The sequence below is a fragment of the Chlamydotis macqueenii genome, chromosome 2, assembly GCF_036417535.1.
Source record: "Chlamydotis macqueenii isolate bChlMac1 chromosome 2, bChlMac1.mat, whole genome shotgun sequence".
Taxonomy (NCBI): domain Eukaryota; kingdom Metazoa; phylum Chordata; class Aves; order Otidiformes; family Otididae; genus Chlamydotis; species Chlamydotis macqueenii.
The window spans coordinates 108,617,876-108,861,668 of NC_141557.1; the positions used below are offsets into that span (position 1 = coordinate 108,617,876).

Genomic DNA, 243,793 nt, shown 5'->3' on the forward strand with positions numbered 1-243,793 from the left:
CAAAACGGTCTGGAAACGGTCTGTCCACCTTGGCACACACAGGACCTCAAGTGCAGTGGCGTCCATCATCCACTGGTTTTAACAAGAAGCTGGCAGCTACCGTGAGCTTTAAACTAAGCAGAGACTCCTGATGCAAAGCAAAGTCACAGCCAAACTGTGGAGCGAAGCCCAAGTATACCTATAATTACAGAATTCATGCCAGAAAACTCACTTAGCAAAAGACTGCGGGGAGGACAAAAAAAAACAACTGAGCAGGGAGAGAGGTATTGTACTTGTTGAATGCCACAAGGTACCAAGACAATTTTGGCAGTGGCTATTCTGTCTGTAAAGTTGTTGGGTTTTTTTTCCCTTTTTGAAGAAGTTCTTCACAAAAGAAACGGCTCCATAGAGCATGGCCTCTCATTTTGTCATGCAGTCTTCCAGAACGCTGAGGTCCCATGAGCTACAACACTGAAAATAATAAATAGTTTTAATTAGAAAAAGATTGTGTTGTTATTTATTTATTTATATATCTTTTTTAAAAAACAAATTGCCACTCTCAGGATGTTTCAGTCAGCTCTGCATAAATGTAGACATATTAGAAGCCGTGAGAAACCAAAGAAAATATTAAGTAGCTGAAGAGGGGGTTCAGCTGGGGAAAAAAATTGAATGGAGTAACTGCTGTGTGTACGGCTTAGCTGAGCAATGGCTGAGGGGACATATGTTAACTGGCTACAAGCATCTGTTAGAAATAAACAGCTAGCAGAAGAATAACAAGTTAGGATAGTAGAAGAGCAACAGCTAGAAATAATGACAGCACTAAGAGAGGCAAATTTAGACCAAACATCAAATTTTTTTTTTTACCATAGCAAGTCCTAGGAAGTGGAATATTCCTAGGGACCTGAGTAGAAATACTTTTGCTTAGAACATGCAGTTTTAGCCCCCCACTTTAAAGTCAGTCATTATGGAGGACAGTCTTGCACTACTAATCTCAGAAACCAGAGAGGGTTTGTCTCTATAAGAATCATCTTCTAGATAAAGGGCCTGCTGGTTGTAGGGAATATAATTCATTGCAGAAATCACTTCTAAAAATTATCTGTTGCTTATGTAAAATAAAAATAAAAACAAGCAAGTGGAAAAAAAAAACAAGGAAGTGGCCTGTTCATCAAAATGCTAAAACTGAAGTAATTTTGTACAATTCTGCCCTCTTTCTTTTTTTTTTTTTAACAAAATTCAAAATAAAACCCATTGTACCCCAAATCCCAGGATATTTTTGCAACAGCATCAAACAGAAAATTTTCCAGTGTCTCAGGACACTGGTATCTCTTCTGCAACTGGTTAAGTAAAATCCAGGTGTATATTCTCTAGGGTCACCTCAATGGATGTATCTTCAGGAATGACAATCTCTGGATGATATTCAAACATTCCTCTGGATCTGTGTCATCTTGGCAAACAGCTATAGATGTACATACTGACCTGTATCTCTTCATCTGCTCTGTGTTTTGCTCGGCTCTGTAACCACAGCCAGTATTTGGACTTCATCACACAGTGGTGCCAAGTCTCTGCAGAATTAGAAAAGAGGAAAACTGTGTGACTCATCCTGAAGAAGACCAGATGTAATGTTTCCATTACCTGTTACCGTGAACACATTACCATTTCAAAACTGCCTTGATTTTCAGAGTTTGCACTGACAGCTTCATAGCTTTTCGTTATCATTTGGAAGCATTGCTCCCAAAAAGGTATTTTCTGCTATGGTGGATGCACAGGGAAGCAGCTTCAGCAGCTTTCAGCTCGAGCCCAACTTTTAAGCTTACTCTTCAACAACTGCAGTGCCAAAGGGAACCTTCATGACTTTGTGAAGCTTAATCAAAATACTAAAAAATAAACCAAATTTCTAAACATCAAAGCAGGGCTAGAATGTGCTGCTTAGGTCCCCACAGCACACAGAGAAGAAATAAAGCAAGCCTCTCTCCAAAGGTTACAGCTTTATGTTCAGCCTAGACTTAGGACAAGGAAGAGGGTTAACTGTTCAAGTTGACTACTAAGGCAGTTTATATGTCTCTCTGTCTTTACAAAAATCCTTCCTCCTTCCTCCCCACCACCAAAAACTCCCATAATTCCTCTGGATGTGCCCAATTTGGTATAATTTACTGATTACATACTTAGGAACATTTAAGCAATCCCTTCCATGCCACCATCTTTTATGTAAGCTTACATTTTCCCTTTCCCTTGGCTTGAAAATATAAAACACAGGATACCATCCTTCAGTAGTCGCAGACAAACCATCTGCTCCCCAAAAAGCAGCAGCTGAATGCTTCAGTCATTTAAGAACTGCTGATAGTTTATACATAACTTCCTTCAAAATAAATACGCACAAGGACAAAAAAAGAGAAATGTGTCTATCCAGTTATATACACACATATGATATATGATCTATTGCCCCATAAAGTTGACTTCAGTGACTTACTCAAGGAAAAAAATGAAAATGAAGGGCTGAAATAGGTAGTGCAGAAACCCTTTAATCTGTGAGAAATGAAGCTGAGAATACATTCAAAGTCTTCCACCAGTATTGACAGAGTTACTGTCTGATCTTTTCCGCAGACTGAAATCACAGGGTCAAGGTATGTAAGTTGGTAAGCATTAAATATTATTTTGCCTGGAATAGTGTTTCTTTTGGTACTGTTACATATTTGCAATAAACCAAAGATATCAATTTTCTATGAGTCTGTGGGTACACTTGAAAGTGACCTCGTCTGGCACAAAGCAAATCTCCACTTTACTTATATCCATGTTTAACCACTGCTGAGTCCAGGGCCACCAGCTTATCCCTAGGCTGAGATCATAGAAATATTGCAGCTCACATCAAAGCTGACCAGAGGCCTGAGACAATCAACACAATGACCTCATGTAAGAGAGGGTCTGAGTTCAACAAACTCCATCTGACGCCTTTACATAGACAGCCAGCCCATCTGAGCTGGGATTTCAGCATCCCACCTCGCTGCTCCTCACCACAGCAGAACAAAAAAAAAAAAAAAAAGAAAAACATAATTTTCCTATATTATGTCTACTATCAAAAACAGGAAGGAGAAATGAAGTCATATAGTCTATGCCCTACAGTTTCCCAAGCTGACATAAAAACGTTTCTAAGCTTAAGCCACATGGATCACCTGGAGAAAAAGCGTGTTTAGAGAATGAACAAACCAGAGATAAGAAAAAACATATGCATTTTCCTTAGCCGTCTTATTTTGTGATTATAATACATTATTAGTCTGTTGCTTGCCTTGCCAATTTCTTTTTTGGGGCTGAAAGGAAGAAATTGGAAAGTGTCTTACAGGGGTGTGGGTTCATTCGAGCTTACGTTAGCAGCAGCAGCTGGGTCAGGGGAGCTGGTAGGAGGATGCAGAGAGCAGGAATTGCCAGGTAAACCCCTGTTGCTTGTGAGCAAAAATTGTCTATGTGTGAAGGCTGTCCCCAGGGAGATATTTGAACAACAGAAAAGTATTCTTTCATGGCTCAGGACAAAAGGGGTTTGTGTTCTCCTGAAACCTCTGGTATGTTCTGGTTGAGGAATTTCAAGTTGGCCACAACAATATTTCAGCATTTCTTCCACGCTAATTGAAAGGGAGACAAAAATGAGAGAAGATAGCAGTGTAGAAGCACACTCAAATGAAGTGTAATTTATAAAGGAAATAATGATGGAGACTTTTCAAAGTTTGGAATAAATTATCATAAACATGCATGTATGTAAAAACTAGTGTTCCAGGATATTCTGAAAGAAGAGTTAAAGCAATCATCTATGTACTACCTATAGGCGGTAGAGTAACACTAATACGATGCCCCAAACTTCCCATTATTAATATCCTCATTTTTGTTTTTTTTTAAAACACATTTTCCAAATGTTACTCATCCAAGAAATCATTCCTCATGACATATAATTGATTTCACATTCAAAACCAAACAGAAACCCCAATGGCAACCAACGCATCTACTGAAAAATTCTCGATCGTGAAGTTCCAGCGATCTCTATTAGACAGGCAGATACCTGCAGTACTGTTCTCCTGCTCTGAGAGAAGGATGTGAAACTCTGAAAGAGAAAGATTTGAGATAACCTGTGCTAGAATTTCAGGGCATTTACTAAGCACATGAAAACCTGCTTAAACTTAGCCAAGTTTTCCACTCTGGGAAAGGAAGGGCTGGAAACAAAAAGGAGTCCACAAGTGTCTCCGGGGTGCCCTGCAACAGAATTTAGTAGGAATACATTGTGACTTTTAAAAAAGAGAGGGGGGAAAAAAAATGAACCAAACCAGCCTCCTCCTGAAGTTCACATGAACAGAGCCTGCTGTTACAGGACATTTGTTCAGGCTGTAAATTCAAGCCCTCAAAGAGGGGGACATGGACATGGCACGATCAAGGCTGCAGAGCCTGGAGGCCAGGGAGGACTTACGCTGCAGGGTGGTCCGAAGAGTGGTACTTCTGCCCCTCGGACTTGACTGCGTTTGCTTGGAAGTGGGAAGACGCAGTCAAGGAGTCTGGGGCAAGTTATTTAAAATAAACTTTGAAAACCCCAATTTCAATGGCACCTAAGCACTTACAGATGCTGACTTATGCTCCCTGACATCATGAGTTATTAGAAACTTCATCCGGCTAGGTGTTTTGGAAAATCCAAGCAGACATCTAAGTGCCTTTGAAAATCATGTCTGCATGGGGACCATATTACTTTTGTATTAATAATATGGTGACCAGCTTATTAAGAAAAACAAGTTTTAACTGCTTTCATTCAAGTGGACAAAAATAATAAAATAAACGAAAGAAGTAATTTAGATTAAAAAAAAAATTATTAAGATTTTCTTATGTAGTCATTATATCGAAGGTCATTTTACTGAACAAATGAAATGCCTCTTAGGCGCTCTGTAAATTTTCAGTCAAGCTTCTGTTTCCATCCAAGGCCAACCAACTGGAATGCACATCTCTTTACAGAGAGCAGTATAAAAGACACAAAGCAATCAAAAATAAAATTTAAATCTGTTATTTATATCTAGATTTCTTATTCAGGTCAGAGTTCAGTGAAAAAAAATACTCCGGGCCATCCTAGGGAGCAAACCACAAAGTATGATATTAAAAGTTCCCAGGAAACTTTTTTTTTTGTTAATTCTGTTAGCTTTTGCTAACCCTGTTAGCATTCCTGTATGATAACAGAACAAGTGAAAAGAAAATATTATCTCAAGAAGCATTTCTATGTTAATGTCTTTCCAGAAACCCTATCAGAAGAAATCTGGATTATTTTAATTTGAACATCCTCCAAGCATTATAAACTTCCCTAGTCCTCTCATAACTATCTATGGTCAAAAAAAAAATCTTCGTATTTGTAAAATGAGGCCACAAAATATATTTTCTTTTGCACCTAGAAAAGAAGAGAACCCAATCTCACTTTGAAGACTTGAAGGTGGGATGTTTGTCTGATATAGCACACTAGAGAGTTCCATAACTATCCTGGAGGTCTGGAGTAACAGCATCTTTGGAACAGAGGAGGTGGTGTTTTCTCCACATAGCACTTGCCAGAAGCCAAGAGCATCCACAATTACAAGACTACATTGTCTTAAGGTGTGAGCCAAACCCTCTGATAGCCAGTCTACTCTCTTCAGTGGACTTTGGAGGAGTCGCTAAGTGAACAACTGATCTATTCAAATCAAATTCTTTACTGTATCCTTTTTTTTATACCCATGTAATAGTATAAATGGCCATCTATAGATGACTCAGTGAGAAGTTGAGAAGTTGCATTCTGTAAACCTATCAGCCCTGTTTTTTCAGCTACAAGATGAAGTACTCCTGCACCAGATGCTGCCTGGAGGAGTTCTATGCTCGTGGTTCCACCAACACATGCATACCCATAATTTCTATGACTATTCTATTCTATTTCATCTCCACTAAAGACCTCCAAATGGAGACCTCTTAAACAAGAATGGTCCTTCAGCAGCCCCTACTTGAAAGCACAATGAATTATGAATCTGATAGAGTGATAGTTTTACATTAATCTGATTTTACTTCATCAGACATCTAATCTATAAATCAAAGTAGGCTGACAACGTAGGCTCTTCTCTTCTCTGGCATGGATTTGAGCTGACAGCCCCATCAGAGAAGATTTCTTGTCATTCTAACACTCTTTGTTACTATGTAAAGAAGCCAGGACTGCTAATGAAAACTAGTCTCTTTTTTTTTGTGCCATTTTCAATTATAAGAAGATTTGTGAGGGGGTTTTGGAGATGTTGTGCTGATTCCTCGCCTTCCTACTACCTCCCGCATTCGCCTTTTTATTTTGTCTTTCATCTCCTTTCTGATGCTCCACATCCCATCATGCCACACTGCACTGGTTAAATAAACCCCTAAATCTAGCTTTTGTCTGGCACTAATCCTTTTATTTCCTAAATCTTATTTAATCCGAAGGGCTTCCTTTCATCTCTTTAACTGTCAGTTGGGTCACTACTGTTTCCTATCAACAGCTCCTGCAAATCCTGTACGGAGTTAAAAAGCTTTCAAGTGTTTCTATGATTCTTATTAGATTCTGCTCTCCCCGACACCTGCTAAAGACCATATTGCTGCTCCTCACGCCCTCCTGCCTCCCCCCTCCCCAAGACGGCTTGCACTTCACATGAGCAATAATTGTGTTAGAAAGGGTTTCCCTTTTTTTTTTTTTTCTGGAAAACTCCCTGCCGTGGCTCCCGCTCAGACATTAGCAAGGCTTGGTTAAATATCCATTGTTTAATATAGCATAGAAAAAAAACCACAAGTGTTTTAAGTAGAGGGGGTCAGTGAGAGGGTTACAAGAGAAGCTTTCCCTGGTTCCACAGGAAAGGGGCTGTCAGCTGGTTCTTCACACATTAAATAGCTGCTCATAGGAAAAGGGGTCTGCATTTCCCCCTTGTGCTTCTGCTTCTCCTCTTGATCCCCCTCAGGGGCCAGTGGAGCGAATCTGGATCCACGGGGTGGGGGGAAAAGCCGCTTTCAAAAGTTGCTCCCTGTAGGAAGCAGCCATTTGCCAACACCCAGCCAGCAACTGCAGGCAGGTCCTGCCTTCCCACAGCCAGGTATTTCACCACAAGTCCTTCCTCCCAGTGAGGCACTGAGCAGGAGTTGCAGTGAGAGGACACCTCAGCTCTCATTCTGCCGACTTGCAGACCACACGTGCCAGCTCTCCGCTCCCTGCCGTTGGTGGCCTGGAGCATCTCCTCACACTCTGCCCAGTTCTGCAGCCCTCAGAGAGATGGTACAGACTCCTTACATGTCTCCTGCGCCTTGCACCCTCCTATGGCATGGGTGGCAGCAGTAGAAGCCAAAGCCCAGAGCTGGCAAGTGTAGAAATACCATCTCCAAAGCTGCTGCTGCCACTCCATGATGGAAGAGGAGTGCTTATCAAGCCCCCTAGCCTTCCTCCAGGCACCCACTCGCCCTGTCCTGCCCCCTCGCCTCCCTCCAAAAGCTCTTGGTGCTTTTAAAGAGGCCAGAGATGATGGGTCTCTTTTGCATCCTACTGGACAAATAGCCCAGAACATCAGATGTCATTTAGTGGTTCACAGATTTAAAATAACATAAGTGGGATTTATTTCCATTTTTACCCCATCAGGCAGCGGTACATGCGAATATGAACACCCGAATGACCACAGGATCAGTATACTTACCAAGCAATGAGCACCCTGGTTTCTTACCGATGCGCGCCATGTACCAAGGAAAGGACCACTCAGAGCCCCTATTCAGCAGCATCCTGGGATGTAGCTGTCAGGCAGAGAAGAGCAAGTGTCTGTAGCCCTCCATTCACAACCCCCTATGACCGTGTTGGGGGACAGGGAAAGGCCCATGCCATTGCCCATCTCCCCACTCTCCACAGCCACTGCCAAACCCTGCATTTTGCCGGCTTGTAAACTGTCTTTTCCACAGTTATTCATGCACTGAAAGCTAACCATTTATACCACTTGGACAACATCCATATCTTCAGATAAATGAGATTTTTTTGGATGAAGCACAGACAGAAATGGATACTGGCAGCGACACCACAGCCGAGCCCCTCTCTCTCCCTCCCCAAGCAGGGCTGACCCTGCTCAACTCCACAGCCCTGACAGCTGAAGCTCGCTGCTGCCAGAAGCCTTGCTCCTGCAAAGCCCCGATTTGCAGGATAGCACCCTCACCCTCAGCTGAGGTGAAGCAGCCAGGTCAGTCACTCAGAACATGGAACGAACAGTTTTCATAGAATCACAGAATGGTTTGGGTTGGAAGGGACGTTTAAAGGCCATCTAGTCCAATCCCCCTGCAAGAAGCAGGGACATCTCCAACCAGATCAGGTTGCTCAGAGCCCCCTCCAACCTGGCCTTGAATGTTCCCAGGGATGGGGCATTGAATGCACTTTTCTTGAACTCTAATATTAAATTGTGCTCAAAAGGTGAAAGCTAATCTCCATCTAACTTCTGTTTTGCCTGCTGTACTTCCAGCTTTGCCTCTGGATCCTGCTTTGTCTTCCTCCCAGCTCCCAAACACGACCTCCTAAAGTCTAGGATGAAAGTCAGACATGGGATTTCATGCTGAATCCTGCTGCGTGGACCTACTGCCTGTAACCAGTTAAACTGGCTAGATGGCTGGTGCAGTCCACAGCTGCTCCACGTTACACTCAGAAGCAAGTTGTTATTTGCTTCCTTTTGCACAACACAGGCCTTATCTCCCTACAAACATGCAGCAGCACGTCTGCATCCTTTGCGCTACCACACTCATGCCTTAGTCAGGGTGGGCCAAGCAAGTTCAGTCAAACTGCAGAGGCTTTTATTTACACTGAAATATTGTCTAAGAAGGCAATAGCAGGATGAATGGGACTGTGAAACTAGTATGGGAACACAGTAATTGTAAATTTATCCTCACTGACCTCTTTCTTATAATGATTATACAAAATCTTCTAATGCTTTAAATTAGATTTTGCTCAGTGTGAGTTCAGTATTTTACTTGTGCAATAATACTCTAACAAAATTAACTGAGAGCTACAAAATTCAGAGCTAGATTTTCAAAAAATAATTTAAAACCACAAATGTCTTGTACTGGAGGTTGAACAACCTGCCTCGGGATCCAAGATGCAACATTTCCTCCAAGTTGGGTACAAAATGCTGCTCTCTGGAGGGCCATCCACCACACTTGCAATCCCTTGCTCCAGTGTGGATGTAATAACAGGACTCAACGCAGTCAACTCTCCCAGAGGCGATTTTCCAGCATCATTCTGGAAATTGCAGTGACCCAGTGACCACAATAAGCAGTAGGGACAGGACCATCCTGTTTTGGTGGGAGATAAGCTACAAAGATGTGAACCATGCTATGCCTGTTCCTTTCCATGCCAGGCACCTGGCTGGGTGACTAAGCCTGGCTATTGCATTTACTGATGAAAGCAGTAAATCAGAGCAAGAAGTTTCAGATCTCACCAGTCATTTATAATGCCACGTCATCACCCACCGAAGGGTATGTGGTTTCATCAACCAAATAAAAGAATTTATTAATGAAAGGGGAGCTCTCTCAGGAAAAATAAATAGAAGTTGCTGTTTAAGAACACACACAAACAAAAGCTTAAGCATGTCAGTAGCCAACTGAGAAGCCAGTGGGAACAAGGCACCTGCCTGCTGTATTTAAGAACATTCCTGAGCAGAAAGTTGCATGCACATGGACTTTGATGCTTTCCCAGATGACGATGTAAATACCTGAAAGGAAAAAGATCACAAAAAAAAAGGTGAGGGGAAAAAAGGTAAGAAATATAAAATGTCCGACAACCATCAAACTGAACAAGTCTGGAATATTACCAACCTCCCCACTCACACAACCTGAAACATTAATACAGATAAAGCAGAACCACACAAGTTTCAAGACAGAGCATGTTTCATCTATCAGCAAAGGTCCCGTCACCCCTTGAGTCAATACATGGTAATGAAAACTCTTGTTTTCCTCTGATATCTGTGAAGGCAACAGCCAAAGGAGGAAGCATGCAATGCAGCCAAAATCTCAAATTAACACTACTAGTTTAAATTCAAACTGCCATTTTATAGGTATGCAACATAAAGAACATAGGGTGAGTGCAATTTGAGTGTGGCAGCTTAAAGCTGGAGAGCAAACACTCCTGCTGCCCTCTGAGCCTGACAGAGGAGATCTGCTGAAATACCCCTACAACACAAACACCATAACTGATCTGTGGGGTTACGGAGTCATGTGTTGCTACGAGATGGTCTTGGGCTAAAAAGCAGTAGCACCTGCACAAACTTTGCAGCTGACAGAACGTTAGAGAACCATAGATAATGTAAAGGAAATTATATCAAAATTCATAACTGCTTTGTCATCTCCAAAACTTTGACATGAAGTTACATGAAAGAACAGAACTGTGTTAATATTGGGAAAGTAGGAATGTTCCAACTTTCTAAAGACCCAGCACTTCCAGCAACAAGAGGGACAGCAGTGTAGTCCAACAGTTCTTCAAAGTTACCTAGAGACCAGTTTTAAGTCAAGAGATCTGCTATGGTATACATATTTCAGCATTCAGCAATATCCATCTCACATGCACACAAAACTTTCCAGTATATCACACAGAGGAAGAAAACATTGGACATAAGGCTCAAAATCTGTCTAAAAATTTCTAACATGTCATGTAATTGCTTATACACTTAGGCAAGGGTTTTGTTGCAGGTTTGCTACTTCTGCCATGGCCCCGGTTCAGCAAACACATAGGCACAAGTGGCATCTAGGCATATTCCAAAAACACTAGCAAGTTGGAGAGAAATATAAAAGCAAATCCCCCAAATCCTCAGTTTTCATCTGGCTTCACTTTGGAGTCTTTCATATCCTGAGATCATCCTTCTCCGGGAATTACATGACTTGCCCTTTACCAGAGCAGTTCACAAATAGTAAATGTGTTTCATAACGGAAAGCTGGAAGTGAAGGAAAATAATCGCAGTCAGGTCTTGAATGTCTTTTTCATTTTTGATGAAAAATTCAAAATTATTTTCCATCTCTTCTTTTTCTAAATAATAATGAAAACCACTTCATGTTTTACAATAACTTCACCTTTGGGTCATCAATGTGACATGAGGATAAATCACAATCAGGTAAGTAGGACACACAAACACTTTATCTGGCACTTCTCCAGCCCAAATTAGGGGGAATGAGTAAGTTTGTTGAGACAAAAGAGGAACTAATGTAAATTTACATTAAGTCACTCAGAAAAATGGGAATTTACACATTTGTAATGATTTTGCTGCTTTTTTTTTGTCTATGTTGAGCTGTCCTGACAGAGCATATTCACCCAAATTTCCATCACACTTGGCAGGCACATGACAGTCACATAGCCCACATGGGGTTGTGGTAAGAAACTGGGATTTTAGCTGCTTGCCTGACACACCATCACACATCAGAAATGCTGAAATGGGACCATCAGTACTTGTTCATTAGGTGGTGCAACAATTTAGCATCTGAGAAAGCATCTGTAATTTTGGATTCTCATCCAAAAAAAAAAAAACCAGTCACTATCAATGACTGGGGAGTGTGTGTGTTAATCCAGTATTTACGCAGGTAGCCAGGTTTGCAATCCCCAAGCATGAAGCCTTCTCTCTATCTAAAATATCAGTCGGGCAACAGAGACGCCAAACCGTAGCCTGCTAGTGATGCAGGAAGCATCCAAACAGCAAAATCCCTGTGTCCATCCTAACCAGCACCAGCACCAGCTCTGTCTCCAGCAGCCTAAACAGTCCTGCAGTTGGGCTTCAAGCTGTCTGGGGTGTCTCTGCTCACCCTGCTGAGAAGGTGAGCATTTCAAGCTACTTGTGCTAATGCAGTTTTGGGGATGGGGAGCTTCTTGTAAGCCTCCTGTCAGACTCACTTTGCATGCACTGTTAAAGCTGTCTGAAATAAAATGGAGTGTAGCAGCGATTGTAGATGATAAGATACATAGTAGAAAGAAAAGTATGACTCTAAACGCCATATGTATAGGTTACAGTGTGGACAAGTGCATCTTACTTCAGCTGGCTGAACAGTTTTATGTTAAGCTTTTCAGAAAACTGTCAGCACTGTATGTGGGTAACAGTTCAATGCTCAAGAATTTATAGGCTGAGATATACGCTGTGGCGTTTTGTGGTAAATATAGCCTTTACTAAACACGAGCTGGAAAAACTTTCCATTGTAAACGCAACTTCTCTTGTAGAGTTCATAATTACTATTGCTGCCATATTCATCATAAAATTATATGTATCGTTCAGCCAAGGAAATGCTGAGCAATGTCATCAACTTGCTGAAGTTAAAAAAGAAGAAAAGAGGGAAGGGTAAATGATATCACAGAAAGGACTCTGAAATCAGCGTTGCCACAGAGAAATAAAGTCCTTTCCACTACTCACATTGCCAACCAAATGTTTGTGTTTATCTCTTCTCGTCCTTTGTGCCATCCTGGATGTGGGGGACGACCACATCATTGCTGAGGTTGTCCGGGCAGTTCAGCTTGACCTCATCGAAGCAGTCTGACGGAAAGCTGCAGCATTTTCTTGGGAGTACAGGACCATTTCACAGCTCCCTGCAAAGGGGCTCAATCGCAGCACTGTCTGCTTTGATCAGGCCTCTCTCCCGAAGCATCTGGATGGAGTCTCAGACAAGAGATGCTCAGAAAAGGAGTTGGTTGCTTGCCCTGCTGCAGCTAAAGAATTTGAGCGGGGTGGAGGGGATGCGGGCGGTGGGTGGATGGGGGATGCATTATTTCCAGTGAAGAGAGAGATGCAGCCAAAAGATATCCCAGATTTGAAGAAGCTTTATCGGCATACAGAATCAACACGTTTACTTGCACCAGGAGGTAGGAGGGGCTGGGGTAGATTGGCTGGGTTTTGAAAGGTCTTACTCCAGCTCCAAATGTAGTGGCTAAATCTAGCCAAATCTAGGTGTAATTTCTTCTCTTGTGCTGTGATAAGTCACGGAATTTATGGGAACAGAATCAAACCCAAATCAGGCTCAGTTCTCTGCCAGGGTTATTCACAGGGGCAGAGGGTGCACAGATGCCATGCACAGATGCCTGCCAGCCTTTTAAATCCAGTCTGTGCAGCTGCAAGCAGCACAAGGTAAAAAGCAGTTAGGAACTGTTTCTAGTATCACAGGCTGTTGGGTTATGATGTTATAATAAAACCTGGGGACATAGCAAGCAAGACATCAGACTGACCACGCTGTTCCTAGATGAGACATCAAGCACCAATTTACCTGGGAGACAGAGGCAGGGATCAATGTTGTAGGGAGGCTATAACGTGCATATTAGCACTCCCTGGAGCAGCCCGTTCACTCCCACATCATATAGCCGAGGTGCAGCCACATGCAATTGCATTTAGGGTGTGCTGAGGGTGGACACTGCCCTGACTGGGGTAGACAGGGGACCCTGGCACTGCCCTTGGTCAGACCCCACAGCCATGAAGGGCATCTGTGCTGGGCCACACGTACAGGAACAGAAATCTCTTCAGTCAGATGTTTTCCTCTCTCATGGAAGCAGTGGGTTGCAGCAACATGTCTCAGCTCTGAGCTGGATCACCTGGAGAAGCAGGATAATGTATTCAGCTGCTCTCCCACCTCCTCTGCACAAAAGACAGCAAATTGTCTATTGTTCTTTATTTTCTGGCATATTGTTTTGAATGAGCCTTACAATCAGTAAGTCGTACGTTTGCCAGAATTTAAGCACCCCTAACAATTGGAAAAGGTACTGCAATAATTAGGCACTGCCACATGTTTTTGCACAGAAGGTGCAACAAGCTGCAATACTTGCATAAACATGGCCATTACACATACCAAAGGTTCTTCTGAGCTACAAGAAACCCTGAAACTTGCTGCTTCAGTGCTAGTTCACTGTTCAGTAATCACCCAGACTTCTGGTAGCCAAAAGAGCCAGCCCAAGACAACTCATCCCCTTGCTCTTTCACTCGTAGCTTTTATGTTTGCTGCCGAACACTGACAGCCACCCTGCTGCAGACTGCTAAGCCTTTGGGACCACAGGATAGAGCAGTCAAGGCACCGGCTCTCAGTAACTGCTCCAGTGCTGTGGGAGAGAAGCAGAAACTGCTTCTGGAAAACAAACTACATGTAAGTAGAAAGAGGAAAAAAAAAATGACCCTTTGAGCTTCACAGAGAGCGGGATGCTACAGCCATCCTCATCAAAAAGCAAGAGTGAAAACATGGAGTCCCCCTGTGTCCCAGCCATAGCCTTAACCAGAGCTTCAGCCATTTTCAGTAACACGAACTGCCGAGCCCTATCTGACCCGCCGCAAGGAGCCAGCCTCTGCAGCAACACTGGCTCTGAGCACCTGCGCGCAATTGCGCATCTGCTCCTTTTTCCTGCTGAGCAAAGCCTGGAATGATAAGCCCCAACACCAGACATGTAGGAAGCGGGTTATGCGGGAAATGGGGTACTGCCTATAAGGAAAAAGGAGGGTTCACCCCGCCTTGAACCTGGTACTTGTCAAGAAAGCAAACAGAGGCCAGATACAAGAGCCTCCGGTTTTCCCCTTCGTTACTCTCATACACAGTAAGGCAGAGATGAACGAGCACAACCCTGCCGGTACCTCAGCTGGAGGCAGGAGCACCGGTGCTCCAGGTGCCCTCTCCTCCCTGCTGCGCACGTCCTGGAGGTAGGAAAGTTGTTCTTGGCAGAAAGACAGTGGGTATCTCTGCCTGCCAAGGTCTTCATTGCAGAAGAGGCGAGAGAGCTCCTGGGAGCCTTAAAGTCACGCAGGATTCTGGTAAACAGCAAACATTTGCAACACGAGACTTAGCAGCACCTCAGAGAGCTTAAAGCAACTCTATTTCTAAATATTTGCTCCACCAGCAGTGAAGCTGCTACAGTATTTGCATCCGCTGAGAATGGGGCCGAGGTGCATCCAGCAATCCTGCACATATATCCCGATCTGACTGTGCTTTTTGCCAGTGCCACTTCAGTCGCAGGCAGCAATGGAAGAATTCCTGTCAGTGCACTTTATTGACACAGGTGATTTACATAGTTTTATCTCCACTGCAGGGGACATCACAGAGTTAGACTCTGCAACTGCACGCCAACTACAGCAGGTCAGCAGAGCAGAGCAAACCCTACCTGTTAGAAAAAAAGCCAGTCTTGCAAGTCCTGCAGTCAGCACATGGTGCTCAGCGGGGTCTGTGTAAATCTCCGAAACCCAGTCCTTTTTCGTTAAGCTTTTGTCTGAGGACATTGGAAATACAGCACAAAAGGGAGAGATAGTCCAGTACTGTTACAGAAAAGAAACCATGAGGCCAAATGGTTTCCAAGAGGTCAAAATCTAGAAGACAACCTTGGGTAGATAAATAAATAATGTAAAATATTGCCCCAGTAGCTGAGCTTAAGACTCTCAGAAAACCACCGTTTTCTCAGTGTCCTTGTGCTCTCCCTTCCCCTTGCACCCCAGCACTCGGCCCCTCCGGCCACAGGCTGCCCTGGCTCAGTTAGGGGAGCCCGCAGAGCAGTACTGGCACTTCTGGTGGGCGACAGTGGGAGGGAGAGTTGGGTTTGCACTGGTTTCACTCCCTGATGTAGCTCAGGAGGAGGGAAGCAGTGCAAAAATGCTGTTGGGGGAAGAGATGCAGTTAATTGTGAGGGGCACAGTCACAGCAGCAAGCCTCATCTTTAGAAACCAGAGAGAAAATGTTTCTCTCTTCCACATCGCTTGCACTTTAACATCACCAGTTCTTGGGATTTACCCCTCAGGATTGCTTCTTATTCTTCTTAGAAGCCGTGTCACAAACTCTGACAGGCTTTTAACAGGGCTTGGCTGCACAGGACACTCTTCAGACTTGCAGCCGACGCTGTCGCTCGGCGTCCTGTCGCGCAAGCTGAGCAGCTTTGGCAGGATGCTGTCCCACCCCATCGCCCTTTCCTCTGCCATCAGTCTTCTTCTTAGGAGAAGACTACATTATAATTCAAGGAGCAGAAGCAGAGAAGGTTTTAGCTATACAAAGCACGGTACATTGCATGAGGATCTTGGTGTTTTCCAACTTACACAGCAGATAGTAAGGGGCTGTTCATGTGTTCAGTAGTTGAACAGTGGATGGACACAACTCTCCATCCCTTCTCAGGGCTCTTAAGCTGTGGGGATGAAACACACAAGTACAGGATTCATGTCAATGCCATAAAAAATCAAAAGCTGAGCCAGGGAAACCAAGTCTGTGTGGCTTTGTTCTAGGGAGGGCATGGAAAAGAAAATATAGATGGGAGGGTTTTCAGAAAAGATTCTTGCAGAAAGTTTATCACAATTTCAGTTTTTGGTGGGGAAGTCACAACTACAAAAAGGAGCTCTATCACACAATCTCAGCATTTGTTTTCAAAGCAAAACAGACAAATATTTCCCTCCATGAGCAAAAATTAATAGCTTATATGTCCTGTAAGAAGAGAGTGTGTTTGAGCAGAACAGCATTTTTTTTCATTCATAATAAAGCGGTGGAACACTTTCAAACCTCATGAAAGAGTCTGTTCTGGGTGGGCTCAAGTATTGGACAAAGATTAAGACACATCTTTGCTACAGCCAAGCCTGCACTTGACGATTTGTGTTCTGTGCGGTTTAGAGCCGTAATCCACCTCCATCCTTTCCCTCTGCATTACGGTTTCCTCCCTTCCAGCTGCACAGTGTCCCATCCCCTGCACGGCAGCCAGCAGTCCCTTAGAGCCCTCCCGCTCACCAGGCTCTTACTTGCCTGCCTGTACCCAACAAGGAACAGATGCTGGCAGTGCTGCAAAGTGAGGGTTCGTCGGCACTTTTTCTGCCCCAAGCCACTTGCTGAAGAACTCACTGATGCCAGCACGTTCACGGAGCGCTCCAAGTTTGGCAACCCTGACGAGGCAACTTGCACACCCCACGTGAGAGCCCTGGCACTGCTGGCAATGGAGGTGGATCAGAGCTTGATTTATTACCATGCACAAGCTCCTGGCTGCAGCTCTTCTGCTGATGAAAGAGCATTCACCCTGTACCCACAGGTGTGCCAGGATTTACCTTTCAGCAAGCAGGTCAGTCCCCACAGCTCAGCAAAGCTCGGCCACTGGAAGAGCTAGCAGAGCTGGGGTGGGCATGGACTATTTTTCACTCATCTTTTCTCTATCCCCTTTGTAGAGAAAGTTTCTTGACCAAGGATCTTCCCAAAGCTGTATATTTGTATAACTCTGATGCATCCCTCAGTTTGCAGGGTGTTAAGAGAAAGGCACCAGACAGGTATGTGTGTGCACCTCCCACGTTCAGGTACACAGTTAACCACCTCTCCCTCTTTACTACTTTAAACACTGTATATGAGGCTCTCAGGCTTTAGATACTGTACCTGGGACATTTGATGCAGACTCCATCAATACATCAGTTGCATCATAACAAAACTTGGCTTTCACCACCACAGAAGACTAGGATGCTCAAGAAGATGACTCTGGGTACGGTTCCTGATCTGCAGCCCACTGAAGCCAACAGCCAGCCATCCCCCTCTGCAAGGCCCTAAGAAAGCATAAGGCTTCAAAGCTCACTGGGAAGGTTACAAAACACAGTGGGGAAGATGACAAACAGCCAGAAGACTTCCTGTGTCTATGGAAAGGGCACTTGTTTGGTCATCTCTGCCAGTTCCCACAGCAGCAGCAGCATGGAGGGGAAAAGAGAAGTCCCTCTGGTAATTAGAGATCAGGCCATTCCCATGTCCAAGCTAAAACCTTGAATTTCATTTCATACATTGATAGGGCACACCAAAACCTCAGCAACTGATGTCATGCAAAAATCCAAACACAGAGACTGAAGTCACAGGTGCTGCTGAAGTAAAACAGCCCTCATCTTTAAGACGATATTCACTTTTTGGACCTAGAGCAGGGGGGAAATGAAACAACTAAGCAGCAATGAAGGTGGACAATGCCTTAAAATAATATTATTTCTAACAATATTTCAGGTTTTTCAGAGAAACAATACTTCCCTTAGCAAACTGCTTCTTGAGTTTTACAACAGGAGCGGAAGGAGAGCCCCTGGACCACATCCCACCACCCTCTGGGATGGTGCAGAATGAGCAGCATTGTTGCTCAAGGCCTGGGGTAAGGGAAGCCTTCATAATCTTTTCCTTCCATCTTAACTCACAGCATCAGAGAGCTCCTCACCCACTGCTGCCCGTCCTGCACACTGCAAGAGCTCCGAGTCCAGCTGAGCACCGGTAACTCCTGGATCTGTCCTCACAAATCTCTTCCTCTAGAAAAGCAAGTTCTTCAGATTAAAGAGAAGTATTTAGAGAAGCAGCAGGACCCAAGAGATAAAAAGTTGGTCTGGCTAGCAGGAGAGTAGGGGTCCTATTCACAGATGCATTTCAGGTACCAGTGCAAAATAATTCGTTTTTCTGAGCAGTCAGTCACATTGGCAAGAACAAAAGTCAGCACAGAAAGCCAAAACTTCCTTGCTGAACTTGGATAACTTCAGTTTACATTAATTTATTATTTTTATTTAATTTCTCATAGAATCATACAACCATTAAGGTTGGAAAAGACCTCTACAATCATCAAGTTCAACTGTTATGTATGAGTACATAAGTTTTAAAAGCAGATAGAGAGTATTTAAAGGGGCTAAACTACTCTGTTTAAAATATTCTTGCTTTCTTTTTGCATATCACAGCCAATTATTTAATTGTCAGGAAACTGTAAGGAAAAAGAAACAAAAAAGAGTCAGTATATGAAGTTTTTTAAGATTACATAAAAATATCAAAGCAGCAGTGCAAAAGCATTTCTAAGGTGCTGTTGAATTCAAATCAAATCAACTTCAGCTGCTGACAGAGGGATGACATCCCCCTGCCATGTTAGGATGCAAAGTGAATGTTATTCTCTGTACACATTTCCCTTAGGGGGTTGGACTCCAATGGCAACATTTTCATACACATAAATGCAGCCTCCATGAGCCCTTCCACCTAGCCCTTAACTTCAGGACTAGTTCCTGCTGGTTTTCAAGCAAACCAATGGCAATTACTGAACAGACATGCCCATTCAGGCTGTACTCAGTGCAGAATAGCTCACACCTAAAAGAGAACTAGTGCCAAAGGAAGTAAGTTGGAAGATCAACATTGTGGCCCCAAAAAGACCCACCAGAGCTGTCAGCAGGTGAGGGATCCGCTAAAGAGCTGAGGAGTAATATTGATACTAACAATGAAATTAATTTTTGCAAGATTTTCAAAGTATAGAAAAGATGTCTGGAGCAATCACCTGTGGTAGAATGTAAGAGAAATAATTATAGGACAAGGTCAATGCAAGGAAAAATGAGCTTCACTGTGCAATGGCGCCTTAGCCCAGATAAATTTATTCTCTTGTATACATATAAGACATATTAAATAGCCATGCCAAGACCTTAATGGAAAAAGTGGTGACCTTGTTTACTGAATCACTGAAGAAAGCATCTTGACATTTTGTAATTAAAAAAATAATAATAATTCCAGGGGGAAAATTAAGCTAGTTGAAGGCATGATTCAATTTGTCAGCAACTTTAGCCCAGCAGAAAAAACAAAATACATTCTGGCAAGGGGAACAAACAAACAAACTTCTTAAAGGAAGATGTTTCTCAAGTTGTGTATTCATGCATTAAGAATACAGTATCATTACAGCAGGGAGCTGAAAGCAGCATTTCATTAATTTCATGAGTTTACGAAGCAGTTGGTGGCTCCAGAACCGCTCATTTCTCTTTGTGCCGTTATCCTTTGTTGCTCAATTACTACTCTTTTTAATTACCTCCTAATAGAGTACTTAAAAAAACCAAAACCAAACAAACCTCCTAGTATATGAATACAGGGAAGAAGATTCAGAAGATGTTATCTCCCCCTCTACCTCCTCCTGCAGAAATATTATGTTAAAGAAACCCAGAGCTGGGACCAGTGGGAAGCCTGCAGTCCCAACCAGCTTTGTGATGGGCCCCCACTGGAGACATCGGTCTTACATCTCAGGTCAGAAGAGGGTGGTATCCCCCCATCCCCATCCCAGCATTACCCTCTCCATGGCCAAGCTGGGCAGGTTCACCAGTCCACATGGCAGACTGGCTGCTCAAAACACCCAACAGCCTCAAAAATCCCCTCTGGTGGAGGTCTTCCACCGGGCTAAAGAGTTTTACCACTCCATGGGGGCCCAGCAGCCACCTCTGCCCTGCCCCACTTCTGTCCCAAGGCAGGTCCCATTGCAGACCCCTCCACCAGCAACTCCTCTCCCACTCTTCTCATGCAGGGAGGCAGTGAAATGTGGGGAGGCTTAAGCGTGGAACAATTGTTCGTATCTTTGTGCAGGGGGAATCTGGGATTATTTATGGAAGTTCAGATGTTGCTAAAAAACAGATGCTCTTCTGAGAAGGAAAACTTCTTTTGTTTTAAGAGGGGGTTGAGGGGATATATTTTTTTTTAATGTGGCTTAGAAAAGACAGCTGAATGTTTGCTCCAGAATACCAATGAACTATATTGAAATAAAACAAATGTTTCTGGGTGCATGCATTTCACGTGGTACCTACCATCACTGGACTTTGTGGGCACCACGGCAAAACATGCGAAAAGCAAGATGTCCCTCGCAATTGCAAAAAAAATAAACAAAAATTAACTCGTACTTTATTACCAGTTTGGTCTGTGCTCTGTAGAGAAAACTTGCTCCCTTTCATGCTATTGCTCTGCTGAGCATGGCAGAAGAAAGGGACATACATAAAATAAGCAAAGAATTGCGACTACACTGAAATAAAAAACTTCACATTTAAAACTTAAACAATAAAAATACACAGTTCAGCAGAAGATGGAAACTCCATCTAATTCCTCCAGCTCAGCCATTCCCCTTGTCCTCTGCAGGATCAGCACAGCGCTTCTCCAAGTTTGCTGTATAAACACGAATAGCACAGCTCTTTGTGTTCTTGTTCACGGCGGTGGTTTCAGACAAATGCCTTCCTGTTGGATACCATATTCCACTCAGGTAGAGTTTAAAAGAGTTCATATTTTACTGATTTTACTGTAAAGGTCCTGGGTTTGTAATGATATTTCTAAAATCTGTCCCCCACAAAAAAAAATTTCCATGAAGCATTTGCAATTTTCTCATTTTTAACTCCAACTTTTAATTTAAAATGTTGCTTTTTCTTACAAATACAATATATTTGACCAAGTCATCTCCTGCTGGAAAGAGTTCACACAGTCTTTTCCAGGATTTAACAGTTCGCACTGCAACAAACAACGTGCCCAGAGTAAGCATTGTAATGCAATGAAGCTGACGTGTGACAAGTTTTAAAGAACACTTTAGATGCTCAAGTCACAAGACTAACTTTTATCAAAAGAGTTTATTTTCTGCATTATTTCAAAAATAAATTTCACAACATGGCCACAAAAATATATCTATATAACAGTAAGAACACACTGAAAATAAATAATGAATATTATGATGAATAAAGAAGTGCCTTCGTTGCTCTAGAAAGCATCTGTCTGCTAACAGTAAAGTGAAAAGATGTGCCCCTTATTTTGGATGTAACATGTTTACCAGAGATGATGCTGTATCATGGAAGGGTGATGGAGAGAGGGCCAGAGCACACGTAGCTATGGCTTATGCACTGAGCACTGCATTAAATATTTAATTATGTATATTTAGAAAATTATGAGAGCACAGACACTGTGGTGCACAGACCACTGCGAGCACTCTCGGCTCAGCAGCCCAGCACCAGCAGTCTGGACAGAGAGGCTGAGGTGGAGACCCTCTCCCCATCCCCTTCCTAACATCTCCTCACAGCAGCTCTGGAAAAACCTCGTAGCCACACCGCACCATTCTCTGCTAGAGGATGCAGACAGCAGTGCTGGTTTAAGGAACCGGGGTAAATCCAGAGAGCCAGTGTTAAGTGCCCCATAGTCCATGGAAAATTTGGTGGCCACACACATCTTTATCATGGAGGCTGAAGTTTCAGTCTGGAAAAACTAGATCATCAGGTAACTCTTGAAACAACCCAAAGAATCTCCCTCCACAGTGCAAATGTTTGAGCAAAGCAAGGATGTTTAAAAGGATGGTGTGGTGTGGATCAACACATGGGTCTGCTTTGAAGAAACTGTAGCTAATCCCCTCCAGTACTTCCAAGTCATTGTCGAGGAGACATGCCATGGCATCTTTTCTTAACATATTTTTGTTTTTAAAATATCTCTGTTGACAAAATCAGCACTTTTCAGTGGAGCATGGATTGATTTAGTGAGTGTCAGTGATTTAGAAGTAGTCAACTAATGAAACCATCAGCCTAGAATGTGGGACACTCCAGTCTAAAAATTCAAGTCTGCTCTGTCACGGATTTCTAGAGTGACAAAATCGCATTTAGGACATGTCTACACTGTGAAATATGTCCCCAAGACAGCACAAGCCCGAACCAGCTCATCTGCATGTCAGGACATACTCAAGGCTACCCTATAGTGCCTGCAGACTAAGCCTATTCACCTGCAGCCCCCCCTGCCCGCACCCTGAGGTGCTCGCACACACAGTCCTTGCCCAGCAATGGATGGAAAGCACAGACGGAGCCATACTGGGATGATTTGGTACCTCTCACCCTGCACCAGCATCTCTACTGGTTGTCGCCTTATTTTCACACCACTCCTCCTGCATGGCTGCAGCAGCCACCTCCAGAAGACTGAGTCGTATGACCCTCCTTCGTTATACTCTTCCCCTTGCCACAGGTCAGGTTGGGTTTAACAGCATCTGTAGGCGTGCCACGAGGTTTGCTTACAGTCTGTGAATTCCCAGTAAAGCTTTCCTCTCTTCACAGCCACTGTGAGAGCAGATATACTAATGGATGCAAAGGACCAGACTGTATGGCCTGCCTGAGAGGCTGTGTAAGGAACCAAGGAGATTTGGGACCTCGTGTGCAGTATCACACTATATTACATGGAGAATACATCTTTTTGCCTGTGAACTTTATTCTCCAGTGTTGTCAATCCGGCAGTTTTCACTAGGTAAAATTTTGGGGGGGGGGGGGAGGGCAGAGAAACAAAAAGAAGTTCTCACTGGAATGGTTGAATGTACAAAAAAAAAAGTTTGTAAGAGATGTTTTCATAGAGAAAAAAAAAAATAATTATTTTATTGAAAGCCAGGGAAGATGAAGTGTGGGGTAGCCTTTCACTAAGACATCCAGACCCTCTGTAGCTCCAGTTTGTAAAAATACCTTGGTCTCTACTGGCTCAGCACAACCATCCCCAGGCAGGTGGAAAGTACGCCTCGCAGCAGAGCAGCACTGAGCTGGCATGGCAGGACAGGGCTGCAGAAGAGCGGCAGACGGCACAGGCACCACAGTCTTCCCATCCCTGCCATCGCACCAAGGGTAAAAATCAAATGACAGGAGGAACCAAACTGTCTCAGATGCCAACTTTCCTATAAAGCTGCTCCGCCAGGGAAGGAGCTTCAGGACTTGACAGTGGGATCTGCACCGGAACACAGAGCTAAAGTAAAAATGAAAAGGAATTAAAAAAAAAAAGAAGAAAATCCCACACAATCAATGCCTTTTTCAGACCCCAAACCCTCCAACCAATAGGACTACTATACAGATCTCCCAACACAACACATTAGCATCCTCCATCTAAGTCAGTCATGCTTTCTCTCTCTCTTTTTTTTTATAAATCACAAAGATCATCACACACCCCATTTAATCATGTACCACAATCATCATGTCATCACCACTCCTTCTGGAAGTGTGGGATATAACCCATGACAAGAGGTTGAATTACTCAGACTTCGTTGCAGTGACTACAGAAGAAACACAATAGGCAAGAATTCTGCCCAACATCACCATCTGTAAAAGTTACAGGGCTGCTTTTAAAACAAAATATGAATTCAAGAGACTTCTCAGTTATCTGTTTGTCAATGTTTCTGCAGAGTGGGTTGCCGTGTAAAGATATAGGCCTTCAACTGGTAAAGGTGATGGCTTTACAAGGTAGGGAACTGGGGAAATAGCATGTGGCCACATCCATCAACATAAAAAGCAACACACAAAAACAGTAGCACAGACCTCCCCATTTATCCTAAAAAGACTGACGCATTAATGTCTCTAAACTTAAACTTTGTCAGAATCCAAAATATACCACGTTGTTTCTCTATTTAAGTCAGCAGTTAGCAAGTATTAGGTAAATAAGGACACACATCAAGCTTATCAAACTGCATCAAGATGGTCAATGAGCTGTTTTCAGGAATGGTTCACATTAAAAAGGGATGATAAAATACAGTTCATGGGATATACACTTGCTCTGCCTCTTAAATTATGCATTTGAGGTTCATCCTGGTGCACCAGCTTGAGTTGAAACCTTCAGGATGGTGGGAGTTCTTGAAATAATTCTTGGTTGTAGGAAAATAAATAGTACCAGCTCTTGCAGGCATATTGGTTTCTGCTAATATGGAGTATCCTGGCTCCAGTAAATATTTGCTGATTGTAGCACACGCCTTGATTAGTGAAAAAAAAAAAATCTTTAATTAAAATACAACAGGTATATTAAGAAATCTCTCTTAGTAGTAAGAAATCAGGAATATCAAAGCCTGCCAGCTCTTACATATGCGCTTCATTGTAAACTCATCAGTGATCCCAAATTAAGCACATCCAGAAGTGTTGAAAGGGTTGGGGCCATCAGAGAGTCATCCTCCAAGTACTGACAACCTAAGTAATGTGTTAGCTTCAGCTAGACTACTCAGAGTTGTAAGATGGACCTCAGGCACGAGACAAATGCAGCATCAGATCCCAGTTTAGAACTGGATGCTGATACCGGTATAGGTAAGGTGTAAGGTTACTGAGTAGTATCGTTGGCACTTACTCAGCAAGCATGTAACTGCATGCATAACTTCAAGACTTTGAATAGTCTTGATTCCATTAAAGCAAACCACAGACTTAATTTTTACACCACACAAAGCTTTTAGCGAGTGAATACTGCGTATAGACTACATACAGAGTAAAGTACTTCTCAACTTGTGAGCGGTAGGACTTAACTTCAAAGCAACTGTTTTCCATGTAAATACAAAGCATTATTACAAATCACCATTTTTAATACAGATCATTTTAATAAGCAACAAGTAAAAGATTTTGGGGTTTTGGGCATGGTAGTACCTTAAATACAGAACAATGAATGGTTCCCACCTCTGCAAGCTTATGGTCTAGACAAGAGCAGAGGCAAGTAAAGATCAATAATATCTTACAGAGGGAGGAGGAAACAGTTAAAGTAATTTAACTCAAAATTAGGTATTATATTTAGATTAAGACATCTAATTAAAAGCTAATTGGATTAGTGGGAAGAATACTTGTATTTAAGATGACATATAACTGGCCTTTTGCTATAAAACTGTCATAAATACAGGCCCGAAAATGGGAATCTCTGAGCTCAAAAATAAGCACTAAAAAATTAAAAGGAGACATCTAAAGAGATTTTTACTTTTAAACTGAGCATGAGGCAATAGCAGGCTACTTTCGTATTCTAGAAGGATTTTGTTTATTGGTTCCCTTCCCTTAAGTCCACTTAAATATTCAAGTATTTGTATGAAGGGTCATGTTTTTATTTAGTACACTGCCATGGGGCTGGTGACATGTGTGTCTATTTAGGCCAAGATGACATTTTGTATTGTTACACGATGAGAAAAACTAAACAGGCACCCCTTAGATCTTTGTCCCTTACTGTGAGAGGAAAATCCCATAAGAGTCATCAAAGCACAATGTGGACTTAAATAGCAAATTAGTAATCAAAACTGTCCAACACATTCATCTTCAAAATGATCGCTGAACGCACGCCCTGCCTTTCCCCCCAGAGGCAGAGGATCAGGGGGCTGATGACGACGGAGGGCTAAAGAACTTGAATCGGGTGCAAATTTGTCAAGGAAACAAGCAAGGGCAGACTGCTCAGTCCTAAAGGCGAGCTCTTCTTTCTCTGCGTAAATGCTTCTATGAGACCATTTACGATGAAACCCAACTTATAGAATAGGACTGCCAAAAGAACCTTTGTGACATTGCATAACAAAAGGCAGATTTGCTAGGAATTCCTATTTGATAGGAATATAGTGTTGCTTAAATGAGTCTTCGTCCACAAATGTTGATTGCATGGAAAACACCATTTCACTTGTCAGCCACGTTTCCTGATGCGTTCTCCAAACACGATGTGATTTTCAAGAACATTTCTGACTCAGCTGGGACACTGGAAAATATATAAAAGTCTTGATTCCTTACATATGAGCAGTTTAGTTCCTATCAGGGAGAGGGGACTTGAAACATCTTCACAATTGTTTCAGGAAACACAAACAGGCAGATATGTAAGGATCACAACAGCAGACTGTGAATAAACAATCCTGGTCCACCTTCTACTTGACTGACAGCAAATTTTCCTTTCTTTTTAAGCAATGTTGCTGCCATATCATCTTTGTACAAAAATGACAACCACGCACCCCACTGAAGAATAAAATGAGCCGGAAAATGCATCTCCAACCAGAGGATAAGATTGTATTTCCTAGACTAAAGAGCTCATGATCCAGGTTTATAACAAGACAATTAAAACATGGAATAAACAGAGCACAGAGGGAGGGCAGAAGCATTTTTAAAGTGCAGTGAGATTTTCACTTTACCTGGACCCTTCTAGATTACGCCACTTAGGATGTAACAGCTGAGCTTAACCTGCAGAGCAGCTGTGCTCCATAAGCCCCACTGCCTGACATGTTAGACCAATGTGTTAGACTGCAAGGAAAGGACATCGCAGGTCCCACAGTGACCTCCTGAGATCTGCGGTGGAGGAGAGCTGCAGCGTATAAGTCAACAACGCAACACGGTCCAAGCCAAGGAGCCCATGATAGATATCCACTTCAAGCACCGTTCAGCCTCTCACTGAGGAGCCTTCCTCCTGATTGTATGTTCAAGATAATGGAAGAGCTGCAGACTGACAGGGTTGCTCCTCTTGCAAGGCAGGGTGGGTAAAGTACGCTTGAAGTGTAAGGAAATGCAGAAAATAGAGGCTGACCCTTTGGCAGAGCTAAGATGAGATTTTAGTTCTTTTTTTTGGACTGTAGGAGAGCTAAACACATGGCAGTGACAGGCAAAGCACTGCTAAGTCACAAGGAGCCTTGAGCTAATGGCCAGGAGCACGTGCTCACTGTGTGGAAAAGGTCATTCAGCGATTCTCACGGGCAAAAAGGTCAGCATGAGAGGCAGGGGCACGGTAGCAGATTTCAAAAGAGTGAGGTGAAAGCAACTTTTTTTTTTTCCCCTAAAAAAGATGCTGCAGTAAAAAGCAACCCACCCATTTTATAGATAAATAAGCACCCTTCACACAGATCCATCAGACTTTGCCTTCTCTATGTCTCCCAGCCCATCATACGTCTAAAGCCTAAGCCATCTTCAGACTTCTGTTCACACCACAACTCAAAACCAAGACGTGTCTTCTCTGAAAAAATAATAATTCCCACAGCAGGGAGCCACCCACCCCATGACCCATCATGGTTTCCCCAAGGCTCCAAAGCTATTTTCCATCTTACTAAAACCTAATGGTGTGCACAAGCTCACCCCACCCATCAGCCCAAGGACTCCCTCTATAATTGCAAACATCTGGTTAAAAAGCATTTCAGCTGCTACTTTGTACTCAAGTTATCAGGTTTGGTAAAGTACTACTAAAAACAGCCGCACCAGTTTGTATGCGTTTCTCTCTAAAGCCTCTCTAAAATTATGGCTCATAATTTTGCTGTTTGTTTTATAAGCTTTCGTCTAGAAACCACTCTTCCCGCTCTTTCCCAACCCTAAGTCTCCACTCTGCTCCTACCTGCTTCCCTAAACCCCATCTCAGAACGTCGCTAATCCTTTCCTACGTCCTAATCCTTCCTAAAAAAAGGACCTTGCAAGAAACCTAGCCCACCCCACAGCCACTTCCAGCCTGTATGTAACTCAGCTAATCAACAGTGAGTTCAAGACCTCTCCAGCCCACGGAGACAGAGAATAGAGAGCATCCCCACCCAAGCCCAGGCAAGTCCTCGCCAATTGTGCCATAAGGTCATGTGTTACACTAAATGCATGCTGGACTTTTCTCCCACTGTGGAGCCCTCCAGTCCAAGTCACCAGCGCTTCTCTGGAGTCCCACCTGATGGCTTTACGCAGTTCAGGGTATGTCTCTCCAGATGCTCCTGCACCATATGTGGACTGTTTCAGCCCAATGGAAATAAAACTGCTGACTCCATTAGAAAAGGGGTTATGGGCTTTTTTACTAGGGAAAAAAAGAGCCTTAAGAAGTCTTAATAGATATATCACTATAAAGGAAGGGTGAAAGGGGATCAAAGGATTTACTGAATGAATGTGTCGTGAGATGTTAAAAAGAGAGCACAACAGGAAGCAAATAACTCACTGAAGTGCTGGCAGTGCCTGCAATGCCCCTCAGCACAGAAATAACACAGAACGTGTGGAACAAATCTGTAAGGGGCTAGAAGAGAAATACCGTATATCAGCGCACGGGTGGGGAACAGTAAGATGGAAAGGATCATTCTCCTATTAGCCAGCTTCATGAAATTGTTCTGCCACAACCTGGCAACCTGCTGTTGGGTCTGGCCGATCGCTACAGCCAAAGTTCCTCCAGAGTTTATAGTGAGGCTGCTGTAAACAAATGTTTTTCCACTAAAACCCATATAAACAAGCCGTCCACTAAGACACTCTCCCTTCCAACAACTGTGCACTGTCAAATGGCATGTGAGCTCCGAAAAGTTACTCAGACTCAGAAGTGAGCAGCGCTGCTTGGCCCATCCCCTTTCAACTTCATTTTGTGAACTGAAATCAGTTTCCCCTGCCCTAGGGCATGTCATAGCCGACTCAAGCCTAAAGACTTTTGTTCACACACAGGACAATGGCAGTTCTTGCAATGGAGAAAATATCTACAGACACTGGAAATCTAACACAGCAAGAGCAGCGCTCTTTAAGCCACTCAAAGCTGATCTTTCTGCCATGTAGGAATAGTACTACATCCGTGTAGCTGTTCTACGTTATTTATTGGTTCTGTTCGTAAAGGTAGATTTTGAGCCACATTTGCATTAGACAGAAGCAATATAAGCAATTATGCCTGATGACACTTATAATAAAGACAAATATAACAGTGTTTCTCTAAACACAAATGTTATTACGACAGGAAAAAAATGTATCAGAGAGAGAAATTTCACTTGGATCTCAAGGTCAAAGACAGAGTCTACTGGTTTTTCCTTCTGCAGTATCCCCATATCTGGAGAAGGAACAAAATATTTTCCTGAGTGTCAATATTAAATCTTAAGCTAGTCAGAAGTCCCCAAACAAAAGGCAAATATCAGAGGATTGTTTAACACATCAATCAGCAATCAAAGTACTGCTAGCCCCCAAATCCTGCTTGTGGTCTGGGGAAACCAGGAGTGGTATTCACGGAGGCTTTCTTCAGCTGCCCAAAAAGCCGAAAGCAATGCCTTCATCTGTAACCAAAGCAGAAATCCTGTATGTCATGTGCAGATCAGTCAGAAGACGCCACACAATTCTTATGTATGTGTACTTCAACATCGAAATGCAATTTGTACTCTGCTCATATCACGCTTTTCAAGATCATACTCTTTCTCTGAACTCCAACAACTTTTAAGCTAGAATTGATGCTGTGTTCTTAAAATACCATTTAACTCCAGGAATAGATGTTTCAGTGCAGTAATAGAGGGCTGTGTTGAAAGCTAGCAATGATTTATAAGACAGCAGAGCCACAATGACTGAGAAAACAGTCCCAAAAGGAGATAATTGTGTTCACCTTTTGTCCCTGAGACCCTCTCAGTGTCATTCCTGACTGATGTTTGTCTGAGTAGTCTTCTCCAGACTTCATTCTAGGGCTCCTTGGGCAATCAATTCTAGTACTTCACTGTCCTTTCCATTAGAGTTTTTCTAGTATCTAGCCTGCATCTTTGTTGCTGCAGTTTTAAACCCTTTGTAGCTTGCCCTTATTCACCAGAGACCTGAAGAAAAAGTTGTTCCTTTCTCCTTTGCACCAGTCACTTAAACACTTTAAAACCGTAATCCTATCTCCTCATAGTCTCCATTTCTTCAAGCAAAGTAACCCCAGTATCTGAAAGTTTTTTTGTAGTTGCTATATTATAGTAATTTTTAAAATTCAGACTTTTTTTTTTCTTTTTTTTCTGAATCCCTATCATTTTTGCTTAGGTGAAATGCCCTAAACCAGACACAGTACTCCAGCTGAATCCTAGTCATTTTGGAACAGAGCAGGAATTTTCTTCACACATCTTGCATGTCAAAAGTAGTTTACAAATCAAAGTCTGAAGTCCATCTTTTTTGAAAAAACATGGCAATCATGACTTCTATTCAAGTTGTGACACAAAACAACCCTTAGATACTTTCCTGCAAAAACTGCTATCTAACCAGTTCTTCTTATCTTGTTTGTATAGCCCTTGCTTAACTATACTACCCTGGATTTAGGATTATTAATAGCAACTACTGCTATACTACTGAATTCGAAGCTAATGAATTCAACCCCATTCCCTCAGGCCATTTCTCTAAGCCCATTCTCCAAGCATTCCCTTGGCTAACCCAATCACTCCTTTACATTCCTACCACAAATCAGAAAAACAGTTCTACAGGCTTATTCATTCCAAAGTAATGGCAGAGATCTCCTAGCCAGGAATCACACTTATTATGGAGGTTTTGACTACAATAAGGAAAAATTTAAGCCAAATACAAATGAGGAAAAATGAATGAGAAGGAAGATAAGAAACTTATGGGTAGCTGGCCTTTTTCAAAGACCAGCACTCCTGCCAAATGTCTGATAAGATCAAACAGAGCATGCTAGGTAAGGAAATAAGGTATTAATGCTCAAGAATAAGTGCCATAGGCACAGACAATAGGGTAGAAAATCCGTCCCTCTACAGGAAGAATAAGAAGAGAAAAATCTCATCTCCAGATTACAACGAAGAAAAAGGGTTTTTTCTAAATGCCTTGCATATTCTAACCATGAAGCAATAAAAATCAGACAATTTAACCCCATAACCCATTGTCAATATGACCAGTCAAGCATGGAGGAATAACCTGGCAGCTGATAAAGACAAAGACATGCATGATTTTGTTTACTCCTGAGACAACTGTTCTACTGCATAGCTGCGCATGGAGGAACAGCAGAATCAAATTATCCAGATTAATGTTTCGGACAATGTCAAACAAAGACAGAGGAACCTAAGATCTGAAAGCCATAAGAGGATCTTTTTTTCATCACAGCTCAGCTACCATCTGGAAAACCTTATTGTATTATCAAACATTTCAGAAAACCTTGAAATGCTTATTGGGCAAAAGCCTGCAATCCCATGACTCTGAATAGGGCCTTTCTCAAACACGGTCACTTGACAGGAGGTATCTGTGCAGTATAAGGAACGCCCGAAGCTAAAAGCAGAAGTCAGGTCTCATCAGCAGTTTTAAACTATTTGTATCATGGGCAGAAAGACTAGCTATACGTGATCTCATCTTTTGAGTCCTCATTGTCCAGTACAGATGCACGGTTCACTTGAAACTCTTCTCATCACCGGGGATTTCAAGGCATCTTTACCTATGGTACCAGTGCTTATACTCTGTCCTCTCCCTAAATGTCAATGCTAGCATTCCTCTCTTCTCCATCTGTTCAAACTTCCAGAGATGTAAAAGCTTTCTGATTATTACTGACTTTTCAAGTTCGGTTGAAACTGGCCAGTGGGTTCAAAAGATTTAAAGGAACACACAAGAGGACATACAGATCTCCAGACCATGCAGATAACAATTATTTCAGTTTGATGAGTGCTTTCTGAGCTGCAGCAACCTCAACTGCATTGATATCAACAGGAAGTTTGCTGAAGGATGTAATCTTCCAGGGTCCACAATCAATGTCTTCCTACTCAGTCTATGTTTTCTTTATCATATGAGGTTGTACAAATTTAGATAGTTGTTACATCTCAATTTAATAAATATATGTCTGCATACTGATTTTTATAGGGATATTTCATGGTGTGAGCCTCTCTAAGTCTCCTCCTAAGACCAGAATGAGCTTGTCTATTCCTGGTTCCTGGCCTGGGGCATTATTCTGCTTTGAGATTCTGTCATTATTTTGGTTTTTTTATCCTATTTGTAATTTAATTCAAAATAAGACACACTAAGTCTACTTTTTTGGCAAATACCAGACAGAAAAACTTGTCTATAAGAACAGAGGGAAAATTATTTGGACGATTAAAGTCCTTGAACTGCAAAACCTCATCCATGGTTTTCGCACACACTTTGAAGGACAGAAAGAAATTAAAGACATGGAAGAAAGTGGAAAATTTGGGGTAAAAAGTAAGGTGGGCTTACCGAAGGTTGAACTTTTCAGAATATATTTTCAAATGAGAGAAATAAATCAGTTTTTGTATATCTGGACCTCATTAAAGTTCTTTGTACAGTGTCATATGGGAAAAGACTATGCTGTAGAAAATGGGAATTGAATGCAACTATTGTAAGATGGTAAGAAACTAACTATAGGGAAGGATGTGCTGACAGAAAAACAATTGGTATGGGGGGGAGGTTGTCCTGGAGTTCTTCAAGAAACTATATATTTTCGTTCATGCCTCCGTCTTAAAAAGCAATGTGAGAAGGATGGACCTATTAATCAAGGGGACAGCTAGAGTGTTAAAGAGCAGGGTACCTAAAAAGTGTGTGTTCTGCACCACCTGCGATATACATATTTTTAGTAGATCATGTGTGGCTTGGCATGCTGCTAGAAGCTGCCAGTGATTGTGATGGTAGGTCCACTGGATACCCACCACTACTACTGAAGCTACTGGCACTTTTTAGTAGCAGGGGCAGGGGGAAGGCAATTCCTAGTTTCTCTGTCTGGACATGGAGAAGAACCAGATGACCTTGAGGCGTGGAGCTCTGAAAATCAGTTAGCATTCAGCAGTGCCAAGCATAAGGCCAGGCAATCGGAAATCCCTAAGATTTTTTTTGTCACAGCCTGAGATTTCATTAGTTTGATGAGGAGCAGAAAAAAGAATGAGTCAATCAGTAACAGGAGGAGCAAGAACCACACCTATGATGTCACTGTGAAAGAAAAATGTGGTCCTGATATATATGGAGGCAAAATTTTTCCCCTATCCAGCAGGAAAACAGATTTCATTATACAACACTTTTATGAAACCACCTCTGTAATATCATACAGTCCTAGTCATGCATGAAAACACATACTGGAACAGATGTGGATTGCTAGGCTGGATGAGGCTAATGCTATTTGACTTAGACACCCTACAATAAGGTTGAAAACAGATGTAAATTCTATCTGTAAAAAACAGCAAGGAACATCAAATGCAGATACTGATACAAGTTACTTAAGCTGCAAGACAAGATCGGCATAAGAGCAAAAGGTACAAAATAAATATGAATGCGCCTAAGATACAGATTAAAAGGATTCTTCTAAAAAACAGGGAAACAATATTTTGACCCTAACCTCAAAACTACAATAATTCATTGCAAGATGCACTCAGAGACTCAGAAGGCCCATTCTAGTCCAGTACTTTTGTATTCTTCCTAATAAATAGGCATCCTTGCCTCCCATGCTCTGAGAAAAAGATAAGCAAACCGAGTATGCTACAAAGTTGGCAAATTAGATTGGATAAGCTGGCAAATTGAGGCCTACATCAGGCCAAATGAATATGAACAGAATTGATTTTTTCTTATGTGGTACAGTATGTGTAAGGGACACATGTAATCTATAAAGCTGTTTTTTTTGCATTTCTTGCCAAGAATTTTTCTTGACTTAAGACTTTCAGGCTCAAATATATAATCACTAATCTTTCGAAGGGACAAACTTCAGTCAGAATTAGATGCATACTAGGTCAACCACTTGAATTCATTTTAAGAAAATCCACAAGGCATTGATTCAACGTGATCAACACTCTCTCTGTGAAGCTTCAGTGCTAGGCTGTGCTAGGAGGAATTTTCCACTTTTTAATTTAAATTTGAATAAATAAATTTAAAATGCATTTCTATAGTGTCCACATGGTAGTAAATAACAACTTGCAAAAAAGAAAAATCATGAAGCAATCAAATTCCACAGCACTTTAGATGAAGCCACATGAGTTCATGCTGTATTCTGCACTAAAATTTGTGTTAAAGGACAATTGTATCCAGAAGTTAAAATGTGGAAAAAGTTAAGTGTTTTGTAATAGGGGATTATTCCCGGAAACAATTATCCTACTTTGGTGTTCTATTCATTTAAACAACTTCACTTCTCTTTCAGCGGTCTCTATTTGTTTATTTATAGATCATGCATTTATTAATATTCTTTTCCACCAATCCAAAAGACATCTTCCCTATAGAGTCAGAGGGGTGCACAATGCAAGAATAGGACAGACTGAAGATGGAAAAGTATGTTTTCCAAGAATAAAAGTTCATTTGTCGCAAATGTTTTTCTATCCAACAAAGGCTAAAAGGAATTACCAGCAAGCTCCTTAGGAGGCCCCACTCCTACAAATGAACACATGGGCTGAAAATGAACCCATACACAAGGGTTCATTTGAGAACTTGGAAAATGCTCTCATGTCACGTGCACGCACTTGGCATCCAACAAGAGACGACAACTAGTGGAGGGCAACGTACCTTATTGATTTTGTAGTGTTTATGGAGCACATGGCACCATATCTCATTGCTTTTATAGTATCCGTGACAGCAAAGTCAGCAGCAGGCAAAAGAGCTACTACCACAGAGGCAAAGATTGTAAACACCTGTGGGAAATTCAGGTATGACTAGAGAGGAACAGACTATTACAGACTTTCAATACTCAAAGGGGTTTATAAGAAAGATGGAGAAGGACTTTTTACCAGGGCTTATAATGACAGGACAAGGGATAATGGTTTTAAACTAAAAGAGGGTAGATTTAGATTAGATATTAGGAAGAAATTCTTTACTATGAGGGTGGTGAGACCCTGGAACAGGTTGCCCAGAGAAGCAGCAAATGCCCTATCCCTGGAAGTGTTCAAGGCCAGGTTGGACGGGGCTTTGAGCAACCTGGTCTAGTGAAGTATATTTCTGCCTACAGCAAGGAGCTTGGACTAGGTGGCCTTTAAAGATCCCTTCCTACGCAAATCTGATCTGATGATTCTATAAGTGTTTAACTGAAACATTCATGTTTCAAAACTAAGAAGTTGCATAAACCTCCACAGATCATATCAGAAAATTGAATTTTTGCTACTAAAAACTAAAGGATGCGGAATGACTCTAAAAGCCTATGAAGATGAATCCAGAAAGTGAATCTTACTATAAGTTGTTTTCATGTCTTTCTTTGGTTTTTTACAGTTAGTGGTTTTTTTCACTTTTTTCTAAATTTAAATGAAAAAATATTTCAGCAGAATTCTACTAGTTTAACTGCTATTTCATTCTCTAGATCTTTCCTACTGAATAAAGAATTTTAATTTTGCCATGTAAAAGGATATCAACATTATCCTAGTGAAACACCCCATCAGCAAATACAAGGATCTTGTACTCTCCACAAAGAGTTAATACAATATATTAACGCTATAAATTAGGGGGGCAGATGAGAACAGTTCTCTAGAAAGAATTGATTTCTGAGGTCTCTGCCAAGATGCCCTGAGAAAAGGCGAGCTAAATTTTAGCTTTACTTTTTCCTGTGGGTTTTTTGGTTGTAAAGTAAAATCCAGTACTTGCAGAAATGGCACGTTTGGACTAGATACAGATAAGTCATCCTCATTCACAGCAGGGAGCAAAATCTACTGGTTTAGAGACTGTTGCAGGTAGCTAATCAAAGTCACCCAGACCTGTGCTCAATTCTACACTTCAGATGTCCCTTGGTTTGAAGAGTTTCAGGTACATTTTGCCAACTAAGGCTTAAACAAAGGATTCCAGGGTCAAAAGGCCCACAGCTTTAATTCTCTTTGAGCCTCTGACCCATTGCATGATTTTGGGCACAACTTTTAATTTTCATACACTTCGATCAACTCAGCTGGAAAACCAGGTAGGAAAAAAGCTTCACTGAAAACCAGATGCTCTCTCTAAGCCAAATTCCCCTGAAAAATAAGGGAACGTACACTTTCCTTAAAGCAATCACTGCAGTCAATAGAATGTGCTGTGGGGGAATGCAAATATAGTCTCTCACAGAATATAAATCACAGATTATGATTTGTTAAAAAAAAAGAAACAACACAAACAGGACACACACAAAAACATTGGGTTCCATAGAACAAAGTCAGCACTTAAGTCTGGATTCTGCAGATGTGCTTAGGTATATAGGGCTTTACTCACATGAGGCATTTTGAATTCAGTGGGGTTAGTTGTATGCATAAATAAAATAAAGGCTTGATACATATATTTTCATAAATTGTGAAAGCAGGGTGTTTTCCGTGCATTGTAAATTTAGTATCAGATTATTCTGTCTTTCCTAGTGGACAGATTCCGCAAGCAATGAAGGACCAATAGCAAGAAAATAAATTGCATTGCACCTACCTATAAAGCTGAGAGCACAAGTTGATGTATCGAATACAGAGCTAGTGGTCCTATGCACAACATTCTTTCTCACTAGTTTAAATCACTCAGCTTACTTTTTTTTTTGCTTATTTCATCTCTACATAGGCTTGTGCATCCTTGGCACAGAGACCATTTTCACACATGTCAAGGAAGTCTCTAAGGTATCAAATGAACAGACTCTTCTTAGTGTAGTCTATATTTTAGCCAGGTCCACAGAAAAAGCAAAGCCAAACAAAGATTATGTTTTAAGGGAGTCCACACGTCTGGGGAAATTCTATTTACTTTGGTTAAACTTTTCTTTTTTTTTACAAAAAGATGGCAAATCAAGGCAAGATTCTACTTTTTAATCATCACAGGGTATGGAAACAGTGAAACATGAAGCAGTAACCATTTTTAATTTTGTAGAGTTTTTTCTGTTTCTTTAGGAAGTCTCTGCAGGAAACAACCCAGTTAACATTAGAAATTGCAAGTTTGTTCTGCAAGACTTAAATCTCTCCTCAAGTCTTGCATTTCTCAGCTAATATTTCAGCGCTAGCCTCATTACCAGTCTTTACTTCCGTTAAAGCCTAAAAACTGTTTACATGTTTCACTAAAAAAAAAAAAAAAAGAAAGAAAAGAAAAAGAAAGACTCGAGGGGATGTATTCACAAGACAGGACTCCAGTCCTCAGCACTTTAGTTCTTAACTCCAGCAAGGCTGCTGAAGAACCAATACAACAAAAACAGGAATATCACAGTATTGTCCACCCATACCCTATCTAGTATCTATGGCGAATGAGGAGTAAAAAGTGGAAAAATGTTCTTTGCTTTACACACACAGAAATACACTGGCTTCCTTTGCATAATAATATGATTGTCTCTGTGTCATCCATAGAGCTTCCTGTTACCAGTGCTCAAAAGGAAAGTCACTACATTTTAGTGCTGTGGGATTCCTTTGCACAGTTGCACATGAAAATTGGTAAAATTTATTCTAAATAATAGAATTAGAGGGGCATAGAAATAAACACAATATGCTGGGAAGAGTCCACACAGCTTTTGTAGAAGGAAGTCACATCACTATGCTGATGTAGCTCTTGGAAGGACTAGAAAAGTGTGGACCAGGGAACGTCAAATGGATCTGGTCATTTTGGATTTCCAAAAAGTCTCTCATCAAAGGCTCTTTAAAAACTGAGTATCTGGACTGGATAAGTGAGGTAAGAAAATATGTACTCCCAAGGTGAAATAACTGATTCAAAGGCAGGAAGCACAAGTTAGGAATAGACACCCAGTTTCTCTGTCATTCCAGAGGCTCTGTCTATGCTGTTCAGTATATCCACCAGCATATTCATGCCCCTGTAAAAGGGGATGAGACTACTGCAGTTTCAAAGATATTCAGAGTGAAGATGAGGCTGGCACTGAGCACCTGCACAAGGGTTTCATAGAACCGACTGAGTGACAGAACAGCACATGAAATTCAGAGTAAACAAATAGAATCATAGAATCATAGAATGGTTAGGGTTGGAAGAGACCTTTAAAGGTCATCTAGTCCAACCCCCCTGCAAGGAGCAGGGACATCTCCAACCAGATCAGGTTGCTCAGAGCCCAGTCCAATTTGGCCTTGAATGTTTCCAGGGATACGGCATCAACCACCTCTCTGGACAATCTGTTCCAGTGCTCTACTACCCTTATTGTAAAAATGCTTTTCCTAATATCTAATCTAAATCTATCTCCCTCTATTTTGAAATCATTACCCCTTGTCCTGTCACAACAGGCCCTACTGAAGAGTTTCTCCCTGTCTTTCCTGTAGGCCCCCTTTAGGTATTGGAAGGCCACTATAAGGTCTCCCCAGAGCCTTCTCTTCTCCAGGCTGAACAGCCCCAACTCTCTCAGCCTGTGCTGAGATTCGTTTTGCACATGAGCAAAACAAATCCTAACTTAACCTTTACTATTGCCATTTAGGGACAAGATTTTGGGATCGTACTAGATAATTCCATTCACCAGACTGCCCCATAGCCATCAAAAGAGCAACTGAAATGCCAGGATTTGTAGGTAAGGAGTAGACATCAAAGTAAAACATATTGTTATACAATTGCATGAGTCTATGTGCGCCTACATGTTGAATATAGCTTTCATTCCAGCATCCCAAAGTGGACATAACAAAGCTAGAAAAGGCCCACAGAAAGCCAATAAGGACGACAAAAAGCATGAAGTGACATCTGCACAAAAAGTGATTTAAAAGACTAGGACTGTTCATCTTGGAAAACAGACAAATTATGAGATTACAAGTGGAAATGAGGATATGAGCAAAGACTTAATTATATCCAATAACATAGGAAATAAAGGCACAAAAACAAGTTATCAGGTGGTGGTTTCAAAGTGGAGAAAGGGAGGTTGTCTTTTAAAGCATCACATGCTTAAACTGAGGAATCATTGTCAAATAGTATTGTGGATGACAGATTTTACATTGTTAAAAGATGTAATTAGACCAATTTATGGAAGAAAAATCTTTCATGAGCTGTCAGATGTTGAGACACTCATTGTTGGCTCAGGAAACCCCTGAACTACATCTCACTGAAGCCTGAACAGTGCACCAGGGAAGCATCATTACAAGCTGTCCAGTGGGTAGCAGCTAGCACTGAAGTCAGGTCATTGAGCTATATGTACTTGGGGAACAGCTCAGACTTATGGTCTCCCATGGGTCTGTTTCAACAGTCAATCCATAAACACTAGATTGCAACATTCCCCAATAAAGGTAAATATGACGTCAGGACAGAGGGATGTTTGAGATCCTGTTCTGTCACCAGCCAGGCTGGAATTTGCAATGCCAACATCTTATTCAGTGGGAACGGCAAGGTTTTTTTGCCACTTTTGGTAGGGCACTGCTCTTCCACCTTTGACTATTTGTTTTATTGTTCTGTGCATCTCTCCACAGATTTTTTTTTCATGGGACCGTGCCAACAGGAAAAAAAAAAGCCTTCGTTTTGCTGACACTTCCCAAGGGAAAGCATATCCTAAATAAAATAATCTTCAGGAGCTTTCTGTGTGAAGAGGCGATAAAACAGCTCTGCAGAGAACACGTGCGTGTGTCTCCTCAGTAGCTGTCTTTCCTGCCGAGCACAACTTGTTGGAATTGCACACACAACCCCAAGGACTGTTTTTACTCCACCCACAAGCTGCCAGGAGGTTTTTCAGACTTTCAACATGCTGTTTCCAGGGCAACCATTGATCTCAGATTCCAAACATTGCAAGAGCTGTGTATCCCCTTGCTATTCTCTCCTCCTTTTCAAAAAAAAAAAGACATCTGCGAGCTTAATTTTGCTGTAAGGAGACTCCATACGACGCACACCAGTGGGGCTCTAACAAGCCGATTACCTAATGCCTGGGGGTTCCTCTTGGTCTTGTATCTTATACAACATGTAGGCACCAGGGAGCTATAAACACTACCAGTTCAGTGTGCCTTGGGGTAATTGAGTCCTCTATGTTTAATTTCTTCTTGTCCTCAAAAAACCTTACAAATAAGGAGTTAGGTCTCATTCAGGGTATCTAGGTTTCATGGGGAGGGTCATTCCAGTATAAGGAGATGTATACTGTTATTAAACTTCTTTCTGCTGCATCCCACACCATTACTGTTCAGGAAAGACAAAGAGACTGCAAAGAACAGACTGGAAGGGGTAAATTCGTTGCATGTGCACTTGAAGGACAAGAGATAGGGACTCAGCAAAGTTTCCAGGAGCTCCCGAGGAGAAAAAGGAAGCAAGCAGGGCAAACAGATGCAATCATACCACGTGCAGAGATGTCCACACGTGCTCCACCGCCGCTCTGGTTGGTGAGCCTACAGCCCAGGCACAACAGTGTTTCCAGGAAGAGCAAGCCTGCGGTGAACCAGTGCATTGACCTCATGCCGCGTGTCCCAGCAACTGCACAGCCTCCAGCTCCTGCTCCCCGCTGAGAACAGGGCAGGATCAGCTGTTCAAGTAATCTCTGCCTGGAAAACAGGGGCAAAATCCAGCCCCAAATGGGCTTCTTTTATGAGGTCAGTAAACACGAATCCCCATAGCTCATCGAGCCCTAGAAGTCAGCGTCCTCAAAAGATACACCCCAACCATATAGTTAAGGACACAAACTCAAGAAGTCCTGCTCATGCAAAATACCTTGCTGAATCCCACCCTGAGCACTCTGGAGAGAAGAGACAAAAAGCAGCCTTCTTTATGATTCCCTTTTGAACTAGCTGCATTATTTCTGGGCTGTACATTAAAACAGATGTCTCATTGATTTCCCAGTCACAAAGGAATCATTCTTTTCACATCTTGTGACGGATGTTTCTTCAGATGAACAGCTTCGACTTCAAACAGGATCTTTACCTCATGGAATAACTTTTCCCAAACTGATTTAAAAATATCTATTAGCAAACCAAAGCCAGCATCATTGTGTTTCTTAGGCAAAGGGTGAGGAGAAATGGTCTCTTTTCAAAATTGTGCAAAACGTCACTGTCATTTGGCATTTTTGTCCCATACAGCCCTGATCATGATGGAACATAACAGGTGCCTAATTAAGGAGCATTTACTTATCTGTGTTTTTTTTAAATCTCATTATCAGCCCTGAAAGAGTAAGCCCCAGACACGTCTATGTTTCATTCCAATCACCTCTCCTTCATTAACAAGGAGAAGTTTAGTGCACTTTCTCAAGCTACTTTTGTAGGGTTTGTTTATTTCGTAATCCCCGGGAAAAAAGCTTTAAAGGAAAGCAGGGAGAATACAGAAGTATATAAATAATATTTTCTACTTTGAAAGTAAAATGCCTTATGCTGAGTTAAAGGAAAACTGAGGAAATAACTTTGTGATTTACTGAAGTGCAGGAAGGGAAGTATTTTATACACCATTTTGGTTTTCAATTTAGAGAGGAATACAGTGCTAGAAAGACTACCTTGGTCTTTTCCTCTTAATCCTTTGACACAAAAATTCTTTGTTCCACTTGAACTCACTGTAAAAGGGGAATAAACCTCTCCCATGAGCTACTTGGTTAAACAGAGTCTGGGGCAGGGGAAAAAGCTTGATTACAACGTTAACATGGCTCTTGATTTAGCTAGGAGCATTTGTAGTGCCATTCCCTCCAGCAAATCTTTTTTCTCAAGAGATTACATCAAAGGTAAAGAAAAGAGCAGCTAATGCATCTTACAATGAATACGTCATGAGTAGCTACACACACCAATTAACTTCACAGGCTGCCTCTATTTGACCAGAGCATCTGCTTCTTCAGAAGATGGTTGCAGTAGCTGCTCTTTGCCTGTCAAACAGTACTTCTAAAGGTCTATATAGGGGACCAAAAATACACTCACAAAGTCACTTTGTTAAATCAGCATCAAGCTGGTAAACACCTTTCTCACTGGAAATTTAAATTAGGAGAAGATCTAGGTTTATGATGCAAGGGTAAGGGCAAATAGGAGAATTTGAAATGCCAAAGCTTAGTCTCTACGAGGCTCTCTTGCATGGATTGTTCATCTTCTATACCTACAGACATGCCTGTTTCCGTTTCTCAGGTAATACAGTACAATATGAAATGAAGAGCGATCTTGGGGACTGGAATTCACATTGTGAACTGTGGAGTTTCTGCTCACCTGTGCCATTCTGCGTGTGTACTGATGACCACTCTGTTTACATACCTGTGTATACAGAGCTGCAAAATAAGGGTGTTATCAAAAGAACAAAAGTGTAATTTCAAAGGTCAGAACTGCAAGTTTCTCCACCCCAGATACCTGAAACACCACAAACATCCAAGAATTTCTCTGAAAAAGATAAGTAATCTAAAAAAAAAAAGAGAGGGAAAAAAAAGTAACTGTCTCAAGTATTTTCAAAAACGTATTCTCAGTTGCAAAAATTCTGTTCAAGAATAAATAGTTTTTAAAAGCAAATGTCAGTCACATAGAAGAAGAGATATTTTATTCTGTGACTGGTCCTTTAGCAGCAAGGGTGGCACATACTCTCTTCTGTTCTGCTCTGACTTATCAAAAGGCCTCGTGGCTTCTAGCATAGCCCTGCGCTTGCTTTTTAATGGACAAATATGGTGTTCTGGTTCACATGTGGATGTAGCTATGGGATACCGCAGCCATGCATCACCACAACAGAGCCACGTATACGTATGGCGTGTAAACTGCATATGTCCATGAACTGCTTACATGCAAAAGCATGCATGCAAATACCAGCAGACTTGGGCTGCGTTATCCCTCCATCCACTCCAGCAAACTAGCTATTTTAGGTACTGCAGGAGCACGGCTTACACACTCATACAAAAACAAACATGTGAGGTGACATCCTCTCCACATGAAAAGATGAGTCTGTAATCTCTGTGGGTGTCAACTTAGCATAATCCCCACAGAAAGGTTTAGCTTTCTTTAAAATACTCAGATGTCGTATTTAAGAAAGGCCTATTTATTTCAGGCCCAAAATACATAAACATGCCTTGAGTAATAAAGCAAAAAAAGGTACTTTTTGCTGATGTGTTGTGGTTTAGGATTTCTGAGGAGGTGAAGTATGGAACTCAGTTGTTGTTTTCATTTTCTTAGGGGTTTTTATTATTATTAAGTTTTAATTTAGTTTGGCTCAATCTTTATTTTGTAGGTATGTAAATACAGGCAATCCAGTGCCAATGGCTAGAACAGTAATTCTGGTCAAAATGAAACACAGAGCTTTAGGCTATAAACCTAAGACAAAAATCAAAGGATTTAAATGAAATCTGACATAGCAACTCATTAAACTCAAGACTATCCATGATATTTTATTAAACATCAGTTAAGTGCATCTTTAAACAAGATGAATGCAAGTTCAGGAAATGAAACAGTCATTGCCTAAATATTTAACATGCTAGAGACAAAGGAAACACACCAGTGTTGAACCAAATCAGAGCAATTGCCCCAGCTAGTCCACAACCTTATCTTCAAGACCTGTCCATATCAGCATCTCCTTTCTAGAATAAACTCTAGAACTGGTTTTAAGATTAGGTGACTGAACTGAACACAGTATTCCTGATATGGCCACATCACTGTGAAGATATCAGAGCATTTAGTTGCTTGACATCCTGTCTCTCAGGCATCTGACCAATAAGTTTGATTTCAAGTTCTTTTTTTTTATATGCTGAATGTAAAGCTTTCACAATGACACTCAAATGCTGATTTTCAGGATATAAAAAGAAACATAGTCAAAGTCTCAGTCCACAGTCCTGTTTCCAACAATGTTTAGATGACTCCGTGGAAGACACACAAGACCTGCAGCAAGTAATTGAGATGATCTTCCCTCCTCCCGTGCTGGAGATCCTCATGCTTTTTGGCTTCAGTTTAAGATCTTTTCCTGTGGTGATGGGGTTAATTCGGAGTTCCAAATGTTTCTTCCAAAAGTACACTACTTTATAGCTTTCCTTGAATTTTATCTTTCATTCACTCAAGTTATTTGAGTCCATCTGATGTTCTCCCCAGTCACATTCATTGAAATAATTACATGGCTTTTTTTCATCTCTTTTTGTATATTGTTAGCAAATAAGGTAACTTCTATGTCAGGATATGAATTCAGTAGGTGTGTTGACATTCCTGTTTTCTCAAAACACTTTGTTTCTCACAATACAACAGTCTAAACCTTTCATGAAGGCCTTTTACTAAGATGAACAACTAAATTAAAAGTATCAATTGACTTTTATCTGTTATTTTTATTATGACACAATTTATTAATAGACTGCAAAAGATGTGCCAGTTACATTCAAGGGTATTATAACAGCCTTTAATCTTTTATTTCACTTTCAATGTTCTTTTTAAGCAAGAAGAATCACTTGATGCAGATATTGCTGCTCTATAATCATTCATATTGCTTTTGGCCCTTTTAAAATATACAGATTCACCACAGTTAATAAATTGAAGCAGGTAAATTAAAGCAATAAGAATTTTAAAGTAATGAGATCTTTAGATACTTAGCTACTGCCTTAAGCATGCAATGTTAAGAAACTGCTCTGTTCCTGTACACATGTCAACAATTAGGATGTAGATGAGAGTGTAGCAGAGATTTTTCACAAATTATTTGTCCCATTCCTGGCATTTTGGGAGCTAACGTAATGTATGCTGATCTGTTCTACAAACAGCCCTACTGTTCATCGCACTGCTGAGACATACAGACATTGTATGGCAATTCAAAACAGATTTTCCCACTCCACCAAATCAAGTCTTCAATCCCCAGAGGATTAAAAGTGGATGAGAACAGGGAAACTCAAGTAGCTGCCAAAATCTATCTGAGTGTGGCCGTTCTTCTCAACCTCTCCTGCTTTCACAGGCTACACGAAACACGGCTTGTTTTACCATACATCTCCGGCCATGGCCACACTTTCCCATTGTCAAGCTCTGCAAGCTCTCTGCGATGGGGGCGCAGTCTGCTTCTCAGAGGACTCAAGACTGCTACAGAGATTATTTTCTCAAAGTTATCACAAGTAGTGTATTAAAATCATAAATTTTTCTCAGCAATGCTTTAAAGAAAAAGAAAGGGGAAACAAAAGGACTTAAGAAAGCTTACCAGCTGAGAGGCAGATCAAGTCACAAAATGCCTGTGTTAGAACCACAGATGTTTTGCTCTGCCAAATTTAAAGGAACAGTTTCCAAAAAGCCTGGGAGCAGCATGACAGCCGTTATACATGCTTGCCATATAGATGAAGCAATAGTCTTCATTTCATGAGGAAAATCAGTAGTGACCATTTAACCAGAAAGCTCCTCTGCATTAATCCACATCTGGTTGTGAACCCTAAGTTGTCCATCTATACAGAGCAGCCCACAGAGCTCCCAGTTGCCACTTGGAAAGCCCATTTCTTGGTTGCTCGTACTGCACTGGCCTTGGACCATCATGAATATGTCTGAGCTGATAACTGTCTGCCCCTACATGAAGCCTGTTTCCCACATTTTTGTGGTATACCTGACATATAACCCAACACATCACATAACCTTGTATGCTCTGTCCAGCTTTAAAAACATTGCAACAGATGCAAGTCTCCCATGTGTGATAACATCATGCCATCACACCCAGTCCACTACACAAGAGCTGATCGTCTGGGCCACGGCATGGTCCAAAGACAAAGCCTAGGCCCTCCTCGCTTTATCCAGAAGTATGAATGGTACCAGCATTTTCACAGTCTCCCAAAGCTGGCAAACATAAGACAAGGTTACTGGTGAGTCGTCCCAGCAGTATTATGTGTGGATCAACAGCCAGTTCTGTAAGACAAGCAAGAACACTGGTGGAACACTGGAACAGGTTGACCAGAGAGGCAGTGGATGTCCCATTCAAGGCCAGGTTGGACGGGGCTCTGAGCAACCTGATCTAGTTGGAGGTCCGTGCTCCTTGCAGGACAGTTGGACTAGATGACCTTTAAAGGTCCTTTCCAAACCAAACTATTCTATGATTCCAAGAAACACAGCCCCACGTCAGGGTGAAAAATTCCTTCTTCAAGTTCAAGGTGTTTCTGACAGTCCACCACTCACACAGTGACCCAACACTCTCCTCAAGGCAACAGGGGATCTCAGCACCATCCAGGAAAAGTAAAACCCCTGTTCGAGGATGGTGTGAAAGGCCACAGCATGAGTGATGTGTAACATAATGCAGGGCTCAGGAGAGGGAAATGGAGCAAAGGGAACTTCTAAGCCTGAGGACTCTTTCAGAGGACAGTGGCAAAACAATTACATGACTATGGGAGTTTCTTCCAGAGGACATGCCACCAACAGACTGAGTTCAATATCTGTGAGCTCTTTGATCTGAGCTGTGAAAATAAATTATTTACCGTGTTAGATGGTATCTTTGGAAGTTCTAGTAGTATTGTCTTTAAATTTCCTTTAGCTGTGCACAACAGATGGGAAACATGTTAGTTTTATTTACAGACAGTCCTTATTCGCAGAACAACAGAAATGGAAGGGGAACAGCCTGTTTAGTTTTGACATGAAGGACTTCTCTTGGAAAAAGTTCTGCTGAGAGGTTTAGGGGGACTTATTTTTTTAATTGTTTTGCATTATCAGTTTGGACTTAAACATCTATCCCACAGCTCTATTGTTCTCCCCTGGAAACTCTTAATCAAAGTTTAAACATTAATCAAAAAGGAAATAAAACTAAAATTACCTCTAAACTACAGTGAGTTATGTCTCAGCAACTCTACCCTTTTGACCCTGCTATCACTTTGATGAATCCAGCCTATTGTGTTGTGTAGCAAAGTGCTGGCTTGCACAAGCTATAGAACAGGCTGCCAAGTGGTGTACTGACTGGTTTGTAGATGCCTCTATTACCAAAGACTCTGCATGTAATATAGACAATGTCACAGATCGGTTTAAATCAAACTACTGAATAAAACCAACATCCAGGCAACCACTCCCATTCATCTGACAGAAGTCTGTGACTGACTTGAGCTTTGTACCATCTCATGAAGATCAGCCTCAAATTCTCCTAGATCAGCGGGGCAAAAAGTTGCAGAGATAGTAGTTTTCCTTAAGAATAATTGGTTGGGATCTACAATTAGTCCGTTCATCTCAATTGTCTTGGCAAGACAAGAAGCAGTTCAAAAGATCTTCCTGCAACCTGTGTAAGGAAGCAAAAATCCTTGAGTCTAATAGCCTTTATGTCAGGTTGCCGCACAGAAATCTGTATTAACATCTTCAGCTGCACCCACAAGCAGAGAGTTCACACTGGAGAAGAACTGATATGTTCTGTCTTCCTCTGGCGAACCACCGGACCTGTACGCTGTAATCACGGTTTCATGTACAAAGGACATCTCAGGTGCTGTGACCTAGAAAACCCAGGACAAATTCCCAGCTCTGCCATTGCTCTGCAGTGGGACCTTACCCATGCCATGTCAATACTCTGTCATTCTCATTGTCTCTGCTTTAGCTTCATGTTTTGCACTACACCCACACTGGGTCCTGTAGGCAGTAAGACTAATAAAATTCTGCCAAGATCTAGATCTAGCAGTAGGCTGCAATTACCATCGGAAAAGATGCTTTTCTAGTGATATCATTTCAGTGTCATTAGAGCTGCCTGAAACAAATACTTCATTGTTTTATTGCATAAACATCCTTCTAGGTCATGTCTGTCTTGATGAACTGTGTCTATGTCATCAGAGGATGGAAGATGGCAGAGGTAGCCAAAGTGCGTCAGCTCTGCAAACCCACTCTTCCCTGGTCCAACAGCTAACCGAACTGCGTCCACACATCATTGCTGGGGAGACGGCTCTTTCCCAGAAGGAAAATAGAAAATGTACTGTATCATTGTGGGGCAGCTCCAGCACACTAAATGGAATCATATACTATCACTTCATAAGCAAAACCTGCTGCTAAGGGGAAAGAAAGGTTATGTTTGGTTTTGAGGTTTTAAAAGTTTTTTTTTCTTTTTTTTTTTTTCCTCTTAACTCAAAGGGATCCAAACCAGAAGTTCCTTCCTGTCTGAAAGAGTTAGGCCTAGGACATTTGTGGCCTGATTCTCCTCTCAGCTATATTGAGTTAAGTCAGACATACCTCCAGTGAGCTGGCAGAGCTACTTCGGTGTAAAACCAGGGCAAGGGAGACAAGAATCTGCACCACGCTAATGAAGTCATAACAGCAGCAGCCCTCCAGAGCAGCGTCAGCATTTTCAAACCAAAAGGATGTTGATCTTTCAGCTGGAACACACAAGATTTTGAAACTCATTCAAGTACTCTGCACCAAAATATTCAATTCCTTTCCAGCATCGTCTTATTGCAGTCGATAATATGGGTCTGTAGCCTGTTGAGGCCAAGAAAAATGGCAGTGACTTTACCCTCATTTCTCTCCTTGCCAGTTTTTGACTCAGATGAAAGAGAATACTAACTAGAATAAGCAACAGCAATAGGTAAGGAGCCTTTGCGGGTGCCATAACATGTGACATTCTCCAAAGCATCCTGACACTTGGTGACAAGGGGGACTGTGGTGGTCACAGCCTACAGCATGCAGACCACAGATGTCATTCAGCAATTCCTGCAGTCAGACAAGCCTTGGGTGATTTGGAAGGTCTAGATTAGAAGGGTTTGAACACTGGAAATTCTTTTGAATATTTGCCTCAAGAAAGGAGAAAGAATTACCATCGTGTGCCTCAGATCTTACTCTTTTTAAAGCTAATTATATTCATAGACTCTACAAAAAGAAGAACTCAGAGGATTCTGTCTGTGATAAATAAATCTTTCTTTGGAAAGTGAAGAAAGACAAGTGCAGCCTCCTAGTTTGGTTCCTGTAAGAATTTGAGACCCGGCACAAAACCAGAGTTTCTGGTCCTAGTTAATCCAGTATAGGTAGACTCTGCCATGGGGATATGTATGTTTTCAGCATATAGTGCTCCTTGTCTGATCAGTCTTTGCTTTGGCCTTTGAACCTCACTTGTAATTCCCGACTTAGCTCTTGACCCTTCTTCACAGACTTCTGATTTGACCTTTGCTAATTTTTGTCCTCGTAATCCTGACCTGCTTGTCTTACATGGCTTAAACCTTATCTCATCTGCTATCCTAGAATCTGCTCTGCAGTTTATAGTCCCTAATCTTGTGGTTAAGCCTCTGAGGACCTTCTTGACCAGACCTTCTGACTAAGCGCAGCCTATTTCCCAGATTCTAACTAACTGCTGTACCTTCATCCCATCTTCAAACCTGATTCCAGTTTGACTCTTATCAGGGAGCCTGATTACCCATATCCTACTGTGTGCATTTTACCTCCCAGGGCAGAGGAACCTGGCAAAGTAGCTCCTGAGTCATCTGTGATGACCACTTATATCCAGTCTACATTAATCACTAAGCCACTCCATCTCTTCCATATCAAAAATTCTCCACCTTTTAGGGAGATTTTTTGGGCTGAAATTGCTTAAATTTCTTTTTACATTCCTGTATTAAGCATCTTAATCCAGCAGAGGCCCTGAACTATCAGTAGATATGCCGGACCCACCTTGCATGCTCCAAGTAAAAGATGTCTTTTTCTATGTTTTGTTATGAAAAGCATTTCCCACTCTGCCAGTGGACAGCATCAGCCCAAGGCAGTGCTAACCATTCAAATATCTAAGTCTCATGTTATCCTCCCAGTCTAACCATATATTTTGTGATACTCTCCTGTGTTACCTTACCTCTCCTTCCCACTTCCATCCTGATCTTCATCGTCCAACAAGTGTGTTGACCAAGGGAGGATTCCTATAGAGTTACTGGTCTCATCTTGAACAGCATATGGTCCCTGTCACACAGCTGAGTATTTAGCAATATCACAGAGTGGCTGGACACCAAACAGCCACAGAGGCATTGCCCTTCCTTTCCTCTGCCTCTCCTGAACTGAAGGTGCCTGTTCTCCACCTGAACTTCTCCTTCTTGAGCAAGAGAAGCCCAATTCCACTGATGAATGCAGCTCCCCTGTCCACATCCTGGCTGAATCTGCTGGCTCTTTCCAGTGGCAACGGGTGGAGAAGGTGGGATGCTTCCTGTCGGCATGCCCAAGCCCTTTGGAAGTCTCGGTGCTAAAACACACCCAAGCATCTTAAATTAGACAACACCGTAAACTGGGGATAGGACTGGTGGAAAACCATTGTCCTGTTCCATACCACCAAACTCAGAATCAGTTCAAAGCTACTCAAGCAAAATTAGCTTTAGCTGCTGTTGGCAAAGTCCTGACTATTCAGAATAAGTTTCCCATGCACATGGTACTCAAAAATAGATGTAAAATGATTCTGACTAATATTAGGAAATCAAATAAGAACAAGGCAGATAATATGCACAGATTCTTCACGAGGCTGCACAAAGATATACCTTCTCAAAGTCACAGGCAACTTTTAATAAGTTCTAGAGGCTGTACTAGATCCTTCCTTTAATCATACCATAGTATCTGTGAAGCAGCGTGATCCAGAAAGTTTTTGGCCTCACCAGTAAAGGAAGTAGGGCTGGGTGGACATTCATGAATCTAACAGCAAAAAGTTGTATGGTTTTCCTTCTTACCCGTAAAAGATATTCACAGACTGACTTTTTTCTTTCCTATCTGGGGAAATAATCCAATCTGTATGCACTGGCACACTGATGATTCTTTGATTCTTTGACTTTCTCCCTCACTTTTCTCCTGACACACGGCACAAGAAACTAAATAGGTGGAGGTTTAATCTGTTATTGCTTCTATAGCCTTATTCTGAGATGTTTATAAAGAAGGAAATCGACCTCTTCCTGGATACCAATGAACTGTCAACTTCCTCCAGCCAGCTTCTTTGTAACACATGAAAAGCCTTTCTCATAGGCAGGCTTATTAGCTTTGCTCCAGCTATGAAAGGGGATTGAAAAGAAAGCAAAGCGGTTGGACGAGGAGCGTGCCTCATATCCTTCCCTTGAACTCCTCCTCATATTCACCAGGTAGGAGCATGGTATGTGGCACATATCTCAGGCTGTGTTCATGCTTCTCGGATTTGGGAAGGATTTGAGCAAGGGGAAGGCAGGCAGTGTGTCAGAGCTTCCACCGAAGCAAGGGAGTTTAGACAGGACCCTTCCTCCACATCAAAGTACCCAGAATAAACTGTGCATTGTTCCCAAATATATAAACAAAAAATTCTTTAACTTTCACGCAAGCGCTTGCATTTTCAATTCTTTCCTTCACGCATATATCTGGAAATGCTCTTTGCTAAAGTATAAATGCCGTGATTCTCTGTGTCCCAGCAGGAAACCTGGGACGTTCATTAACAACACCAGAGCTTGCCAATACCCTGAAACCCATAACACTGGGTAAAGCACCTGGCCTGACAGTTCCTAGGTTAATTTTTATGGGTTTTTTCCCTCCAATAAACCTGCAGGCAACTACATACTTTTTTCAACAAGTCTCTGGAGGGGAGTTCTGTCCTCTCTACCTTAAGGGAAGGTTTTATTTCAATGGTTTTCCAAGCTGGGCTGGGATCAGGCTTGAACTATTGACCCACCTCTCTCAAATTCTGGGAGGTAAGTTGGAGAAATTCATGCCCAATATCAGACGTCTGAGCCAGATGGGGATTCATAATGGCTGGGCCAGCTCAGATGGTACCTTTAGCAGGATTAGGACACCGAGCCACTCACACCTTAGACAAAGGAATAGCTATTGACCAAGAACAGTAAATACACAGGTCCCGTGATGTGATTTTGAGTCCTCATATATGAGAAAAGGACTGGGGAAAGCATCTCCTGTACAGTCAATTGCCTCAGCAGCCAAAATAGTGTGTAACAGCAGGGCAGAGGGTTAAATAATAAATAAATAGAGATAAATTTGACAGCAGGACCCCATGTTAAGAAGCAGGAGAATTTCAGAGCTATGTAACTCTCTCACAGGTACAAGAATATTTCCTCCTATTCTCATCCGGTCCTCTGGTTTACAACATGGTTTCCCCTCACAGGAACAGCCCAATAGCTCATCAATTCTATCAGCCAAGATAACAATTCGTCTGTAGTGCACCCTAGCCCTCCTGGCATCAATCCACGATTTTGGTTCATTTTCAGCTTATGGAATTTACTGATGAAAAGTCAGAGCTGCTGCAGTTCCCCTTGCTTCCTGGCAAGTGGAAGAAAGAAAGAAGGATGAAAATACCAGGGAACTGTACAACTGTCAGAAACAGCCTTTCTGCAGCCAGCAGGAGACAATGATCAGCAAGAGGCATTTTGCCTCCCTCTCCGGGGAAATACAGCACATTAAAAATGGACGTTTTTCCCTGGCTTTTTCATCTATTTTGAGTGGTCCTTCTCTCATCATCTCATTGTCCTCTTCCAAAGATTTAAGGAGATTAGTGAGCACTTTATGCCAGGTTTGGAATAACGCCAGGAAGGCTGAAGGAAGCTGAGAACAGCCAGGTCAGATATCCCAATTTCAGGGCAGTGCTGTTGCCCCTGTGTGTCCCCAGAACTGGTTTCCAGTCCTAAAAGAGCAGGGACAGAAAAAGGTGGACAGGTCTGGACACATCAGCATAACCTCTCTGGCACCTGGTTGCTATTTATAGCAACTGGTTGCTATTTATATTCTTTTAGTGGAAGGCTTTTTATACAGGAAAAAATAAAATCAATACTAAAGGTACAATAAATCACCTCGGGGTTTGTTTCCCAGCCATGACACTTTGATGCAGTGCTGCAGCCTGCGGTTTTCCTTCAAACCACCCCATTCAGAAAGATTCCTGTGCACTCCCTTTCCAAGCATCTCATCACAGGCATGTTCTAAATATAGTATCACAGAAGCAGAGAAGGATAGAATGGTTTGGGTTGGAAGGGACCTTTAAAGGTCATCTAGTCCAACCCCCCTGCAAGGAGCAGGGACATCTCCAACCAGATCAGGTTGCTCAGAGCCCCATCAAACCTGGCCTTGTGCAATCAAACATACTAGTCTCAACACTGCTCAGGAAACTAGAGTTAAGAACTGTTCTGCCAATCCACTGGCAAACAATCCTACTTAAAAAAAAAAAAAAAAGAAAACCAGAGTACCAGTGCAAATGTATTTCCATTCAAAAAAGCTACTCCTCCAAGAGCATCGAGTATGGGTAGCTAAGAAAGCAAGAATCAGGCTCAAAACAACTTCAGTGCCTGCCCAGTTTGCACCGCCTTCAGGGTGTAGCTTGTTCCACCACTTGCTCTGAATTTAGAGTCTGGTTCAGCAGCGCACTGAGCAGATGCTTAACGTGAAGCGTGGTTACTGCCCATTGCCATCAATACACATCGAGCTGCTTGTCACTGGCAGTAACTAAGGGGACAGGAACTCTTCCCTCGCGGAGCACAGTAACCCCACCAGTGGGCTGGCATGGCTCTCCAACACGAAGCCATGCCTGTCTGAAAGGCTCGTTTCTGTCTTCCCCCTTTCTCTCCCACTGCTGATGTTGTCTCAGTCCTGCACTTGCATTTCCTGCGGTGATCTCACTCTGACCCTTGGCAGGCTCCGCACAGTCAATTAAGTTTGGCTGTAAGTTGCTTCATTTCTAGTGGGGTTTTCATTTTGCCTATTCCCTTTCCCCCTCCACTGCAGGGTACAGCTCTTCAAGGGAGATGAATTCCATCTTCAGCTGAAAGTCTAGAGGTGTTTTTTTCATTTATTTAAATTAAACTCCAGATTTGCACCGACATCAGAATTTACTCCTAGGACTTTCAAGTTCTGCCAAATTCATAGAAATGGAGAGCAGCATACTTAAAATCTGCCTCCACTTATTAAAGTATTTTAATTAAATAATATTTATAGTACAATTGGGCATACATATGTGTATTTTGAGTGAATATTAATATTTTAAATAATGCAATTAAATGAATCATGAAAATAAATTAGATGCCTGTACTCAGGAAGCCAGCAAAAGCAGGGACAGAAAGGATTTATCCTCTTTTACCTGCTTAAGAAGAGTTGAAATTATATATGTTAATGCTAGAAGGTGGTTCTTGAATTAAAATATCACAGGGCCCTCAAAAGAGAATAAAGGGCTAGGTAAGAATGATTAATGTGCTTTTACATAAAGAATGATACTTTTTATATATCTCTGACCTTCTAAGGTCAAAGGGATTATAGGACTGTTTGAAGTTCAGGAGGAGCTGAGCAAGGAAACAAGAGGGCTTTTCATGGGGTGATGAGAAGCTGTGGCTGACATTTCAAGAGCAGAAAGCCTATTTTTATTAACTCCTTCTTTCTAAGGTAAAAAATGTCTTTGACAGAGGAAAACAAAACAAGCATACAAATGTGCAAAAACTAATCCAATTTCCTCTGCGAGCAGGCAGACCTTAACTTGAAGTTCAGCAGAACCAGCATGGTCATCCATGAGAAGGCAGAAAAGAAAGACCCATGTGGGGCAGGTCACTGAAAGCTGTATAGCCTGACATTATCGGTGGTTAAATTAATTAAATTATCAGTGCACTTTTGGAAATCTATTCAGACAGCTGTTCAGATTCTGCAGCAGTCATTGTATCTTAGATTTTTTTTTTTGTTTAAACATTTGAAGAGTACGTCTTGCACATTTCTGTGCACGATTCAGGAGGTAAGCGAATATGAGGGCAGTTATTTTAGCATTCAAAGAACAGCAAAGACAATATGTGTGAACTAGATAAAGGAGTACAGTATAAGGACTCTAGAGTAGATTGGGTTATTTATTCCCAGTATTTTACTTGCTGAAAAATACTTTTTGCAAGGGGCTAGGGGAAGGAGAGGTTAAATTTAATTAATAGTTTTGACCATGAGATCTTAGAAAGATGAAGGATGGGGTAAAGTGTTTCATTTGATATTTTCAGTATTCTTTCCCTTTCTTGTTTCAAAAAGATTTTTTTTTTCTTTAAAATTGTCCAATTACTTTAAAGAGTTTTTTGAAAGAGTTTAAAATCCCACAAAAGAAACTGAATATTTGACTTTGAGCCAAACAAAAGGTTTTGATCAACCTTAAATTATTTCTCATTTTATAGTATAATGACATACAGGTATGTGGGTTTTAGCATCAATATTAATATTTTGTGTTCATATGCAGTTATTTCAAACATAAAGTAAATTATACATATCTACTTACTCAGCTACAGTGATAAAGTGTGGAGAAAAGCATTTTCTTCTCTACCTGCTCTGAAATATACTGAAATTTTCTATTTTAATTTCACAAAATTCCTGACATTGAGTCCTTGCGAAACAGGAAAAAAAAATCACCACTATAGCAAGAGTCTATTCCAGTGTCCTCAATTCAGCTACACATAAAAGGGGATACACAAAAACCCAGGTACAAGCATTATTTTCTAAAAAAAATGCAGTATGAGTTCTTGTCAAGGATGAACTCTTAAAAGTGAATTGGAAATAGCCTGCAAGCCTCTACAGTTTAAAGGATGAGTAACTTACTTCCATGTAGAGGAACTGGCTTGGTCTCAGCCTTTTCCCTTGTCTGTATCAGGAAAAAACGGGAAGTTTCCATCTTCATGAAGATTCCGCCACAGAGAGGTACAATCCTGGAAAAGCCATTGAATCCTAAACCAGGCCTCTCTCAGCTCATCCTCATTGGTAAAGTAGTTTGAAGTGGCTTTTTCCTCTTATTCTTCTTTAATACTTTCTCCATAGACACCCAAACTCCAAAAGCAACTTCAACATAGCTTCTTCAGTTGAGGGCTTAGAGCAAGTACAAAACCACATCTAGAGGATATGGTATCTACCCTATAAAATCCACAATTAAAAGTCCTTTGCTGCCTATAGACCACTCTGCTATAGCTCTATTTGTGTAGAGAGAAATGCCATGTATAGTCTTGATTTCTACATCTTTCTGAAAGAAAAGGTGAGTTTCACCTTAAAGGCTTCATTCAATTCACTGTTTACTCTGGACTCATACTGTAAATTCACACATGTTCAAGAACATTTTTTATTTGGTGAAATATCTGCCATGTAATACATGCAGCAAAGGGCAGACTGGTCAAATTCACTGAATCATTTTGGCTTGAAGAAAAGTTGAAAAAGCCAGGCTCAGGAAAGCATTAATTGTGGTATTCTTTTAGCTAATACTATAGCAGCCTGAGAACTCAGGTGGATGTGAGAAAGCATCAGTTTCCTTCCTCTGCCAGAGGAGATGCAGCCAATAGCCCTCACCTCCCAGAAGTTCACCTCTAATATCAAATCGTTTCATATTCAGGGCATGGTATCTGTCTCAATCTTCCCTGTTAACTAGTTTCATTAGTAAGTAAAGAACTTCAGAAACTACTAAACTGCAGGTTTCCCACCTTTCAGCTGAGCACCCTATCCATCAGAGTAGGGAGTTCTACTCATTTGCTCTAGTTGTCTCAGTTTCTAAAAATCCCATACAGGGTAGAAGAACTTCAACAGAAGTCACTGAGGGAGCCCCACTAAAGTATGATGGTTTGAATGTTTACTACAGAGATGTGACTTAAAATTCACTGCTTTCTGATTCAGGGGCTTGGTAGCACCAGAAAATTGAGACGTAGGTGTCAGAACTGCTTAAAGGCTACCCCATGCAAAGAAGGTGTGCATAAACCCACCTTTCGTCTTTAGCAGAACAGGAATTAGAGTGAAGGTGCTGCCTTCTGGTCTACTTTTTGTTAAATATTTTTTTAAATCTTCAAGGGAAATAAATACAGGAGAAGGTGTAGGTAGCCTGCAAGTTGGAACACTCCTCTGGGTTTGTTTCTGTATTCCAGTAAATATTTATACAAAGTTGAAAAGTGACAAAACAGAAGAGTTCTCTGGCAATAGGTTGAATGTGTCTGACTCCTCCTTTTCATTTTCCAGTTTTGTGAATCTATCCCTTCATTTCCTTTGCTTTTCTTGCAAATGCTTGGAAAACAAAATGTTTAATTTTGGGTTGAATAGAATGTTTCATTCAACATAAAATGTAATTTTGGGAGTTTTCATTCTTCCTTGGGGAGAAAAAAAAATTGAAAGAAAAGTCTAGATTCATTTTAATCCAAACAGAAATCCAGATTTTTTTTTTAACCCAGTTACCAGAAGAAAAAAATCAATTCTTCACGTAGCCTTAATGACATATTCAATCAACTGCAATTGCTAGATCTCACTTGCTCAGCTGCTTTAAGAACTCCACGGTAGAAAAACAAATAGGTATGACAGAACAAGTTGTGCCAAGCATGCCTAAGTAGAAGACAAGAGGAGAGGTTCAGAGAGGAGAGGAGAGGTTCAGAGAGGCAAGGTTTGGAGAGGTTCGGAGAGGTTCGGAGAGGAGAGGTTTGGAGAGGAGAGGTTCAGAGAGGTTCGGAGAGGAGAGGAGAGGAGAGGTTCGGAGAGGAGAGGTTCGGAGAGGAGAGGTTCGGTTCGGTTCGGTTCGGAGAGGAGAGGTTTGGAGAGGTTCAGAGAGGAGAGGTTCGGAGAGGTTCGGAGAGGTTCGGAGAGGAGAGGTTCAGAGAGGTTCGGAGAGGAGAGGAGAGGTTTGGAGAGGTTCGGAGAGGAGAGGAGAGGAGAGGTTCGGAGAGGAGAGGAGAGGAGAGGAGAGGAGAGGAGAGGAGAGGAGAGGAGAGGAGAGGAGAGGAGAGGAGAGGAGAGGAGAGGAGAGGAGAGGAGAGGAGAGGAGAGGAGAGGAGAGGAGAGGAGAGGTGGAAATTGTCCAATGATATCTGCAAAAAGGTAAGTTTCATTGACAGCCACAGTTATTCTGACTTAGAGAAATGTGAAAAACAAGCAAGTTATGAACAATTTGGATCTGCTGTTCTTTAACATTAATGAAAAGAATTAAAAAGAAAAACCAGTCCAAACTCCTACACATCAACACTCCCCTGCGCACAAAACCAGGTGAGCCTATGCCAATTCCTCCCAGCGTGTGTGTTGAGACTTGGCTGATGCTGCATTCCACAAATAATTCCTCTTCTCTCTGCCTGCAAGACATTTCAGTGTAGGAATGGGAACACAACCCAACACTTTCAATTAAAATAATTATTCAAAACTGGCAAACTCTGAGATACTCCTATTGTTTCTTGCTTAAGAGTTGGCATTTAAACTTTCAGAGATATGGAGAGGAACTTTGTTTATAGATCAAATGCAGTTCTAAGGAAATCCTGCATCTCACTTGCCTCTCCCGAAAATCACAAAAATCTCTCTAAGGCCTCCTTATAAGGGGACATTGTTAATATGTACAGATAAGGATCTTATTGTACATTCAGGAAAATGTTCCTAATTAAACATAAACAATATGACCATAAATATTGTGCAGTAAAAGGACTATCATATAAAATTATTATATTGCTTGCATAGAACAATGCACTATCTCCCTTTCTAATGCTTTAATATTAATTAAACATCTTGCCACCTTTTTTACATAACTTACACTAACTTCTCTATTAACATCGTTCCAAAGGAAAATATGAGAAATTATTTTACTTTCTCTTATCTAGACTGAAAAAAAACTAGACTTCTTCTGGATTCATGAGAACGGCACATATAAACAAATAGTCTTTTTTACTTACAAATAGCTATTAAGTCTCATTTCTTATGCATGATCATCCTCACAGAGAAGCTGGTCTGGTGCTACAAGACTTCATGATTTCTAAGCTCAACTGGCTGGCGTGTATATATGCATTATATCTTTGCTGAGGCAAGTTCTATTCTTTGACTCTAAATGTCTCCCCTGTGGCTCAACCTTTTCCTGTTGCTTTCATGAAAATGAGAAATAGTCCTTGATCACAAAGTTCCCAGGTTTTTCCTCACATTGACAAAGGAGATTGTTGTAAGCCCGCTGGCAAGAGTTTAAGAGTTTTGAACTGTATCAAAGAAACAGGATTCAAGTGAATATTCTCATGGATCAGGAAAGGGTTTATTAATCCTCTCTAGAAGTGTTAAGGACACAGTGATGGGAGCATGTAAGAGAGGCCAAGGGCAACTGTGCACTAAAACACAGCTCTTTGGGCAGTTTCTCAAATTTTTCCGCTCATGACCTCACTTCCCATTGCACTTCCAGGCTCATGACCCTACTTCTGATTGCAAGCCCTGCTTCTGCAATCAAGTTCCTATCAAACCACCTCTTAAGTACCATGACCTCTTGTTTGTAAACCAATGTCCTAATGGTCTGGTAAGGATGTAACTCCTTTGTGATTCCCCCAGAACAGCTGCTGCCAGGAAACCACGGAGATCTCAGGCTGCCTGCCCATATACTGTATTTCGTCACACCAGAGACAAAAATATTTCCACACAAGATTTTATCTCAGAGAATAATGGTCCTGACACTGTGCACTCCTGTCCTAAAACAAGAGAAATAAGATGTTTAAACCCTTGAAAGACATGTAGGCCAAGATGCCCACACAGTCTACCCCTGGCGAGCCTGCACCCCTGGCCTGAGATTCCTCAGTATCAAAGTGACATTTCCACTGACCACCCAGACCTCCATGTAGGATGTTGCAGGGCTGCGTGTGGCCACAAAGGAGATGTGAAACCACACCTTGCCATGACTCTTTCACAATCACTTCACCCACAATTCGCAATGTTCCTTGCGTCACTAATAGCAAGTATGGAAACCAAGCCACCCTGGTAAAATTCCCTTCATTTTTAATCCTTCCTCCTAAGTCAGCTCCTCTGCTCCTAACTCTGTGGTCGTTCATCTCTGGCTTCCCTCCATTTTACCACTGCAGTTGGAGATTTTTCAATCATATGATCTTTTTCAGAGGCAGTCTTTAAAGGAGAAGACACAGCTAATCGCAGAAGAACAACTTAGGACTGAAACTGATGCCTAACCAGCCTCACACATATGAGCTCCTTCTTGGTACCTCCTCTTCTGAATTGCCTGAAATCCCACTAAGTTTCATTTGTCAAACTGCAGACGCCACTGCAGATTGGTAGAACCCCACCAGGATTCACATTCAGTTCTGCATGGACTATCTATACAGGTCAGCTTCAGGTACATGTGTGCAGGTCCACTAAAGCAACAGAGGTGAAAATGCATCCTACAAAATGATTTTTGTTTTAATAACAAATAATTCCTTACAAGGTGTTGGAACATCAGCCACACATGAAAAATGCCATCTCCAAATGTGATAACCATATAGGGAACCTTGGATTGAACTAGAACTTTCAGATGCGTGTTAGCAGTAAAGCTGCATGACTCCCTCTCTCTGAGGCTGTCTTTCTGAATACTGATCTTCACACCTATGCACAAAAAGCACAGACGCGTGGATTGATTTTTTCCCCCCCTCTCCCTTAATGAACACGCTTGCAAGAACGCAAGCCAGGAAATACCAACTTCCATAGGCATCGCCGCTGTGGGTGGTTTGAGGCTGGTGCACCCATCCCTCTGGGGGAACAGATGTTGCCACTGATTCACTTTGCAAGCATGTGAGTCAAAATCTACATCTGTGACAACTTACAGTAAAGAACTGTGAGCAGCTGCAGAGCAAAAAGCACAGAGTGAAAAGTCAATCAAGATGTAAGGCAAGATACTGCATCAGCCCTGAACACTGACAAATGGAATCCATTTGATTCAAGCTGCGGCAAATCTACCTGAGCAGAAGAAAGAAAAAGAAAGAAAGAAAAGAGACAGGCAGCAGTTCACAGAGTGCCCCGTGCACGATCCACGGTGACTGCTCTCTGATGCCGTACGCACCTCTTTTCACATTAAAAAAAAAAAAGCTGGAAGGGGTCTGCACAATACTGGGGGATTTCTGACCATCTCCTGATTCAAGTGCTGCAGCCCTTTCCACCTTCTCCCCATCCCCTCCCCAGTGAGTCACTCACTCGGAGGGTCTGGCTGAAATGCTGCCCCTTGACAATTGCAGTCACAAAAAGACCCAGGATGTTCTGAAAGTGTTGATTTAAGTCTGCTGGTCAAGTTCTATTTCTACAATTTATTTCACCCCTTTGATACAATATTGGCACCCTATCAAAACTAAGGAAGGTTGCTTCAAATTGGCATGCCCTGCCTGCTTCACAACACCTGCAAGCGCAGTTCAGACGACAGCGATATAACCCTGACGGTTTATGTATCAGCTCGTTGTTTGCAAAAGGGGTTGGAATGGTCTAGGTGAAAAGTATTGCCTACATAAAGAAGTAAAGCTACCTCAGTGCCTACAGAGGAGAGTGAATACGGGGGGGGGGGGGGGGGGAGGGAAAAAAAAATTAGTCTGCAAATATTTGATCAACTTTCTAAACAAATGTTTCCCATCTGGTTTTTGCTCTCTTATGTTTGCTTTTTCTGGATATTTATGATAGTGGGTTTTACTAGCTCAAATGTTTGCACAAGGCAGAAATACACAAGGTTGCATATTAAGGAAAAACAAATTTTAAATGTGCTTTGTCCCCTAACTCTGCAAGAAGCAGGATTCTGTTACTACACTGGTCAGTCACAAAACAGAATCAATTCCACGAGTCTTAAATAAACTAAGCCTGTGATGTGAGAACTTTCTCAAACTTACTGGTTGCATCTGTACACCGAAAGATACTTATCTTTATAATTTTCAAACAACTTATAATGATAATTAACCTAATTCAGTCAAAGTGGGGGTTTTGGCCAGTCAGAACACTTTTCTAGCAGTTACCAAGGCTATAATTTTGCAAAGGGATGCGGCATCTTCAAAATTATGTGCTTTATGAATGTTTTGTCTTTCAAACCTGTGTGGTTCAGGGAGTTCTTAAATTAAAAAGGAGTAATTTGACTACCCAAATAGTTTCCATTTCTTGTGTGGGTAGGACTTTCCCTACTGCCTATGCAACTTGTAGCAGCTTAGTAATTGCATGTTAAGCAGAAATTTTTCACTTTTTTTCTTTAATTCCTGTAACATAGAACTGTCTACAGTGTGCAAAGCACTTATCCATTGTTTTTGTAACTACTATTGCATTTATAAATTGCATTTAGCAATACTGAACTTCATTTGCTACAAATAGTTTATTTATCATCTAGATTGCTTGAGCTTCACCATTTTCTCCCAGTCTTTGGCTTCATACATACCTCTTTCACCTTCACTAACCTAAATTATTTGGGGGCCATCTGCTGACTTGCTGCCTCTGGGCTCACCATCATTTCCAAATTATTACTGTGTACACTAAACATTGGCCTTAATATGGAAACTTGTCAGACCCTGCTCTTAGGATTTTGTGATAATGAAAACTGATCACTCATGGAAATTGATTCCTTCCTGCATTTTCAGTAATAACAACTCTGACATTTAGTCACTGACTGCCTGATTTTTTAATAGCTGCTCTCAAAGGTCTTTCAAAGTCTACATAAATTTTACCAGCTCATTTTTCTTTATCCACTGACCATTTAATTGACGTACTCAAAGTCCAGGGAATCACCCAGCACAATCTCCCACTGCAAACATGCATTATGATCTTCCAGATTCATTTTATTTCATTAGTTCAAAGGTTTTTGCAAGGTCCGAATGTAAGATTTATGGCCTGAAACCTCCTGAATGATCTCAAAACCAATATAAGATCTCTTTTTAAAAACAGAGAAAGAAAAATAAAGAAAACTTTCACACAAAACTTTTTCAAACAAAACTGTGAAAAGAAAATTTGGGTGAATTGTCCTAAAAAAATGTTTATTATCATTCTGATTTTTAAAAAATCATCCTATTCTGTTTTTTTAAAAACAAATTCTTTTTTTTTTTTTAATTACTGCTGTTCAGCTAGGCTGGTCTAGTCTAGCTCTCCAGACACATATAAATGATGGCCTCTAAGCCAATTACCCCTCTAGAGTACGATCCTTCATGTGGATATTTTCACATAAATACAGCTTTTGTATCAAGAAGCCATCAGTAAGGAAAATCAGTGGGGCTTTCAAAGAAAAGACCAAAATGAGTTGTTATTATTACACCACTGCATATACTTCTCATGTGCCTGCACCTTGAATACCCTATGTAGTTGCATTCCTCTGAGCTCCAAAAAGATGTATGTGAACTGGGGAAGGTTCAGGGAAAGGTCATTAGGATGATCAAAGGTGTGGAACGGCTTCCCAACCAGGAATCACCAAACAAAATGGGCTAGAAACAAAATGACGAGTGGGGATATGACAGAGGTCCATAAATCACACACGTGTGCCACGGGGAAAGCAAGCTGGGCACAATGGGAGCACTGTCCCCTCCAGGGCAGGAACCAGGGGCACAGCATGCAGTGAGAAGGTGGCAGGGTGAACACAAGGGAAAGGCAGCAGTTCTTCACACAACGTGTTATTAAGCTCTGGAGCGCTTTGCCTCAGGATGTTGTGCATACCAGAGGTTTCAAAAAGCTACCAGACAAATTTCTGAAACAAAGGTTCACAGGGAACTGCTGCATTTTACAGATGCAACCTGCAGCTCAGAAGGGGTTTGAGCCCCGAGTCGCTGGCTGGCAGGAGACCATACCAGGAAAGTCCCACTCACTAAGCACTAAGTCCTGTTCTTCTTTTCCTAGACATCCCTGGCTTATCAACATTAGAGAGAGGACCTTAGGTTAGATGAGTGCCTGGTGTGACCAGCATTGCCATTCCTACATTCCTATTTTCTATCGCTGATGCTGAAAACTACTTTTAGTGACATATTTTTGCTAGCATCTCAACCACTTCATATTCAAGTAACCCGGCAACCCTCTTGTGAGAATAGCTTGTTCTTGACATCCTTCTTCCAACATTTCTGCCCTTCATCTTCACCACAGAAGAGGACCTTTCTGGAGATAAGTCTTCTGTGGAGTCATCTGAGGAACGTCTCAGCCATTGATAGAGAACCGCACTCGTACTGATGTCAAGGGGAACTACACATACTTGATGACAAATAGGCTTTGGTATTTACACTGCAATGTACAGAGGGTGTGTAAAAAATTGATAAATTAATCCACAAAATACCTGATTCTTCATGCTTTGGGCACTTAATAGGCAGGACATGTCATAACAGAATGACCAAAGGACAGGTAGGTTGGGCTGAACTCAACCTGCAAGTGTAAAGCTAAAGAGAAATGTCTCAGAAAAAAAAAAAAAAAAAAAAAACCACAGAATAATTCTGCCTTACTCATGCCCTGTATAAATATCCATATGATAGTTCAATAGCTATATTGGATTATCTTGTCCACTACATTAAAGAAAAGCAATTTAAAAAATTATCTTCTTGCAGAGAAAACTTCAGATGTTATGGAGGCAATGGGTAAATATAATGGATTGTCAAGATGAACTATGGTATTTTCAAGCTCATCTGACAGTAATTGAAAATTCTGGGCCTGTGAACTTTTCATCTTGTTTACTTACATGCAAACATTGCCCCATTTGTTCAAAATAGATACTTTTTAATTTATTTATACACACTGAAAACATAAACACTAAGGCAGCAACAACAGAATGTCCAACAACAATCCTGGTTGCTAAATTTGATACGGTCAAGCTAAAAATCCTCTGGGCTTGCTTAATAAATATCCAGTCTAAAAAGGGTCAGTAACACTTAGCCTGTACTCATCCCAAACTTCAGATTTTCACAAGACTCTCAAAATAGGCCTTCCACGCTAGTGAGGCATCCTGCACTAAGAATTGTCTCTGCTTGGAAAAAGAATGGGGCAATATGGCCTGCTTGACACGAGGAACTACATTTTCTGCGTTTCATTTCTGGAACTGTCACCAAACCATTGTATAATTCAGTCCGTGGGATGGCAGGCATTTTTTCAACTAAAGAAGGTTTTCTTCTATCAAAAAAAGGTGGGTTTTGTGAACATAGAGTTTTGATGTTTGTGTTTTTTAAATAATCCCAACTGATTTTTTTTTTTTTATTATTTTTTAAAAGCTTTGACATTTGCTACTTTAAAAGCACAAGAAAATGCCCAGTCGTCTCTGCTACATTGTAAATTTTTATCTTTCTATACTCAACTCCAGAAAAATTGATGAGAGAACAAAGATGTCAACCAGAAATTGTTTAAAATGCAACTTAAATGAGGCACATTTTTTTTCCATTTAAACAGGCAAAGTGCTGAACGTAAACCTGTCTTACTTCACCTATCGTACATACAATGCCCTACAGCAGAAACGGTCAAATGACAATGCTGGCCTCTACTGCACATCCATTTCCCCTGGACCTCCCCACAGCCTTGGACACATGGTGCTCTACATCCCTCATACTTTTTTCCAAGGAGTGTGTCCCTTGGGATACCACCTAACCCTTGGCTAGTCCTTCCTAACGGTGCTGGTGTAGACACAACCTCCTCATGCTAAATAGACACTGGGTTGAGCAGTGGTCACTTTGGGGGCAGATCAGTTCCCTGCTCAGGGTCACCGGGTGGCCAGAGAGAAGCTCGTGGTGGCCAGAAGCAGCTGCTCTCCCAGATGGGAACAAGCATCCAAAAGCAGAAAATCCAGCTCGGTTAAATTACAGACCTTGTCTCCAGAAAGGCTGAGCTGAACTTCTTGGCTCCTATCACAAGGGCAGGTTGGTCCTGGCCCCAGGGATGCCAGCAGCTGAGCACAGAGGACAGGCAGCCCCTGGAAGGGCTCCCTGGGAGGGTGCCCTGGGAAAACTGCCTCTCCCCCACTGACAGGCACAGCTCTGCTCCTTCCACTGTCTCATAGCGTGCTGGCCTCCCCACAGCTCAAGAGTCATGTACATAAAGACAAATCCATCCTTCCATGAGAGCGCAGCTGATGCTGGCCTCTGTAAATGCTCCATGTGCATGTGCTGCATGCCCGAGTACGCGTTATGTCAGAAATGGTTATGCTGGAAATTGATGAAATTATGCACAATGTTAGGAGCTTCCAAAAAGGAAATATACGTTTACAAAGATGTAAGAGATTTCATCAGAAATAAACTATGTGGATATGGGATTTTGCTTCATTCTACATAAAAATCACATACATTACACTGTTGGATCCAATACACTTAACAAAGACAGGAAATAGAGATCAGTCAAAATTAATTTAGCTGCCTGACCTACAGAGTACACACACAAAAATATACGGTGTGCCTTATCCTCTCCTGGATGTATATGATAATGCCTACCTGCTCCTTAAGGTTACTACGAGAACATTTTAGAATCATAGAATCATAGAATGGTTAGGGTTGGAAGGGACCTTCAAAGGTCATCTAGCCCAACCCCTCTGCAAGGAGCAGGAACATCCCTGACTAGATCAGGTTGCTCAGAGCCTCATCCAACCTGGCCTTGAATGTTTCCAGGGATGAGGCATCCACCATCTCTGGGCAACTTGTTCCAGTGTTCTACAACCCTCAGTGTAAAAAATTTTTTCCTAATATCTAATCTAAATCTACCTCCCTCTATTTTAAAACCATTACCCCTCGTCCTGTCACAACAGGCCCTACTGAACAGTCTCTCCCCATCTTTCTTGTAGACCCCCTTGGGGTACTGGAAGACCACTATCAGGTCTCCCTGGAGCCTCCTCTTCTCCAGGCTGAATAGCCCCAACTCTCTCAACCTGTTCTCATAGGAGAGGTGCTCCTGCCCTCTTATCATCTTCATTAATTTAATTCAGTGATTTAGTGCCACTTACCTACAGCTCTAACAGTGAAATGGATGCATCAGTCCCTTCCACACAGCACAGTTGTTCACAGAGATCCATGTCCTTCAGACACAGGTATAGATGCTCCCTATATACATAAGATTACTCAAGAACATAAGCACAAGCAAGAATGGAGCCTAAACTTTGTCTGTGGTATCTAGCCAGTGCATTAGTATTTGCTGGGCACTGACACTTCTTATTATTTATTAGTTCTCCTTTTTAATTCTTATTCTTTACTAGCCTGATTTATTTTGCACAGTGGTCCATTTCACAGAATAATGTGTCTTTTCTGAAAGGAATCACGCATTAGATTTTTTTTTTGCTTTGTTTCTTTTTAGTATTGTACCACTATCTTTTAAAATTTCAAATAAAAGCATGACTGGAATAAAAGACGGTTAAATCACATCCACATGGATACTAATAAGCAGTCTCTAAAGTCTTAGCCAGTTGCCTAACCAAAACACAAAGCATATGGGAAAGGAGGGGGCCCAAAATTAAAAACCAGCAATTCTGTACTTCCATTGTTTAGTCTGCGCAGTTGAGGGGACATGAACATAGCGACAGGAGGGTAAGAATTGGAAGCCTAGGGCAATTATTTGGATGCATAAGGTTGTTAAAGAACCCCCACCTGCACATGTAGACCAGTATGGCGTACATTTAGGTCTCTACTCTTTTAAAAGCTTCTATACATCTTTGCTTCCTCTGTATCTGCACATCTAGAAGGTCCAGGACATGGTCCAATGTCATTGCCCCCAGAGCCTTGTGTGGAATACTGAACAGCCTTACTCTTAAAAGCTTCACTTAACAGCTCAGAGCTGCTCAGAAATTATCTTCTTTCCAAGGCCCAAAGGCAGGGAGCAAAAAACAGTGTGTAAAGTGATTCGCACGGAGTGGAAATGGCTGCAAGAGTCCCCCAGCCTGACTGAGCCTATTTGTCAAAGGCAAAAGGCACACTGCATCGCCGCCCAGCCTGCTCCCTGCCAAGCTCCAGTATGAAAAACCCACAGAACTGGATCCATCACGTTTCCCAGTCTGTCTGTTTTACTAAAGGACAATTACAGCTGTGAAAATGTGAAAATTTTCACAACGGCAATTCGTTATTTTCCTGCTTTCATTTCTACCCAGGCAGGTAGAGTGGAAAAAATTTATTTTTCGGAGCTCACGTTTCTTTGCTCTAACGCAGATTTTGGTATGTTGATTAAATGACAAGTTTTCTCTGCCCTCACCTTGCTCTCAGAACAAGTGTTCAAATCTGAGCTATCTTATCTAAGGGAACTCCAGAAAGGACTGAGCAATTATGGTGTAACATGAAGTGATCTGATTTCCAGAGAAGCAGGCCTCTACCCGCTGCACTATTCAAATCCTGATGATCAGTAGTACATCAGGAAGCCAATCTGTATCATCAGCACTAAGAAAGTATGGCAATTACAAAGTGTTTTTCCCTGCTAGATCATAAAGTGATTGTCCCAGGTGGGTAAACAGATCTTCTGCTCACCAGGAAAGAGAACTGAACAGAATCTGGAATCGTTTCAGTCTGAGAAGCAACAATGTCTTGGAGATGCAACGGTGTCATGCATCTCAGAAAGCTGGGTACCAAGACCAGGCTGTAAGACCTGGCATAAATAATGTAGGCTATTTTTTAAGTGCTCACTAATTTTGGATGCCTCAGATGGAGTCACCTTCTTCCACATGTTTCATAAATATTTTTTAAAAATGCATGGTTCCCTTGTACAAGAAGGAGTCTGATCCCCAGGTCCCCTGTTTTAGCCCCAGGCCTCATCAATAGGTTCACAGAAGGCATTTTCTGACAGGTAAGGTGAACTTTTTCTCATGCCTTTCACAGAAGTGGTGACAAATTAATCATTTCTTGCTGAAGTCTTTGAAAAATATATTTCATCTTAATGTAGGGACCTGGCTAAGGCAGCTGAGAAAACTACCAGGCAGTGAAAACAACAGATTATCATAGAGAACATTATGCAAACTTAACAACTGCAATCCAGGAGAAGCATTTTCTTAAGTGAGATCCCTCCGCTTCAGTTTCTGAATGTATGTGATGAGATTATTTGAGTTGAAATAATTACACAACCTTATGTGGGCTGATGTTCATTGAATGCAGATACAGCCTGCAAAAATTTCTTATGATGCCAGGGTCTTTCCAAACAGATGTTTTATTTCAGTTTTACAAAACCATGCTGTTTAATCTTGTGACACAACCTACACTTTAGACATAAAAGGATTTGGCATAGATATATATGTGTGTGTGCGCGTATGTATATATACATATATACAAACACATATATGAACAGACACAAACTTAAGATACAGCTTAAGTATTCTGACACTAATATCCATATGCAGAAGAGAAATAGTAACAGGAGAACATAATGTACTGGATATGATAAACTGTATCTATTTCTCCATAGCGTTTCTTCAGCTGCAACTATTTACCAAGTGTCCTTCACAGCAGATAAATATTCCTTTAGAAAAAAAGCTTATAAAACTTTACTTGTTAGCACATCTCTCTCAAGTGTTAACTGTCACCATATCTCTGAGGGTGTTACTTCCCTATATCATTACAATAAAATATTTTTTGCCTATGAGTGTTTTGAATTGTCTCTGCTCTGACCAAGTGTCTGAGACTGTTTAGCTAAATCATGGTTTCTTCTACTTCAGTAACAAGTGACTGCGCTATTAACTAAAAGCCTTCTGCTATACAAGGGATCAGGACAGATTAGGAGTCCCTTGGTGTTATCATCACAACCCCTCTCTTCAGGAGAGCAAAAGGACCCTGAGCTCTTATAACTTGAAGTCAAGGTATGAAAAAAGGAGTGGAGGTACGAAAGCAGAGGACCAATAAGTGCTCCATCCACTCTTCAATTCTGTGTTGGTTGTATCAATACAGGCAAATTTCCTTGAAACTTAGACTTTGGAAATGTGTCTCATTCTCACCCTTATTATTCATACCTGCTTGGAGGCAAGATGCAAAGCATACATTAAAATGTACGACTTTGAAAATGAACACTTACAGCCATTTTAGACCCAAACCAGCTCCTAGCCAAGACCAAGGAGGCATAAAAGTGGTTTAAAGAAACCAACTGTTCACTTAACATAAAGGATTCAAATGTTGGCATTTGTTTCTTAAACTAATGTTTGTACAGACATTTTTTTTTGTTCCATGTCAAATGTGACAAATTTTAAATGCAGACCACCACAACTCATGCTCAAGCCTGTACCATTGCCACTTCTTCTACAACAGAAGTGAACACTTTTCACTTTTGGATACTCAATCAAACACCAATAGAAAAACTATTGGTGGGGTCAGGTGCCTCTTTCTGTTGCAAACGAACACCCCAAGAATATTTCTTTGCTATTCCACCATAATAGGCACGATCAAAAATTTCTACAACAGCCTCAGGGAACATCTCCTCCTTTCTTTTTAGTGGGAACAGATCTCCTTCTGTATTTGCAAATTATTTTAGAAGCATTTAATTTGTGGTATAATTTCAATTTTTCATGAGTACACCTTTCAAAGTCAGATTCTGTAAAGTTTTGCAAGAAATAACTATGCCTCTGAGATTTATGATTAAGCCAAGGCCCACAGAAATTAAATGAGATAACCAACATAATGCTAGTTCATGGCTGAGCTAGTACTGGAACTTGAGAGTCCTGCTTCTGAGTTCTCTGATGTTAGATTGTATGGATTTGAAAAGATAGACATCTTGGACTCCCAGAGGAAAGTGCTCCAGACAAAATAAATCACTGTCAGAAGTAGGTGAGATTCTACTGAAGTCATGCCAGAGGTGAGTTGAGCAATTCATCTTCAAAGAAGTTCATTGCATCTTATCTCCAGGAAGATATTAATGATATTAATGGCACATTTACGCAATGTAAGTTTCAACATGCAAATTACCTTTATTAAGACATTTCTTTTCGTTGTTTGCACTTGCTTTCAGACTGAACTATAAAGGATTTGTCACTAGCCCTACAACCTATCCCACTTCTGTTGAAACCAAAGATGAAACTCCCACTGGCTGCATTAGGACACTACTGAACTGTATAAACCTGGACAAAACCTGGAACAATATACCTGGTGGTAGAAGTGTGCTTACAAATTGAAAAAGCAAGTAAACAGATAAATATTTGCATTATTGTCATCAGGGTTGGTAAAAAGCAGGCTAATTGTCATTCTTCATTTAAGGACTGTTGTGCACCTCTTTATTGCTGGGATACAAGTTATCCTGCCTATCATGCCATAAGGCATTCCCAGTGTTTACATCCACGACGTTTCACCAGTGAATAAGGAATACGCATCTCTTCAGAGCAAACTTCAGTACTGTCAAGGTGCTTACAACCAAGTATAAGCAAGTAAAAGTAAGTTTGAAGAGCTCATAAATAGCTACAGACTCATGTCAGACAGGAACGAGATGAGTAATAACAGTTTGGTAATGGCCAACCATGAAAGCATGTGAGCAATTAAATTGCACTTCTATTGAGTTCTTGATTTCCCAATCCTGATGTTCAAGGGAGGAGAGAGTCTGTGAGCGGTGGAGCATGTTGCAGAGGGCCCTTTACACCCAGTTGTCCCTGCTCCTCTTCCCCGTATTCCTCGGAGGTGGTAGCCCATAGGCTACTCTGGCCTGTGGACCCTGTTGTGGTGGCACCATCAGAAGATTCGGTAACTGTGCTACTGTCTATATTCATAACATATAGCAATAAAAATAGAAAATAGCTACAGAAAGGCATTCTGTTTTACACTCTGTGAGTGAAATGTTAGCTCCTATCCACTGCTTGGGTTTCTCTGTGCCCCTCATGGAAAAAGGAAAATCCATGGGGCATATCCAGTATGACCTGAGGAATTTGTATGAACTTCACCCCTTCCTTTTCCTTCCAAACAGCTCCACTCATCACAGGCAGCTTGCTCCCATTTCACACACAAGGATGTTCAGAGGAAAATTCTGCTTCCCACGCACCCGTCAGTGCAGTCACCGACCAGCCGCTCACTCTGACCACATCAGCTCCCTCCACATCGGAAAGAGTAGAGACCAAAGGGAAAGCAACCGCAGCTGTCTGCCCCCCCACTACCTCTGCAAAATGCTCCTTTAAAAACATCTCAGGGAGTTTACCACACTTCCATGATGAGCAGAGAGCTCTGTGTGTAGACTCCTTCACGTCAGACAATTACTACCAAATGTACTTTTTCTGCCTGTAATGTGATGGGGAACAGTTCAGTAATTAAAGAGCGGGCTGAAGGGGATATTTTTAGTAACTTGACAGCTTTGAGATCACTGAATGATCTGCCAGGAGCAAGCCGCACACACGTGTTGTTATAACTGGAGTAGCTGCAATTATTCCAACGGGAAAAACAGTGCTGCGGCTCGTCCGTACGTGGGGTGTTTATCTGTGTGTGCCTGTGTCCAAGAGAGGAAGAATAGTGCAAGGGTCAGCACACCTTGGCTGCCTCCTTCATGTTCCGCACCCCTGCTCTCCCTTTTCCTCTTCGAGCATCCCACACGCGCAGCCCCTTACCGTGGCAAGGCAACAGAGGTGCGAGTACGTCCCTTTGGCCAGGTGTTTGTTGTAACCCTCCACAGGTACATATGTGCTCCTTGTTGCTGCGAGGCCAGGCAGCGGTGCAAAGGGAAGAGGCTGGAGAAAGGGAGGTCAGAGCTCCCAGGGTGGCAGCCAGTGGATGGGATAGGGATAAAGGGCTTCTGCACTGCTGTTAATTCCTCCCACGGCAGGAAGAAAAGGGTGCTGTTTGACACAAGTTAATTGCAACTTTGTCCAGACCAAAAAATAAAAAGGCAGGAGAGGAGGTGTGAGGTAATCTCTGGACACAGAGACCATGCGACTGCTTGGCGCAGTTGTCTATACTAGACAAAGACGCAAAAAGGGACAGAGCAGCTCTCTCCTACTCTGGAAGGTTATTCACTAGCTATTCTCTGGAGCCTAAATAGTACTGCCCCCAGAAAATCATAGAATCATAGAATAGCTTGGGTTGGAAGGGACCTTTAAAGGTCATCTAGTCCAAACCCTCTGCAAGGAGCAGGGACACCTCCAACCAGATCAGGTTGCTCAGAGCCCCATCCAACCTGGCCTTGAATGTTTCCAGGGATGGGGCATCAACCACCTCTCTGGGCAACCTGTGTCAGTTTCACCACTCTTATTGTAAAAAAAAAAAATTCTTCCTGATGTCTAATCTGAATCTACCTCCCTCTATTTTAAAACCATAACCCCTGTCCTATTGCTACAGGCCCTGCTAAAGAGTTTCTTCCCATTTTTCCTATAAACCCCCTGGAAGGTTGCTAGAAGGTCTCCCCAGAGCCTTCTCTTCTCCAGGCTGAACAGCCCCAACTCTCTCAGCCTGTCCTCATAGGAGAGGTGCTCCAGCCCTCTGGTCAGCTTCACGGTCCTCCTCTGGACTCATTCCAACAGGTCCACGTCCTGGACACAGAGATGTTTTACACTACCCCAACTGTAACACTCCTACTTCTTATACCAAGCACAGAAATGGGAGAGGAAAGAAATGAGCCAAATTCAGCTGGTTAGTCTTTTTTCTTCTCTTCTCTTCTCTTCTCTTCTCTTCTCTTCTCTTCTCTTCTCTTCTCTTCTCTTCTCTTCTCTTCTCTTCTCTTCTCTTCTCTTCTCTTCTCTTCTCTCTTCTCTTCTTCTCTTTCGCTTTCTCTTTCTCTTTCTCTCTCTTTCTCTCTTTCTCTTTCTCTTTCTCTTTTTAATACGTAAAACTGTAAGTTAGTCACTGCTCTGAGACGCTCGGAGCTTCTCTCCAAGAAGCCGCAGGTAGAGTTTTCTCAGCAAATAAGCAGTTTTCCTACAGAACCTGGCAGCTTTTAAGTAGCCCAGAGAACACCTTACAGCTGCAGACAGAATTGTCTGGGAAGATTGCAGTTTAAATCAGGCAGTCAGCAAGCTGGCTGGCTGCGTACGGACTTGAAAAGCCTGTGCTTAGATAATGCACTATCCAGATGTTTCAAAGACTTTTGCACATAGAAAATAGACATATTTTATACATACATGAATACTGCATATGTACATACACCACTTATACAAATACATGTATATAACATACATTTTAAATTGCTAAATAGATGCAAACAACAGAAAGAATTCAAAACTTTCCGCAGTTGATTGAGAAAACCTGAAGATGATGTCTATACAGGTTGCCTGGTACAGGCTGTGAAATCTCCCACCCTGGAGATATTCAAAAGCCATCTGGACATGGTCTTGGGCAACTGGCTCTGGGTGGCCCTGCCTGAGTAGGGGGATTGGACCAGGTGACCTCCTGAGGTCCCTTCCATATCTTATTTAAAGCCATATTAGTGCTGTTCTATCAGGTGGTGAACTCCCTACCCTAAGTTACCATTGATAGTGTGCATGCATTGCTTTAGTCCATGAAGTTATCCACAGATGTGTACTTTTTTCCCACTGCTGAGGAAACTGAGGCCCTGAGAAACCAAGTGATGTGCACAAGCTTTGCACTACAAGCCAGAGCAGCGGCTTGCCCCTGGCCTCTGTTACACACTGTCTGCCAAGACTAGAAATGGTAACTCTCCGAGACTTCTTGTTGCTTAATTTTTTTCCTCCTCCTTATTTGCAGACTACTTGGGAAAACATATGCTTCTGTGGTTTTTGGAGCCAACTGCATCCTCAGTGGCCATGATGACACCATGATTATGCCGTTGCTTGAAAGTGCATCGAAGTGGTATCCTTTTGCTAAAAGATGTTGGTTAGCCCCCTTTGGAAAGGAGCTTTGATAAAATGCACTTCTGCTTGAACATACAAGTGGTTTTGAGAGCCAGAACCCTGAGTCTAAAATTCAGTGAATGCTTCGAACAAGAGTTAACTTCATAACAAAGAAAAAAATGCCTGCACATGAGTACGTCTGACATATCTGCAGACCTCCAAGACTGTGATGCCTGCGATTTGAGATCAAGATTGAAAGTGATTACTCTAATATCACACTGAGAAATAAACAATCTTAGCACAAGATGGAGACTGGATACAAGCTGGCCAAAGGACGACTACAAAAGCCCAGGGGCACTGTGAGACAGGGTCATACTTTCAGCTTGTGTTTGGCCATTTGTGTATTTAAGGCACATTACAAGAGACTCATTACCATATACAAACACAAAACAAAATCATGAAAGAAAATTTCCAATCTGCTCCCTCAAGGCAACACTCAGGGTCCACCCAGTCCAGTTGACCACTCAGGACAGCTGTGGGCAGAAGAGCAGGAGGGCTTCCTCCTCTCCTCTCCTCACTGAGGAACGGCTCCCTCTTTAACAGAGCTGCCTGGAATAGGTTCAGTTTCCCACTCTTTGTCTCTCCCCTGTGTGTTTCCCCTGCTGCAGAAGTTTGCCAAGTGAAAGTAAAACTACGGGCAGTGCTCTGCAAGGGATGAAAATCTCATTTCCCCAAGGATTTTATTAACCTATAGAAGCACTGGCCCCAAGGGGACTGCAAGAAGAATATAAGCACAGAAAGTAGCTCCAAGGTGCATTAGCTGCTACTTCAGACTCTCACACAAGCTTGGCAGGTCACATTAATCCATTTTTCAGTTTGGAAATGAAATCTGATTTTTTGGTTATTTTATAAAAATTTGCCAGAACTTCAATTTTCTCTGAGAAATTAATCAAAACCAAAGTTTAATTTCACTCTGAGAAGGTATAAGCAGCCATGAACAACATTATACGTGTTCAAATTTTTCCAGAAGTTTTCTTTTGTCTACAGCAATGGAAACCGCCATTACTGCGACCAGTTGCACAATGCTGCAGAGCAAGAAGATATATGGAGGGCATTTCTGCCCAGACTGCAACAGATTTTCAATCCGCTGGTTTGGCTGTGTGGGGCTGTGGGTTTTTTTAAGTCACAACATCAGAAAGCCACTGTGCAAACAATAGAAGGCATAAACAACACTTAGGAAGGCATTTTTACCACACTCATTTTCACGGTATTTGAGTTCCATGAATGAATAAAATCAGCAGCGCTGGAGAGAGTTAGGATGGCTGCTTGTACGTACGCCAGATGAAGAAATACCTTTGGCCCCCGTTTGCCGTGCTTCCAGACAAATGCCGTCAGCATGCAAGAAGCACTGGTGGTTCCAGTTGGCCTTCCCAACAGCCTCATCCCAGGCCTGATCCAACCCTCACTACAGTCAACGGCAAGGCCCCCGCCAAGCTCATTGAGAGCCGGACCCGGCCCAACAGCTCTGGTTGCAGCAACAGCACCGTGAAATTGTCCATGCTCGTAGTAAAGCAATTCTACACAGAAAAGTCTCTCTTTGGCTCTGAGCAATCACATCACAAGCACATTTGAAACGTCAGAAACAAGTGGAGAAACAAGGAGAGAACTTATTTTATGGAAAGCCATTTGCTTTCCTGGAGTTCTTTATGTCTTTCTTTGATTTCTCTGTCTGGGATGGCCCGAGCTCTGCAGGGTCTACTCTTCATGTCATTTTATACCTTTATTCCCACCTACTTTTCAAACTGTTCCAGGAAAACTAAAAAACATGCTTCAGATAGATAACTACATTTTTGTGAAACCAGCAAGTCTATTCTAGCAGATGGGCTCTGTGTGTGTGTGTGAATGCAGGTCTCTGCATGTATCTGAAAAAAAAATAGAGGGAAAAGAGCCTATCTTGACAATGGCCACACGACTTTCACTTATACTGTGTTTGGTCTGTATTTTCTATACTTGTTACCAGGTAGCAGAGCTTCAACACATGTATTGTGTCTCAGAAGACTAAAATAAATTCATTTCCAAAATATATTTCTCAGACTAGTTATCTACCTACACAAGGAAGAAAAACAAAGGACAGACCTCTATGGTAACCTGTACCATCTCAGAGCCACAGTTTGCAGGTCAGCATTACCACAGGTACACGCTTAAGAAAACTAAAGTCAGATTCAGCATCCCTTAAAATAATAATAAAATCCCACTGGCTTCAGTGGCTGCATTGAAGATCAAGCCTCTAGTAGGGGAAGGTGAAATATTCTGCACAATTTGGGAGCCAAACATCTAGAAAATATCAACAAAGGCTCTTTCAGTTACCTTTTTTAACAAAGAATAAGGAAAAAATCAGCATCTTAAACACCTTATCCTAAAATCTAAAAACGATAGATGCAGTCACTGATAAACCCTGCTCTACCCCATGCACTATAGCATTCTCAGCCCAAACTGAAAGGAGAAACAAAATGATTGCCATTTGCTTTACATCATAAAACAGTTTAACTTCTCTCTCAAAGAGCTGAAGCCAAAATAAGAAATCACAGAGTGCATATTTCCATGTATCAGACAGGCTCCAGGCTGGTCTTGTGGATTCTACCTCAAGCTGGACACATAGAAAAACTCTTCTTCAAATCTTCACTTAACTTTTGATGAATTTGTCACAGACAATTCTCAAAAGGAAATCTGACAGACGTTTGATTCTTTGCGAATTAGTCACTCCACTCCTTTCCAATAGATCTCTACATCCCGCTCCTTTGACTTATTCAAGAGAACATATCGGCTTTTTTGAAAACTTAATACAGCCATTAGCAAATCACAGTTGTGGCACTGCCAAAGCATTACCAGCTCAAAGAGTGCTGCCCCATCCCATTCTTCTCCATAGCATAAAGTGTCCCACATGCTTGCTGCCTCCATTCTTTCCCATCCTCTCTCTCTTTTAAACATCTTTCACCACCAGATTGGCATTGGCCGCCAGCCAACCAGCCGGCACTTTAGCTAGACAAGTGCTATGCTGATATGCCTAGACCTTTGAAGTGTCACACAACAAGTCCAACAAGTTAGTTTTCTTCCTATTTTAATACTTTTTGCAAAGGGCCCCAGCCACAAAGTACATTTCCCATCAGTTTTTAGTTTTTTTTTTCAAAACAGCCCCTTTCTGTGCAAACTTTTGCTGACGACTTCCTTTTTGAAACGCTTTGACCCCTACCAGATTTTTGAGAATATGGCCAAGAGATGCCTTTGTAAATGATTTCACATTATACCTACATTAGCTATATACCCTGCCCCAGGAGCCCAAGTTCAGAAAGTCATGGTTGGACAGGTTAATAAAATTTTTAATGAGCACTGATGTGACGTGCTGCTTAGATCAAAGTGCAAAAAGCTGTTATTTGTCACTGCTTCCCATTACAGCACATTTTGAACAGGGGCATAGTAATGAAACAAGTAGGCCTGGGCATATTTAAAAAAAAAATACGGTGCATCAGGCTGAAAAACCCCATATCCTTAAAATAACACAAAATAATATAAAAAAGACAAAGTATAGTCTATGTTGTTTTTGGAAAGTTCTCCTGTGTCTGAGCCTATTGCGTATTGATTTCATTTTACTTCATTACCACATCTGAAGCTGCACTGATAGTAAATCACAAGCGGAGTCTAATTTACCAAGTTGGCCAACGGAGCAGTAAAGTCATTGCCCTTTCCTCTTATGAAAAGCTGTTAGTGATGCTGCTGTGGGGGGCTGTCAATTCCCAGGGAGAAACCATGAGCTCCCGGGATAATTGACTTTTGGGATAAATGACTGTTTGCAGGCAATTCTCAGTCTCATCTTTTTGCAGATAATTACATTGCATGATCTGGGGATGGTAAAGCAGGTTGTGTCTGTAGAAAACGCCTCTCCTTTCGTATGTTGCTAGTTTTATACAACTATACTTCAAAACATCCATTTCTTCATTACTGCTCACGGTGATGCTGGCCTACCTTTTACATTCAGGTAAATAGTAGGTGACTTACATTATGAGCTGTCCTACACACCGTATTATCCGTACGCCTGGCAAACAGGCGTGAGACTCTTCAAGCTGGCTTCTCCCAACGGGCAGGACCCCTTCGTAATAATCTGGTGCTCAGAGCCAACAACAGGGCAAGCCCACATGTGCTGCCTTTGACTTCTCCTTATATCACTTGTTGCACGCCCAGTGTTATCTCGCTGATCGCCCCGGCAGGAACTTCTCTGAAGAGCAACAACCGTCACACACGGAGCTCAAGTACATCGGGGGTCCCCAGGACTCAGAAACACAGATGCTTGCACTGTATTTAAGTGAGCACGGTTGTATTCCTTGCTCATTGGATGTGTTTAGCTTACAGAACCTGCAGGTAAAGAAAAACTCCTTGGGTGTCTCTGCCACTGTAGGATTGTTACAAGTGGCGAAAGCAGAATTTTGCCCTGGCTTAGTGCTGAAAATAGCCAAGTGGATAAACAAGGCTTCCCAAACTTCCCAAGGCTTTTCCAAAGGCACTGCATCTACGGCAAGAACCACCCTCTCCTCCCTCCGCGCACACCTCCGTGGCAACTACAGGAACGGGCTGAAGATGAGCAAGCAGCACTGGGAAAGGGCATTTTTACAGCCTTACCCAGCGTTACTTGCTCATGTTCGTGGGCAGCGTTTTTTGAAGGATGTTGCTTTGCTCTGAGCATCTCTCTCTAGGGTCACTGAGAAGATGTTTGACCACTACAGGCTTGTACAGACCGCCACCAAGTGCTCTGGAAACCATCCTTTCTGGCTTCAAAAACATCTGTGTGAAGGCACAAGCATAACCCTGAGAATCCAAGGCACGGGAGCGCTAATTCTGACTCACCGCTTACTTGTTTCTGTTTCCTCCCCTATGTAAGTGAGGAAGATTAAATTTATTCTTCCTTCTCAAGGGAGCTGGAAGGGAATCATCATTGTTTGTCTTTCTTTTTAAGCATGCAGCGTGTAAACACTTTAGCTCGGTTAAGCCATTCAAAACTCAGTTATGTCGATTTTCTCAAAATTTCCTCCAATTTGTTACACATTCTTTGCCATGAGGCCCTTACAGCTGAGCCCATGAGCCCAAACACAGACTAGAAAACATGATGTCCCTGTCCAGAGGACACTATTAAAAAAAAAAAAAGAGCCTCAGTTAAAATTCAGGCATGTGAGTCACTCACTTGTACAACACAAAGGGCCCGTGTGAAGTGTTTGCATGGCCAGGGCCTAAGACCGGACTAAAAAGCAAAACTGACGAACGGGGGCACGGGAGGAAAACCTGCAAGAGAGCGCAGCACCAAAAGGGCAACCTTGACCTCTATGTTCAGCTTTTTAAATGCCCAGTTTTAGGTGGAAAGCCGCAACCACGCGAAGGTTTATTTTCGGGCCAAAGGGTGCCACGGCCACTTTTCCTCCCCTCCAGCCCCCCGGGCCCGCAGCCCCACCCGCCTGCCCCGCAGCCGAGGAAGGGCCGGCCACCTCCACGCCACCTCCACGCCCCCTCCCACGCGTTCTCCAGGCCCCCGTGAGCACATCCTCCCCGCTCCCAGGCGCTCGCTCTCTCCCGCCCCGCGGCGGCTCCAGGCGGGTCCCGGGCCCCTTCCCCGCCCCCCGCCATTCCCCGCCCTGGGAGCGCTGCCCGCCCTCCCCGCCCACGGGAGGAGTCCCTGCCTCCCGACCCCTCCTCCTCCTGCTCTTGGAAGGGGAAATATGAAGCGGAGCTGCCGCTACGTTTCGTGGAGACGGTGCGGGAGTCGGCGGTGGAGCAGCAGGGAGCGCGCATCCTCGGGCGCTGAGCGGCGGAGCCCCAGCCCTGCCGAGGCGGCGGCGGCGGTAGCAGCGTACGGGGCGGGAGCCCTGAGGAGCGGGAGCGGCGGCGGCGGCGGCGGCCCCCGACCCCAGAGGGTGCCCGGCGGCCCCCGGCCCCGCCAGCCGCCTGCCCCCCAGCGCCGGGCCGTGGACTGCCCGCGGCGGCGCTGAGGCGCGGGCGGCGCGGCGGGAGGCAGCGGTGCCCGGAGCGAAGGCGCGGGGAAGGGGGCGCTGCGAGGCGGGGAGATGCCCGCCCGGTACGGCGGCCTGATGCGATACCTGTTCCCAGCCCTGCTGCTGCACGGTGAGTGCGGGGGCCAGGGTGGGAGACAGTCCCATAACCTGGCGGGTGGGGGGAGAGGGTCGCGGGTGGGTGCGCTCGCCCGTCCTGGGTGCGGGCGTTGGGTCCCGGCTGCTCGGGCCGGGAGGGAGGGTGGGACTGGCGGAGGAGGGGTCCCTTATGGATGGCGAAGCGGGCAGAGACCCTGAACCCTCGTCTTAGCGGCGGGCAGCCGGTGCGGGTAAAATCACGCAGAAAAACGTCCCGCTCGGAAGTTCGCGTCGGCGGTGTTGTCCTTCCGCGCCGGTACCTGCGTGGACGGAGCAGCTGGTGCGGGCACCTCACGGAAAGATGCTTTACGCGCCTCTGGGCAAAGGGCTGGCTCTACCAAACCCCGGGGAGCTTGGGCGAGACGTCCCACGGGCCCCACGTTCCACCTGCAGGCAAAGAAGAGGGGTTTGGTGTGGAGGTGTTCCCTGGGAAGCCTTAGGCAGCGAAGTTTACCAGCACCGGGTCGTGTACCGAACGAAAAAATGTTTTGCCGTGGAGCACGGAGACTCGGGTGTCATTATGCACAGTCCTGCCTCAGTGCTCTCAGCTTAGCCCTGCACTGACATTTCTCTGAAACTGCACAGTAGGCAAGATTTTAGTGAGAAAAGCCAGCATATTTAAACTTAAACTTACAAGCTCAGCTTGTAAATCCATATTGAGGCACTTAAACGGATAACCCATCTTTCCGGAAAGCCAGCGTTCTTCAAGAGCAACTTCTGAAAAGGAGGCTGTTGAATGAGCTGTTTGGGTACATCTAGCATTTGGCAGCCAGATTTGAAAAATCCGGGTGCAGTATTGCTCTGAAAGAGTGACTCAACCTACTCGGTTACAGCATCATTTTGAACAGCATTCCTAATTCTGAAGTACTCTGTAGCATCCAGCCTTCTGCAGCTAAATTTCTTAGGACCTCAAGCTTACTTGTAAAAAGAGGGATTTTCTTTTCTTTTCTTTTCTTTTTTTTTTTTTTTTTTTTTTTTTTTTTTTCGATGCAAGTGACCTACATGGATTCAGTGTGAGATCTGTGATATTTCAAAGCTGTTCCTGGGGTTGATTTTGTGGAGCAGGGATTGTCCCTTGCTGTGTTTGTACAAGTGCTGAGCACACAGATGGTATTCAATAAATAATAAAGACCATGGGCTTCTGATTGTGTATTTTGTTTTGAGAAAGAAAGAGCAGGAGACCCTGTTCCCCAGGAGGGGGTTTTAGACCCTTCTTGCAGCTCAGCTGTGAAATCCAGAGAGTGTAGAAAGGAGTTTAGCTGAGCCAGACCTGCCGGGATGCCAGAGGTGTTCTTTAAAACTCTGTGATCTGAGACGTAAAAGTCAAAATGGGAGGTTTGAAGTTAGAGGGTAAAGAGAGGAGGTGTAATTACAGGGTTGGACTCCCTGGCTCATCTGCTTGGAATTACAGAGCAGAGCTGAACCCTGGCTGGAGCAGGAAACAAATTGGGGCCAGTGATCAGATCAAAACAGCAGCTGCCAAAAGAGGATGAAGGAGGAAAATAATTTTTTTTTTCCATATGCAGTTATAGTTTACCAAATAACATAGACGTAAGTTTCTGTAGAAAGATACAACTCAGCAACTTGTATATAAAGATACACCCCTCGGTTACGTAGCAGTGCACATTTTGGATCTGAGCTGCAAGTGCTGGGAAACTACTGCCCTCTTACAAACTTGAAAATGACATCGGTGGCACATAATGCACTGAAGTGTAGCCCGTCTATATGTATTTACCCTGTGAGCTTTAACTTGGCCCAGAGCTTTTCCCTCTGTGCCACAGAGTCAATAGGAACATCCGTCGGTCAGCAGCTACCCGAAATTGGTAATATATAAGAATAACCAGCAATCCCAGGGGATCACAGAGTTAAGCCTCTTACAGCACGGGATGTTTTCTTTTGCATTTCTATTGCACATGGCAATTTAAGGGTTAAAGGCGAGTGAGTGAGTGTGTGTGGGTGGGTGGTTGAGGATTTTTAGGGCTTAAAGCTTTAGAACAGAAGTTAAATGTCCTGTAAGGCTAAAGCTTCTGCTTTCATTGCATTAAGAAATGTCTACTTTAACATCACCGAATTAAAATTTGGAAAAAAGTTGTCTTCATTAATCAAAATAAAACCTGTACAATGTCAAAAAAAAAAAAAAAGGTTTGCAGCTGGAAGTTGTCCATTATCACTCTTTTCTTTGCTTAGACAAAAAGCCACAGAAGTTTCAGATGTCAAATACTAAGTTCATTCAGCTCCAAGAAAACCTGATTAATAAGAGCTACGTTCAAGTGGATTCAAAACAAATTTGGCTAATTTATTTTGTGAATGTAAACCTTTTTTTACAAATACAGATGCTAAGAAGAAATGTTAGCATATTCCTGATTACGTTACTGCTAACGAATTAGAAACTTCAGGTAACTAAACAATTTGTTGATAATATCATGGAAATTGCACTAATCAAGATGATGAAGACAGGACTGCTAGGCTTTTCAGAGCAAAACTGTTTATGCTTTTAAAAGTTCTCTGGCAATATTGCTTAAATAAAACACATAGAAGTATTTTATTTTAAACCTATTCATGAAAATAATAAGTAAATGTATCAGAAGGTATAAATACGCTTATCCATCAAATGGGCTAATATTGCCGTCCATGCTATAGGCATGTGTGATCTGTTCCCTCAGTAAAATACTGTATTTGGAAGTCTGGAAGACAATAAAGAGAGAAAAAGGGGAAGACACTGCTTAGTGTAAGACTTATAGAGTTTGCAGAAAGAGTTAGAAGAAGGATTCAATTTTATTCACTCTTTTGTCAGCATAAATTTGATTTCACTCATCTCTGTACCTTGGTTGTGGGCTAGCAGTGGTATGATGTAGGTGTTATGAACAGTAAGGGCAATTTTTGTTCTCTGTGGGGTGTCCATAGGAGGTGGGCTGCCAGGCAAGGATGCCCAAAACTAGCCTCAATGATGCTGAAGGAAAACACCTTCAGCTGCTGAGGGCAAGGCTAGGATTTTATTGCTGGTGCGACGCTTTAAGCAGGGTGGATAGAGGGTAGGATTATATGTAGCAAGCTTGTTTAGCATTGCCTTTACTCAGACACAAGTCCCCCTGGCACTGGGGGCATTCCCATCTGGATGAATCCTAGTGTGGAGGGCAGGGCAGATGTCTGCAGGCAGATGTTTCCTTCAAAGAGGGTGAGACCAAACTGCCGTTGATAGGATATTGAATTGCGCTTACAGCCTAGTGCTGCACCCACTCATGCCAGTGGCAGAGTTCCTGGTGCCCTGAGGGGTGGTGGGCTTTAACCCTTCGAGGTTTCATAAAGCAGCCCACGCTCTGGGCAGTAGCGTTTCACCTTGCAGCAGTCATCCCAATTAAGAGCCAAACTTGAGCTTAACAGAGGTTATTGGCTGCATAACCGGTTGGGTCTCAGACCTCTTCCAAGATGGGGCATTGAGTAAGGACCGAGCTGGGGGATGACAGAGGATCTCAATGCTGGGCCAGTCAGCCTTGGAGGAGTTTCCTTTTAGCTGTCCCACCTAAACACACTTTAGATCTCTCTTCAGGATCTTCCACGCTCCCAAATGTTCATTTTGCATCTCTTTGAAAGCTGTACCTGGAAACTCTGTATGCACAAGGAAAGCCACAGATACATGTGAAAGGAAGTCATTGTCCTGTCTGCTTCCATGGCCATAAAACCCAGCTTTCCTCTCCCAACCCTTTTGTTTGTAGTAGCTAATTTAGGTACCAATCCTGCAAGGCCTCTTTGAAGTTTCAAGTGCAGGGAAAACACTGGTAAACACAGACTTGGTAACAGGACATTATATTCTCCATGGCAATTACGTAAGTTTGCACCGGAGCTAAAAGCCTGTCATGGGCGTTATCTGACACTATCCCACCCCAAGAAAGAGTGTAATCCAAATGTCTCTTTATTTAATTGTGCAGGGCAACTGCCCAGATAAGGAGAGCTATAAACTTAATCCAACCAATTATTCTTTATCTGTTGTAAGGTTTTTCGAGTTTTCAAACAAGTTCTGACTTGAAAAGAGCTTGCTGCAGAAATAAAGCACGAATGTTAAAATGTTTCTGTCGGCCATCACATGCTTTGAACTTGTACTATCACTGGAGGTTGTTTTAATTTGTAATAAAATGGTGCTCTTCTGGATTTACATTGCTGTAAATGAAAGAAAAAGTGAAGTGGTTCCTGCTGAGCAATCCCACTCTAAGTCTGGTTTTGAATCCTATTTTCAGGTAACATTTATTCTCCCATTTAGGAAAGGGTGAACCTGCTAAACACCCGGTAGCTTTGAGTCTGGTTTGAAGTGCTGCACTTGGACATGTTTGAAGCTACGGTTTAGATTCTGGTAGAGGTGTTCATTAAACTGATTAAATCTAAACAGTTTAAGATTTAAGATTATTTGAGTTTTACTTTTGCAATCTGGCATAGCTGAGACCAGAATTTGGCCCAGGTGTTTGGGCAGAAATTGAATTACAAGAATTTGTGTTCAAGCACAACTCTACTTATCTGTTTTACAATTGTATGTTATTTGCATACTATTTTTCAGAAAACCGCAATGTTTATTCTAGCAGCTCACCGTTTTTTTTCAGAAATGTTGGTGGAGAGCTGTATCGTAGCCATTTTTGAAACACATTTGGGTAACGGGCTGCCAACAGGTTGCCCTTTTAAGGTTTCTGTTTTACTCACAGCTATGCGCAGAAATCTTTGAAGAACTTGAAAGTAACCTATCTTCCCTTAACAATTACTTTTATCTTGAATGGTTGTTCCCACATCAGATACAGGTTTATAGGTTGAACCCGAGCGCCTGAGGTCCCCTGCCTGGTGCGGGGCGTGCTCCTATTCATGTCTTACTGGAGTGGCGGCTGTGTGGACCCGACTTTCCCACCCAGATGGATGTTGCATCTGCTCCTGTCAAGTGTGGTCTGTGAGGGCCTGGGCAGGCATCCCCAGCTAGCTGTAGCAACTCGTACACTGTTTTCCATTAGTTTGGTGCAAAAGTTGTGATCTACGCTGCTAGGGCTTGAGTATGAGAGAGAAGTTGCCTATCAGCTCATCAGAAAATGTATTTGTTTTGTGGTTTTTTCTAGCTGGCGTTTCTGATGGATTCTGGAATTTTCCTTTTCCTTTTGGACTTGCTCCTTTGCATAAACCACCACCGTGGGGTGGGTGATACGATCTTATGACCTCTGGTTGTGGTGTAGCTAAAGTGAAAGGCAGCCAGAGGCTTCACAGAATAATTGCTATTAGTCTCATGCAAAGATTCTTTTTCTTTTAAGTCTGTCAGACTTCTGGGTGATAACATGGTGGGTTTTTTTTCTTATTTATTTATTTATTTTTAACAAGTGGGTAAGGTTCCTTCGTAACACATAAAAATTTAGAAGTCAGTCAGTGAGAGTCTGAGATACTCTCAGTTGAATCTGAGGTACTTGTACGGCTTGTCGTGGAGGTACGGAGACCTTCCATCTGTGCCGTAGAGAACAGCAGACTTGGATCTCTTTGAATGAAAGTAGTGGCTCTAACTATGTTGCAACTGCATCTAGGCTCCAAGGTGGGCTTTTAAAGAGCCATGAAATTCTGTTCTCAGTTTCATGCAAGTACATTTTAACTTTGAGCCTTCCGGTGATGTCCCATCTACCATGGCCAAATGGATCTTTTAAAATTAGCAAAGTCTGCAGGACCTCAGTTTTTCCGAACACCTCGCTGTGCACTGCCAAGGGTGGAGCAGGGGGACACTGCACTGCCTCTCAGCATCTGCTGCATGGAAAAGCACAGGAAGATGGTGTCCAGTTTACTGCCCTATGTGGGAAGCGTATCACCAGTCTTGGTGTTTGATCTTCAGATGGTGCAAGGGGAAGCTATGGCTCCTTTGTACAGTAGCCGTATGTACAGGCATATGTCAGTGAGTATGAAAGCACTGAAATGATTACTCGGTGAGGAAGGAGCCTGTGCTAAATTGTTTCCTTGCCCCAGCAACACAAACGAAGGTGGAGGTCCCATCAATACCTTTTAATTTTATACCATAATTAATATTCTGATATTTACATCCTATTTATGCGATGTTGCCTAGCATGTGTGTGTTCTCTACATCCCTTCCTCTGTCTCTGCAGCCTTCCTTACATTCTTGTGCCTGTCCCGATTACCTAAACTTATTCCTGCACTCATTTGTCACAGTTGGACGGATAACAGTCTCAAACAAATACCCTCTCCGCAGGTACAGATCTCTAGAGCTATCGGTGCAGATCTCCCTTCTGTACACTGCTTTCAGTTTATCGTTTGCAAGTTGCAGACAGAACTACATACATGTGACAGGGAGAGCTGGGACCCCATTGCTTGTGAGCTATATCAAAGAAAAGACACAGTGTAATACCACATAAAGTCTGAATCCTTTTCAAAAACCCCTTCTTTTCATTATTTCCTCCAGGCAATAATTTGGGCATGTATAATGTGGTTACTGCGTTTTCTCCTTTGATATGTGCACACGCAAGACGATATACTCCCACAGAAGGATTTTTGCTTGGAGAAATTCAGTGCCCAAGTATGTTTAAATTAATAAATCATTCATTTTTAATGTCTTTACTCCTCAATCATATGACATGAGCTAGGCAAAATACAACTTCTGAAAAGCAAATAGTATAATAAATATGCCTTGGAAATAGTCACTTGAACCATTTCAAAACCTCCTTTTGATGGTAGATTTCAAATGCTTAACAACTTCAAGTGGAAGTGTAAAGATTTTTCAGTGTGAGATAATTTGCCTGCAGGAGACATCCTCACAGCTATGTTTCTATTGGAAGTTAGTACTGATGGCTGCAGCCTCTGCTAGGTACCTTGCAGGAAGTGTCGCTTCTGACCCAAAAGATGCTCTGAGCCCACGGACAGGAGCGCTCGCTCCGTTTCAGAATGAGGTGCTGAAGTAACGTGGGCTTTTTGAGGATATGGAGACTTAGAGACAGAGACAGGTGTTAGAAGGCAAGCTCACACTCACTAGCTGTGATTCATAATGACAAACGTAAATATACTGGTAAGCTTACCCTGTACCTGGCTGAACTTGTTCTCCTGGCAGCATGAAGGCCTGTGAAATCTGCCACATACCCACAAGGTTCCAGATAATCCAAATGAGCCCAAGTTTTTGAGAGTGTCGAGGGCTGCTCCGGGTGAGGTGAGCTGGAGACACGGCCCAGCTGTGCAGAGATGCTGGCTTCAGCCCATGAGGCTGTACTCCCGCGTACGTGAAGCACTGAGCCCCATCTAATAAATCCTCCCTCTCCAAAGATGTAGTCAGCTCAAGCAGAGAGTCACCCTGCCGTAGCCATACCATTTATGAAGCAGCCATATAATTTCTGGCTGTGGAACGGAAGTTTGGCACTAACGTGAGTGACTCTGCTCACCCATGTAGAAGAACCTGAGAAGCCTTGACTTCCAGAAAGGGAGAAGTCTTGACCCTCTGAAATTCAAGGACATCTCAGAAGGCGTGCTCAAATATCAAAGCATCCCTAGCATTTATTACCCTTTAGAAAGTAAGGCCGTAAATTCTCATTCAGATGGAAGAATTATTTGTAACCTGCAACAAAGCTACCAGATTTTCCAATAAAGACTTTGTGAGGTTGTATTCACTGATCTCATTAAATCTTGAGATCATTCATTGGTAAGCACTGTTTACATTCAGGTATTTATTGGATCTTTTTTTTATCATTCTTTACTCTGCCTACCGGATAAGTCCTTGCCTTTGTTTGGCTTAGCAAGTGTTTTTTTTTTGAACATAGGAACCATTTATGGTGTCACTGATTCATTATCTTGGCTAGGTCTTAGATCTTCCGGAAGAAACTTGAGTAACACCTGGGAAAATGGCATTGCTGAAAATATACGTACATGTATGTATATTATTGTATGAATCACTAGCACCATTTTCTTTTTTGCAGTAGGAAATGGCAAAGGTTTGAAACAATGTCTACCTAAAAATGAACAATGCCAATTTTCTTGGAATTTCTCTGGTAATGTAGCACACGGCCCAAGCGTATGCCTAAGCGTTAGATGGGGCCTGGGGAATAAAGCGTAGGATCTTGTACAAGGCGGCTCAGCACAGTGTAGGGTTGCACCACGCGCTAGTGAATCCCGAACAGCCCAGTTCCTGAGTCAGTTCTTGGGTCAGCCAAGAGGGCACCAGAAAAGAATCTAGGATTCGCCTAGACCCCGGCCCTGGGAGCACGTGTTGGCGAGACATCCCTCTCCCCAGACAGCCACCTCGGCTTCCTGGGCACGCAACCAGCCCCTCCACCTCACCCCGTATTCGTTTTCTAGCCTGCTGGTTCTTAAATTCCTTCTGGCAAAGTAATACAGTTTCCAACCCATTATGTAAGGTTCATGTTTTTCACCTCTTAACCTCTAGATGTGTGTTTTTCTTTTGATCCATGTTTTCCAACGTATCTGAGAGCAGGCTGCGCCTAAAAGAGTAAAGACGCATTCCTTCTGAAGCTATGTATTCATTTTGTTCAATTAATATTGCGTAGAGAGAGCGCTGGTGGGTTTTGTATGTATACATTACTAGAAACCAAAATTACTGTGTGCTGGAGATAAAATTAGCTTTTGAAATTCCTTTTCCCCTTTAAAATAAAAATAGCAGAATCTGCCTTTAATTGAGCACCTCAGTCATCACAGAGGCTTCCTGTGTGCAGAGGCTTTGCTTTTAATATCTGTTTTCTCTTGGCTTTAAAGAATAGTCTTTATTTGCAAGTGTATTATAGAAGCGTTCAAATTAGAGGTGGGCTGAAACCGCAAAGTTTATATCCGGATCTGGATGCGACTTTCTAAAAGTTCCAAGGTCCAAGTTTTTCATTGTCCTGACCAGAGATTAAAGAGGTGTCTATAAAATTCAGGTTCAGAGCCACGCCTCCTGGGTGTGGAAATGCAACACTTTGGTTCATGCCCTTTTCCCCATTATATTTCATGAAGCAAACCTATTTAGCGGATTATTAGTGGGCTGACAGAGAGGAAGAGTGTGCCATAATTTTTTTTTTTCCCCCAGATGAATCAAGAAATGCAAGCAGTACTTTCCTAGACACATAACGTTGCGAACAAGTGTCATTCAACACAAGATGTTCACAACCTCCTTTATTGTGTGGAAGCCTTTCTCATCAGGGTCTCATGATAGTTTACACTTTTCTATCACAGGGCTGGGAGAAGGTTCTGCTCTGCTTCACACGGACAGCAGGTCCCACCCTCGATCCTTGGAGAAGAGTGCGTGGAGGGCTTTCAAGGAGTCACAGTGTCACCATATGCTGAAACACCTTCACAATGGAGCCCGGATCACTGTGCAGATGCCTCCCAATATTGAGGGACACTGGGTCTCTACTGGGTAAGGAAAGATAAAACAAGATGCTTGAGTGATGTATATGGAAGAGAAGAGGAAAAGGAAGGATGAATATTCCCACTTTAAGCTGCAGGGGTAATATTTTCTTTAATATGGTGATGCTCTAAATTCCAGATGCTTTCTATATGTTTATGCATAAAAGGAGAAGGAGCAGCATTATGTAGATTAGAATAGCATGCTGTAAAGCTGTCTTGATGAATCAATTTATAGTCTGGATTTTAAACAGCATGCTGTGAAATATTTTTAAATCTCTCTTTGAATAGGAAGGAGCCCAACAAGTTGCCAAAATGAATGCTTATTCAAACATAACATTGTACTATCTTTGACTACATGCATTAGATGCATTGAATGGGTCGTTGTTTTCAGAGCATGTGTCTAGCACAGGTTTTATTTGCAAAAGAAATTAAGAAGCTGTATTTCACCAGTTCTGTTACTCTCTATACATGATGACTTGTAATTCAGAGAGGTATTTTGCTTTCTGTGTCTCAGCAGGCAACATTCACATGCTTATTTGAAGTGACTTGTAGTAGGAAATACTGGGTTTTTTAACAGAAAGGAGTGTATTTTTGTTAAGCAGTGTGGATGTGGCAAGGGGGACAAGTTTGAAGGCACAAAAGGACTTTCTACAGGAAGTGGAATTTAACTGCCATTTACACCTTCAGGAAAAAAAAAAAAAAGCAAAGAAAAACCACAAACCCTGAATATTGCATGGTCCAAATTCAAGCCAAATAAAAGTTTTGCATTAACAGTCAGAAGTTTGCATTAACTGCCACCCCTGTTGAAAGTTTGAGTGGAAAAGCTGAAGACGCAATCCTGCACGTCCTCTGCAGACCAGACCTGGTGGAGCTCTGCTGAGAAGCTTCTACAGCAGCACAGAAGCCCGTTCTTTCTACTGTGCTGTGAACATTTGGCATCTCACTTTCTGGTGTTATCTGTCCTTTTGCTAAATCTACCATGCAAAATAGAAGAATAGATGTTTAATAAGCTGCTACTTTTTTTTCAGAGAATAATTGAGTCACATGGTGGTCCCTAGAAAAAAAAAAAAAAGAAAAAGAGAAACATGACTCAAAGTATTTAAACCTACAAAGATAAAGCCCTTAGTTAGATATGATCACTATGAAGCAATATACTAATAACAGCGTAACAGCAGAGGAAATTGTTGGTTAATTGGCAGGCCACAGATGCCTAGTTCCTATTTACTGCCATTCATGTTACAGTAATGTTAGCACCCAAGTGTCTCTGTGGACCCATGCAGGTTTGCTCAGTCTTGTTACCTGTGATGTATACAATGTGCCACTTTGCTAAAATTTTGTTTCTATCACTTTCTGTCTTCCCACAGCTGCGAAGTTAGAGCAGGCCCAGAGTTCATCACAAGATCTTACAGGTTCTACCACAATAATACATTTAAGGCCTATCAGTTTTATTACGGTGGCAATCGCTGCACAAACCCTATCTACACATTAGTTATACGTGGCAAAATACGTCTCCGCCAAGCATCCTGGATCATCCGAGGGGGTACTGAAGCTGATTATCAGCTACGCAACATACAGATCATAAGCCACAACGAAGCAGTAGCCAAAAAATTAAGCGAGTTGGTGAACAATACGTGTCCTGGATTTATACCAGAAGATAGTCCCTGGGAGCAAGATGTGAGCTACAATTTGCTGAGAGAAGAGAATGGCTGTGAATGCACAAAAGCTCTGAATTTTGCCATGCACGAACTCCAGCTGATCCGTGTAGAAAAGCAGTACCTGCACCACAATTTGGACCACCTTGTGGAGGAGCTCTTTCTCGGAGATATTCATACTGATGCTACTCAGAGGAGGTACTATCGGCCCTCTAGTTACCAACCTCCTCTTCAAAATGCCAAGGTACGTGTGCATATATATACTTTGATAGAAGTGACAAAACCCATGTTATTCAGCTCCTCTGAGTCAGTGCACTAGTGTAACCTAAAATGTAGATGTGCTTGTAAAATAAGAGGTGGATTGCAGCCTTACAGGTGACGCAGCCAATTAAAAAAAAAGATCACAGAACGTATTTCGAGAGAATAGTGACTCTTCTGTGGTTTATGAAACTTCATTAAATGTGCAAAAAGTAGTCTGATGAACTGAGGTTAATAAAGGCCATTCTGAAGACAGGATGCATACACTTGTATGCACAGGTGGAAGTTGTTGGCTGAGACCTTGGCTGTAGGCTAGCAGCTGAGAAGAATCATAAAATAGTTTGGGTTGGAAGGAACCTTTAAAGGTGATCTAGTCCAACCCCCCTGCAAGGAGCAGGGAGATCTCCAACCAGATCAGGTTGCTCAGAGCCCTGTCCAGCTTGGCCTTGAATGTCTCCAGGGATGGGGCATCAACCATCTGGCAACCTGGTCCAGTGTTCCACCACCCTCATTGTAAAAAAATTTTTCCTTATATCATGTCTGAATCTGCCTCCTTCTATTTTAAAACCATTACTCCTAGTCCTATCACAACAGGCCCTGCTAAAGTGTTTCTCCCCGTCATCCTATAAGCCCCCTTGAGGTACTGGAAGACCGCTATCAGGTCTCCCCGGAGCCTCCTCTTCTACAGGCTGAACAGCCCCAACTCTCTCAGCCTGTCCTCACAGGAGAGGTGCTCCAGCCCTCTGATCATCTTTGTGGCCCTCCTCTGGACTCGCTACAACTGGTCCATGTCCTTCTTATGTTGGAGGCTCCAGAGCTGGATGCAGTACTCCAGGTTGAATCTCTCAGAGATTCAGAGAGCAGAATAGAGGGGGAGAATCACCTCCCTTGACCTGCTGGCCACGCTTCTTTTGATGCAGCCCAGGATGTGGTTGGCTTTCCGGGCTGCAAGGGCACATTGCCGGCTCATGTTGACCTTCTCCCAAGTCCTTCTCCTCAGGGCTGCTCTTGATCCATTCTCCACCCAGCCTGTATTTGTGCTTGGAACTGCCCCAGCCCAAAGTTTGATACAGGACTGAGAAAGGACAAGAGAAACAGACATCAGTGGATTCTTGTGAAGCTGCAGGAGTTCCAGAGAGAGAGGAAATAGAATTGTATCAGCATATGGAAGTTGGGTGATCCATAACCTGAAGAGAAAAAGAGGAAATTGGAAGGTAGACACATGAAAGGGGCAGCATGAAGGGAAAAAAACTGATGGGCTGTGCAGGTCATGGATCCAGACATAGACTCACGTATAAATGAAATGAAAAACAGGTGAATTCTGAATGGGGCTCTAATTCCATTTGATAATTCAGTTTTCAAAGGGGCCTCAGAGTGCCCTCAGCTTCATTGGGAACTGATCAAGCCGTAGTAAGTTAAATAAAAATCAAACAGAAGAGTAGGTATTGATGGCCTGTAGCAGGAGGGCTGTCTGTAGATCTTTCCTGGTGACATTTCAAAGGCAGGCGGCGATTGGAACCACATTGCCGGCTGCCGCTGCTGCTGATGCACTCCACCTGAGCGCTGCCACAGCATCACTTCCAGCTAATGGACTATCATCATTTTTAATCATCTCATCACAACCGATTCAAAAATCAGCTATGGCTTATCAGCAGTAGCAGGAAACACAACAGGGGAAGGGAGAGTTTTGATGAGAAAGACTTGGCTTTCCCTTCCATTCAAAACCGTCTGCCCTGGGTTGCTTCTGCCTCCTGCGAACATCAAATTTCAATAGTTCAGGACCTTACGTGATCTGTCTTTAATTGTTTTAACAGCCTGGCCTAGGAATAATTTTAATCCATAGTCAGCTGTGTCTCTGTATGAAAGCTGCTGTCATTTCTGTCATTCTTATGCTCTCTTCAAGTGACCAGGGACAAATTTGCATCTTCTTTTTAAACACATCTTCCCAAAACGTGGAGTTCCAGCAGCAGCAGATTAACCACAGCACATTCCTCATCAAAATTTTACTTTAATTAATTCAAACAAGCACATCAGCTTTCTCTTTGCTTATTTGGGAGTGAGGGTTCTTTCCTAAATCTCTTCCTTGCAGGTATCCTTAGGTACAAATTGTCTGACGCCAGCTACCTGCTGTATCTGTTCTAGAAAATACGGTAGATCTTTTTCTGACCACATGATACATAGACAAAATCTTGATTTAATTCACCCTAGATGATTATTTTTTTCTGGTCAAATTTAGTTGTTTTATTATGGGCTTATAGATAACATAGTAAATGCTTACACTTCCACCTTATAGTAATTTCGTTACAGACAGAACGATCAGGTGTACTGTCAACCAGCTTTATAAAAATAAGATCTTTTTTCCAGGTCTGCTGTAATTTTAGGACATGCTGGTAATGATTTTACTGCCTGTCTCTCCTGCTATTGTAGCATCACTTTTTCTCTGTAAAGTATAATGCCTCTAAAATATAATGCTCAAATTTAACGGATCAAATCTTGCATCAGAGTTCTCTTTCTTGAGCCGAGTTAGCTAAATAAACTGTGAGAGCCCTGAAAACTCTCATTTACATTGACAAAGTCCATTATTTCAGGCATGATCTGATGCATTCTGAGTGGGTGATATCTCTATGCAGAAGGTAAGAGCAGCCTCAGCCTGCCTGCCTGGGTCACCATGCACGCCATTATCCCTCAGTCCCACATGTCCGGATTGGGGGGTACCCGTGCATCCCGATCAGGGAGAGCCTGCGGCATGACTCCCAGGGGAGGCTTCCATGTCATATATTTACAAGAAATGGGGGTGAGGAAAAGCAAACAGGCCAACTAGTTATCCGTTGCTGTTAATGAAGTACAGTGCTTCCAAATAAGATTTTTGGTAGCCAGGTCTTGGCAGAGGCCGAGTCTCGAGGCTGGATTTATGACACTGGAAGCCCATTCATAAGAGTAGTGTTGGCTACAGAAAGTGCTGTTACTACAGAAAGCACAAGTTAACTCTGAGCACACCAAAATGTGTACAGATTCCAGCTGTCTGTGATGAAACTGCTGTAGTTTAATAAATGGGAGCCCCAGGTCCTGACTTGCAGGCCACTACTTGACTCCCTGTTTGGCCAGTTATGACTTCTGGAGAGTTATGATGCCTATTTCTCCTCCAGCCATTGCCTTCAAGGCCTGCTTGGCTCCCACAATGTATATATATACAGCATGTGGATTGCTGGGACGCCCGTCTCAACTGGAGCCTTCAATGGCAAAAGAGGCATAGGTTTAACCCAAGTTTAAAGTGTGCAACAGCACAGCTTCTCTTTGTGTTTCTTGGTAGGTTTCTTGCTCAGATTTGGTGTGAGATTTCTTTTTTTCTCAAGAGAAGCTGGGCCTGCTAATGCTAGGGCTTTCACCCCTAAAAAGTGAACCTTTGCCTCAGCTGCCATTGAAGACTTCTGGGTGCTGGTTTGTACCTAACCGTGAAGTTCTCTGTACCAACAGGCTCGCAACCCAGTCGTCTGGCCTAGTGTTTGCCAAATGTAGGAAGAATACCAAGACTATTTTTTTTTTTTTTTAAAGTCCAGGCAAACATACCGTTGAAAGGTTATAACCCTTCTTCTTTGAACTCTTTTCCTTTTCTAATTGTTGCTCCGCTGGGACCCAGCTGAAAATGAGTTTAAATGCTAAATTGAGTTTAAAACTACAAGTCACAGACTCCTCTGGAAACTGGACACCATGAATAAATAGAAACGTTAAATCAAGTTGTTTTTTTAAGGTTTCTACAGTCATACCAAGAGGTTGAGGAGGCCAGGAAATTGCTTCTGAAGTGAATCAGGTGTATTGTGTGGAATCTTTCATTTACGGCTTTTTTCATTTCCTTTTTATTTATTTTTATTTTAAACTTATAAAGGGCTGCCTAAAATAAGTTAAGAGGATTCACATTTTGAGTTAAATTTATAGTTAAGCCTCTATATAGAAGAAAGTTCCACCCAGCTCAAGAGTTTACACAGCCTGTAAGTTGGATGTGGTAGCCACATTCGTTACTTATGCGGTTGAGATGAATGGTAATTAAAAGCAAATGATTGCTGGATATGTTAGGAATGCCAAAGCCACATGATCGGGACTTTAAACAAATAGAATTGGACCTTCTCCAGATTCCTGCAGCGACTTCACCGCAGGATGGTAAATCAAAAGGGCTGTCCAAAAACCAGACAGCTTTATGCTGAGCTACAAATCTGAATAAATTCACAGATTACCATATCTCAAGTGTTCATATAAAATCAGGGAGCTTTTAAAAATATATATGTCATCTCTTAAGGCTTTACGAATTCTTTTAGATAAGGGCTTACCTTAAACAAATTCCTCCTGTAAAATATGTGGAAGTTCTTGAGTGCAGCTGATTAATAGGTCACTGTATAGATTTATCTTAGCAGTCCTCTAGTCTTGCTCAAGATACCAATTAAGACTTGCTGATGAACGGGGCTGAACTTCTTTGATGTCTGTTGATGTTCCAAGTTTATCAAGGGATTCCAGCTATTGCACATGCAGCTTCTTTAGCCAGCACGAGAGAGCACACAGGTGGAAAGGGCAGAATGGGGAAACTGCTTGTCCATCATCGCGCCTATTATACAAAATATTCCTGATTAGGATAATGCCAGAGAGCCTGGCTGATTGGTCATAAAATCATACTTTATTTACGAATGCATACAGGGACTTGTAGTGTGAAGGAATGCTTGAATGCAGTATTCGTTCGCTATGTGGAAGGACAGAAGATGTTTTCAGAGATATCTGCTCTAAAACTGCAGGAAATGTGTACAACAGCAATACTGGGACACATTTCAGATGTAATTGCCTCAGCAATAGTGCTTTGTAAACAAATAACTCCTTGTGCTATTTTATCATCTGACAGAGTAATGGGAAAGATCAGAGCAGGGCTGTGATGACTGCTTGTTGTAGTTAGATCATTATTCAGGAATAAGGCTGGAGTGGTCTGGAACATCACAACAAGCCTAAAACATGCTAAGATAACCTTTATTCTGCCTTTGCTGTGCTCAGGCACTGGCTGGCCACACACTTTCCGTACGACATTTTCCCTTGAAAACGCAATTCCAATCAATCAATTCTCTATTCGAAGTTTATTTGCTGCTAGGAGCTGACTTCCAGCAGCACCTGGCATTTGCAGCTAATATAGATTCAACTTAGGGAGGCTGGTGCTTGGGCTTTGCTTTAGCCATGCAGTGAAGGAACAAAGCACATAAATTTTTTTTGTGCTTTTGAAAATTTGGATCTTCATCTCTTTGAAACTCAGTGACTTAATCTGTAGGGGAATGTTGTGTACTTGAGAAGCTCCCAGGGAAATGCAAGCGTAAGTTAATAAATAGACATTAAACACGTGAAATGCCTCAGAGAAATATGCAAAACATTATCTCAATCAAAAAGCATAATTTTGGAGGACAGAACTCCTTTGTTTGACAGAGTAGTGCCACTAGACTTCCAGATTAAGCCAACACTTGAAGGATTTCTTTTGTTCTTCATTACTGGCAAAAGACTCTTGGTTAGGGAAATTAAGAGAGGAGTGAAGAGAGAACATCCAGAAGAATGTTCAGATAAGTTAATTCTAGTTTTATGAACAACAGCAGAGTGTGTGTTGCCCTGCAGAGATAAGAGAAGCAAACAGCTTCTCTCTGAGCCTCGTCCTTGCCGTGCTCAGCAGCGCTATTGGCAGTGGCCTTGTAGAAGGTACCTTTGAAGGTACCGCTCTTCACTTGCTGGCTGCACCAGCATTAGTGTTAGGCAAGGGCTGAGGCAAAACATTGCTTCTCACGCTCTGTGTGCACCTTCAAAAGCTAAGCATCGCTTTTAAAACTCTGTTCATTCTTGTTGACGTAACTATTTCTATCTGATCTGCAACTGCAGTAAGAGCTTGCCCCAACACAAATAGAGTACCAGGGATCAAAATTAACTGTTTAGCCTAGCAAAATAAAACATGGGCCTTCAGATCAACTCAACATATATATAAAAAACTACTGACACCTTCCTTGTTGTTGGCACCTAACCACAATTGCTTCATCTTTTGCAAAAGGGGAGGGAGGACTCGCTGGTAATATTGCTGCAGGGTTCAGAGGGCTATATGGGTTGCTTTTTAAAGATGTGATAAATACACAAGGCAGCTTTATTTTGGAATACTCTGTTCCTGAAGATGGGCATTCAAGCTGTCCCTTCAGGTTTTCCAGGAACTTTTTTGGTTTATATTTCCCAAAATATTAATTTCACCATAAATTAGTATCATTTTAATGGGACAGATGACATGCAAACACATTCATCTGAGAAAAAGGCTGATTTTCTCTTTGTTCTTGTCTTCTGTCCAGTCTTAAGTAGTTTGTTTCAGGAAAGAACAACCAGAAGACTTCTGTGTTTCAAGTCAATTGTGTTTATTTCAGTTTTAAGCAGGGTTGTGCAACAGAATCAACATCATAGATCAGACAGTTGTGTAATGGTAGTGCCTTTGGATTCCTTCACTATCTTTCCCTTCATGGGAGCAGTTAATAAAAACCATTCTTCAATTTCTTAAAATACATGGTACGCATTTGGAGATAAATCTGAACGTATCTCCACCCTCCTTCCTGCTTGCAGCTCCCACCAAAAGAAATCCCAGACTGACAACCCTGGAAAGGAGTTACCACTCTTTCCAGCATTTCACTGGCTTCAAGATTTTTAATTAAAGTTTTAAATCTTTGTTATTCTTCATTCCGTTTGGCAGGCTGAATTATAACTGTGTCAACCATGCTTTTCAACTCCCCAGAGCCAGCCTAATGCACATTAGCCAACTCAGCTTCATATGAGGTCATGGAAAGCCTGCAAATTATCACTTTTGTGGTGGAGAGAGATTGTAGCCGTTTGTTAAAGCGTTGTCCTGGTCTGCAGTTATCTAGAGTAGTAGAGGAGCGGAGCTTGATACTGTACTCAGCAATTCATAAAAGTGTCCTTTCTGTGGACTTGGCTCCTTGGCAGTGTGAGGCAAAGCCATCCAACTTTCTTTGTTGAGTTGGAAGCATTGCCTTGAACTGACGTTCTCCCGGGGGTTTCCATTTGCACTCATCCTGGGAGCACTCAGTTACTGACACTAAAACCTGGCACTTGATTTTCTCAGGTGGTGAGATTTAAAGCATCCTGACCAGGCATGTCTTGTTCCAGTCCCATCTAGCCCTGCCCGTGACACATGGTATTTGGGTGGGTGTGAGAGATAATTGCCAAGCATGGCTTTTCTTCCCCCTCTTCTTCAGTTCTTTCCCTCATGGTAATACATGCATTCGCGTGGCAGGGGTTTCCTGCCACAGCTTTTGTGACTATTGGACCCTACAAGATCCTGAGCCACCAAGTCTGTACTGCACATGCAGTTCAGGCCTGAGCCCGCACTTGAGGAAACCCAATGCCTGGTCCCTCACCACACATCTCCCTGCAGTGGGGATATGCTGGCTGCAACACGCTGGACCCAACCACTGCTGCATGGCCCAGCTGGTGACATTGCATAGCCAATGTCAGATGACCTGGCCACAGGATCTGCACTATAAAAGGGAAGCCCCCGATGCAAAAGCAGCACGACCGTGTGAACAACCAGAGCCTGGGCTGCCTCATGTGGGTTCCACAGCTCGGTCAGGAGCGTCTTCCCTACTGATGGGAGGGTGCAGAAGGGAGCTGGGGTAGGCACTGGGGCTTTTGCTAGCCCTACCTTCTCGCAACCTGTCCTCCTTTTTCAACCATGAGCAAGACCTTCTTCTTGCCACGCACCGGTAACCAGTGCAAATGAGGGCTGGCCAAAGGTGGTTTTGCGTCAGCTGAGAACCTGGCTCTTCCAAACAAGCCTTGCACACTACAGCCACATGAGGGCTCAGACAGCAGAAGTAGAGTGTTGTAGAAATGTTATTAATGTCAGTACATGACTTGAAAAGGCAGAATATTGCTACAGAAATTTGAAATAAGTGACTTAAGCATGGTATTATTGTAACTGAGCAGGAAGGGTGGTGGCAGCGGCCCTCAAGGAGAGCCCAGGCCCAACTGGCAATGGTGAGGGGGACAGGGAGGGAAGGGTGTGCTTAGAGTAGCCACATTGACCATCGGAGTTTGAAAAAGTGAAAGTTGAAAGGCCTGAGCCACAAGGGAAACATAACAGAAGGAAGCCACCGCTCTGCCAAGGGTTTTGGGTTGTGTTTTGGTTTGATACTGGCATTGCTAGGAATGGAAAGGAGAAGTCCAAAGGTGGCTCAGCTGATTGCAAAGAGCATGTGCTTCTCTATCTTGCTGAGGTAGAGCTGATACTTGAATCTTCTCACCAGGTTATGTTATGGGAAGGATGTGTCCACTGTGCAGCAGCTCCAGATAAAAAGAGGAAGAGAGATGATTTCCCAAATTACTTTGGGAAACTGCTGTGCAAGTTCATGCAAGTTTAAAGATTTTTGCAGGTGTAAAACAAACTATTACTGAGAAAACTAATTGAGTTCACCAGTTCTCCAAACTGTCTGCTACTTTTCCTTAGCCCAGGTCAGCTCTGAACAGCGGCAGTCCCACATATGCCCCAACATCCAGCCTCCTATAACAGGAGTTGCCATATTTTTTGGATGGTTTAGGAGCCTTCTACACATCGCTACCTTTTGTGGTTTTGTTTTCTTAATGTATCTGGTCTGGTAAAATACCAGCTATTTGCAACTGTAAAAGATGTCAGAGACAGCCTGTCAGAAAATGGTCAAAATTCTCCACTAGAAATACCAAAAAATTCCCTGAAAATGCTTTTCTCATTTTTTGAAGAGAAACATTTGCTTTTCATAGAAAAAATTGAATACCAGAAAATAAAATTTTGCTTTGTATCTCTCTTCCTTCAGACTGTCTATACTCAATGAGATATTTTCCAATGACCTTTTTTAAATAAGAATCTAATGAAAAAGATCACAGTAATTTTTCAGTCTGCTCTGCAAAGAATGTACTGCACCTCTCAGACTTTAAGCAGTCTGAGCAATGAATCTTCCCTTAAAAACCTGTAAGTTATAGTTGAGATAATGTTAATTTTCCATCATGTAAATAGCCAAATATCAGAATAGTCAATTATTCTGATTCTACAAGAGAAGGGCTGAGTTACAATTGGAGCTGTTTCACACAAATAGTGGTTTGCATTTTTTTGTATTGAGATACAGACACATTTTGAAGATAAAAAGAATAAGTAGATATGGGAGAGAGCAAATACATTTGAACAAGGTGTTTAGCTGAAAATAACTGCATTCTCAGCCTTCTCTTTACTATTAGTGCTTGTTTGTTTTGGCCCTAAGTACGACTTGCAGTATATCCTGCAGGTCCTCTCCGTGATATTAAAGGTTGATTTCGGCTTCTGCTTGAACCATAAGGAAAGTGTCAATTTTCTGTAGGTTTTGAAAAGTGTTTGGCCCTTAGATGCCTTATTCTGTAACAACAACATCGAAATACAAAGGCATTCAAAGAAAACTAGAACAGCTTCCAAAAAAAGATTTTTCTAGGCGTTATTCAAAGCTCATTTCACCATTGCTCAGAGAGCATCCCAGTTGCATGATGATTTTTTGTCCTGGGCCATGAAAAACACTATGAACTGATTAGAGGCAAATTAGTCCTAGGCAGCCATAGAATCCCATAGAACTTAAGAGAAAATTAAACTATGCTGAGGGGGTTTAGGTTTCTGACTATCCACAGCAATTGGGAAAAAGATCAAGGAACCTCAGCCTTTTTTGCTTTTTTATTAAAAACCTCCCTGCTTGGCTTCCAGAGCTCTCTGGCCCTGTTACCACTTCAGCTGAGGCAGCAAGAGGGAGGGATAAGGAAAAATGTTGGTGGAAATTTTCAGATCACAGACTTATTTTCTCCCCAAGTAGAAGATCTGAGTTTCCAGCCAGAGGTTCAGGCTTATTTCAACCCACATGGCCTCATGGATTAATTCAGAAACTGGCTTTAAAGAGTGAGGAGTTGGGGCACCATGGATTCAGCATTGCAGAGCTGCAAGGAGGCGCCCTTCACGGGAAGGGATCTTCCAGTCATGGGGCAGCAGCTGGCCCTTTTAGCAAAACCTCACTATTAAAAGTCTTGCATTGTACACCTAAGATAATCAAAACATAGAACAGATGTTCATCCTGTCCACTGCTCATTTTATTGCTTTTTTGTTTATGTCATGCCCAAATAAACTTTTTATTAGAGAGTACTTAATTGTGTTTTTGGACTCGAATGTCCTCTGCCTCTGTTCCCTGTTCTCTTTGAACATCTGTTTTTAGAAAATAATCTTTCCTGAGACACATGGAAAGGGAATGATTTGCAAGGCCTTAGCTAGTGTAATTAAGAGCCAAGAGCAGCTGACCTGAAAAAGCGGCAGTGAAAAATACAGTCAATTGTTAAACATAAATTACTCCATAATTAAGTCCAGTTGCCTCATAACAAAACTAGATCTTTCTCTCATTCATTACCTGGACAAAAATCATGTTGAGGGAGTTTATATGTGGCATATTCTTCCACTAAGAAGTTCATAACTCTATGAATGATAGTATCACAGGAAAAAAAAAAAAAAAAAAAAACAAGTTTCAGTAGGCTTAGATTAAAGCACTGATCTCAGGGAAGTGATGGGTACATCTGTATGAGGTCCCTGAGCCAGACTGTGAAAGGGATACTTCTGCTTCCCTCCTCACCACCCCAGCCTCTCCATGTCCCACTCCCTGTTTGTTGCAAAAAGTGCCTGTTCACCTCAAACCCTTCATCTGGGCACACCATCAGGAATTAGAAGGCAGGCAGGCTGGACATTTCTTAGCAGTGCAACTGGCCAGACCTTCAGGGCTGGTCCAAAGCCTTTAGAATTAGAAGGGCTGCACAGGGTTACAGCAGTTAAGATAGGGACTACAGAGGTCAAAGAGCCAGGTGAGCTACAGACAAGTGTTGACACTGCTAAACTTCACTTTGATTTCTGTGAGTTAACTTGGACCTTTCTTGAGTTTGCCCGAGGATTCACCTCATGTAGTCACACTGCATGAGTTTTATAAATTTGGGGAAATAACTTCTCCTTGTGGCTCAAGACACGAACCCACCCCTGATAAGGAGAAAGGGGCTGCTTGTAGTTATGAATTTTTTTCCACCATGGAGCTCCATGGACCTTCTGCCCACTCTGCTGCTGGACACAGCCAAGAGACTAAGCAGCTACCAAGAAGACAATAGGCTGGGTTTCTGTTTGGTTTTCTTCAGATTTTGAACAAGGGCAACAGAAACCACTGGTTCCCAGGTTAAATTGCTTCGGCTTACTAACTGATCGTGGAGGACAGGCTCCTGAGAGGGAAATGTGAATATAAACCAAACCACCCTGGCTGGCCCATGCTGCTCCTCCAGTGTCTCCTCAGGGAGATCAGAAGAACTTTCAACTTCACGTCAGCAGAAAAGGGACTGTAGCAGAAACGGTCTCCTCCTATGGACCAGTTCAGCTTATATAAGCTATATTTAGTTATCTAGCACTGTCTTTTCCACGCTTTCTTGCTTCAATTTACGTGAGTGGGGCAATCACAGCAATAAAGTTACTGTCATCAGTGCAGTTTATTACCTCTTAAAGTGTTAGTGACACCAGTCTGCCCCATGGCAGGACGGCCATGCTGGAGAAATGAGCGTGTGATAGACACCAGCATCTTCCATGGAGCAACAGATGTCAGATTGTATGTTTCAGGAATAGAGCTACACACATTTTTAAATAATTATTATTTTATCTTTAATCATGTCCAAGTCCTTGAAATTTCTATCTGCTTTCTGACAGCTCAGTGTCTTTATTTAGCCTCCCACCAGTCCTATCCCAAACAGAAGAGGTGTAATTGTCTGTGTTTCTATGAAATGAGGTTAAGTCACACAGGAAGGTCACACAAGAAATCTAGTAGGAAACATAACTAGATCTTGGTTCCTCTCTTGACCATCAGAAAATCCAAACTGAAACCTGCCATTTCAGAAAACAGCTCAGTTTTACAGTCCTTATGCATTATCTGTGCTTTCAGTGTTCAGGAGAACCAGATGTTTTGCACCCTCAGAAAAGAGGGCTGGAAAGGGGCACAAAGAAAAAGCATTTGTGTAAATGTCTCTCCCTGATGGCTGCATGGGGAGGTTCAGCTCTTAATTCTGAATTGCACATCGGGGAAAACATGTCACAGCTTGAATAAGGTGGATGTAAGTAACCCACCCAGTGCATCCCTCTCTCGCCAGGAAGGATGGAGTGTCTTTGAAGGATAAAGGGACAAGCTGTCTGTGTGGTCCTTGCCTTTCGCTCTGAGTGAGCCTGCTTACAGCTCAGAGCGCAGCCCCTCCACACGTCACCAGCCAGCTTGGGATTCCGAGATATAAACAAACAGCACATCACCAGCCCAAAACAGGCACCAGGAAAAGAGAAAACATTGCTTTTATCTTGCAGGGTGGCATTTATTCTTCTTGATCTCATTACTTGTCAACACTTAAGAAGTGAGCTAAAAAATTAATTTCATAATCCTTTATCGATCCATAAAATTTACTTCAAGGTTTAGCAGAGCAGAGACAAATGCTAATGCTGCTGTCTCTCTTGCCATTGGAAAAAAGTGCAAAATACAGTTTGAAAAGAGAATAGCAAGACCAAACTCATTTGCCAACAAGAGAAAACCTTGCAGAGGCAGAAACAGCCTCAGGAACAACGTACAGGTCTCTGTAGTTTCAGCTTCTGATGTCAGGAGGTGGAAGCCTCAGTGTGAAATTCCCTCCCCTCCTGCCACAGGCTCGGAGCCTGCACACCCGTCGTAAGACACCCTCAGTGCTCAGGGGTGGGACTGGGGGTACGCAGCAGCTTGAGGCTGGTGCTTGGCCGATAACAGTGAGCTGCCCTGGAGCCCAGCAGGCACCACGGACCCCATTCCCGCTGGAGAGGGCCATCAAGCTTTCACCATGTCCGACAGCGGCCAGCCATGTCGTGTGCTTCACAAGCCTGTGTTAGGGCTCAGAAAAGCTGAAAAAGTGTAAAATAGCTGGTTGCTGTTCCCCCAGGCTGCTGCTCAACTGAAAAATGTACTTGGAACACCACTGTCCATGTACGGTACCCAAAGTTAACAAGTAAAAGGAAGACAGATGCAAAATAAGAGCTGAGCAAATGTATTCATTTCTAACAAGAGTTGCCAAGCCCCTACCATAGTAAATTATCATCTGCCAGCTTCTCATATAATGTGAAGGATAAAGTCAGCCTTTTCTAGATCCAACAGAAAGCTGAACTAAAATGTTCATTTTGGAGAAATGCAGATGAGGGAATTAGTCTCCTAACTCTGCTCCTGCTGTGCAGTCTTACACATACAAAACCAAATGGTGCCATGTTTCAGGTGCTTTGAAGGGTGAGATAAGAAACAACAATATATTCCTTAACATTTTGAGCTAGCGTCACTTCAACATGAAACGGATGGCCTGATTCATTGCCCTTTATTACAGATAATGGCTGACAAAGGTTTCTCTCTGCTTTGTTTCAGAACCATGACCGCACATGCATTGCGTGCAGAATCATCTACCGGTCGGATGAGCATCATCCTCCCATCTTACCCCCAAAGGCAGATCTGACTATCGGGCTACACGGAGAGTGGGTGAGCCAGCGCTGTGAGGTGCGACCGGAGGTCCTCTTCCTCACTCGGCACTTCATCTTCCACGACAACAACAACACCTGGGAAGGTCACTACTACCACTACTCTGACCCCATCTGCAAGCACCCCACCTTCACCATCTACGCCAAGGGACGCTACAGCCGGGGAGTGCACTCGTCCAAAGTGATGGGCGGCACGGAGTTTGTATTCAAAGGTAAAGTGGCTTGCTACACTGGGGGCGGAGGTGGTCACATAGTTATGGACCAGAGCAGAGTTCACTCGTAAGGATTTGGTTGCTGATGATTTCTTTCTGTTGTTTTCAAAAGTTAGTCATTTATTGGGAAGTTCACAGGGTTCCCAAGCCTGTGAATGCCCAGCCAAACTATACAGCTGCATGCTATTTCACACCACTAAAGCGATACTCCTTTGAGGCAGAGATCTTTAAGTACAGCACAAGAAAATAAAATTTCACATCGCTAAGTCTTGGGAGTCCAGTGGCCAGAACTCAAGCGTCTAAGCAAAGTGTCTAAGATTAGATCTGTGCCCTAGGGCTCCTTCAGTAGAGAGAAAAAAGCACCTTCAGAAGGCATCTCAGGTCAGAAGTGGGATAAATAATTTTCTGTCAAAGACAGATGTAGCAGCATGTGTCTTTTCATCAGCTTCCAAGGGGCCCTAGAGCAAGTAAGGGTGTCTCTAAAGACAGCTCTGATTAACCCCACCACAGTGAAGACTAGATGTAGCTAACCAGAACCCCTTGAGTACTTTGGGAAAGCAGTGCTCAGTGGTGACGCCAGCCGGGTCCCTGCGGCTGAGAAGCCTTCCTGTGCAAACAGCCCCATAGTACCCTGCTTAGAAAGATCTCAGTGGTTTTAACCACTCACACAAATAAACATCTCCGAAACATGACGTCCTGCCATGATACCAGCCCCAGCAGAGCCTCTGGAAGCCCCAGGCGCTCTGTGGGCTCTTCTCCTTATTTCAATTACCATGTGAGAAGCATAAAGCTGCTTGCATGGCTCAAATTTAGGAAAGCATCTAACGCTAAGAAATAATTTATTGATCTGGGATTTTCATAGGAGGCAAGAGATACCTTTGCCTGTCAGAGCTTTTGCTCTTTAGAGCTGCCTGCAGCATGTCCTAGCTCATCTGTGGTGAAATGCAGTTTTTGCTTGAATTTCTGGTTTATGGTATGCCAACTTACCTTACAAATCAAGGTCACTAATTTCATTTTGCTAAAATTTTTTGTTTCAATTTCTATAAATTACCTTTTACACCAGCTAGGGCAGTGTCATGGTTTAACTCCAGTCCAGTCGAGTACACACCCTCCCCCTCCCCAGTGGGATGGGGGGAAAGAATCGGAAAGAAAGGAAAACTCATGGCTTGAGATGAAGACAGTTTATTAGGACAGCAAAGGAAGATTATAATAATAACAAATATAGGAATATAAGATATACAAAACGACCAATGCACGATTTCTCACCACCCAATGACGAGTACAGCCTGCCCTGAGCAGCAATTGTGAAAATGAAAACCAAAAGCAATCCCAGAACAATCCGAAGCAGTAAGCAAAAGAGCGAGAGAGCTGTGCCCTGGCCAACCCCCTCTTAGATACTGAGCATGACATCTATGGTATGGAATACTCTCTTTGGCCAGTTTGGGTCAACTGTACTGGCTGTACCCCTCCCCAGCTTCCTGCACCTGCACACTAGTGAAACCTGGGAAGCTGGAAAAAGTCCTTGGTCTCTTTAGCAGCAACTCATGACATCAGTGTACTATCTACATTCTTCACATACCAAGTCCCATACTAAATCCAAAATACAGCAGCTGCTGAGAAGAAAATTAGCTCCATCCCAGCCGAAACTGGGACAGGCAAGTAATGTTAAATGTAGAGCCAGTGAGTCGAATGTCTGTTTCTAAAACTTCAGAATAGAACTCACAACAAATCTTACTGTAAAATGACCTGCAAGAGAATTTGGGATTTTGGTGTATTGGGAGGCATGAGAGCTGCTTATTTACTTTGTTTTGGTCAGCACCGATCCATTCAGATCCCCTTTTCTTGATATCCAGTGTCAAATGCACACCAGGAGAAATATCTCTTCAGCTTCCGTAGCCTCATTCAGTTTGGCTTTTCCCAACTTTTTAAACTTGTCTGAAAAATAAAACTTTGTGTGCCTTAAGCTCCTTTGAAATGCAGGTAACTTAGAACTGAAGAAGCTGCAGCACTTCTACGCTGCAGCCACTGGTTAGATATGAGAAAAAGCATCTCTCTGTAGTTCAGCAATACTTTGCAATTCAGGCAAAACAGGGCAGGTAATATAGGAAGATAGTCCAGTTGTGGCACTTTCCAGATTTTCCAATTGGAACTAATTATTTAATTAGCTTTACGGGGTAACAGATGTTAAAAAATGATGAAAAATACATGATAAACAGCCCTACTTATGGATTCATACAGATGGTAATAAAGCACGAGTAAAGTGTTATTGTTTCCTCTTTTACCTGTCTCCTAATATAGCCAGACAGGCTTTATCTGTAGAAGATTGTCTGGAATTTATGAAAAGCCCTGCTTAATCTCTGGCTGAGATATGTGGCTATCAAGTTTTCTTCAGCTGAGTTTGCGTGGGTATATGTGTGTTCTGCGCAAGGAGCAAAGATGTAAAATGATGCAAATAGATTCGCTGGCCGCACCTGCAATCTAAAAAACTGATTTAAGAATGAACAAGGAGAGACAATTCTGATTTCACAGGTACATTCCAGTCCGCAGATTGTCTTTGCTTTTTTTTTGTCCCTCTGCTGATAGCTACTCTCCTCCTCTCTGACAGTGAATCACATGAAGGTCACTCCCATGGACATATCCACAGCTTCTCTGCTCAACGTCTTCAACGGGAACGAGTGCGGAGCGCAGGGGTCCTGGCAAGTTGGGGTTCAGCAAGACGTCACCCACACAAATGGCTGCATCGCGCTTGGCATCCGCCTACCTCACACCGAGTATGAAATCTTCAAAATGGAGCAGGATGCCCGGGGCAGGTACTTGCTGTACAACGGCCAGAGACCAAGCGACGGCTCCAGCCCTGACCGACCAGAGAAGAGAGCCACTTCTTACCAGATGCCTTTAATTCAGTGTGCTTCATCAGTACCCAGACCCGAAGAGTCACCAGAGGAGAATAAAATAAGGCTGTATAGCAGCAGGGCACCGGAAAAACATCCCAGCGCCCCAGCTCTTGGTTTGGTGTTGTTTATTTGTACTGTGTCATATTGGGACATTCTCAGCTAGAAGTGAAAAAAACTTATTTTTCATGACTACAAAGCCAGGATTCCACCAGACTGGGGGTTGTTTTTCTTCCTAAAGAAAGGGACATTTATTTTCTTGATGCACTTGAATGCCTGAGAACTGTTGTTCTTTTCCTTACTTCCCTCCCTCTGCCTCCAATCCCGAACGGCACTCGTTTGATGTTTGTGCTTTGAACTTCATCCAGTCTGATCCCTGGCCTGACATGACTGCACAAAAGTAATTGCACTTTAGGACCGCAGACTTTTGGGGGGAGGGAGGGGGGTCTCCTTTTATTATTTGTTGCGGTTTTTTTAACTGTTGGGATGAACATTATGATCCTGCTTCTGTCGTCTCTGCCATCTTTACCGTTGTGGTACTCTTCTCCCCCATGCTCGGTTTCTCATCAGAATTTAGCTCTGGGGAAGGGCTCGGTTTCGTGCCAGTACTGGGATAGCGGCTTCCCCCTCTGACTTCACAGCTCTGATGTAGATATGTATATAAGGAGGAAAGCCACAAAGATTTATCTTGTCATTATCTCACAGCTCCTAACACAAAAAGAAACAGCAAATCAACAGCTTTTCGTTCAGATAGTGCTAAAAGGTTGATATCTCTAATTAAAAGAATATTCCAACTAATTTAAGCTATTTTTACAATCATTAAGTGGTAAAAATAACCAGTGGTTTAATATTTTCTTGTTCAGTTTCCTTAGCTGTGTAATTGCTTCGAGTCCTCCCTTTGTATCTAACGAGTAGTTACAACCAAGCCCCCTTAAAGCCAGACAGAAGCAGCGTTCTTCTGTCGGATGCACCCAGTACAGGTAAGTTACAAGGCTGCAGGGACTTCTTCTGTTTTCATATTCCTGAGGCCTTACGTACTCCACGTGCAGTATTTGTGCCTTGGATTTTGTCTCAGCCAGGTGGACCAAGTAAAGAAGCAAGTGGGGTGTACCATGTTCTGCAACCCTATTTAGCACTGTATTTTAAGCGATGTGACCTCATGTAGGAACAAGGAAAGGGTTTCAGCAGCAAGCACACTGTGGCCCCTAGTAGAGCAAGAAAGCAGCTGGAAAGAGACCCACATCCATCTGATGGAGGGAGACTGGCCCAGTCTTACCAGAGGGAGGAGCAAGAGTTGCAGAAGTGCAGCCACCTCCTCCCTTTTCTGCTTGCTGGACTATCCCAACACATCCCATGGTTTCACCAAACTTAAATCGGCATCACTTTGGGGAGATGCTGCTGGGAAGGTGGATGGGCACAGCCCTCAGAGAGCGTTCTTCAACAAGGGTGTCCCCCCGGTGGCAAATACATCCTTGTGTGCACCCTGATGTCAACCAGAGCAGACCACGGAGAGATGGTACAGGAGATATTTAAGGCCAGCAAGGAAGTACAAGTTCATGGATGAACCGTGCTCCCTTGCTTTAACGGAGAGTGAGCTGAGGGCAGTGCTTAACCTTGAGGCATTTGTGCTGTGGCTGATACACACACGTTTTAGCTCACAGAGGGAGCAGGAACCTGTGTAAGAAACATAAGCAGTGAGGTCTGCTTTTTTTCATCAGTATTAGCAGCTTCGAGCTGCCCAGTCCAGTACTATGGGAGAAAGAAGCCTTTGATGTGTTACTTTTAGCAACATAAGAAAAGTATGTCTTGAATAAAAGTCTGTCAGCTTTACATAGGTGAGTCTCCATACTGTCTGCCATAGCAAAAGCATTCTTTGAAAACATAGTGACAGCACGCATCTTGCTAGCAAAATCAGCAGGGAAAAGCCATATGAGTAGCAAATGGCTATGCACAGGCTCCCTGCCTCCTCAAAGTCCATGCCTTCTTGACAGTTTTTCCAAGCTGGTATCAGCCTTGGATACAAATTCCTTGGTGTGGGAACAAAAATGGTTCACCTGGAGAGCAGGAGGAAGCAGGGAAGGAACAATCATAGACTCTCACTGCCAGGTCAGATCGCATCTTTCACTTTTTTCCTCAGACAGATGAAAAGTCACAGAAAACTCGCTAAGAGTCAGGAATGGAGCTCAGGATGGCTCAGTAGTCACCAGAGAAAGTGTTCATCCATCCACCTGACACGAGCTTCTCCTTCAGCCTGCTGGAAGGAGCTGAAAGCCAGCTCACCATGCTGAACCCAGTCCTATGAACAGCAGCTGCTCTGTGCAGCATTTCTTGATGGTTTCCTGCTCCACACATCCTAACTTACTTGAAGAGTCAGTTCTGGTTCGGTTGCGGGTAGGGCTGCATCAGGACCACAATTTTAACTAGAGGGTCAAGAACAAGACACAAAGCCTCTGAAAGACAAGGTAGGAACCAGGACAGAGTTTGGTTTTCTCTAGCTAGATTTGAGTTTTGTATTCAGCAGATTGACACCAGCGTGTTTCCAACTGAGTTACTGAGCTGTTAAAATATAGTTAAACAAGGCCTTTCAAATACTATCTTTGTTTCTGACACCTGTTTGAGACACAGTGGCAAGCGTGAATTCATGTTAGTCTTTATGAAGATGGGTATGGAGTGATGTTCCTCAGATCACATAAGACGGGCTTCTTCCACCACCATCGACCATTTCCACAATAGATGGTCGCATCTCTGGAAAAAATGTCAATGGCTAGGAGTTGTCAGACCCTGTTCCTTCCCTGTGCAGGTGCCACAGACAACTCAGTCCCAGCTGAAACATGCACATGTTTGTGATGCAGGACTGAAGCTGAGAGCAAAGGAACTGCTCCGCAGCACCATGTTCTATACTCAACAGGGCAATGATCTGCAATGTATTAGTGCTTTGTGGCTCCTCTGTAAATCGCTTCATGTCAGAAGTATTACCACAGTTTCAAGAGAAAGATCTGTCTAGTTCTTACCTCTAAAAAGCACATTCATGTCTCAGCTGTGTTTTGAATCACAGACTTGCAAAGATCTAGGTTTTCCAAGGCTTACTGTTACACTAAATGCGAACATGACAAAATGCACAAATTGTACAAGAACTGCATTTTTTTTCCTGTCACCTAGAGATAGTGACACTATCTCTAGGTGAGATAGTGTTAAATTAACTGCTGCACAGCACCATATATGTTTCTGACCCAAAATATTCCATTCATTTTATTTCTCCAACCTGACCTTACGTGCCGGCAGCCCTGGCTGCTAAAAAAGTTAAACCACAAGTAGTTTAGCAGTGGAAGACCTACAAATTGAGTGATTTGTCCCATACAGAAATGCAGTAGTTTTTACAAAGTGAAACAATTAACATCAGTATCTTCAATAGCTGCCAATGCTGAAAGGTGAAAGTTTTTCCCTCAGTACCACTGTGACATCCTCTTCAAGGAGCCACCTGTCAGAAGAAATGGAAACCTGAAGTTGTTCTTGGGCAATTGTTTTAACAGGTTCTATGTAAGAAAAAGGACAAAAGGGATCAGAAAAATCAAAACAAGTGTTCTTGCTCTGTTTCTACACCGTTTACATATCGTGCCTGCTGCCCTGGGGTAGAATGTCATTTTTATGAACAGAAGTCCATATTTTAAGATATAATGTCTGTCTTGCTTGAGTTGGAGTGTGCTTGCTTAAAGTGCAGGATTTGAAAAAAAAAAAAAATGTTTATTTTTGTAAAGTTATAGAAGATATTTTTCTTCTCAACTATGTTCCAGATTAAAGTGCCAGGGAAGTTTAAGCACTTGTTAAACTATTGATTGAAATAAAAAAGCCTAACTGAAAAATTAAGGATTTCTTTGCCTTCTGTTAGTTTTCTGTAAAAAATTACAGCTATCTCAGAATGCCATAACCGAAAATCTCTCTGATGAGTAACTTGCACACAGAAAAGCTCATTTCTTACTGTTTACACAAGAAAACTTTTTTTTTTTTTTTTTTTCTTGAGAACACATCACTAGAAACATCTCTGAGGGATACAGCTGAGATGATTTGGGTTTCACAGCACACCCTCGGGTTCTCTGAATAAAATGGGGCTGGAAGTGCCCAGTGAGTAATGACGGCCTTGGCTTGCAAGGAGAGTATAGAGCAGCTGTGTCAGGAGAAAGACTGTGGTTCAAAAGAAACAAAATATTTTTCTTAAATGAGATGTAAGCAAACAAACCAGCGTTACTGCTCTGCTATTCTGTCTCACTTGCTTTAAGGGCTACAACCTGGGGGAGGGATTAGAAAGGACACTTTTCTTAAAAAGGAAGAAAAACCTGACATGAACTGAGAAGGGAAAGCAAGCCACAGGATGACAAAATCATCTTTCCTCAGCGCTGCGCAGTTTCACTCCTGCTTCACTTGCGCACAGAAAGAAGAGGTGAAACGCAGTCAGTGAGCCTTCCACCACCACGAGCTTTGGAGCTGACCAGTTTCTGAGTTTTCAGAAGTGACTCAGGAGATCGCTGAAAGATGAGCTCCATTTTCAGGAAGTGTGTCCTAAATTACAAGGCACTCCAAATGCAGTAGCCACAGTCTGTGAAAAAGTGGCCTCCCTTCCACACAAAGCAGTGGAAGTTGATTAATTCAGGCATAAATTGATTCTGCGGGGCATGATTTACTTACTCCTGACACAAGAGGGAAGGCTAGGTAATAAAAACCAGTGCCACTCATTCTGAAATTTTTTTTGTTTCATTGATTTTCCATAACTTCTCCTCTTACTACGAGTATTTGCCAATATTTTTTTTCCTTCTAGTCTTCTCCTCTAGTGCAATCACTGTTGATTTTTTAAAATTGTTGGCTATTTGCAGCCAGCAATAAATGATAATACGGAAGTAAAGAAACAAAATTTCCACTCCACCGCTGAATCAAGAAGAAATAAATATGGCTGTGAGCAATCAAACCACAAGCACCTTCAATAGCTAAGGAAACAGCACTGTTGGCCTGAGCAAATTTTTGTCAAGCACCTTCTCCCCACCTCTCCTTCCTTGCAAGTCTGCTCTAGGGTATAGGGCCAGTCCATGGGCACTAGCAAGGTCTGAGGACAGTAGTTAATTCCAACGTGTCTTCCAGTAATGGGAACTGCCCACGATCGCTGCCTCAAAGGAGGCAGACACGACTCCCACGGGAACCCCATCAGTCTTTGCCCACTGCCATTCCCAAGACAGTCTATTGGAAAATGAGAAAGCAAGCTGTGCAGGATAGTACTGTCTTCAAATAAAGAAATGAAAAAGGTTTGAGAGAAAAATTGACACTTAAAGTTGTCAGGCATTAGAATCATAGAATTGTTTGTGTTGGAAGGGACCTTTAAAAGTCATCTAGTCCAACCCCCCTGCAAGGAGCAGGGACATCCCCAACCAAATCAGGTTGCTCAGAGCCCCGTCCAACCTGACTTTGAATGTTTCCAGGGATGGGGCATCCACCACCTCTCTGGGCAACCTGTGCCAGAGTTCCACCACTGTCATTGTAATAATTTTTTTCTTAATATCTAATCTAAATCATTAGATCTCCTAGATTAACTCTGCTGAATTCTGCAATTGCACGCACAGAGAAAAGCCGGGGATCAGACCTGCGTGCTCTCATCCGGAGGAAGGACACTTGCTAGACAGACACAAGCATTATGGATTTCTTTAAATAAATGCCCAACTGAGGGGTCGTTTTTCTCTTGGCACCAAGCAGTAGCCTGAAGAACCCTCGAAAAGAATCAAAATAGCATATAGACATCACCTTTAGTAGGTGCCCTATGAGGTATTGCTGGAAACAACCACACCTTCCAGCGAACACAATCACGGCTCTAAACAGGAGGCAGACGAACCCCCAAATATTGCGCCACAGGGACGAGCTGCGGCTCGGAGCCCCACGAACGCGCGTGCGGGGGGAGCGGGGCGGGCAGACATCGCCACCTGGTGGGTACAGCCTGCCGAGCCCGCCGGCTCCCCCTCAAAAAAAAAAAAAAAAAAAAAAAAAAGCAACGGGAAGATGGGCAGGGGAGCAGGGAGACCAAAACCGGGAGAACTTTAAGGCTGGTAGTGCCCTCCATTGAGAATAATAAGCAGCAGCTCCCAAGTTACGGAGAGGCGAGGCGTGCTTTCCCTCGGTGTGATTACAGCAATTAATTTAGACCACTTGAGAGGGTGGGGCAGCAACTACGGAGCAGAGGAGCGTCAGCGAGGTAAGAGGGTGACACCATCATCTCTCATGAGAAAAAGAAAGGATGAGGGCCTGGGTAACCGGGCAAATTAACGGGAAACACGTATTGGCTTTTAAACCAGTTTATCGACCGAGCCCATAGTTTTAGCATACAGAAAATAAAAACATACACACACCTTTTAAAGGCATTTTACCAGTTTTCCCTGCAGATCAAACAGCACAATTTCATTCCACCTGACACTCTCTCCTTACCAGAGGGGCACACCATCCATGGGAGCGGTAGCGATAAAAGAAATCACAGGAACGACACTCAGAAGAAATACGACATTACACTTTCAAGAGTTAAACGCCAAAATGAAGCTTTGCCCCTGCAGCCCCTCCTGCATGCCCAGTGCCATATGATCAGGGCTAAACTTTTTGAACTGGTACAGTATGCACTAAAGGAATCCCTTCTCTGCACTCCGTAAGGGGTACTGGGGAAAGGACTGCACGGTCTAAGCTGTGCCAACCATTTCTGCAGGTTTTGTTTTAAATTAACACTAGAAGGAAAATACTGTCACTGAACTCTAACATTTGCATTGCTTCAACATATTCCCATCTGTCCAAAATGTATATATAAATGGCAACTGAAAAACATGAGATATATACTCAGCTCATATGTAAGTACTTTTATTCACGAAATTACCAAAAAATTTAATGAGTAGTATCACACTAAACTGTTCTAAGAGCTACATAAACTCCCAAATACACTATACATGCTAAAAAATACTACTACATTTTGACAAACAGTCTAATTTTAAATCTTAGACTATTATTAGCTCACCCTGTTATCAGAGCAAGTGCTTTAGCTTCTACAATTCAAATCAGGACTAGGCGATCACTATCAATATATAGCTACATGAAAGGGAACATACAGGACTTAGTGGCCATCAGGCATGAGACTGGGAAGGATTTTCCTATAAAAAAATAGTTTGATTTCTTTAAATCTAAGAGTGCTTTTGCATTGACAGCTGAGATCTTTGCACATTCGGAAGCATTTGCTACTGCTTTCATGATGTTAGAAATTCCCCTTGTGTCAGCATCCTCCTGCTTAAGCCTCCTGTTTCTCTTTGAAGGTCTCAAATCAATACTTGCAGAGGCTCAGAGTCCATTTGGGAAGGGGTTTTGGACAGGATGGCAAGAATCAAGGAAGTGTTTCTGCACCCAGATGCTGTGAAAATTAGCAATTTTGAAGTAGCTCAAAATTTAGGAACCGTTAAATGAGGTAAATGGATTAGTAGAGGCAACTGAAGCCATTCCAAACATACAATACAACATTAGGTCTTACAGTAACCCAGTCTGCTGTAACCACCAGTTTGCACACAGACACCCCAGCAAGATTTCGGTTCACAGATCAGATATAAATCTGAATGTACACAGACACACACAGCAGTTTTGCATAACCCTGTTATTACGCCTGCCCACATGGGAATTAACGTTTGTGCGGCTCACCTGACGAGCCACACTGCGTGCACAGAGTGCTGGAGGACTCAGGTTGTGCGCTGCTCTTTCCCCGCTGCATCCTCAGAGCAGTAGCCAAAGAGATCAGGAGACCCCTGTCCATATGCTGCTGTTACCTTGCTGAAAATACTTGTTTTGATTAGCTGCTTCGTTTCTACGCCTCTAGTTCCACAAATGCAACTTCTACATAGCTCTAGAAGTGGACTCATAAAACCAGAATTAGCTTATTTTTTTTTAAATGACTTGTCCAGGAGAAGCTTCGAGGTCAGTTACAGCTCCTCTGAAGATCAGATTCCTTCTCCTACCCATTTGCAATCATTAAATCATTAGTCTTTCCAAAGTGCCTGAGCAGGCTGGAGAAGCGAGGATACTTACACGCAGGGTTATGCTTTCTTCCAGCTTTTAGCATTTCTCACCTCATTATTTAGCATTTTCTTGCATCACCTCCTTCCTATGCCACCCCACGCACCCTCCACGAGCTTACTCCGGTGACAGCTCGAAGTTTCCCTCGCCACGCCTGCTAACCTGCTCCCTTGCAACACGCTTGTCTCTCACCCACGCTGCTGACAAGTGCTGGGCTGCAGTCGCAGTGTTTGATCTGCGCCCATGCTGACAGCTTGGCGAGCGCGCCAGCCCTAACTGGTCAAACAGCAGCAAGCAGAACAGGTATCTTTTCAGTTCATGGCACAAGCTTGGCCTGGATGGGAGCACCAATTTAAATGACTTCCATCTCGGCTCTAATTTTCCTGTAACTGGAGGGAGTTGGTATCTGTGAAACACTAACCTCGCTGTCAGATGTGGCTCGAATTAGACTTCAAATTCACACAGGGAGAAGCAGCACAAAGATGCTGCAATCACATAAACTATGTCTCTTTTTAAAAGTTAAGTTTTTCCACAAATGCACTGACTTTCCCCTGCCTTTGTAATCTGGTTCCTGTGGAGGCAGAATGAAGAGATAATTTCACCTAATCAGGAAAGCAATCTGTTCTGATTTTCTTGAAGCTGGGACATGAAATGAGAGGCCCAAGGGCTAAAGTATCTCAAGGTATTACATGTGAAAGCAGTGCTATGAAGTTAAAGGCTGCACTGGAAGTCTGAGATTAGACAATCCTGAGCGTGAATACAGTGAAAATCCTTCTTCTGGCATTCTCCCATTTACAAGACCGTATTTGAGAATTTACACTCTGAGGCTGAGGAGAAAACCCCATTCCTGGAGGCCACAGCAGCTTCCAGCATATGTCTGGGTAGAAGGCAACACGCGCAGACCTTTCTAATGGCCCAGCTGCCCTGGGAAGGCACAGCTATCAACAAAGCCACTTCTGCAGCAGTCCATCCCGCTCTTCTCATGGCCATCTCTTCCTACTATACTTTCTTTTTCTTCCCTTGACATCAACCACTCCTGACATGTGGGACAGGTATCTCATATTTATCATTTCAAAATTTTCAACTAACTAGAAGTGATTAAGGCAATCAAGGAAAATGAACCACTCACTTTATTATGAGAGCTGCATTCTTCAGTACTGCTGATTGCAGCTCTAGAGGGCTCTCTATTTGACCCAGGGTTCAAGTTTTGTTTTCAGTGGACTTTCCTCCTAAGCCTTTCCAAAACATGGTTCTATAAACTGTAGACTGTCCTACATAATGATTTAAAGCAATGCTTCTCAACCATTAAGAAACAGAGCACAGTCTTTATAATTAAGATAATTACTAGATTGTCATTATTAAAATTCAAACCAGCCCTCATATCAGTGCAGAAGTATACTGCAGTCTGAAAAGCAGTAATAACAGCAAAGCATTTACTAATTTTGAGTGAAAACACATCAGCGGATTTAACCGCTCTAAGAGTCTATTATTGCTGGAGCACCTTTGCTTGCAAGGAGTCAGACATGCTTAGGTTTTAAAGAAAGGAGCGCTTGGTCCTTCTGAAGAAGTGTCTCTGAAAATCAGAGTGTGGCTGTCTCTATCATCGGTATCTGGACTGTCAAAATAGCAATGGAAAAATATTTTGCCACTCTCATGGGCAGAGCAATATATACCACCACTACCACAGTATTGTACAGATTGAGGACTGTTTGTTTCCTTTTACTTGAAAAGTACAAACAGCACTGGTTGCAGAAATTTTTTTTGTTGCTACACAGACACACTTTTACGTTGTAAGACTGCAAACACAACATGCCCAAATGTTCAGCATCTCTTTTTCCGCCCCTACTGTCTTTAGCAGAGCTCAGGCATTACAATCCCAGTGAGCACAATCCACTCTCAAACACCTCTCTAACCGACGAACTTTCTGCCTGTTTAACACCCAGCTTCAGGAACAGACAAGGCAACAGCTACGGCTTTGGGAAGGTGCTTTAAAAGCCTATGCAAGATTCCCAAGCAACATGAAGGAGCGTTTTGGAAATCCAACAAAAAAAGACTTGGACAAGGCTCAAGGAAGGCTTGATGAGGAGTGAAGTGTGTGTGGTAGAAAACAGAGGCTCTACCTAAACCCTCCGTTCCCAATCATTTGTCTCAACACTTGCGCCTCAGTTTCCCCATCTCTAAAGCCAGGATAAGCCATCCTTACAAAGCAGACTGAGACACAAAGATTGCTATTTAATTACTACCCACTCTGAGAACAGCCTAGACATTAATCACCAGTGACAATCTCTCTGAATTCACCTATGCATGTGAACCCGCACCAGCACTAGTAAAAACTTTCAAGAACATCCTGAAATAATTATTCACAGACTACAGCTTTTTTTTTTTTTTTTTTTGGCAGAACTTGGATGATAAGCAGGCTAACTTAAAAAAAAAAAAAAAAAGAAAAAAAGAAAAAAAAACACGAAACAACTCACAATGCTTTTTTTCCTTATACACAAGTTTAAAAGGTAACTATTTCAGTCACCTTTCAATTATTTTTTCATTTCTTTCAAGTGCCTGAGCTCAGACTGCTTCGCTGCTATAACAGCTGTCTGTCTCACACCTCTGTGCCTGGACACCGTAACACCCTTTCAGTCTTTTCTAAAGAAGAGGGAGGGGAAGAGCAGCATTCCACCACTGCCAGCAACCAAAATAGCTGCTGTATAAACAGGGTTTCAGTACCCTGCTGGGAGCATTATCAACATTCCATAAACCAAGCTTTAAATAAAATGGTATGGTGTCATAGTGGGCAACATCACATCTTTCATCCCCTACAAATCATATTTCATTCAAATCAGTTCCTACATCCAGTTCACCATGCAAACACATAAACCCTTGTCCCAGGAAAAGAGTCACTGACCTTATCGTTGTTCTGGTTTTGTTTAGTGAGGGGGGCCTAAGGTGGTAGCTTCTGCAAGAAGCTGCTAGAAGTCGCTCCCCTTTGTTCAGTGGACTCAGCCGGGCCTAGGGCGGACCCGCTGCTGACCAAGGCAGAGCCAATTGGTAGCAGAATGTCCCGTGATAACGCCTCTGTGATAACGTATTTAAGAGGAAAACAGAAAAAAAAAAAGGCAGAGATGATGTGAGGAGCTGAGTGGGGGCAGAGAGGGGAAGGTGTGAGCCTGGTGGGCCTTGCAGGCCCCACCCTCTGTCCTCCTGCTGGGCGGCCAACTGGGTCCGACTCGGCCCGGCCCGGCTGCAAGAAGTAGAGAGATGAGATGTGAAGAGATTCTGAGAGGCGTCTGCCAGCCTGTTGTGAAGAATTTTTCTTGAGAGGAACGGCTGCAGACGCCAAGGTCAGTGAAGAAGGAGGGGGAGAAGGAGTAATGCGGCTCCTGGCCAAGATTCCCCTGCAGCCTGTGGTGATGACCATGGTGGAGCAGGTTGTCCCCCTGCAGCCCATGGAGGAGCAGAGATCCACCCGCAGCCCGTGGAGGACCCCACATCGGGGAAGGTGGATGCCTGAAGGCGGCTGTGGCCCATGGAGGGCCTGCTGGGGCAGCTGTTCTGGAGGGACTGCACCCCGTGGAAGAGATGACCCACACCGGAGCAATTTCACAAAGGACTGTGGCCCATGGGAGGGACCCCACAAAGGAGCAGGGGAGGAATGTGAGTTCTTCCCCTGACAACAAAGCAGCAGCATAAAAAAAAAGTGTGATGAACTGACCAGGACCCCCATTCCCTCTTCCCCCCTGTGCTGCTCGGGTAGGGGAAGGTGGTAGAGATAATGTTAAGCCCGGGAAGAGGGAGGGGTGGGGGAGGTTATTTTGTTCTCTGTCTCATTCTCCTGCTTGGTTTTTAGCAATAAATGAATAGTTTTCCGCAAGTCAAGTCTGTTTTGCCCATAACGGTAACTTTAAGGATTTTCTCCGTTCTTATCTCAAACCTCGAGCCTTTTTTCTTATGTGATCTCTCCCTGTTCTCTCAAGAGGGTGGGGGGAGTGAAAGAGAGACTGCGTAGTCTGGTCCCGATCGGGGCTGAACTACGACAACAATCTACCAGTAATAAGAAAGCCAGATAAAAGGTAAGAATCAATTGTTTTGCTTTTGCACAAGATTTCATTTCTATATAGGTACTTTTCACCTAGAGAGCAAATAAATTAAGATGACAACATCATCACTACCTCTGCTTATGCAGCCCAGTCAGAATCAGAAATTATCATAAACATGCAACCTGCATTCAAAAAGACAGCAGACCAACTTTGATACACTTGGTACATTATCTGAGTGCCCCTGAAAAGAACTTCAGACAGGAAGAAATAGGTCTCATTTAATCATTATTTTCAGTTCTTCCTACAGGAGCTCAAACCCTGTCTCCTGTATTTAGCTCGCCCTCTTGTCCAACATTGAAGTGTGCCACCAGACTAAAGCTGCCACAGAAGCTCAAGATCAGCAAAGACAAGAGTCTCCCTGGCAGCAGCGGTCAGTGATACACACCAATGTGCCTTCCAGGATACACCCCGCAAAGCCATTCAATAGGAACCAACGTAGAAAGCAAAGTGGTGAACCCTTATGTTCACAGCAACGTGCCTAAAAGATTAGCTACAAAATTTCATCCCACCTGTCAACATGAAGAGCAGGGCATTTCAATATTCTAGTAAATGTTTACTAGGGTTGCTCTGTAACTGAATAGCTCTTGTTCCATCTTTTGCCACAGACTGAAGCAAGCGTTTACCCTGGCAACTCAGTGCAAGCATGAATACCTAGGGACTCCAAACAGGAAAAAGAAAACTCTTTGTCATGATGACTATTATAAATCTGACAAACCATTAGCATCCTCAGTATTGCCTGGATTCAGCAGCCTGCTCTTCACTCCCAACACTTCATCCAAGGCAGCTTAATTGTATTTACTAGCAGTACCTAGAAGCAAGGCAGTCACACCGCCTGTGAAGTGGACTAGATACACCTATTCAGTATCAGCAGTCTACAGAACATACATAGTGAGGGAGAACTTCCAAAATGAAAAGGACACTACTACATTTTTAATGGTTTATTAACACTTCAACTTTTAATATCTTTGAAGAAGGCCTGAAAGATAAGTTTTGCTTATTGACTTTGTCTTTTCCCCTTTGGCAAAATGTCACCTTCCACCTCCTCCCTCCACCCAAGAGGATAATGAAGTTTCAAAGCTAGTGTTTGGTTGCTTCTTACATGTAAATTGGCTTCAATCATAGCAGCAGAAACATGCAAGCCTGGGCAACAGTGTTTGTCAACAGCTTTTACAGAATGAGTAGAAGTGCACAAATAACTTGTGCATTCATACAAATAACTTTTTCTTAAATGAACTTCATATATATATATATATATATTTAAAGTGAGTTAAATTTGGTGCCCAGAATTATTACAGAAGCTTTATGTTATATTTAACTAGGTTTTTTTTTTTCCCCCAGAACCATCATACTACCCTTTTTTAAAGTGCTATATTCATAAAAACTTAAAATACTACTTTGATACTGTATACTTGTTCCGTCTCGCTCTTTTGAGAAATCAGAAGAGCAACCTGCAACACATATTTCTCTGCAGTTATGCATGTAGCCTCACACAACTTTATGGGCATCATCGTCTGATCGTATCACTAGGAACAGTGGAGAGACTGTACTTCCCCATGCTTACATACACAAGTAAGCAGGCAGACAAAGCAAGAAGTTCTAACCATTTCAAGAACAAAGACAAACAATTTAATCCATATTACATAATTCACTGAATACAGTTGACCTCATCCAAAGTGACTCCTGAGAGCAAAATAGTTTTAGCATTACATTTTATATACAGCTATGAAGGGATTACTGGAAACCAAGACAGTCTCCTTATACCATTAGTAAGTACACTGGTTACAAGACCACTGCACACTTTTACTTTGAAGACATTACTTAAACCGTGACCAAGTTTTACCACTCCCTGTTTGTTGTTTACGAAAAGTTATTTCACCAGTATTTTTACCTTATTTCTGCTGCCAGACACCAAAATCTGAGTCAGCTGCATTGAGCAATGACTCCTTTTTCTACTCTAAAGTCCTGAAACTGCTAGCTACCCTTGAAAACCTCCATACACTATGCTGTAAACATTTTAAGATCTTCCAGGGGCTTCCCCCCCCCCCCCCTTCAACGCAGGAGTGACTGCTCTGTCTGAAGCAAACTACATCCTGCACACTATTGCTTCTGTTATTTTCCACATAATCAGTTTGGAACAGGCCTTGAAAATTTGATGCGGCAATGTTCTGTTAGAGAGAGAAAAAAAAATCATCAGGAAAGTTACACCATTCTGAACCAGCGGAACCAAAATAATCAAGACCTTAACATAGTTTTTCCAGTCACTGGAAGGAGACTTGAATGCGGACACTGGAACAAGTAATTGGAAACATCTGTGCTTGCATGCTTAAGTGAAAAGATAAGCAGTATTTGCATTTTCTTCATCATCTTCCTTGCACAAATGCAAGATTTTATAAAAAAGTTTATCACAGAGAGCAATGACAGAACATGATGTAATTATAGTTTTCTTAAAAAAAAAAAAAAAAAAAAAAAAAAAAAACCAAAACCAAAAAAAACCCACTAGAAATCAAAGGCAACCAAGATAACGTACATCTTCTCTAGAACATTTTTCTCAGCTACATAAGGTGTCCATATACCAAGGTCTAACACACTTAGCTGCACCACATCAAGTCAAGCTGTCCAAGAGCATACACAATTTTGCTTACAGGAGTATACCCCTTCTGCAATTTTTCAGTTTACAAGTAATTCCCTGTATTGGATTATGCTTAGTCAGAAGTACAGATAATATTTTGTTCCAATACTATTGTTTGGTTTTATGACATATTCAGAGATGAGGCAAGATATAAGATTAAGTGCAGGGAAGCATTTTAGACCCCCAAAAATGTATTCTTTAAAACTTAGCTATACATGGTTAACACAGGTAGATCTGCCAAGAGTTACATAAAAATTATTTTCATTTTCAAAAGGTGAGCAATTGAGGCTCACTCAGCAAACTTCAACTCTTCTGCATCGTGGAATTCATTATGGGTGTCCAAATCACTCAAACTGCATTTTTTAATAGCTGCTAAAACAGAATTACAAACCAAGTAAGTTAATATATGTGAACTAAGTACCTTTATGAAATCAGAGAATAATGTTGACTCCTGGAAGACACCCAGAAGATCCAAAGATGGAACAGAAGGTTGATTATTACACTCTTGCACAATCCAAGCAAACTGTTAATATATTGAAAACATTCATGTCTGGTATTTGTGCCTGCTGGATATCCAAATTATTCTGTCCCAAAACAAGTTTGACAACCATTCTCTCTGTAGTTGAAAGCAGCCAGAAAACAGTTAATTTTTTTAAGCAAATGGAAGCTTTTTTTTCCTCCAAAGCTTCAATTACAACAGTCTAAGCCAGAGACTTATGCAAATAAACTTCAAAAATAGCCATTTGTTACAAGTAGCAAATTACCATGAACAATGAATTTGTTAGGAATCCCTTCTAAAAGTACGACACACACAAACAGGCTACCCAGCAGAAAAAATCTGTTAACAATTTTATTTCTTTTGTAATGTTAAATATTATGGGACAGGATTGTAAGGATGAAGAACTCTCAACAATGCCTCACAACGGATAAGAAAGAAATTCTGCCATGATATTAGCAACGTAAGGTAAGGAGAAAATTTACACAGTAAGAGGCACCATTTCCCCCAGAATACCTCTTGTCATATTCCTGAATGAGTGGGATTAGCAACCTAATAAATCATTTTTCAAGAGGTAATAGCAACAGATAAAATTTTAAAGGATTATTAAAATAACATTTACAAGACTCTGAACAATTTTTGAACTCTTATTAAAACCACAGAAAGAAAGAACAATTCTTTATTTATGAATTTTCATAAAGGACTGACTGTGCAACTGACACCTGCTATTGATGACTTAATGTACAATTTTGTCCAGTAGCTGAACAGTTTGTCTTTTTAGATTGTGTTTTCTAACCGTGCGAGATCATTAAAGGCAAAGCCTGTTATGATGCTGTACACAAAAATGGCCACTTGGGCCATACTACCAATGAAGTGGTAGGTAAACAAATCTTTTTCTGGCCAAGAAAAAAAAAAAAAAGAAAGAAAGAAAAAGGAAGCTGCATTTTGCATGCTTCTCTCACTCATTCTTTCTACAAGATGAACTTCCCTAGAAAGAATCCAATGAAAATGGCTGCAATTACAACAAGAAGTGAAGGGAGAGAATTAGAGCCATTATCTCTGAGGGCCAAAGCTGTGGGTGATCCAGATTTATCCGAGTGCGCTACCTTTCTGAGCCTCAAGCCTTCATCCTGAGGGAGAAAAAAAAACACAGATGGAAAAAAAATTATGAACACATCTTCCTTACAATTGTAAAAACCTAACTCATACGCCGAATTTAATGGTGAACATTTAAATAAAGTTTAAAAAAATAAAAACAACATTACATCACACTAAAATCTAAAATACGAACAGAGCAAACCATAACATTTCAAACAAGGACAGGTAATCTACTTGTCTCTCTCCAGAAAGAGATAAGAAAGATTCTGAAATTCTTTCTAGGCACAATGAAAAATCCTGCTTTTAGTTACTATGTGTCACAATTAAATACCAGTAATTCCTTATTGTTAAGGAGAAACATCTGCTTTGTGTAGTGTTTCTCCAAATGTTCCAGCGTCACCAGAATTACGGGTGTGGAAACTTCATTACTTCATGATTCTTTAAAAGGCTACCATGGCCAATGGAACTGCGAGATACTCAAAAGCAAATATATAGAAAAGTCACATAAAGTCACATATTGACCAGTTGCAGGTTACTGAAATGCCCCCTTTATACAAAGGTACTGGAAAGCAGTGGTTGCTTACCTTCTCTAGCCAAACAATTGTTCTTGTTCACTAACAATCTGTGATACAGGATGTTACTACTTTGGATTTCATTTACTCATTCTTAAGAATTAATCATAATGCACTTTTATTAACAGCTACTACTTCAGTATCTCTGATTTAGCCTTAAATTAACTAATAACATATTAAACAGCACCATTTCATTTAAGAAGGAATTTATGTAGCTTCAGTATCTCATCCATGACAATCACAAAGTCTCCAACACTGAGGAGTTTAAAATATACAGTATATACAGGACAGTAAAATCGTATTACAAATCAATCCTGACATTCTAGCAGCTGCACCTAATTTCTGGAATACACATTTATTGGCCTAATTACAAATCAGACCTTTCAGTCAAGAGGAGTGAAGCCACTTCAATATAAACACGGAAGCAGAACTTACTCTCAGGTGTCGATTTTCATCCGTCAGCTTCATAATCTCCGCTTGAAGTCTTTTGCACTCCTCCACTAGCTTCCTTGTTTCAGTATCATTAAGTGAAACACTATGTGATTTTGGCATCGGTCCATCCTGCTTAGATGTATTCAGTACTGGTGCAGGCTTGCTTGCATCTATATCATTCTACAAATATTGGGAATGACGTGAAAATTTTACTTTCATAGAGAAAAATTATCCACAGCTTAAAATTGAAAGAATCCAGCTACTAATATAGTTCAATTAAGTTTATATTTACAGTAATCTGAACAAATACTTCTGTTATCATGTCAATTCAGATTAGCTCAAATATTAAAAAGCAAGAAAAGACTGCACTTGTTTACATTTGGTACTACATGCTACTGAGACAAAAATTAATACTTTAGCTGCTTGACACTGACAAAGCAGGCTTTCAAAAGATGGCATAAAATACACCAAACGGCATTTGAGCTTGAGAGAAAAAAAGTAAAAGTAAGAAAGTAATCCTGCAATAGTAAGAAACAAAACAAAGCTAAAAGAAAACAGGTTGTGTCACCAACTACTATGAAGTATGTACAGCAAAAATATTTTGTACTTATAGCACCTTTGACTGAAGGAAAATAAATTATTGCACAAACATGGAATTAAAGTCTCACAGCATCTCCAAAATGCTCACTACTAATTTTGAATACAAGTGAAGTCACATAAAAAGCTGTGAGAAAATAAAAAATAAAATTTAAATCCAGTTGCCACAGCTCTGCTCAAAATATACAATGATCTTCAGTAGACATTAATAATACAATGGTTTCAACTGTATAGCCCAGATTACCATTTGTAAAAACACAGCATTCATGTGGCAATAGACCCAGAAACAGCTCCTACTAAGATTCAGGCTTCTGTATGCCTACTTGCTTGGCTACACAGCTATGTCATTTAGACCACCACCATACTGCATGAATAACCAAAGTTATCCAAGATAAGTACTAAATATAACAGAAAAATCTATTAAAAGATAAACACATCTATGTAATCACAAAGCAACTAAACAGATGATGCAAGAATTGTTTTTAGTTATGCAGTTATTTCATCTACAGCATCTACCCGCATGTCACGTTTTTTGCAATGTAGCCTTTAGATAGCCTAAGAGTCAGATCCTGCTACTCCAACAGGCACTCCTAACTGGATTTTAAAGACCAACATATTTATATCATGAGTAAGAAGATAGAGATCTGTTACTTTTTAAATTGGTTTGCTAACTGAACTGACTTCCTTTAGTAGCACCGAAACTTCACAAGAGACCTAAGTCTTATCTGCCTGGAACAAACCACCTCCTGCTGTTTGACCTCATTGACTGGTTTCTTCATGTCAATCTTCTGGCTGTGACTGGTAGGCATCTGAAGAAAGTTGTTGGTGACTGGAGAGAAATACTTGTGTCCTGGCACAGGTATATCCTGAGGTGGCAGGTGAGGCTTACCCTCAGGACTTGGCAGATTTCTCATTGCCAGGTTTAAGGGATTGACTATATAAACTGCTAAAGCCGGGTTTTGCAGCCCTACACTGCTACACAACTATCATGTACAGTCAATACTATGAAGATACCACATTAAAGGAAGTACAGAAGGAGGTAGTTTTGTATAATCCACTACATTTCTTTCACTACATTATACATTTAATAAAGTTAAAAACAAATATAATTTTTCTAATATCCAAGATGTAATTTAACGAGAAGGTAAAAAACACAGAAAGTAGCCGAATAAGTGCCTTGATAATAAATGCTTAACCTTTACAGTTTTAGCATTTAACACACACTTAGGCAGCTTACACCTGAATGAAAGGCTGCATCTCATAAATTATCCTTTACTAGAAAAAAAAAAAAAAAAAACAAAAAAAAACCCACCAACAAACCACCATCAAAACCATCATACTGAAGGCAAGAGTATGAAAGAGGTAACAGGGTTGGTTTTTTTTTGTCTGAATATCTGTCTTTACCACTACCTTAAAAAAAAATGCATTTAGGATTCCCAAAGTATGTATTAATTTCTAATCACAACTTCCTTTTCTATTTCAGTTAAATTAGAAACAGAATTTCTAAAACTGAAAAGCAGTTAATACTTTAAAAAGTAAATGATGCAATTCACTTTTCACTGTATGCAGTATTAAAGAGCCTCCTTTTTTTTTTTTTTTTTAAATCTGACAGCAATAAAATGCTAAGCAAATGAATAACAAAAACAACACAAGGATAATAATTTTTGGCACTAGTCTCCACTGTTGGAGGTTTTTAAGATGCAACTGGACAGGGTGCTCCTTTCCCAATGAAATGCTGGACAACATGGCATTTCAAGGTCCCTTTCAACCTAGGCTGTTCTACAATGCCATGAATCCTTGAAAACTTACATACTGAACACCCCTCCTGTCTGTTTAATTTAGTACAAATTCCTACAATTCATTTAAGCAACAAATCAAATAGGTTTAAAAAAAATTCAAACCAAATAAGATGCACACGTGAGATCCTACTAGTCAGTATATGAGTTTCTTACTCTTTTCTTACTTACCAGTTTATCATTTTCGTTGGGCATTTCAAACACACATCTCAATTTGGAGTCCATTAACTCATCAGGTTTTGCTTCTTTCCACTAAGACAACAATTAATATAGTTACTTAACATGCCAGACTCATGCAAACATCTGAACACTTCATAAGCTTGCTCTTAGTACTTGCCTCTTATATAGCCGAATACTGTCCTTACCCTAGCTGCAATTTTCAGACTTGCTTCTGAACAACGGGGTTTTGTTCACTTTGACTATTGCGAAATAATGAAAGCTAGAAATGGCTAAAATTAAGTCTGGAAATGGAAATGAGTAAATTGAAGGCAAGGATGAATCCAGAGGTTTGTAGGGGATAGAGGGGACAACACAGTGGTTCCTTTAGCACACAATGAGGAATAAGCAGCATGTGAGTCAGCTTAAGAACAATGTTCTAGCCCTATCACTTCTTGGTAGACATACTCCTTATGTCCTTTCTTGGAAGGCCCCATTTCAAACAAAAGATTCCTTTTAGTGACTCTTCGTTTAGTTAAAGAGTAAATTTCTTTAGTTCTTTAACCACTTCCTCCTTTTATTGCATAATACATTACAAGTTGGGCCTAGATATTTTTTGAAAGCTATCTGTACATAAACATTTTTAAATTCTAATGGTTATCACCATATTTAAATGGCTCTGCTCAACTAACAACTTTCAAAGTATACACTTCATGTGGTTGCCTTAAATCTCTAGGCTCAGAGACTGATCTGAAGTCCGTGGCAGTTTTTCCAACAGTAGGTCCTCTGAAGTCACCTTAGAACTACAGGTCTTACAGACTAGAATATCCAGGTTTCTCATAACATTTCTCCTTTTTTTAATGTTCTTTTTCCAGTGGCATTAGTTGTTACAGTAACTTATAACAATTGCCAATTTTCTGTAAAATCTCTTTCTCAGGATTCTATACTCAAATACACTGAGAAAGCTGTTATTTGAAAGGTATTTCTAAAGTGGATTTTTGTATCATCACCAAATAGTTACACTTCATTTACCATGGATATCCAAGAGCTATCAGAGCATATTAAGAAAAAGTAAATGAGACCAACAAGGAAGAGAGATGTTAACTGTGTAGCTGCATGTCTCAAAAGCATAACAAAATCTAAAAGGTTTTCCACTGTTTCCTGTGAAGAGCGATGCTACAGTAGTCTCTGCCTTCATGTAAGGAGACAAAGCCTAAACTTGCAGAAGTCTAGTGGATTTCAGTGATTTATAAAACCTTATCTTTATCCTTTATTCCCGCTCTCCTCCTCTGCCATGAGTGAACATTGAAGGTACCTGCGTAAACTCAGGCATTCCTTAAAATAACCTCTAGAGACAGAAGCCTGTGCATCATTCCCCTCCACTTTAATATACATGCTTATAGGAGCCCAGGTACACCCTAAAGGACATGTTCTGACAACTGAAAGCTTCCTTCGCATTGCTGCCAGCTTGTAATGTCAGAATTGGGTGTCCTTACTTCTGAACTAACAAGCATAAACCTAAATCTCTTCTTTCTAGCTCTTTCATCAGATTGATTCTGCCTAAGAACTGAATCTACAATATGTTCTGTTAAAACAGAAAATAAATCTATCATTTGTGCTGTGTTTAACCACTTGATATCTTGTAGAGAGACGTATCTTAGCCTTCCAAATTTTTTAATTTATTATAATCCCATTCAATATTCCACTTAAGACACTTTTTAGACCAAATGCACCTATTTCATACAGCTTCAGGCTTGTTGTTTAAATATACTCTTGGTTCCTTCAAATACAATCTGTTTGTCCCCTTCAGATTACCTGCATATAAGATAAAACACGCCCATATTTTAACAGTGAACTGACCTTACCTTAGATGCACTATTTCCATTCAACCAGTTCACTAGGCAAGTTCTAAGAACTGAGCTTGTATTTAATATTAAAAACCCTGAATCACTTACGGAAGTCATACTTGTCACAGAAAACTCAATTCTTCTCCAAAAGTAAATTCCAAAACCCAATTAAGCCTGAATTTTTAAGGAAAAAAAAAATATACAACAGTAATTTTACCCCATTGTTACTTACCACTGCCTCCATATCTGAAATATTTGGTGGTGCATAGGTTGTTTGTACCATAAACTTGTGTTTACTCTTTTCATTTGGGTCATAGTCAAAAGGCTGCAGCATTACTGTTCAAAAGAAAAAAAACAAAGCTGTGATTCCTCAGCTAATCACTGTAACAAGCATGCTATCCTCTTCAGATTTGCTTCTCACTGAATGTACTGGAAGTTAAAATGCAAAGGTAATGTTGAAAATAGAGCAGGTACACACTAGCAACAGGTACTGAAAGGAAAGATCTTAAAAGTTTTTCAGAGTCTGATGCAGCTGACACGATTATTTCTGCAATTACTACAACTAAAAGACATTTCACATACAAGTATGAACAAATAGATCCTGTAAGACAGACAAAAACAACCCCAAGCAAACACCACAGGATTTTTCTTTGGAATAAACACGTTATGATTAAGTGAATGCAAAGATAAAAGAATTGTAGCACACATTATGACAGTTACTTGGGGCAGGGTCGGCAGGGGTAGGGCGGTAAAAGAGAGAATCTATATTAGGTAGACCACTAAGCAGCGGGACAAGTTCAAATGACTTCTAAAGGTATATTAATCTAAGCTGGGAGCAAAACTACTATAATACTCCATTCAAACTACAGTTAGTAATTGAGCTCTTAAAAAAAAAAAAAAAAAAAAAGATTTCTAGTTACTAGTTTTGTAGTAACTACACAACACCTTTTATCCAGGTTTTAATATTCTTAAGTACAGTCTAACAGTTAACATTTTTTCAAAAGTACTCCAAAATCCAGGCATATACTTAAATTCTATGGCAAATTTTTGGGCCTCCACTGTATTTTACTCATGAAGAAAGAGGGATGGGATTCAAAACCAAATTCCCTGTATAGGCAGCTTTAAATGAAACATTAAAATAAAACTCATAATATCCACTCCTTACATTTTATCTTACGTATTTTCTTCCTGCATTTTCAGCTTTTAACCTATTCTAATTAAAAAAAAAAAAAAACCCAAACACCTTCTGGATGAAACCAGACATTTTTGACACCACATAGTTTGTGCTACAAGTACCAGAGGTAGAATGTGCAAATAGTTCAGACTTTCTGAATGACAGCCTTTTTACTGCACTTTCAGCTTTCCAAAGTTGAAAACTCTACTGGTCAAAAATGGAAACTCATGTTTCTAAAATTATTTTGAAGCGTGCACAAGCTTAGTGAAAAAAAAATATGTAATTGACAGTATTCATAGTCTCCATTATTTCTACAGCACTGCAATACGTTTACATGGATGTTTTAATTACAGAAGCACAGAACCTTCATCCATCCAAGCTGTATAAGGGCATCCAGGCGCAGCCTGCATGTTTTTACGTCACATAGTAGCTGTCCAGGTCACCTTGACATCACTATTTTGGGTCTGGTTTCTTTAGTTCAAAGGGACTGAAATAACACGATGTCTATAATACAGATCAGGAGATTAGAACTTTTACAGCATATAGTTGCATATCCAGAGGCATAATATAAGGGTTTGCAGAAATACCTGAATACACAAGGTTTGTTATGGTAGTGTCAGGGGACTACTGAAGCAGAAGGATGGACACACTACTAGCAAAGTCTACCTCCAGCCATACTGTCTGTCTGGAGTGAATCCTGAAACAAACCATCATGTTAGCCCCCAGTCTCCTTTTAAAGAAAATTAGTTGCCTTACTCCAGATGGGAGTACAGGATCACATAAATTATATTTAAATACGTGTATATGGGTACACTTGCAACTTGGTCTACCAGAGGATAAGAATTCTGAGTGAACTGTAGAGATAAATTATTTGACAGCGTACATACACTTGTCTTCCACAGAAAGGGAATATCAGTTCAGTATATCTTTATACAAAGTTGAAAGAGAAGTTGAAGTAGTTTCAGATAAAGATTTTTAAAAATCCCAAGAATTACATTTATGGAGTCCTATCAACAGGTACATGTGTATTTACCTATTTTACAGCAATGAAAAAGCTATAGCAGAAATACAGATTTAGCTAGAAAAACACGTTGTGTGCTCTGAACAACCTTCCGATATATTCCAAACCAATTCAGTCTATAGACTTCAACACTGCTACAGTCTCCAACAATTCAATTATATTTTCCTCAATTCTCAATCTTTATTGGATGTACAGTTCAGCATGCTTCCCTTCGCACAGAGAGTAAATTCTTCATGGTAGACTGAACAGTATTAGTTTATAAAATACTAACTCCAGCACGAAAATTATTAACTTGGCCTTTCCAAATTCACTACTACCTACAGAAAAAAAAGTTACTTTGAATTTAATTACACTGCCACTTAACCTTAGGCTTTAAATGTTAGTTTAAAGTTGCAAGTTTTTGCTACAGGATGGTTATATCTACTTTTTTTTTCCCCCTGAAATGTTACATACAGCATAATCAAAGGATAAGTGAATAATCTGAATCAGATATATTTCACAAATAAAGTACAAGAGTGAATTGCAGTATTTGACATGCAAACAATCCTATTTGGAAAAGTTTAAAAGTCAGGTGTCCTTAATCTTTGGTCTCACTGTGGTTCTAAACATAACTGATGAAACTAAATGCTTCTTTCAGATATGGATGCTATAGCAATTTATCTCTAGGAATTGTTCCATCAACAAACTACTGAATAGCATGCAGTACTTCAGTTTCCAAAAGCCAAGGAACAGATGGGGTAACTTGAAAGATGGCAAAGCCAGTTTTCCATCATCAGAGAACTTCTTCACATGCTGGCAGAATCTTTGGATAACTAGTTAAATAACTTTATGTTTTTTGACCACTTAGTAACAGCTGAAAATCTGATTGAACTGAAAAGCAGCAGAAAAAGACAATACACAAATTCAATGAGCTCTTCATGGGTTTCAGTAATCATGGAAAATCTCATGCATACACAAAGGCATAGTTTTCAACATATTCTTGGAATCCCTGAGTTGTCAAGAGATCACTTCTAAGGGGAATTGCAACAAACAACTACAAAAGCAAGCCTCTTGTTAATAGGCATAGGTTTTCTACACAAGAGGGCTTTATCTCCACAAAATAAATCTTAAAGGGGTCTGAAAACCAGAAGGAAGAACAGTAACAAGTAACAGTAACAAGCTGTGAAGGAAAAAGAGTAATACACCATATTCTGAAAAGAAAAATCAATAACAAGCAATTATTGTTAAGAAGTTAACAACAAGAAATAGATTATAAGGTATTATAAGGTATATATCTATTATAAGGTAATAAATAGTTGAATTAGAGCATCAAGGTAAAGAAAAAGAGGCCTTACCAAATTAGTATTTTTGGAAAAAAATGTATAAGCATGGCTGAAGGTTACCTAGTGATTCACAATTAAATGATAAACATAATGTCCATGGACTTCCTTAAAATTACTGTTAAATCACATCAACAACGAATTTAAAAACTAGCTGGACTCTGAATCAGCACGATGTACTACATAGGCTGAAGGTAGCTAACGGTATCTCAACATTTAGTTTTGAACAGTTTCAGCCCATGGTATCCTATAGTTATTTCCCTCTGCACAACAATGTAAGAGAAATCTATTTTTAATTATATGAAAGACAAGACAGTACTGAAAACATTCAGTTGAGAGACTGATGAGATAATAAAGTGGGTCACTAGAAAAAGTTAACTGTGTACTTGGCGTACCAAGTGACCCAAAATAAACTATATGCTTAAAAACAAAAAGACAAAGCTAACACTTTGGGGAAGATAATTCTGAAAAGCATCATGGAGTCACTGTAACTAAACAACTGCACAGGAAAGCACCTTGGGGTCACTGTACCTGAATAACTGCATGAGAATCCAGTAATACAGAAAAACGGATATCAAAGATTCCCTGCTATGCAAACTGAAGAGCTGAGCAGCATGATACTGTTTCCCTTTACTGGTGATCCTGAAGCTGAAGTACTGGTTACAGCTCCAGTATTGTCTCATTTTAAAAATGGAAATATTCAACACATTAAAAGGATGATTTGTAATTATGAAAATACTTTTGTAACTATGAAAATACACTTTGCAACAGGCAAATGGAATACTCTAATCTATTCAATTCCCTGAAAAGAAAGTCCAGCAATATTTTGATTGTGATGTATGACTACCCACAGAAGAGATCTCCACTACCATATCAAAAACACAGTTAAGACAAAATGGCTGTAAGTTGAAGACAGAAATAAAGTAGGCTTTTGACTACTGGAATCTTGAACCACTTCTCAGTAAAATGATTTTTCATCCACAAGACGCTGGACCGTTCATGGTAAGTAATATTGCAGTTCTGCAGATCATATTAGACTAGAAAACTGGTGCATCTCCTACAAGGAAAGTTATTCTAAGGTTTCAATCAATCATAAATACAAAGTTTTCCCGAGTTATTCCTTGCAGCATCTGAACACATCATGTGAAGCTAGTTCTACTGCTTCTTTTAAACGTCCCAAGGGGTATAAAGATACACATCTGAAAAGCTCTGATGATTGCTCCATGTTTCCCTTTTGGTTTGCTACAGCTCTCCAAGGGTTCTACAAAAATCAGCTTTCCAGACATAGGAGATCTAGGAGCTCACATCTGTACTGCTTATGATCTCTCTACAATCTGTAAGACCACAGCCTTTCTAGTCCCCTCTCTCCAAGCTGGGAAATACAGCAGGTCCAGAGAAATAAAGAGTCTCTCACCACTTACAGTCACTGGCTTAAGACTCCCTTTTATTCTGGAGATTCCTACCTCAAAATGATCAGGAGAATAAATAACTTATAAAAATCATTTACCAAATCAGAAGACCGATACCTAGTCATTTCCCATTTTCTTGAGAATGTCTCCTCCCATGATTACTAACACTTGGTCTTTTCAACATTGTACAGTCCAGTATAGGATTAGGCCATTATACGTACAGCTATCAAAATTCTGTGGCTTGTCAGAATGCAGTATGTAAGCCAAACCTACATGGAGCTTCATGGAAAAAAAAAAAAAAAAAAAAGAAAATAATGTCTAGCTTCAGAGCTCACACTCTGCTGAAAAGTAAGGATTCTTTTTTTCAATTCCTTCACCCAAAATACAAAAATAGAATAAGGAGTGAGTGTCTCTATAGCGACATGTACTAGATTTTTCAAATTTAAGGGCTACAAACTGATCCACCTACCTAAAACAACAAAATATATAAAAACAAAAAAATATAATTTTTAAAAGCAATTTAATGATTGCCATTTAACATGTACTACTGTGATAAACGGCAGAATTATGAAACAATAGAGTTCAGGGACCAATACTATGGTCAAAACAACTAGTCTACAATTATGATTTTTTTTTTTAATTCATGTAATGAACTGTCAAATGTTAAACACATCAGTGCAGCCAAACAATGCCCTGCTTCAAGAGAGAAGCATGAATATAGTAGTCTGAAGCAAAGGTATTGTCAATGTCATGCCAATTTCCAACTTACTTTTCCTTCTTCCACAGAGAGTTGCAGATAAATGTGAAAAATGGCAAGTATTTCTGTACGAAGGATTTTTCATGTATCATTGCAGCTCTACATCAAGTTGACACTGCATTAATGCAGGTGAACAGTTTTCTTTTTTATAAAAATATTTTTTAAAAGCTGACATACTTCAAATAGCCTCTAAGATCAAACATTCGAGAACTTCATGAAAGGCCTAAAAACACCTAACCCACAACTGCACATATTTGTTTTTACCTGAAACGATTACAGATGATCCTGGGTCAATAATTCCACTGTTTGGCCTCACACAGTATCGACGAGGCGCTGTGGTCTTAACTTTGAAGCATACTTTTCTATCTGATGGATTTCGTAGTTTAAGATTCGTAGTTACTACATCTGTAAAGGGACCTGGAAAAAAGGTTGGATTTTTTTAAATATGCATGTGTCTCCGGAAAATAAATCTGTTCATATAGTACCAATTACTCAACTTATAACTTGATGGCAATAAACTTCTAAAAGTTAAATCATACATCTGTTATGCACATACACTATTGCATGCAAAGCACACTCTATCACCTTAGTTATAACAATACACATTACAGTAATGAACAAATAAATAGTATTATAGACTCAAGCTGCTGGCACAAAAAGTTGATATATACATATGTTAATTTTAACAAATCTTTCTTAACACTTTAAATACCTAGAAAGTAATGCTCATATGCATTTTGCTGGATTTTTCTTTAGGAATAGAAGCAACACATACTTTGTAACTCTTACAAAAGTTTAAGGAAAGAAAACACGGTGCTACTGAAATACACTAACTGCTCTTGAGATTTCAACTTCCGTTGTGCTTCTGAGCTCCTACAGACTTGACAAAATCAGACATCATCCTCATCTTTTAAACTCAAAACAAGCAAGAGAGATGGTACTCGGTTTATGTATATACTCTAACTGATCCATAGAAATAAGCTGTAGTTATCACATTTATCTATTCAATAAAGTGTATTCTCTAAACTGTATCTCTGCTAATCCATTAGGATAGGAATTGCGTCTAAAACTGGATTGGACAAGATGTATAATTTTAATGTCAAGCTGCTAAAGCATGTCTTCCAACAGAGATCACCTCCATGTGATGCCATACAGTAACAGCACAAAAAGCAAGTGAGGTTCACAGTGTTCTGAGCTGTATTAAATCTCCCTCATGCTCACGTAACCTGAAAGCAAGACTGCACAGGCACTACAAGAACGTAACTTAGAAAATGGAATTTCATATCAACATCAAACTACTACAAAACAATTTTAATCAGCATTGAAAACATAACTACTTTTCCATTAAAAAAAAACACAAAGAAATCAAACTTTATATTAAATAGGATGCAAAATATACCTGATATGAACAAGTGGCAAGATACAACAAAACCATTAATTGCATGAGACAAAGGAATTCAATTATTTTCTGGACACCTTATTCCACAGAGGTGTCTGGACTACTCTGAAGGAAATCGTACCAGCCACTATCCAACATGTTACTACACTAGAGGGCTCACTATCTGACTGATGTCTTTGTTTCTATGACTCTCTCAATCCAAATCCCTGATTTTCAGAGAGTGCTAAACAGAGTTTTGACACAAAACACCAAGACACAAATCAATAAAGGACTAAAACAGGAATTACTGAGAACCAGAATACCAAGACCCAGATGAAGACACACGTGAGATAGGTTTACATTCAATGAGACTCTTTTGAGAAAATAGAAACCAGTACTACTTGTCTCAAACTTCATTTCCAATCTTGCTTTACACAGTGGACTAAATAGTCATCCTCTCGATCCAAGTACATTTCACACGGCCCCTAAGAGAAGAGGAAGACTTACAAAACTACTTCAAAGGTTCCTGCCACTTGCCTCTTGATGGTTCTTGCAGGATCCAATTGCATTTACTTATAGAGTGTCATCCAAAAATAACTCCCATCACCCATACCACAAGCTGAACTAAAAGCAGACAGCTGAATACTCCTCTAAATCTAAGACTGGCGATACACTCAGAAAAGACCAGACATTTATTTTTGCAGCTATACAAACATTTTTTGAGGAAGTTATTCTGTGAATTTTACTAGTAGACACCTAGGCATTGCCTTTGCAGTGTCCAGCAGCATACAACACCTTGAATCTGGCTTTCAAAGGTGTGGGTTGTTTTGCTTTTTTTTCAATTGCAACTCCAGACAACCTGAGGAGCTCTGCTTCTCAATCTTCTCAGCTACTATTACTAAGTAAATTCTGCTCAAAGCAAAAAAAGGCTCAGTTCAGAGGCTCATTTTGAAAGCCACAGTCATCAAGAAAATAAACTATACTATTCAAAAATAGCTTATTTCAAGACAAAGAAGCAGTAAATTTATAAACTGATGATAAGCTGTTTTTTAAACTTGAAAAAAAGATACTGGCTTTTTTGACACATGAAAGGTCCCCTCATGCCTGCCTTCTCAAAGTGCATAATAATGAGATAGGATTGAAAATACTCTTTACATTACTTTTATATTTACTATCAGTTCTAACACCACAGATAATAATAATAATAATAATAAAATCTTCTTTGCATTTCCTGGATACTTGCCAAAAAAAAAAAAAAAAAAGCCTTTAGCTCAGGGACATTTTTTAGTATCAGACATTTCTTTCAGAGTGGACTGATTTTTTTTTTCAAGGTCTACAGCACCCTTCTGACAGCTTGACCTTCCACCTGCTTTCTAAAAGCTTTTAAAAAAAAAAAAAAAAAAGCTGTATAAAGCCTCTCAAGACTCGCAAGCATCAGATTTAATAAATAGCTGGTAACAAACCAGTGCACAAAAAGGACAAGACAACTAAATTCCAGTGTTCCTGCAGAATCCAGCTATTTTGGTAGTTTAGTGGAATACTGACAGACAGCACTGATCTGAGCATTGACAGGCAGGAGCAGACACAAGGATAATAGATCAGAAAAAAAAAAAATATATATATTACCGTTCAGAGGAGCTGCATGATCTAAATTAGCATGACATATCCTTCAAAAAAGAAACCATACAATAGAGGATTGTGGAGTTCCCATTCACATAAACAAAAATACCGCTACCCTTGGGAGAGTTGGGAAAATAAAGTAGAAGCCAGCACTAACAGCCCGAGTGCAGAAGTCTGAATCATTACGGTTCCTTGAGATAAACAAGAGAAGAGGCAGGCAGAGGGAGAAACAGGCAGGTGAAACATTTTAGGCCATACGGCACAGACCACATCTAACCAAGGCAAAGAACAGGCAGAGATGGATACAGACACTGCACATGTACCAAGACAGACAAATGCATGCTAACTTCATCACAGAAAACATGCTACAGTAGGACAGCATTATGCTCTCAAAAGGAGCATCTCACCCACTGCTTGTATGACACTCAGGCCAAAACAGGTTTTTATTTGAGCACTTAAACCTCAGATAGGCTCATGTCTAACTGTACCCACCACACAAAATATTCATCAGTACTCATCTACTGTCGTTTTCCCAATACTTTCATTACAAACTGCTTCAGACTATCTTTGCTCTTGAATTTGTACAACTTAAGACAATGGACTTCTGGATCTGCAACCAGGGTTTTCAGAAGCTGTGGTAATTTAACTAATAGAATCCTCAATCTATACTGATGTACCTGTGAAGACTAAGGACAATAGATCATTGCTTTATAAACCCGTAATTTCAATCTAACAATCTCTGTGAGTCAGAGCTATGTTAAAAGGGATAGGCAGTTGAGCAATCCACTTAGTAGTGTAAGTTCAAGACACCAATTACAGCATCTTCCTAGAATAAAAGTTGTGAGAGTGTCAGGTTATTCCAACTGCTTTGAATGGAGCAGTAACAATCCATGCAGAGATTTTTCCTGTCTTTTTGACTTACAAGGGCCTTAGAAAGGAATGACAGACACCTGGCTAATCACACTCAAAAGTACTAGAGATCTCCAAAAACATTATGTAGTGAATTCCCATTCCGGCAATCTTACAATACAGTCACCATAACATTTAAAGCCAGGGTTGCCTCTAGCAACTACACATCTCGGACTACAGCAATGAGTGGGCAGGAAGAAATGACACAAATTCTGCAGAGCCAGTTTCCACTGCTGAAACACAGTGTCAAGTTTCCTAGCTCACCACAAGCTTGCCAGTTACACTGCAGCAAAACTGAAATACTATGTATTACTGGACAGGTAGGACCTGAGATCTTTTTGACCAACAGTGTCATTTTCTCTTCCAATTCAGGTCTCCTTCAGTTCCTCAGCTCCAAAAGTCACCCTTCTGTCGCCTGGGATGGTCAAACATAAGGGAAAAAATAATGACATGAATACACCTCTCTAGACTGGGAAGAAAGAGCGTAGACAAGTCTCCTCAGCCTGTGGTACCCCAGGGAAAGATCATAGAATGGGTTGGGTTGGAAGGGACCTTCAAAGGTCATCTAGTCCAATCACCCAGCAAGAAGCTGGGATATCTTCAACTAGATAGCTTGCTCAGAGCCCCGTTCAACCTGGCCTTGAATGTTTACAGGGATGGGGAATCTAACACCTCTCTGGGTAACCTGTTCCAGTGTTCCACCACCCTCATTGTAAAACAATTATTTCTTTTATCTAGTCTAAATCTGCCTCCTATTTTAAAACCGTTACTCCTCGTCCGATCTCAACAGGCCCTACTGAAGAGTTTCTCCCCATCATTCCTATAAGCGCCTTTTAGGTACTAGAAGGCCACTATGTCTCCCTGGAGCCTTTTCTTCTCCAGGCTGAACAGCCCCAACTTTCTTCAGCCTGTCCTCATAGGAGAGGTGCTCCAGCTGTCTGATCATCTTTGTGGTCCTCCTCTGGACTCGCTCCAACAAGTCTACGTCCTTCCTACGTCAGGGGCTCCAGAGCTGGACGCTAGATGAAAGATCACTGTCAGTATTTCTAATTGTTGGTAGTACAGAGAGAACATAAAGAACTTCTGAGAAGCAGACATGTTTGGTTATCAAGAAGCTCAATTCAAAATTAGTAAGGCTGCCATAATGTACACACAGAGTCTGTCAGAGAACATCACCTCTACCTAAAATTGGATAAGAAATTATAATTTGATTAAAAATAATTTTATTTTTATTACATAAAATCTTTGCTATTCAGAAGGCAGATAACTTGTAGAGTTGTACAAAAATTAACATGCATTATTAAACAAATTCAATAGCATTTTATGCAAAACAGCTTAAGTATATTGTCCTCTTTGATTTAAGATACTGAACCGTAGCTGTTAGAGAAGCTACTACCTAAGCTGACTGCCAGAAAGTACCCCATTTCACACACAGAACTAAAGTTTATTTAAGCTGTAATTTGGCACAGTGAAGTTACATATTCAGCCACATCTAAAACCAGTATAAGTACACATTAAAACGTACGCAGACTGGCAAAAAAATCCAAAATCCTTAAAATGTCTAAATTACAGTGTTAACTTCAGTAACTATTGGGATTATAAGATTTAAGCGGGATACTATTTTTTCACAACTGCTTCATCACCTTTGCAATTCCGAGAGCACTTAAAATATACAGAAAACTTCAAGGCACCTTTACCAAAACAAACTTGGCCAGAGTAGTTTTCTTTCAGCGCACAATAAAGTTAGGTTGGGCAGGCAAAGAAAAATCATTTACTGTATTTGACAATTCGAGCCCCAAAGAATGACAAAGGAGTTAGAGCCAGCAGGATGAAAATTAGCAGCAACATTATAAAGCCAGCACAAAAAATTTTGAAAACAAGTTAACTGACTTTTACGATAGACCTGACAGGAACAGAGTAAGATCTTCATCAACTCATTTGCCCAGACTTAGAAGTAACAATGGAGTAAAGAAAGAATAAGTTAAATTACCATAGTCTCATGTAATCAACACTCCTATGATATAAAAAAAGTGTTTTAATTAGGCCAAAATATAATTGCTTTTCTCATCATTTGGCAGAAGTGACCTCCAGAGGTCATTTGGGCCAAACCCCCCAGTCAAGCAGGGATACCCAGAGCCAGCTGCCCAGGACCATGTCCAGACAGCTTCTGAGTATCTCCAAGGATGGACATTCTATAACTTCCATAGGCAAAACTGTGCCAGTGCTCAGTCATCCTCAAAATTTAAAAAAAAAAAAAAAAAAAAAAAGTGTTTCCTGATGCTCACAGGGAATCTCCTGTGCTTCAGGTTGTGCCCACCACTTCTGGTCCTGTCACTAGACACCACTGAAAAGAGCCTGGCTTTGTCCATTTTGCACCCTCCCTTCAGGTATTTGTATACATCGATAAGATCCCCATGAGCCTTCTCTTCTCCAGGCTGAGCAATCCCAGGTCTCTCAGCCTCTCCTCATAGGAGAGATGCTCCAGTCCCTTAATTATCTTTGTGACCCTTCATTGGATTCTCTCCAGTATGTTCAGATCTCTCTCAAAGTGAGGAGTACAGAACTAGACCCAGCATTCCAGCTACGGCCTCACCAGTGCTGAGCAGAGAGGAAGGATCATCTCCCTTGACCTGCTGGCAACACTCCTCCTAACGCAGCCCAGGATACCATTAGCCTTCTTTGCTGCAAGGGCACATGGCTGGTTCATGGTCAACTTGGTGTCCACCAGGACCCCCTGGACCTTTTCTACAAAGCTGCTCTCCAGCCAGTCAGACCGCAGCATGTGTTGGTGCATGGGAGTTGTTCCTCCCCAGGTACAGGACTTCACACTTCTTGTTGAACTTCACAAGGTTCTGTCAGCCTGTTTCTCCATCTGCCAGCTCCCTCAGCACTCATGGGTGTATCCCATTAGGGCCCACGGACTTACATATGTCCAGCTTACTTAAGTATTCCCTGACCTGATCATCTTCCACCAAGGGTACTGATGGAAAGATGTCTAAATAAAGAAGACCAGTGTTCTGTAGCGAGTCAAAACTACCTTGACTGTCAGATTAGAAAATGGATCTTAAAATATGCACAAAGCATTTAATTACTCCAAACAGAATTTTATAGTACTTTATGAAAAAAAGGATAGGTGACACAGCTGACACAAAAGAAAGTGAGAGGAATGCTGTTTATTTCTGCAAATTAGTTTTAAGAAGTTAGTATTCAAACCTCTGTGAAAACAATCTGAAGATAATCCATAACATGTCTTGCCAATGAACATAATTCCTTCCTCCTGAAATACCAAAACCATGACCATTCAAATACCTTCCTCAATTGGAAGAAAAATTCCAACTCTAACAAATTATCTATGTTAAAATTATTCACAGTCTATGAAGCGTAACAGCTTAGGTTTCATGGATTAACACTTCAACATTGTAGGCCTGAATGATCAGGAATAATCAGTGGATGGAGGTGCAAGATCAATAATATCTACAAATAACTCTGGCTCTCAGGTAGATATCCATATATTAGAGCAATAACACAGAATCTTTCACTTCTTATTCTACCCTGGCACTTGAGAAATAGTTATTAGTTTTACCATCAACCTGCATGTAAACATCAGAATGTAAAAAAGGCTTTGTAAGAAAGCCGACACACCTCAATGTCCACAGCTCCTGAAGGCTGATTCTGTGCTAGCACTGTTTATCATGGGTAACATCAGATTTTTTTAATCTGAGTTCCCCACAATGACACGCTATCCACATCCATGCAAATGATTTATCTGTCAAAGATTTTTCCTTCTAAAAAATGCTGAGATAATACTAATTTTTTAATTCTAGAAGAGCTCATCTTCCTCTGTCAAAGGGGCAAGTAGAGCCTATATACGGCTATTCAGCTTACCAGAGGCGTTTGTGCAGATGCTGGCATGTATGCTTTACTGTGGGCTGATGCAAGAGAAATAAGAATTGAAATCTTTTGCCTGCCATTCTGACAGAGAAATGACTAGAACACAATACAGCTGCATTTCAAAGCAGACAAAATAAACAATTTCTTTCCTCACATTTTCTTTACGGATCAAAATTTCGTATTTACCCTAGCTTGTTACTGACATGGTGTTAGTGACCAAGAAACACATTTAAAATGCAATAAGCATCTATCTCAAGGGTAAAGTACAGGTATAGGTCGTTACCATGAATTCTGGTAAGGAGAACATTACCTACTCTATACATTAGATAAAATACTGACTAAAAGGAGATTGTCCTGCATTTAATGTTAAATATCATAGAATCATAGAAAGGTTAGGGTTGGAAGGGACCTTTAAAGGTCGTCTAGTCCAACCCACTTCAAGGAGCAGGGAGATCTCCAACTGGATCAGGTTGCTCAGAGCCCCGTCCAACATGGCTTTGAATCTTTACAGGGATGGGGCATCCACCACCTCTCTGGGCAACCTGTTCCAGCATTTCACCACCCTCATTGTAAAATATTTTTTCCTTATCTCTAGCCTAAATCTACCTCCCGCTATTTAAAAAACATTACCACTCGCCCAATTGCAACAGGCCCTGCCGAAGAGTTTCTCCCCGTCTCTCCTGTAGGCCCCCTTGAGGTACTGGAAGACCGCTATCAGGTCTTCCCAAAGCCTTCTCTTCTCCAGGCTGAACAGCTCCAACTCTCTCAGCCTGTCCTCGCAGGAGAGGTGCTCCAGCCCTTTTATCGTCTCCATGGCCCTCCTCTGGACTCTCTCCAACTGGTCCACATCCTTCTTATGTTGGGGGCTCCAGAGCTGGATGCAATACTCCAGGTGGGGTCTCACAAGAACAGAACAGAGGGGGAGAATCATCTCCCTTGACCTGCTGGCCATGCTCCTTTTGATGTAGTCCAGGATGAAGTTGGCTTTCTGGGCTGCAAGCACACAGTGCCAGCTCATATTGAGCTTCTCATACATCAGCACTCCCAAGTTCTCCTCCTCAGGGCTGCTCTCAATTCATTCTCCACCCAGCCCTGTACTGATACTGGGGGTTGCCCTGACCCACACGCAGGACCTTGCACTCGGCCTTGTTGAACTTCATGAGGTTGGCATGGGTCCACCTCTCAAGTCTGTCAAGGTCCCTCTGGATGGCATCCCTTCCCTCCAGCATGTTGATCACATCACACAGCTCAGTGTCGTTGGCAAATCTGCTGAGAGTGTGCTCCATCCTGCTGTCCATGTTGTCAACAAAGATGTTAAACAGGGCAAGATGTTAAATATGGTCAAAGGTTTCTTTAGCCTCAACAAAAACCCACTATTAATAAGATGATATAACATGGAATAACTTCATCCAAATACATTTATGCTTGTATTTAACTTCAGTTTTAAAATCTAGCAGTCCAATTCACTCACATGTCTATTCTTGATATTTTTCCTATTGAATGAGTGCCATTACTAAAGAACTGTCATGTTACTAACATCAAAGGCATGTTTGTTACTTAACCTCCACATCATTGTGAATTCCTTACTTGCAAGTTAGCTTTATTTGGTTACAAATACACACTAAGTGCATACTAAAATTGGTAGCTCATAATTCTACTAGAATAAAAACTTACAAATCTAATGATAAAAGTATTATTCATCCTAAAGCACTCCCCACCACTGAAATAACAATAGCAGTAGCGGCATTTTACTACTGCTAAATATGAACACTTAAACCATCAAATTATGCCCAAAGTCCTGAAACAACTAAGTAACACGTACAAGCAATCTTTCAGTACAGATGCAATATTAACAATTTAGTTCAGTAAGGGCTGTTACAAACCCTTCCTGCTAGAGTAACTATTTTCTCTACTTGCGTAAGGTAGGATAACTAATGAATTTGATAATACAGAGGCTCTTAGATTTCAAAGAATCCTACCAGACTTGAACAACAGAACTAAATAAACAAGTAACTTTTCCTTTTCTTTTTCCTTTTAAATTTGCTTTGTATTTTAACCTGCTATAGCTTACAAAATGTTTCTGTGATGCTGAAAAATCCAGATCTGCTGTTTAAAATATTCAAATATTCAGCAGCTTAAAATATGTATGCATCCTCAAATACAAAACTGCCAATTGCATATACCTTTCTGATCTGAATTGCAATGTAGAAGATACTCCTCAAACTCTACAGCAGTAATCAGAATACTTGTAATCATCTCAGATGACAGCTGCAGTGGCACAGAGGAATCAGTCTTTCCACAAAAGACCCGACCAGAAGTTGTTACCTAGCACTTTTCCCAGTGTGCTCCAAGAACTGCGTATCAGAAGTCAGACCCCAACATGAAACAGAACACCAGAGCTCTTGAGTTTTTCAGTGGTTTCCTTGCAAGTAGTACCCGAACAATGTAACAAAGTAACTTCAAATCAATTGCCCAGTGTGGACAAAAGCCCAGAAAGTCATTTAAAAAAAAAAAAAAAAAAAAACACACAGTTTCAGCTGATGGACAGTTAGATGGTGTTCAGCCTCAGCACATAACACAGAGCCCAGTCTAAAAAGGCTTATATATCAGACATTAAAATTCCCTACAGACGGGTCTAGCTAATACTGGACTACTTCCCAAAGACATGAACAGCCACTTCAGTTTCAGGGTAACCTTTCATTCTCTGGAAGCACAAAAGCCAAGAACTGCATATCCTGCAGTCACTCAGGAAAACAAAACACCCGATTAAAAGCTGCATTCACACACAGTCTCCTCACTCAGACAAAGTCACAAACTCCATTCCCACATTACCTTCACACCCCACTACTGAGCTAAACTAATGCAGCCACGCTTCCTAAGAGCAGTCAGCTCACTTCTGTAGAAGCAGCTAGAGTTCTAACTTGAGCTGTAACGTGGAACATGTGTAGTATTTAGCAGACATCCAAATTAAAACCCGAAGTCTTTATTTTCATTGAGTCTACTAGACTTTGTGGCCATATTAACATCATACTGTTACATTGTTGTAACATCATACTCCTATGAATTATAATTACTAAGTTTACTTCACATATGGAGCAGTTACTCCTATGTATACTGCTTTTAAATTTAATTAACATCCATCCCTTCATACAAAAAAAAAAAAAAAAAAAACCATGAATCACGTATCTCAGTCAAGCTTTTCCAATGTCTTGGAATGTAGCATGACACAGTGTGGCCAGCAGGTCAAAGGAGGTGATTCTCCCCCTCTACTCTGCTCTCGTGACACCCCGCCCGGAGTACTGCATCCAGCTCTGGAGCCCTCAACATAAGAAGGACATGGACTTGGAGAGAGTCCAGAGGAGGGCCACGAAGATGATCAGAGGGCTGGAGCACCTCTCCTGTGAGGACAGGTGGGGAGAGTTGGAGCTGTTCAGCCTGGAGAAGAGGAGGCTCCGGGGAGACCTGATAGCGGTCTTCCAGCACCTCAAGGGGGCCTACAGGAGAGACGGGGAGAGGCTGTTCAGTAGGGACTGTTGTGATAGGATGAGGGGTAATGGTTTTAAAATAGAGGGAGGTAGATTTAGATTAGATATTAGGAAAAAAAATTTTACAATGCGAGTTGTAGAACACTGGAACAGGTTGCCCAGAGAGGTGGTGGAAGCCCCATCCCTGTAAACATTCAAAGCCATGTTGGATGGGGCTCTGAGCAACCTGATCTAGTTGAAGATGTTCCTGCTCCTTGCAGGGGGGTTGGACTAGACGACCTTTAAAGGTCCCTTCCAACCCTAACTATTCTATGATGCTACACTGGCTTCTAGCTTAAGTACATAACAAGGTATCATCACTATCCTACCAAACCTTCAGGAACATTGTAACCTCATGACCTAAGAGAAGCCTTTTAAAGTCCACATGAAAAAAATCATTTTGTAAGACAGTATCTGATGAATTTTAAATTATTTTTCCCCACACAATTTTTAGAACGTTGGTTAAGATTGACATGATTCAGATTTGAAATTCAACTAGTTCCTAGTGATCTAAATACATTTATAGCCACTTGATGCCAATTCATTTTTTGTACGAATCCTACCCTTTAGCCTACATAGCTTTTCTTTTCCCCAGTGCTTACCTCTTCTGATATATTTATAGACAGCAATCAGATCCCCTTTCAGTCTTCATTTTGCTAAGATAAGCAAGGCAAGATATTCTACTTATGTTAATAACTTTCTTGACTTTCTTTGCACCATTGGGTTCATTTTCTCTCACTAGGTGCTGCCAGGGATGCATTCAGATAAAGCTTCATCAATGCCAAAAACCTTGACATTAATACTTCCCTCAATACAAAACTACAGTTTTGTATTTGCTCCGTTTCATGACTCATCACACTCGCAATAAACCTTTGATTAAGTACTAGCCTCTAGTTTTACTCCTTCATTACTTCCAACTAAAATGAGAAAACAGCAGTTCTATTATTAGCACACATCAAATGCACCTTTTTTTTTTTTTGCGTTCACCATATCTCTAAACTACACATTATCAATGAGGTCTACCAGCATGGCCCCAACCATACTAAGGTCATTAATGAAGATACTAAATGAAGTTCAACCACAACACTAGGCCATCTTTTAGAAAAGTCCTTATTAAGCTTCCAACAGCCCCAACAGTTGTGTTGCAGTTTATTTTATAGCTTCTCCCTTCTCCACTTTACATTTTTTTTACTAAGTTCTTTTACCTGCAACTTAATTATTAGTTTTGCAGATCCCTCTGTATCAAATAATCAATATTCAGATCATAGAATCATAGAATCATAGAATGGTTAGAGTTGGAAGGGACTTTCAAAGATTATCTAGTCCAACCCCTCTGCAAGGAACAGGGACATCCCCAACTAGATCAGGTTGCTCAGAGCCTCATCCAGCCTGGTCTTGAATGTTTTCAGGGATGGGGCTTCCACCACCTCTCTGGGCAACCTGTTCCAGTGTTCTACAACTCACATTGTAAATTTTTTTTTTTCCTAATATCCAATCTAAATCTACCTCCCTCTATTTTAAAACCATTACCCCTCGTCCTATCACAACAGTCCCTACTGAACAGCCTCTCCCCATCTTTCTTGTAGGCCCCCTTGACGTTCTGGAAGACCGTTATCAGGTCTCCCCGGAGCCTCCTCTTCTCCAGGCTGAACAGCCCCAGCTCTCTCAGCCTGTCCTCATAGGAGAGGTGCTCCAGCCCTTTTATCATCTTCGTGGCCCTCCTCTGGACCCGCTCCAACTGGTCCATGTCCTTCTTATGTTGAGGGCTCCAGAACTGGGCACAGTACTCCAGGTAGGGTCTCACCAGGGCAGAGCAGAGGGGCAGAATCACCTCCCTCGACCTGCTGGCCATGCTCCTCTTGATGCAGCCCAAGATGCGGTTGGCCTTCTGGGCCGCGAGGGCGCATTGCCTGCTCATGTTGAGTTTCTTGTCCACCAGCACTCCCAAGTCCTTCTCCTCAGGGCTGCTCTCAATCCGTTCTCTGCCCAGCCTGTATTTGTGCCTGGGATTGCCACGACCCACGTGCAGGACCTTGCGTTTGGCCTGGTTGAACTTCATGAGGTTGGCACAGGCCAGCCTGTCAAGGTCCCTCTGGATGGCATCCCTGCTTTCCAGTGTGTTGACGGCACCACGGCGAACTTGCTGAGGGTGCACTCTATCCCACTGTCCATGTCACCGACAAAGATGTTGAACAGGGCTGGGCCCAGCACGGACCCCTGATGGACACCACTTGTGACCAGTCTGCACTTGGACATTGAGCCATTAACCACCACTCTCTGAGTGTGGCCATCCAGCCAACTCCTTATCCACCGAGTGGTCTGTCCATCAAACCCATGCCTCTCTAGTTTAGAGAGAAGGATGTCACGCGGGACAGCGTCAAAAGCTTTGCACAAGTCCAGGTACATGATATCCGTTGCTCGTCCCTTGTCCACCAATGCTGTCATCCCATCATAGAAGGCCACCAAATTGGTCAGGCACCATCTGCCCTTGGTTGAAGCCATGTTGGCTGTCACCAACCACCTCCTTGCTCTCCATGTGCCTTAGCATGGTTTCCAGGAGAATCTGCTCCACGACCTTGCCAGGCACAGAGGTGAGGCTGATAGGCTTGTAGTTGCCCAGGTCCTCCTTGTTCCCCTTTTTAAAAATGGGGGTTATGTTCCCTCTCTTCCAGTCATCAGGGACCTCACCAGACCACCACGACTTCTCAAATACAATGGCCAGTGACTTGGCAACTTCATCCGCCAGTTCCCTCAGGACCCGCAGATGGATCTCATCAGGTCCCATGGACTTGTGCACCTTCAAGTTCCTCAGATGTTCCCGAACCTGCTCTTCGAGTACAGTGGGCGGTTCTTCATTCTCCCAGTCCCTGCTTGCGCCTTCCACAGCTTGGATGGTGAGACAAGAGCCCTGGCCAGATTCAATTCCGTCAGGGCTTTAGCCTTCCTCACCCAATCCCTGGCCACTCACACAGCCTCTTTGTAGACTTCCCAGGCTACCTGTCTCTGCTTCCACCCTCTATAGGCTTTCCTCTTCACTTTCAGTTGGTCCAGTAGCTCCTTGCTCATCCACGCAGGCCTCCTGGCCTTTTTGCCCAACTTGTTCTTCATCGGGATGCACCTCTGCTGAGCTTGGAGGAGGTGCTCCTTGAATGTGGACCAACTTTCCTGGGCCCCTCTTCCCTCCAGGTCCGCCTCCCATGGCACTTTGCCCATCAGGTCCCTGAAGAGGCCGAAGTCCACCTTCTTGAAGTCTAGGGCAGAGAGCTTGCCGTGTAGTTTCCTCACTGCCCCGTGGATCTTGAACTCCACCATGTCGTGGTCGCTGCAGGCAAGGCTGTCCTTCAGTTTCACATCCCCCACCAGCCCCTCCCTGTGGGTGAGCACAAGGTCGAGCATGGCACCCCTCCTTGTCGGCTCCTCTGTTGCCTGCAGGAGGAAGTTATCATCCACGCATTCCAGGAACCTCCTGGACTGCCTGTGCCCTGCCATGTTGTCTATACAACAGATGTCAGGGTGGTTGAAGTCCCCCATGAGGACCAGGGCCTGTGACCGTGAGACTGCTCCTATCTGGCTATAGAGCACCTCGTCTGCTCTGTCCTCCTGGCCAGGCGGCCTGTAACAGACCCCCACTGTAACATCCCCTGTCTGTCCCCATCCTCTAATCTTGACCCATAAGCTCTCTGTCAGCTCCTCCTCCATCCCCAGGCGGAGCTCCACGCACTCCAGCAGTAACGTCCCCTGTCCGTCCCCATCCTCTAATCTTGACCCATAAGCTCTCTGTCAGCTCCTCCTCCATCCCCAGGCAGAGCTCCATGCACTCCAGCCAGCTGCTGACTTAGACAGCGACACTCCCTCCTCATCTCCCCTTCCTGTCCTTTCTAAAAAGCCTATACCCGTCCATGTTGACGCTCCAGCCGTACAAGTTGCCCCACCATGTCTCCATGATGCCAACAAGGTTGTAGCCCTGCTCGTGTGCACGCATCTCCAGCTCATCCTGTTTATTTCCCATGCTGCATGCACTGGTATAGAGACACTTCAGCTGGGCCCTGAGCAAAGCCGACTTGCTGGCTGGAGTGACAGGAGTTCTTCTGGACCACAGTTTAAGTTCATTTGCACATACCTGAGATCCTTCCTCGGCTTCTGGACCCTCGGTGCTGGCACTGGCGCCATGCTGACAGCAGTGGGCTGAACTGTGCTCCCCCTCCCCCAGCAACACTAGTTTAAAGCCCTCCAGAGGAGTCTGGCAAGCCTTTGTCCAAGCACACTCTTCCCCTTCTCTGTTAGGTGGACACCATCCGCCCCTAGCAGCCCGGGCTTCTCAAAGCACGCCCCATGGTCTAGATACCCAAAGCCCTGGCTGTAGCACCACTCCCTGAGCCATGAGTTGACCTGCCAGATAAGTCTGGCCCTTTCAGGTCCCTGTCCTTTGACCGGGAGGATTGACGAGAAAACCACCTGCACCCCAGAGTCCTTGACTGAGGGCCCTGAAATCCCTTTTGATGTTGCTCAGGCTGCTGCCGGCTGCGTCGCTGGCACCCACATGAAACACCAGTAGCAGATAATAGTCTGTGTGCTGTATGAGGCTAGGTAGTCTCTCGGCGACATCCCTGATAGGAGCCCCCGGGAGACAGCATACTTCCCAAGAGAGCGCATTGGGTCGGCAGGTGGGCGCCTCCATACCTCTCAGGAGGGAGTCACCCACTACTACCACACGTCTCTTTTTCTTGGTAGCACTAGTTATCACGCAAGCCGGTCGGGCTACCTTGCACGGCTCCAGTGCCTCCCCCGAGGTGCTGGGTCTTACTTCTTCAAGTCTGCAGAGCAGCAAAGCGGTTCTGCAGGGGCACCTCAGGGTTCTGGGGAAGCTTCTTCTTCCTCCTGCTGTGCCTTGCCCTTGCAACTTTCCATTCATTGGCATCTTCTGCCTGCTTGCTTACCTTGTGTGTCAGTGGGGGGGGGGGGTTTGATTGGTTCACTGCGTGCTGCGGTTCCAGTGCAGACTGTGCCTGGAACCAAGTATCCAGCTCACTCTCAGCCTCCCTGAAGTCCCACGGCCTCCTGACCACCTCCTGCAGCTCAGCCACCTGCCGCAGGAGCTGCTCCACCTGGGCACACCTTCTGCAGTCAGGGCTGCCACCTGTTCCTGCCCCAGGAGTAGGGCCCAGGCACTGCCCGCAGGCCGAGGTCTGCACCGCAGCCTCCCCCCTCGGCTGCTCTGTCTGCACGGAGGCATCGACCGCCGCAGGGGGAGCCAGTGCAGACCTCCCGGCTGGAGCTACAGCCTTTGCTCTCAGGCGGGTGTTCGCCATGTTGCCCTGAGAGTCAGGAACAGCAAATGCCCCGGGTCGGCGCCCTCCCTGCCCTCGCGAACTGCCGCGCCACACCCTTGCTGACGCACCACGCCCTGTTTGCCTGTCCTGTTCGCTGCGCTACGGGTCGCTGGCGCTCCCTAGGGCCTGCTTTATATGGGGAGGGGGGCCAGACCACTGGTGCCCCCTGGCTCTGCCCACGTCTCGTCAGCCGCTCTTGTGCGAGCTGCGGGCTCCTGGCACCTCGCTCCGCTCCGCCCTGAGCTTCCCTGCTTCGGGAATCCCCTCGCTGCACTGCGCTGTACCGTGCTCCTGCAGATCATGCCGACTCCGAAGCTGCTGCCTTGGCAACATCATGGAACAGACCCTCCTGGAAGATATGCCAAAACATATGGATGACAGGACAGCCAACATGGCTTCACCATGGGCAAATTGTGCCTGACTATCCTAGTGGCCTTCTATAACGGAGTGACTGCATCAGTGGGCAAGGGAAGAGCTATGGATGTCACCTACACAAGCATCTGCAAGGCCTTTGATATGGTCCCACCCAACATTCTTACCTTCAAATTCAAGAGATAAGGGTTTGACAGATGTCAGATGGATAAGGAACTGTCTGGGTGGTCATGTCCAAAGAGTTACAGTCAATGTCTCAATGTCCAAGTCGAAACCAGTAACGAGTGGTGTCCCTCAAGGATCCATACGGGGACCAATACTATCCAACATCTTCATCGACATAGTGGGATTGAATGCACCCTCAGCAAGTTTGCAGATGACACCAAGCTGAGTAGTGATGTTGATTTGCCTAAAGGAATGGATGTCATGCAGAGGGACCTTTATAGGCTTGAAGGATGGACCAATGTCAACCTCATGAGGTTCAACAAGGCCCAAGTGCAAGGTCCTACATGTGGGTCACGGCAATCTCTAATATCAATACAGACTGCAGGACGAATGGATTGAGAGCAACCCTGCAGAGAAGGACTTGGGGATACTGGTGAAAGAAAAATTGAACATGAGACAGCAATGTGTGCTTGCAGCCCAGAAAGTCAATCATATCCTGGGCTTCATAAATAGAAAGATGGTCAGCAAGTCGAGGGAGGTGATTGTTCCCCTCTACTCCACTGTCATGAGACCCCACCTGGAATAATGCATCCAACTCTGGGACATCCAGTACAAGAAAGACATGAACCTGTTAGAGTGGAGTCCAGAGGAGGGCCACAAAAATAGTCAGAGGGTTTATAAGAAAGACAAAGAAAGACTCTTTACCACAGCCTGTAGTGACAGGACAATGGGCAATGGAGTTAAACCAAAAGAGGCTAGGTTAAGATTGGATATAAGAAATTATTTATTATGAGAGTGGTGACACACTGGGACAGGCTGCCCAGAGAGGTGGTGGATGCCCCATCCCTGGAAGCATTCAAACTCAGGTTGGATGGGGCTTTGAGTAACCTGACCTAGTGAAAGACATGCCTGTTCACGGGGAGGGGGGAAGTTAGACTAGGTGATCTTTAAAGGTCCCTTCCAACACAAATCATTCTATGATTCTATGAAATAATGCAATGACATTCAGTAAATCCAATAGTAAAATCAGATTTTGTTTGGGGAACACACACAGAAGATAAGAGAAAAAAGAGACACAGATGGAGAGAGAAGGTCTCAGATCAAACTAGCACATTCTACCGGGGGCACTCACGCTGCATTTTATTCCACGTTCCATTTACTTCCATGTCTTCAATTTTTCTTTCCTCTAAAGCTTTGCATACTATTGAGGTCAGACCTATTCAAGCACTGAAGTGTCAAAATAAGAATTACTCCAAGTGACACCACATTTTAAGAAACACAGGAGGGAAAAATTCTGATGTGACTATCATTTTAAAATTCAGGCAAACAATTATTTTTGTCTTTCTTATTCATGCTATTAAAAAACAAACACCTTAAGTCCTATATCAAGATAATATTTAGCCAACTCTCTGAATTCTCAAGACCTTGTTCATATAGAAATAAACTGAAAATATTTATTTTAATTTACATAACCATGGATTTCTAAATACTTTGAAACCATAAAATGAAATACGACATTTACACTGCCAAATAATTTACAATGCAATGAAATAACTGTATACAATACAAGAAAATACTAAAGGACAAGAGAAGCTAAAGAGGGCAAGATCACTACGCACCAGACAAAGTGTTATTATCTTAAGGAAAACAAAGGTACTAAAATTCTAACTTGAGTTTCTGCACTTTTATTTTCAACAATACTACATCAGAAATTATCTTAGTAGAGTCATTGTGCTCATTTTTTTTTTAAATAAATTAGCTTATACACACTTATCTGTCTCGTGACAATAAAAGCCTTGTAATTTGACAACTTTCACATTGGAAAACATAATATTTATCTAATTAGCCAGTGATTCTGTTTTCCACTTTATACATAGCAAGCTCTCTCCAGCAGCCTTTTCCAATTTGAATTTATGACTTGTAAGCTGAGCATGTAATAACCCTTTAATGACTGATTGTCACAAAGATCTGGTTAACAAGCATCTCCGAAAGACAAAGTTGGTCAGAAAGTAAAACATATTCACAAACCACAGTCAAGCTGAAACAGGAACAATTTATAATACCACAATGAACAGCCAGTGCACTAAATATTCAGACCAATTAACTGATGCATAAAACAACAACTGTTCATGGTAAGTTTCTACTTTTCAACTTGGCCTTGAATAATGGTACAGTGTTCATGTAAAAGAGAGTGTTTTTTACAATATTAATAATGATGTATTAGAGTTATCTAGAACACTTGCTTAGGCTACCAACAAGTAGAATGAGTAGGCACTTTATACTAATTACAAAGTAAAGGTGAAGCTTTTATACCAATGACTACATTAGAAGTACAAGACAGTTAGGTTTGGATAGTGTTTCTCTCTTTAGTGAAGATGCAATATTAAGTAAAACAGAGTCCTACAAATTCCAGGTAAAGGACAAAACTTCCCAGTTTTCACTGCTGTATATCTCTATCATCACAGGAAAAACTTTCATTATTGAATCTTAAAACAAATGGCAGCCTAGATCTGCCAAAATATAATTCAACGCCTGTAATACACCTGACTTCACAGATCAATACAACTCCTTTTTATTAGTCAGTTTTAAATGCAGTCTAACACAGTGATAGAGATGTATGCATTAACACAGTATCACCTCAAAATGAACAGCTGGTATTAAAAAAAAGAAATCTTCCTTTCTCTTTCTAAACACAACCCCACCAATCATTGTGTCTCAATTTTCATTAATACTGATCATTTAAAAAAAAATTAAAATACTAACAAACTTTACATTTGAGTCAAGAAATAACGGCTAGAAATACAGGTATATATGAAGATTAAACAATTCCAGGAATCCTTCTTGGATTTAAAAAAAAAAAAGAAGTTAGACTACTTCTTGAATACTGAGTCATTCTATGGGATGTTCAATCTTTGTCATTACACAATACTCAGCCAGCAAAAATATTAACTTAAATGGAATAATGTCAAAATATCAAAAAGCCACAACTGTGTTAGTAATCACTTACAACCAGTTTTTCCCCTCTGCATTCCCATTGTTTATTTCAAAAATGTTCTTGAATGAAGATATCAGAAAACTGACATCTCAGTAATCTTTTCCTTAACCTATCTTAGAAAGCTGGGACATCACAAATTTGCTGGTACTTTGAACAGAATAAAAACAGGCTTAAAATTTGACATAATCAAAACACAGACAAATAAGGTAACAAGACCCCATTTGAGGACTTCAAACTCTGCCTACACTAAAAGATATCCTGGGCCAATTCTGGCAACAGAGCTTGACGGCAGGGGATGGATTTAACATTGAGCTATTTTTACCTTTAAATTCCACCTTCTCGATTTGCAGCAACACATAGCCTGTGTTTTTCAATGTTACCCATAGCAGTGTAACAATTACAAAAATACTGCTGTGGATTATTTTGTATTATTTAAAAGGCTGTCAAAATCCGCATCTCAGAACAAGACACAATACTTAAATGAGTGCTTTCTACCTTACCTGGAAATAGTCATTTGAATATACACCAGCTGATAGCTGATTTTATACACTTACAATCCTAGCTCAATCAGATTAATAATCAGAAATTAAATATCATCTGTTATATTGATCTCTCCCAGCAATTCAAATCAAAGGGAACATTTATTGCACACAAAATGCTCAAAAGTTGATTTTAGTCTGCTTACTTGCTGACTTATTTCTAGCCTTGAGGTAATAACCTTTACAAAAGTAACGTAACCGGATTTCACACACTTGTAAGCAAGAATTTCAATAAAGGACATCAATTTAGAATATTCAGAGATTTTTATAAGTCTGACAATTGCTAGTCAGACACATCTGAATCACATGAAATTCAAATTCTGAACACTGTCTACTAATCTTCCAAGGCTCATCAAATCACCTAGTGTTGATTTTCAATTAGGTGTTACAGAAGCATATCTTATGACTGATTTGAAGATTTGGCAAAGGTTTTTAGAAAAGAACCGCCATCTAAGACCAACTTAAATATACATTACTTAAAATTGCAAAAGTGGCTTCTTTGACTTAAGTAAGACCTAGCTCCCATAAAAACACTAGAAATCTTTGAACCGAAAACTTCGAGTGCTGCTATTTAACTACAAAATTGTTCAAAAAAAAAAAAATTAAAAGAAATGTATTTACTCACAAGGAACCAGTTCCAAATCACCATAATCTTCACTAAACTAGAGCTACAGACAATAACTATACGCATGAGTCACATGAAAAGACCCCAGTAAGAGGCAGAAGATGTTCCACCAAATTAGTTGCTTTTAAGTGTCTCATGTTTCAATTCTTCCTATTCAGTCCTAAACAAACCCAAACAACTTCAGATTTGAGAAGCTAAACAAAACACATTAAACTAAAATACAGAAGAAAGAGAAGAAAGCTAGCCTACAGGAGCAATATGGCTGAAGATCTAGATACAAGAACCATGAGGCAAATTCTCAATGCTTCATATTGAGTCTCTGAAAGTGGCATTACGTAGTGTATCAACTGCCTGTTAGTTCCATCACGTAAATGCAATTTTTCATCCTCATCACATTTGCACAACACTCTGAAAAGTACTTATTAAAAATACTTATTTGTTTTGTGGTTTTCTTAGTTATTCCTGATGATTCCAGAATCGGAAGAAACCCAGTTATCACAGAAGCAGAGGGAATTAACCATGAGCCAAAATGCTACTAAAGACTGAAGTTTCTAGGAATGCAAAGTACGATGGAAACAGGATTCTAATCCTTTGGTCACCTAGGAAAATATGTAATGTGTTAGCCACCAGGGGACATGTTCTTTAGACCCCCCCTGAACTGTGCAGAATAAAATTCAGGATAAATGTATTATAGACCTTATTTTTGCTGAGCGAGTAAAGCAGATTTTAAAAAGACAAACAGTTTCATCAGGCAATGATGAATTTAAAGCCTTGTCAACAGCTCCTTAAGATAAGTCCTATGTACTTTTAAATTGAAATCATTGTTTGCATAGGGGCACTCTAACACATTTCACTGTTACCCTAAAGGTCAGTAAATCCACTATAAGTTCCTGAGGCAAGAAAACAAAACTACTAGTCTAATTCAGATGTTTAGACTTAAACTGGATTTCTCTTACACACACATCAACAGTGTTAGGTCAATAATAATAATAATGGATAATTGTCCCGATAAAATACCTTTCAGTAACCAGCTGCACTGAAAAATCACATACTTTTTTTTTTTTAAACAAAGTTGTTATTCTGAGTCATACATTATTACTAATTAATTACTTTTTAAAAGATAATATTTGGAATTCCCTTCTGCCAATATTGTACTCTCCAATGCAGTACTTTAGAACTGAAATACTGTCTGTAGTCCACAAACCTTTTTAAACACCTCAGAATAAGAAATTAGAAAATATTTATTGAGAGCACACTTGATACTCTCTCAATAGATACCTCCCTCTATAGCATATTACTGTAATAATACAGTAATAGAGACTGCTTTCCATGGAGTACTAAGACTGCAGTCTCATTATGCTTTGGATTTTGTTTTTTCTTAATCTGGTCTACAGAAATTTTCCTAATATAGGCATTAGCCTGAAATCAAAGTTCATGCCTAAAGAATACACATTTCTGTGCTCTAAGTACATAAACACACACCATAATAAACCCAGTGATTGACAATGGCTTCAAACAAACAGAATTTCTAGTCTAGTATTTATTCTATATTCCCTGTATCAACACTTTGTTTCAAATCACATAAACATGGCTTGCCTTCAAGCTGGAAATAACTCAAGATTTGAAAGCTTCAAATTAGAAAGAGAAGCTTTTTTCTTAAAAGATAAAATAAAATAAAACAAAACCATGCATTTCCCTTCAAGCTGTTCTTGCAATTAGAATACAGTGTATTGAAATCGGAGTGCAGCCAGACCTGGCACTATTTTAATAACACAAAACAGAAGTTAAAAAGATAAGTTCTCACTATGGTTTTGACTCTGTCTATGAACGGGCAATTTAAAAATCTATAAATTGTGTGATCAGACAAATTTTGGTTTTTAATTGATTTGAGGGATCCATAAAACAAGTATAGTTTGTTAAAAATCTCTTTGACAAACCAGACTTAAGCTTTATTTCTAAAAGCCAGGCAAGCCAAAGGTATTTTGGGGGAATGGTGATCTTCTCTAACATAAACATTAATTTGTACTAGTTGACCATTTAAAGACTTTCACAACATCATAAATTCTCCTGTGTTCCTCTAAAACAATGAAAAATGAGTCTACTAAAAATGGAAAACAAAACAGAAACATTTATAGGCTTAGGCAAGTACACATGCTGATATTAGTGACAAAATTCAAAACGTAAGTTCAGATAACATGAACAGCTTTAAAAAAAGAAAAATCTAATATTGCTGACTCTAAATCTGAAACATTATGATATTTTTCTCAATGCTTCTTACGAATATGAGATATAATCACAGGATACTACTGAAAACTACTTACTCTGTCACAGTTTTCTTTATGCCTTTACCTTTCAGGGCTCACTCATCTTTGGAAGAGCCTTCCTCTTCACAACTATCTAATGTATTAAGAGATAACAACTCCTACATGATAACAGCACTAAGTGGGACCTACTTTGATAGAAGCTGTCATGCCGGTCACAGTCAAGCGGTCAGCACGCAATACCCAAGATACACAGAAACTTCCAAAACGCACACATTCCTTGCCTTCATTCCCAAGAATGCTAACATACCGACAACCTGCCTGAAACACGACAACTCGGGGGAAAGGGCGAGGAGTCATTTGCCAGGCCGGTAGGCCAGGCTGCACCGGGGACAGGGTGCGAGTGCCCGCACCTCGCCCACTCGCACGCCTCTGGAGTGATGGTGCAAAACCGCACCAGTCCCCGCAGGGGCAGCGCCGAGGCCCGGGGACTGGGCTCTGACAAGCGGAGGAAGGGGGAGAAGGCCAAACGTGAGGGTAGCCTCCTGAAGCCAGTCTTCCCCCCGCTCCCCTCCCCGCACGGCAGCAAGGCTTCAATCGCCCACTTCGGGGCCTCTCCTACCCAACATAGGCAGAGAGAGACCTCACGGAGGGGGCTCGACGGCCACGCAGGACCCTCCGCCCCCAAGAAATGACAGGAGCGTGACTCCCCCTCCCCGGGCCGGGCCTCTCGAGAGGAGCGGTGACACGGCAGCGGCCGCGCCGGCATGTAGAGGAGGACAGGCGGGGGCAGGGGGCGGACCGGCGCCCCGGTGGGGGCCGGAGAAGGGGAGGGCGGCCCCCGAGGGCCGCGCCCGGCAGAGCGGAGGCGGCGGGGGGGCACCCGCCGGAGCCGCGGACACGCTTTCGAGTCCCCGCGGGATCCCAAGATGGCGGCGGCCAAGCCCGTTCACCGGCTCGGCGGCGCCTCCCCCTCATCCCACCCCCCCGACAGACCCGGGCGGGCAGGGCCCGCCACTGCGGCCCGGAGGAGCGGGAGGAGGGGACGACACCGAGGCGCCTGGAGGCGGCCCAGCGCCGAAGCGAAACGGAAGACCTCGCCGGGCCAGGACGTCCCGCCGCCCTGCTCCCCCGCGCCGGACTCCCCCTTACCTTTGAATTTGAGGTCGGTGGGCGGATCGAGCACCAGGATCTGCTCGTGCTTCGCCAGAGCCCCGGCGGCCGCCATCTCGCTCGCTCGCTCACTCCGGCGGGAGGCGGAGTGGGGGGGAGGGAAGACGAGGAGGAGAAGGAGGAGGCGGAGGAGGAGCGGGAGGTGGAGACCGCCGGCGGCCCCGCTCCCTCGCGGCGGGCGGTGGCTCCGCGCGCTGCCAGCGGGGCGCGGGGCGCGGGCCGAGGGCGGGCGGGCGGGCGCTGCCGCTTCGCGCGCTGCCGCCCCGAGCCCGGCTCAGCCACCTTCCGCGCGCGCCTGCCTCAACGGCCGCCCGGCAACGCCGCCCCTCTGCGGGCACGAGGGCGGCGGAGGCGGCGGTGGGCCCCTGCGCGCATGCGCCCGCACACAAGCTCGCGCGTGGCGGCTCCCGCCCTGCCGGTTGGAGTGAGACCCCCGCGACCCAGCCCTTACAGCCCCTCCCTGCTGGAGCCGCCGGGGCGGGACGGAGTAGGGAGAAGCGGCACCCTCCTCCCGCCCCAAACACACAGAGCTCGGGCAGAGGCGGCGGGAGTAGCACTCGTGCGCCGAGTACTGGCAGCTGGAAGAGGAAGGGAGCCGCTGGCTCGGTGCGTTGGGCTGGGGCCTATCGCTCCCAGCGGGCAGGCGCGGGGCGTGCCGGGAGTTGTAGTCTGTGCGGGACGCTGAGGCGGGAATGGGGGGTCTTGGCGGGCTCCTTCCCCTCGGGGCTGTGGGGAAGCGCGGCCCTCCCGGCTCCGGGGTGGTTTAGCCAGCCCTTCCCTCGGAGTTGGATGAAGGGAAGGTGAGGGTGGGTTGTAGGTCCCCGAGGGGCAATTGGGAAAGGGAGAGGGACAAATAGTCTGAAACTGCCCCAGGCTGCTGGTGGCTCTGGATTGGGTCCGGGCTGCTCACGGGTGAGGCTTGAGGCATTGGAGCGGGCTCCCGGCTGCAGTCAAGACCCCGCGTCGGGACGGCTGCGGCCTGGCCTAAAGACAGCTCTGCCACCGTGCCAGGCAGCACCTGGGCGCTGGGGTGGACGAGCTTGGCCCTCGAACAGGCCTGGAAAACGGCCAGAAACTCTCCTTCAGTAGGAAGATTGGTAGGTGAAGGCTTAGGAGCATTAACACCAAGTCGATGCTGAGAGAGATTGAGCTCTTGCAAAACTTGAATGAGAAATAAGAGCCGTTATTTATTAGTATTTACCATCCTTCTCACTTGCATATTTTGTCAGACACAATGTTTTCACGGTAGGCTTTTTCATTAATACCATACTTTCAAGCTGATGGTGCACCTTAGGATATTCAAGTACACCAGTGACCACTCAAAAAAACCCCAAAAAAAAACCAGACAGACAAATCCATCTGAACCTTGATGGCCCCTACATCCTAAATCTACTTCTGAAGAATCTGGCTGTAAGATACATAAGTTGTATTCATGCGAGGTTGGAGTACAGGTGACGGAAATGAAGTCAGAAGGATTAACACATTTATTTTTCCTCTCTTGCAATCTAGTGTAGGTATGCTAAGAACATGTATAGGGACCCATTTGAAAAATACGTCCTGATAATAAATACGTTGAAATTACTTAAATGCTTTAACTTCAAAATCAGTTCACGATAGCAAGACTTGTGGATCACAAAATTTCTTTTGTGAATAGCTCTACTTCATCCCCAGCCACAAAGGAAGGGTGTTGAGGCCATTCGGCGGGGGAGACCCTCTGAGTAATTTAGGTTCAGGCTCTGCCTTGGCTCCAGTAGAGCCTTCACCCTCTGTTTTGGCTGCCTGCCTTTCCTCCCGACCTGCCACCATCGCACCTGCCTACTTCAGCACTTTCCTCCATGCCTCTCTTGTTGACAGCAAATACCCATGTGTCTTTTTATTACCATCGCTGACTGAAGAAGAAATAAGTGAGAAGTGTCATAGAAAAGTACTTCAGAGCAGTTTTACAGATTGGAATTGGCTTCAACAGGTGGAGTTACGTGGCATATATGTGAAAATGTAGCTAGAGGTCTGCAACTACTCTGCAGAGTTTCCTGCTACAGACTTATTTTATGATGCGCAGAAAACAGCATCTTAAATAACATCCTTTATTTACAGTGCAATACTTTAAGTTATTGTCTGGTGGTCTGCTGGGTTTTGTTAGCAAAACCAATGTTCCACTTTGTTTATGCATTCTTACCCTTGGGATCTGGAAGACAAACTGGAAGACAGAGGGTTTTTTTCTGTCTTTGTATATTTTTTTCTTCTACTGTTAACATGGACACTAAGTCTATTACCTCCACTCTTTCTCTGTTTCTCTTCATGAATCCACCAAAGATGAAGCCACAGTGTACACTTCTCAGAAATGATAATTCGGCTCCAGAATTACGTGGGCATTATGTACCAGAAGAACTTCTGGGTCTCAGCTTGCAAAGAATCAAGACATGGGGAACTGCTACAAAATACTAAATGCCACAAAAGGTTCTGTCTTTTCTCCTTTTAACAGGGTTTAAAAATAACAGTAAAGAGTACAAATTCAAAAGAAGCTTCCTCTATGCAGATTTAGAAGACAGAAATACCTCTGTTTTCTAATTCTTTTCTACGTCTCTTGTATAAGAAAATCTAAGGAGAACCAGAAGTTAAGATCTCTCCTTAATATGACAAGAGGTCTTACAGGTTTTCCCATGCATGGTTTTCAGTGCAAATGTCTTGTTAGACATGGTTGCGCGATAGATATACCTGCCATCAGGGGATGTGCATGGGTTGGGGAAGGACTGGGTTAATCCTTGTCACCAGTGTATCAAGAGGCAGTGAAGAAAGACAGATCATAACCTCAAGTATGATGTGGCTCACAGGAGGAGCATCACTGAGGTAGGAGGGGACCCCAAGAGGGCCTTAGTTCAATTTCCAATGGAAAGCAAGGTCAAAGCTGAATTCAGCCCAAGTCCCGCAGGGTCATTAAAACCTCCAAGGACAGAGATTTTACAGCCTCCTCGGGGCAGCCCGGCTCAGTGCTTGCCTGTCCAGCTTCAATCTGCTCGTTTTGTGTTGTAGTAATGGCAAAGTTACTACATAAACATTGAGTGGGCAGATTAATGGTAATTATGTACGAACGTGTTTTTTTAATGTAGTCTCTGTTGTTGGTTGAACACGTTGAGAACCTTAATAATGCATTAATCTGTTTTGTTGCATTTAGTATAATTTCTGATCTAATGCTTTTACTTCATGCAGGCAGGTGTCATTTTTTATATTAAATACCACCTGTGCTGTTGATCAGCAATATCTGGCAACCTTCTTCAACATCTGGCTCTTTTCATTTTAACACCTCATAGCGCAGTTCAGGAATGAAAACTTGGCTCTATTGCAGTCGACAGAACTCCTCTCACTGATTTTGCTGAGATCATGATGTCTTTCCAGAAGTATCTTTAGTATACTCAGTGCTACTTGCAGAAGTATAACATTTGCTTAATCTGATGTCAACATTTGTCCTGTGTGTTTGTAGATCTTAATGTTTTTCACACTGTGAATTCAGTATCGTTGCTATAATATCTCAGTTTTGAGATGGTTTGGCATTTTCCAAAACTGTTTGCTATTAAATATTAAATAAGCTCTCTCTATACCTGAGAAGTAGCAGAGTAGATTCAGTTTCTTAATAGTGTTTTCTGCTGTTTATTATGCAGGTAGTTTATTCAGTCTCACCAATTCTGAACTTGAAAATGTCTTGCAATAAAACAGTATCATGACCTTCTTTGCAATTTCTTGGTGTTATTAAGACTATCAGAAAAAGCAACCAAGTGCCACATTACTTGTCATGTTAATGGGAAAATTCTAGATCTCACTCAGTGAAGTATCTCATGCATCCTGCACTGCTACGTCAGTGAATATTGCAAAATTCAAAGATATAAAGGTAAGAGCATGTTTTAATTTTTCTTTAAGGAAATACCTGGGCTTTTGGTGCTGCTGTTTATCATCTGAAACACAAAACTGTTCGTACAGCAGGCTCTAGCCATCATTTACTGACTGCTAATGAGTTCCATATATAACTTTAAGCCCACTTGTTATATTGTAAATCAAAGGTAAAATTGCACTCCATGCTATTATTGAAGATTTATGGCATTATTCAAGTGTTGCCACAGACTGGAAGAGTAGATCTTAGTTGAATATCTTCAAGTTTGTTCAACTACAGTGTATTTCTTTACCTAGCGGTATTATTATAAAGGCGTAGAATGGATGTTGACTATTCAAGTAAAGACAAGCCAATAACACATAATGGCGTTCTCATAAATAGCTATAGCATAAAATTTGATGCACTTTTCATACTTTGGACCTGATTTTCTTCTCTGAACACAAAAATGCCCTAGACCATTAGCTTATGTAGGAACAAGACAGAAATTGCCTTGTCTTTGTGGTATAAAGTAGCATTTAAAGAACTTAATTATTCCTGAACTGATTTCAAATGTGCTAAAAGCCATTAGTCCTTTGAAAAAGGACTAAGTTATTAAGGAAATGGATTTTTGAATACTATTTTCAATAATTGGTTCTTAGAATTCATATAATTCATGAGGGATATAATGAAACAATTCAATATACAAAATATGAAATGTATGTGTGTTGGTTGTTATTTGCTGTTGCTGCATTTCTAAAAATGCACAAACACTTTGCTAAAAAGTAGCCAAAAATCAAATATGCATAGGTAAGTATACAAACGTAAGCACATAGTTGAAACTCATCTCCAGAAGATAAAAACTCTCTTAAATTTAACAGTCTTAACCTGAGAAGTAATTCTGCAGAAACAGCGTGATAGTGCCCTGTGGTCATTGCATCTCTTTTCTTATCTGATATTCTTGCAAACAACATCATGGTCTTTCTCAGTCTCAGTTCGGAGAACTCATCTGGCAACTGGGATTCAAATTTCCCCTTTCATTTGCTCTGTTAATACACATAGCAGCTCTGCAATGCTAATTCTGCCCTCAGCATCTCCTGAGCAGTCCCAGGAAGCCCTCAAATTATATTTCGACCTTCTGACTAGGTTCAGTTTCAATGGGTCACAAGGTAAATAGGAGCAAATAATGTCATACTGATGTGTGAAAGACAAGCGTTGTACTGAGACTGTGCATGATACATTAAGTGCTTTCCCTCTACTAAGCACTGATAAGACCTATACTGAAGTGCTGTGTCCCATTTTGGGCACTGTCCTTCAGGGAAGATGTAGGATAATTGAAGGGAGTCCAGAAGAGAATGCCTGTAATGACTAACGTCCAGAAAAGAGACAGATTGAAACATGAGAACAGATTGAAAAACTGAGGTTTCACCTAAGGAAGACAAGATTGACTCATATGTTCAGTAATAGCCTTCAAATACGTTAAAAGCTATTGCAAAGAGAAAGAAAATAGCCTGCTGTCATTTACTTTCAATAGGACAGGAAGTAATGGGCGTAGATCAGAGCAAGAACTGATTTAGAGCAGATAAGAATTTTTTAAGGGTAGGGATAATTAACAAAAAAAATTGCCTGGAAGTGCAATCCATTGAGTCCCAGTCACTGACCTCTAAGACGAGGTTAGACATCTGTTGGGAGACATAAATTTAGCTGATCCTGCCTTGAGATGTGACCTCTGAAGTCCTTTCCAGCCCTATGAGTCTATCGTTGTGTAAATTCCAGCATGCTCAAAGATTAAACTGATCATCTGCAGTGGAAATGTCCATTCCCTGAGGTCTGAGCTACAGTCCATTAAAATCAGGGGGAATTTTTCCAGTTACTTTAATAAGCATTGGATGAGGCCCTAATTGAGTGTGTAATTTGGAGCTGCGTACGGAATTTGGTCCACAAGTCTGTTAATGGTATTTGCAAATGAGAAGAATCTCCTTTTTCCCAGGATACATTAGTTTGCAGTGGTTACAAGAGAAAGTAAACACATGCTGAAGAAGCAGTACTAGATTTTTCTTACAAAATTGAGTAGAATTGACTGGAGACAGACACAAGAAGACCTCTGGGGAAAAATTAGCAATTTCTCTCAAGGAAAAACTTTTTAAACAGCAATTTTTTTACATCAATTAAGCAGGGACAGACAGAAAGAGACAGCAAAAACTATCTTAACAACACTTTAAAAATAAATGGGTATCATGAATGTGGGAATGAAATGTTTGTCTCTGCTGAAAGATCAAATTAGCTGAGAGCCTGAAAATGGGCAGAGCAAAAGAAGAGGAGACAGAGAAATTCAAACTGTCATTCAATTCAATTGGTTGCATAGTGACTGATGAGGAAAGATCCGTTCCCCCATAGTCTGTTACTAAATAACATAAAGATTTTCCTTCTCTGAATGATCAATTAAATCACAAGCACTTACGCCAGCTAAAGCTCTGCTTCTGCAATTGCACATGTTTATGCAATCCGGAGGAATACTAATATGCATGAAGTTAAGAATTTGCATATTTGCAAAATCACAGCTCCTGTGGGCATCCGCAGCCGGTCTGCTTTCGTGGGTTGCATGCATCTCTTGGAAATTCTTTCTCTGTTACTCTTGCCTTGCAGCAAGAAACAAGCAAGTGCTCAAAATGCTCCTCTGACAGATGCAGGAAGCTAAGGTTACTAATATGGGGTAAGACACACATGAAAGATCTTTGCTCTTGATTAATTCATCATCTCTAGGAGTAAAGACACAAGGTTTCTAGAATCATCTCCCCACTCTGGTTTGTTTGTTGCAGATGTGTTCTGTGTCTGCACACAAGCTTGAACACTCTACCTGAGAGATCATTTATGAAATATGTATTTACTCTGCATTCAGGGAAGAAAAAAAAGAAAAAAGTCTGCATAATATTATTGATGGAATTTTTGACTGCCAAATACTGAATTATTTATAGCTTAGTTGTACAAATGATACCCAAGGGGATCTGTTAGATTGCAATATGCAATTGATACACTGCACAAAAACAGGGACATGTCTTTCAGACTTTGTTCTGGTAATTTGGTGGGTCACCTTAAAACAGGTATGAACACTTTGCAGAGGCAAAGCTGGACTACCCAACAGCATTTTTGAAGTTGCAAGAGGTAAAAAGGCCTGCAGAAAGCCCTATGTAGCAAAAGGTGCGCTGACCTGTAGTACCCCATGTGAGATCTTGCCACTTCCAACCCATGTGCGCTCATTGGACAATGATCTGTCATGCAGGGCACTGTTCCCTGATGCTCCCCTTCCCTGTGAGCAACCCAGTCCCTTCTGCCCTGCAGTAAGTCCTACCTACGCTATGGGTACTGCAACCCTGTGCACGACTCTCCACCTACAACCATGAATATTCATCATGTTCCTCCCCCAACACCAAGCACTAACAGGGAAGGTTAGGAGAGCGTACCCACTCACCCACTACTTGGATCCTGTGTCTACATACTTGTTGCAGATAAATACATTGATGTGTCACTGTTAGATTAATAAAGTTAACTGCTTGTAAATATTTTATGGGCATGCCTTTTAATACAGACTTTAACTATGCAATCACTATTTTAATCCGCAGGTTTCCTGGCTTCAATTCTGCTTTTCAGAGGGAAACACACTATAGTGCATTGAGCCCCTTCTGCTTCCACTCTGTCACCCCAAAACTACTTCTGTCCTTTGCTGGGGTTTCTTTCCCTTCCCTCCCTCCTAATCCACATCGCTCCTGCCCCTCTCTTCCTGCAGACAGACAGGACAGCAAGCTTCCCCTTCTTTCAATTTCAAATGAAGCAGGTGTATTTTCTCCTCCTTTGTCCCTAGTATAAGAAAAAAAATTAATATAAATTAATAGCTATTTAATAGAAAACCAGAGTCAGCCACTGCGAACCTGGAATGTGTTTTCGTCCTGTGCCTGGCCTTTCCTTGCATTTTGCCTTCCCCGAGTAAGGCAAATAATAGAAATTAGGAAAATGGGAATCTGTAGTGGATCAGAGAGTAGCTTCTATTCATCCACCACCCTCCCTCTCTGAGCCAGAAGCAGAGGCCTCAGAGAGTCCCACCATAGACAGATAGCAGATAGTATTTCTTCCACATTGAGACTCAGCCTACTTTTAAATACTGGCTTAAGACTTAAGATCTGAAGCACAATGTTAAATACTCTTACATCATTTTCTTATCTTTGTTCTTTCCTTTCCAGCAATTTTGGTGTCATTTGCAAAGTTATTAGCAAAGAGTTGATGTTTTCTTCCAGATCACTGATAAAGACATTGAACTGCATTGGCTCCTTTGGAGCCGCTAAATAACCCATTAGAAGAGAGTAGAAACATGCTGATGTAGCTGCTAATTGGTTCGCAGAGCATTTGATACAGCTAAATTGATTTTGTATACTACTGGGGTTTTTTTACCAGATTGTCATGCAGGGCTACATCAAATGACTTAAAGTAATCCATCTGTATTAAGTCAATGCATCTACCTTAAGCAACTGCATTTTAGTCTCATCTCATCTTGTTGCTTGAATGCACCTAGTTTCCATTAAAAAAATACATTGATTAACATTACATAAGCTACTAACTATGAATTAATTTCTATTTGTTTCCCATATATGTCTCTATTAGTATTTTGCCCAGGGTCTATGTAATGCTTGTAATTATCTGAACCCATCACATTTATTCTTTACAGTGTGCCACGTTCTCTTTTTACCAGTCATCTGAAAGTCCCCCTGTGCACCAGTATTTGTTCAGAACAAATATGAATGGCTCCAAGAGTATCTCCACCAATTTTTGTCATACTCCGGGGAGCATTCAACCCCGAAGATTTAAATGTGTTTTGCTTTCACTGATGAACGTTCTCTCAGACATACAGTGAAAGGGAAAGAATTTCTATCACTTCATTATTATAACAGAAAAAAATACAGTTTTTCCAAGTAGCTTAGTAAAAACTGTGCTTTCTTATCCAGAAATGAGTCCCCAGGTGAATTCAGTTTCACTCACATCAAAGGCAAAAAAGAATAGTTGCATTTTGCTCTTGTTAGATATTCAGAGACAGTATGATACTGATAGAAACAGCTGAGCTGGATTTTGGCTTATGCATCAGCAACAAAACTTTTAACCAAGTTAAAATATTGGATGTTCAATCTCATGGATGGCTAAGATAAAAAGATCACTCTTTTTGGCAATTTTCACATTCTAAGTTAAATTTCCAAGTCTGGCATGTAATCTTCAGCAAATCTTAGGAGACTTGATCTGGATAGCTTTGATGGACAGCAAAGCAAGGAACCGCATCATTGTGTTTTTACTAAGTCACATTTTAAATCTGAGAATTAGGCTCTTCCTTAAAAAGTTTTATCCAGTTGGGAAATCTTGTGTATTTCAGTGACATCATGCATGATATTTCTTTACTTTTTTTCTTTTCCTTTATACTTATTGAAAAGTAAGATGAGATTTTAAATCTTTTGTTTGTCTCTTAGAGGGTGAACTGGATAGAGGTTTCTGAATGACTCATTTGGGCCACTGACTCAATTCTAACAAATTTCATTAACAATGTGTTATAAAAGACTGGACAGGATGGGAGGGTTTCTGGCCACATTATGACTGACCTGACTTCCGATTGTTTCAGCCTGGATAACGTAGATCAAGTCATTGTTAAACACAAGCAGAAGTAATTTGCTTGATGCGATGACCATAGCAACATCTATCAATTATCTGAGTACTTTTCTAGAAACTGGAACTGTAGAGTTTACCCAAGATGAGCTTAAATAGACTTTTGCACATTTTCAGTTTTCACTCTGTTGCCTTTGTGTGAGTTGAGTAGCTAATAAAACTCAACACTTTCCTTCATTGTGTCGTCAGAAGATAGCAGATGACATCATAAGGAAATTAATTATTTGCAGTTGCCTCACAGGAAAACTTAGAAATGCACAGAAACACCCGTGAAGCCTTCTCTTGTATGAGGCAATACAGAGGCCAGTTCTGATGAAAGTGATGGAGTTGGCATGGAGGCCTGACAGTGTGGTAATTCAACGTACACCAAGGCATCAAAGCCCTGACACAAAATTACTTTTATTTGGTGGCCTCATAGAAGAATGGCAGTTGAAGAGAGGACAGATACCTAAATGGAGGCATTTACCCTGGTGGTAGAAGGGAGACAATTTATACTCCATCATAATCGGTCAACATCTCGCTCTCCATAGACCAGCTCTGAGTACAAAGAACATAGGTAAATGACAACTGTGACATTATAGCAACGGTTCTGTTTAAAACTGCAGATGACTGTGAAACCTGACAGAGAATCTTTGTATCACCTCATCACACACTTTCTATGACATCATTGTGTATGAAATCAGATAGGCCACTTAGCTTGAAACAGGGCTTGCTTACATTTCCAGCATGACCTGAAGATACCAAAAGAAAATCACAAGTTCATGAACTCTAATTTCTTGCCTGTGGCTATCTGGTTTAAAATACATACTTGAATTATCTAACATCCAGGATTTAGTTATGCCTTTGAGCTCCCACTAAGTGGAAGGAAAATTTCCAATGCTGGTTGAAAATGGCAGGGAACACAACATCTTTCCTCTAACATGTCAGAAAATGGGGATCTCTTATGGGAATTCTGGCACCATTTCACAAAAAAAAAAGCTAGCTTTCTTCAAAAGCAGACCTGTCAGAAGGCAGCCTCAATACCTTCAGGCTCTCCTGAACTACTAGAGACATGGGCTGAGTCATCTTGCCAAATAGCTAAGTAACCACTTTCCTAGAGCTTTGAAACCCGTAGCTCCCAGACATCCTCACCTTGCTGTCAGTGATGTGATGCAAAACAGGCTTCTCAGACGGAGGCTCTCCTTCTAATCTGGTAGTTGCTTCAGGCCCTGTAATTTTTTAAACTATGTCTATCACACGAGAAAGGGTACAATTTTCTGCCGTGGTATGCATCTTTCACTGATGTGTGATTCGCAGTGAGATGACGCGAGGTGTCTGAAAGACATGCCTGCTGACAGTGATGACTTGATGACTCAAGTCTTGTGGATTTTCTAAGGCATCAATTTCCTCCTGGGAAAAATAAAATAAAAATCCCTCCATTTTGTCTTTCAGTGATGGATGTTGTGTTATTGTAAAGCCTTTATACTCCCAGCAGCAAGTACTTAAGTACCTACTACATGCTGTGGTTAAATCCGTCAATGCAAATCTACTTGGATACATTTATCACTACCTCATCCTTTATTCCATAGTCTTCTCTGGAACAATTTGCCCTTTTCGGATAAAACTACCCATTATTCTAAGGCGTCGTTCAGCCAGAGTCTAGCTTCTTGAATAGCTAAACCATGCAGGCAGAGTGGCTACATAAGTGCACTGGAATGTATTAGCCAAAGCCCTTTGTTCAGAGCTGCAACTCAGTAACCGGTTTTGTCATGGACTACATGAACAGGTACCATCTTTTAGTCAGTGAACTTTGTACTATGTAAATTCAGGTATACCCACAGGTAAAGATATGGTATCATTTTTGACTGGTGGAGTCTAGGCACCAGATGCACTCTTAACCTTGTATTTGTTTATGCTCATTTTTTAGCTAGGGTTCTCAGGTCACAAAGGAGTTAACATGGCTGTGCCATGAAATGGATGTATATGTACTCTTGAGCATTTATAATGTGATATCCTTTTTACCCTAAATGCAAATTTTCTATTTCAAACATCGCTTTTGTTCCTTCTCTATCACCTTGTTGGGGTTGTGACCCACCATGAAGAGTATCTTCCAGTGTAGGACATCATCATGTTGTTTTTCCCTTCTTTTCAGCTCTAAACATTATTTTCCCTCTTCAGAATTTTGTAATCAATGTGAAATTCTGTCTCTGTTCTCATTTCAAGAAACCTATTTCCCTTCCAGAAGCGTCACCTCCTAAAAACATTAAAAAAAAAAAAAAAAAAAAAAAAAAAGACTGTGGTGAAAAACTTATTAAAAAAACCCTCCAAAATCCATTTTATTTTCTGGTATCTCTGTCACAAGGAAACACGTTTACCTGTTGAAAGCCCTTTCCTAGATCATTATGAGTTTGTATTTCCAGCGTATCTCAAAAGCCTCCTTTGTATTCAAAACTGCCAAGAGACTGAGTCACCTCCATTAGAAACGTCAGTCGCTAATAAGACTTCTGTCCCTCCTTACTGTGACTATGGGGAAAACCATTCCGGTGTTAAAGGCCGCAGGAGGAGAGCTGGTTAGCTGCCAGCACATGGTTCGGGTTGCCAACTTGAAAGCAAATTTTCCCTGAGAACTAGGAATGACCTACGGAGTGTGGTAAAACTCAGAGGACAAACGGTATCTCTAAAGGGAATGGTGCCAGGAAAGCAATGTCATTCTTATTTGGGTTCCTGACTGTCTCAAGAAATAGCACAGAAAATCTAAGTCTTTATTTTGAACGTCCTTCTTTCTGAGGCTCTTATTAGATTCCTACTACACATTTTATGCTTTTTTGCTAAATATCTACAGTGCAAAATTGTCCCACGTGATGAGTGATGAACACAGACAAGAACTCAGACATTTAGTAGTTATTCTAGGTTTGCTGATGACTTTATTTTTTTGTAGAGCTAGAATATTGGGAAGGGATTTTGAAATGCACTGTGTCATCCAGGTTGCATGCATTGCTCTTTCTTTCTAAACCTCTCTGAAAACTCCTGACATGTATTTGTCAGCAAAGCAGCCAGATTCTTTGAAAGATGACAAAAAACAGGGATTTCTTTTATAAGGTGCTTAACCTACATTTCAACCCTATTAAACAAGTGAAAAGAAACTTTTACTCTCATTTTATTAATTTTTTATTTATTTTAAGGCAGTAACAGCAATGCTATCACTTGCCCCCCAAGTCATGATATATTGACAAAGAGGAAGGAACGTGATGTTCGTTTTCCTCAAGAGAATCTCTTAGACATGTAAGCTGAATTCCTTATTGATTGGTACTTGTCAATATGTAACCAGAAGCCTAGAAATTGTCCTTCTCTTAGTCTGTAACAGATCATTTCCCCAGAGTACCCTACTTACTGTAGGAGAACAGCGATTTAGTTGTTAGGTATTTATCTTCTTATTTAAATACGTATTTTACTGTCATGGAGGGAGCAGGGATGGCAGTGACTAAGTAAAATAAATGTGAATTAAATGGACTTCAGGGGAAATGCTTTTGTTTTCTAAAATCCTGAGTGTAGTAATCAGAAGGGTTGAGTGTTTCATCAGAAATAAGGTGTGTCTCAAAGAACTTTTGATGGACGATGGGAAAGATAAAGCTTGGGTTCTCAGGGAGGTTTTGAGAAAACAAGGTCAGTACTTTTCAAAGAAAGCTTTTTTTATTTTTTAATACTTCAGGGAGCCTCAGAGATAAAAATTATTTCTGGCTGGAGTAATTTAACAGCCAGAAGAAAGAAATTCTTCCTAAGCTGATAAATGTTTAATACCTAATCAGGAGCCTAAAACTTCTCTTCCACCCCACTGCTGAACTTTGCACTGAATAATGACATCTTATTAAAAACTTGTTAATTGGTGTGACACTAAATGCAAGTTAGTACAAGTGTCTTACATTTCAAGTTCTGCCAGTGTACTATCTTCAGTTTTCACAACAACTATGTTACAAAACAATTTCAGTAATGCTTCTCCATCTTATCTATGGAACACACAGCGATTATGAATGCTAATATCATGAGCCTGTCCTCATGTTCCTACAAAGTACACAGCAGTGATAAGTGATAATGCAAAGTAATCGGCATCAAGATCCACTTGCTAGTATCAGAAATAAAGATATTTTGCAATAAGGACTCTTCTTAATCAAAAGAGAAGAAACTCATCTGAAATAGATTTTTCAGACATGAAAAAGGCTGTATTATACTATTACCTACTCCTTCTCATCCTAACCTGCTAAATGTGGTCAACCATTGATTTTACAGTTTCTAGTGAAGAGCCTTACTTTTGGACAGTGAGAGAGCACTTATATCAAGCACTGAATTTACCACTGGTCCAGCTGTTAAAAAATAGATGTTATCAAAAGCAGATCTTACTAATGGTCAAGAACCCCATTACACATGAACGCATCCTGTCATTGATGCCGAGTCCTTAGGGAGTAACCTCCACCAATTAACAGAGGCATTTGTACAAATATTTCTAGTCAGTCTATCCTCTCATGTGTGTTTTAATGCTTTTAATAAAATTACTCTGTAGCCTTGTGTAAAACAACATCGAGAGGAAAAAAAAATAATCCTGCAGCTTACTGTTTTCCTTTCAGGGAAAGCAGGCATTTCACAAACCTGGTAGTAGCCTGAACACTTTTACAGATCGGGTGAGGGGGTGGAGGTATGAAGTAGATACACAGATTTCACCAGCCTCGCTGTCCTGATTTCAGAACAGCACTCAGGACATCACAACAGGGTGTCCTATGATGCTCTTTGCAGAAAGACTGAAGCCGCAATCATGAAGATTTTGAAGGCTGAAATGTCAAATACTTTTCCTTAAGTATCCTGAGACACAACCTTCAATCTTCAAAAGGAAAGCAGAGGATGTTTTTTTTTCCAGCCAAATGTACAGCTTCCCTCTCATTGCTAAATTCAACTCTAAACCTAAGGCACTACGACAACATGCTTCCAAGCCATGTAAAACATCCCATTGGCAATGCAAGAACTGATCCATTGAAGGGCACAACTTTCTTTCCACACTGAAAGGAAAAACAGCATTCACTTCTGATTTTCCAACACACTGATAATCATTAAGAGGGGCTTACTTAGGCTTTCCTTGAATTAAGAACATCACCTTTTACGTTTTATGGTTACGTACCTGAGTTCATTTTTATTTACGCTTAGCTGGGGATAAGACACATTTTTTTCAATGTGATTATAAATGCTTTAAAGCAGGGAACAGATCCTGACGAGCATCTTCAAGCAGTCATTAAACTCACAACTTACGTAATCCCCTTTGAAATGGTGGTTTCTCCTTTCATAGGGAGATGGTGTTCTGTGCTGTTATTTGAATTACTGTGCTTCTTGTGTACTGGTGCACATTGAATTTATCACGGTAGTTAGAAAAGCCTTACTCCAAAAACCTGTTTTTCCTTAAAAAAACCCAACCCATTATTCATAGTCCACACAGTTGTGGTAACGACTTTGAAAATATGAACCAGACAGTGCAAAAAACTTCTGGTGAGTTGGAAGACCTCTTCAAACAATAGCACTAAGAGGTATGAAATACTGCATACTTCTTCAGGGAGTGTTAATCTTTAATTGCTAAAAACAAGTTTGAGGGACATAAAGTAGGGAAAAAAATAAATGTACCATAAAAAACATACAAAAGAGAGTGTCTTATGAGCCATAGTAGTCACGGTTGCTATTCAAAGCAAGTGGTAACCATAAACACATTTGTTACTGACAGCTACTATTCTAAATTTCCAAGCTGATACTGGTCACTCAGGTGGCTCTCTTCGCATGGATACATTCTCAGATAATCTTGTTCTGGTTTTTGAAAGTTCACCTGCACTGCAGGATCCCCCAGGAACGCATTCAGTTTCTGCTAAAAGGCTAGCCACACACATTTCGAGCAGCATTTAAATCCCAGGTAAGCAACCCACAGACTGCAGACAGCCCTTTTTCAAGAGCAAATGATGTGAAAAAAATGGGACCTATTTTGTTCTGCGTTGTTGAAACCAGAGACATCCCCAAATCAGAGGTATTTAAAACATTTATTAGCGTTAATCATTGTAGGTTAAATAAACCACAGAAACTACATTTTAGGGCAAAAAAAAATATTATTAGATATGATACAATTAATATGTAAAACAGAAGGTAAAGTATTAACAGATTGCAGCGTCCCATACATGAAGCGAGTGGGTCCAGCCCAGTCAAAGCCTTTATATAAACAAAAGGAAGAGTACTTAGCAGGTGATTTTAAACTTACAATTTATCACTGACTCTGGTTTAAATAATTAAGGGTAGGATAGTAAAATATATCATCGCTGTACTGAAAAGGTCTGATTATAGTCAGAGTGCTCGCATGTACAATCTATCCAGTCATGCTCATTACCAGGTACCACGAAGGATTGGTGAAGGCAAGGGATGGCAGGTAACTTCTCTAGGTATTGATACAAACCCATGTTACATTGTAGCAGTTTAGATAGACTGCTGTACCATGAATAAAAGTAATAAACTTTTTTTTTTTAATGTAACTTTATTACTTCTGAGTTCCAATTCTTGGATAATAATGGCCTTTTTTAGATTTCTCAGTCTGCAAGACAAACCTTTTCTATAATATGCCATTTTCATAAATAAGAATGGCAAGTCAACAACTGTACCTACATGTATGTCCATCTTCTTGCTACCTTTGATCCATAACTTTAAGTTCATAAAGGTGAAATGACCATTAACAAAAAAATGTACTTACAGAATACAATGTGCAGTATATGAGATCCAGACATAGTGAAAAAACACTACATGTCAGCATAACAATATAAAACTGTACTTATATACACACACATATGCAGAGCATATATGAACACTAGTTCCTTCATAATCTTGGTTTTAAACTAGTTCATGACAAGCCAGAAAAGCAAGTCACCCACAACTGGACAGTCACAGTCTTGAGTCACGGTGGAAACAAGCTCCACCAAACATCCTTGGCACTGCAGCCTCTGCTTCAGTCCTGCTGCCAGCTCTCTTGAGAAAAGCAATCTTGGCCAAATCCAGCACCAGCTGGCCAACCGAGAACTGCAGCACTAGTATTATTATTATTATTATTATTACTCTTATTATTAGAACAGATCAGCTACAGAGTCAGGTGCTCCTGTACAGTAATTTAGCTTTTCACCAGCCACTAAATACTAAGAGGAATTCCGGTTTCTGCTGAAACTTTTGACTCCCGAGTTTGGGGCTTTTTTGTATGTCATTTTTCTGGCAGTTTATGAAGGGTGGCGGTACATTCCAGGAAATACAGGCAACAAAAGGAAGCAGAAATCATGACTTTTACATCTGAAAATCACAAATTTTAAAATAAACCGTTCCCCCATTTGAAGAGGCAGGTTAAAGCCACACTTTAGCTCTGACAAACAGCAGAGGCAATATCATCATTGAAAGTGAGCCCTGTCTTCAAAAAAAATGCCAGCTGCTCTGCACAGCACAGTTGCCTGTTATTTTTTCACCTGTGACTTCAGAGTTCCCTACTGAAGCTCACTGTAACCCAAATCTTAAGAGTTATATAATAGAATCCTTATTCATTTAAATCTTTTTCTTGACTAAAAGTAGAATAAGGTGATTTAGATTTGGCCCACCAAATGCAAAAATATATTTAAGCCTATTTTGAATTTTGCAGAGATCCATTGTAACAACTTCCAATTTTGAACTATTTTAACATATAACTCATAAACCTGTTTGGATTCACACACAGTTCAATCACAGCTGTGAGAGATGGTTGTTCAAGACAATACCTAGTCCATACAGATCAGCATCAATTGCCAGTTCTAGCATAAATAAGAGTATACAGGTACAAGCAGAATTGTCTTACAAAACTTTCGGACATCTCAAGGAGAGTTTGATGAGTTTTGAGATGTCAAATTAAAAAAAAAAAACAAAAAATAAATATGCCACAAGATTTATGAAAGCTTAAAAATCAGTTATGCATAACTACTATATATTGAACTAAAATTTATGACACCTTTAAAAACATGGGTTCGATCTGACCTTGTTTTCTTGGTAACAGGTCTAGCCTTTTATTGGGTTTTATTTAGGAAGAACCAGATCTCTTGCAGCATTGGTCACAAGGCCCATAAATTATATGAAACTGTGATGTTGGTAAGTTAATATTTTTTTAGCACTGAAGGCCAGGTTAACCTCTCCCTCCACAGCCAGGTGAAAGAGCCAGGCACCCATGGCAGATTTGCTTGTTCTAGGATGGGATTAAATGTCCCCTAAAGAAGCCAGTCTCCTTCCCCAACTATCAACAATGATGATTGCTGAATTTTCACTTAAATAACCCTCGATTATCTGTAAAATAGTTGCTGCAATAAAGCAGCGACGTGGATCATGTATCAGTACAGGTGACAACTGAAAATTTACCCAAAATTTCCTTTCTCATGCTAGTTGTCTGAGTCTGTGTATTATATTCAAGGGCATATTTTCAAGCATGAGTGCTTTCAAAGGAGTCCAAAATAACTGAGAAATGGATTATACGTGAAAAAAAACAATGCTGATTAGATTCTTAGATAAAATCCAGTGGGACATTTCCCACCTATAACTACTTCGAGCCCTCTGAAGACAAAGAAACATTCCTGTTGATTTAATCTGGCTCTGTTTCAAGCCATAATTAGTGCCATTTTATCAAAGCAATCTCACAACCAAGCAATAAGGTCTGTTTTTTTTATGTATAAACACAGAAACCCAGCTCTAGCCTGCCTGTTCCTGATTTATTGTGGAAAGTTGTTTTTCCCTTTTGTTTGCTTTTCCAAAGTCCCCCAACAAATGCGCAGCGAGGTTAATTTTCCTCATAAGAGAACAAATTAATGCTGTGGAATGCAGGCTGAGCTTTGGTTTTGAAGCCTGCATTCTTACCCTAGTTCCGATTTCCAATTAAATTGATGAAGAAGATAAATTCATATTTTATCATCTCAGTCACACACATTAATGAATGATGGAAGTGGAGAATACAAAGTTTTACATTATTTCTAGTTCCTAACCACCTATTGGATTTTTTTTTTCTACACTGTATTTTCAAGCACATCAAGCTTCAAAGGTACCACGCAGTAGGTCTTCCATACCACATCCCCACATGGGTGAGGGGACTACTGCACAAATTCACAGAATTGCATTTGCAAAGAAATGCTCTGGTTTGTTTTATTAGATTCCAGCCTTTAACCCCAAATTATATTGTACTCTTAACATGTTTTTGCACAGAAATATTATTCTTCTGACTTGAAGACTTCTTGGACAGCTGCAGTGAGACCATGAAGGAGTGGGGCAGTGTGGCACTCTCTTTTAGAAACCAAAGAAGTGGCATCTTTGAGCAGTGACAACTCTGGTCTGGGACACAGATTTGGAAGAAACCCAGTAAGTAGTGGAGATTAAGCTGGCGTTTGTGTTCTTTTTACAATTTCAGTAATTCATGAAGCCTGTGCTGTAGAAAGGGAATCAATTCAGGCAAAGCACAGTGGCTGCATCTTCACTTCTTTACAGACCAGACTGCAACTGCACGGGGTCCAGCATGTTCTGAGTCTCCTTCAGAACAACTCCTCCTTTCACATACACAGCACCTCCTGACACAGATTTTGACTTCTGGTCTGTAAAAATTGCACTCACTCACCCTTTAGATCCATATTTTTTCCTAGTTAGCAAATTCAGTCCATTTCTTGCTGATGTTTACTGAAAGTATGAGATGAAGCTACAGATTTACAAAAATACTGAAGCCAAGTCCCGCTAGAAAGATGGCAGAGAAACTGTAAGACAAAACTCAGGTTTTATGGGTTTTTTCATCCTATTATTACAGAGAAAACTTTAAAAACATGTCAAGTCCACTTTGCAATGTAAGAAGATAAGTTTTTGTGACAAATCTAAAATTTATATATAAAAGGATCTTTTTATTAAAAAAAAAAAAAAAAAACCCAAACCACAGTCATTGGCTTAAACAGAGGATCGGAGTACTTTGACGTTGTAATTCTGACAGGATATTAGAGAGGATTTTCCAACTAGGTTTTGCAAAATCCCTCTGAAGTAAAGCGTTCTGCTTCTGATCCTTGCATTATTGCTCATGGGAAGTATTGAAATTGCTGCTTTGAAGATAAGGAGCCACGTCACTGAGATCACCAAGTCCTTTCTCAGTGAAAAAAGCAAATGGTGCTGGTTTTCAAGTAAATCTAAAATGATCAAGTTGGGTCAGCAGCACCGCCTACCCGTCTGTGAAGTCTGCTTTCCAAGTTTGATTGCTCCATTGTTACCATTTTCATGAGGATCTAAGGGTGGAATTTGCCGACCTGAAACACATGAGGAGACAGTGAATTCAATTTTCCTGATGTAATAACAACATATGCAGATAACAGTTAGGATGACTTAGCTTGCATAAGAATTACTGTGGAGGCAGAGAGTGCAGCACAGCTGTTTGACATTGACGAATTTGAGCTATGTCCTTGAACACCACTTGCTCAATAACAAAAAAACAGCAACTAGAACAAGATAAGGAAATACCAAAGGCAAAAATAGTAAAGACAACCAAAAAACTATAACCAATCCAAATGAAGCATAAGGCGTGTGAACAGTATATTGCTACCAATCAAATTAGATGATTAAATGTGTGCACTTTGTGTGAAACTTAGACTATAAAAGACTAATGCTGACTAACAATAAAGGTCTCTAGAACACCATCCACGGAGTCCGTGTTTTTACTGCCACAAATTACATCTGTGAAACTTCACCAGAATACAACTGTCTCCTGTGTACCTTGCATCTTCTTCCTTGCATCCTGCTTACGAAAAGATTTTCACATTTAAAAAAAATAATGAATGTTTGAAAGAATTTCAGCCATCACAGGAGAGCTAGAGATGTCTCCCAGGGGCAGAAGGCACTGCTCCAACTCCCTCCCCTGTGCCCTTTTAGTACTGCTGAATCTTTTGTCTAACTGGCTTCCTACTCATGGACAACATACAGTGTGCTTAATAATTAGAATTATAAATGGAAAAACAAGATCCTCCCAGGTCCAATCTACTCCCTGTCTCTGGTGTGGGCCTGGATTTTCCATTAAACCCACTGAGCGATCTCTCCATCAGTATCTTGGAGAGCTTACAGTCATGGTAACACACTTTCTCATTACCTTGTGGATTTGCTGGAAGTTTTTTCTGAAGTTGAATCTACTGTCTATGAATTACTCCTGGTTTTATTATTACCCATATTAAATAACAAGACTTAAAATATTTAACAGTTGTTGTTATATGCTACTTTCAGGGAGCATAAAGTTCCTGTGAATTCATCATAATCCAGGTGGATTTTACCGTTTAGATTTTCCCATCCTTTGCTGCATTTATTCACAGCTCTCTTGCCAAATGTTCTATGAATTACGTACCTATGTTGAAGGCTGAGTCATACAAATTACTTGGGGGATGGTTGTGGGAGGGTGAGTTAAAAGCATTCAGGTAAAATCCAATCCCAATGAAATCAAAGAGCAAAATTTCATCTGTAAAACTTGTCCCTAGATTACCTTTGGTCAAGCCCATCAAAATGTCACCTCTTTTATTCAGTCAGTTCTGAACAGGTATGTTATACAACAAAAGTGTGACTTTTGAAGCAGATAATCTTGGGTGTTTGTACCACTGAATGAGAGGGGGAAAATTCCTCCCATTACTAAGCTAAAGATACTGTATTTGGTCCAACAGAGTGAGAACAGGTATCTTGAGGGCTGAAGCACGTATAAGCACTGACATTACAATGCTGCACTCTATTTAGGTCACTAAAATATCAACTTCACATCCTGCTTACATTATGTTTGGACTTTGTGTTTGTAAGTGCCCTTCCAAAGCAAAATAAATAGCAGAATGGGTGGTTATAGACACAGTTGTTACATATATTTGTTCTGTGGGCTTTGTTTGGAGATAAAAAGAATCCACTAATTCTTAAAACTCTAGAGAATATGAAGAACATAATATCTGTGAGAAGTTTTCCAAGAAGGTAATGCAGTTGTCGTAGAGACCTGGAGAGAACTTCTGCATTAGGTAGCTACTGTTTCTAAAGTGCTTTCAGCTCAGTCCCAGCTATAATAAAACCCTGTCAATCTGACTCAGAGCACAATGTAGCTAAAAAAGTTGGAATCTACAGACAGTTTCCACAACATACCAGTAAGCAAATACACATTTGTTTCTTCTATCAGCATGTTTGGCAGAGGAAAGCTTTCACATTTAAACTACCTTAACTTTCATTTTAGAAATCCGCATTAAACAACTACGGTACCTCTATTTGTTTTTCATTCAGCGTTTCATATTTCTTAGGAGTCTTTCTTTCAAGTCTTTCCTGCAGTACTCTGGATACGTATGCAAACAAGCAGGCAAACTTATCTTTGAAACAAAACCATTGCAGGCTTCAAGGTCAGCAAGCACTTTGTCCAGTTCAGCCCAGGACATACTATGTGTCACTAAAAATCACCTTGATTTATTTCATTTCTCAAAATGATAAAACACACACAGATAACAACTACAAATAATAAAGAGAAAAAATCTCTAGACATAGTATTTTCTGATTAGTCATTCTGGCCTTTGAACTCAAGTACTGTTTGTCATTAACTAGCCATGTTTTCTGCTATTTGGATATCCTGCCTTGAATTAAATACAAGGAAATAAAGCTTTAAACAGTCTAAAAGTTTTTCAAGTTTGAGATTTAGTGAGCTTTCCCTCACTTGTTATTTCTTTTATTACCAAATTTATTAAAACATCAAGTTAAATAATTTTAGTTTTAGTAACAAGGCTTATCCCTGCCCAAGCAGCTTCTACCATCTCGTAGGCAGTTGACAAGAGTAACTGTCTTGGAGCATAAAACTCAGTCTAACACCTGAGAACCAGCTCCATAGCAAATGATACAGTGATTTTTCAACAAGGATCAGGGGAAGTGGTTAAAAATAATCAGTCAGAAATCTGTTTGACTGATTGACCCTCCCCGGGCCTCCCTGACAGCTAGTCTCACAGCAGACGCTGTAACAGAGGAAGGTTTACAAACGCTAAGGATGAGCAGTGAAACGCTGAGCCTGCATCTACACTTCCTGCTTCTAAACCAGCTCAATCTCTATTGCTGCCTAAAAGCACCGTGATCATCTCAGCCTGTCATAAATCTCTTGATAAATACGGCATTAATATTGCTGACACCAACTCAATCTAGCTGGCACTGTGTCAGGATCAACAGAGGTCATAAACTGAATTAATTTTAGAACGTATACACTCATTTTAAATTCACTGGCATACACAGTCTCTGTTCCAGGGCAATGTTAAAAAATACTCCTGTATTAGATAGCCTACAGCATTGTTAATTTATGCTACTTCTTTCATGTAGTTGATGTCAGAAAGGAACAGCAGTGCCCTGACATTCAGCCCAGCAATCCTCCTGCTGAAGAAATAAATAGATTAAGACAATTCCTCTTCAAATCAGTGACTGCTCTGTTAAGATAGAGTCAGCTCAAAAGGTTCATGAGACTGAAATCTTCTGTTGCTTAACTTAAAAAGATGACAAACTGGACCACAAACAGTGTCTTTTCTCCATTTTGCAGAGCAGGACACAACTAGCCAGCTTGCCAAAGACCACCCACAGCACATCTTAAGATTCCAGATGAAATAGCCAATTGCATAGAGAAAAACAGATGCGCATACATTTATCTAAGAACTCTGCAGCTGAACTGGTGAAATAAGGAACTTAAGGATATACTATTACTAAGACAGCATAAAAGTTCCATATGGTCCCCACTGCTGATACTTCTATGGAGTGAAGTCCGCTGACTGCAATTTAAAAATAAGATTTTGCACTTGTATTAATGAAATATCTGATTATATATTTTGGTTTCATTGCACTAATGTTTAGACCATGTTTCACAGATTTTGTGCAACAAAAATGTCTGTAAACATGCAACTCTACATATCCATGCAGAGGTCTTGCTGTCCTCCATGATCTCATCCCAGTAAACACACCATGGTGTCACAAGAAACTGCTCAAATGTAGGGTTACAGAAATTGTCATGGTTCTGAAGTTCCATGTTAACAGGTGGGAAGCACTAAATCAATCACATCTCTTCCTTTCTGGTATGTTTGAGTTGGGCTGAGGCAATCCAAGATGAAGGTCAGAGTCTTCTCCAATGCCTGGTAGAGTTCCAACTCCTGCTATTGAATTTAAGACTTGTTAACGTAAAAAGATTAATCAGCACTCTGGGAGTTGCAGTTCTAAGAGTGCCAGAGGCAAAGAGATTGGGAAACGGGAGGGTAGGACAAGAGGTAAACAAAATGGGAAGGGAGAAAAATGAGAACTGGAGCAGGGAAGCAAGAGAGACAACAGAGATTGGGTGACAGCTCTGCGAGCAGAACTTGAAGGCAGGCAGATGGGGATTGCTCTGCTGCAGCTGGAAGCACAATGCATCATCACAGTAATAAAATCTGCTCTCTTTCTTCCTTTCTGAATGGGATGCTCCAGTTGTATGATGTGACATCCATTAGCTCAGAAAAATCAGGCTTGGAGTTGGGCTTTTTGGTTTTGTTTGTTTATTTATCAAAAATAAAACTAGTTTAACATGAAACTAGTACAAGACTGCCTTGAAATGTTGGAAACAGCCTTAAAGCTGAGCGTAAGGAAAAAAAAACCCTACAACTAGTTACCATGCTGACAAAGGGACAAACGCAACAGTGCATTGAACGGATACTTGTTTAGTGGGGAAACAGATGTGATGTGATGTCATCAACCTGAGCTGGCACATCCAGATGATGAAGTCCAAGTCCAAAAGAAACACAGTCCTACTAACACAAGTACAACAATTTTGCTAAGGGTATGAGACAGGACATCACGGTGCTGCACAGGGGCTTTCTGTGCGTTTCTTCCATCTGTTCTCTTCCTGAAAATCATGTACAACTTTATTTTTTTTTAGGGAGTTGGAGAAAAGGGAGATTTTCGTTAGCACAGGATGTGAAATCCACAGCTCACCTGAGAAAAGGCAAACTTATTCAAGTAGTGGTACAGCAGCTATACAACAGCTAGGAGGAGGCCAGAACCTCCTCCCAAAATTGCTAGCTGTATCACAGCAAGGTGAGCCCCTGTGAAGCACTGCTCTCAATAAACCTCGTTAATAAAGCACAGCCGTCTGTGAAGGCATGGCAGAGTGAAGCAGGCACATCTTATCCAACAGTTTTGGCATTTGCAGACAATCCTCTTTCTGCGGCTGTAGGACTTAACGACAGCCACACTTCTTACCTCCCCAAATCCTTTCATCCTGTGAAACCAGTTTCACTGGTATTTTACAAGTTCCCCATGTCTCTCACATGGGTTATAAAGCTTGGCCCACTAGTCAGTCTCTAGTTTCTTTTTCTCGCTTGTACTTGCAGTGAAGCAGAATCTCCCCAGCTGAGAGAGATGACTGCTGTTTCGTTTACATTGTAAGATTTCAAGTAAGGTAGCATATATTTACAATACAGGATATTGCATAACTAAATATAGTTAAGTTACAATTATTTTAATACACCTAATAGCATATCTAACAGCATCTCCAAGCAAGAAAATAAAGCTGCCTTCCCCCTTTTCCTTTTCTCTTAAGCAAAAGCATAGAACAATGACACTGAAGTTCTTGTTAGGGGAAGCAGCAAAACCACTAAGTTTTGCTCATTTAATTAAAATCTGCAGAAAAAAAAAATTTAAAAACCCAAGATTTAAATCTTACAAGCATCTAAATAAACAGAATGCCTAATGACTTCAATTACTAAGAGATCCAACCTTGATTTGAGGTCCTGATGTAATTAACTTTAGGCTGTTTTAGTTTATTTACTAGTTTATGTTGAAGAGCTCTCCTATGGTTGGAGATAAATCTAGGACCTCCGAAGTTTAACTTTAAAAGCCACTAAGTTTTGCTTTGTTCATTAAAATTTGAAAGCAAGAGAAGAACTAATCCTGGAATACAGGGAGGTGTAAAGAATACATGCTCAAACATAAGTTAGAGCAATGTTTTTCCATCCTTTCAGAAGGTGCTTACAGGTGAACACCCCTCACAAAAATTCAGTTATGATCTTCAGCTGCCTTAAAAATGACATATGTGAATTGCTTTGTAACATAAATGCTTTTCTTAAAATGTTTTTCATAGACCTCTTCAAAGTAGTTCACAGATATCCACAAATCAGGAGATAACTCATCACTCAAAGCTCAACAATTGTCCATCTGCAATTCCATCCATCCAAGTCCATTTAAGTCAGTGCAAACATTGAATGTCTGCTGGAAAGGATCCCTCTCCATTCCACAGACAGACATTTCATACATTCCTCTCTAGTTTGTCCAGTATACAACTGGTTAAACTGTAAACTCTAGAGATTGGGTTTGTTTTGTTTGGTTTTTTTTTTATCTCCTAGTATTTCTAGGAAACAAGTATTTGGGTTACATTAAATATTCAATATACAAGCTGCCGGCAAGGCATCAGAAAATCAATAGCTTCATACATTTGTAACTGAGCATTTACCACATGAAAGGTTGTATCCCGAGACAGAAACTCTGCTCTAATTAGGAAGCCTCATATAGGAAAAACATCCTTATCTAGATTTTTAAACATAGAATCATAGAATGGTTAGGGTTGGAAGGGACCTTCAAAGGTCATCTAGTCCAACCCCCCTGCAAGGAGCAGGGACATCTCCAACCAGATCAGGTTGCTCAGAGCCTCGTCCAACCTGGCCTTGAATGCTTCCAGGGATGGGGCATCCACCACCTCGCTGGGCAACCTGTTCCAGTGTTCCACCACCCTCAGCGTAAAAAATTTCTTCCTTATATCTAGACTAGATCTACCTCCTTCCATTTTAAAACATCAGCCTGTCTCTCCTCCTCGTGGTACAAGCATCAGTAAGACCGAGTGTGCTAACAACTCTTTAGACACTTCCCATAGAGTGATTCTGATAATGTTACTTCCCAGTTCCCTCTCACCTTTGACAGGAGATGCTGAAATGCTTCAGTCTTGTCCCCTTTGGTAGCACACCAGTCCTCAACATTTGCCAGATTTCAAAAAATAATATATCCCTATTCCTCCCGCCTGGATAGCTTTTATGTAATCTTCTCTTTCCTATCTGGGGCACCTTCACAGAAAGGTAACCAGCAATAAACACACTGAAGGGCAACGGCTGGGCGTGTACTAGATTGGAATAAGGTAACTAAGGCTTATTTGAGTTGTTAAATGAGCGGGTCTCTGATAATTGCAAGGGGGTGATTGCTACTAAATGACAGTACACTTGGGGACAGTTTGTTTAGTCATTAAAAACCAGACAGTTTTAATGGGTAAGTGCTGCCTTCCCAGGCACAAGCAGTGGTCAGTGGACTAAAGCCCCACAACAAAGGGCAATACAGAACTGCCAGGACCCCCTGCACAGGCACAATTTTATACTTCATTTTACTGCTATCATACAGTGCATTCCTGGCATTTTTTGCTGCTGCTGAAGTATAAACCAGCAACAAGGAGCCACTGTGCCTATGATTCTTCTAAGGCTAGGAATACTTTTGATCCTATAGACACTCAGCTATTAAAAAAAGAACTCCTGGAATACATGAAAAACCACTGTAATCTTAAGCCCTTTTTATGTCAAAAACCTTTCAGGAAAGAGATTGGGAAAAAATCAGCCTAAGCAGGGAATATACAACTGTACTAAAAATACTCTTTTTTTGTTTACAGAGAAATAAAACATCCACGTGATGTTTCACGATCACAGCAAGCCTTCAGTCAGGTGCTGCTAAACATAACCAGGGTAAGTGTAGTGGCTTGCCGTCCGAAATCACAGGGGTACAAGAGACAGCCAGGAGCTGCATCCCATTAATGCAGCTCAGTGAAAACTCTCCAGCACACAGAATGCAGACTTTGCTGATTCTTGTGCTCAGTCTGCCTCCTGAGCCTTATTCACCCAAGTACACTGACTGCAGAGTCCCTCTCCTGCCAGATCTGCTCTATCTTCAAAAAAATCAAAAATTTTTACTGATTCTAGTCTTTCACTTCTTGTATTTTCTTAAGAAGAATTAAGGACAATGGATTTGTGTTGAGACTGCGTTATTAAGACATCCCTTAAAGTAGTCAAATCCTTAAATCCCGAGAGAAACTTATTTTTAAAATCTTCTAAAAATAGTGTAATATAATAACCTTAGAAATGAAGTGATCTGTCTATAATCTCTGCAATTTTTCCAAGATTTTTCTGGCTATCAGCAAAACATGCCAGTTCCCCTTTTATTTTCCACCTTCTTTATATCATTACGTTGAGTAATTTTTTCCCATTATACTACTTGATTTCGTTCACAACATTTTCCCTGGAAAACAGACAGTTTTTAGACACCTTACGAAGGAAAAACGATTATGTTAAAATACCCCTGGGAAAGGAAAAGCATAAGCAAGCAGGGGGTAAATTTTTTAGCTAAATTAAAATGCAGTCTACCCTTTCTGTTTGGTGTATCCCTTTCAAGAAAGTTTTTAATGGATAAATTCTCCACGCATGTTGGAATATCCTTCCAAATCCAGGCTGTAAAACAGGCAACGCATATAGCCTGTGTACGAGATCCAAGGTAAACAGAAGTTGCCATCTCCCTGTTCAGAGGCTGGGGAGCTGCACCATGCCCTTCTACAGCAGCACAAAGAGAAGGGCACGAACTCTCGGGCAGCGTGAAAGCAAAACTAAAGCTGCAGCCTCACTTCTAGGGCATCACACAAACAAAATTAGCCAACAGGGAGGAGATATGGCCGCAGAGGGACTTCATACATGGAAAAGGCAAAAATGCTGCCACGCAACTTGGGCATAAACAGACTTTTTTGGAAACTGCACAAAGACTGAAGTGGTGTAAAACATCAGAAAGTTATCCATACCCTTTGCCTAGCTACAATCATACTAATTAATTCTCCTGCTAATTAAGCATTTTTCACTTGATTTCCACTGTATTTCTATAAACATACACTACAAACTCCCTCCTTTCTCTCTGCTGAGTACTTGATAAGGTCACGAGTACATCCACTGAGACCAAATACTTCTATATATAGAAATAATTGCCTGTGGAATTAAGTGCACTTGCCTGGGTATCTAGTTCATACTAAAATTAATTTAGCTGATTTTCCTCATTTATTATATCCATTATCAGGGACAGTGTACGCTGCCAGCTGCAGCATTGCCTATCAAAGATGGAAACTAATTATCTAATTACGTGGCAAGGGTGAGTTCCTCCGCGAGAACATTCACAACCATCAGACGCAAACAATCTAGCAAACTATCACAAGGAAGAACGGGTTCCTCCAGACAGCCACGTTACACACTCCTCCTTTTTTAAAGGAGGCAAAAGAAAGGCAGTGTATTCTAGGAATATTGGTTCTCATTAACCATTTCAAGTATGTCCCATGCAAGTGAAGCAAACACTTGCACAGTGTTGCCCCATCTCAGGCAAAGTGTGGTAGATAGTATGAGCTGATTATGAATATATAAACTAAAATAAAATTACATAAAGACTTTAGGGAAACAAAGTTGAGTTTCTGGACATGCTGTCTCCTAGACCTCTGCACCCCAAAATAGGATTCAGAGAAAGGAGGAACCTCCAGTAGTGGAAGAGGATCAAGTCATGGAGCTCGTAAGAAATCTCAACCCATATAAGCCCAAGGAAGCACTGGGAGCAAGCCAATGTCACTGCAAGGCCGTCCTTTATCATCCCTATCGTTTTTGAAACATTGTGGAGAATGAAGGAGGTCCTCTATGACTGAAGCAAGGTGAATGCCATGTCTGTCTTCAAAAATGGCAACAAGGTGCCATGGGTCTGTAGGCTGGTTAGCCTCACTGTGCTTGCTGGGAAAACCACCAAGCAAATCCTCTCAGAAGCTGCTTTTGAGCACGTGAAGGTGAACAACATGACCAGGACCAGTCAGCATGGACTTACCAAAGGTAAACCATGTCCAACCAACCTGTTTGCCCTCATGATACTATGATGGGATCTGTGATTGAGGGAGAGCATTGGATGTTGTCTACCTGGACTTTAGCAAAGCTTTCAGTCTTTTCTTCTACAGCATACTGGTATATCCAAGTTAGGATGTTATAGTCTAAATAGGCAGACTGTTAGCTGCATAAAAAATTGCCTGGATCAGACTTAAAGGCCAGTGGTTAACAGTATGTATCTACCTGCAGGCCAGTTCCAAGTGGACTACCTTGCTTAGTATCTTTTATCAGTGGCCTGAAGGAAGAAAAAATATGCCACTTTAGCTCTTAGATGATACCCAACTCAGAGGTGCATTCAATATCCTTGAGGGCAGGGCTGCTGTTCAGAAGGCCGTAGGGAGCAATCGGTCTACGGAGCCTTATGTGGTTCAGAAAGGACAAATGCCAAGCCTTGCTTGTGGGAAGGAAGAGCCCCTGGCTATGAGACAGGCTGGGGAATTGCTGCTTGGGAAGTAGCTCTGCCAAAAACAACCTGAGGGCAGCAATCTGAACACAAGCCAGCAGCGCGCCCTGGCAGCAAAGATGGCCAAAGCATCCTAAGTCATACCAACAAGCACAAAGCCAGTACATCTGGTGAAACGATTATCCCCTTCTAGATATGGTCTAACACAAGCTGGGTAATGCATCCAGTTTTGGGCCCCAACGATACAAGAAAAACGTTGACAAACTGGTACAAGTTCAGAGGAGGGCCACCGAGACAGTCAGGGGACTGGAGCACTTGCCCTGTGAAGAGAAGCTGAGGAAATGGGGCCCATTCAGCCTGAAGACAAGATGGCTTTGGGAGACCACAAAGCTGCGTGTCAATATCTATGGGGAGGGCTGCTAAGATGACAGAGCCAGGCTTTTTACTGGGGTGCATCCAGGACAACGAGCAATGGTGGCCATGAATTGAATCAGGAGAGGTTCTGACCTGATACACTGTGGGGGAAGCCACTGTGAGGACTATTTAAACACTGGACTTGGCTGCCCAGAGAGGTTGTGGAATCTCTGCTCTCAGGCCCAGCCAGACAATGGCCCAAGCAACCGGGTCTGAATTGACTATCAAGTCTGCTTTGAGTGGGAAGTTGGACTGAATGTCTCCTGAAGTTCCTTCCAGCCCGCACGGTCCTTCCCACTTGCAGCCAGAGAGCAAAAATGGAACCCCTAGAAGGCAAACTGAACAAAACGTTTTTTCTTCTCCTCATGAGGAATGTCAGTCTCATCTTGTTTAAAAGAGCTGGAGAGAAAATAGTTTTTTTCAAACGGATTCCACTGCCATGACTATTTTCTGCTTATCATAGCCCTCCAGGCACATTTCTCAACATTTACGTTTTTATCAACAGTATTGCCTCTACAGCAGGCTTGCTCTGAAACAGAGATGTGACCCAGGTCAGGATTTATACACAGATTTAGAAGGAAGAAGCTTACCCCATATCTTTTTTTTGCTCTGGTGTATTCAAAGTCATTCTTAGTTTAGATCTCCATAAACAGCAGCCATACTACTGCCATACACTGGATTTTTTTATGTCCTTGGGCAAGAAGTTTTTAGACCCAAAACAGACAGCTGTTTCCAGAACACCTCCAAACAAGCACAATAAATGAATTTAAAAAAAAATTAATAAAGGGAACATTTACTTACTTATTCCTTGAAAAAGTTCTTCAATGTTAACAGCATTCTTTGCACTGGTTTCAACAACAATTGCACCTATAGATTCTGCATATTCTTTGGCATCCTTCATAGGAACCTCCCTACAAAAAAAAAAAATTACAAATAAATGAAATCAAATTTTCAAAAATAATTTAGGGAAAAAAAAAAAAAAGACCTCAAACACAGCCTAATCAGAAAAGCATGAGTATACTCTTCTTCCCTGCAAAAGCAGTACTATTTCTTCTTCTTATGGCATTTAGATCATCATATTAAAAACACAAAAATTTCAACAATGATCGATCTGCAGACTTCTTGGGTTTGCTGATGAATCCATGCCTTGAAAAAAGGAAGATAATTTAAATAACAACCCCATTTGTTTGTTTGTTCTTTAAACTTGACTTCGATAAGAAAAGCATTAAAACATCATAGAAAAGACAAAACTCTGCTGAACCACGTAGCAACCAGCACTGTCTACACCAAGTGTTCAAACCACATAAGGCATGACTGTTGTGGAAGGAAATGAGAAGAGCATCGTACATCTACGTGTTTGCAAGCAGCAAGAAAACGAGAGATTCTGCAAGAAATATGAAAGCCACTGACTCTGAGTATATTGGCAAGAGCAATCTCTGAGTGCCAGATTCACTGGGGGAAGATCACCACTCTGTACCACGTCACCAAAGTGACAACTTCTTAAAAATCACTGGTAGAACATACTCATTTTGTAGCCAATACTTCATATGCCAAAAGCTGGTAAATGCAGTGTTACAACATGCAAAAGACTTCTGCTTCAGACACAAAGCAAGCCCCATGCTGACCCTGTATCTGTCCGAGCCAGATGGCAAAGCTGAATCTGCCCACGTCTGCTGCTGTTTTTAACCACCGCTATTAGTGATTTTTGAGCAACAGCTCAGAATCAAAGACTGAACACGCTAACAGGCACTCAACGTACACTCAATTGGGAAGCACATGTTGAAACACCAGGCTGCCAGCACTATTTTCCTTCCAGTTGTTCAATACATCAACTGGTGTGTTTTCTGCGGCTTTACAGCTGTCCATGGCAGACGCAGAACTTGCACCAACTCCTTCACCCCACAGCTCCAATGTACCAACCCAGAGACTCCTAGTACATTTTCCTCCTAAAAGGAATGCCTCAGACTTTAAGAGAAGGTACCTAGTTGGGAGCACAGCAATGCAATTTCACAATGAATTTATGGAGGTATGTATTTTAAATAAATGAGCTCTGCTGCTCATGGGAAACATGCAGAGAGGCATAATCATTGCCTGATTTATTACAAATACTTTTCAAAAAAAAAAAAAGAGCTTGCAATTCCAGCATCTGGATTCAGAGCTTGTTTCCATTACGTGCTTCTTTGTATTACACGTCTTTTTATTGCAGAAGATGCTGGGAAGGCAACATTCACCTTACTATTTCTGAAATGGCACCTTGGCCTTTATTGTGAAAGTTACCACCATCTGCAGATGGCCCTGGAGATAAGGAAAAAAAGGAACTTAACTATGTAACATAATAGTCAAAAAACAACAAAGGAAGAAATTTGAGAGCACAGGATTAAGTAAGACTTTCAACTTGCTGTAATTTAGATAAGAAAGCAAATTTCAAGAATCAAGGAAAAGGTAAAACAGCAGTAAGTGACAATATTCCAAGGAAGCATCACAAAACTTCTTAGCCTTCTCCAGTGACATTTCTAAAGGAAGCTTATAAACGTCCACAGCACATGAGCAATAAGCATCATGCCATCCAGTGCTGTCGACTCTGAGAAGGCTGCACACATCAAGTGGAGTTATCATAATCTGGATGTCAACATTTCTAAAATGCTACCTTGCCAAAAAGGAAAAGCCCAAATGCTTGAACTCTAAGCTGAGAGATTAATACACGCAAGATGGGGTGAAGAGGGAAGAAGGCAAGAACCATCAGTGGAGTGCTGAGAAGGTGTTATTCCAGGGCTACGGGGAAAGTTAGAGGAATACCTATTCTGAAAGATGTCAATTACTTCAGTTTAGCCTTTCCAAATCATTCTATTGATTCAATTTCCCTTGAGATTTTCTGAATAATTACTGAATAAAGAAATATTCTGGATGCACAGAGGGAAGATCTGAACATGAAATTCTGCTGAATTCTCTCAACCTAGGATCTGGCAATTTCCAGCGAACACAACTTGTTAAGAAAGTGCACCATATTTTTAGGGAAGTAAACACTTCTTAGTTGCTATTATGACTACTGGCTTCTATAATGCTCAAAAAATACTTTGGACACTTACAACATTTTAACATTGAAGTCTCAGCTCCTGTCTTTGAAGTACTTTTTAATGACCTGTCAGAAGGACATGACATGTGTCAGAAGAAAAAGTCTACTACTATTACTTAAAAGTATGCCAAACACTCAACAGTACTATAATAAAGATGAGGATTTAAACTAAACAAAATTGCCTGTCTACCTGTAGAAATTCCTTCAAAGTGGAGAATAAATTTACTTCCAATGGAGTGTCAAAACTGCTGATAACCTATTAACAACACTGAGAAAAGCACCATGACCCTCACGTCTCCCAGATCCATCCTGGCAGCTCAAAACCAAATCTTAGATGCTAAATGAGGAGACTAACACGGTCAATGATTATGAGAAATAGTGCCAGTCTTCTCCTAGAGGAAAATAATCAGTTCTTATTGTTTCCATTCATTCCTCCTTACATTATCTCCTACAGTCACAGAGACGGTAGAATCAAAGCAACTTGGACCTGGTCAGCTTGTCCTCTATTGCTTCTATTCACATTGCTCTTAAAAGCAGCTGTCTCTTTAATATCCAGCAAAACATCTGCCAGAAGTTCTACAAAACCAAAGGGAGATGCCAAAAATGCATACAAATAGTAGCTTGCTCCTGTGTGCCCATATAATCTTATTTTTAAACTCTCCGTGCCCGAAGGCACATGTATTTTCTACTCATTGGAAACAATCTGATAAATTGGTGACACATTCACCTAAAATCAAGGCCAGGCTGGATGAGGCTCTGAGCAACCTGATCTAGTCAGGGATGTCCCTGCTCCTTGCAGGGGGGTTGGACTAGATGACCTCTGAAGGTCTCTTCCAACTCTAACGATTCTATGATTCTATGATTTTTACTGAAGTCAATCTGAAGACATAAAGCAGCCAGAGAATACAAACAGCTGCATGCATTGCATAAACAATCAGATTGCTGGAAGAACTGTGAAAACGTATCACATACAATATAGTCTGCTCTCTCTTCATCCCCCAAGATCTCTTTGACTGGACATCACTGGATGACTTTAGAAAGGGAAAAAGCTGGGGGATGCAGAAAGAATAATAAACATTACAAAATTCTCAAAATTGTTCATAATTATGGGGAAAAAAGAATGAGAGACACCAGCTCACCGAGGACAATGAGCACCATGCAAACACTAAAACATTTTGTGCATGGAAGAGCTGTACTGGCTGAACAGAGGCAATGAACAGATGACCAGCAATTACTAAATAACTGGCAGCATTTGAGAAGAACGTGGTGGGAAGATCACAGTCATTCTGTGAGGAACCCCAGTATTCTCCCAGCACTTCTGTGGTGCAGGTTTTCCTTCATGTCTCCAAGCCAATCTGCGTCAGCAGGTTCAAGTTAACCTAGGCAGCATTTCAAAACTTGCTGCCATGTCAAATGCTACCAAAAGCAGGGGGAGGTTGGTTATGGTTTTATTTGTCATTACAGTAATTTGTCACAATCTCCAAACTTATTACCATTGATTTAATTGGGCAATTGTATTGCTGGGAACACTTAAGTTCAAATTCAAAGTGACTCTCATGGCAACTGAAAACTCCAGTTGGTGCTAACTGGTTTTTGGGTTTATTTTTTGTAGTTGTCCTTTACTCTCATTTTTCCTTCTTCACATTTGGAAACCTTAATTTTCATATTATAGGAATCAGCTTCACCATGTTGACAAGCATATTACAACATCAAGTAGGAGATGCCAATATACTATCTGTGTCCCCAGTTCTTAACCCAACAGACATAGGAGATTTCTAGCATCAGGGCTTGTTTAGTCTTACAAAAAGCAGTAACTCACAGTTCTGTGTTGGGTCATGGCTGATGGGGGCAAGGGAGAAAAAAAAAAAACAAACCCCAAACAAAACCAAAACAAAATCAAAACAAACCCCGCACAGTTTGGTTTTGGAGGCACTGCATCACTTAAGTTATACATGTGCTTCAGGGCTGTGGTGAACCTGGGCCAAAGTAATGATCATAAAACCGAGGGGTATATTTGAACAACCATGAGAGCCCATGAGGTCCTAAGAGGAAAGCATCAAATCGAGTCTATACTCACAGTTGAAGCAAGAAGTAACAGAGTCATGGACTGACACAAAGGATCACTACTGTACAGCAGGATGTGCTTCCACTTCCAGAAAAAATAAAAGTGAATCCAAACTAGAGCTAATAAGCAGAAGAGTGACTCCAGCTTCACTCTCATGCTAAAGAGCATTATTTCGGCTCTTCTGCAGAAGGGTGGATTCAACTCTCCCCTCTATTATTCAGGAGGTTCTTCGCTTCCCAGAGGTGACACAAGTTTTACCTGAGGTTATGCTCCTAAACCCAACAAAAATACACTTTCCACATCCAGTATTAGAGGACAGTTTCAGAGCTGTCCTCAAAGCTGCTCTGTGAATAACATTATTCTACCTCAGGCCCACCCTTCCAGCTTTACATTGCTGGTTTTGCTCATCACACAATACATTCTGCACCTTTTAACACGAATGGAAGGAAAAAAAGACAATACTTTCCCGTTCCCAATGATTCAGCAGCTAAAGGGTGTAGACTGTAAATAATTCAAGTCGTGCTGCTGCTGGTGAGGTTGTACAGTGCCAGGACCACTGGTGTTCGGAAAGACTCAATACAGCTGACCAAAATGATACACTATTATTACAACAAAACAAATTGGTTACCTGAAGGAAGGAAACAACATAGTTACTGCAATTAAAGCAACAACAAAAATGGATGTGTTACCTGATATCAGAAAGATCACATTTATTTCCAGCGATGGCCATTACAATGTTTTCAGGACCATGTTCTTTTAATTCTTTCACCCATTTCTTCAAAGTATGAAATGAATCCTAAGTCAGAGAAATAACAAATAAGCTAACAGCCTAGTCTCTGATGATGTATTTGATTATTTTTCTGAAGTTAGAGGAACACAGCTCTGACAGTATTAATGCAATAACAATTCTAGAGCTCACAAGACTGGAAGAAGATTGTTGTATCTATGTAATCTGTTTTTCAAACCTTAGGTCATAAGATTTCCTCAAATTAATTCTTGCTTGAACTTGGACACTTTCTCCTCTACTCCTCCTCAACCCTCACTGAATGTTTTTCTTAAATTTTCCAGTGATGAAGAAACTACCACAGCTCTTAAGTTTGGCTAGCAGCTAATTTCCTTCACTTTTAATGTGAGTTTCATTTGTTTAATTTCAGCTTCTGCCTGGTGGATTACCATCTCAACCACTATCATATTTTTGGTAACATCTAAGAGAGATTTCAGTGGCCTTCTCACCCTCACATTTCCAAATCTGTGACTTCATAAACCTCAATTTACTCATGAAACCAAAGGGACAACTGACAATACACCTGGCTTTTTCCCTCCTACCTTTTAATAGTAAATTTTCTATTTCTTTACACTAATAAATTAATAGTATTAAAATCACTTTTGTTCCTAGAGATTCTAAGTATCATGCATGGTTGGAATTATTACTGAAACTTAAAGTGAGCTCACAAATGTATTATAAATCATTTTTTCCCCTTGAGAAATGCGCATAAGATTTGTGTCTAAATCAGCAATGGCTGTATCGGTATCACTGAAGGGAGAGCACTATCAGTCATTTGGGAAAAAACATCCATTCTACTTTAATGGTCAACGCTGAATATTAATTATCAGAAACTGAAATACACATTGACCTTCCTCTCTTATTTTCCGGTCTTTATTCTGCGAGCTTGGAAAAAGGCTGGCAAAACAAAATTATATTCTTACAATGCATTATAAGATCAACCATAAGACATTTAAATTAAAAATAAGTATCAAGCCAGCAGGATTCACTCTTCCTCATCTTTTCTTGACAAATTAGCAAAGGAGAGCAGTCCCCCTGCACAACAGTGGCCACCATCATCAGCCACAGATCATTACACTAATGCACTGGAGAATCAACCAAGCGCTCTCAACCTAGTAGTAAACAATTCAATTGGCAGGAAAGGAACAAAATGCAAGTGAACTGTCATGACCATCCATCCACTAACATCGTCTCTAACTCAGCTTTTTCAGCAGGGGTTTCTTTCAAAAGCAGTGGAAGAGGCATTCAGCTAGAACCATTTTAAGGCAGTTGAACGCCTCCATCCAAATCCACCCAAACTACCAAAGCACATAAATCCCACTGATGTAAACACGAATTAACATACAAATACTTCTGCAGTTGTGGATTTTACTGTGTCCCAAGTAGAGGAATTAACGCAAGTGGAAAGCATGCAGGTGGTCTTACCTGTTTGGTGATATCATAAACTATCACAGCTGCTGCTGAACCTCGGTAGTACATTGGAGCCAATGAATGAAACTGTTAAAACATAACCCCCCCAACAAAAAAAAAATCATTAATAACTCAGAATTACCACACTCTGTCAGGTCACAAAGACTTGCCATGGCAGGACCACCAACTTTCCTTCATCCCATAGAGAACAGATGTCTTTGGTAGTTGCCCATCTCTAATCTTCCTTAAATCCCAAGGAAGCAGAGCTCCCTTATCTCCTGCTGTGCTTCATCCTGCTGGATTTACGCCATCAGCACTTACTGGTTCAATGCATCTTTTCCATTACAGGGCATGGACTCTGAGGACAAGTTTTGACATGAAGATCACGTGCACTTGGAGGCCTAACCTGACAGCATATACATCCCTTCCCTTGGCAAACAGCAATGTTTTGCTTTGTAGTTGTAACAGACTAGATTCAGCTTGCGCTTAATTTTTACAAAATATTCCAAATTACTTGGATAAAATTAATTGTCAGAAAACTCTGAACACCTGCCATGTTTAGTTATCCTATACTATGACAGATATTTTGAAAAACATGAGTTCTTGCAATTTCACTTATTCTTCAGCTTTTTGTTTCAAGGGAAATATCCTTTAAGAAAAAAAAAAAAACAAGCAATAAATATGTGTAATATTACAATAGCTTGCCAAGGAACAGCATAATTTTCATAATTTACCATGTCTAAGCAGCTGATTTAGAATTTCAGCTTATAATTACACAGAAAAAAGGACATCAAAAAGCCTTTCTGCTGATTCAACTAAACTGTCTTAAGCAAACCAAAAATAATCTTTCTTGGAAAACACATTTAGTCTCACTGCATTCGCACAGCCATTTTACAGATTTTTATTTGTAAAGTCATCTGCGAAAGCTTCATCTGAAGCTGCAGCTAATAACTGAGGTCAACTCCTAAATCAAATGCATTATTAGGGCAGGGTATGAATCTCTGCCTGGCGCGTGTGCACGGATCCATGTGCTACACTGCAAACCTCTGCAGATTTACTGGACCTATCTTTTTCTCAGAATCGTATTACAAACTGAGCATTTAGACCTAGCAGCCTCTGCATTTTGTGCCGTTTCACGTGTGATGTATGAAGCGAGTTATTTGTAACAGTGGTTCATGTGCCAATTTGTAAGCTATTTATCACAGACCACACACGTCAGCTCAAGGTCGATACTTTCTCTTCAAACAGTAAGGATGCACAGCAGTAGCGACAGATGGTCAAGTGCTGAAGTGTTTTTGGGAGCGAGGCAGGTGGGAAAGCTCATTAATAGGAGAAAACAGCAGGAAGGAGCAAGAGAAAAGAAAGAGGAATCAGTCAAGAAGTACGGTCTGAAGAAAAGAGATCAGCCAAGATCCTGAGGGACTTGGGTAGATGCATGCCTTCTGGGCTTATAGTTTGTGCCTTTATTACTTGCACGTTTAATGCAATAAATGCTTTCCAGAATTTTCAGGCCTCCAGATCACAACAAAAATTTCCAGTGTGTTGTGTTAAAGTACCCTGGAAATCAGGGACCTTAACTGTGGAGGGGAGAGCTGACCTTTCATGGTGTGCGCACACCCCTCCTAGTCTGTAAACTCCTGGAAAAAAACCCAACATACCCTGATTTGGTTTTAACCTAGATTAGGAGGTATTCATGGATTTACAAAGAGCTCTCAGATAACAGTAATCACACTTCACAGGAGCCATGCAGTTAAACTCACATGCTTCAAATTCTTTCAATACTGGCCCAGAAAGCACACTACAGAGCCTGTATGACATCTTGGGAATTTCTCTCCCTTTTCTTTTGACCGGGTGACAGGAATGCTTTCCATAATAGCTGTTTCACTGAAGAATATTGCCAGTGTTAGGGCCAGAAAGTAAAAATAAAAACAATAATTTTAGAAAAGCAAACAGAAAAGCAGACCTCCTTCACTGGATCCTGGACAAGTAGATTTTAATGGAACCAGGATGCAAACTACCATTTTTTGGATAGGATTAATTTTTAGCTGGATTCCCAAACCAGCTTGTACATCAGATATGACCCAGGCTCAGCCAAAAGGAAGGAGTGGGAAAGTGTGGCTGAGAAACAGGAGGAAGGACAGGATCACCAGACACCTGATTCACATCAGTTTATTCAACACTCAAATAACTCTGCACTTGTAGAACTACTTTGTGCACATCTCTGCTGGTACAATCTACTGCCTCTGGCAGTTTTACTCTTTTTTTTCCTACAATGAATGCAATAATCCTTTTAAATCAGTGCAGGTAAAATGCAGAAACAAAGAAAACTTCTTTTGAAACATTTGGGGAGAGAAATTAATCATTTCAACAGCGTGGTTTTACAGTAACAGAAACGTTAAACTACGTCAAACTATGCTTGACCTGCTCCTTGTGTCAAGAAACATTAAAAGTGGCAACCAGAGGCAGAGCACACGGGAGAAACACAGTTCCTCTGCTATTTAAGAAAAAATAATCTACTTACATATTCCAATTCCTCACAAGATTGGAAAGGGCAATACCACAGCAAGCTAGGCTCAGAAAGACACCTGCCTTTGAAAGGCACTCAGGTTCAGTACTTGTTAACATGCACGTATGACCTCCCTACTCTACTGAAAAGCTATGTACTTGCTCAGCTGACAGGACAGTTAATTCCTCTTTCATGATTTTATAGTAATATTTTAGCTATAAGGACTTTTAAGAGGAGAAAACATTTTGGGCACATAGCTTCAGCATTTGTCTTTTTTAAATGTCAAGTGATAGATTTTTATCTAGCACATAAGTTTATATTCCTATTTACATAAACCGGACGTTCAAGATTTCATATTTTACATTGGACAAAGTGACCAAAATGGGATTACAATGCATCTCAATGCAATTTCCTATGGTCTGTGAGGGGGAAAAAAAAAAAAAAAGTACTTTGAAATTGTTTAGTAACAACTGTAAGTAGACTAGTAACAACTATTATCTGTTATCACAGCACAGAATATCAAATAAAAGCAAAGCTAAATCCCCTTTGTTATTCTTTTGTACAGCCTGATAAACGAACATGATGATACACTATGTCCCAGTCATAAGAAATCACTGTTGTCCACAAGAAAAGAGGAAAAGACTCTTTGCAACACTGAATGATTCTAGAGGCATTGTAAAATTGAGTAAGTTTCATGATATAATAATAGATTCTTAACAAATGTGTTTTATGAGCATGGATTTTCCAATATCACAAACATACTAGTAAAAATATTATGCAAATATTTATGTTTATTTGATGCTTTTTTGTTGCAGTTTTTTTTTTCTTTTTTTCTTTTAAATGAGTGCCCAAAAGCAAAGTGCTCCCAAACATTTTTCTGGCCTAATTACCTGGAAAAAGAGAGTCACGCAAAATTAATTAAAGGGATACAAAATACTAATGTGCACATTTTTCACCTGCCAAGGACCAAATGTGGGACAGACACCCAAAACAAGCGACACACAAAAAAGCAGCTCACAAAATTAAATCTCACAGGACTACCTTCTGCATTATAAATTACAATGTCTATAACCTCGATTTTATAGCTCAGTATTTCTGTACCCAGTAATTCCCAAGAAAATTAGGAGAAACAGGAGCAGCTCGAAATTTGGCATGAGGACAGTTCTGCTTCTCCAGAAGGGCCACCAAAAATGCTCAGGCGGCCACCCCCAGCTTTGCCACATGGATACCCAAATTGCGAGCCCAGCCTGACGGGGAGTCAGCCCCTCCGTAACCCGCAGCCGAGAGCAGAGCTCTGGCAGATGTCACCCCTACCTGCAGCCAGCAGCAGATCACATCACCCCAGGCAAACAGGGAAACACAGACCCAAAACAGTTGCCTATCAATCAGCTCCAAGCATCACAAGTAACCACACTCCTAACCCATTTCAAAAGCTGATCAAGGTCCAACCTAAAATCACCCATTTTCTTCCATGCTACTCCTACAGGGAGCATATTATTTTTATGATTGATAAAATTCTGAATTCCCAATTCCTAAATTATATGTAATTTACTTGCACCTTGAGTTACCAAAATTCAAGTGTCAAAGTCTGCCTTTGGCTGAAATATGAATATAGAGCAGTCGTTCAGTTTTAACCTTGCCAGTCTGCTAAACCAGGCTCTTCCAGTCTGAAGGTACTAGGGAGAAGGCAGGGTCTTACTGTCTTTCTCTGCGCCTGGTCCAGCTTCAGTTCATCTTTCCTGACTGCCGGTGACCAGGATTGCATGCAGCACTTGAGACATCAAACAGCATTAACTGCACTTCCCCTAACACATAACCATTTCTCATGGCTGCACCATATGCAGATGATAGTCCTTTAACCAGTAAATATTTTCACAGGTGGCTTTCCTTCTCTGTTTCCAAAAAAAATCACCTAGAACTTTACAGTATACATTTTTGTTGGGAGTCAAAAGGTACAAGGACTTGCTATTTATACTACTGATTTTCATCCCCACCATTTCCTTCTTCCATCCTCCCATGTCCCACCATGTCCTTCGAGGCACTGGGAATACCTCTCATCTTCCTTTAATGAATAAACTATCATTAGCAGCTCACCTACTGCAGAAACTCAGAAGTCCTGTGCCTCTCATTCAGTATCCACAAAAAGTCTGCCTATTTGCAAATACCGACCTGCTTCCACCGCTCACTAGCCTGTTCTTTTGCAAGGGTTGATAACAACCGGTGAGGCTGAGGTCGCTAACTCATGCAATGCAATAGTTACGTTGTAAGAGCACATTTTCCAATTCAACAGCTACAGCCAGGCCAAAAGAGTCATTCAAAATATATTTAAGAAACTTATTTTACCAAAGACATGCTACAAACCAAAATCAGTGACTTGTATAGCTTCATGTAGACTTTTAAGAATCTCTACCTCAGAGAACACCACACAGCATGCTACACACCTACACAGTCGCGTAAGGACTGGAGCAATGCTAAGTGGGTTCAGAGCACCTTTGTACTCGTGCTCTTCTACCAACACATCCACTTCCCACTTGCTGTTCATCACCTCTGCCCCTAAGGAAGAAGTAGTCAGGCCACATGCACGTTATGAAATTTCCTCTGAAAGCAGGTCCCCTTTTTCTCTCAGAATCCAACTAGAAACTGCCCAACCTTTGCAGCCGTGCAGCGCTGCAGCATAGATGGCAAATTCAGTTTTAAGTGGTACAAACACAAGTTCAGCAAAACCAGAGTTGCCCTTGTTGATTCCAGGAGTATTCTGGGATTCTGCAACCCCTGATCTGACGATATCTCTGAAGTCAATAGAAGCTTTGCCCTTGCAAAGGGCAGAAAAATGGAACCAAGCCGCCATTAAGGAATTTATCACTGATTTAAAAGCTCTCTAACATTTTGCTTTTTATTTCCTGTACATCTCATCATGGAGGGGTATATTTGGTCGTAGGTAATGCTTTTACATTTCCTCTGTACTAACAGTACAGAATGGGGAAGAAGAAAAACCCACAGAGTAGCCATATCGCAATACTTAGAAGAAAAAAAACAAATTCCAAGGAACACAACGTAAATCACACCCGAGCTGTGGTAGTGAAAGTCTCTTAACCATGTTTTATGTAATGCTGGTTTACAAAGCAAAAACAGAAGCCAAATAAATACAGAAATAAAAGAAAAAAACCTATCACTCCTGCCTATTTATACGGAGGCTGACAAATGCTGTTGAAGACAGTCTGGATGCATGCAATCTGCCAGGCACACCAGGGAGCCCTAATTCATGTCTGCAGCTCTTCGCACCATCCCATCGTGCTACACCCCAGTGCTGGTTCACTGCCACAGCAGGGCTGTCTCTTCCAAACTCCACAGCCAAGAGAAAAAAAACAAAACAAACCAACCAACAACAACAAAAAAAAAAAACCCACAACCCCTCTATTGGGTTGCTTTTGCCATCCTAGATTGTAAAGACCATTGCCTGGTCTTGCTGCAAAAGGATTATAATTCTGCCTTCAAGCATGGCTGGAAAGCGTAAGGATGCACAAGGTAAGCAAAACCAGACCAGTGCTCAGGAAGTGTTACGCACCTTCTCACGTCAAGGGCTGGATTCAGCTAAGATTTCTCCACATGGTGCCTTTTCAAGCACCTGCAGGTGCACAGCAGCACGATTTGCTTCCTGACAGCTGTAATCATTTGACTAGATTTCATTCCCATTTCTGAGAAGCTGCTCTCTGACTACATCCGAACAGCCAAGACCAAACCACTTGGCTCCTCTCAAGGTCAGAAATCCTTACCCTTTCTTTATCTGAGTGCCATCCATGGGAAGGACAGCCACAGCTTCTGCTCCCTGCCAACCTCTAACGTGTGCAGGCAGTGACATAACTCTGCAACCGCCTTCCCCTTCCTGTGACACACATTCATTTTTCTAGACTAGGACCTTCATGCACCTCGGTCTCCTTCCCCAGTAGTCTATTCCCAGCCCCTCTGCAGGTGATTTTGAGCACCCTGCTTCTCCTGTCCGTGGCCCTTCCTGCTACACCACCTGCACAAACCCCTTAAGTCCTGTCCCCAAATCCACTTGAAGGACATTCCTCCTCACACTTTGGCCCCCATTGCTACAACCCAAACTGCCGAGGTTCTTGTGGTGAAGAGCATGGTAGACCAGTGCCAAAAACACGTTACTACCTGCCTGCTTAGGAAAGCTGCTTTATCTGCTCCCATGGAGCCAGTAGCACCCACGGGGGAAGAGGCAAAGATTGCCACCACTGTGTCTACGTTGCACGAGCTCATTGAAGCAGTCCATGCACCATGAAAAGTACCTATTCCACAGCTGCGGAGCCTCTATTTGCCAAGTTTGGGCATTTACATGCCCCGTTCCTGTCACCTTCGAGTCAGCAGTTGTCAACAAACAGAAAATCAGGGTGCGGAGAGAAGCAAGGCAAAAACCAGAAACATCAAACAGATTATCCTGACACATAAGCTTCTCACACAAGAAGTGTCACAGGGAGGGACACAAAATTCCTGACATTCTCAGCTGGCAAAGAGCACATGGAAAAATGTTATGCATGCAAGCCACTATCAGATACCATTTACCATTTTATAGCCTTGAGTAGTTTTCCCTACGTGACTGAAGGCTGAGATTCCAGTTCTCAGGATTTGCAAGCTGAGTAAATCAGGGAAGATCAGTCTGTCTCAGACCTGCAGATATTTTTTGCTAGTTAAATTGAAGAAGATATATATATATATATATTTATAAAAAATGAGCATTTTTCTCATGTATGTAAGAATTCTTAGTGAAGATGGAAAAATTCCAACATTTTAGGATTATCTTTTGAAGATATTTTAAATAAGCAGAAAAACTTTTGCAACATCACAGAAGTGACCTGTGCTTAGCCCTTCTGAAGTTTACAGTCATTAAACAAAGGATGCAAAAGACACTACATCTAAACCGCAGCTCACTGTCAAGCTACACATGCTACAAGTTTTTTGAAGCTTAAGAAAAAATGCATCCACATGCATCTCGAATTATTTTCCATGCTTTACACTCACTCTAAAAATAGTAAAAATAACATATTTACTTACTAGGTCTAATGCCACTTATGGTCTCACAAACACATATACTATTAAGTCACCTGTTGACCTTTGCAGCATGCTGGTAGTAGCTCACCATGATGAGGGTCCTTACACCATGTACATCAAACCATCTCCCCACTGACTGAGTTGTGGTCTACCATCAGAGTCACCTATATAAAACTGCAGAGCAAAATTCACACCATGTCTTGACCGCAGAAGGGATTTGAGTCATTGACAGTTGGTGTTAACTCCTCTCAGGGTAGTCTGGTTTCAGGGGAAGCATCCATAAGCTCAGTGATTAGATTGCTCAGCTTAGGGAGAACATCCCGGTCAAGACTGCACCAAGGACAAGTCCTTCTCCCAAACAGCATTTTCACCCCCTACCTCATGACGTCGTCTCTAAATCATCGGGACAACTACTGTCACTCCAAAAAGAAGGGGCTTTAAAGCGCTCTAGATATCTCATCAGTCAGCCTTTTCGCCTTTTTCTGGAAATGGAGCAGTTAAAAAAAAAAAAAAAAAAAAAAAAGCCCCACAACTCCGGGTAATTTCTATCAAGGTTTAAACTGAGCTCAAGTAATTGAGGCTCCTTCTGTTAAACAAAATTAAAAATCCCAGAGTTCAACACAGTAAACTTAAAAAGGACAGAGATAAATTCTCCTGCCCTAGAAACATGGCCCTCGGGCTCCCTAACTATTTGCTACAATATTCCTCAGCTGGCAAATGGAAAGCTGGCAGCCACCCAAGGTATTCAGACAAAGCATTGTAATTAGAAGCTACTTAGGGCATCATGAACCAAAATACATGCTAATAAAAACATCATTAACTAACTTGTGAAGAGACTCATCTTAGGGGAGGGAATCTTCTCTAACAATAACATAATTGTCATGCATTTAAGTCCTGAAGTCCGTGGTAACAATTTAAAGCTAATGAGGAAAAAATGTGATGGGAAAAAAAGTGACATTTGAAAAACAGTGGAGTGGAGGGAAAGTGACTGTGAAAAACAGAACAATGCAAGCTCGTCTGACAGCACACCAATGCAAGGCAACTGGCTCTGCAGAGACCAGTACCTAGGCACAGAAACGCAGCGGGATTTTGCTAAGCGTGCTACCAGTTCAACGTTCTCCCTATCCCAAAAAAAGGGAAAAGAAAAAACAAGATAAAAGGATTAACAAGCTCTCTCCTTTTGTAATCAAGTACAAGGTGCATTTTCCACAGCGAGAGATGCTGGAGAGCCACGTACCCCTCTCCAGGGTCTCCTCCGGGAAGCAGGCTGAGCATTCACTCCCACCAAGGCCGTGAGAGAAGCACTTTCAATATCCACTTCCTGCTGAATTATTGTCATTCTGCAGAATTGACATGTGCTCGTTATTTCCCACAAAATGGCAATTCTGGTTCCTTTTCTACTCTCCCTACCATTCTGAGTTTCCTGACATAAAAGAAATAAAAATATTTCACCTAATATCCATATGAATCTGTTCCCCATGACCAACCTCTGACTGGCTAGCCAGTATATTAAGGTTCTTCAACAAACTCAGGTATTCCTACAAGCTTTTAAACCCAGTAATGACCAGCATTTCCAAAGGCTTGTGATGTGACAAGTGGCTATCTGAGACTCAATTTAATGCCTCAAGGGGGTGCTGAGCGCTTCCAGCTGGCTTCTCCCGGCTCCTTTCAGAAGCAGCCGCATGAATTTCCAGTTTCTCCTAGCTGACTGAAGGCAGCGAGAAGGCATGCTGGTTCTCACAGAGCATTGCATAAATAAGGGCTTGTGACTGAGATACTTGAGAGCGGTTGCTCTCCTCTCTCCAAGCTGATAGTTTCCTACTCCAGTGCCCCAAGAAACTCAAGGAGGAGAAAACTCATGAAAAAGGAGAAACTCATCAGTGAGGAGCACAGAAGTGCTGCTGCTTCTGTTTCCATCTCTCAGTTTTAGCACAGTTAATGTCTGAGCTTAACTTTCATGGCATAAGTAAGGCTTTGATTAAGTTTCACTCAGGGCTTTTCTGCTGCGAAGGCTGCACACCAGCACATAGACATAGCAACAGCTGGCACATCTGGGGAAGCACAGAGCGCCTCGACACACGCAAGTTCTATGCTTGGCCTTGCGTTTAGGAGAACAAAGACAGAAAAAGGCAATGTTGAAACAGCAGGAAGTCCTAAACACTGCTATCAGCAGGATGGACAATAGGGGCATTGATGAAACTCTCAGATTTTAGCAGTGGAACATAAAGCCTCAACAAAAATTGCAAAGAACAAGGGAAGGACAACAGCTCTTGAAGCAGAAAAAACACTCAAAAGACATTTATTGGTACACTATGAAAAAACAGCAATAGGCCCAGACGTTAGGGCAGGCTGAAAGTTTTGGGTCATCAGTGTTATTCAGAGGATAAGGAGAAAGAAATTAACAGGGGGAGACACTTGTTCTTGAATAGCAGATTAGGACCAACACAAGACAAAGTAACCAAAGTCCCAGAAACAAATAAGTGAATAAGCTATTGAGAAGCATCATGTGTTTAGCTGTAAAATGGGGATGTTCTAGGACAGAGAACAACCTGGAACAATACGGACCTCATCTTGGGAAATGTGTCTGCCTCAGTAGCTAGCACTCAACACCCATCAACTTTGCTTACTCTATATCACTCCAGCTTCCTAAAGTCCCAGTGAAGGACTGGGAATACATAGTGCAAACACAGAAGAAAAAGACAGTCCCTGGCCTAAAGAGGTTATAATTCATGATTAGATATGAAAACCTGTAACATAACTTAACTGTAATAGATTCTGAGCAATTTAACCAGGTTTGTGGTGGTTATTGCTCATAATTGTTGGACACACACAAAAAAAAAAAGGAACGCAGAAGTTTGAAAAATGACGAGCTTTAAAAAAAAAATGAGAGGAAACATAAGGGACTAGATGGGAAGGATGGATTTTGTGTCCAAGTCACAGCTCAGTCACAGATTTCCTGCCTCAAATGAGGCATCCTTTAGTTCAGTAAATATGACTTTATTAATATTCATCTACTTTTAAAAAAAGCTTTGAATGTCTTAAGACTATGTGGGAAAATAGATTAATACTTATCTCTAAATGTCAAGAACTGAGTTTTGTGTGCTAAAGAGCTAAAAGGAAAAAAAAAAAAGGCAAGCAGAATGGCACAGCAGAGGGAAAAGAGAGAGAGAATAAGTAGGGAAACTCAAACCCTGGGAAAGAAAACTGAACCTTTGCTACCTCTTGCAACAATTAGTCAGTTATCAGCCCCAGACCATGCAGAAATAGAACTCAAGGGAAAGAATTATGCTATACTTCAAATATGTTTTTCAAGATCTGTTTTCCCATCATAAATAACATACTGAATTGCTAAGAGTCAACAGATTTCATCAGGGACACTTTACGTCATGCTGCACAGTGTAATAAAAGCATAAGCTTTTCCTGCACTTTTCCTGCACTTAACAGCAAAAATCTTCATTGCCCACAATTCAGATACAAGGTACAGAGAATACAGTGGGATGTATCAGGATTGACACTGCAGCCTGTATAAGTATCTCATTTTACCCCAACATAACACAAGCACAGCTACATTTTCTACGAACAGGAACAGTGCAATTTCACAAGGAAGTATGAAGATATTTTAAATGTGTGCATGGGTTTTTCCATTACTTTCAACCTTCTCAAGATAAATGTGGGCATATATTAAGAGAACTCTACAGCTCTACAGCCTATTACTCCATACCACTGCCATCGAGGCTATTAAAGAAACAAATGATCAACCAGGCTTACATACAGTCAACATGAACTAACGCCCACAAACTCCACTCTGGCTTTTTTGAAAAGCCAAAGGAAAAGCTACTTAACTTGAGCAATTCACTTCACACACTTGAAAAATTAAGACAAAATCCCTAAGTGGTTCAGGTTGCCGGTGCTAATTTCCAGAATATTAACAGCAGACTCAGGACAACTCCAGAGTCACTACCTAAGTTCAGGCCACCTGCCAGCCTGTATGCTGGAAGCAAAGTGCTTTCCAACATCAATGAAAGCTGCCACACGTAAACCTGATGAAACCAGAGAGGAGCTGGAGATCATTTGAGCACACTGCCCGAGCTATCTTGAGGAAAGTGGCTGACAATTCACACCAGGGTTGTTTTTTTTTTTAAGGTAAGAGGTATTGTTAGCCTATCTCCGCATTTTTCCCACCTCTGAAATTGGAACCTATATATTTCATGACTGCTGACCACCTGCTCTGCAGAGCCTCACAAAGATTCAGTAGGTTTATACTTACAAAGTCTTCTGAAGATGAAAGGCTTACAAAAAGTGCATCAACACATAAAAAGAGACCAGGATAACAAAGACAAAATGCAAAGTAATACTCACCCGTTCCTGACCAGCTGTGTCCCAGATCAGAAATTTATGAAGCTCATTCCCACAAGGCACAGTTTTAGTCATGAAGGATGCTCTGAAAAAAAAGAAAGCAGCAGAAATTTGTAACGTGAACAACACTCTGAACATGCAACCTACAGACCTTAGCCAGTTCTGTTGGGTTAGACTGCATATGGAGAAACTCCAAAACCTTGATAAAATGTCTACAAAAGTAGAAGCCTCCCTTTTCTCAGATAAAATATATAATAGCTATACAGATATTTTAAAAGACACAAAAAGCCTCTGAGGTTCAGAGGGCATTTGTGTATGGGTCCAGGAACACAAACGCTCTTGCGCTCACAGATAGCTTCTGCTGCTAGCTAGCTCCATCTTCTCAGTGACACAGACCTGAGAAAAAGGCATCAGCCAGCATCATACCAGGCAACAAATGTGCAACTTTTCAGTTAAACCTAGGAGACTGGATCGTCAGGGAATGACATTTTCATGACTATATTTTCACAGCGTGATTTTTCTTCTTTCAGGAAGAGGGTTACAAATGTAAAGACTTTTTCTATATTACAGCATTTCAGCTGAAAGCTGGCTAGGAGAGACTGCCAAACTCTGGTAGATTTTTTTTTTTTCCCCCTCATCCTATCTGGACATTACTGAACAATTTCTGTTGTGGTAACTTTTTCCCTGGCTTATAAAGATGCATTTGATACTATGAACTGTCATTACAAAAGCACCAGATGAAATCAAATGACACATGACTGATCAAAACATTTCCTGAGTATGATATAGCAGAGTTCTTCTCTACAGCCATGTGCTAATTGCTCAAATTTAACAATACTGCATTGCTTATAAAAATCTTAAGTAAGGAAAAAAAATAAGCATTTTCTTTGGTTATTTTCAGGGTGCGTGCTTTCAGTCGTCATTCTCCTTCTTGAAGCATTAAGCAACACTTTAGAGCTTCAAAAACAGGAACTTCAGAGCTGCAGTAGCTACTGTAGATTGCAAAGATTGTATATTTAAAGCATTTGATTAATTTGGAACAAAATAAAAATAAAAACCTTACCTAAATAGACAAGTAATATCATCTGCATGAAAGCTAGCCTTCACATTTTAATCCTCAAATAGAAAAATATTTTTCCCTCTGTTATCATAATTATGAAAAGTAAAGGGATTTTTTTTCCCATTTGAGCAGAAGACATTTACTTTGCAACAAAAACTACTTGGGGAAAAAGGCTGCTGCTGATTTAGAAGTAAAGAACCACTCAAGTTCCCATCAATTCCTCCACTGCAAACAAGTGTCTCTCAGTCAGTAATGTTATTCATTACATGCTTCCTTTCTGTCTGTCCATTTTTCTCTGTTCATTACATGCAGGAGCCCAAAATTGCCCTGGAACTCCAACATGCAACTTCCAGCTCAAGACTCCTTCACGCATCAAAAGGCAGAGTTTTGGAAGATACCGTCTAGCCCTCTGAACAACACACAGCAATCAATACCAATCCTTCACAGACGATTTAAAACAGCTCTAACACACAAGCCAGATCAGCCCTTTCCACCCAAATTACTCCTTTGTGAACATTACATATTAGCTTCCTTTCCCATAAGAGATCATAATTTTCAAAATTTTCCAGGTAACACTGGACTTGGCAGATTTGTCTCTAAAATGTCAAAAGAAAAAATTTTGGAATTAAAATCAGCTACAGGACTACTAGGCTTCGGATGGCCTGACATGCAGAAGCTTGGAAGATTTTAAAGAAGAAGTGTGAATTAATTCTACTTAGTTTAAATTGCACTGTCTCTACTTTGAGAAAGACAGGATAATGTAACATGTCCTAAACCTAGATGAAAGGATGTCCACATCTGGGAACAGACATTGTCTGTGTTCCAGCCTGGCCTGGCAGGACACACAATGCAGGTACGATAAAGGGCTCCCCACGGTTCTCCTGTCATTATTCAGACATGGGGTGACCTGGTCATTGTGTAGATCACAGCCTCTTTGGCTTGTGGGGTTTTGGTTCTTTAAGGATTGGATCTGATACCTCATTGAGCAGTGGGAACTAAAGTGATTTTAATCCTGAAGTCCTACGACCAAAACACAATGTAAACTGGGAAGCACTCGACAAGACAAAAAGGACACCAGCCGAGTAAGACATCTAAGAATCTCTTAGTGTGAGATGGGTGAAGAAAAACAAAACAGCTGGAAGTCATGGCTGTGTCCAACACAAGTCAATACAGCACAGTCCTGGACAGCCCCAGAGAAGAGGCGATTTCAAGAGATACCACTCACAGGAGGAGACCGGCAGAGCTCTGTCAGCCTCTCCATAACAGATTATGCTGCAACACAGTTAAGTTGAGGCCCCTTCTGTATTCTCAGGGAGAGCAGAGCAGACCTGGCTTGGGGCAGCTCGGACTCTAAATAGGTAGCATGAGCTGAAAGCCATTAAAGGAGACTAAAGACTAAGGGGTTCAGTGAGATTAATAAACTGGAGGGAAAAAAAAGATACACAGTATTCAGAGCTTGAAAGTATGAAAAAGAAAGGAGGTCAGCAGAGAGCAGTGAGTTAAAAAATACATAGAAAAAAAAGAAATTCTACATGGTACTTACCCAATAGTAGGACTAATATTGTGATCAAAGTGGTCCTGGACAAATCGACAAACGATGCTCGATTTCCCAACCCCAGTATCCTGAAAATGAAGGAAAGCATAGCAGTGAGTTCAGGAGACCCTAGATATCAATACTTCACCTGAAGAAACAGTAAAATATTAATTTCTGAAATTAAATCCTCTTTACTGCCAAGTGGGGCAGGTTAAAAATTTCAAAAGAAAAGCAAGTGCATGGATTATACTTTTGTCAGCACTGTGAATGGAGTTTCCTGGTCCCCTTCCCAACACGCCCTTTTCTCCAAGTCTTGTATTTTTTTGAGTGGATTTTATATTCCTGTTTCAAGGACTGCAGTACTTCAAGCATAAACATTTACTTGTACAATAGAATCCTGCACTTCCAAACACATAGTGCATTACTCAGCAAAACAGGAGAAACAATTTCATCCAGACCTGTTGCAAGGGCAGCCCAAGAATGCTTCCAAAACAAATTACTGACTTAGTGGAACTAACCTTTCCACAGCAAGACAAACAAGCCTGCTGGGTGGAAACTTTGCGGTGGCTTCGGGTGGTTGTGAAAAGGCAGGAATCCAAAGAGTTGAATCCCCAGAGATGCGCAGCTGTCCCTGTGAGGGTTGTGTTACCAGACTGCAGCGAAACAGCATCACTTTAAATGCAACACCACTTGCTCTACACACTGCAATGTGGCAGGCTGCTTCCATTTGCAGGAAGACCTTTTTTACTCTACCCCCTCCAAAATCAGTAAGGAAAAATAACAGCAGTACAGTACTAGAATAAAATTCAAAATTAACTTGGGGTGGGAGGCAGGGAGAAAAGCTTGATGTTACTCAGAAATACTATTTTAGGCATTTGAGATATGAATAACTTCCCCAAAAAGCCGCATTTTTCAGTTTGTCTCCATTATTCCATGAAGCCTTGGATGGTAGGTAGAAGAACTTAAATTATATAGAAAATTATCAAGGAAGAGGAATAGCAGTATCGCTACATCTCCCATAGAATTGCAAAGAGCCTCCTTAGAGACAAAAAGGATGCCATGAAATCGATCCTGACCTTTCCAAGACATTAGCAATGACAGCCCAGGGTCCAATCTAACTCATTAAGAAGTCAATGGAAAGTTTTCTATTAATTTCACAGGACGTGACTGCAGAACTACCAGATTACACCTGGTAGTTCCACTTGTATCCACATTTCAGGACCCTTGACTAATTTACACAAACTTCTCAAAAACTGCCAAGACAAGAGGATACAGTTTGTTGAGAGCACTACACACATAACCACATACTAGAAAAAAAAAAAAGCAGCCTTTGCCCACACATAACTACATATATTTTAAAAAGCACCTTTTCCTTTCCTGTAATCAATTTTGCAATATTTTTTCTTCTTTTTGAATATGAAAGAAGAATGCCTGTATTCAGATTTCCTTTCACCGTGCTTAAATGAAACTATCACTGTAAGTGAAGTCTTCATAGACAGCACTTATTAGAAAATCATCATTTAAACTCTCATGTTTAATTCAAAGCTGTTCTTAGTCAGCTTAAAAGCCATAATAAATGCTCATGCTACACAGTCGGCTGTTTATCTACCGTGTTCAATCAATAGGAAAAAAAGATCAAAGAGAGGAGCAGTGTTTAAAACCAGCCCTGTAGCTTTTGATCAATAGCAGCAACACATCCTGTTGCTATTCCCAAATTTTCCCTTCATTATCAATTCCAGCTGACGTCTCTGTATAATTACTAGACTGGGATTGCAGAGCACTTTTTTTTTCCTGTGCTGAAACTGAGGATATAATTACTATTCCGGATTTTAAACGTCATGGAGAAACCAGAACTACCTCCTGCTGGGTGCGAAGAATTACATTTCCATCTTGTGGTGATGGAGCTCCTGCCACCGCGTTTGAATCTAGACATCGACTGCCGTGACCCGATGACATTCTGGTTTTGTGTACTTCCTTCAGTTCCCTTGACAGGTCACTCAGAAAGGCAACTGTAGTTACAGCTCCTGAGCCAGAGGAGCCTGGTCTCTAGCAGGGATCTGACATCCTCAAGTGTGGATTAAGGCTCAGCTCAGCTCACTTTCCTGGAAGCTCCTACCTCTTCATCTTGCAGTCTGTGGATCTTACTAACATTTCATGTTAATGTTAGATGAACTTCAAAAGTTTCTACTGCCCTTGCATCTCTCGCAACAAGCATGGCTAAACTGAAGCCCGTGCCAGGCACAGTGATAGCCCTCAAACAGCTTAAAAGCATCCTTACACTTTGCTCCTGGGGTTGCTTGGACTACCCCGAGGGCTAAATTTACCCCTAACACAACTCCAGTGAAACGAACGGGCTTGGACCACAAATGAACCTGTCTTTCGGACGACCACTGTCCCAGCCATTGGTCAGTGCTTTCCAGGATCCAGGCAGTTTATTGCACCAAGGGGTTCAGTTGAAACAAGCACACCCAGCTTCTGTTTTGTTGCCTGGAGGACACAAACAGACGGCTACCAGAGTATAATTAGAGCACAGAGGGGAAGGAAGTAAAAAGAAAAAGCTTCCTACTGAAGGCAGTGATTATCATTCCATCACAGGATTTAAAATTAGTTTTCAGTTGATGTAACTGTACCTGCACCCATCAACAAGATCGATGCTCACCTGCCTAAAAACAAAGCAAATCATCGTCTATGAACATGATACAGAAATGTGAAAACTTCATAGAAATCTTTTGCAGCTAATCAGATCCTATCTTTTAGCGATAACAGGGAACTAACTTTCAGGCCAACCTCACAGAAGTCAAGGAAAACACGGTCTCTTCAAGAAGCAGAAAAGGCATTCACTTCTCAGCAATGCATTTAATTAAACCTCCTTACTAAGGCTGTACAAAGCTTTTCCTGCTGCCATTTGCTTTGCCCTTTGCTATATGGTCTTCCCCTACATCTATTTTTCTAACATCTGATGGGGATGATCATCCTCATTTTGTTCCTTTTTCTTCAAAGGATTATAACAGACTTTTCAAGCCATGTGCCTGGGTAACATTCAGGCATGCGGATGACTTATTTTTTCAACTCTCAAAGTTCTGCTTTTTGCCAGCTTTTTACACCCTTTAATCTGTTTTTTCTGTTTTGTTTTACTCCACAGCAGTGTACATGTAACACCAAACATACACCAAGGAATAACATTTTGGCTTATGGAAAAGGTCACAGTGATATTGAGCTAAGTTGACTGGACAAGTTTCAGAAATGGAGAACATGTCCTCAGGAGTTATGTTCCACTTTGAGGAACAGATCCTGCAATTCTTCAGAAAAATCCTTATCCATGGGAAATCTGAGGGTTGCAGCAGTATACTAATTGGCTCATCATGATCAAGAGCACACCACCCCATGAAAGAAGTGGCAAGAAAGAAGACATTTAAAATAATTATTCTGAATCAAGGTGCATTTGATGAGTGTCTCTCACGGGACCAACTGCACGTTTTGCTTTTCTCCTTTCTTCTTCATAAGCATTGAAGCACACTTACAAAATATCAGTTATAAACTGCATTGTATCGAGATAAGCAAAAGGGGTTGAGTGGGGTGGGGAGGAAGAAAAGGAGTAGAAATGTAATCCACAGTAAGTGAACCACCCTTAGTTCGCCAGAAGAAGCAGCTACAACTTCAGAATCTCCCATGGGTCATCCAAAACAGAGACGGAAATCTGAAACCATATCAGGTATTTCAGATAAATACAAAGAACTGATGCAAGCATGATCAACTCCTGATTTTTACCCTTTAACCCTGAAAAGACACTCTCTGTTCCTCTAAAATCCTTCACCCGCACATTTAGGCAGAAGGGTTTTAAGAGCACCAGCATGGAGAGCTGCATGCCACAAAAAGCAGTGCTTCCACCCACACTACTGCTCGCGGAGAACCACCCCGCTTGGCTCTGCTCGGCAAACTTTACTGTAAAGGAGATGAGGCCATATTTCAAGCCAGCAGATTTATAGGATGCTGGCAACTAATTTGCAGGCAAACATCAGCTGAGCTGCTGATTTCTTCTGGCTGATTTGCAGCAGCACAGAGGAAGATTTAAAAAAAAAAAAAAGTAAGCAGAAGTTCAATTGAGCAATATACAATATATCCAAAACTAAAACAGTTTTCCCATTACAAATAGGCAGCACATCCCCTGTTCCAGATGTGTGCATCCTGGCAGAAAAAAAAAAAAAGAATTAGCTCTTTAATTTAAATCTGGATGTCTCATTTACACCACAGCCATAGGGCTGTGTCATCCAAGCACTTTTCCAAATTGAATGGTACTATGCTACCCCGTAAACACATCCCTGATTAGCATGTTAGTCTTTAGTCTTGATATTACAACAGCTTTTAATAGATTCAGATGGGTCAAGCCCTATTGTGCTGAACAAACTAAACTCTTCATGTAAATTCTTTTTACATCTGAAATGGAATAAATGTTAAATTCACAAAAAAATCCACACATATCGTGACTGATGACTAAACAGCAGCCCTATAATTATGCACACTGCTGCAACAGCTATTTTGTTCTTCACTACGCAGAATCTTTCTGTGCTATGTTAACACAGAGGGCTTTTAAATATATGAAAAAAATAGATAAACCATGGAAAAATCCTTTTATGACTCTAGAATTTTGGAAACGCAAATAAAACAAGAATACTAGATGGCACTTCACATAAGGAAATGGCACACTAAGAACGAACATACTGAAGAAACTGTCTTCTGTCCTCCCACTTGCAAAGTAAGAAAAAAAAAAAAGAACATCTGGCTTGTAACCACCACAGATCTCATGACTAACTTCCCATTTCAGCTTTAAAAGAAGGTTGACATGCCCTGGAGATGGGTGCCACGAAAATCTGCATTGAGGAGTAAAGGAGAACTGATCTCTATAAAATAGGGATCCGACGCACAGCTCCTTTGGAAGGATGGAAGTTTTCTCCTGAGCTCAGACAAAGCCAAGATTCAATCCATAGTATTTAAATTTGTATAATTTTTTACAAATTAAAAACGACTGTTCCTCCAAAGCATTTCTCTTAATAACCAAGATTCATTGGGACATGACCAACAGGCAGAGGTCTCATTAAAACTGACTGGGTTTAACAAGCTCTTACATATCGGAAGAGGAATGATCATACCCTGACAACCTGGAAGGTATTAATACCAAGTGCTCCAGAAAAGCAGGTAAAGCCAATATGATTTCAACAATAATATGAGAAACACTTGGAAGTGACAACCCTGTATCCTTTCCCATAAACAAGAAACCAATCCCACAGTTCATGTGGCTTCCACCGAACTCTGCAGGACTCCCCGGCATCTCACAGTGGGAATGCATCTGCGCCTCAGAGCCACTTTGTGCTGGGGCTCCCCTAAAGCTTACCTGCTAACCACCCTAACTGCAAAGGCACCACGAGCCTTTGACAGCTCAGCCCTTCCTCTGAGGATCTCTGATCAGGAGAAAAAGGGTATGGCTGAGGCAGTCAGGGCTGATGTAGCGTAACCCCCAGGCAGCCTCCCATGGCACAGCTTCTTCATCATGCACATAGCTGGAATCACAAAGCTGCTCACACCGATGAAAACCTGGGCTGCAGGCAGAAGGCAATACTGGAACCTGCCAGCAAGCTGTTTTGAAGTTTTCTCAAGACAGGTTAGCATCAAGAGGCGCAATAAGTGCATGCATCAGAAACAACCATGGTCAGATTTGGCCCACCACTGATCTTCTCAGTGCACCCTCCAGTGAGATAATGCTGCCTTGTGCCATCCTTCAGACACAGAGAGGGGAGGATGGGGGGAATGCTCAAACATACAGAACAAGGGTACAGTCAAAAAGCTGTCCCACTCTTGGAAGAAGATCTGCTCAGAGAGGAAGCTGGCTGTTCCTGACTATTGAGAGAAGCAGCAATTGCTGGCTCCCTGTCACACATTCATGCCACCGGACAAACTTCTTGGCTGGTTCATCACTAACTGAAAAAGAGCAGAAGAGCCAGTTTATACTCAAGACTTCCCAAGCTAAATTCTCCTCTTTGTTCCACTGATTTGACTCCTGCCAGTGCTACAGCAGATAGGAAGAAGAGGTCTTTGCCTTGCTCAGTGCAGAACGTGAATTGTTGAACTAATTAAGATGTACAGATGAGAACATTTGAGTTGGTATGAAGTTTCCAAAAAGGAGAAAATTGTCCCTTATCATCAATACATTTGATATCTTAAACAAACAAACAAAAAAAAAGGTACTTAATCTCTGCAACTTGTCAGGCAAATCCAAGGTAGAAAGACACAGCTTAAACTTTAGGGGAAGAAAAATAATCAACAAGTCTCACAAAGAATGCAGATGCAGAGAGACCTTTCATTCTAGTAGCTCTGTAAAGCGCAGCTGGTTTTGACTTGGCAGTTCAGCTTCTGCACGTTAAAATAGCTGTTCTTTCCACTGTCAGAATTGGCCACGCTTTCATTTTTTATTTACAGCTGAATCCCCCTGGCCCATTACCCTCAGTAGGACTTTGATAGAATTCGAAAATTCACAGGAGTGTAATGGTTAGCATTTTACGAGCTATCATCAAACAAATCACTAGCCTGCACCATAAAGTATCACTGGGCTTTTGCAGAAATGTATGCCCAGCTCTGGTCAAGCCTGGTATCTAGGAGGAACGTCACCCCTTGGGCAAGGTCTGGCATGCAGCACCAAGATATCCAACCTGCATCTTCAATGCTTTTGGAGTCCTTAACCCAAAGGCACGCGATGTGGTAAGGCTGAGTACAGGCTTAAGGCTGTTACTTGGAGGTAAAAAAGCAAGGACCTGAACAACAAAATAAATCTTTGCAATTTGCAGCCTGTGTTAGTCCTCTATGCCTGCCATTAACATTTTGATCATTACTCAGACGATCAGATGCAGGCAGCATTGCAATACTTTCCATGTCTTACTAATCCACTTACAGCTGCTCTGGAAGGCTGTGGCAGGCGGCTGGAAGAGCACATGAAACTGGCTTTGGATTTTTATCAACTGTATGAGCATACAAGGGAGAGTTATGCAGAACAGGCTCCTGATCGTGGTTTCCAAGGGCAGTATTTTAATCCAAGAATCATTCTACCCAATAAAGTTTCGTCCTTAAACACATGCTTCGTCCTTCCCTGTACTTGGGTATCACTTACTTGTCTGAAGCCACCACTGTAAGGAGAAATACCTTTCAGGAGACCTGAGTTCAGAGACACCCCTGGGACTGAACTGAATCTGCCAAGCGTCAGGCTTGTCCCAGCGAAAACGCAGCCATGCACTGTGAAGAGGTGTCTAGGAAGAAGTGCAAATAGCTCCTCGCTGTATTCAGTTTTTCCATCTGCAAGACCAATCAAGTGAGTAAATCCCACCACTGCACAAGTGCACAGATGAAAATACACGAGCAGCCCTTAGACTGGCACATTGGCTCTCGGCCGCTTCACCAACACGAAACTGCCTCAGGCACCAGCGTGAACCCGAGGGATGCAGGCTGAGGAGCTCTGAGGCCTCACTTCTGTGGTCAAAAGAATACCCATCTCATTCAGGACACAAATAATTTCTGAAAATTTCAATTTTTGTTACAGCCCTGCACAATGAAAAATAGATTATTTCCCCTCTGAGCAACATGATTCTCAGAGAATATTCTTTTCCTGTTGATTTGCTGGGATCCCCCTTCCAGAGCTACAGGACTGGCCCAGGGGCATGCCTGCCTCCCAAAGCGGCACGATCTTTCAACTCCTAAGAAAGGCCTTCTACAAACGAGAGGTCTATTGGTTTTTTTCCTCCCTACCCCTCTCCCACCACCTTTAATTGTTCGACTTTCTTCATTTCCAAGCCTGGCAATGTACTTAGTCAACAAGAGCTCCAAAATACATCAGACATGGCCTTATGCCCCCAGTGATCTACAAAGAGTTTCTGCAAAGGTCTGGGTTGCAGAACTCGGTTGCAAAGCAAATTTTGAAAGGGAAAAACAGGAACCAAAGCTGGCCTCCAGAAGTGTCAGTGTGCTACTAGGCACTTTCCTGAGCCAAGGGTACTTGCTAAATGAACAGCAATGCTCCCACTGAGTACCGGAACCAAGTTCCCCAGGATCTCAGCACAAACACGTGGATCTCAACACAACTGTGTTTGGATGGGGAGGATTTTTCTGCAGTTTCACTTCTTCAGTAAGACCCACCACTACTCTTTTTGTCATCTGTTCATACGAACCTTACAAGAACATCCCTATCTGCATTTCTGTTTGTCATACGTCCTTTAAACTCATAATATGTGGTAATGTTGGTACCGTTTAAGTCAGTCAGTATACTACTCCCATAAAGTCAGTATTCTCTTTGTCAGTTCTCCTGTAGTAAAGCACCCTACACATAATTTCTAATTGCTAGTGTAATTTCAGGCCAATACTGGTGTTCAGGAGCAAGAATTAGCTACAGAATAAGGCTTTTTCCTCTGGTGCGCATTAGAATGAGATTAACTCTAATTCCCTCTACATGTAGGAAGTGCACCGCTTGTTCTCGGAGACATTTTTCTACCTCCAACCAGGGCAGTCCTGTTGTATCAGAATACAATCCCTCCTGCAAGGACTGCATTTGGCACAGGAATTCTTGGCTCAGTGGTTCTCAGCACACTGGCAGTTAAATGAAAATAATAATTACTTGATTTTACCTTGTAACAGCATTATGGGGATTTAAATCGGTGATAGATGTCTTCAGACAGTATAGTGACAAACAACCATTTAAGTGCCTTAAAAGATAGTCAAGCACTGGGTTTCTTTGTTTGGTATTTTCCTAATAGCCATTTTAAAACCGAAAAATATCTGCTGGCCAAGGCTTAATGCTATCCGGCCTCTTGTGGTAGGCTAACCCTGACCAGATGCCAGGTGCCCACCAAAGCCGCTCTGTCACTCCCCTCCTCAGCTGGACAGGGGAGAGAAAATACAACAAAAGGCTCCTGGGTCGAGATAAGAACAGGGAGAGATCACTCACCAATTACCATCACAGGGAAAACAGACTCAACTTGGGGAAAATGAACTTATTAACAATCAAACCAGAGTAGGACACTGAGGAAATAAACACTAAATCTTAAAACACCTTTTCCTCCACCCCCCCTTCTGGGCTTAACTGCACTCCCCATTTTCTCCACCTCCTCCCCCCAGCAGCACAGAGGGACAGGGAATGGGGGTTGCGGTCAGTTCATCACAGGTTTGTGCCGCTCCTTCCTCCTCAGGGGGAGGACTCCTCACACTCTTACCCTGCTCCAGTGTGGGGTCCCTCCCACGGGAGACAGTCCTCCACGAATTGCTCCAGCGTGGGTCCTTCCCACAGGCTGCAGTCCCTCAGGAGCAGACTGCTCCAGCGCGGGTCCTCCACCGGGTCACAAGTCCTGCCAGCAAACCTGCTCCAGCCTGGGCTCCTCTCTCCACAGGGCCACAGGTCCTGCTAGAAGCCTGCTCCAGCACAGGCTTCCCATGGGGCCACAGCCTCCTTCAGGCATCTGCCTGCCCCAGCGTGGGGTCCTCCACAGGCTGCAGGTGGATCTCTGCTCCTCTGTGGACCTCTATGGGCTGCAGGGGGACATCCGGGCTCACCATGGGCTGCAGGGGAATCTCCGCTCCGGCACTTTGAGCACCTCCTCCTTCTTCACTGACCTTGGTGTCTGCAGACTTGTTCCTCTCGTGCATCCTCACGCCTCTCTCCAGCTGTAATTGCCTTCTTAACTCTGTTATCACAGAGGCACTACCACCATCACTGATGGGCGTCCTTGGCCAGCATCAGGTCCATCTTGGAGCCGGCTGGCACTGGCTCTGTGAGACATGGAGGAAGCTTCTGGCAGCTTCTCACAGAAGCCACCCCTGTAGCCCCCCTGCTACCAAAACCTTGCAACACAAGCCCAATACACCTCTGAACATCTAATGTATCATCTGATCCCTTCTCTTCATTTGTTTTCCTGTAGTCCACACCAGTTAGCAAAACGCATACCGCAACTGCCCGCCTGCTTCCCCTCAGAGCTGGACGTATCTGCGGCCCTGTCCCATTCCCATCCAGCCACTGAAACTAAACATCTGCTGCCAGGTTTTGGCTCCCTTACCAGTGTGATTATTCAGCATGTGGTTTCCTCTCACACACATCCTGCTCACATCCTCCTGTGGAATTAATTTGGGGCATGCACAGCTGCTTTGATATCTGCCATACTTGGAGCCAGTGAATGCAGTCCTACTTGTCCTGCCATTTTGTAGGCTTCTCTGGAGTTAATAAGTTTCTCCGTATTCATTGTCACAGGTCCATTGCTTTCCACCGGATCCCAGCCCACTAATCTTTTAGAGACAAAAACCCCTAATGCCCAAGTTACAAATACACCTTCTTTTATATTTTGCTACATCCTTTCCTTTCTTACAGACAAAAAAAAAAAAAAAAAAAAAGAGTATTTCCAGCTCTCCTCCACTCCCCGACTCCAATATTAGCTACAATCTATCTACTATCTACATCTATCTACTTTTGTCAGGGATATGCCCAGAGACTCCAATCAAGACTATGGCCTTACCAAACCATAAAGTACAAAAGCAAGCACAGATGGCCAAAAGCACTTTATCATCCTATCAAAGCCACATCCCTGGCCAGAGATGAGACAGTCTGAAGAGCAGCTACTAATGCCTGCATAGTAGCTAATGTCAACAACAAATTCACTTTCCTAGAGACATTCGTATCTTTGTATATGCAATATTATATGAAACCAAAGTCTCTTCTTGGGTGTTCCCAAGATATTTGGTATTATCCTGCTGTCTTAACTAGAGCTCCAATCTCAAGGTCTTCATGCTGACCCAGAAGTGCGGAGAATCGCAGCTGCAGCCTGAAGACCTTCAAAATGAGCAAACTGGCCATACTTTCCCTCCTCTCTCTTCCCCAAACACTTGGTCTTCAAAAGGATTTGCCCATAGTGCTCACTCTCATTTTCCAGCTAGTAGACACTCAGCTAACTTCAGCCAAAGGTTTGATTCCAAGTGCGGAAAGGTTTCTCCAAACATGGGGACTCAGAAGGAACTCTGAAAGACGGCAAGACGGTGCTGGAAAGATGACCCAGTCAGAAAGGGATCTTTCCTTTGTACACGGCTCAGTGACTGACATGGTATTAAATCAGAAGTAAGGAACAAATCCTTGTTCTACATTGCACTAGCAGTGGGTGGCAGGATTAGCGGTCAGTTAAACTATCTGCTACCCAAGAAATCACAAAGTGGCCCACGTGGCTGCTGTACATTTACTCAGCCAGCGCTTACAAACCGTGCTGCTCATACGCGAGCTGCCAACTCTTTTTTGTGTGTAAAGTTGGCACGGGAATTATAAAGCAATCTTTAGTTATGAAACTAGGGGCTGCGGAGAGGGAAATGGAGAATAAAGAAGCTTCCTTCAAAGCTATTATTTAAAATGACTTCAATGTAGTAAAAATAATAAATAAAACCATAAGGCAAAACAGAAATGTGATTGATGAAGAAAATACAGCCTGTGGGTCAGTACTCCAGCTACCTCAGTTCCTTGCTCTTCAACGCAAATCAAGAACGGCAACACTGTAGAATATATTAGAAATAATAACAAATAAATTAACATCACAGCCAACCTAGGTCTGGAATACCCAACTTAGCAAATTTTAAAGCTCATCTACTTTGGTCAAAAAAAAAACCCAAACCCATGCTCCAATTCAAATATATATGCTTAATCACTGTATCTTATCACAGTAAGTGCAAACTAACCAGCTAATCCCACTGCCACACTAACAGGAGTGTGGATGGCAAAGATAAGAGCCTTCAGTCATTATCAGCATCATTTAGAAACTGCTTCCCCACATCAAATTTCCAGCTAACTCTCTGTATCTTTTCTTACACATTTCTTTCCCTTCTCCACGCAAGTTATCAAATTCAGAGCAGTAGCTGAACTGCCAAGAGAAATGGAGGATTTTAAATTGCAATCAAAGAGCAGAATCTCAATCAATCAATTTCTTATGCCCTTGATAGCATGTGGTATGGACTGCTACGGAGGAAGAAGTGCTTAGCCTGCTGAAAAGGAAGACGGGAACTTGGTGTTTATTTGCATTCCTTCATCTCAAATTGTGGCTTTTTTGGGCATTGACTATTTGCTTAAGATGCTGAACTCCTTGTTTTGAACTGCCTCTACAGTTTCAAGTAAGAGTATGATCTCTATAAAAAGCAGCTGCAAATAAGGTGGTATCAATCTGGCTGACTAACAAAACAGGAGGATGAAAGGAGAAAGAAGAGGAGCACCTTTCAGGGAGCAATCACACACACACACTCACTCACTCACACAAATGTCCCTTGGAATAGCAGCAGATGCCAAGGAACCTGCAAAAAAATCCTCCCACTGGATGGGGGAACCCTTGTCTGAGGGCATCCTTTGTGAGACTTACTCATACTTTACAGTAAAGCAGCTTTTGAGTACAACAGTGTGGTCACAAGCTGTTTAGAAGCAGTCCAGCCCTTTTGGGACTTCAATGTTGAACAAGGCACTGGCTCATTAAGTCACAGGGAACAACTCTGCTTCAAAAAAAAACTGACTCAAGACTGAACACATGGCAAAGAGCAAGACCTCTCGCTACCTGACATAGCTGCCCACCAAAGAAAGCTCCATCACAAAACCAAACCCTGTAAAACCCTTCTCCAAGGGCTGTGCTGCAATGTGAAGGAGGGCATTTAATTGGGAAATAGCACCACCTGGTGACTCCTGGTACTAAGGGAGAAGGAAACGGTCAACTTGGCCATACTGGGACAAAAGGGAAGGGGAAAGGAGCACTGGCACCAGTGAGTTGGGAACCAAGAGCCTGGGTAAGGAGGGAAAAAGGATTGCATGATGCAGTTACAAGAACGAGACAGGTAGGACAGATGGAGACAGAAAGAAGAAGAGTGCCTGAGCAACTTCCCTTGGAAACATGGACATCTCCTCCCGCTGCTGTTACCACCTTGGGAGCTCTGCGTGACAATGAGTGGTGTGAACGCAGCAAAGGCAGCTGCAAAGGGATGCTCATATAGAACACATAAATCAGTGTATTAATGTACCATGAAAGGAAAAAACACCCAAGCCTGCAAAGTATGAACAATGTTGTAGGCCTGAGAGGAACTTTTTTGTTGTTCATTTTCAGGACATCTATAGCTGTGGGACTTTATAGAGTCACTACTGCCCAAACAAGAATTATGCCACTATTCGCTTTCTGCTGATCATTGAATCATAGCATCTTCTTGCCCAAGGCATAACACAAACCAGCAGGTAAACTCTACCTTGCCAGAACCCCTCTAAGTGGTAAGAAAGCATATTATCTCACACCCAGTGGTATGCTCTTCCATCACCCCAGTTAACCCTAATGACCTCTCCCTGTTCCTGTCTTGCTGATTTCCCAGCTGAGCACCACGATCGATATTCAAGGATGATCACTTCCATGTTCACCACTTCATTTTCCAGGTGAGGAGGAGAAAAGAGAGCACCAATTTGCCACAGGAAAATTCCTACTGTGGTGCCACAGATGGGTGATGGTCACCCCTCATCCCCCATCCAACAAAGTAGGAACCAAGAGCAAACGTAGCATATCTCTCCAGCATGTGAAACCTCAACAAGGAGGAGCTAAATAAAGCTGAAGTAAAACAAAGAAAAATTGCAAGCCCTGCTTTAATGCCTATGCAATTTTACCAAGAGCAATATCTGATTTTGGCAACTTAAATGATCAGAGTTTATTTTCTGGCCAAACCTGGGAGACCTTTTAACACCTGCACACTGCCATCTTTTTCCTATCCACTCTATCTCAAAATACACATGCAGTCACACATAAAAAAATTCTATCTAAAATACAGTAAAAATCTGTTTGAATAATATCTGCTTAGGAATCCTGATAATTGGCCCTGAACTTGAAAAATTAAGTAAGGGGTAAGTGTTAAGGAAGTAACTTACAAGTCACTGTAAATAATGAGTATTGATTGAGAGGCTGTTATCTCTATAGGCCATATGCACACACACCAGCACAACAATCTGGTTAAATATCATTCATCATCATTGTGCAATGCAGTGATCAGAGAAACTAAATGCAATTTTCAGACTAAATACATAAATAACCTAGAGGCTTTCGTAGTTCAGTAAACACATTAGGCAACAGCATCCTGACAAATGTTGGTTTTGAGTACAGTTTGGCAGAAAAAAAAAATGGGATAAACAATTCTGAGTTATTCTTTCCAAAGCAAATTATTTTTCCAAGTGAACCTTCCCCACATATATTTGTAGCAGCTGAAACTTTCAAAATAATGGTAAGACGAGGAGATAATCTGTAACCTGAATTGCTGTTTGACACAAGTTTCTGATCATACTCCAACACCTTGTCTCTTCCATTGTCAAATCCTATCATTAAGCGCCATAATTTCAAAATGCAGGCTTCTTAATGTCACTTACTAATGGGGGAGGGGCGGAATTGATACACCTGTACTCACATAGAAGATATTAAAAATTTTCCAGCCACTCTAGAATTGATAATCCAGTCCAAACATTATATTTTCAAATTACAGGTTGTCTATAAATCCCAACAAAGTAATTTTCTTTTATTAAATGAAGGCAGTGTCTCTTATGCAACCAACTACATGCACATCAACTAGGTACAGCATTTGAGGAAATGGCTCTTGGTGTTCAGTTTACTATTTCAGTAATATAAAAACTGTCCAGCGGTTGCCTGGAAAATTCAAAAAAGGGCTGAATTGCCTTCAAATTTGCCCATCCAAGCTCAGTAAGCAAATCAATTCAACATTCAGACACTCCCCTCCCTATTTTTAACTACCTCACCCACAACTTGTTATTGCATTTCATTCCAAAGAGGAAGAAAAAAAGCCACATAAATTACGAGTGCCAACTGAAACACCAGTTCAAAACTTCAGTCCTAGAGAAAAGAAAGCCTGATCCCTTCTCTCTTGCAGCAACGGATGACAGAGAGGAAGGAGGCAGAGTTTCAGGGGGAAGCTATATAAAGACATTTCCCCTAATGAATGGGAACCAGCCTCATGGCCCCAGATCTTAGCTCCAAATTAGCAGAGCCCTCATTCAGGGTATGTCATTTAGCAACAACTAGAGGCAAACAACTCCTCCGTGCCTCTCCACTGGCCAAAGACAGCCAGACACCAGCCACCTGGAGTGGTTCAGGAAACGTCACATGGGTGGGACGGAGGCTAAGGATTTATTTCATAGTTTTATTATCAAAATTCTTGCCTCTGCTTATCAGTTCCTTTTAGCTGACATAACAACCTGTGAAATCACCAGTCTCCAATGACCATGAAGGTCTGAGGTAGTCTCCTTTACCAGCAGCCTAAAGGTTGGCCAGGTGCTAACGGCACCTTCTTCACGCAGGCCGCCCTTAAAATTCGCCAGCACACCCACAGCCTTTGGAAACCTGCCTTCATCAGCCTTCCAGGCATATTAAAACGTGTGCCTTCCCCTGGGACATCAGGGGAGGTGGATGAGTTGAGACTTGCTGGAATTTGCCATTACTTGTTATGTACAGTTAAATATAGATAACGTATATGGACACTAATGGCATCAAGGAGAGGTCCAAAATCCTTGAAACTGGGAGTTTCCTGAACTTATGTGCAGGACTAGGAATGGACAATCAGAGGTTTGCATAAACTTCAATCCGTGTTAGAAAATTTTTCACCCAACTATCATGTTTAGTTAACTTAGATTAATAGTGATTTCATGTTCATTTCACCTATTGCCTGGATCCAAAGTTCTCAGTGATACAGTAAACATCACTGCTTATTTTAAACAGCGTCATATAAGGACACACCTGGTGCTTTCCCCTCTGCCACCCATGCAAGTAAAGGGAAGAGATAACAGCAAGCACAGTCTAACAAAACCCAGGGCTGAGTTTTTTATCTACAGATTTACTGCGTGCTGCTGTGAACCTACTCAGAGTAAAGCTATCTGCACCGAACAGGCTCATAAATGGAAGATGTTATCAGCGCAAGGCTGTATCCCTTAAGCAGCTGACTTCTTGAATGTTTTCACCTCCCGTTGATTTCAGCAGGAATGAAACTTAGCAACCCCTAAAACTGGTACCACTAGGGCCAGGGAATTCAGCTTTTTAGGAAAAGGCCCTTTAAATCAGCAGGAATGGGTTTTGTTGCTGTTATTGTTAAGGCTCCTTCCTCTCTCCACCACAAAAATAACTAGCAACGAAGTATCTAACTTACCTAACAACTGACTCACAGAAGAAAGTTTTGATTCACCTGGCCAATCTTTCTCATCTTCACTCAGAAATCAGAAACCAGAAATGGTCAAAAGCATATGGACTTTGCAAATCCCAGTTGAAAACATGCTGGGAGCATTTCAAATGGCAATGCTAACCCATGAAGTACATTTAAGGACATCTCCTCACAGGACAATAGCTGGGATAGAAGAAGAACCAATTTGGTCTTTCCCTCCGAAGCAAGAAGAAACTGAGCCACTGAGGGGTCTCTCAGGACAGGCTCTCCGGGTGCTAAACGTGCTTTCTGTGCAGCAGCTTGAATGCTTGGGACCATGTGGGACCAAGTCCAAAGCTCCTGCAGACCCCAGACACAGCAGAACGACAGCCACAGGGACTGTGGACATCATCTCAAGTGGCCCATGAGATCCTACCAGACCTTCCCTTTCAGCTACCAGATCTGCAACAGAGTGTTCACAAAGGGAGAGGTGGCGGGGTTTTTTCACCCCACCTTATTATTTTGTATGTATTGCTCCCTTCTCTGTTTTGCTCTGTGTGGTTTCCTGTTTCCTTATTTATAGCTTCTCTTCCCCTCGCTCCTTCTCCGACTTTACCCGCTGTGTTCCTCATTCCCTCCCACCGGTCCCCCACAACGCTCCTCTAATGCTTTCCCTCCATCTCCACTTCCTCCTCCGTTAGTCTCTTTCCTTACCAGTCTGTTCCTCCAAATCTCCTCTACACTGACTTTTATGCCCCTTTTTCTACTGGTCATCACTTAAACTATTCCTGAAAAACGTTTTAGGCTATAGGGCCACCGCTGTCCTCCAGACAAACCTTTACAATTTGGACTTACTCTACAGGTGCCAAAAATTTGTTCTCTCTCTGTCTTTCCCCACACCAGCCTAAAGGAGAAGGCAAAGCCAGATAGGAAATTCTGGATCAACTCAATTACCTGGTCAAATAAAGCAGAATCTCCAAATAAAGCAGAATCTCCAAAGAGCCTACCAGATCCTGAAAACCAAGCAGAAGCAAAACTGAGCTACTTGACCTGCTTTTAACATTAAATGACAGGAATCACTCAAGAGCTGTGTTATCTTAAATACTTAATTTACATAAACTCTTTATCTTTGTCCACCACACAGCACTGCATTCAGCTGTGCATTAAAGTATACACTGAGCTTTAAGCTCAGGATTCAATTTAGCCCGTTCACAAAGGCTGGACGATGTACCCTGATACACTGCTGAAGAGGGATTATCCCAATGTTTAGAATTAACACGTGTTTAAGGACACTACACAAATTAGGGCTTCAGCAACATAATCTTAAATCAGCCTTTATGTTATCTGGTTTTATACAACGCACATTTTTGTCACATAAAATGTGCTCTGTCTGTCTGCCTAATGCCTAGGCATGCATTTATTCTTTTCAAGCACACTCTGCAGGAAAAAAAATAAGGAAAAATATCCAAGGGGGGGAAAGATACCAAAGGACAGAACAGTTGACTCTGAAAACTATTCACACAAACTACACTCTGCTGCTGGAGTCCTAATAGTTGAAGACATTAAATGTGGGGGACAATGTTGAATTCCTTCATTGACATTCAAGCAAACTAAGACATAAAGGAAGTTTAGCTTTCCTTGAATTTTCCACAAGAGAGATATTGTCCAAAAAAAAAAAAGAAAAATGCTAACTTAAGTGATAACATAAGAAAAGACCTTGTTTGTAGCACACACAAGAACTGAACATCCTAAATTGTCTGCGTACTATGGCAAAGGTTGAAGTCAGCATGGATTATACACCGTGAAGGATTTCTGGCCTAAACGTGGTTGGAAGCTTCTTGTTAATATCAGCTTTAACAAGACACATTGCAAGTGTTGATTTTATGACTCTTAAAACAGACCCACTTATATGTAGCACACCAAGGAAAAAAAAAGGTGGGGGGGATATACTGGGCTTCCTATCCAATAAAGAGAATCTGTTATTTCTCATCTCACAGATCCCTCCAGGAACCAACCAACTGCCAGACTTATCCAGCCACAAAGTGGAAGTGTGCCCTTACAGACTGGTAGTGGTGTATGTCAGTCAGTGAGAGATGGTTTTTTTGAATTAACAAATACTATCTTAAGCAAACAAACAGAGTATTTGCTTCCACAGATGGCAGAAGCTGCTTGAGATTAAGATTGTGACTGCGCATGGACAAACACCTCAAATTTTTCAGTTGTAATATGCTTCTTACTCCTGAACTACTAACCATAGCGATGATGTATTTTCTCCTACTTAAATCAAGTAGTTAAAAAGAAAGTCCCAAGAGCCAAACTGAGCCTTGATGTGTCTCCACACTGCATTCAAGGGAATCCTTTAAAGGATGCTGTTCACATCTGCCTTTGGTAAGCCCGGTGACCTCTACCAGAGCTGCTCTGTGTTGGCACACATCAGATGTTGACCAAATGCCTAAGGATTCATCCTCTGCCACTAAATTCCCAGTGTCAGCCTCCCAAGCAAGAAATGTCTGGAAAACACAGGCAATGGCAAGCCTGGAGACAAGGTACCAGCTACTGATAACAAGCATAAGACAGAGAAGGTTAAAGCTACTCCAATGCCCACTATATCCCACAGGTCACCAGTGAGCATGGGAGAGAATGCAAACAGCTTCAGACACCTCCCACTGGTCAGAAGCACAGCTTTGTTGATGAACCATTAGATTCTATCAACACTTGTTAAGTTTTGTTCGCTGCAGAATTAAATGGGCAAAAAAAAAATTATTATTTTCAAAATCAAACTCACTTTAGGAACCTCTTTAACTCACTTTGGTTCTGCAGACAGGCTTTAAAGCAAAGGAAAATCTGCCTCAGAGAGTCCCTAACTGTAGGTGAATTCCTGCAAGAGGCTGATATTTATCTTTTTAAAATAGTGCCCTTACAATTTTTTATAGTCCCCTGCAGTTACGCCCAGCGGAGGCTGACCGGTCCAACCGGGACACCCGATGACGTCTGCAGCATCCTGTGGCTCTGCTGACAAAGGAGGAAACAATAACTCGGGAACACAAAGTATTTCGTAGCTGGATTTCATGCACATGTACTTCCACATGTTGCCCAAATAAGAACTTACCCTGTCCAAAACAAAAAGTGCAAAACCGTAACTGCTCTACCCGCTCCTCCAAGAAATATAAAAACCACACAGTAACCAGCATTTATGTTTAAAAATAGCCAGGCAAAAATAAAAAGCATTTGTTCCACTGCCTGTTGTTCAGCTTTCACGAGCAGCCCTGCGAGCCTGGAGACCGTAAATCAAACCACTGGCATCTGCTTACAGGAGGCTGCGCTCCGAGCCAGCCTCCCATCCACCTCCGCTGGCGGCTTTCTAAAGCTTGGATTGTCAGCGGTGTTCAAAACTGCAAGCGTTCACAGGAAGGGTGTATAAGATGTTTCAGAAGAAAACTGAAACATGTCCCTTTCCTGGCCTATTACAAGTTAAGCTGAGATGGAATTTAAGAGATTTCCATTCACCTTGACCCTTGCACCATTACCTAGTCTCTATGAGGTAGGTAGAGAGCAGAAAAACACCTCCATGAGAATTAAAAAATCTTTTATGCTCATTCACACGAGCTGCCTGTAGGCTGCGAAGGTGAGTTAGTGGGGGGCACAAGTCCCGACAAGGAGCAGAGCACTGAAGGCTTGCTCTGCCCTGTCCGAAACGTGTGGGATGATCTAAGCCATTGGTGTGATTAGCACTGGGTGGAGGTAGGATTTTCTTTTTCAAAATATTTTATAATGCAACCAATTATCCAAAAGAAGCAGAGGGGAAAGAATAAACCAGCTTAAATCTGCTGTAAAGCTAAGTATTTAGAAATACTAGGCCATGTAAAGCTAGTAGCTTTACATGGCCTAGCTGGCTGGTAGCGGCTTTCAAAAAGAAAACCCACCAGAGCAAGAAACTCCAGGAGAGACAGGAAGTGGCAAGAGCTCCTCTTCCTTCTCCTTTAGCAGGCAGGGCCACTGCCCAGACTTCCAAAGGACAAGCCGTTCCCACCCGTGTCCTCGTGTCACACCTGCAGAAAGCTCCAGGGACACCAGAGCGATCCACAACCCTGAGCTTCGGCCATGCACGGTGCAGGTAGCCACACGCTATGGCTGTCCACGCCAGCTGCTGCGGATCCGGCTCACCCACAGGGCTGCAGAGCTGGTGGGGGGTAGTTGAAGCCATGACCCAGAGTGAGCAGCTCTCAGCTATCAGCCTGCATGACAGAGTCCACGGCATGGGCGAAGGACCACCTGTGAGGCACCAGATGAGGGAGTAGATACTAAATGAACTGACTTGCACTGTCAGCTCTGGAGAGACAGCAAATGATCACTGCACTGAAAATAAGATCCATGGCGCTCCCAGGACAAGCTCCATAAAAAAAAGAGACCAACCCTGAGAAAGACTGAAATGCCTGACAAGCACGATACAAAATTTAGCCAGGGCAAATGCATTTGTTCCCTTCAATGTCAGGATCCAGTAGACCAGAGCAAATGAACCCACGCAGCTTCCCAGCACCTTTCCTGACCCTTTTGGAGGGTACATCTGGGTACCTCTGGGTATCCGTGTGTTGGGCATTTGACTGGCCCTAGAGGCAGCTTGAGGAAAACACCAGCAGAGGAAGCCCCAAATTTCCAGGTGGAAATGGAGAAGACAGCAAGGAGGTCAAACCACAACTCCAAACTACAGCACCCCATCAACAGAGGCTGGCAACTGAGCACCTGAGCCACTGAAGCTGAGAAGAAACAAGTTGCCTGGCACTCAACAGATTGTTTTCCGAGACAGTCCCTGAACTGTGGGAACAGTGCAAACCTCCTAAAGCCAGCTGTGTTCCCCTTCCATGCATCCCTCAAATCCAAGGCGTAGGAAAGGAAGAAAATGGCGCCAGCCCCAATCTCATCTGAACAGGGACGTAACCATGAAACAGATGATCATCAACAGTCCCTGTAGGGTCTAATAGCCCTGAAGACTGGGCAAATGGCATTTGGAAGAAGGAGCAGGGTAGGCAAAAGAAAAGGGGGCTGTTGGAAATCAACCGGAGCAGCGCTGCGGCTCCAGCCTCCTTGTGAATGCTTCTTGCAACATATTAACTTGAGAAATTTTAGAAGGAATACGTCCATCCAGCCTGTACACTTGCAGAGTCTGCGGCACCCACACACCCACCTCAGACATGACCCAATACTAGCAAAATTTACAAGCACCACAACTTAAAAATATTATCATCTGCAAAAGCCCTGCAGGTTCAGAGGCCTTTGCCCAGGAGCAGCTCAGCTAAGGCCTACTTTGCAATGTCCTTAAACTGCACTCTGCCTGCAACACACCCTACCAGTAAGGCAAATTATCATCCTTGAAACAAGTCGTACCACCAACCAGGGTCTCAGAAAACATACTTTAAATGTAAATTAAAAATGGCCTTTGAATATGGCTTGACTTACTTCACTAAGTAGAGCTAAAACTGCATTCATAGAATCATAGAATGGTTTGGGTTGGAAGGGACCTTCAAAGATCATCTAGTCCAAACCCCTTGCCATGGGCAGGGACATCTCCAACTAGATCAGGTTGCTCAAGCTCAATTTACGGTGTTCAAACACAGCACTTTGGTTCTGCAATGTTTATCTCATGAGAAATTCACCCATGTTAAAAAAAAAAAAAAAAATTTATTACCAATTCAACTTCCTTATTTTCGTAGAAAGAAAGAATTTCCTTTTTTTTTTTTTTTCCTCAAAATTACTGTAAAACAAGAAGTTTCACAATTTTTCAGCCAATACTAAGAAATCAAAAAGAGGGATTGAAGCAAGGGGTTGGGGAAACCCATACCCCCCCTCCCCAATTGGTAACACTATAAACAAAAGAAATAAATACAGTTTGAGAGACAGTAAAACTACAGCCTGCACATGATTTTTGGATGATAGCCACAGCAGAGTCTCATTCCACAGGCAAGTTATAAGCAGGGGATGGGAGCGGAGCTGAGACCCGGTTATCAGCGGACCAGAGTCGATCACGTGCAGTCCTCCCAGCAACAGGCACCAGCCACGGGGTATTATTTTGCTGCCCAGCTGATGAGTAATAAGGAGCTTCCCCTTCAGAGGCTTTGCAGCTACTGAAAGTAAAATCTGCTTCGAGTCCTGCCTTCCTGCTGCTTCAGAAATCCAGCTTGGTTGGGCTGCTGGAAACAAAAGCAGAATGTGGCCTCCGCACTCATCTCTTCCTAGAAGGATGTTCCCATCATAACCCAGTCTACTCACTTTTCTAAGCAACCTCACCCAAAACTCTTGGAAGGTACAAGTAAACAAAAAAAGTTTTGTAGATATGTCACGAAAGCAGTAAAGCCAAGGTCAATATGAAATCCTGAATTCTGTTAAATTCTGATAAATTGTTTACCTACATATTTAATGTCTAAACAGTAAAAATCTGATTTAGCTATTTAAAGATCTTACAAATTAATAGGAACGGGGTAGAATAGGCTTCTGAACATATTTACTTATTGACACAAGAGAAAAGGCATTTCTCACTTGCTATTTAAGTGGATTTTTATGCAATATTCCCCCCCCCCCGAACCAAAATGAGCACAGTCATAGTCTTCTTCAGTGTCCTGGTAGACTGTTCTTTTGAGTGCCAAAGCACTGCAATGGAGCATGGAAATATGCACTCGTAAGTGCAAACTTCAGAGTATTCTTCACCGAGGAAGAATACTGAGAATACCATTTCCCAAGGAAATGAGGCATATGTAGTCACGCTAACTGTGTGTCTGGCTGGCTGGCTGCCTTTCAGTTCCCCATGGACTTAAAATCATCGTCCATTTTTACATGTGATTTGATGTTTCATTACAATGCAAAGAACTAAGTGGCTAGGAGACACGATGAGTGCTCCTTTGATGGAAAGGCTACAACAACAGACATTTCACACCAGTGACTCCACAAGACAGACAGCCATGCAAAGTCATGATCCAAGAATTTATCTCATGAGACCTACTTAACAAAAGGTTAATGTTTACATAACAAAAACATGAATGAATAAGTACATGATGATGAACCATTAACACGAAAAAAAAAATCACTTGTCAGTCTCTGTTCTTCTCTCAGATGTATATTTTGCAGACAGAATTTTAGAAGCCATGCATTTACTTCATCAATAAAATTTTCTTCTTTTCGCAAACACCTTTGTTGTCTACACTACTTGTTCTGTTTTAGGCTATAGCACTGCAGCTGTTCATGCATGCACGGGTGTAGTCTCACTGTCTTCAGTAGGATGCTCATCTTAACATGTAGATCTCTTTGCACATACCCAGTGAGAAGAAAGGTCCTTAACTGGTGCAACCGATCCAGGGATGTATTTTTGGTTTTAACAGTAATGCTGGGTTGGGACATCTAGGCACTAAGAGCATCAATAATTACAAACATATTAGAGTCAAAAGAAAAATACAATTGTTGCCTTTTATAAGCACCAACACAAACTAAAAGATTCTCAGTCATACACGGTCAGTGTCATGGTTACCTAAAGAAGAAGAGTGGATACTTAAGCTTCGCTCTGACACATGCATGCATACACTCAGCTACAGAAATTTGTTCACCACTCAGCAGAATCCGGATCTCTACACTACCATGGCATGAAGATAGGAAAACCAGAGAGACTTTCTCCTTAAGAAAACTACTATCACATTCCTAACGACTTTAAATATCAAACAATTCTGAGCTCAATTCCACAGCCTGCATGTGCAGACACTGCACACAGCGGTGCATGAGACCGTCAAAGTTAATAAGCTGTGACCCATACCTAGCAATTGGGATTTAGTTGCGGAGAAACTGCTGAGGAAACCTCCTCCTCCTCCACAGAGGAAATGTCACTCCTTTTACAAATGTAGGCTCACCAACTTCAGACAGTATTTTTGGACCACACGCTAGCAGAACGCATGCCAGCAAGTGACTTCTTATGAGCAAGAAAATGGAAACACCAACAGGAGGGTGAAGAAATGAAGTCTCAGGCACAGAAGATATAGGCACTACATTTAGGAAAAAACTTTCTATGCTATAAGCTCTGAGACATAACCCTGGGGAGAAGATAAACCTTCATTGTGATTTTTTTAGGAACAGGTGAGACAAACATGTCAGGAAAGTTATGAGGAGCTTTAGGGTGAAGGGATGACCTCTGAGTTTCTTCCAATCCTAACTCCTTTGGTCCTATGATGAAGTCACGACATAAAAATGTAATAAACAAAAACAAAAGGAAAGGAGTAAAGGGGGGTCACTTTAGACAGTGGTTAGCAAGCCACCTCCCAAAATCTCTCTGAAGGGCCATTAAAGTTTCCTCAGGAAGTGACAAAGACAAGAAACTTTGCCTTAGTCCTAAACCAGGCAATCTTTTCTGCGGCTCCCACACATGATTATGTCAGGATTTGGCAGAGAGCTGTAAATCGCTCCTCCAGCCTCCATAAAGAAAACGTCAGGAGCTAAGGAGCATGGCACTCAGCAGCCACGGACAGATTAGGAAACCTGGCAGTTCTTCCCATTTCAGCACAGCTCAGGAACACACCAGCCCCCCTCCGCCCCTCTCTCCTTCGCCCCCTCAAGAAGGTGCCCACTGAGGACAGAAGCATCACGCAAGCCAAATGGGAGCTGCAGTTCATTTCACGGCGTAAACCGAGCCGCAGCTAAAACGCACTTGGCCCCAGAAGCAGGCAGCCTCTAACACGGGGACAACTGCTGTGAACAAACAACAGACTGGGCCGAGAGACCAGGCAGAGTCTGAGGTGGCAAGACAGGACTTGGAGCAGATGCTCAAGTGTTTGCACATAGGAAGATTAACACCTTCCATGTGCAAATATCTCACTGCCCAGAAGCAATAATTTACTGGGTGAGTAGTTTAGGAGCAGGCTTGAGGCCACTTGCATGGCAACATACTCAAGAGATCTATTAAAATCCTCGCTCCACAGCTCTTACGCCTAAGGCCGTGAGGCAGGCATCCTGCTCCTGCCAGCCCACCAGCAAGCTGGAACCATCTCTCCTCAAAGAGCACTGCCCTCCCAAATCCATGAACAGCAAAGCTCCACCATCAACAAAGCCTGCCTTCCAAACTGACTCACACCTAGGCTTGAGCTGCCCCAAATTTCCTCTCTGTTGTTCTCTTCCACGTCTAGAAACCCCATGACCATCCCGCTGCTGCGTACTGCTCCAGGCTGCTCCACATGGCTCCAATCACACCCACAGAGAGTTTTAAAAACCCCAAGATGCACTGGAGGAGGAGGAAGTGAAATGCAGATATCCAAATCTCAGTTTTCTTAAGATTTATGCTAAAATTTACAGGCCAAGCTCCCTCCTGGCAATATGAGATTACACCCAGGAGATGATAGCTTACTCCCCATCTCTGCTGCAATGGCTCCAGGCTCAACACTGGCCCTGGAGCACTGCGCTAGCTTACAGGGTTGGCAGCACAGAACACAGGTCTGGTTTCTCTATTCCCCTCTCTCCTCAGCCTCCCTTCTAGACCCTCGACAGCCAGACAGGGCTTCAGGGCTTGTGGAGAAGATGGCTTTGCAAACGTTGCGCCAGCTGCAAATTTTTCCTCATTGGGGAATTCTGAGCTGGCAGAAACAGCCCAAGCTCGGACCTTTTGCATAGCTGAGGGCCACAGATGGTCAGTGATCCTCCTGTCCAATTTAGAGGTGCAGCCTAGGGCTTTGTTCAGAAGCCAAGAGGGATACAGGTTTACAAATTGATTTAATCCCTATTTCTAACTTGGATAGGAACTCATCTTGGGACTTGGACATGGCAGGCTTGACAGATTATCAGAGGATCTACTAGACACAATATAGGTTAAGCTTCCAGGTCCAGGACCTACTGAAAAGCCAACTGTCAAGATTCCTTTCAGTAGATCTGAAAACGTGATTTTGACTTGACATCTAACTTTCAAGCAGATCAGGAGATTAATGCCTGCACTTGTTCACACGGACAGATACGCAGTTTCCCTGTTCTCAAGATCTGTCTGAACGTCCCGAGGGGGTACACCATATAAAGGACTCCTCTCTTTTGGGAAAACAGTGTCAGCCTCCATGGTAAACAAGATGTCTACAATCAGACGTAGATGGTTTTCTAGGACTATACCCTATTAAACTCAGGAAGAAACATCTCACTAACTACTAAGCAACTATAACTACAGACAATTACATCTTCCTAAGCGTTCCCACTGCCACCCTATCATTTTAATGAATCTACAGAGTAATTGCATACTCCTAGTAACACAGATGCTTTATAAGTTTCTTTTATTGTCTTAAAGGAAGTAAACAATTGCCTTGCAAAACCTCCAGTACATTTTAGAGTTACAAAACAGCAATAAATACTGGGCAAGAGGAATGTCATTCCACAAGACACTTCATCTCTATAAAATTCCAGGATTTTCTGCTGGGGAAGAAAAAAATAAAGACATATCCACATATTCTACCACAGGCTCCTCAGGTTTGGATAAACCACATTTGTTTTGTCTCTATGCCATTTTAGAAGTTGAAGACAGGAACTGTTGTAAAGGAGGAATGGTCAACCGCCAAATACTTCGGGTTGAACTCTCCAGTGCCCCCGGCACCATGCCCTGGCACCTGCCCCGCGGCACGGCACCCACTCCTGCTGGGGTAAGCACCCACACAGATCACAGAGAACCGGAACGTCTGTATGTGTTTGGTTTTCAAATGTCCAACTCACTTGTACTGCGGTAAAGAGAATTCACTCTAAAATGCAACTTTCCTGAGCCTTTATGGAGATACGGACCTAAAACCAGCCTAACTCGCACCCGACAATTTGAGAGGTTTGATTTAAAAGAAAAAAAACAAACCCCTGCTCGTGGCTGTCAGAAGAGGTGGCTCTGCTCTCCCTACGGTGCCGGTAACAACTCGGTGAGGGCGTTTTGCTGTGCAGGGCCGGGGGAGGGAAGGGAAGGGGGCAGCCAAACTGCAGAGCTAAGCACATTGCTGCTCCAGATGCGAGACGCGCACACGGGCTCGCCAAAAAGCCACGGAAGAAAAAGCAGTAACAAAAAGAATACCCCTGCAAGGAGCCGAGCCAAAGATTTCAATAAACCCCGGCAAATCATTAAACAAAGCACCGACACAGCACATAGGGGCTGGGGGGGAGCCACCCGAAATAAAGTCCCGGGGCGGGCACGGCGCTGCTCCTTCCCCTGTCTCTGCCTTCCCACCATTGCTCCAGGGGCTCGGCTCTGCCAGCGACCAGACCCGAAATCACCCAGGCCCCCGCCACCTCGGATCCCTTTCGGGGCACCGGATGCGGACCGACCCGCGGAGCCACCCGGCGGGGGACAGCCGGCTCTCCGGCGGCGATGGACCCCGCCTGGGAAGCGCCCCCCCCCAAGAAAAAAAAAAGAGAAAGAAGAGCCCCTCGCTCCCCTCCCCAACCCGCTACGCCCTTCTCAGTTTTCAAAAGTTCAAAAACAAAACAAAAAACCCCACCAAAGCCTCCCCCCCACCCCCGTGAAGGCCGGTGCGCGGCTGCCAAATCTCGGCGTGGAGGAATTCGCCGCCGCCGAGCCCCCCCCCCCCCCCCTCACGCCGGGCGCCCTCTGGGAGGGGAAAGGGGAGCCTGGAAGCATCCCCCTTTTTAGCGAGCACCCCACCTCCCTCAGTCCGCCCCCCCCCCCCCCGAAAAGGGGGGAAGCTCCCCCGGTCCCCTCTACTCACCCCAAGCAGACACACTTTCAGCTCCCGTATCGCCATCATCTGCCCGCGGCCCGGCCGCTCCACATCCCCCGCCGCCACTGCTCCGCTCCGCCCTGCCCCGCCGCGGCGCGGCACAGCCCCTCCGCCCCCCCAAACCCCCTCTCCCCTCCTCCCCGGGGCCGCCCCAGCCGCCGCCGCCGCCGGTCACATGCGCGCGGCGCGGGCCCCAACCCCGCCTCGGCCCCCCCCCCCCCCCCCCCGCCCGGTTCCCGAGCGTGGCCGGTCCCGTTTCGCCGGTGGAGGGGTGAATGTGTACAGAGGCCCCTGGGGCGGGCGGGGTGTTGGGTGAATATTTGCTCTTATGAGAAAAAATTCATCGGGGAGAGAGGTTGCATCCCCCTCGCGTGCTGGTCTGGGTGCTGGGTTTGGGCTGCACCGGTCCTGAGCGACCTGCATCCATCTACCCTTTTGTAATTTTTTTTTTTTTTTAGCTTGACTTACTACGTGCAGAAAACATTTAAAAGACTAACTCAACTTCTACACAATCCTGCTGATAAATACCTGTGCTTGATTAAAACAATCAACCTCAGATTGACAGTAGGGCTGCACCCCACACCACAAAAAGTTACGCTCAATACTACACTGCAGCTAATGTTAGGACATGTCCACCAAAATCAACTAAGGGGTGTCATAACCACTCCTCTGCTTCGGTAGCCAAAGCCCTGGGATTTCTGGAGAAAAGTTGCATGCTACAACCCTGAAAGAGCTGAAGAGCGTCATCTGCCAAGTATTTTCAATCATAGCCTCTGTTCTACTCACAGTTTTGGTTTTGTTTTTTCACTAATTTATCGGGTAGAACTGCTAAAGCAAAATGAAAAAAAAATCTTGATTAGTCATTGTGAGATTACTGCCACGTCATTTGGAGCTTCCTGGCAACAAACTGTTGTGGTGTTGATTATGTCACTAACTAGCTCCATGTTGGGTCTGACACTCACACTGAGAGCCTGGAAGATGTTTGCACTCTTCCAGAGCTCCCGAATCCTAGGCCAAGGAAATGCCTGGAACAGAGCAGTTCTTATCCCCGAGGAGGAAAACACAAAGCATTTCTAGCGGAGTCCCACAGCCTGTCAGGAGAGAGAGTATCAAAAGAGAGAAATCAAAGGAGAGGCTCATCAGAGAGATGCTCATGGTTTAATCAAGCTTTTCTCTTTCAGGATGATGTAGCAAAGAGAAACAAAACACAGGAGGTTTTCAGACAAGCAATGCAGAATATTGCTAGGCTTCTCTCTGTTCATTGTCTTTCCACAAGAATGCGTTCTACAGTAAAGTCTTTCAGTAAGCAAATAGGATACTCTCACGAACATAGAACAACTACAGTTTGCACTCGTAGCATAAGTAATTCACAGCAGCTCAACATTTCAGCCAGTCATTAATCTACAAATCAACAGAAGATACAAATTCTTAAGGCTCCCAACTCCCCAGCTCCTTCCTATCTTTCAATTTTAAGTTTAAGTTAAATGTTCCCTCTCTGACTTTGATTCAGACTTTTCCATTGTTGGAGGACAGAGATTCATAGGCTGTGTTGTGGTTCAGGATAATCTTTTGCACAGATTCGTATTTTTGTCGTATTTTTGGTGTCTTTCATATATCCCATTGGTTATCTATCCCTTTTCTTCAGTCCAGATTGTGTAATTCCTGAAGTCTGGGAATGTTTGCTTATTGTATGAGTGAAACGTTATACCAGTTGAACTAATTTCAGCAAGCAGCACTTGAATGCTACCACATTAGGCTGAGGATTGCAGAAAGAGACTGAGCAAAGTGGAGCACTATGTTCAAAGCCGCACGGTGACACAGGCACAGCTCAAGGGCTTGTCTATAGGTTCCCTGGCATCAAGCTGCAATGATATAACAGGAGCATCCAGAGAGCAAATTAATGCACTTTACTATCCAGGCATTGACTCTGCAGCTTTAACCAAGGCACCTTAATTTTCCAAAGCCTCTCAATGCTGGCATGCACTAGAGTGCAAGAAATAGTTCCAGTTTGGGAGCGTGCTTCCTTAAGCCCATCCATTTTTGAGACAGTAATACATTCTACTGACTTCAAAAGCATGTAAGTACGTGCCTAATCCCTGCCTTGACTCAGTACCACCGTAATACAAAACAGTGCCGAAAAATCTGCCCAGAAAAGCAAGTCAGATGCCCATCTTTCTCCTTTTCTGGGGAAACTTCTTCTCAAATACACAGTGGTGAAACAGGAGCCCTCAATAAAAAAAAAGGTTAAAGCCCAGACCTCAAGAGCTTACTTCTGAAGAAAGCAAATAGCTAATTAGCTACTTACAAACAAGCAAATTGTTTACAACAGTGGCACGAAGATGACCCAGTGGAAGATGTACAGGCTGAAAGAGCAGGAGAGAGAGAGTTAAGGAAGGGCAATTTTACTTGCACAGGCAAGAAGTCTGAAGAGCCAAATGAAAAAAAGAACTAGAGGAAAAAATAACCCATTGTACTAATTTAAACAAAGAGTCTAGGAACCAAAAAAAAAAAAAAAGGAAAAAACATTCTCCAAATTTAGGGAGATAAGGAGAGAGAAAATCAACAATACAAACAGACATGTGCTCCAGTGTTAAAAAAAGCTAATGACGTTCATTCTTCCAGGAACTGGCATAATCCTTGTGTTTGTCTGCATGCAAGATGCTGTGGTCAGGAAAACATTTTTGAGGAATTGGTCATGTTACAGTGTTTTCAAACAGCTTATTAAAAGCAAAGGAAAACAAGTCTTTGCATCCTAAAGGTTTTCTTTTTTTTTTTTCCGCCCTTTTGTAGCATCTTATTCAATGAATACTCACAAGTTTTGAAGCAATTATTTTCCTCACCCCTGTCTACCCAACTGTATTTTGCATTTGGGAATTACAAAGCCAAGCAGCTTTGTTTTTCAGCAGCCTTCCTTTAGAGTTTCAAGTAATCCATTCTCTGCTCAGAAATAATTTGCTTCATTGTCCAGAAACCAGAGGAGCCAGACCATCCTTTAGTTTATTCTAATGTTATAACACTGCAATTGCACTGATCTCAAATTAATTGCTCCTCAGTATGCGAGACTGAGGTCCTCAGAGCTGGGCTTAAGCCAGGAACATGCAATCTGGCTCAAGGTGTTTCTGAGTGTGATAATTGGAAAGTTTGTTCAGGCCTGTCTCTGTCTGGAAATTCAAAGTAGTGCTAGTGCCTTGGGAGGGTAGGATTGATTCATCCTTCACTTTGAGTTTGGTTGTTGTGTTTTTTTTTTTTTTGCTTAGACAGCTAAAGCAGGATGATCCCGTCACTCACTCTATTTTTTTTTTTTTCAGTG

The 243,793-nt window shown here is 41.9% G+C and overlaps 3 protein-coding genes across 4 annotated transcripts; 1 reads left to right on the top strand and 2 right to left on the bottom strand.

Moving 5' to 3' along the window:
• The first annotated feature begins 79,767 nt into the window (after positions 1-79,767).
• On the top strand, positions 79,768-109,953 carry APCDD1 (APC down-regulated 1). The gene is made up of 5 exons (XM_086740617.1): positions 79,768-80,153; positions 89,348-89,531; positions 90,886-91,417; positions 104,910-105,231; positions 107,837-109,953. Exons 1-5 carry the CDS (start codon positions 80,096-80,098, stop codon positions 108,286-108,288), a joined length of 1,548 nt encoding a protein of 515 aa, XP_086596743.1. The 5' UTR covers positions 79,768-80,095; the 3' UTR covers positions 108,289-109,953.
• Positions 109,954-121,203: 11,250 nt separating this feature from the next.
• Positions 121,204-160,688, bottom strand: VAPA (VAMP associated protein A). The gene is made up of 6 exons (XM_086740618.1): positions 160,345-160,688; positions 135,848-136,000; positions 130,136-130,239; positions 128,072-128,152; positions 125,511-125,687; positions 121,204-124,535 (listed from the first exon to the last, which is right to left on the bottom strand). The coding sequence occupies exons 1-6, from the start codon at positions 160,418-160,420 to the stop codon at positions 124,377-124,379; spliced, it is 750 nt and encodes a 249-aa protein (XP_086596744.1). The 5' UTR covers positions 160,421-160,688; the 3' UTR covers positions 121,204-124,376.
• Positions 160,689-175,948: 15,260 nt separating this feature from the next.
• RAB31 (RAB31, member RAS oncogene family) lies at positions 175,949-240,523 on the bottom strand. Of its 2 annotated transcripts, none has more exons than XM_086740619.1 (7): positions 240,472-240,523; positions 212,579-212,658; positions 209,979-210,060; positions 198,071-198,142; positions 196,551-196,657; positions 191,525-191,634; positions 175,949-180,234 (listed from the first exon to the last, which is right to left on the bottom strand). In XM_086740619.1, the coding sequence occupies exons 1-7, from the start codon at positions 240,508-240,510 to the stop codon at positions 180,137-180,139; spliced, it is 588 nt and encodes a 195-aa protein (XP_086596745.1). In that variant the 5' UTR covers positions 240,511-240,523; the 3' UTR covers positions 175,949-180,136. The 2 variants fall into 2 exon arrangements, with proteins under 2 accessions (XP_086596745.1, XP_086596746.1); XM_086740620.1 differs by having other exon boundaries at positions 240,487-240,509.
• Between the last annotated feature and the right edge of the window lie 3,270 nt (positions 240,524-243,793).

Bases quoted from the DNA above. Each gene is read 5' to 3' on its own strand.
- RAB31 (XM_086740619.1), bottom strand. From the start codon at position 240,510: ATGATGGCGATACGGGAGCTGAAAGTGTGTCTGCTTGGG. The intron at 212,659-240,471 runs GTGAGTAGAGGG...CTTCATTTTCAG, and splicing joins TGAAAGTGTGTCTGCTTGGG to GATACTGGGGTTGGGAAATC. The intron at 191,635-196,550 runs GTAACACATCCA...TTTTTTTTGTAG, and splicing joins TGTGATCTTTCTGATATCAG to GGAGGTTCCTATGAAGGATG.
- VAPA (XM_086740618.1), bottom strand. From the start codon at position 160,420: ATGGCGGCCGCCGGGGCTCTGGCGAAGCACGAGCAGATCCTGGTGCTC. The intron at 128,153-130,135 runs GTAAGTAACAAT...TTGTTGTCTTAG, and splicing joins TTTCAGATATGGAGGCAGTG to TGGAAAGAAGCAAAACCTGA. The intron at 124,536-125,510 runs GTAAGTTCTGCT...TTTCTCCCTCAG, and splicing joins ATGAAAATCGACACCTGAGA to GATGAAGGCTTGAGGCTCAG.
- APCDD1 (XM_086740617.1), top strand. From the start codon at position 80,096: ATGCCCGCCCGGTACGGCGGCCTGATGCGATACCTGTTCCCAGCCCTG. The intron at 80,154-89,347 runs GTGAGTGCGGGG...TTTCTATCACAG, and splicing joins CCCAGCCCTGCTGCTGCACG to GGCTGGGAGAAGGTTCTGCT. The intron at 89,532-90,885 runs GTAAGGAAAGAT...GTCTTCCCACAG, and splicing joins GGACACTGGGTCTCTACTGG to CTGCGAAGTTAGAGCAGGCC.